Source organism: Macrotis lagotis, chromosome 4 (genome assembly GCF_037893015.1).
Source record: "Macrotis lagotis isolate mMagLag1 chromosome 4, bilby.v1.9.chrom.fasta, whole genome shotgun sequence".
In the NCBI taxonomy this organism is placed as follows: domain Eukaryota; kingdom Metazoa; phylum Chordata; class Mammalia; order Peramelemorphia; family Peramelidae; genus Macrotis; species Macrotis lagotis.
Window position 1 is genome coordinate 258,273,197 of NC_133661.1, and position 288,358 is coordinate 258,561,554.

Genomic DNA, 288,358 nt, shown 5'->3' on the forward strand with positions numbered 1-288,358 from the left:
AACTCAGGAAGATGTGTCTTTCTGGTTTCAAGTCCAGTGCTCTCTCTATCCACTGTATTATCTTGCTGCCCAACTTATATAGTGATTTGAGGTTTGCAAAGAGCTTTACAAATATTATGTCATTTGATCATCATAATAACCCTGGGAAATAGGTTATTTTTAATTTCATTTTGTGGTTGAGGAAACTGAAATAACTAAAGGTTAAGTGACTTGCCTAGGATCACACAGTTAACAAACTTTAGAAGAAGGATTTGAACTCAGGTTTTTTTAAGACTCCAAGTTCAGCACTCTATCCATTGAGTCGGCTAGGTTTGTTTAACTGCTTTTTTTTTTATTTTTCCTTATCATCTTTGTTTGAACCACATAGTTTCAGGATATCTGGGTTTGAATTCTATCTAAGATTTAGCTTCAGCTTTCCAACCTATAGTAGGCATCTTGTGACCTATAGTGCCCCATATTAGGTATCTATAATAGAATGATGTGAGATCATGCATGTGAAGTGCTTTACAAATGTTATACTTCTATAAAAGCTTATTATATAAACTCATTCTTATATAATTATCATTTATTAAACTCTTAATAAAGTACTTTTTAGGAAAGGCAGTTTAATGTACTAACCTGAGCCCTAGACTAAATTTTAGTTGTCAGTTTGCTACTAATTAATAATATAAGATTGGAAAAGTCACTTTATCTATTGGAACCTCAGTTTATTCACCTGTAAAAAAAGACCTCAGACAAGGTGATCAAATATCATTGTTACAAGCAAGTAGAGACTTCAGACCAAGATGGCGGAGAGAAGACAGGCACTGTTCTAAGTGCTCCTGGTTCCCTTTCAAAAGAGAAAGAGAAGCTAGGAGAAGAACAGTTACCAACAAGGTCTGTCTCAGGGGACCATGGGTGAACTGGGAGTGGAGAACAGAGGGCCAGAGCAGGGACAGCAGGGGGTGAGGGGAAAGACAGAGGACCAGCTTTAGCTTCAGAGACTTTGGTGAGTGGCAGGTCCAAGGATCAACTTTAGCCCCAGAATCTTTGGCTGGGGGAAGAAGAGCTCTGGCAAGCTCCAGTCAATGGAAGAGTGAGTTCCAACACAGACAGTTGCAGAGCAAGCTTGGAAAATGACCCACTGGACTAGGGACCTGAGCTGCATACTTTTTGAGGGACACTCCTCCCAGAATGAAGGGTAACACACCCTACCCCCCACCCCCTCAGGCTCAGGTATGGGCAACAGAGTTCACTCAGCTGAAAGGGAGATTAACTCCCTCCCCCAAGGCCCAGCCCATTTGTCGAGGTCAACTCAGACCCTGCTGCTGAGGGCCTCAAACACTCCAGAGAAAGAAATCAACACCCCCTACTAGCCATCCCTTGGCTTTACTAAGCCAAGTGAACAAAGACTCTAGGGCTTTCAAAAGAAAACCTCTGAGAGTCAACCCTATCCCCCAACAAAAGATCCTAGGAAGATGAAGAAAGACCAGTGAAAAGGGGGCCACATGGAGAAATAGTTAGAAGAAATAGATTCTAACCCAGAGAGATCTAGCACTTCTGAGGAGAATATGAATTGGTCTCCAGCCCAGAAAGACTTCCTTGAAGAAATCAGGAAGGAGATAAAAATAAATTGGAAAAACTGGAAAAAGAAAGTCAAGAGAAAATTAACATGTTGCAATAAAAAATTAACATCTCACAACAAGAAAACACATCCCTGGAAAATACAATTAGACAATTACAAAATGAGAATAATTCTCTCAGATACTTAATTGGACAAATGTAAAATGAAATAATTCTCTCAAAACTACACTTGGGAAGCGGCTAGGTGACATAGTGGATAAAGCACCAGCCTTGGAGTCAGGAGTACCGGGGTTCAAATCCAGTCTCAGACACTTAATAATTACCTAGCTGTGTGGCCTTGGGCAAGCCACTTAACCCCATTTGCCTTGCAAAAACCTAAAAAAACCCTTGGGAAATGGAAAACTCCTTCAAAAATAGAATTGACCAATTGGAAAAGGAGTTCCAAAGGTAAATGAAGAAAATTCTCCTTAAAAAAAAAGAATGGAATCTGTGAAAACTAATGGCTTCATGAGACAGCAGGATTCTGTTAAACAAAAACCAGAAGATAAAAAAAATGCAAGAAAATGTAAAATTCCTCATCAGCAAAACTACTGACCTCAAGAATAGATCAAGAAGGGACAACCTGAGAATTATAAGTCTTCCTGAAAATACTGAAGAGGAAAAAATTCTGGACTTAATATTACAGGATTTAGTGATGGAAAACTGACCTGATATCAGGGAACCAGATGGCAAAACAGTTATTGAAAGAATACATCAATTCCCTCCCGAAAGAGATCCTAAAATGAAAACATCAAGGAAGGTTGTGGCCAAATTCAAGAACTACCAGATAAAAGAGAAAATCCTGCAAGCAGCCAGAAAGAAACAATTGAAATACCAAGGAGCCACAGTAAGAATTATGCAGGACCTGGTTGCATCAACATTAAGGGATCGAAAGGCCTAAAATGAGATATTCCAAAGAGCAAGGGAGCGTAGAATGTAGCCAAGAATCCACCATCCAGCAAAGCTGAGCTTCCAGGGGAAAAGATGGAATTTAACAAAATGAGAAACTTTTAACATTTCCTGATGAAAAAAATCAGAGCTAAATAGAAAATTTGGATATCTAATAGGAGACTCAAGAGACACATGAAAAGGTAACAAAAAAGGGTAAAGAAAAAACTGCTATTCAATAAAATGAAACTGGCTGTATCCCTATCTAGGAAAAAAAGATTCTCATAACTCTTGAGAATTTTAATTCAATTAGAGAGAATATACTTAGCCAGAAGTGATTGCCACTCATGATTTATCCATGAGACTGTTATCCAATAAGATGAAACTGGCTATATCCCTACCTGGGAAAAAGATTCTAATCTCTCTCAAGAATTTCAACTCCAATAGAGAGAATATACTTAGCCAGAAGTGATGGACACTCATGACTTTTCTGTGACTCAGATAGAATTATTTTAAAACAATACCTCCTTAAAAAGGGGGACAGTAAGGAGACAGGAGGATAGAGGAGATTGAATGGGGTAAATCTCTTTACATTAAGAGGTACAAAAAAACCTAATGTAATAGAGGGGAAGAAGGGAGGAGGTGACAACCACTTGAATCTTCATCTCATCAGACTTGGCTTAAAGTTAACTTACACACACTCAGTTAAGTTAAGAAATTTATCTTACCTTTCAAGTATTAAAAGGGGAAAGGGGGAGGGTGGACATGGGGAAGACAAAAGGGGGACTAACAGAAGGAAAGGAAGGAAGATGGGGAGAAAGAGAAAGGGGAAAGAAAGGGGAGAGGATTGATACAGGAGGTTGTGGTATTCAGAAACAAAATACTGGGGAATAAGGATAAAGTGAAAAAGGGGGGAATACAAACAGAGGGAAGATAGAATGAAAGGCAATAAAGAGTTAGTAATTATAACTTTGAATGTGAATGGGATGAACTCTCCCTTAAAATGTAAGCAAATAGCAGAGTGGATTAAAAACCAGAAACCTACAATATGCTGCTTACAAGAAACTCATTTGAAGCAGAGAGATATATATAGAATAAAAGTAAATGGTTTGGGCAAATTTTATTTTCCTTCAGCTGAAGTGAAAAAAGCAGGGGTAGCAATCATTATCTCAGACAAAGCAGCTGCAAAAATAGTGTTAAAAGAGATAAGGAAAGAAACTATATCCTCCCAAAAGGTACCATAGACATAGTACCATAGTAATTTCAATACTTAATATTTATGTACCCAAACATATAGCTTCCAGATTCTTAGAGGAGAAGTTGAAAGAGCTACAGGAAGATGTAGACAGCAAAACTCTACTAGTGGGAGACCTCAAACTCCCACTCTCAGATTTAGATAAATCTAATCATAAAATAAACAAGAAGGAAGTTAAGGAGGTAAATAGATTGTTAGAAAACCTAGATATGATAGATTTATGGAGGAAATTGAATGGGGATAGAAAGGAATATATATATATATATATATGTATGTATATATATATATATATATATATATATATATATATATATATATATATTGTTCTGCAGTACATGGCACTTACACAAAAATTGACCATGTATTAGGGCATAAAAAAACCTAATGATCAATTGCAGAAAGGCAGCAATAGTGAATACATCTTTGTCAGATCATAATGCAATAAAAATCATATGCAATAATGGGCCAGGAAGATATAGACCCAGAACTAATTGGAAACTAAATAACCTCATTTTAAAGAATGAGTGGATCAAGCAACAAATTAAGGAAAGAATTAATTATTTCATCCTAGATAATGACAATAATTAAACAATATATCAAACCTATGGCATACATTCAAGGTGATTGTCAGGGGATATATTAAAACTTTAAAGGCTTACATGAATAAATTAGAGAAAGAGGAAATCAATGAATCAAATATGCAACTAAAAAAATTAGAGAAAGAACTAATTAAAGACCCCCAATTAAATACCAAATTAGAAATTCTAAAAATTAAAGGAGAAATAAATAAAATCAAAACCAAGAAAACTATTGAAATAATAAATAAAAACAAGAGTTGGTTTTATGAAAAAACAATAAAATTGATAAACATCTGGTAAATTTGATTAAAAAAAGGAAGAAAACCAAATTGCTAGTATCACAAATGAAAAAGGTAAACTCACCACCAGTGAGGAGAAAATTAAAGTAATAATTCAGAATTATCTTGCCCAACTCTATCCCAATAAATTTAACAATCTTAGTGAAATGGATGAATATTTACAAAAATATAAGTTGCCCAGTTTAAATGAATAGGAAATTAAAAACCTAAATAACCCTATCTCAGAAAAGGAAATTCAAGAAACCATTATTGAACTCCCTAAGAAAAAATCACCAGGGCCAGATGGATTCACAAGTGAATTCCACCAAACATTTAAGGAACAATTGGTTCCAATTTTATATGAACTCTTTGGAAAAATAGGTGAAGATAGAACTCTGCCTAAGTCTTCCTATGACACCAATATGGTGCTGATACCTAAACCAGGAAGAGTTAAAACAGAGAAAGAAAATTATAGACTTATCTCCCTGATGAATATATATATATATATATATATATGTAAAAATATTCAATAAAATCTTAGCAAAACAACTACAACAAGTTGTCACTAGGATAAAACATTATGATCATGTAGGATTTATCCCAGGAATTCAGGGTTGGTTCAATATTAGGAAAACTGTTAATATAATTAATTATATCAATAACAAACCGATCAGAAATCATATGATTATATCAATAGATACTGAAAAAGCTTTTGACAAAATACAGCACCTATTCCTACTAAAAACACTAGAGTGTAGGAATAAATGGATTGTTCCTTAGAATAACAAGCAATATCTATCTGAAACCATCAACAAGCATTATATGCAACAAGGATACACTAGAGACATTCCAGATAAGATCAGGGGTGAAACAAGGATGCCCATTATCACCACTACTATTCAATATTGTATTAGAAATGTCAGCTTCAGCAATAAGAGAAGAAACAAAGAAATTGAAGGAATTAGAATTGGGAAGGAAGAGACCAAGTTCTCACTCTTTGCAGATAACATGAGAATCCCCAAAAAATCATCTTAAAAAACTACTAGAAATAATTAGCAACTTTAGTAAAGTCACAGGATATAAAATAAACCCTCATAAATCCTCAACATTTCTATATATGTCTAGCAAGATACAGCAGAAAGAGTTAGAAAGAGAAATCCAATTCAAAGTAACCTCACACAGTATAAAATACTTGGGAGTCTACCTGCCAAGACAAACTCAAAAACTTTTTGAAAACAATTATAAAACACTTCTCACACAAATAAAATCAGATTTAAATAGTTGGACAAGCATCAACTGCTCATGGATAGGTCAAGCTAATATAATAAAAATGACAATTCTACCCAAACTAACCTACTTGTTTAGTGCCCTACCAATCAAAATTCCAAAAACTTACTTTGGGTTAGAAAAAAATTGTAAGCAAATTCATATGGAGAAATAAAAAGTCAAGAATTTCCAGAGATTCAATGAAAAAAAGTGCAAAAGAAGGTTGCTTGGCTTTACCAGATCTAAAATTATATTATAAAATGTCAGTCATCAAAACTGTCTGGTATTGGTTAAGAAATAGAGTGGTGGAATAGTTGAACAGATTAGGTGCAATAGCAGGAAGTGATTATAGTAATCTGCTGTTTGATAAACCCAAAGAGTCCAGCTGTTGGGATTAAAACTTTCTCTTCAATTAGAAACTGTGGGGAAAATTGGAAGTTAGTATGGGAGAAACTTGGATTAGACCAACACCTCACACCCTTTACCAAAATAAAATCCAAATGGATACAGGACTTAGACATAAAAAAGATATTATAAACAAACTAGACAACCAAGGAGTAGTTTACCTGTCAGATCTATGGAAAGGGAAGCAGTTTATGACCAAGGAAGATATGGAAAACATGATTAAAAACAAACTAGATAATTTTGATTACATTAAATTAAAAAAACTTTTGCACAGAAGAAATGTAGTAAAATTGGAAACTATTTTTACAACTAATATTTCTGACAAATGACTCATTACTAAAATATACAGAGAACTGAGTCAAATTTTCAAAAAAAACAAGCCATTCCCCAATTGACAAATGGTCAAAGGATGTGCAAAGGCAATTTACAGATGAGGAAATCAAAGCAATGCATAGTAATATGAAAAATTGCTCTAAATCGCTACTTATTAGAGAAATGCAAATTAAAGCATCTCTGAGGTACCACCTCACACCTCTCAGACTGGCCAATATGACCAGAAAGGACAATGATCAATTTGGGAGCTCTGGGACACCTATACATTGTTGGTGGAGCTGTGAACTCATCCAACCTTTCTGGAGAGCAATTTAGAATTACGTTCAAAGGCCGACTAAAATGTGCATACCCTTTGATCCAGGTTCTATACCCTGAAGACATTATGAAAAAGGGGCAAAAAACATCACTTGTACAAAAATATTCATAGCAGGCCTGTTTGTGGTGGCAAAGAATAAGAAATTGAGTGAATGTCCTTCAGTTGGGGAATGGCTTAACAAACTGTGGTATATGTATGACATGGAACAATATTGTTGTATTAGACACCAGGAGAGATGGGGATTCAGGGAAGCCTGGAAGGATTTGCATGAACTGATGCTGAATGAGATAAGCAGAACCTGAAGAACATTGTATACCGTAAGAACAACATGGACCAATCTTAATGGACTTGCTCATTCCATCAATGCAACAATCAAGGACAATTTTGGGCTATCTGCAATGGAAAATACCATCTGTATCCAGAGAAAGAATTGTGAAATTTAGGGGAAGCTAGGTGGTGCAGTGAATAGAGCACCGGCTCTGGAGTCAGGAGTACCTGAGTTCAAATGCAGCCTCAGACACTTAATAATTACCTAGCTGTGTGGCCTTGGGCAAGCCACCTAACCCCATTTGCCTTGCAAAAACCTAAAAAAAAAGAATTGTAGTTTCAACAAAGACCAAAGACTATTACCTTCAATTTAGGGGGGGAAACTTCATCATCTTATTATGTAATTTTGCTATCTCTTATACTTTATTTTTCTTCCTTAAGGATATGAGTTCTCTCTCATCACATTCAACTTAGATCATGGAAACAATGTAAAAAGACTAACAGACTGCCTTCTGTGGGGGGTGGGGGGTGGGGGGGTGGGGGGAGGGGGAGGGAAGCAAAAATCGGGGAAAAAATTGTAAAACTCAAAATAAATAAAATCTTTCTTTTAAAAAAATCAAATAGAATCAATTATTATACTTCCCCTATGGCTCTGCTTCTAGCCTGTTTCCTGTAACCATTATCAAGTGGAGAAATTCTTGTGGAGAATGGACCTGACATTCTGATCAGCCCCATCCCTCCTCCAGCCAATGACCATCTGTCATTGATGGATAATTAAATGCAAGTGCACAAGTAATAGCAATGCTTTCATACCTTACCCCATAACTGGTCCTGCTTCCAGCTCTCTTTCTCCACCCCACTATACAGGGGATCAGTCTTTGTGGAGCTATCATGTGGTAACTGCTTCTGTAGAAGCTGCATCCTTTGCTGCCTTCTCAGCCATAGATATTGATGATCCTCAAAAGTCATTGTACTGGCAAATTGTTCTACATGAGTAAGAGATGTTTTCCACTGTTTTATCAATGAAAATAATACTGTATTTTGTATAGGCATAATTTAATTTCTTTTTTGTCAGAAGACAAAAACATTTGTTTGCCTCAGTTTCCTCATCTACAAAATGTGGGAAACAATAGCACCTATCTCCAAGGTTTATTGTTAGAACGAAATGAGTTAATACCTTTGAAAGACTTAGTATAAGACCTAGTGTATAGTAGGTACTTATTAAATAATAATAATAATAATAATAATAGTATTGGTCTTATTGTTATTGCTATTTTGCCTTGTGCATAGGTTTTTCAAATGTTGGCTTATTTTTCAAGGAACTGAGGTAAAGGAATCATGTGTAATGTCTTTACCACTTCTCTGTGGTAAACTCTGTGGGAGTTACTGACAGAACTGAAAAGAAGGTAAAATTTGCACTTTAAGGCTCTGGATTTGCAATGCCAGTTCTGACTTTGGCTATCACAGAATGTTACATGTAAATCTGAGAGATTTTCTCTTTCAGTCACCTTTCATCTATTTCTTCTCTATGCCTCTTAGGAACTTAAATATTTACATTAATTAGGGTATTTAGGAGTAATGTATTCCTTAAAAAGGCCATGATTTGTATTAAAATCAGGAGGTTCACATTGCCGCTATATTTATCTGTATCACCACTAGAGGGCAATAAATCACCTAAGTAAAGGGAGAAAATCATCCTCTTATACAACCAACCTAGTACATACAAATGAAATTTTAAGTATTAATCTAACAGTTAAAGATTTGGGGTGGGGGGAGGGGGGACTGTATAAAATCTAAACTTGTAAAGTAGCCAGCTTGTCAACATGAATATATTTGCAGTAGAAGTACCTGATTAAATATTAAATTGTTCTAACTTTTTTCTAAATAGTGAAAAATTATAATAAGACTTTCTGTCTCTGGAGACAGAATAGTAATTCAGTCAAAATCTAATTTGAAAAGAGTATGAAAGCACTGACCCTAATGGAATTAGAATTAGTTCCAAATCAAGAAAAAGTCAACAATTTCATATCTTATTCTCTTGCATAAGACAGGAAAAATAATGTTGCCTTAATTTTTTTTATTGTGACTTTTGAAACTTAGGTCCTTCAGCTTTAATAAATGATATCTCAAGTTGATTTCTCATTTCAATCTAGATTTTGACTTTGACATTGGAAAGTTAATGATCTGTGTAGAAGAATATAATGTGAAAAATCAAGTTCTTAAGGGCTTCCAAAGATAGGGCTTCCATTGCCTTGTGGCTAGAATAGTTACTGGTGATGAGAACAATAGTTTTCTTGACAAACATAAGGGTTTGTTTGCTCAATGTCACTTGCTTACCTGCCTAGAGGACATTTAGAGACACAACCTAGCCAATGAATAGAGTACTAGACTTGGAGTGAGAAAACCCTATGTTTTTAATTCTATCTCTGTGGGAATATAGGACAAATCATTTAAATTTCTGATCCTGCTTCTTCATCTTGTAAAATGGTGCTTAATACTTGTAGTATCTATCTCCCCATTTTGCTATGAAACTCAAAAGAGATAATAATATATGTATTTTGTAAATTTAAAAACCTTCATGATTTTCAGTCATTATAACATAGTGACAGTATATTCAAGCAAAGGTATTTAAACACTTTAAAATAATATTTTATTGTGAATTTTTGATTGATGATTAATGATAATGGCAGAAGAATAAAGAGTATATTAGGAAGTTAGGAAGAAGTGGATTCAAGTACTACTTATGATATGCTGTGGTTAATAACATAGTTAACATTTAATTGCTCTAGAAACTTTCTAAGACTATAAACTGCAAAATATGTGCTCATCTTTATTGGTAGAGGGAGTTTCCTCACTGGAACCTTCCTACATCAATGAAACCAAAGATCTAGATGATCCTGCCCACAAATTAAGTAATAAGGGAGGGTTTTTATGTTGATGTCACTTAACTTGCTGTTCTTGACTGGTCATTTGTCATTGTTTAATATTTAGTCATTTTAGTCTTACTTGTCATGATTCCATTTGTGTTTTCTTGGCAAAGACACTAGAGGAGTTTGCCATTTCCTTCTTCAGCTCATTTCACACATGAGGAAAATGAGTCAAAAAATTATTTATCCAGAGTCACATAGCTAAGAAGTATCTGAGGCTGGATTTGAACTCAAGAAGACAAATCTTCCTGGATCTAGACCTGGTGTTCTATCCGCTGTTCCACCGAATTGCTCTGGTTTACACTTTAGACAGTGTCATTTTGTGGCACTGTCAACATATTAATGCCCTATGACAAGAGATGTCCAAAGATGTCTTTGTCCATTGAAAGAACATGAAGAATTTGGGCTCATTTAATAAAAACTTGACTCAATTTGTTTCTGGCATTACCTGCTTTAATGTTACAGTCGATTTCTTTATTTGTGTCCACTGACTGTGGGGAGTCTAAGTCTGGGCCTTATAGGGTGCTCAAAATCATGGTAACAGGCAAGTAGAAATCAAATCTACTTTTTGTTAAGGAATAAAATCCCTGGTTCTGAGGAGAACTTATATGGGATAATTGTGTTTCAGTGGGACTTCCAGGACCAATTCTGTTCTCCCCCCCCCCCCCCCAGATTCATTTAAGTAGCACTGTATAAAAGTACATGCCAGGTTGTCATATCTATTACTACCTTTTGGCAACTACAGTGAAAAGATGCTAGGAGAAGTGAGTTGCTATGAGAAGAAGCCTCATCTTTGTTTAGTCTCACAACCTTAATTGAGTCTGTTCTTAAGTCATGGTTTGCAAAGAAAAGCCCCCAAATGAGTTACCAAAAAAAGTAACCACTCCATTAAGACACAGAGGTAGTAAGATGGATTAATTACCTTAGCTTAGCTGGATACCCATCACAGACATGGTGACATTATGGAAATAGCACTAACTTGGACTCAAGAAGACCCAAGCTGAAATTTCAACTCAGATTTTTACTAAAGTTTTATGATGCTGAACAAGAAATATACTCTCTCATGGTTTGATCCTCCTTACCTGTAAAATGGGGATAACAATAATACATAATGTACAAGGCTGTTATGCAGATAAAATGAAATATGAAAAGTTCTTTGTAAATCTTAAAGCACCAAATCAGTGCTGCTTATTATTATTATATTATTTATTAGTTTATATTACATAGTTTATACCATAATAATTAATATTACTTATTATAAATTTATTGTATATATTAAGGTTGTTATAATGTATTATTATTATTACTTAAAAACATTTTGTTGCTTTTGCTCTCAAAAAAAGTCTTCTGTCAAAGGGAAAGTTAGGACCTAATCCAAGGTACTTTCCAATATCTGATCATTTTATCAAACACAGAAGTGGCTGTGTTTTCACATATTGTTTTTTGTTCTTCTTTTAGACATTTCATTTTGAAAATTATTCAAAATCAGTTTTGCAGTTTATAGAGGGAATAAGAATTCCTCTGAAAATATCAATTCACTCTTTTTCAGTGAATGTTTCTTGAAGGCATTCACTGAGCATCATGTGCCCCATGAGGATATCAAGATGAATATAACATGATCCCTTCCTTCAAGCAGAGGACACCAAAATATGTACAAATGTCTGTAGAATTCACTAGAATAGGAAAAGTGCCTTAAAGTTATAAGGAAAATCATGGGACTTTTTCTTCCCAGAGAAAGAGCGAGAAGAGAGACTCCTTTATGATTAGTGGAGATCAAGGAAGACTTGATACAGGAAGTAGCATTTAAACTGAATCTTGTAGGATATCAGAGATCTTGACAAGTTAGGATATTGTGGGATGCCATTCCAGTGAGGGGAGTTGCTCAAAGAATATGAATGATCTAGTTTGACTTCTGTGTACAGTGTACTTAAGGAAATAGTGGATAGTATATTAATATTTCAAATAACTCCTCATTTCATCAATTTAGGTATACTTTGCAATGGTATAGATTTAAAATTTATCTAAACTGTATGATTCTGGTTCACATTCTTCCCAAAATCCTTCATAGAGAATCTACCAGTATATTGGAGACTTTTTAAAATTTTTAAGAATTTTAACAGTGCAGCACTGGGTAAATGTCAGATAAAGTTTTAAGAAATAAGATAAGGTTAGATTATGAACATTAGTCCCCTGGCCAGCATTAAGCAAGGTGGTAACAAATAAAGAGATGTCTGGAAAGATTAATCCAGCAGACATCTGTAAGTATAGATTGAGGAAAAATTAAATCTAGGGTCAAAGAGACCACAGTCTGTTGAGGTCAAGACAAGAATGTCTGAACTAGAATGGTAGCAGTGAGAATGATAAAGATTGCTTCCAGTTAGGTTGTAAAAGGAGACAAAGACAGTGGCTAATAAGATGTAATGGGAGAGAAGAAAGAATTAAAAATGACTTCCAATTTCAAGCCTAGGTAACTGGGAGAGTGATGGTACGATGTAATAAAAAGAAAAGAAAAATAGATTTGGGGCAGGAAGATAAATAAAATGAATCTGGTTTTTGTGGTATGTGAGGGATATACTTTTAGACATAACCAATACAAAGGAATGGAAATGTGAATCTCACAAGTTCCTTTATTGGAATACTTAAGAGGTTCCCCTAAGGTATGGAATGGCTTCCTTGCTGGACCCTTTTTAGAGCCTTGTATCCTTGTCTAGATTATCCTTGTCTCTTCATGTAGACACTGGAAAGACTTATCATAGGACTCTGATAGGAAAATGTCCAAAATCCTCTAGATAGTTCAAAATGTGAAGTCCAAAATCCTCCAGACTTTTTGGTCTTAGAACCCCTTTACATTCTTCAAAATTATTTAGCCCCTCCAAGAATTTTTGTTTATATGTGTCATAGAGATCAATATTTATTATATTAGAAATTCGTTTATCTTAGTATTGTTGTGAAGAAAATTTTGACTACATGGAGTCCATGAAAGGATCTTGGAGACTTCCAGGGATCATACTTTAAAAATTACTGCTATAGACCACCCCTGAAAACTCACAAGACCCATTTCAACCAGGAACAGGTAAAGGAGAACAAGATCAATGTTCAGATTAGGCTCTCTACTTCCTCTGCCCCTAATTGATTCCTTTTCTTTTTTTTTTTTTTAAGGTTTGTGCAAGACAATGGGGTTAAGTGGCTTGCCCAAGGCCATACAGCTAGGTAATTATTAAGTGTCTGAGGTCCGATTTGAACTCAGGTCCTCCTGACTCCAGGGCCGGTGCTCTATCCACTGCACTACCTAGCCACTCCAATTGATTCCTTTTTAGAGGTTCAACTGAAACTTTCCCCTCATCTGTCAGGTTCTTGAAATTTTTCAGGCACAAAATGACTTTGAATTTTACAGATAACCCAAGAAGCATGACTAAATTTCCTTAGCAAATTCATATACATGTCTTGAATAGTTGAATAGTTGATTCAGTTGATCACAAACTTTAGAGACTCTTAAAACAAAAAATGATTGATTATTCAATAGAGTGTCCTTACCTGATAAATATGTAAGATTAGCATTTGATTACTTATATTAAATGAGGTGGGATTATTTGATTGATTTATTCAATTATGATTGATTTGTGATAACAATTATGATTATTCAATTATGATTGACTGATTTAATTGACTCTACCCCTACAACAATACAGAAAGTGGTATGGCCAGGGAGGAATTGTTTCAAATGATATTCATGGATCTGAAAATGGCAAAAAGGCTCAAGTTTTGTGGACACATTGTGTCTTGTCTGATAGGATTGACTTAATAAAAACTTTTATCTTCAAAATAATTTTTCCTATTGAAATCTTAATACCCATCAAAAAATTTTATGGGAGGAAATGTCATAACTGATACTTATTTTTGCTTATTTCTTCAATTTTCTAATATCTTTCTAAGTTTCTTCATTCCACATTCTATCTCTAACTTATTTCACCAGTTAGAATCCCTCCAAATTACCTATGTAATTATCTTCCAACCTGGCTCAAGTCCTCCTCTTTTCTTCAATCTCTTCTTTTAGTTCTCTCCTTCAGAAGTCAAAAGTAGATCTTCAATTTTCATATGCCATAAACTCTGATCCCTTTATCTTTCTGGTTGTCCCAATCTTCATGTTTTACAACATATTAACATGCTAAAGCAAACAAACAAAAGCAAAAACCTAAAACAAAACAACAACAAAAATCATATGATAAAAATTCAGTTCAGTCATGTCTCAGTTATGTCTGACTCTTCATAATGCCATTTGAAGTTTTCTTGGCAAAGATACTAGAATGATTCACTATTTTCTTTTCCTGCTCATTTTCCAGATGAGGAAACTGAGGGAAACAGAGTTAAAAGTCCAGAGTCACACAGGAAGTATCTGAGACCAGATTTAAACTCAGGAAGATGTCTTCCCGAATCAAGGTCTGGCACTCTACCCACTGAGCCACCTAGTTGCCCCAATACAATATAAAGTATCTATCAAAATCCAAGCACTAGCATTCTTTGTCACGTAGAAACATTGGAAGCTTTTTCTGCTGCATCAGTCATTCCCCAAAAGATCTCAGTCTCTCCACTGTTATCTGACATAATTTTAGAAATACCAGATATAGCAATTAAAAAAAGAAATTTAAAAATAAACATAGGAAAAAAGGAGATGAAAATATTTTTGACATTATGACTTTTTCTAGGAAACTCTAGAAATAAAAAAAAAAATTAATGGGGAAAATAGAATCAATAAAGGAGCATGCTCCAAAATCCCTTTTAAAAAGACCAATATTTTTCTGTTAATCAACAAAATCCAGAAGGAGACAGGATAAAAAAAAATCTATTTTAAAATACTATTCTTTCTCCCTCATTCCTCCAAAGCATTAAACATTAAGGTATACTAAGGACTCAAAAAGAAATTACAAAATATTTTTAATGAATTAATGAAGAGTTACATAATTGGAAAGATATTCGATGTTTATGGCTTGGCATTGCCATCATAGTAAAAATGATGACACATAGATTCTTCTACATTAAGTTCTACAAAAGGGATACTTTATGTAATTAGGCAAAAATAATAACAAAAATCACTTGAAGGAATAAAAGATTTTAAAAGATCAGGAATGTAATCTCTATTGTTTTTGCAAGGCAGTAGGATTAAGTGACTTGCCCAAGGTCATTCAAATAGGTAATCATTAAGTGTCTCAGTTCACATTAGAATTCAAGTCCTCCAGACTTCAGGGCCAGTGCTGTATCAGTTGCGCCACCTAGTGGCCCAAGAATGTAATCTTTAAAAGAATGAAGATTTAAATCTATAAAAATTAGCAAATTCATATTGCAAAACATTAATTATTAAAACTTTTTGGGACTAGATAAAAAATAAAAGTGAAACTATAGAATAGATTTGATAAACAAGAAGCAAATATATATATACATATATATACATATATATATATAAAATAGTATACTGTACAGTAATAACAGGAATACAAGCTACTAGCAAAGGGACTCTATTTTACAAGAACTTCTCCAGGAAAATTGAAAAGGAACTTAATGAAAAATAAATTTAGACCAGTATCTTATACAGCATATTCCAGTATATTCTACATGGATATGTGATCATGTTACCTAAAAATTTTTTAAAAATCACAATACTGAAAAAAGTAAAGAATATAAAGTGTTATCTCATGGAAATGAAAAGGAAAATAATTTTTAATCAAATACACAAATGAAAGATATATTCTAAAATTGGCAGTTAAAAGGTACATAAAATTAAAAAGAATTGCATTAATGAAATTAATCCAACTATTATCAGAAGAAAAGGTATGTACTGTATAAAATATCTTATTTTAATTCTCTTTTTTAAAAGAGAAGTCTGACATCTAAAGATCTTTAAACTCACAGTATAATAGATTTCGATATGAAAGAGACCTCAGCGTTTTGAGAGAAAGAATAGTATTTCTGTACACAAGTAGGAAGCTTGGGGTTCAAATTCTGTCTGAGATGTTTACTAGCTGTGTGACCCTGAGCAAGAGAAACTCAGCCACCTTTCCCTCAGTTTTTGCAATTGTAAAATGAGGATAATAATAGCATCTACCTTAGAAGACTGTTGTTATCAAATGAGATAACAGAATTCTTGTCTTTCACTTGTTTTTCTCTACAATGCTGTTATTTTATAAAGCGTTCTCCTGTTTCTACTCACTCTTTTATACATAAAGAACTTCTCAGATTTATCTGAAATCATTCCTTTTATAATTCATATAGTATACCATTATATTAATATACTTCAATTCATGTTTATATCCAATTATCAATGGTATCTCATTGTATTCATATACCATAATTTGTTCAGCCCAACTCCATTTGATGGTTCCCTTTCAGTTTCCAGTTCTTTGCCATCAAAAAAAAAGTCTACACACACACCCACACATATAGACAAATATACATATATATACAGGTATACAGACACATAGACTCTCTTCCTCTTTTTGAAAAACTCTTTTGAGGAATCAAAACTAATAGAGGTTTCTCTAGGTCAAGGGATATTCAAAGTTTAGTAATTTTAGTAATAGTTCCAAATTGCTTTCCAAAATGGTTTCACTGATTAGCAATTTCACTATCAATGCATCAACAATACTGTTTTTCTGCAGACTCTACTTACTAGTTTCCCTTTATGTCAGTTTTGATAATCTGATAGACATCAGGTGAAACTCAAATTGTTTAAATTTTCTGATTATTTTTCCTAATTATTAGTCAGTTAGAACAGTTTAAAACATAGTAATTGAAAGCTTGGATTTGTTCCTTTGAAAATTATTTGGATTTCTTTGGCCACTAATCAATTGAATAACAGCTCTTTATCCTTAGAAATTAAAATAAAAATGATCTGTCTAGAAAAGGAAATCTTTATCAGAAAATCACTCTCCAAAGGTAAATTATGCAATATTAAGTTTGAAGGGTCTTCAGCAGTCACCTTGTCCAATCCATAGCTGAAAAAGATTTCCCATTCCAACTCATTCAATAAGTAGTTAAACCAGCCTTTGAAGATGTCCAAATGAGAAGAAACCCACCACCTTCTGAGGAAACGCACTCCACTTCTGTATATCTTAAATTGCTGGAAAGTTTTTCCTGACATCAGAAATCAGGATGACATTGGGTCCTTGAAAATATCACCCATTGTTCCAGATTCAGTTCTTCTTGAACCAAACTGAAGTCAAAGTAATCTCTCTTTCACATGATGACCTTTGAAGTTCCTGGAGTAGTTTAAGTACTTGGAGCTATCATGAAAGCCAACTCAATCTTCTCTCCCTCAAGCAAAAAAATCCTCAGTTACCTTAATCCTGTGGCATAGATTTGAGGTCCTTCACCTGTCAGGATGATTGTCTGTTTACAGAACCTAGCTTTTCAAAAATGTGGTGCCCAGAAATGAATACAATACTCCAGATGTGTTTTCGTCAGGATAAAATATAGTAAGAGTAGCATCTCCTTATTCCTGGAAGGGATGCATAATAAATAGCACAAGATCACACTGAGCTATTTTGTTTGTCATATTAAATTGTTAATTCATGAAAATTCACTCATTAAAAGAGAAATACTGAGAGTCCAGAGTATTGCTTCTCATTCATCAAATTAGTAATAATGTTCATAGAAGATAAAGTTCATTATTGTGGTGAATGTTGGTGTTTGTTCAATTATTCCCAAAAATAATTATGGAAAAACATTACAGGAATTGAAGACATGATTGGGGTTGGAAGAAAGAGAGAATACCTTTGTATCCCATAAGTCTCTGCCACATCCTCTACCTTTCACACTCAACAACTTCTTAATGTGGAATGATAGTAGGGTGGAAAGGAGAGGAAGAGAAAGTAGTAACACAACTACAGTGGACAACTATAGCTGAGGGATTCAGAATCATCCAGAGTCCATGAAGAACACTCGCAGCTGTCCTAGGCTGCTGAGAACTCCAGTGAGGAAACTTACCATTCTAACTCCTATATTGGTATCTCACAGACCCATTATAACCTATCCTGCATTTCTCTTAGGTCTGTTCACTTTCAGTACTTTATTGCCACATGTTTTCAAAAGGAACTGAATTATCCAAGAATTATCTTTTCATTTGATGTGGGTACTCTTGGTTCCTTAGGGAAAAAATAAAAATCTAAATCAGAAGCAATTATCAGAAACAAAGAGGGAGTTCTCATACTTTTTTGCTGGGGTACCAGCTTTGGACGTGGCCAAATCAGAGATTTTATTGAAAGCATATTATTAAATTCCCCAAAAGCAAAGATCAAAGATGAATCCTGTTCATTCATCCTGAGCACAAATGAGTTAAACAGTGGTGTTAGGGGAAAGACTTTTGGTTAGTGAAGAGCAGGATTTATTTCCTTCAGAGGTAGTCAAATCCCTTTGTTCACTGAGTGCAGAGAAAAAGTCAAATTTGTAGGGAGGTTAGGGAACCAAGTGTCATTACCCAATCCAAGGGGAAGGAGATAGTTTTCTTGTTAAGACAGACTGTCTCCAACTCCCAGTAACTGCTTTAGCAGCACTGGTGACAAAGTTGATAACAAAACCCCCAACCACCCCAAAAGTTGGCAGCAAAGTATGTGCCTCCAAATTAGTGAAATTCTGTACAAATTGTGAAATATAAATATATTTAGGTACACTAAGAATGACAGATATAGGGGCAGCTAGGTGGAACAGTGGATAAAGCACCAACCCTGGAGTCAGGAGGACCTGAGTTCAAATCTGGTCTCAGACACTTAATAATAACTTAGCTGTGTGACCTTGGGCATGTCACTTAACCCCATTGCCTTGCCAAAAAAAAGGTATAAAAAAGAATGACAGCTATGAAATATTAAGAGAAAGGTGGAAGAATGAAAAAACAATGAAAAGTAAAGGGAATAGAAATAAAACATAACATACAATGACTACAACATGGAAATAAGACAAATCAAGAAAATTTAAGTCAATGCAATCAATCAATCAATCAATCAATCAATAAGCATTTCTGAAGACCCCATTATGTTACAGGAACTAAGCTAAGCCCAGGTTATAATGAAGGAAAAAGTGAAAGGTTTTGTCCTCAAAATATTAAGATTGTAATAGGAGATACAGTATGTAAATGTAGGGTTGTAGTCTTACCCATGTAGTTATTTTTGTGTTCCCATAGGTTTGCCCAAATACATCTCATAGAGAAATATGAATGAATTTCTTTAGAGTGTTTCTACCAATTCTTCTTCCTTGCCAGACAGATAGCAGGAGAATAGAGCCACAAGATTACTGGGGACATCTATGAGAAAGGACTTACTTGTTCTGTTTTCTATTAATTTCTATAAAATACTGTGGCTTTAATTTATATCTTTAAGATAAGAAATTACAGATAATATGTTGAAATTATACTCATCAGTTCATCTTTCACTGAGAATGAATGAAAAACAGATTGTGCATTGACCTCAGTAACATTATTCACCAGTGTCAAGTTGCAAGTTTATTAGTGATACTTCTTATGATGCATATTGATATATATTAAACATTTATTGGATAACCAAAGTCATATGGCAGTATAACTGATATAAATAGATATGGTGTCTTTTTTATATAAAGTTGATTATGATCTCATGAAAATGTTTAATAATTGGAGCTGTTTCCCCATGACAGAATGGAATCTATAGACTATTGTATGTGCAATTAAAATACCCATTTTATATATGGCAATGTCAACATTTTGAAATTAAGTATTTTACATTAAAATATTTACATTTCATTACATCACATAAAATAGTTTGCATTAAAATATTTACATTTCATCACCTTGCATGAAATAAATAGCAACATCTGCGACCAGAAGTTAAAGCATACATCCTTCCTTTCCATTAACTGTTGTTGTTGTTGCTGTTGTTGTCAGCTAGGTGGTGCAGGGATGGGGGGCAACATGGGGAAGGCTGGGGCAGCTAGGTAGTGCAGTGGATAGAGCTCGGCCCTGAAGTCAGGAGGACCTGAGTTCAAATGCGACCTCAGACACTTAATAATTATGGAGCTGTGTGACCTTCGGTAAGTCACTTAACCCCATTGCCTTACCAAAAAAAAGAAAAGAAAAGAAAAGAAAAGAAAAGAAAAGAAAAGAAAAGAAAAGAAAAGAAAAGAAAAGAAAAGAAAAAAAACGGGGAAGGCTAAGTGCACCAGGCTTAGACTCAAACTTGGTCTCAGACACTTCCTAATTATGTGATCCTTAACCCTGTTAGCCTCAGTTTTCTCATCTATAAAATGAGTTGAAGAAAAAAATGGCAAACAACTCTCTTATGTCAAGAACTTAACTATTTAGAGAGGGCAGGGAATCTCTATAGAAGATACTTACTTGGAAGTTTGTTTGGAAGTATCTGTTGTATCTTAACAAAATATACCAATAAAAAATAATTGAGTTTTGCTTTTTAAAAAACATATCTAGTCTTTAGTGCTAGAAAGAAACCTAGAGATTGTCTAGTCCATGTTCACCATTTCACAGATGAGAAAAATTGAGTCCAGAGGCTTTATTATCTAAACTAAGATATTAAGACAAAAGTAGAAAAGTAGAGACTGGAATCCAAATTTTATGGATCTTCCAGTGTTGTTCCAGTTGCAGTAGGAACAATATTCTAATCACTGCCCTCAGACAAGTTAGGCTAGTTTTTTCCTTAAAAAGTTTTGAAACCACACTTGCTACTTGATTGACTGAGAAGGGTAAGACTTAGGTTAGGCTATTGATAACATTTTCCAGTTACTTTAGCATAAAACTGAGGCTCTCTCTGATGTTTGACTGGTGGACCATGATGGGCAACCCAGAGATAAAGGAGATTGTTCTCAATTGAATCATTTCGTTGTATAGTTAGTACATATTCTGCTATTATTAAGTAAATCGTTTTTATAATTTGTCAAATGAGTATTTATTCCATTATAATATTGATCATAAGCTACTAGGAACCTGACCCTACCCAGAATATCAATACACTAAACTAATTAGAATTGATTTCTGTTTAGGGTAATTATTTCTATAACCAATGTCTGGGTTTGTTTGGTTTTTTTTCATTTCCTTTTTCTAAGATCTTGTGCTTTCAGAATGTATTTATATTAAGAAAGGAAGCCAGAAGTAGTACAATCACAGATGGGTTCTAGTCAGAACCTCCATTGGATAGCAAAAGTTTTCATCTTTTCCTTATTGTTTTGCCATTTTCTTGTAATTGTAAATTAATTCTTGACTTTGTTTTGATATTGAATGGGGCTGATAACAAGAATCAATGACATCTGGTGCCCTGTGGGTAAATGAAATACATTGTATCTTTTCCTAATTACTGCTTTTCCCTCCTTTTTGTTTACCGTTTTTTTTTGCTTTCATGGAATAAAATGTCTCTTCCCTGCATCAATTTGATAATATCTGAATCCAATTCATAATCACTTGTCTTGGAAGGATAAATGATTAGGAAATAGTCCTTGCAAGTTTGATACAGACCAACCCTGAGGAAAACATAGGCGATGGGGACAAAGCAGTCTACAAATGAAAGAATGTCTGTGCTTAGGGAAAAAAAAAGAGGATTGGAAGTCCTTCCTCTTATCAGGCTTAAGTCAAAAGCAGAACACTGTAGTTTAAGGCAGAGAGGATAAAATCCAACTGAAACTTGAAATAATTTATACTGGAGCCACAGCCAAAGCTGGGGTGACCTTGACTTTTAAATGAATGGAGCACATTCACTTGTAGAATACCATCAGTCTCCTTCCCTGTTCCCAAAGAATAATTCATCTAGTACTAAAATTCAATACTTTACAAAAATAAGCCAAAAGCTGATTAACTATGCTTGATATGTTTGTGTGTGTGTGTGTTTTTTTTTATTGCAAAAGGACCATTTGTTGGTTCAAAATAAAAGGTAGTCTGAGTACTGTAGATGATGATTATTCCTGAAATTCTCAAACCAATGAGGCAGAAAACTCCTGTAGGCTAGTTTCAAATCAGCATGAACACTGTGTAATCTAACCAACAGGATTGATCCAGGTCAGGTATTAAAGGCTAAAATGGATTAAACAAAAGACATTCCCCTTGTAACAAGAAGGAAAAACTTCAAAGGTGGGATTTGTTCTTGTTATGACAAAGGAAATGGATTTACAAACAGCCTTGAGGCACACCCCTCTGTGACTTTCAATTTGCTTGCCTCTAGAGACAGGACAAATTTCCCCCTCCTCCTCCCAATACACGGACCCTTCCCCCCAGGGTAAAAACTTTAAGTTAAAAAGATCCTAATGGGGACTGATTTTCTTTTTTGTTGCTGTTGTTTGTTTGTTTTTTTAAAGATGCACTAGGCTTTCCCCCCATCAAATACCAGAGGCATCTCTGCACCTCTTTGTCTTTCATCACTCATTTGCCTACTAGTGGCAACAAAGCAATGAAATAAGAAAAGTGTTTATAGAGCTAATCAGGTCAAGGCATCTGGACTTGACTTTTTGATTTACAAGATGATATTTGGAATGAAAATTCCTAAGATAGAAATGCAATTAACAAAGCAATGCTTGAAGTTAGGACTGGTTCTGATTTTTAAGTTAGCTAGGCTAATAGACCAAAATCTAATGCCATTGTAAGAATGATAATTTTATTATAAATAAGTCTATTTGGCATTTAAAGACCTTACAATCTCCCGGACTCATTTCATATTATTTCTTCTCTGAACTCCATGGTCAGAAAAACTGGCTTACTTATATGGCTCATATAAACTATTCCATTTTCATCTCCCAGGTCTTTGCATAAATTAGCTCCCATGCCTGAAATACACTTCATCATTACCACCATCTTTTAGAATCCCTTTCGTCAAATCTGAGTCCAAGCCCAACTCTGACATGAAGTTTCTTCCCTGATTCCCGTGCCCTCCAACTCCCTACTTAGTTCCATATCTCACACATAACATATTGTCTTGTGTTTATTTACTGTGTGTACGTACTTATCCAAGGGAAGTGCCTTGGGAGACTGTGGAGAATGCAGACATTTTTATTGGCTTTGGTTGGTTATCCATGTAGTAAAGGGAAAGCTCTTTGGTTGATTTAGATACATTCCAAAAGACCTCCTCTTTGCCTCATTCTTTTGTTTGGCTCCATTCCGACACACCATGATTCATAGCATCTAGTGAAAGACCACTCTGTAAGGAAAGAAGTCTTAGGGCCTCTGGGCCATTAGACTCAAGAAACAGGCCTCAGTACTTGCAATCTGTTTGTTTGTTTTTCTCTTCTAGGTGAAGAGTGTCCTCTCCAACCTTGGTAGGTTTAATGGTTAGGAGAAGTAGTCACAGGATTCTGGGAATTGGAAGGCAAGCCAGATTTTGCAGCTAGGGTAGCATTGATAATCTGAGAAGAAAGACATTCTTTGGGAGTGATTTTTTGGGACTTCAGCCCAGCAGTGATTGAGAGGGGATTCATTCAATTGCAATATAATTTTTGGATGTGAATTTAGTAAAATTGATGTGATGTTAGAACTGAGTTAAGTTTCCAACCTACTCCTCCAGAGACTGAAGAGATGGAAGGTAGATAGAGAATGCCCCCTTGAGTGGTTTGTAAGAAAATGTTTATATATATTTTCATGCTATAAAGAAGGGTTTTTTTTTTAAATTTAAACAAAAAACTATTCTAAGCCAGGCAGGGTGGTACATATTCCTGGGGAGTCTGAGACTGGTGGTTCACTTGAGTTCAGGAGTTCTGAGTTATATCAGGACTAAAGCCAATTGAATGTTTGCACTAAGTCTGACACCAATTGATGAGTCCCTAGGAAAGGAAAACATTTGGTTACCTAAAGAAAGTTAACAGCCCAGGTTGCAAATGGAGCAGGTCAAAGTTTCTTTGCCAATCAGTACTGGAATTGGGTCCATGGGTGGGTACCACTTTTCCAATCTAGGCAAGATAGGGAAATCTGGTCCCCAAAATACCTCAAAACCTATTCTATTTAAGTAGTTAAATGGACCTGGAGGATTACTCACTTGCTCCTAGCATTGAGCATAGCTAGTGGAAGTTTGAGCCAGTGATTGTAGAGTTACTAGTTTGTGACTTCTTGAAATTAATATGCACATTAGTGCTGTCTCTATGATCAAAGAAAAAAAGTAAAAAAGAATAAGACTTAATATGTGTCTTTCACTGTGTGATTCAATTCAATAAACACCCATTAAATATTTAGAGTACCGGGAATTAGAAGATAAAATCCTTGCTTTCCTGGAGCTTTCTTTCAGTGTCTTAGGTGAATAAAATGAAATGAAATTCTAAAAGAAGTGTTTGGCATTATTGGAGACACAGAAATATAAGGCATAATTCCTTCCTCCATAAACTTATTGTCACGAAACATTAGCGATTTCTAATAAGCATTGGAGGAAAGTGTACATTGTTAGCTATTATCAATACCCTTCAGTGCTGTTGGCCAGAAAGTGGGGTTACCCTATCATTGATATTTTAGTGGAATAAGTCTTGCAAATTTCCCCCTAATGTCATTGACTTAGGCCCTGCCTGGCCTCCCCTCCAATTTCTCTAGTTTCTCTCCTAGCCCAATTCCAGTTCCTATATACTTCCCTAGATTGTCTCTAATTCTCTCACATACTGCTCATGACCTGCTATTATTACTTTGTCCTGGCTTTATTTTTATTTTATAATAGGTAAAAGAGCATTTTATTACTGTTCATAATAATAAAAAATTAAGATTTTTAATAATGGGTCACAATTAGAAAAGAAATGACTCCAATTTTAGCCAGTAGATTGTATCGTTCTTCTAAAATAAGGGTTTCTCAATTATTATTCAACATTTTAAATTACCAATTGTGAATAACTATGTTGGGTTCTACATGGAACAATCCCATTTGTACTGGAAACTACACCAAACTTCTGAGAGAAAGGGAGACTGAGGAGATGGTAAGTAAGGCATGATCTTGATGGAAAAGGAGAAGAGGAGGTAAGAGATGAAAAGAGGGGGAAGGTAAACAAATTGTTCTAAGTGTTTATTTCTAAGGGTTAGACATTGTACTAAGGGTTTTTAAATTATTTCATCTGATGCTCATAACAATACTGGGAGGTAGATGCTATGGATTTTACAGTTGAGGAAACTAAGTGACTTTTCTATGTTCATTTAACTATTAAGTTTCTGAGAATGAATTTTAATCCAGGTTTTCCTGATTCTGTGCCCAGTGATCTATCCAAGGATAAGAGATAGATATGGAAGTTTGGGGAATGACAAAAGGGGTTAATTGAGAAATTAGAAGGGATTAACCCCGTGGCTGGACTCAAAGGTAGGTGAAAGCACAAGGGGTACAAAAAACAAGAAACTGACCACCCTATACAATTAATAGACATTTGTTTGAATGACAAGCTCAAATTTGATTCTGTTATCCACTGAATTTTCTGTATGACAAGTCTTATAAATTACTTAAACTCTAGCTTATCTAAAAATGACAGGCTTATCAGGAATCTCAGCATCTTTTGAGAATATCATAATTATTCATTAGATCTAAGATAGAAAGTTGCAAATTCCTTGAGAAAAGGTATTAAATAAATTTAGATTACTTTAAGTGTTAGATGTTTTTGGTGTTTAGATGATTTAAATATTTTCCAATTAATAAATATTTAGGAATTATTATGTGCAAAATATACTATGGTGGTGGGTACTGCTGTTGTTGTCCAGTCATTTCAGTGGTGGCCCTTCATGAATCTATTTGGGATTTTCTGGGTGACAATATTAAAGTGTTTTGCCATTTTCTTTTCCAGTGGATCCATGCTGTCAGGCAATCAGAGATTAAATGACTTGCCCAGGGTCACCCAGTTAGGAAGTATCTGAGCCTGGATTACAGGCTCACTGCTCTATCCACTGGCTTCTTTTAGGTGAGTACTATAGTGTATAGAATATACTATGGGTATAGAAAAACATTAGATGAGATTAATTTTACAGAGTTCATGATCTAGTTGGCACATGAAACTTGTCATGAGATAAGGCACATGAAAAGTTAAATATGTAAAAGAATTCTGAGTTTTAGGAAGTTTATGATTTATTTAGATTTTCTTTGTCAATTGAGCTTGCTTTGAAACACACATACAAGTTTTAAAAGCAGGTTAAAAATTATTTCTAAAAACTTATACCAAATGCTAATTTGAAACCTTTTTAGCTCTTAGAATCAGGTACCTTCTTCTTATGAAAAATATAATAGAATGTTAAGTCATTTCTGAAATTTGTAAACTTAGACTGCATTAGTTAAAGTTTTGTGTCAAAAATCAGTGAGGTTTTTAGATCATAGCAATTACCATTGGAAGGATCGAAATTATTTTTCCTCCATTAGTGTTGCTGTTATTCAGTTATGTCTGATCCTTTGCGATCTTTTTGGGATTTTTCTTGGCAAAGATATGGAGTGGTTTGCCATTTCCTTCTCCAGTTCATTTTAAAGATGAGGAAATTGAGGCAAACAGGGAGAAGTGACTTGCCCAGGGTCACAAAGCTAGTTAGTGCCTCTGTGCAGATTAGTACTTAAGTTTTCTTGACTCCAGGCCCTAGTTGTGTAGTTGCTTTTACAAATGAGGAAACTGAGAGAGAGGAAAGTACTTCCATAAGTCAGTAAACAGCAGAGTGAAGATTTGAACCCCCATCTTCTGATTCCTTATGTACTGTAATCTGCCCTGGTGAAACTCCATTGTATTAAATTTTGAATAGGCTCCTGGGTTTTTAGGAAGGAACTAAAGATATTGCTCTTCAAATTCTCTATGGAAAATTCCTCCTCAAAGAGTTATAATCAGAGTCACTTTGTACATGGGAAAGAGCAAGTAGTATGATTGAGAGAGCTTCTTGGTTTGTATATATCTGTCTGCCAATTCAGAGTGGTAAAGTGGATTGTAATACTGGGCCTGGAGTCAGGAAAACTCATTTTGTGAATTCAATCAGGGCTTGGATACTTGCTAGCCCGGTGTAAAACATGTAAAATGAACCGGAGAAGAAAATGGCAAACTACTCCAGTGTCTTTACCAAGGAAATCCCTATTTGGGATCTCCAAGAGCCAGACACAATTTAAAGAATGACTTAACAACAATGTGTTAATTTATTGACAATAGGATTGAATTACTGGTAAGGAAAAGATCCATGTTAACATCCTGCAGTTGGGGGAAGGCAGTAGACCATCATCATCATATGATCTTCGACTGGAGGCTAATGATACATTTTATAGGAGTTGGTTGAATGAGTCACATTAAGGATTTCTTACATCTCCACAATGCTCTGTCATCTGGTCCTAGAGGACTAGAGAGGACCAAAGTTGGGAGAAAGGGACCTATCCTCTTCCTTATGGAGATAAGAAAGGCTAGGGGAAGCTTTGTCTTTCTAATTTCTAAGATTCAGATTACAGAACAGAATAAGAAAGAAGCCCCTTGAATCCTTTTTCACCTAAGCCTTTTCTTTGAGGAAAGGTCCCTGAGGATTTAATATAGTGTCACTAAGTAATTAGATCCTCATTTCTTTGCAAAAATCCTACTCCAAAGGCAGGGTAATTCTATTAGGAAATGAAGTCACAATATTATACAATTCTGAGGCTACTAAATGTGTATTTAATTATCCAGGTAATGTAATTAGGCAATCAATTCTAATCTGATATCAAGAGGAAAGGTTCTCACTTTTTTTGCATAGCAAAAGGGCCATGCAATTAATATGACACACTTAATTACAGATATATGAAAGCATCTTTGGAAAAATATATCCCCAATGAAGAATGTACTATATTTTCACAGCACAGATCTTTGCCATAACTAATTTATTTGTGGGCTTCTTATCTTATAATGACCCATGATAATAATTAGCCCCATTAGCCATTATAGCACATAGCCCTTAGTGGTATACTGTAAAGCTTTATACAACACATTACTTGCTTATTACAGGGGGAAAAAAAGATTAAGTTCAAAAAAGAACTTAGATTTCATTTAGTAGTCATAAAAAAAAACCCATAGTGGTCACAGATCTTAAAATCACATAGAGCTTAGAATCATATAAGGATCTTAGAGATCCTTTAGTCCAACATGGTTATTTTTATTGTTGTTCAGCTTTTTTTTTTTTTTAGTCATGCCTGATTCTTGCTGACCCGATTTGGAATTTTTTTTTTAAGGTTTTTGCAAGGCAAATGGGATTAAGTGGCTTGCCCAAGGCCACACAACTTGGTAATTATTAAGAGTCTGAGGCCGGATTTGAACTCAGGTACTCCTAACTCCAGGGCTGGTGCTCTATCCACTGCACCACCTAGCCACCCTAGGGGTTTCTTTCAAGAAGATACTGAAATGATTCGCCATTTCTTTTTTTAGCTCATTTTACAGATGAGCAAACTGAGGCAAGCAAGGAAAGTGACTTGCCCAGGGTCACACAGCTATGAATGTCTGAGGTCAGATTGCAATTAAGGAAAATGAGTCTTCCTGACTTCAGGCCCAGCACTCTATCCACTGTACCACTCAACTGCCCATGTTTATTTTACAGATGAGGAAACTGAAGTTTAGAGAGGTGACATGACTTGCCTAAAGTCACATAGTGACAGAACTGAAATCAAAACTCAGCTCTTCTGACTCCAAACCCTGTACAATTTTCCACTATATTGTTTTGCCTTCAGGGAGGTAGTATGATATAGTAGATAGAACTATAATCTTGGAGTCAAGGAGTAGTTAGATGGCTGTGGATAGTGTGCCCCAGGTCTGGACACAGGAAGCCTTTCTCAGACACTTACTAGCTGTGTGACCCTGGGCAAGTCATTTTTGTCTCAGTTTCCATATCTGTAAAATAAACTGGAGAAGGAAATTACAGACCACTTCAATATCTTTGCCAAGAAAACCCCACATGGGATCACAAAGTGTCAGACAAAATTAAAATGATTAAAAAGCAACTTGGAGATATCAATTTGAATACCAAATCCTGTATCTTTTTTCAGCTTCAGTTTCTTCACATTTTCTTTTTCTTTAATTTATTTAAGGCAATGAGGTTAAGTGACTTGCCCAAGGTCACCCAGCTAGGCAATTATTAAGTGTCTGAGGTCAGATTTGAACTCAGGACCTCCTGACTCCAGCATTCATGCTCTTTCCACTTCACCACCTAGTCACCCCAGTTTCCTCATGTTAAAGGACAATAATAATATCTATCTTAAAAGGTTGTTTTAAAAATAAAATGAGACAATCTAATTCTAAAGGGTTGTTCAGGTCTTTTAAATAATAGGCAGATTAGATATGATAATTACTCTTATCATCATCAAATCAGCTATGAAAGAGAATGAGCCCAGGAACTTGAGTTGGGGAGCTTGGTCCAAGCTTTAGCATGGACCAGCTCTGTGAGCAGCAACAAATCTCCAAGCCCCAGTTCCCCCTCATGTGAAATGGAAATCCAAGGAGCCTAGAATGCTAGACTTAAAGGAGGAAGGAATCTAAGAAGTCTCACCCCCTCATTTTGCAGATGAGGAAATTGAGACCCAACAAGATGAGGTAATTTCCCTGGTATTACATATGCGTAAATCAAAGTTAGAATTCAAACCCAAGGCCTCTGAACCCCCAAAAATGTTTTTGTGATGATTATTGTTATTGTATGTTTACATCATGGAGTATTGTCTTGAGAGTGAATATGGACATGAGACCAAATCGCACAGTTATTATCCTCGATTTCTCTTCTAGAGTCATTGAAGTCCAGTGGCAAGACAAGTTGAGATGACTAGTGATGGCCAGTGCTGCACTGACATCTTGAGTCTGATCAGGTTCCAAGCACCCACAGAGCCTGCTTCAGTCACCTTCATGACCGTTAGAACAAATTGTTCTCACCCACCCATGTCATCAGAGGAAGTCTTCATACGCTTGAATATGTTGGAGACTAGTTGGTTGTCCTCAATCCAGTTTAGCTCTTCTCCTAAGACAGTTTTATCAGGGTGTGTATACTGTGCATGCTACAGCTTCTTTGGAGAAACAGGTGAGATCTGGTTGTTAGCAAAGGTGGATGAGCAGCCCTAAAGGGCTTGAGGCTCATCCTTCCTTAACAGCCCATACACACACTTATATTGCTTACCTCACAACAATATGGTTGAAAAGGAAAGGATTTTGTAAAAATTAAAGGACTATAAGAATGTAAGTACTTATAAAAATCATATAAAAGCATGCCCTACTATAAGAAACCCTGGTAAAAAGTAGAAGCAATAGAACAAGAAATTGGATAATTAAATGCTGTAGGCTTCCCTTAAGAAGTAAATTCCTTCAGAGGTTCTAGATGTTTTTGGTGTCATGGAACCCTTTAGACTATCTACCATCAACAATCTTCTCCATACACTTTCTGTGGTACCTAATATTCTGCCATTAGAGAATCATTTCTTTAAGCTTTTCTAAAACTCTTCTATAAAAATACAAATGTTCTGAGAAACTTATATTATGCTTCTTGAAGGTCTAGACTGGTCACCATATACTTTATAATTCACTTTGTCTTACATGGCCCATGGTATACTCATTAACCACTGTTGATTTGTTTCATTATGTTTAATATCATAATGAGTTTTTGTTTATTGCTTTCCTACTAATTTCAAGGAATTGGGCCACCAACCAGCAAGTCTGATTATTTCAGGTATGTCTAAAAGCTAGATGTAACTTAGATGCAGGAGAAGATGATCGTTTCAGCATTAAGCAGTTTACAGAAGCTGATTGACAGATCAGGGAACCATCAGCTTATTTGTCACTTGGTTCTACTCAATTCAACAGAGGAAGAAATGGGAGATATGCATGGTCAGTAAAAAGTCTCAAAACAATCACTGCTCTGAAGGGCAGAAGTGAGGAATACATAGCTTATATATCTTATATCATATCTTATATACATCTTATATCAAATATATATATATATATATATATATACATATATTTACTTTATATCTTAACCTCTGTTTCCTCCTCTCTGCCAACCCCCATATCAGATTCTCAACATAGCCCAGATCCCACCCTTGGGTCTACTATTTGTCCCATCCCATTGTTTGAAACTAGTCAATAAATAGTAGTTGTTTCTGTTCTGGCCAGGAACTGAGGCTCTTTTCTCTCAGCAAACTAGACCATCCTTTGCCTCAATTCTTACTTAGCCTTTCATTACTGAACGGGCATTTCCTCAGACAAACTGAGACGTGGGAAAGACTTAAAAAGATTGAGATCTTCCACGGAAACTGGGCTATCACCAGTCATTGTGACCCACATCTTGCCACTGGAATCCAAGGACTCTGGAGGAGAAAGTGAGACCGGTGAGTTTGCATAGCTCTGCCTCACTTAAATCTAATTCACTAGCAAGTCATCACCCCTCTGATGTCGTTAGTCCTCAAGAGAACAAGGATGAATAACAACAATAATAACCTGGTCCAACAGCAGTTGTTTATTTCCATCTGGATCCAAGATAGATTAGTAGGGATCATTGCTAAGGATTAGTTAGAGGAGAGCAGAGGTAGTAACAGGGCTGCTACTGGAATCCTTTAACCAACTTGACCCCCTTCTACAAGTCTATCTTGCTTGGCTATTCTTCATCCTGAAAAAATGAACCATGATATCCCACCTTTATATCCCACTTATCAAATCTGGTACTAGCTGTTCCTTGTTCAAGCTCTCCTTGTGCTGAAAGCTATACCTAGAGAAACAACTCACCCACTGTTCCATTTGGTCCTTCAAATCCTTCCTCTCTCTTACCATGAAGTGTTTTGATTGGGGGATGGCAAAGAGTGCAAGGAAAAGTTGAGTCCATGATGAGTATTCTAAGGAGGGCAAATTTGTCCTAGGTGTTTTGCTGGACAATCATTGCAAGGGAAAGAAACCAATAAGGGAAGATGCTATACAATTCATAGTTTTGCCCAGGTAAACCTTGGATCTCCTAGCAAGTCAAAATCAGAACTGCTTCCTTAAACGAGGATCCCTTTTCAGTCTAGGCCACAGTCAAACTGGGACTTCAGTATACAGGGGCCTAGTGTTGCCTCATCTGAGAATGTCTTAGTGCCCTACAAAAAAAAAAAAAGATTCAGCCAACTTATTTCACACCCATTCTTTCTCCAGTCTGCTGATCTTCAGGCTGCTGTCTGGGGGTGTTCCTCTGGTGTGGGATCAGGTAGGAAGGAGGAAAAGAATATTCTTCACCATCAACCAATGTTCCTATATAATTTCCTGAAATGTCTATAAGCATCAGACCAGATGACCAGAATGACAAAGTATTAAAATGATCACTTATTAGCCTAATACTGCTTTATGACTAAGTCAATTAGTGATGGAAGAATAGAAAGAGTAGGTTTCATATCTTTATTTGTTCCCTAACTTTTTCTGGTGTCCCAGTAATACAAATCCCTGCTTCCCCTATAGGATAGCATGAATGAGATTTAAGGAAAAGTTGTGATCCTGGTGTCCAAAGGCATTGGTTCACATTTAGATTACCAAACATCCTAATACATGACCTTGTTCAGTGGATCTAACCTCTTTGACCTTCACCTTCCTCATCCATAAAGTGGGGATAATGCCTACACATTATCTTGCTGTAATTACAATTATCTTGTTGTAATAAGAGGTTTGTTCATGTTAAAATTATGTGTGTATATATGTATATATATATAATTCACAATAGGCAAAACAATAGCAAATAGAGGATGAAATAGTCAATGCACACTGGGAAGAGAAGGGGAGATGAGAATATTTATATATTTACTATATATATATATATTTATAGTGTCTATCTTTTGCTAAGGACTTTTTACAAATATTTCTTTTCTTTTTTGCAAGGCAAATGGGGTTAAGTGGCTTGCCCAAGGCCACACAGCTAGGTAATTATTGAGTGTCTGAGACTGGATTTGAACCAAGTACTCCTGACTCCAGGGCCAGTGCTTTATCCACTGCGCCACCTAGCTGCCCCAACTTTTTACAAATATTAACTCTTTTTTTTCTGATTTTGTCACATGGGTGCTTCTGTGCTTTCATCCATGTTTTCATCAGTTTTTAGAAATGATGGCAGGTGGATACCTCCTCCAAGAAGGTAGATTAAAATCCATTTGCACCTTCTCATGTGAACAGATTCTTCCTTAGATTCTCCCATAAATCCTCAAAGATATATTCCTCACTCTTGAAGTCTTCTTCTAGTTATTTTAATATTTCACTGTTAATGGTGCATCCCTTGACCTTTCCTTTATCCCATTATTTCTAATCTATCTTTTTTCTTGTCATTTAATATTTTTAATATTTTCTTTTTTCTTGAACAAGATGTGGGGTTTTATCAGCCTAGGAGCTCTTGAGCAAGAAATTAATATAGCTGATCATTCTACCCATGCAGCTCAGCACCTCCCTCTGATGTTATCTTAGTTTTCTGGGGGCACTGAGAGGTTAAATGAATTGGCCAGGTCCTAGATCTAATGTCAGAGATAAGACTTACATCCAAGTCTTCCTGAATCTGAGACCCCTCTCTCTATCTAACAGGCCATGCTGTTATAATCTATCATCTTGCTGTTGTTCAGTCATTTCAGTCACATTTGACTCAACATGACCCCATTTGGGATTTTTTTGGGAAAAGATACAGAGTGGTTTGCCATTTCCTGCTCCAACTCATTTAACAGATAAGGAAACTGAGGCAAACCAGGATAAGTGACTTACCATGGATCACACATTCCTGATTTTTAGACTAGGCATATTTTGGCACCTAGTTACTACAAGTCTATAAATATTCTGTGTAATTTTAACATGTGTTTTCATTACCCTTTGGCTCATCTGTAATTTTAATTCTTCAGAGGTCATAACTCTCCATCATTCATAACAAGGTAATATCACCAGGAGAATGCTAGTGTTTGAATCACCTTTTCAATAAGCAGCTCATACTTATCCTTTGAAAATTATACACAATTTCTCAAATGCTGTCTGGAGCAGTATTTTCCTATTAAACCCTGGACCCCACTATTGTCCACATGAGATGCCTGTCCAAAATACTTGTATTGATGAACTACTGAGAAGTGGTATGGAACAATGATAGAGAACAGACCTTAGGTCAGAAAAAAAATTTGGTTTGGTACTTGGCTCTAACACATATAAGCTATGTGACCTTTGGCGTGACATAACATTATTAAACCTTAGTTTACTCATCTATGAAATGATGACAAAAATGATTTAAAAGCTATTATGATAATGTATTCATATACATAAGTGGCTTTGAAAAATTTAAAATATTTATGTGTTATTTTTAATTGACTTGTGATCTGATTGAATGTTATCATCCAGGAATATGATTTCATCAATTATTTTTTAACTTACTAGGCTATTCTCTTTTGAGATTTATTTCATTGGAACATGGTGTGTGAAAACAGAAGCACTATAGTGTAAGGGAATACTGACACAATATTTTTAAAGTGAAATTTATATTCGATGTTTCTGATGGTCCCTTTCTTTGCCTCCTACTTCTCACCTCCCTTTCAGAATTCTAGTGTCCTTCCTCCTATCAAACCTTGCCCTCTGAAAAAGATATGATATTAGCCAATTACTTTGAGTGAATTGCCTGATGCATCTTGCCTACAGGAGATAACCTCTTAAGGTATTGTAGGTTTTAACACTAATTTGATTAATAATGCTAGTGTTTTATTTATTTTTATAATTAATTTATTTATTCTTATTTTGTACAAATTATGTTTTTATACATTAATAAAATATTCTTGTTTAAGAGTAAACATAATACCCCTCCCCCCAAAAAATATAGACCCACATGAGCCATAAAGTAAAGGGGAGAGAAAAAAATTAAAATTAAAAAAATAGTAATAATTGTAGGTATGGCCAGGTGGTGCAGTGGATGGAGCACCGGCCCTGGAGCCAGGGGCACCTGAGCCCAAATCCAGCCCCATACACCCAACAATCACCTAGCTGTGTGACCCCACACAAGCCACCCCAAACCCATTGCCCTGCAAAAACTAAAAAAAAAAGACCCAAAATAAAATAAAATAGTAATAATAATAATAGTAGGGGTGTCTGGGTGGTGGACAGAGCACTGGCCTTTGAGCCAGGAGCACCTGGGTCCAAATCCAGCCTCAGACACCCAACAATCACCCAGCTATGTGGCCCCAGGCAGGCCACCCAGTCCCATTTGCCCTGCAACCCCCCCCAAAATAATAATAATAACAAATGTGCTTCAGTCTGTGTTCCAACGCCACCAGCTCTGTCACACGTGGATCACATTCTTCATGATAAGTCCATTACAAAAGTTACTTCCATATTTTTCCACTATTGCCATTGCTGATCACAACTTCCTCCATTCATACTTCTCCACTACCATGTACTATATTTTCTCTCTCCTTTCACTCTGTCTCTGCTGTAGGGTAGCTGAGTGGCGCAGCAGACAGATCCCCAGCCCTAGGGCCAAGAGGCACCGAGCCCACATACCACCCCTTAGGCCCAGCATCCACCCCGCCCTATGGTCCCAGACAGGCCATCCAATCCCAGTCCCTTTCAAGAAGTAAAAAAGAAAATGTGTTATATCTGACCACTCTCCCCCCCGTGGTCCATCCTCTCCTCCATCACTCACACCTTCCCCTTCCCCCTGTCCCCCTTCTCTCCTCCTTACTTTAGATGTCTATACCCCATTGAGTATATATGCTGTTTCCTCTCCTAGCCACCTCTGATGAGAGTGAAGATTCCCTCATTCTCCCTTGCCTTCCCCCTTCCATATCATTGCAATAGTGCATTGTAATAAAGAAAAATCTTATTATATGAAATATCTTAGCCTATTCCTCCTCTCCTTTTCCTTTCTCCCATTATATTTCCCTTTTATCTATTGACTCCATTTTTACACCATACTTTATCTTCAAATTCAGCTTTCTCCTGTGCTTCATCCATAAAAGCTCCTTCTACCTGCTCTATTAAATGAGAAGGTTCATATGAGTATTATCAGTATCATTTTTCTATACAGAAACACATGTAGTTCATCATCATTAAGTCTCTCACATTTTCCCCTTCTCCTCCATTCTCTATGCTTTACCTGAGTCCTGTATCTGAAGATCAAACCTTCTGTTCATCTCTGGTCATTTCAACAGGAACATTTGAAATTCCCCTGGTTCATTTGAAAGTCCATCTTTTTCCCTGGAAAAGGACATTCAGTTTTGCTGGGTAGTTGATTCTCGGTTGCATTCTAAGCTCTTTTGCCTTCTGGAATATTATATTCCAAACCCTAGGAGCTTCCAATGTAGTTGCTGCTAAGTCCTGTGTGATCCTAACTGCAGCTCCATGATATCTGAATTGTGTCCTTCTGGCTGCTTCTAATATTTTCTCTTTGACTTGGGAGTTTTGGAACTTGGCTATAACATTCCTGGGGGTTGTTTTTTTGGATCTCTTTCTCGGGGGCATTGGTGCATTCTCTCCATTTCTATTTTGCCCTCTACTTCTAGGATATCAAGGCAATTTTCCTGTAGTAATTCTTTGAAAATGATGTCAAGGCTCTTTTCCTGATCATGACTTTCAGGTATTCCAATAATTTTAAAATTATCTTTCCTAAATCTGTTTTCCGTATCAGTTGTTTTTCTCAATTAGATGTTTCACATTTTCTTCTAATTTTTCATTTTTGATTTTGAAGTATTGTGTCCTGATTTCTTGTAAAATCAGCAACCTCCCTCAGTTCCATTCTTTGTCTGAAGGATTTTTTTTTCCTCAGAGAGCTTTCTTATCATATTTCCAATCTGGTCAATTCTGCTTTTTAAAGTATTCTTCTCCTCCATAACTTTTTGAACTGTTTTATCCATTTGACCTATGCTGGTTTTTAACATGCTATTTTCTTCAGAATTTTTTTGGATCTCCTTGACCAAGCTGCTGACATCTTTTTCATGTTTTTCCTACATCTCTCTCATTTCTTTTCCCAATTTTTCTTCTATCTCCCTCATTTGATTTTCAAAGTCTTTTTTTGAGCTCTGTCATAGCCTGAGCCCAATTTCTGTTTTTCTTGGAGTCTTTAGATGCAGGAACTTGTGCTTCCTCATCTTCAGATTGAGTGTTTTGATCCTTCTTGGGATCACAGGCAAAGTATTTCTCAATGGTGTTCCTCTTTTTTTTTCTCTGCTTACTTATTTCTCCATCCTGAGCCTGGTTTTGGGGTGCTTCCTGAGCTTTGAGCATTAGTGGGACAACCCCACAAGGATCTCAGTGTGTGAGGCTCTGTCTTCCCTCCTGGTCTGTGAATGACCACAAGTGCACCCCTCCGCCATGGGGCTGAGGTGGGGGGGGCCCTGCTGTTCTATGGGGGGACTAGACTGTGATCAGGATCTGAATATAGTCAGAACCCCAGAGTCCTGTTACAGGGACAGAGGACAGAGCTCGGCAGTCTGTCTTCACTCCCCTCCCTAGGCTCAGCACTCATGCCCTGGGGACTCCTGCTTACTCCCTCTGCCTGCTTCTGATTCCTGGATCTGGGCTTCCATGGCCAGGCTGCTCCTTGTGTGCTGGGCTTCATGGTGCTCAGTCTGGCAGAGGTCCCCTTGCTGATCATCCAAGTTGTGCCAGGTGCTACCCAGGGTGTAGGTCAGGTAACTCCCCCACTGCTGTGAGTTCGCTCTGGTGGGCCACTCATCTGGTGGGCCACCCCTCTGACCCAGTGGAGTGGAGCCTTTCTGCTCTTTTCCAGGTTACCTTGAGTAAAAGAACTGACTCACTGGGTCCCTCTGTCTGTTCTGTCTCTTGAAAATTTAGTTAGAGTCCTTAGTTTATAAATTTTAAGGGAGAGCACCTAAGAAAGGATCCTCTCTTGTCACCATCTTGGCTCCACCCCTGTTAGTGTTTTATTAATAAAAGATATCAGTGGTATTCTTTTTTTTTACCTTTGCTAGGCAATGTGGTTAAGTGACTTGCCCAAGGTCACACAGCTAGGAGATTATTAAGTGTCTTAGGTCAAATTTGAACTCAGGTCCTACCGAATCCAGGGCTAGTGCTCTATGCACTGTGCCACCTATATGCTCCACAAAACAGTGGTACTCTTGAATACCAAAGACTGGCATGGTGGCAAGCTCATCATGGCTTATATTGACTTTGGAAAAGTTGGCATTGCAGATGGAGGCAATCAACACTAATTGGTTAACAATTAATGAGAATGGGGACGGCTAGGTGGCGCAGTGGATAAAGCACTGGCCCTGGAGTCAGGAGTACCTGGGTTCAAATCTGGTCTCAGACACTTAATAATTACCTAGCTGTTTGGCCTTGGGCAAGCCACTTAACCCCATTTGCCTTGCAAAAAACCCTAAAAAAAAAATGAGAAGTGGATTATCTCCAGTGAAGACTGGAAGAGTAATATCATGTCAGTCTTAGAAAAGAGACTATCTCTATATCCAGTCTAGCCCCAATCTTGGGCAATCTAGACAAAGGTTCTACCTCCACTCAGACTAGAGTAGGACACAATGGACTTCCCCACTTTAGATTAAATTCTTTGTAAGGTTGAATGGGGTCTGACCAAGATGACTAAAATCAAGGAGAGTTAATATAATCTTCTCATTGCAATGTCCTTCAAGAGAATGAACTTTGAAATGAAATCTTTAGAAAAAGGGAGAACTCTGGATATCTCCAAATCATTGGTTATTAATAATAATTTTTCTCACAGGATTAAGTAAGCTTAATTGCCTTCATTGCTATAATAAAAGTTTCTAAAGAAAAATTAAAGTTAGCAAAACTGAGGACAATAACTTGAGAGAGATTTTCTGTTTAAGCAATGATGAGAAAGTTGCAGGTCTCATCCAATGCTCATAGGCAAATCTTGTAAGGTCTCCAGGAATACTCTAATTTATGTAATTTGCTCCTAAAATATTAAGTATGAATGGTGTACAGTGTCAAATAATGTTCCTCTCTGTGGCATTGCCTAAATCTTGTTTTGAATTACCCTTTAAACTCAGAAATTCAATGATATGTCTAGGTAGCTTTCGTGGTAAACCCCAAACCAGTTATACTTGAAATTAATAAGCCTCTGTACCTCTAAATAGCATGCCTTTATTTTCTCTAAAGCAATATTCTGACATTCCTGCCAGCAATATCCAATAGGAGATGATTGAAAATATTGTCTTTGCATGCATTAAAAGGGATAAATGGTTAAATGACTGAGGGAATCTTTGTCATTTGACTAAGAAAATTTTCATCTTTAATAAGTCTTCTCATCATATATATCAATTTGATTCATTTCCTCTTGAATTTCCTGAATTATTTGTCAAACTCTGAACACTTAAAAATTAATTTTCTAGAAAAGAAAATTTGTTTGTTAGGATTTTTTAAAAAAAATCTTGTTGGAATAGAAAATACAACTATCATGAGGACTACTGAGTAATATTTTCTGTGATGACATCTTTCTGATGATCTTTTAGAGTATGAAAGTCCCAAGAAGAGTGACAAAAGGGCATTAACTCCTCCTATTACTCCCCTTATTTTTTTTTACATCTGTGGCTCCAATAATCAAATCCTGGATTCATAGTTTTTTTTTAAAAGGACAATACCCTTTGTTAGTCAATACATTCTACAAGTAGATTCATTGGCTTAGCCAAGGTCAGTCAGAATGGATATATCAATATCTCTGGTACCCTTCATGTTCACTTTGTTTTCTTTCAAGAAAGGTGAAATGTTTGCCCCCAGGGCAACAAAAATGTGCATACCCTTTGATTCAGCAATACCACTACTGAGTCTGTACCCTGAAGAGATCATGAAAAAGGGTAAAAACATCACTAGTACAAAAATATTCATAGCAGCCTTGTTTGTTGTGGTAAAGAATTGGAAACTGAGTGAATTTCCATCAGCTGGGGAATGGCTTAACAAACTGTGGTATATGTATGTGATGAAACACTATTGTTCTATTAGAAACCAGGAGAGATGGGAATTCAGAGAAGTGTGGAAAGACTTGCATGAACTTATGCTGAGCGAGATGAGTAGACCAGAAGAACACTGTACACCCTAACAGCAACATAGGAATGATGATCAACCTTAATGGACTAGCTCATTTCATCAGTGCAACAGCCAGGGGAAATTTTAGGGTATTTGTGAAGGAGAATACCATCTGTATCCAAAGAAAGAATTGTGGAGTTTAAACAAAGACCAAAAACTATTACCTTTAATTTTTAAAAAATTATGTAATTTTGCTATCTCTTTTATTTTATTTATCTCTTATATTTTGCAATCTCATATTTTAAAATTTATGTAATTTTGCTATCTATTTTATTTTTTCCTTAAAGATATGATGTCTCTCTCAACACATTCAATTTTGATCAATCTATAGCACGGAAACAATGTAAAGACTAACAGACTACCTTCTGTGGGGGGTGGGTGGAGGGAAGCGAGATTGGAGGGAAAAATTGTAAAATTCAAAAGACAATAAGAAAAAAAGGTGAAATTTGTCTACAAGTTATTTCTATGGTTGTCTCCAAGGTAAAAATAAAGAAAAATATTCAATTAAGAACCTTATACTAAGGATTATACTAGGGTCAGAAGCCTTTAAGTTCTAGATTTCCTTATGCCATAGTAAATACTTTTATTTCATTTCAATTCAAACCAATGAGCTTCTATGCTTCTCTTCCAAGAAGGCTTCTCAAAAATTATCTCTATGGCAATGAGAAGATGTTCTAGGTGTGTTGACTGAGTATGTCTCATAAGGCAGGAAATAGCCATGGTGGCTGGAAAATACCTTTGGAGGAATTTCATTTAGGACTTTTTTTTTTAAAGATTTCTTTTAGAATTGGGGGAGGTATGTGAGTGTGTAAAGAAATCAAGGTAGATTCACTTACCAGAAAGTAATTTCAATATTACCGGTCACATCACATTGTAGTTGTTTGGAAATAATTATATCCGTATCACAGACAGTAAATAATAGATGTGCTTTCGCTGACATTTTATTCATGTTTTGTTTTAATATGGCAAACTTAGAAGTAATTTAATCTCCCAGTAAATTGAACTAGTAGGGGGTTCTTCACACAGAAGACTGCAAGTTATTAATTCTGGGCAGTCTTCATCTTGTACAATTAGTCACTGTTTGCAGCTGGAAATGTTTTATTAATTTTCCAGAGCAGTTGATTTTCCACAGTTTTCTCAGTTTAAATTAAGCAGTAAGAGCTGCTGTTTCTTCTTAAATAAATTTCCTTTCCACAAAAATACATGCCTCTGGCCATGTCAATTTTCCCATTTGATTAAAGTACCAGCAGGCAATTAATAATTTAATGCATTTTAAAGTACTTTTGGAAAAGTAATTTGAATAGCCAAACTTGTGTATTTGAATTGATTGTTGCATAAGATTTAATAGGCATTTGAAAACCATAGAGCCTTGGGAAGGACAAATGAGGCGCAGCAATTCTCTGCTGGATTGTGGGATATTCTTCTTAAACGAGTCCAAACTAACACTAGCTTGTAAAAAGAAGACACAACTTCCAAGGAAGTGGAAGAAAGAAATGGTACTTCCAAAAAACTTCTTAATTCTCAAAGGTGCATCAGGAATTTGGACTAAGATACATCTGTATAGTGAGAGCACAGAAAAGTGGATTTGTGAAATTCATTGGTTAGAACAAAGAGACCATTCATAACAAACTTTTTACCCAAAAGGGAAAAAGTTCAATAAAAGGACTATTGTGCTTATCTGCCTTCCTTCAGATATTTGAAAATGGAATTAAAAAAGGCCTAACTTTCAAGACAGTTAACACCATATTTTGTATTGGTCCCCAACTGTTAAAAATCACACGTTTTAATGAATAAAGTATTTTCTGATCTTGTTGTTTGCTCAACTTTTGTTTTCCTTTTAGTGGGAGAATTCTACAATCCACATGGAAGCTTTTGTTCCAACACCTGAGACTACTCAAGAGAAGGAGATTTTCTCCTCTCTTCTGATGGAGTGACTGGGGTGGGGTGGGGGGCTCAGATCCTTCTGATTGCACCCAAGAGTCTATACAGGAAAACAATGTCCTATTTAGAAATGACAACACTGATGATTGTGTTAAATTTCTAGGACTCTGACAAGCCTATTCTTAGGGATCAGCCAATATATTACTTCTATTATACACTGGTTTGCAGGAAGTGTAAATGTCTATATATTTTTAGAAAGCATCACATCTTCTGTCTGTGAGATGGTGTTGGATTATTTTCCTGACACTGAGCTGATAGGCTCCTGACAGCTCTAATGTAGATACTGAATCGAGTGCATGGTCTCAGGAGGAAAAGGAGTAGTGATTTATGTTGTGGATATCAGTGTTTCACACATCTAAAAGTGTGATATACACCAGCTGAGAGCTTCAATTCACTTAGTGTACGATAAAATGGCAGCTGTGCTGCCTTGATAAAAAAAAATCATGAAATAATAGGATTAATGCCAAACCATTGCTGGGGACCAGAAGGTCATTTTGATGGATGCCATTTTTTATTATTAAGCATCAAAAAATCAGAATGTTTTCCTCTTCTGGAGTCCTGCTGAGGGGATAAGGAAGAATTCAGAATAGTCAAATGGTTTACCACTTCAGAAAATTGATTTTATCTTATGCCTTATTTGTGCTGTCATCAAGTTTGCAACTAAGTGGTGCAACTAAGTGGTAATTGATATACCTTAGTGACCTGTAAGAGTATTCAAATTACACTGACAGTTTATTACAGGCCTATGGAAGAATTTGGCCTCTCCCCAATAAAAAAATGTTCAAAAAAGGTTTAGATAAATACATAGATGATAGATCAATGAGAACAATACTATTCTAAGTTTTTATTGCCACAATCCTAGAAGTTTCTCAATAAAGCTATCAAAAGTTTAATCCAAACTCACTGAAGGCAGGAATAAGGTTTTATTATTTTTTCTATTCTCGAGTTGCTTAGCATAGTGATTTTCACACACTTATACACATACACACTTATATTCTATATGTATACATGAAAACATATACATATGAGTGTGTGTGTGTGTATGTAATCTTGAAATGAGATTTCATTGGTATAAGGAACTCATTCAACAATATAGCGAGGTAGATGATACTTAATATATGCCTGGTTACCTGGTCAGGATTATATACCTATCAGAGATTGGTCTTGAAATTAAATTTTGCTGACTCCAAGTCAAGCCTTCTATTTACTACTAACCAATATCTCTTATAAGTACAATATTCTAGGCCAACATTTTTAACATTTTTCAGAGAGAAACAATCGTTAAAGAATTCATCATCAAAAGTCATGTAAATATCAGAGCTTCTATAATTTTAGTAAATAGATAAAGTCAAGTAACTTAACTAAATGAAAATAGCCAATTAAATTAAGTCATAACAGTTACTTAATAAATATTTACTGGATGGAATTAGATACATACAAGAATGGATAGGCCACCAATTAGAAATAATGTGGCATTTTATCTTTCTAAGATTGAGCTTTCTTAGATTTCTTAGTAAGAGAAACACTATGCTCATTCTCCTTTTATCACATGTAACTTTTCTGTGTAAAAGAACTAAATTCAATAAACTTTGGAAAATCCTATCTGTATGGAACCTCTGGCTTGGCTTCTAGACTGATAAGAGTACTGGGTTCAGTCCTATGGAAGCCTGGATTCTCAAGAAAAGGGTCAAGTTTGTTTGCCTTTTAATTTTTCTTTCTCTTTGGCTCTTTATACTTCTACCTCCAGATCCCCAAAGAAATTAATGTAAAGCTTATGCTTGGCTTATGTTAAGGGTCTTCCCAAAAAATGGACCAAGAGGGTCTCTTTGAAAAAAGCATGGAAGGATGAGGAAGACACCTTTTTATTCCTCAGTACTTGACACAAAAGACTCAAAAACAATTATTGACAAAGATTTAAAACATGATACAATTAGCTGTATATTTTTAGAAGAGTCACCATAAGGTTATATTTAAAACATGTGAAATAGATAGCCATTGCAGTTTCACTCTGGTCCTATCTTCTGACAAGTCATGAAATGACTTGGACTTATTTTCCTGGTGGTAGACATCTTCTCTGAGAAGGATTCTGTGAAAGAAAATTCTTCCTGCTGATAGGGACTTCTGATCTCATATGATAGCTACTCCCCAAAAGTTAATTTTTCATGATCACTGTTCAGTCACTTATGTTCAAGGAAAGAAAGATAAAGCAGGAGAGGCAAGTTAAACGTTTGAGTTCCTATCTCACTTTTGTCTAGATCAGCATATGTCTTCTTAACTGCAAAGTGTCAAGAGTCACTATAGATACTTGAGAAAAGAGGGGAATCTTGTGCTTACTCCAGGAAAAGTTTAAAAGACAGAGTAGAAGAGACTCTACTTTCCTTATCAGATGAAAAGTACAAGAAGTACAAGAAGGTAGAATTATTCTTTTTAAGATGAATAAATGTGAATAGTTTTTATTGATTCAGTGATTAATCCTTTGATAAGACCTTGCTGATCTTCCTTGCTACTGTCACAGGGACCAAGAGCTTAATAAAGACTTTGTGAGACAAATGATTATTAATAACCAATGACTTGGGGAGATCCAGAATTCCTCCCTTTTTTTAAAGTCCTCATTTGAAATGTTCAGTCCTTGAAGGATATTACTGATCATGAGATTAGATTAACTTTATTAACTATCTTGCTCAGATCCCACCCAGTTGGGGAAGCATTGTGCTCTATTCAGGCTTGGGTAAGGATAAATTCTTTGGATAGATTGCCTAAGACAGGGGAAACTTAGAAGACCCTCATTGTCATATTCATTCTCTCATTAATTGTTAACCAAGGCATATAAGCAGGGAGCCTGCCACCATTTTTGGTTTTGGCATTTGAAAGTGCTTGCTACTGAACTCTTCTAATTAAAATTCTGAAATTATTAATAAAATGACATTGCTCAGAAATTTTCTTTCTCAAACTTTTTAAATGCCACAATTGCTTCATTATCTCAAAGTCTAAGTCCATCAGCACCGAACCCATGCATATACTTCATGGAGTATGTATCAGTGCAATCCCCATGAAAACAAGATGTTCCAGGTATATAGAGATCAGGTTCTTCTACCACAAAGAGCTGCTCAGACTGCTTTATTTTTCCTCTCTAGAAGTCATTATTATTTAGTGGGAAAACCAGCCATTGCAAAGACTTCTGAATTTATTCATGGAATAAATTTGTGAGTGTCATTGTTATTGAAATTGAAGAGTTTTGTTTTTGTTTTATATTTTTGTGGATGTGAGTATGGGAGAGCTTTTCTTTGAATGACAATAAAATATCTTCATCATAGTTACCTAGTGAACATTTTCCTAAACTTATCATGGTTACCAATGTCAGGGCATTGTCCTCCTGATGATACATGAACAAAGCTGTTAGATGGAAGAATACATCAACTTAATACTGCATCTACCTGATACAGGCCATGATGAGAGGTATTTTAGATTCTTTATGTACTTGGACTCCCCAAATAAAGCTACTTAGAGTAATTCTTCTTCTTCTTCTTCTTCTTCTTCTTCTTCTTCTTCTTCTTCTTCTTCTTCTTCTTCCAGCTCCTGGAGTCTTTCCTGCTAGTTGGTCACTTTACCAGGTCCCTTGGTGTTCCCTTGTTAAAAATTTTTGCATAATTAATGAATATCTTGATAGTGATTTACTTAGCTGCCTGTGAATGCAAGGTTTATTATAACTTTTATAAAGAGTTAAAATGGAAAGAAAGATAGCAGTTCTTCAAATGTGTTGCTAGTCATTTCAATTATATATGACTTTTCATAACCCCTTTTGAGGTTTTCTTGTCAAAAAAACTATGCAGTTCTTTGCAGGACTAAGTGACTTGCCCAGAGTCATAGCTAGCAAGTATCCAATATTTTAACTTCCTGGCTTCAGGCCCAACACTCTTTTCACTATGCTACCAAGCTGCTTTTTAGATATAAAAGGAAAAAAAACATAGTTGAGGAAAGGAACTTTCTTAAAAGTTACTTTGTTCCTCATTTGTGTTTGGGAAAGAAGAGAAATTATTTCAAAATTGATCTTTTATTATTTCCTTAGAGTGATAAAAGATACAATAAATTCTAAACTTGGTAAGAATACTGATCAATGACCACTGAAGATAATTTAAACTTAAATAAAACTAAGGAATTAAAAAAAATAACCAAAAAAAACTCTTCCGGTGTTCTATGACCAAATTTTTCCCCTCAGATAATAACATATGGGAGGCATACTGCTAGCTATTTCCCATTGAAGATGTAAGTAACAGTTTAGGTTCCCCAAATCTTAGCAAACTTATTAAATTAGTTTAGACTTCTTGGCTCTATGGTTCAAAAGGTATTAAATTCCTGAAGGTGAAAATGAGACACTGTGGTAAATGTGTTGGCAAATAGGATTAAGTAATTTGCAGTGATGCAAAAATTTAATGAAATGAAACCAGTGAATATTATAGTCAATAATGCCAGCCTTCTCTTCCACATATAACACCATAAAACTCACTTTCTACTATTTACTATGCCCCAATACTTGCACTACCATAACATAATGCAAATGCTCCTTGGTTTTTATTACATATATATGAACTTGGTGATATTTTTATGTTATATGTTAAATGTTATATACATATGTTATGTCATATAGTTTATTATTGTAAGACTTATCACTCTGAAATTAAGAAATTAATTTACAAATGTATTTGATGTGCACAGTGCCCCTATTAATTTCCATGCTCTCCCGTCTTGGTATGTTCTGTTACATCCCCCCTAACAGGACAGCTGATGTTGAAGTGGTTAGAGTGTTGGGCCCAAAGGCAAGAAGATTTATCTGAGTTCAAATATAGCCTGACATTAACTGTCACTTAACCTTGTTAGCCTCACTTTCTCAATTGTAAAATGAATTGAAGAAACCATCCCAGTATGGAATGAAATGGACTCATGAAGAGTAGGATACACTGAAATGATTGAATAACAACAAAACCTCCTTCCAATTCCAAATCTATGAGTACATGGAGAATTCTGTTCTTTTTGAACTCTTTGAAGCCAGTACCTTTGTTGAATATATCTCACTTGATTTGGGTCTGGATTAAGAACAATCAAGGAGCCTTATATGAACTTAGCATACTAACAGGGAACACTTTATTTGAGAAGATTTAAGGTAGTATCTTATTCTATTGAATAAAATTTTGGGGAGTTAGTCAATAAAGAGTAAGTATAGAGCAATCTTGTATTTCCCACATCTTTCAGGTCATTATGTAACTGGTAAGGATGTGACCTGTTGTATATTATTTACAAAAGCTCACCTGTTTTTTTATATTTTCATCAGAAATATCCTCAACATGAAAATAAATCATTCTTAGAAATATTGTGTAGAGATGAGAAATTAGGTATATAAATCAGTAGTTAATATACTCCTTCTTCATCACTTTTTAAAATCATAATACTATTCATGAGTAGATTACTGAATATTACTAACAAAGAACTGTGTGAGATAAGAACATCAGTGGAGAGGTGAATGACCAGAAACTGAAGTTGGCTAAGGCAAGACAAGGGATGACCAATGGACAACCCTATGCTCCATTGGTTATTCATGTAATATCAAGACACCTGGAAGGTAGCCTTCAACAAACTTGAGTGGATTCCTATAGGAGATATGGATATCTCACTGTATGAGGCATGGATGTGTTTTCATGAAAGAGGAAGCCTCTTCAATAGAAATCACAAGTCCAGCTTCAGCAATGAAGAGTTATTCCTTCCCCTCCCCACTCTATTCATTCCCTTAGAAGTTTAATGGTGTGAATTTTAAATTGGTTTGTGGAGATAAGATGAATGGGGCATGTATCTTGAACCTTAGATCATTTAAAATTTAGGTTTTTTTTCTGTAATTCCTTGTGTCTTTTGCTATTTTATTATGGGGGGTATGCAAATTCTACCTATTAAGCTACTTCCCTTTAAATGTTTTCAAAAATAATTACTCAGTTCTCCCAATCACAAATGTGTTTCCATGTAAAGTTACTAACCCAAGGTAATGAATGATCTATGGCAACTTTTATGTCAAAAATTTCCTTCTGGAATTTAAAATACATTCATCTATTTTTTGGTTGAGAAAGTAGTTAATGGTTCTTATTATGGGTTTCCCCAGTTGAAGTAGAGAACTAAAATATTTGCAGACAGAGAATTCCCTCCTACTGTTTGTAGATCAAACACAAACACAAACAGTGGGTAAGTGGGGAGAGGAAGGGGGGGAGTTCATCTCTTACAGAGAGAATCAATATCAGTGAAACAGACAAAATCCCCAAATCTCAAAATAATGAAAACTAAAATATCCAAGTAATAAAATCTCTTAGAATCACAAATACAACATAACTCAGGTCTCAGCTGGCTCAAAGAAAGTGTCCATTAACAAGGGATTAACACAAGGGAAGTACACAACCATCCAATAAGAAAAAAACATTTCACACAATCAAGTCCTATCAGCCCACCATAGGTTATGTATAAAGAATATGTTGAAATGGTTAGGTGATTATAAAAAGAGAAACTCCAGAATCCAACAACAAAATAGTAACTTGAGAAAGCTTACCAAATTTGGGAAGAGACAAACACATACAAGACCAATCAAAGCATAAATTAGCTATTTGAACATATTTTCTATGTTTCTAATGTTTATTAAATTCATAGAAATAAAAAGGTTTTTGATAAGGATTGCATTTCCATTTCTTATTGATTTAAAAAATAGTATATTGTTGTAAAAAGGCTATGTATGCACTTTGGCATCAAGAAACCTAAGTTAGAATCAAGTCTCTGTCACAGACTAATTGTGTGACCTTGAGAAAAATCACCTCAGCAATCTGGGGCAAAATTGCCTTGTATATGAAGCTAAATCTTTAAGAACCCCTTCCTACTCTTAAAATCAATGGTTTTAGATTTAACTATCTGTAATAGTTACTTGTTGGGGGCTACTATTTCTCAGGCTATAGCTGTTTATTTTCATTTTATAGTAGAAAATACAAGGAAATGCATTTTCCATGTTAAATCCAAAAACAGTAAGGCATTTTACAATTAAAGATATTACATGCTGGAATAGGTCAAAAGTAAATAGGAAAAATAATCATGTTTGTCCAGTGGAAATATAATTTATTACAATAACAATTTGCTTTCCCAAATTCAAGGTGGCTGAAGTATTTTTCTTTCTATTATGGCTAGTTCATTGGACTGATTCAGGTGATTGCTTAACTCAGTTTGAAACAGTTTTGTTTATCCAATGCTTATTTATGTGACAAGAATAAAATTTAATTGAAAGCATTAACCAGTTGAGCATTCTAAAAATGCATTCTATATCTTATTTTATTTTCCTTTAGAGGTGTCGAAAGTAGCTTGGTACAGTGCCTATGATTCTACATTAGAATTAGGAATAGAATAGACTTCTAGATTCCAGATTAGAATTGGGAAGACCAAGGCTTACATTCTGTTTCTCATGTGTGCTAGTTGCGTGAATCTGGTCAAATTATTTGATTCTCTAGTGTTTTGAGACAGTTCCCCTGGATTTACTTACAAAGGGATAATAAATTTATCTCTTAGAATAAGTAAACTTTATTTATCCATTAGTTTATTTCATTTATTTTTTTATTTATTTATTTACTATTCCCATGCTGCGCCCCAAATGAATATTCTCTCCTTACTATCATCATATAAATCTGTTTTTGTTCATTGTCAGATGGTTTACTCATTTCACTTTAGTCTTGAACCTGAACCTCCATTTAACCTGATTTATCTTGAAATGCATTTGGATTCAATGGCAATATTAGATTGGAGTGTGAGGCAAGGAAAATAGGTGAACTGAGATTCTAATTTATATGCCCTTAAACATGTGACTTCTGTAGTTCCAGTTATGCTTCTGCTGGCCCTTTTTGGTTTTTGCTTTGTTTTTTGTTTTTTGTTTTGTTTTTTTCAAGGCAATGGGGTATTTGGTCAAGGCTGTACAGCTACCTAATTATTAAGTGTCTGAATCCAAATTTGAACTCAGATTCTCCTAATTCCAGGGCTCGTGCTTTCTCCTCTGTGCCACCTAGCTGCTCCCTAGCTGGTGCTTTTGATGGCCACAGACTGTGAGGTAATTCTTCTTCTCTCCCCCCGCCCCCATCCCATTTCCCTTTAAGGGGAAGCATTAGAAAGTAAACTCTCTGTGGGAATTCAACTACTTATGACAGATGTGAATGTGCTCTATGTTCTAAGTCTCAAAAGACCATAACCTAAGAATGCTAAATATTATAAATTGTCATTTGTTGGATTTGCATAACTTTTGTATTTGGGGGTGATAGTGATCTCCAGTTCTCTTGACTATACGACACTCTAGTCCTTACTAAAGATTAGAATTTAGAGATGGTTTAAAAGCTATCTCTGAATGGACTGTTTCAAATCACTTATTCCTCAGTGCAAGGCTCTGGAAGATTCACTTGAAAAGACAGAGCTTATATCTCCAGAGAACTTTCCAGAATTGGAGATGTGGGCAAACATGCTAAATGAGGTTCAGTTGTCTTGGTTACCCTTCCCACCCTGGCAGAGTTGGTAGTCCCTTGCACCTGGCAGCTAGAGCAAATGCACTGGCCTAGAGAAATCCCTGGCCATCTCTTCTGCTTTGGTCTTTTTCTTTGAGCCCAGGTAAATGAATAGTAATCCTGAGATGAACATTCCAGAGGTGAATCTTGTCATAATAGGGTATCCCTAGGTCCAATCAGAAGGTTGGCAGTAATCAGCCCCCAATAATGATTATCCAGCACACTGGCTCTGGCAGGAATGGGAAACAGTGGGCTCTAGCAGCAGTGGACGCTGCTCAGTGACGCTGAGCAGCATTTTAGACCCCATCAGGAGGAGAGAAGACAGCGGCATAGGGTTCCAGGGGCACTGGAATGGACAGCATGATAGGTCCCAGGAGTAGCAGAGTGGGCAGAGAAGGCAGCCCAGTAGAGTAGTCACTGACTTGGGTTGGTCTCTCACATTCCTTTGTTTACTCAGCTCTAGAACTATGAAGGCCTCTCAACCATGTTGTTAGTGGAAGATCTTGTAGACCACAGATGATTCCTTCCCATGGAGGAGGGAGACCAAAGAGTTAAAACTGTTGGAAGGTGGCTTACTTTCTAAGATGAAAGGAAGTGAAACTACCCAGAGTCCATGAAAGATGGGGCAATTTCTCATTAGAAGCTTCTAAAGGATCCAAGATTTGGTATTTCCTTCTCCCATTCTCTTTCCAGGGAGAAGAAATGTAAGCTATGGTCTATTATTCTATCTTCAAAAATACATTCATTTACCTAGTAACATCCAGATGGCAAATACTTAAATGGAATCAGAAAGACCTGAATTCAATTCCAGTCTCAGACACTTATCTGGGCAAATCACTTAATCTGTCTCAGTTTCCTCATCTGTAAAATCAACTAGAGAAGGAAATAGCAAATCATTCCAGTATTTTTTTTGCCAAGAAAACACTAAATGAGATCAGGAAAAGTCTGATATGACCGAACAATAACTAAAACTGCATGTAAGAGGGTAAGGGCCATATAAGAGATGAGTCTAACCTATCATGAAAACTGCTGACTGGAACAGAAGTGTCATTATCCACTCTGTGGCCCCAGTGCTCCTGGTGTCACTCTTTGCTCACAGTTTTAAGTGTGGACCTTTAGGACCTTCCTACTAAGAGATTAGATATACTGGGTCATTCTCCAAGGTAGCCTACACAGCTTATAGGAGTCTCTCCTATAATCATAGATGTTAGTTACCAGTGCATTTTTAAATATTCCTTCCAGCTCATAATATAATTAATTCCCTAATGAGATGCCCAGAATGTAATAGACACATTCTAACTCTGTTAGGTTTAAGTTCTGCATTTGACAGATGGACTGAGAAGAACCAAATAGGAATAAAGCCGCAAACACACACAAACACATACAAACAGCTTGTTCTATCCAAAACATTCAGTTCATTATGAGCTTTATTAAGAATAATTTATGAAAATACAAAAATAATTGCCTGAAATTTTTGAAGTAAGGGAGATAGGAGGATGGAAAAATGTCAACAGGTTTTACAAGTAATTATAGAGAGGAATTTTAACTTATGGACTAATATTTTTCCTTCAAAAATACCTTTCATTTACAGAGTAACATCCAGGTGGAACAATATCTGAAGTCAGGAGGACCTGAGCTCCAGTTCAGGTTAATGCACTCACTATCTGTGTGACACTGGGCAGTTAACCTCTGACTTCTTCAGTTTTCTCAATTTTTAAGATGATAATAATAGTGCCTAAATCAGAGATGTGTAAATATCAAATGAGCTAATATTTATAAAATATATGACACAGAATAGACATCTAAAGCATGAAAACATTTACCTCCTTCTAATAACCTGATTTCCAACTTCATGCTATATGTGTGTGTGTGTGTAAAATACATAAATTTTTTTCCTGTGAATGATTTAATTCCCTTTACAAAGTCAAGTTTTTGAAGGACTAAGTGAGACCATAAAGTCACTGAGCACTTGAGAAAGGAGAGGGTAGAGGATATTAGAAGGGAAAAAAAAGGATCAGTGGTGAGGGAATCATAGGCAAACCTTCTACCTCACAATTTTGTTCAAGCTGGCCCTATGAAAATGAATGTGTTAATGTAACCAGAAACTATAACCTCTGAGAAGATAGCTTTGTGATGAGTATGAACAAGAAAGGAAACTTAAAAAAAAGAAAACTAGGGGGTGGCTAGGTGGCTTGGTGGATAGAGCACCAGCCCCAGAGTCAGGAGGACATGAGTTCAAATCCAACTTCTGACACTTAATAATTACCTAGCTCTGTGACCTTGGGCAAGTCACTTAACCCCATTGCCTTGCAAAAACCAAAAACCAAAAAAAAGGTATAAATCATAATCCATATATATATATTAAATATACAATATATAGTAAATATATAATATATATGTAGCATTTTTCATATCTTTCTTCAGTTATCATTTGTTCAGTCTTTTGTAGTCATGTTGAATTCTTGTTGATCTCATTTCTTGGCAAAGATACAAGAGTAGTTTATCATTTCTTTCTCTTCCTCATTATATATTAGGAAACTGAGGCAAACAGGGTTAAGTGACTACACAGGATCACATAGCTAGTAAATGTCTGAGGCTGAATTTGAACTCAAGTCTTCCTGACTCTATGTCCTGTGCTCTATCCAATGCATCACCTACTTGTCCCTTAATCTACTGGTAGAAAAAAAATTCTTTCAACTTGTTTTCCCCCAGCCCCCCTTTCTCCAGCATAAAATTATTTATTTATGGAAGCTCTCATTAATTCCTTGAGTGGGGAACAGTGAACTGGAATAAAGTAGCCAGTGCATATTTATATACGAGGGAGAAACACTGAAATAGAGGACTGGTTTTGGAGTAAAAAGTCCTAAGGTTCAATTCTCAACTCTTCTCAAGTTCTGTTATTTATTATCTCTGGGACCTAGATTAAGGAAAAAAAAAATCTGCTGAGTCTTTTTTTTAGGTTAAATAGGGGAGGGGTCAAAAAAGCTAGATGATCTCTAAGGTAAATTCTATGAATCTCCATATGGCCATAGGCAAGTCACTTAACAGTATTCATTACTATAATAATTCATCCATATCAATGTTTCAAGGCCATATGTAGCTGCATATGTCACTTCTGTTTTGAATGTCTATTTTATGTAGGCTATATAGATTATTAAAATCTCTCTAAGAGTATAGTTGCAAATGAGATGTTGAGAAAAGCAGTTTGTGTTGGCAGTTTTTGAAATCTTCTTTGAATTTAGACATGTTAAAATTAATTATCTGAAATAAAAAGGAAATCGAGGACAAAGTTACTGAGCTGTCTATGATTTAATTTGCAAAGTAGCATTCACAAACCAAATCAGGTCACTTAACTCTTCTGCAGAGACAGGAGTGATTTATAGAACTGAGTTTTTGTAACAGAAAAGAATTTTTAAAATGACAGAAGCTTATTTTGAACATAAGTCAATTGGACAAAGCTAGTTATCTGATTCGTTAACTTCTCTCCAGCTTTCTTAATTCTTTCCAGAAGTTCTTTCTTTGTAGATGGTACCTTTTGTAAACCAGAATAAAATACTGGGAAGGAGGAACTTGTCAGTCACCCTCTCTCCTACTCCTTCCTTGGAAGATTCAGTTATTCAAATAACTCTAGTTCAAGATAAAAAGGGGAACTTATATACCAAGACTGAAAAGAGTAATTTAAACTCTGGTTAAACTTTCTCCAGCTACCAGAAAAGGAACTTAGTCTTTGGTCAACCCTTTCTGCTAGAAAGGAAATCCCAGCTTTTTAAAAAATCCTTATAATCTTATGATAACTTTATTGTGTCTTATTTTAAATTACTGCTACTAAAAATAAAGTTTTTTCAATCTATTCACTAAGTCTATAGATAATTTAGACTTAAGAGATTCTCTATGTTAGTCTGGCTTAGTTCAGTTAAGGGCTAGCTTTTCCTAAAGAAAGGAATTTAATCCTACAAACTAAAAATAAAAGCAATCATATTAATAGATTTACTTTTCACAAATTAAAACAATTCTAAGGTGCTATCTTGTACTGAAAAGGGAAATGATAAATACTGGAAGAGGTGTGGGAAAACTGGGACAATAATTCATTGTTGGTAGAGTTGTGAACTGATCCAACTATTCTGAAGAGCAATTTGGAACTATGCCCCAAAGGGTTATCAAACTGTGCACATACCCTTTGACACAGCAATATCATCACTAGGTCTGTATCCTAAAGAAAGTTTTTTTTAAAAGGAAAATACATATAAGTACAAAAAATATTTATAGTAGCTCTTTTTTGTAGTTTTCTAATTCTAATTAAGAATTAGAAAATGAGGGGGGCGGCTAGGTTGCACAGTGGATAGAACACCAGCCCTGGAATCGGGAGGACCTGAGTTCAAATCCAGCCTCAGACACTTAATAATTACCTAGCTGTGTGGCCTTGGGCAAGCCACTTAACCCCATTGCCTTGCAAAAACCTTAAAAAAAAGAATTAGAAAATGAGAAAATGGAGAATGGTTGAAGAGTGGTGGATATTAATGGAATATTATTTATGCTATAAAAAATGACAAGCAGGATGGTTTCAGAAAAATCTGGAAGAAGACAGTAAAGACTGTCTTCTTTTAGTGAAGACAGTAAAATCAAGAAAACATTGTACACAGTATAATAATATATAATGATGATGCTTGTCCTTCATTCTCAAAGAAGATCATGACAGTAAGAAAGGTGACATCATGACAAGCACATGAACTGGATTTGAGTGAGGCATCACTGTGCTTAGTCACCAACCTTACTTTCTCCTGCAGAATCATCTGGGTCCAGTGGCCAGAGATGAATCAGGATGATTGGAGATGGCCCTGGATGAGAGGCATTCAAGGTTAAGTGACTTGCCCAAGATTACACAGTTCATAAATGTCAAGTATCTGAGGCCAGATTCGAACTTCTGTCCTCCTGATGCCAAGACCAGTGCTCAATCTGCTGCATCACCTAGCTGCCCAGTATTATTATATATTATATTTTGTTATATATGTATATATTACCTAATGATCAATTATGAATGACTTTGAATTTCTATTCTCAGTAATACAGTGATTTAAGATAATTGCAAAAGACTTATAATAAAATATTTTATCCATCTCGGAGAAAGAACTGAAGGAGTCTGAATTCAAATCAAAGCATATTTTTTTAACTTTATTTTTTGTTTTTTGGGTTGTGTTTCCTTTTATAGCATGACTAATATGAAAATATATCTTGTATGACTGAACATGTATCACTACCAAATTCTTACCTTTTCAATAAAGGGAGAGGAAAGGGAAGGAGAAAGAGAATTTGAAGTTCAAAATTCTTTAATGAATGTTCAAAATTATTTTTCCATGTTTTTAAAATATTTAAGATAAAAATTAAAATACAAAAAAATGAAGTCTCCAATGGGAGGTATTACCTGTTATGAAGTGTTTTTCACTGTAGAGTCAGAAAAAAGGTATATTTTACATGTGATCTATGAAGAACTATTAAAAATCTGCAGAAAAGAAAGAGATGATATGCAATTCCTTCCTTATCAAAACTGTAAGTTGTAAGTTTCATACAAATTATTCCATGAAAAGTATGTACTGACCATTTCCAGGTGATTGCTGAGAAAATGACATAAGTTAAAATATTTCTCTCTGAGCATGTGGGAAAACTGAGAAATTAATTCACTGCTGGTGAAGTTGTCAACTGATTCAACTGTTATGGAGAATAATTTGGAACTATGCCCAAAGGGCTATAAAATTGTGCATAACTTTTGACACAATATCTGTATCCTAAAGAAATCACAAAAAAGTTAAGAAAAATTATTTATAGTAGCTCTTTTTGTGGTGGCAAAGAATTGGAAGGTAAGAGGATACTCATCAATTGGGGAATGGCTGAACAAGTTGTGGTATATAAATGCAATGGAATATTACTGTTCTATAAGAAATCTTGAGCAGGAAGATTTCAGAAAAACTGGGAAAAATTTATGTGAACTGATACTGAGTAAAGTGAGAAGAACCAGGAGAACATTGTACACAATAATAACAACACTGTGTGATGATCACTTGTGATATAGACTTAGCTCTTCTCAGCAATAGAGTGACCAAAAGACTTGTAAGGGAAAATGTCATCCACATCCAGAGAACTCTGGAGTCTGAATGCCTACTATTTTTGCTTTACAATTTGTTTTTTCTTTCTCTTTTTTTATGATTCTTCTTTTACAATATGATTAATATGGAAATATGTTTAACATGATTGTACATGTATAGCCTTTTTCAGAAACATAATTGGAAAAAATAAAATACAAGTAAAAAAATGAAATATTCCTCCCTTTGGAATCAGGGAGAAGATCTTTGTAATTTATCTGAGAGCCATGAAGATCTATGAAGAATATGTGGAGAAGACAGAAAGAAGCTCAAGAAAAATTTCTTTCTTTTTGTAACAATTTTAATTGTGTGTTAGAAAAAACTTTATAAAGGCAGTTTTATGATGAATCTATGAATAACTGCCAAATCCTGGGACAAGTTAATGAAATGTTTCCAGTGATTATTGAAAAGAAGACTAATTTTGAAGAGAAATAGCCAAAAGATTTTTAAAAGATTTAATCACAATCTTGAACTACTGTTTTATTAAGAATTTGAGGCTACTTGAGTTGCATTCTCATTTGCCAAATAAATGTATTAGTTAATTTCATTATTTATTTAAAGATCAATAAATACTATTGGGGAAAAGAGGTTATATAATTCAAATAAAATAATTAATACTTATTTTCTAGGGTAGGGAACTCTAATTAATTAAAGAGAAAGTGATAACAAGTTTATTAATGAGAAACAAATTTTTATAAGATATACCTAGATCCATATAGAACTTGTTATTTAAAATTATACACACACACACACACATTAAATAAAATGACAGCCTAGGATTGAGGAATAGCATGAAAGTGATGTTAGTCACCCTTTATTACTATGTTATTGTGGTTATTCAGTCATTTCAGTTGTGTTCAACTTTTCATGACCCTATTTGGGTCTTTGACAAACAGGGTGGGGGTTTGCCAATTCATTCTCTAGTGGATTAAGACACAAAGGTTAAATGATTTGCCTAGGGTCACATAGCTAGGAAAATGACTCCAGACTCCAGGTCTGGCACTATACACTATACCATCTAGTTGTTCCATTGCTAATGGGTTGGCTGCACTCCTTCATAAACCTGATATACAATTAAAAGACTTCCTTGTCCCCAATATATTTAGAAGAGGGAAAAGCATGTTTGCTTCAGCAACTAGTGAGTCTCCATGGTGGCCAGACTGTGAGGTCAATCACCACAGATAACATAGAGGAGGGGAGGATAAAGGTTCCTTCCTCAAGCTCAGTAATACTTGGGAGCTAGTCCTATTTCTGTAACTGTTTCTTTATAATGTAGTCTTCAACCTTCTAATGAATACAGTTCTAAATATTAGGGTTATGTGAAATACAAAATCTGGATTCTGCCTTGATTGTTTGCTATTATTTATCATCCACTCATAAAAAGTCTCAGCTCCCTAAGCATGTTAGAACATTTCTGAAAATGGTTTTCAACTTATGTAGGAAGTTATCTAATTTTTATGCTAAATTCTATAAGAATTTTGGCCTTTTAGACTGTGTTTTTGGGGGAAGGGATTTAGGGAACAAAATCTTGGATATTTGTTTCTTAGTTACAAGTACCTATAGCTATATAATTTGTCTTCCCTTGATGCTTGTGGAGAATTTGGGTCAACATTAAGATGAGATCTGTGTATAGTGAAAGGGAGAGCATTTAAAACCTTACTGGCATTCTAGTCCAGATTATATCATGTTTAATGTTGAACAATTCTTAACCTGAAGTGCTTAACAATGACTGGATTTAATTTCTGTAGTTGGAAATAAAATGTCAGATGTAGTGACAATCTTCTTGTGCATCTACTTTAGAACATCATGCCTGCTGATTTTCATTAAATGCAGTTTAGAGAAATAATAGCATGACTGTGTTAGTGCTGTTATTAAAAAATAAACCATTGGTTCAGTTGATAAAATAGAACACTAACAGTTTGTGAAGGAAAGCAATTATTTCCTTAAAGACATTCTATGTTGCTTGAAGGAGAAAAGGTGCTGAATAGAATTCCACTTGTAATTTACTATATTCTGTAAACTCGGCTGGTGGCGCTACGTAGTTGTTCCTTTCAGAGACATCAGTCATAGATTATGACTACAAGGGGTGCCAATATTTAATCTCATTTTTGGAGGAAGTAATATTATTAGTTTTTATGAATTTATGGTATTAGATTTGAGAGGTTAATATTAAGGGAGACAGTATCATGCAGTGGAAAGAACACTGAAATTGGAGTCACAGAACCTGAGTTTGAATCTCAACTCTGCTACTGACCTCTAGTCTATTCTTAAGCAAGACATTTAGCCTCTGGTTCTCAATTTCCTCATTTGAAAATTGAAGAGGTTGAACTAATTGACCTCTAAAAATAAAATACCTTCCAGGCATACAGTCAATAAGTATTTAACATTTTTTTTAATGTCAGATACTGGGTTAAACAATGGGACCACAAAGAAACATAAAGGATATTCCTTGCTCTAGAGAGCTCACAATCTAATGGGTGAGACAATATACAAACAACTATGTGTAAACAAGATATACAGGATAAATACAAGACAATTGATAAAGGAAAGTACTAGAATTAAGACAGAAAGGTTTGTAGAAAGTGGAATTTTTACCCGGTATCTGAAGGAAGACAAGGAAGCCAGGAGGCAGAGATGAGGAAGGAGAATATTCCAGGTATGAGGGACAGCCAGTGAAAATTCCCAGAGTTGGAATATAGAGTGTCTTAGGACAAGAACAGGACTCCAGTGTAACTAGATCAGAATACATGGGGATGGGAAATGCGATGTAAGGTATAAGAAGATTGGAAGGTGGGGGGGCAAGTTATAAAGAATGTTGAATATTAATGGATTTTATATTTGATCTTGGAGGTGTTAGGGAGCCAGTGGATTTTGTTTAAACTTTCACTTTTATATATATATATATATATATATATATATATGTGTGTGTATATATATATATGTATATATATACATATATATATATATGATTCTATGAAGTATTATGGCCATAAATATAAATTCTTAACTCTTTTGAAAGAGTATTTATTAAATCATTTCAATGGTTTCCTTTCCACTCACTAGTTTCCTGAATATCTTTTTGAGGAACTTGAAAAAAAGGAGAAATCTTTACAGTTACATGTTTTCTAACAGAGAGAAAACTATTAAAATCCAGGGCTTAGAAGAGACGTAAAGTTAGACCTCCTCCAGGCATGATACAGATGGAAATATGAGCATATGATGTTCCTCCAAAAGGTGCTCTCAACTTCCCTGCAAGCCTTCAGGCTGCCAAGTCAAAGAAAATAGAAGTTTATTTAATGCAACTTAAAAGATATAGAAAAGACTCTTATCTAGATCTAAAGATGGGCTAGAAAAAATGTACACCTTTTTAATGAATCACGCCTTCTTATAGAGATGCAGTTTCATGCTATTGATTTTCAACCCTATGTGGAATCTGCCATATTCTATAAAGGTGAATAAATTTAGAGTTGCTAGAGTCAAGCAACTCCCTCCTCTGTTGGGTTTTGTGTGATATAGGGACTTATATATTTCTTCCAACTTATGGTACTATCTAGGGAAAACTCCAATATGGGGAAATACTTGACATTTGCACCAATCCTCTAGACAGGATCTAGGTTTGATCTTCCATTTCTGGGTATGGAATCTTGTTTCCTTGGTTTTTGATTTTTTGGCTCCTTCCAGGCCTGAGGATCATGGAATCATAGATTTAGAATTGGAAGGAACTATGGAAATCAAATGGTCCCCCCTTCCCCCTCTACCTTTTTTTCCTATTATCTTTTCCTTTCTTTTTTGTTTTTGTGAGTTTAAAAAATACCATGAATATTTCCTTATATGTAGTGGAACAGGATTAATATACATGAATCTACAAATCTTTATTGTAGATTTGCTTTTCTTTTTTTAAATTCAGCTTCCAAATGAAACTTCCAAAGTTGTCCTGCTTATCAATGATTTCTTCTAGCCTTCATTCTATTCTATTTTCATTTTGGGGGAGAGAGAAGGACCTGACTCTTCTCCTCACTCTTCTCAATTTTGAAAAAAGAAAGTAATACCTTTGTAATAATTTTGTATTTTGAAGACAATTGAATAGCCACATTGACCATATCCAAATTACAAAAATATATGTCACATTCTACATCTTGAGTTTATCACCTCTGACAGGAAGTAAAAGATTAAAATTCAGTTTTCTGGAATTCTGACCATTTGTCTCTCTCTAGGGCCATTTAAGAATTTTTAATTTAAAAATGTACACAGATATGACTAGAAGGAAGGCCAAAAAGTCAAGTAAAACAGATTTGAAAATTACATGTTGAATTTATTATTTACGTATTATATTCTAAAAGAAAAGCCTGCAAGATGAGTAGCTTCTTGTATACCTTTTTTCTATTCTACTATGAATCTAGAATTGCCTACTTTATTTGGTTTTTAACAGAATTTTAAAATTTCAAAAGTAAGCCTGCAAGATGAGTAGTTCCTTGTACACCTCTTTTTCTTTTCTACTATGAATCTAGAATTGCCTACTTTATTTGGTTTTTAACAGAATTAAAAAAAAATTCAAAAATAAATTTCTAACTGTTTATAGGATGTCTCCAATTTCGTATCTAATTGATATATAATTAGGACATTAACTTTTCTGTTTCTTTTGCTGGTATGACCAATCTTCTAGTCACTTAGTTTTAAAATCTCTGTTATCTTTAATCTTTCCCTTTATCAACATCAAATAACCAAGTACTAGCCAACAATTCTATCTTCACAGAATTCTGTCACATTGTATTCATGTCTCTGCTCACAAGGGCCACCATTTTTGTTCAGGCCTTTATCACCCTGCTCCTAGATTGTTATTGCAGTCTCCTAACTATTCTCACTGCTGTCTCTTCTCTCCTTAATCCCACTTTTATTGTTGTGAGGTATAACCTGGCTATTTAGTAGCTTCTTATAAACACCACAATTTACATAAAGCAATGAAGACCTGTCCTTTGATCATTTTTTTTCCATTTTAAAATATCTTGGTAGTGTTATTGGAATCCTCTCCATTTCTTGTACCTGTGTATTTATATTCCATTCCCTCCACTGCTACATAGGTTGTAATTCTTTCTTCTATAATTAGCCCTAACCAATACTTAAGTATTTATGTTTTTAATTTCTGTTTGTTTTGACCACACACTAAATCATAGTTGTGGTGTAACAATGACTACTCTGATAATTTCAATTACTAAGACACCTACCAGCTTTTGGGTTCCTTATTTAGAAAAACAGTAAAAATGTGGTGATTGATTGTATTATTATTGTTGTTATCTTGGATATATCCTATGATTTCCAGCACCACCCTCCTACACAAAACACACACACACACACACACACACACACACACACACACACACACTCACACACACTCACACACACATATACACATTCTGTCCTACTATACATATATTTAGGAATAATTGAACTTGTATGTACAAAATTGCCTTGAGCTATTCTTTAAGTTAATTATCACTTCTTTTGGTACTGTGAATGACTGTTCAATGACACTGTCAGCAAGTGGAATGAACCAAATTACTTTAATTATGGAGTAATTGCACAGAGTGATGGTAATTAAATCTTGATCAGTTTAAGTGACTGAATTAATTGCTCTAACTTGGAATGCACACCACAGCAAAAGGAGTTGTTTTGTAGTTTAATTAACACTATCCACTAAATTCTTATCATATCTAAAATGCAGACAATTAATGAGTTTGATTCTCTTCTCACCTTAGCAGGAACTAGGACAGAATGCATGCTGAGAAAGGTAACATAGCTGGGACTATGAGAGAAAACTTAATATTCTTGTCAGTTATGTAGATATATTGGTTGAAATCTCTACTTTGTCTTCCAGTGAAATGTGCAAATAGAAATATTTCCATATAATTAGCTTCTGGCCTCATTTCCTTTCAATATTCACTGATCTGCAAAATAGTACTCTTTTCCAAATTGGTTATTATTTTAAACTTTTGTGGTCAAACCTCCCTCATTAGTACCCCCCTCTTAACCATCTTTCCTTTTCTAACCAGTAACGGAAGTTTCAGACTTTCATTAGTTGGGGGTATGTTTGAATTCTTCATGTGATTTCAATATTTAATCATGTATTATCTACATTAAATATATTTTTATTTGAAGCCTCATGTTCCTTTTGTTATATGTCATAATAATGATCATTCGAAACTTGGAATTTTTTCCTCCTCTTCTCCCTGATCTCCTAGAACTTCTCACCTATATAATATCCCTCTTATCTTTAGAGGAAAATAGTATTATCATCAATTTACAGATGGTGTCATGGTGACTCAGGGAGATTGTGTGGGGAATTAAGATTGGTACCCTTCTCCTTCTCATTCAACTATTCTACCTCCCTCTTTTATAAGTAATTCTTCCCAATTTCTCTGGTGTAGGTCAAGGTTATACTATATTAAATAAACAAGAAAAGTGAAGTATAGAAAATTAAACTGATTTATGCAGTGATCTCATAAAAAAATCACATTAAAGCCCCAAATTAGGGGGTAGAGAATCATCTGGACCATGGGTACAAAACTGGTTATTATTGACTTGGATAATGAAATAGTCATCACATTCAAAGATAATAAATGGCATTAGATAACAAAAAGAATGCTAAAAGGTAAGTGGAATTTGCCTCCCTAGATATATGAGACTGTTATTTCCTACCCAAGTCTGTCTAATGCTACAGTTTTGAAGGAACTGAAGTTCCTGGGAATTTAGAAGATATCTGGATCATTCTCAATATCCCCTTTTTTGCTAATGGTTTAGATCAGGTTTCAGACTACACTGTATTTCTAGGACTGAATTCTTAGGACCTTTCAATGCCAGTTCAGTATGGCTATGGTTACTGGTACTAGTTTTGATTGAATACTATTCCAGACTCTCCTCCTTTCTATTCCCAAGACCTTGTTCATTAGTATTGTTCTACATCAGTATGAACCTACAAACCAAACATTTTCAACCAATTTCAGGTGTGTAGAACAATTTACTCAATTCTAGTATTTATGTCAATGGTAATATTGTGAAGAATTAAGGATAGGATTCATACTTACCTTGAAAAAAAGACCAAAGTAGACACTTTGTAGAAGTGTAGAAAGTAGAAAAGTAGAAACATAAAAATAACAATTAATAAGGATAAACATATACTTTTGAAGGGAAACTAGATAAATATAGGATGGGAAATTATAGGCGTTTTGAATGTTAACTTCCCTTTCCATCATTCATCATTAGGATTTCAGATTTATACTTTCATCTTAAAATTACCATTTCCACATATATCTCAAGGAATTCTATGAAAGCTGTGAACCAGAGCTCTTTTAAGGTTTCTAGATTAACAGTGGCAATTTTTACGCTGTCCTGTGACTTGGGATAGTAGAGAAGTTTTCTAGTATAGAGATTTAAAACGTAGATCTTCCAAACATCCTCTCTCCAAAAAGAATTTGAAGAACGTTTAGCCAGTTGAGATCCAATGAAGGAAAATAAATGGAGAGTTAAGTAACACTAAATGAGTATACATTAACAGGCTTACCTTGCAAAAAATGTTTGAAGTGTCATAGAATTTAAGGCTTAGGATATTATCTTTATGACTCACACTCTGACTCTTGGGAGAAGGATCGGAGAAATCCACTTGTGCATTCCATAATTGAGATGGAGGAGGTATAGCTCAATACAAGTTTAATGCAAGATTTTTGTTTTTCAAATTGTTTTGCCCTGTATAGAATTCTGGAGTTTGTTTCAGCAGCCTTTGGGAAGGAAAGTTTTGATCATTACAAATGTTTAAATTTGTGTCTGTTCCGCTATCCTTGAGTTCCTCTGCAACATCATGCCAGGTGTTACAGTTTCAGGGTATCAAAAGAACAGGTGATTTATTATTCAAAATAATACAACAAATATTTATGATATGATACACTGTGTCAGGCAAAGGGAGAGATACAAACTTTAGATTAAAACATGAATATTGGGAACAGAAGCCAATGCATACCTATTATAAGATAAGTGCATTAGAGAGTAACAAAAGAGAATTCTGTATGAAGTGTGTGTATGTGTGTGTGTGTGTGTGTGTGTGTGTGTGTGTGTGTGTAGGGTCATTATCAGGAGAAATGGGGTGATAGAAGAAGTATATTTGAAGTTGGGTTTTAATGGATTGAGTAAAGGGAATGCATTCCAAGCACAGAGAATAGCCAGAAAAGAGCACAGAAACATGATCTTTTTAGGAAGGGGGGGCGGGGCAAACAGAGGGATGCAGAGAATAGACTAGAGTAAGGAATACTATGAAATAAAGTTGGAAAGGTAACACAGCCCAGGATTGCAATATGTTGAAAGGTAGGAAAAATAACCAGAATTTTACTTGGTAGGTAACTGGAAACAAGCAAAGATTTTTTGAGTAGAGTGACATGATCAGAGGATCATTAGAAAGATGATTCTATTATCAGGATGAAGAATATATTGGAAGGGAGGAGAGAGTAGAGCAAGATATCTTAGAAGACAATTGCAATAGTCCCAGTAGATGGCGATGAGGTTCTACACTATGATAGTGTCACTAACTGTCCCAAAAAGGGATTATGCAAGAGACTTTAGAGGTAGAAATGACAGAATTTAATAACTGACATCTTATGAGAGGTGAGGGAGATGTTTCAACATCTTTCCTGCTAATTTCCACCCTAAGTAAGTAGAGTCTTTTAATGTGACTGACTCCTAGATTCATTATTTCTACATTGGTTTTACCTCCACACCAATAATTTCTCATTTTAAAAGAAAAGGGTAAGGCTTATGTTCACTCTAATAATGGGTCTGTTCAAATAAACAGACAACTGGCTGTTGCACATCCTTGGGAGAATGACCGCATCATCACCTCCATAACAAGCTTAGTTTTCTTGGTCCAAGGCCTCAAATTTCAAAACAATTTCCAGATCAGACGTCTCAGTTAGTAACTTTAGAAATTGAAAGTGGATCATGTCAGCTAACTCTGGCCTGGATCTTTCAGAAACCCTGTCACTTTATTCCAAGGAAGAGGATGAGTAAGCTGTTTTTGGTGTAACTGAGGCAAACCCCTGGCAATTAGGAAGGGAAGAAGCAGGTGTGGGAAAGCCTTTTAAGCAGTCAGGTACCAGTTTGGCAGTTGATGAATGCGAGAGAGAGGTGACCAGCTTACTTTTTAGGACTACCATGCCAATTATATTGTCCCATTGCATCTTCTGCCAAGCAATCCATATAATTAGCATTTATTGAGACAGAAACAGATGCACAATGAAAGCCCGAGAGAGGGAGAGAGAGAGAGAGAGAGAGAGAGAGAGAGAGAGAGAGAGAGAGAGAGAGAGAGAGAGAAAGACAGAGAGATAGAGAGATTAGTGTATATGGAAAATTATTAAAAATCATTTATTTGCAAATAAACAAAAATATTTCTCTTTTTTTTTTATCATTTTACCCCTCTCTGGGGAGATTTGGGTAGCCCATCTTATTTTAGTTTTTTACACAAAATGTGCATAATGCTGCTTTTAGCAGAATTCTTCTTACCATTTGCACCTACTCTTTTTAATATGAATGTTTTAAGGGACTCAGATTTTAAAAATACAATAGTTCATAAAATCACATTTCCTTCTTGTTTACTCAGCAGGGCTACCATAAAGCAGTTCATTCAATAGTAGAGCTTATACTACACTATTTAAGCAAACAAACAACACATTGAACCATCAGAAAGTATATTTGAGACCTTATGTTTTAGGAAAAACTGGCTTTACTGTCCATAAAACATTTTAATACACAGAGAGAAATACTTTTATCCCTCTATTTATACAAGGTCCAATCAATTGACAGGATTAAACCCTAAATAATCTGACATTAGTATTAAAACAAATATTTAAAGCATGAGTATCCATTATCCATGCCTAGTGGTACAATATGGATGGAGCTTTCTTCTTGGTGTTAAAACATATGCTGGGCAAAAAAAATGCATTAGTACAAGCCACATAGATCTGTAGAGTGAGATTGTTGGGGAGGACAGATTATAGCTTACAACACTTTTTCAGTGAGTAGCAAAAGAAAGACTGGATGGTCATTTTTAAACTGATTACAGAGGCAGAGGATTAAATAGACTAACTTGTGACATAGAGTTTATAATATTGTCTTTGCCTTTGATCGTTTGAGAACTGAAAGACATCTGTTAATGATGGTTGGAACTGTATACTCTTCCAAGGTTCAGCTCCTAAGAAATACTGTGACTGGCATTGGATAAGTCAAGGGAAATTCTCTCTTCTGCTCCCCATGAAGACCATGAATTAGACAGTGCAGTTACCAAGTAAAATTCAATTAACCTTTAATATCACCCCAGCTTCAATGTGGGGTTACTATATTCAAATTAATTTTTCTTTAAAAAAAGTTGCACTTAGAGAAAAATATTGCCTTTTCTAGTCAAGTCTAAAAGTGTTTTACATAGAACTACTTAAATCTTCCCAGTATCTGAGATATCATTTTGGCATTTATTCATATTTACACACAAAATAATTATTGTAAAAATTAGATAATGCAGACCATAGAACACACATGGTTCTTGCTCTAAAGAAGTTTATATTCTATCTGGAGAAAATGCACATATATATATATATATATATACACACACATATAAACATACATGTATATATACAATTGTGTAATTTATGAAGTATATATATATCTATAAATACACAAAATCAATAAATATACATTTATTAAGGACCAATCATTATCGTGTTTGGAATTATGCTAAGCATTATGGATACAAAAAAGAAGCAAAAGATAGTCCCTGCTTTCAAGGACCTTATACTCTAATGAGGGAGACAATATGAAAATAAATATATACAAAATATACACAATAAATGTTATTCATACAGTGATTCAGATGTGATTGTGGCAGTCCCCTAATCAAAAATCTACAGTAGCTACATGTTTTCTTGTAAGAAGGATTTGTTTTTTGGTCCAAACCTACAATTTCATCCATGGAGATTTAACTCTGGTTTTCTAGGCTCCTACTTAGAGAGTATTGTTATAATGAAATCAAAACTCCAGAAATTGAGAATAGACTCAGCTGAAGAGTTAGCTGGCTTGGTGATGTCTTTTGGAACTTGGCTTTAAAGGCTTCTGGGGAAAAGGAGCTGATAATATTCCATCTGGCAAGAAAGAATGTGAGTCTGGGTCAATCTCTGGATCCATTCTGGAAGTCTGCTGCTTCTCTGTCCTCTTCCTCTTAGATTTTTGGCACTACTGATGCATGACAGAGTGTCCACAATTGTGGACCAAGAGCTAAGAGTGTCAACTGGCAAGACAGTACCTAATTCACTGAGGCAGGACACTTTTATCCATCTCTGTTCAGATAAGGGAGCACCCCCCCCCCCCATCAATTCATCTCAGTTCTATGAGGCAACTAGTGGTACAGTAGATATGCTGAATTGGAAATCAGGAAAAACTGAATTCAAATATGACCTCAAACATTTAATAGTTGTGTGACCTTGGGTAACTTACTTAAAATTATGCTTGCCTCTGTTTCCTCAATTGTCAAATGAGAATAATAATAGCATTTACCTCAAAGATTGTTGTAAGGATCAAATAGGATATTTGTAAAAAAAAATAGTGCCTGGCATACAGTAGGTATTTAATAAATGTTTATTCTTTTACCTTTCCTGCTGCCTTTTCTGTTCCTCTTTAACTCCCCAATACCCACCCCAACAAGAGGGAGGAGAGATGATATCATGCACTTAAGCAAACATGATTTTCCAATAAATAGGAGAACCTATAAGAAGAGAGTCATACTCTATCTCTAGATCTCAGATGAGCTCATGAAATACTTGAACTGAGGCTGCTCAGGACCAGCTTCCTATGGGATTTTTGTACTCTAATAACCAATAATTCTAGTACTACATCTATCTGCCTGCTGGACCTGCCCTCCACCCACACATTATCTTCTCCCAGTGACATCATCCATTAGAAGTTGAGCTCTACCCCATCTCTTATGAAGGGCACACCTTCTTTATGGGCAGCTAGGTGGCACAATAGATAGAGCACTGGCCTTGAGTCTGGAGGATGGGAGTTTGAATCCAGCCTGAGACACTTGACACTTACTAGTTGTATGACCTTGGGCAAGTCTTTTAACCCTATTTGTTTAGCATTCAGGGCCACCTCCAGTCTTCATTTATATCTGACCACTGGAGTCAGATGGCTCTGGAGGAGAAAGTCCAAATCATGTGCTTGTCATGACATCACCTCTATAATGTCATAGTCTTTTTTTTTAGATTTTTGTAAGGCAAACAGGGTTAAGTGGCTTGCCCAAGGCCACGCAGCTAGGTAATTATTAAGTGTCTGAGACTGGATTTGAACCCAGGTACTCCTGACTCCAGAGCCAGTGCTTTATCCACTACGCCACCTAGCTGCCCCTGATGTCATAGTCTTCTTCAAGAACAAAAGACAAACAAAGGGAATACCCTGAAAACTCCCAGCTACTCATAATTTGAAGAGGTTTCTGAGGGTAACTCCTCCATAATTTATGGTATCATAGTATTGCCATAAAGATTGGAGATGTCAAGTGAGTAGTCCATAATCACTGGGATAATATGTATCAGAGCAAGACTTAGATCCAGGTCTTCTTGACTCCAAGGCCAGCCTTCTAACCTCCATGCCACAGTGCCTTTCTGAAATACAAAATCCCTAACCTGATATTTAGAGCCCTACATAATATGACTCCAGTCTAATTTTTATATTACTACCTTTTACACATTCTCCATCTCAGTCAATTAAATTTATTTGTTGTTCCCTCCATAAAATATTTGGTTTCGGGGCAGCTAGGTGGATAGAGCACTGGCCCTGGAGTCAGAGGCGCCTGAGCTCAAACCTGGCCTCAGACACTTAATAATTGCCTAGCTGTGTGAACTTAGGCAAGTCACTTAACCCCACTGCCTCAAATAAAAATTTAAATAAATATTTGGTTTCATCTCCAAGTTTTTACACAGATTGGTTACCATGTTTGAAATGGACTCTTTTATTATCTCTGACACTAAGAATCCATATCTTTGGTCAAAAGCAGCAGTTTTTGGTTGCCATCTCCTGATTCTCCCTATTTTGTATTCCTTTAACTTTCATTTATATATCTGAATATTATATACATATACACATAAAATACATATATGTCCATATACACACACACATTTAAAATCCTTCCTCCCCACAGTAGAATGTTTAGTTCCCTGAAAGTAGAAATTAAATTTTTTTTGTCTTTGTATATGCAGCCCTTGGCGTGGTACCTTTTATATAACAAGAACTTAATAAATGCTCATTGAATTGGAAAAAAGCAAGTCAATGATATAACAAATACCCCAAAATAATATATAATTGAGTACTAAATGAGTGCTATACAAACAAAAACTATTAATTTATAGAAGAAAGTCACTGTGAGTCAGTGTTCAGGAAAGACTTCACAAAGCAAGTAGGAAATGAACTGGCTTTGAAGGATGAAAAAGAGTTAGATGGAAAAAAATTCAAAAAAATAGTTAGATGGGCAGAAGGATAAATCAGATCAGCAAGTGTTTTGTTTGAAGTGGAAAGAAAAATAAAAAAGATAGTTTATCCCTAGGAACAATCCTATCATGCAAGTACTAAAGAAATCAAAGGATTGTTCGACCTCATTAAAAAATAGGATGACTTTCTGACTCTTCTAATTTACCCTTCTTACAAATTTAGGTATTGCCCAAATTGTAAAGAAACTACCATTTAGCTAAATTAATTCTTTCAAGTGGCAGAGGACCTAATTCTACGCTTTTATTCCTATTTGATAAAGTGGTACAGTAGATTCAGCATTGGACTTGGAGCCAGGGAGACCTGAGTTTGAATTCTGCCTCAGAAACTTATTAGGTGTGACCCTGAGCAAGTCTTTCTCAGCCCCATTTCCTCCTTGATAAAATAATAATTAATAAATAAATAATATTAGCACTTATTTCAAAAGGTTGTTGTGAGGATCAAATGAGATGAATGAGATATGTATGAGATAAATGAGATATGCATAGTGTTTTGCAAACCTGAAAATGCTAGATAAACATTGGCTATTGATATCAACTTGTCAACAATACCTTGATTTGTTTTCTGTTAATGGAGATAGAATTAAAATTATCTTTTTATAATCTTTTTTTCCACAGTCCCCCTTCTGAAGAAAATATAATAGTACATGTATTAAGATATATGCACATATACTAAGAACAAAGAATAACAGATGGACAGCTTGAATTTTGCACAAGAATCAACTAAATATAAAGAAAACTGAGGCAAGTTTCTCTGATAAAGGTTTCATTTCTCAACTATATAAAGAACTGAGTCAAATTTATAAGAACATAAGTCATTCTCCAATTGACAAATGTTTAAAGGATATGAATATTTTTGAAATATTTGAAAAATTTGATCATTTGCAAAGTGCCAATTTATATCCTTTTTTATCTGTAGTCACATGAAAAAATGCTCTAAATCATTTCTAATTAGAGAAATGCAAATTAAGACTACCCTGAAGTATCACCTCACATATAACTGATTGGCTAATATGACAGAAAAGGAAAATGACACATGTTGGAGTGGATGTAGGAAAATTGGGATAATAATGCATTGTTGATGAAGTTGTGAACTGATCAACAATTCTATAATTTGCAACTATGCTCAAAAGTCTATCAAACTGTGAATCCCCTTTGACCCAGCAGTAGCACAACTAGGTATATATCTCAAAGAGATCAAAAAAGGTAAAGGATATAGATATATACGTACAAAAATATTTATAGTAATTTTTTTATGGTGGCAAAGAATTAGAAATGGAGGGATGCCCAATAATTGGGAAATGGCTGAATAAGTTGAGGTTTAGGATTGTGATGGAATACTGTATTGCTTTAAGAAATAAAGAGCAGAGTGATTTTAGAAAAATCTGGGAAGACATGAATTAATGCAAAGTGTAGGGAGCAGACCAAGAAGATTGTAAACAGTGTCAGCAGTATTGTATTATGATCAGCTATTAATGACTTATATAATGATATAATGATTCAAGACAATTCTGAAGGTCTTATGGTGAAAAATGTTGTCCATCCTCAGAGAAAGAATTGAAAGAGTCTGAAAGCTGATTAAAGAATACATTTTCACCTTATTTTTCTTGCTTATTTTGCAACATGGTTAATATGGGATTATGCTTTGCATGATTTCACCTGTATAATCATATTTCTTGCCCTCACAATAGTTAGGAGAAAGAGAATTCAAAATTCAAAAAAAATGTTGACTGTCAAAAAATAAATAGAAACTTTTAAAAAGAGAAAAATGTAGAACCCAAAGAAAGAACTTCAAAACACAGGGTCACCTTCTTTGGAGGATTTAAGGAAAAACATGAAGAACTGTATAAGATTAGAAGGTATGAATAAGGTCACAATCTGTACTGCTGGGAAAGTATCCACATAGAAGAGATTAGAGCACCATGGATCACATGTTTCTAGATTTAAAGCTAGAAGGAATCTTAGAGGTCATATGCTCATTGAATTAATAATTATTATATACATGCATATATATATATATATACATACTTATGTATGATACCTTCTTCAGTTTGCTCATTTAACAATGTGAAGTACAGATATCTATATATACCTCCTTACTATGTATGTGATCTTAGACAATTCACTTAACTTCTCTAAAACTCAGTTTTCTTATCTCCAAAATGGAGGAATAAAATGGAATTGATTTCTAATCAATTGATAATCCTTAGCAGTCATTCTGTTATGTGCTGGGGGGATTCAAAGGCAAGAATGTAGCAGTATTTGTAATCAAGATGCTTATAAGAAGTTTCTCTAAGAGTAGAAAACACATATACATATCTATTTACATCTATGTAGATTCAGTATGTGAAGAGAGAGAAGAGAGGGGGCAGGGAGGGAAAGAATTTACAAAATGGATAGAAGATAAAATTGTGAGGTACGTACTAGTCACAGTGAAATCAGGGAATCTTTAAGTAGAAAATGAGGTTGGAATGGTGATTTAAAGGAAACCAAGAATATCTAAATTTTCTTCAGTCTCTTGTGATTATATGATCACTTTGGATTAGAACTAAAAATACTTACAAAACACATTTATTATATGATTTGTTCTCTTGATTAGGCAGCTAGTTTGTTAGATAGACTAAGTAGATAGAAAAAGTAGATAGATTCTTATTTCTTTCCTTCTTGACTGGTTCAAGTGAGGAGGGCATATTCTCTGTGGAAAGATTAAAGGACTTCCCATTTGTGAATGCAGGTCCTATCTTTTGCCTCTTTACATTTGTTATTTTCTAGTCTTAACTGAAGGGAATATATAATGAGGATACAACCTGGTGAGCTTCCACAGGTTGGGAGAGGAAACCTCTAAATTCTGGTTCTTGAGTTGTTTTTGGAGCTAGAATCCATGACTCACCAACTGAGCCTGGTAAGGAGAAACCTGCTTGATTTGTCTGAACAGTAGAAAGGAAGCAAGGATAAGAGTGTGCCTTCGGGTGCCTGACTTGGAATAAATACTTAATAGTTAGCTTATTGACTGACAGATCACCTTATTCCTTCCTTTTAATTGGATAAAATAACTTTTCCCATTTAATTATCTGTAACACAACTAGGGATTGTATAATTTTTTCAGGTCACACCTCTTGTCCTCTTTATAGATGGAATTGCAGAGATTTTTAGAAATCTAGCCATTATTCAGAAGGCAGGAGGAGGCATATTTGGGAAAAGAGTCTAGAAGTCTTCTGTTATGACAAATAGCCTTCCTGATTCTGCTAAGTTGTGGTTGAAATCCCCCAACAATTTAGTAAAACTTGGGGATTTTATATTTTCAAAACTTCATTATTCTCCCCAAGTTTGATAATTATTCTAATGGATAAGGAGAGAGAGAGAGAGAGAGAGAGAGAGAGAGAGAGAGAGAGAGAGAGAGAGTAGCACATTATGAGCAGACATGGATGGATTATACTTCTTTTTTAATCTCACATTTTGACATGCACATTTATTAGGTTCATTTCCAGAAACACAGTTCAAAAAGATTCAGGTTTCCAAAGATGCCTAGTGTACCCTGACATGGACAAAAAAACCTTAATATTTTGAAATTTTTAATGGAATGCTTGATATATTATACTCTTTACATTTTCTTTACCTCAAAATTACCCTTCTTCTGAACTTTCCTATTACTGTTAAAGATATCACACCTTTAGCCTCCCAAGGCATCAGATACAAAATCTTGAAATCATACTCCTCTTCATTTTTGTTCACCTAAAATATTCAATCAGTTGTCAAATCAAGGTCATTTCTATCTCCACAATGGCTCTCACATCTGTTTCCTTCTTTCCATTTATACAGCCTCAACTCTAGTTCAGGCTCTCATCATGGCTTACCTGGATTGTTTATTGTAACAGCTTTCTACTTGGTCTTCCTGCTTTAAGCCTCTCCTACTCTAATCCATCCTGTACACAACTACCAAAGTGATTTTCCTAAAGCATAGGTCTGACCATATCAACCTCTTTTCAATAAATTCTAGTGACTCCTTATTGACTCTAGATCACATACTATTTCATTTTTATCTATTCTTTGAAAAATTCCTATTACTGTATCAGTTTTATAATTACAGTGCTAATTACAGTAGCACATGTATCTAGTTTATACATAAAGAAATACACATATACTGATGGTTTGTGCTCAAAAGTAGCTTTGTTTTCTTTTTTTACTGATTAGGCATACAATTGAAAGTTGGAGAACAGTGGGTTAGTGCATGATGCTAATGAGGTCAGTGTTGTAAGTCCAGGTGCCACAGTGGCAATTTAGCTTCACACAGGACAAAAATGACACAGGACAGACTGAAGTTCTTATCAAGACAGTCAGCATTTGGGAAATGTATGCCACAATTCCATTCCAGTTCATCCTACATGAGGCAGTCAGATTAATATTTCTAAAACAGTTTTGGACCTTTCATTTACTTCCTCAGAAATCTTTATTTGTTTCTCATTGGCTAAAAATACAAAGTTCTAATAGTCTATCATTTTTTTTAGGTTTTTGCAAGGCAAATGGGGTTAAGTGGCTTGCCCAAGGCTACACAGCTACGTAATTATTAAGTGTCTGAGACCAGATTTGAACCCAGGTACTCCTGACTCCAAGGCCGGTGCTTTATCCACTATGCCACCTAGCCGCCCCCTAATAGTCTATCATTAAAATAACTTTTGCCATAATCTGTGTTCAAATATACTATTTATATATATTCTATATATGTATATATCTATATATATTTATCATTAAATATTTAGTAAGCACTGACTATTCCAAATCCTATGCTGAATGTTGGGAATACAAAGACAAATATCAAACTACTCTGAGAATTCTTACAATAGAACCAGTTTCGCTTCTGGGGTTCTTGCCAATTTATTTTTTTTACTGCAATGTCCTCTCCTTGGTCCTTTTACACCATAATATTTATTCATTGGAGAAGCTAGGTGTCATTGTGGATAGAGCATTCACCTTGAAGTCAGGAGCAGGGGAGTTCAAATTCAGCTTCAGAAACTTGCCACTTACTAGCTATGTGACCTTGGGCAAGTCACTTAACCCTGGTTGCCTCACATCTAGGACCATCTCTAGTTGTCCTGATTCATATCTGACCACTGGACCCAGATAGTTCCGGAGGAGCATCCTCTCACTCAAATCCTGTTCACGGCTTGTTATGGTGTCACCTCCCTGATGTCATAGTTTTCTTTGAGACTGAAGTCTTGTATCAAAATATTCATAACAGCAGTCTTTATGGTATCAGAAGCAGAAAGTATCTAAGGTATGGCTAAAAAGAATTATGTGATGAGAATATAAGAAATATATTTATGCTTTAAGCCTTAAATGAGGAATTCAGAGAAACATAGACTTACATGAACTGATATGGAATGAAATAAAGCAAGAACAAGAGAACAACACATACAATTGCTACAATAATATAAATAAAATCATCACTAAAATGCAGCTGAACCTGGATAAATTTTAACAACCAACCTCAGTCCCAGAGGAAAGAGAATGAAACACACTTTTGTGCTCTATGTAAAAAGGTGGAGTATTATGAAGTAGAAGATTGTAGATGAGTCAGAGTTGTTACAGTGGTTTTTTTACTTGTTTTGACTTACAAGGTGAGGTTTAATATATATGGGGCATGAAGAGTAAAATGTGTCAAGAATTGATGAGTAAACACAAAAATCACTAATAAATTTCTAAAGTTTAAAATCTTGTCAAGAAAATCAAGTGGAAAACATGTGAAATTACTTTGGACAGTAATGGAGATTAAAAAACAGTGGGATTGATTATTTAATATTAACATTTACATTACATATAAAAATGACTCTTTTAGCATTTTAAAAAATTAAATGCCACATTTTCTCACTCCCTCCTTCTCTTCTTCCCCAAGCAATTTAAAAAACCCAAGAAAAAATAAAGTTAAAAAAGTTTCAATTGTATTTAGTTCTTTTTTTCTTGGAGGTGGATACCATTTTTCATCATAAAATTTTCAGAATTGTCTTGGATCATTGTATCGCTGAGACCAGCTAAGTCATTTACAGCTGATCATCATACAATTACACTGTTATTGAATATAATGTTCTCCTGATTTTGCTCACTTCACTTTGAATTAGTTCATATAAATCTTTCCAAGTTTTTCTGAAAGTATTCTGCTTGCTACTTTTAATAGAATAATAGTATTCCATCACAACCATATATCCCATATTCCACAACATTTTTAGCCATTCATCAATTGATGTATTTCTCCTTGATTTCCAATTCTTTGTCAACACAAAAGAGCTGCTACAAATATATATATATATGTATATATATATGTATATATATATGTATATATATATATATATATTAACACAAAGATCTTTTTTCTTTCTTTTTTAAAATCTCTGGTATACAGACCTAGTGGTGTGCTACATCAAAGGAGATGTGCTGTTTGATAGTTCACCATACATTGTAGTTGCAATTTTTTCACATGCCCTCCAGCATTTGCTCTTCTATAATGGTAGCCAATTTGATAGGTGTGATGTGATATCTGAATTGTTTTAACTTGTACTTCTCTAATAAAAATTTATTTAGAGTATTTTTCATATGATTATGGCTTTAATGTGTTCATACAAAAATTCCTTGTTTACATTTTTTGTTCGATTATCAATTCAGTTCTTTATATATTTGAAAAATGGGATGTTTATCAGAGAAAGTTGTGGTAAAATTTTTTTTCAGTTTGTTTACTGTGTATTCCCCACCATCATATTCCCCTCTTTTATATCCTTCTTTCTCTTTCTTTTCATCCTCTCCCTCTTCAAAGGTGTTTTGCTTTTGACCACTGGCTCCCTAATCTGCCCTTTTTTCTATAAGCATCTCTCCCCTTACCCTTCTCCCCAATCCCACCACTCTTTCTCTTCCTTTCCTAATTCCCTGAAAGGAAAGGTAAGATATAGTTCTATATCCAACTAAGTATGTGTGTTATTCTCTCTGTCTGGCTATTCATAGACTCTGCTGAGAGTAATGGGTAAGCGTTGTCTGTCACTCCCTCCCCCAATATTCCCTTCCACTGTAAAAGCTCTTCTGCTCCTCTTATATGAGAGAAAATTTACCCCACAGATATGATCGTATCATTGTCAGCTCATCCCCACACCCTTTCTCTATGTAAAACTGTTCTAATAAAATTAAAGTTCTTAGGAGTTTCAAGTATTTTCCCATCGAATGCTCTTGTTTTTTTCCTTCATGTTTACCTTTTCATTCTTCTCTTGTCTTATATTTAAAAGTCAAAATTTTTTGAACTTGTGTCTTCTAATTCAAAATCCAAAACTATTTCCATAAGACTATGTAGGAATCATCCATAAATAAATGACAATAATGCCAAAGACAAGATATCTTATTCATTAAAGCACTACAAAATCTGGTTCCTTTCCTTTACTATTTTTGGTAAACATCATGGAGAAGGCAGAGTAGAAAAGGAAATATGTCAATGGTTAGTGTCAAGGAAAGCAGAATCTCTATTGGGTATCTTCATTTTCTTCCTCCTGTCTTATTTTGTTTGTGAATTTGTTTTTAGAATACATTTTAGAATGCAAATCAGAGATCCACTGTTTACCATGTCACTTGTGTCCCAGCAACTCCAATTTCTGAATGGGTTAAATAAGATATTGTTCCAGGAAGAAGAATGTCATTCTTGAATTTGTTCACTGCTTTTTGAAGATTATTGAACAATTCAGTTATCCTGTGGGGGGGGAAAGGAGTTTATTCACCACATTCTTGAAAAAGTAGCCATTGAGGTCAGACTGAAAGAAACTGACAATGTGGGCCTTCTCTGGTTCCCCGGAACAAGTTCATAAAAGCAACCACAGGGATGATTAAACCATCTCACATAACCTGACTATGGAGGACAAGGTGGTTAGTCCACAAAGGTAGCATTAGAATCTATAGGCTTATATTCACATTTCTTGACTAGTATTAGATCTATGAAATCTCTAGGAGAAATAAGTTTCATGACAGTTGATGGTGAGAAATAAGTTTCATGACAGTTCTGGTTACAAAGAGATTGTCTTTGATCACTTCAAAAACTTGGAATTCTTTCACATTATTGTCCCATTTTGTCCATAGTCCATTATTTGCTGGTGCTAAGAATTTCCACATTCAATATTATTCCTTTTCCTTTGTTTAGGTTCTCAGAAAATTCTGTAGAAGACCTTCAAGAAAATGTAACTATTTTGCTGTTCTGACACTTTCTCCATTCATTCTCATCCATCCAGTAGAGAAGCATTTTCTCTGACATGAAACCAGACACCTTTGCTGCCTGAGCTGGGTCCATAGCAAGAAAGGAAATGAACTTGGCAGTACCTGAAAGTAAAATTTTCTATTCAGTTCTGGCCTCTTCATTAAATATTCATTTCTCTCCTGAAGGATTATACTCAGTTTTGCTGAGATGGTGATTCTTGCTTGCAATTCTAGCTTTTTTTTTTGCTCTCCAGAATATCATATTCCACACCCTCTTATCCTTTTATGTAGAAGCTACTAAATCTTATGTTATTCTGACTCCAACTCTGTAATGTTTGAATTTATTCTTTCTTGCAATATTCTCCCCTTGATCTGGGAGCTTTGAAATTTGACTATACTATTCCTGGAAGTTTTTCTTTTTGGAATCTTTTCTAGGAATGATTAGTGGATTCTTTCAATTTCACTTTTATTCTCTGGTTCTAGAATATCAGGGTAATTTTCTTTGATAATTTCTTGAAATATGGTATCTAGGCTCTTTCTTTGATCATGGTTTTCAGATAGTCTAGTACTCTGTAACTGATCTGTCCTCAATTCCAGTTAAATTATTTTTCCAATGTTTTACATTTTGTTTGATATTTTTCATTCTTTTTTGTTGATCATTTCTTGATGTCTTATGGAAACATTAACTTTTTCCTTGCCCAATATAATTTTTAAGCAAACATTTTTTTTGATGAGCTTTTGCACTTCTTTTTCCATTTGGTCAGTTGTACTTTTTAAGGAGTTCTCTTCAGTGAATTTTTTATACATACCTTTCCATTTGACCAATTCTGCTTTGTAAGGAGTTTTTCTCCTCAGTGAATTTTTTTAGTCACTTTTACCAGTTGGTCTTTTTTTAAGGGATTATTTTCTTCAGTATTTTTGGTGCCTACTTTAATCAAGATGTTGACTTTTTTAAATGATTTTTTGGTATCATTCTAATTTCTTTCCCCTATTTTCCTCTACCTGTCTTACTTGATTTTTTAAAAATCCTTTTGAACTTTTTTTAGAAAATCTTTTTGGGCCTGAGACCAATTCATATTTTTGAGGTTGTATATGCATCAGTTTTGACTTTGTTGTATTCTTTTGAATTTATGTTTCATGTCACTAATTTTTTAAAAATGTTATTTTATTTTTTCAATTACTTGTAAAGAGTTTTCAACATTCATCTTTTTGTAAGTTTTTGAGTTCCACATTTTTCTACAGTCTTCCCTTCCTTCCCCCTTCCATGACAGTGAATAAATTGATAAAAGTTATACATCTATAATCATTTTAACATATTTCCATATTAATCATATTGTGAAAGAAGAATCAAAACTAAAATGAAAAAGCATCCACCCATAAAATAAGTTTAAAAAAGTGAAAATAGGATACTTTAGTCTGCATTCAAACTCCTTAGTTTTTTCCCTGAAGATAGATGGCATTTTCCATCACAAGTCTTTTAGAATTACCCTTTCACCAACTTTCTCTGGTTAAGATCTTATTTTGTAGTTTGCTTATTTCTCCAATCTATTTCTTGACTTTTAACTTTATGTTAAAGTTGGTCTCTATTCCCAGGGTGAAAGGGTAATTATTCTAAATTTCAGGGGGTTTTGGTAGCTGTTTTTGGAGCTAGTTCTGGGAATCTGTAAGTTTTTAAGTTCTGCCCTGTGCTCTAGTCTCTGAATAACAAGCACTCTTTTTTGATCGTAATTATGACCCCCATGGCTGAATATTTTAATGTTCCTCCTCACTCTGGGACTATGGTGCAGGAAATGCAACAGAATCTTGTACCCAGAGATAGCAAAAGGTTGCTTGTAAAATTTAGGGGATGTCAATCAATTGGGGAATGACTGAATAAGTTATGGTATATGAAAATTATGGAGTGCTATTGCTCTGTAAGAAATCATGAATGGGTGAACTTCAGAAAATCCTGGAAAGACTTGCAACATTGTGAGATAATCAACTATGATGGACACAGTTCTTCTCAGCAGTTCAGTGATCAAGGTCAATCCTGAGAGACCTATTATGGAAAATGTTATCCACATTTAGTGAAAAATTATTCAGTCTGAATGTAAACCAAAAGCATACTATATTCATTTTTTGAATTTTCTTTTATGTTTTTTCTTTCTCATAGTTTTTCCCCTTGGCTCTAATTCCTCTTTCATGACATGATCAATATGGAAATATATTAATCTTGATTATAAATGTACAACCTATATCAGTTGCTTGTTGCCATGGGTAAGGGGAAGGGAAGGGAGGATGGTAGAAAAATGAGGAACCCAAAAGCTTGCAAAAGGATAAATATTGAAATCTATCTTTGCATGTAATTGGGAAAAATAAAATAAAGTGAATTTTTAAAAATGGACCAAAAAAAGATTCATTGAAATCTCCTTCAGAGCAGTTGTCTAATTCCCTTACCCTCTATGAGCTGAGAGCTCTGGAAGTCATCTCCAAGGACTGTTGCTGGCTTGTCAATGCAGCCTGCCCTCCACACTTATCCCAGTGAGACAGACCTTTCTTGCCCACCTTCTATGTTGTCTTGAGCTGGAAAATTACTCCTTCCTATCCTTTTGTTGGTTCTGCTACTCCAGAATTAGTTTTGAGGTGTTATTTTAAAGTTGTTTGAAGGGAAATTTTGGAGAGCTCAGGTGAGTCCCTGACTTTACCCTACCATCTTGGGGAGTTATTATTTTAGAAGAGTGAAAATTTGTTCGTTTAGTTTCCTGTTAACCTATTCTCTCTCTTAGAATGTTTTATTTTTAATTGAAGAAACTTGGAATTCTTCTTGCATTTACTAAAATACACACACACACACACACACACACACACACACACAACCAAGATTTGTAGAAAAAGGCAACTTTTCACAAGATTTAGTTGTAAGATTTCCTTTCATCGCCCTAGGTACCATAGGACAGCTGCTGATATTTAGCTATGTTTTGCACCAGCAGTTTTAGCATTTGGGAAGTTAAATTCATTTTTCCCCATAGCATATAAAGGACCTGAGGGTAAAGCCAGTGAAGAAAACAGGTGTTAGAAGACTATGTATTGGAAGTAGTTACTCAACTAGAATAGGCACTTAAAGAATATGAAAGGTTCACATTAACAAGGAAATTATATGGACCTCAAATAAGAATATGATTTTTAGTTACTCAAATAATATATTATAATGAATTTTTGGATTTCATATTTCCATTTTATCTAATTTTACTCCCTTTTAACAAAAGAAAAATGATTTCTATTATTTCAATGCTTAAATGATTTCAGACAATGTAAACACATTAAAGTAGAAGAACAAATTTACATTTTTTGAAATGTTCTGAAGTTAAGGACATAGAGACTTAGAAGCAAGCTAATTTATAAAAGTTCCACAATTATTTTATATAATATTTGCATCTGTGGTAAATCAATTATAGTCCAAAATTTTGAGTTAGGAATATAATTAAACTGATTAGTGTCATAGGATAGAAATAAAAAGCAAAGTTTGTGACAATTGCCCTTGACTAACCCAGAAAGGCACATTTAAAACATAATGCCTTTGTTCGGTCAATCTGCTGCTTTCAGGTCAGGTGCAACCTGTGGTGTGGCTGAAATATTTCAAACAGTCAATCACAAATGTGTCATTTGACCTGCTGTTCTTCCAAAGAGGTATGGAAAATGTGTTTCTTGCTGAGATAACCTGAAATCAAATAAACATAATCTCTTTAATTCATTCTAAATAGTTCCATATTTTAAGCCTAAATACAATAGAACACAAAGCTTCTAGATTTAAAAAAGAAAGTTTTTGTGTGTGTTGTTGTTTGTTTCTACTTTGTGTTATTTTAAGACTATAATTCACTGTTAAAACTAAGTGGGCCACTTTCATTCTTTGTAGACTCAGAAGTGATCATATTCCTCAAATGGATTATTTATAAATAAGTGTAGCTAATATGTATGTGCATGTGTATAAAAATATGTCTATATTCATAAACACACAAACATATCTGTATATATGTATGTTTATATGCATACATAAATGCAAATATACATACAACTCGAGTAAGTACAGGTATATGTTATGTATAATAAATATTCTCTTTCACATTTTCTTTGACAATAAATGTGTATATATAAATATATAATATTTATGTATTTATGTATATATGTGTATACATGATAGGCAAAGAGAAGGCTTTAAGTAAGGATTACAGTCTGTTGAAAAGTATTTTCTCATGCAAAACTGGTTCTGATCCTTCATTTTTATTTATTTGTAATAATGGTGTTCGTTCAAGTTTGTAATAACACCGACACGAGTGAACAAAATTTACTTTAAGTATTACACATATATTACTCCCTTCTCTCTATAATCTTTAAATAGATTATCTCTGAAGGGGAAATCTAAACACTTTTTTGATTTGGGAAAAAGGAAAAAAACCCAAAAGACTTGGCTAAACCACAGCTGGGTCAGGGGTTCATGATGTTCTAAGATAATGATTCTTGTTTGTTTGTTCTTGGCATGGAACACTACCTTGGATAATGGAAGAAGAAAGTAGAGTGTGATTTCTCTTAAGAGGAGAACTGTAAGATTTGGAATGATCATGCAATGTTCTATTAAGGTCCTATGCCCTTAGGAGGAAAGAATAACCGTTTGCCCAAACAAGGAATCTATTTTGTTATAAATTTTGCTATAGCAAATCCAGTGAACTCAAATACTTTACTGTGCTTGATGGCCACTAGAGTATGCTCTAGTGCCACAGGTCCCAGATTAAAAAAAAGAAAGAAGGAAAAAAATGGAAAGATTTTTGAATCATAGCACAAATAGACCTAAAAGGAATTTTTAGGATTAGGTTGTTGCAACCTACAGGATAAAGAAGAGACAAAGGCAGTCTCATTCATAATATGGTAATAATATATCAGGTGAACAGTCAAGTGATTTTGCCTGAATTTACCTATTCAACTAGTGACATTGAATAGTGACTTTGAACAGTGAGAAATATTTGACCCTGGACAGCAATTGTAGAAAGGAGATCCTTTCATTTCATCAATGATATGGGTGAACATATCCAGCACTCAAACATGCTGGGCAGGATTTGTTCTTATTACCAAGTGAAAGTTGAGGCCAATGGCAAAAATCAACTTTTTTAGTTTCACTATAATTTTTTCTGTCTTTTGTTGTTTCTGCAGGTTACCAATGTGATGAATTGATTTTCAGCAGTAAAGACTCTTCATAAAGATTTACAGAGTATTATGTAAAAATACTGTATGTTTTGAAGCTTCAAAAACCTTCAAAAGCAATCTATGAAAATTTTGGGGGAGATTAGCAAGACCTGTGAGTAGAGAGCATATTGTACATGTCCCAAACAGAGCTCATCATCTTCTCCCCAAAACTGTCCTTTCTTAAACTTCCCCATTGGGGCAGTTAGGTGACATAGTAGATAGAATACTGACCCTGGAGTCTGGAGGACCTGAGTTCAAATCCAGCCTCAGATGTTTAATAATTACCTAGCTGTGTGACCTTGGGTAAATCACTTAACCCTATTGCCTTTCAAAAATACAAATAAATAAATTTCCCCATTACTATAAAAGGGAACCACCATCTTCCCATTCACTCAGGCTTATGACTCAAGTGTCAATCTTATCTCCTCACTCTCATTCACCAGACAAATCTAATTTGCTCCCAGAACTTGTTTCTGACTTCACTGTATACTTCATGTATGTGCCTTTCTTAGCCATGTACATCAGGACTATATCACCTCTTGCCAGACTATTTCAATAACTGATCTTTCTGCCTCAATTTTTCCCCTGCTCTCTAAAATTGCCAATATGAATTCTGAAAAATAAAATGTATATCTGACCATAACACTTCTTTACTCAATGAGCTTCAGTGGTCTTCTATTATCCCCAGGATTAAAAATAAAAGTCCTCCATTGAGAATTTTATGGTTACATGTGCTCTTTTCTACTTATCCAGGTTATTTATGCTTTTTATCTGCAGACACTCTATGAATCAATCATATTAGTTTACTTGCAGTTCCTTACATTTAACATTCCTCTTGTCTCCATATCTTTGTACTGGTTATTTCTAATGCTTGTCCCCTTATCTCTGACCCTTGGTTTCTCTGGTTTATTTCAAACTTCAGCCTAAAATCCTCTATTATGCAGGGCAATTTTTCTAGTGCTCCCTCTCCTATATACCTGAGCAACTAATTTCTTTCCCTATTAGATTACATTCTATATACTGAATATATATATAAGTTTTATGCCAAGTTTTTTACATGTCATCTTCCCTGTTGGAATATATGTTTCTTGAGGGGAGATACTTATGTTTTTCTTTATGTATGTCTTTAGCATAATGCAAAACACACAGTAAGTTGTAGTAGTCATACAACGGGTATTTATGGAGCTTAATTGAATTGTTTCTGTGAGCCCTTATTGGTCCTAGAACCTTCAAAGGTTACTAAAGAGGTTCCAAACTCAAAGCCATCAACAAGAAAGTTTCAACAAAAAATAATCAAATTAGTGATGAAATTGCAAAAAAAAAAAACCCTAAATTTACAATCAGACAAGTTTGGGGTTTAAGACTTGCTTCTGCCAATGACTACCTCTATAAACTTAGACAAATCACATGACCTCTCTGGGCCTAATTTCCTTATCTGTATCATGAAGTAGGATTAAATTACTTCTAAGGGCTCTGTTAGGACTAAATCTATGATAAAATGATCCTAGATATTGGACTGAATAAAGTGAACCTTTTGATTTTGGATGGATTTATTATTTTGTACATTTTGACATGCCAAGAGAATTCTTCTTTTTTTGATTAATAAGCACTGCTCATGTGCATAATACCATATTTATATTTTCTGTTTTTAATTTTAACATGATATGTCAGTTTTAAAGAGAAAAATCAATTCTTAACATCATATAGAATTAATAGATTATTAAAAACATTTATTTAGCATTTACTTTGGGCAAGGTCCTGTGCTAAGCATTAGGGGTACAAAAACATGGAAGTGAGATACCCCTTTTAAAGGGGAAAACTATAGATGATAGGGAAGTTCTGGTCAGAGAAGTCACAGGCAGTCCTAGGGCAATTGAGGGCAGCTACGTGGCACAGTTTATAGAGCACCTGGCCTAGAGACAGGAATATTCTGAGTTCAAATCTGGTCTCAAGTATTTACTAAATGGATGACCCTGAGCAAGTCACTCAACTTTGCCTAAGTTTTCTCATCTGTCAAATGGGCTGTAGAAGAAAATGGCAAACCTTTATCTTTAACAAGAAAACCCCAAATGGGTCATGAAGAGTCAGATACGACTGAAACAACAGAACAACAAAGGGAATTGATGTGTCATTACCATGAATGATAGTGTTAATTGGATAACTGTTCTCAGAACTTAACCTAGAAAAGGGGGAAGAGACAGTTGTGTATAGCAGCACTGGAAAGAGATGTCTGGTGAATGGCATGGTAAGCCTGTGGTCAGGAAGACAAGATGGCAGTTCACTAGTCAGAGCTCAAGAGCCACAATAGTGAGTTCTTCAGGTCCATACAAAGAGAAACTGGAAATCAGGTGGCATGACATGAAGAGGGCTAGGAAGTGGTGTTCATCTTACTTGCAAACTACCCTAATAAAGCCTAATAAAAGCTATTCTGTGTATTATTGTTCTAACTAACGGACAACTCCCATTCATGCAAAGTTACTAAATCCCACCATAACCTTGTTAATTCTACTGAGACACAAATAGGAAATTTGTGTCCCAATGTGGTGACTCCTTTGAGCAATGACTTTTGGAGGTACTAATGAGTGGTGAAATAACTTGGATATCTAAGAAGAAAAGGAACTGCAGTATACTTCAGTTCAGAATGTTTGATTTTGCATCAAAGGGCCTGGGTTTGCATTTCAGTTCTGCCAAGTGTATGTCAGCTTAGGCAAGTTGCTTCAAATCTCTAGGTATCAAGTTTTTTCATTTGTAAAATGAGGGAATTTAATTTAATTCAACTCAATGAGCACTTATTAACCCCCTAGTTTGTGCCAGCCATTGTGGTAGGTATTAGGGAAATAAGGATGAAAGCAAAATTGTTCCTAAATTCAAGGAGTTTAATATATACACAGATAAATCAATACAAAGTAATGTGGCAGGTTGGGGCAAAGGGAAGGAGAGAAGCAATAGTTGCTTAGAAGATATCCGAAAAAAGATTTTGTGAAGGAGATAGCATTTGACTTGAGTTATGAAATGAATTAGGGAATCTAAGATGGAGAAGGAAGCAGAGAGAACATTAGAGCTTATGTGAGGCACAAAGAAGGAAGACAGAATCTTGTAAAGGACAGCAAGAGGGTAGTTTGGTTAGGATAAAAGTATGTGAGGTGAATAGAAGGAAATAAATCTTGAAAAGAAAGGCTAGCAAAAGATTTTTTTTAGGTTTTTGCAAGGCAAACGGGGTTAAGTGGCTTGCCCAAGGCCACACAGCTAGAGTGTCTGAGACCAGATTTGAACCCAGGTACTCCTGACTCCAGGGCTGGTGCTTTATCCACACCACCTAGCTGCCCCTCAAAAGATTTTTAGTAGCTTCAAAAGCCAAGGAAAGGGGTTTGAATATGATACTAGAGGCAAGTCACTGAACATTTTTATGTGAAGGTATCACATGGTCAGGTTTGTGCTTTAGGAATATCAATTTGGCAGTTGTGTGGAAAATGGTTATATGAGTGGAGGGTAGTTTAGAGGAAGGAAAGAATGGTACTGGAAATGAATTTGTAAGATATTGCAATTGCCCAGATAAGGATGATGAAGGTCTCAACTAGGCCATTTGAGGGGAAAGGAAGATAGTTGTGAGAAATGTTGTGAAGGCAAATTGAAAATAACTGTAAAGTATATTAAACTCTGGAGTGAAAGAAAATGAGAAGAAAGAGTTAAGGGCAACTGCAAGGTTGCAAATATGAGTTCAGAAAGGATGATGGTGCCTTCAATAGAAATAGGGAAGTTAGAAGGAAGGTGAGTTTTGAGGGAAAAAAAATACAACTTGTATGTTTCATCACCCTTAGTAAACTGTGAGTTCCCTATGGACAGTAACTTTTTCATTATATCTTTGAAAACCTCTGTACCTATCTATCAACAGTGTCCTGCAAATGTGAGTTTAATAAGTTGCATTGATCTGTATTAGAAACTGTCAGATGATCTAACTAGGTTGAGCTTTAATACTCTTTCTTTGCCTCTGCCCAGTGTACTGTGGTCTCTCACATCATTCCAACAAGAAGTGCTTTTCCTGCCTTTTTGTCTCAAGTATAAAAAGTCATAGTTATGATTCTGGTATTAAGACACATAGTGAAATAAGAGAACTGATTTAGGAAATAGTGGATGTATGGAACTAGGGAATAGGAATCAAAAATGGGAGTCAGGATACAAATGTGTCTCATGGTAGGAACATGAATAAAGATCTGAAGTCTGAAAAAGATACAACTTTAAGATTAAATATGTGTATGGGAAATTTTATTTTATAACCCTGGCAGCAAGACAGCTATTTATGTATAAGGGGAGATGGAAGCCAGATTGCAATGAGCTGAGAAGAAAGTGAGAGGTAATGAATTAGGGGCTGTAAGTGTAGACTACTCATTGAAGAATTTTGAAAGTAAAAGTCAAAGAGACAGGAAAATACCCCATAAGAGACAATAAGAAGACAGCAGAGTTGTGCAACAATGTTTACTACTTCTGATCCTAAATTAAAGGGTTTAGGTTTGGTCTTTTTATAAAAAAAAGTTTTTTAAATTCTTAAAAATCTAACATATTGTACATGTAATGAATGTATAATGTAAAAAAAAGAAATTTTATTCTGAAAATGTATTCTATTAGATGATACATCAATTTTTCATTCTGCTCATTACTTTACTTCAATTAATTTCCTTTCCAACATTATTTGATCAAATTTCAAATATCTTACAGTGCTTCTCTGTCTTTAAGTATACTTTCTTGAAAATATGCATCAATATTTGTTACATTGTTTTTTTATTAGTGTGTGTGTGTGTGTGTGTGTGTGTGTGTGTGTGTGTTGTACATTGTATAATGCATGCAAAGATACTACCTGCCTGCTTCCTATTGCCAAAAGGAGTTTTAGAGCAGGCTTCTGGTCATACTATGATTCAAAAGACTCAAAAGTTTGAGTTCCTCTAATTGGCTGCTCTGATACAAGCAGCCTTTCCACTTTCCTGTCCAGCTTTTAATAATGCAGACTATTTGTGAGCCTCATTCCAAATTTCCAATGGGAGAGGGATTGGCTGACCATACTCCCACCTTGATCTCCATAAGACTATGAGTACATTATGGAGAGCACATGTTCTGTGGGTTAGGGATCCCTCCTTTTCTGAGTGGGTAATCGAACAGTAACCTCAGGATGGACATTGTCTAGTGATCTTATGAGTTCAAAAGATTAGGAAGTCTGTGAGTTCTGCCACTGTTATCCTTGGAGGATGGCAGAGGAAGTCAATACATCAAAGAAAATGGCCATAAACAAGAGGTCAATCAATCAGCAGATAAATAATGGAAGTGTTTGGATAATGTGATACCCAGGTGAAATGTAAAATACCTAATTACTTATCTTGGAAAAACTGCATTCTATCCTTAATGAGATTTAAATATTAGCCTTCCACTATATTGTGATGGTAGTTTTAAGTTTATTTAATCCTGTTAATGTCAACTATCCTTGTTATTTCACATTTCTTTTGTATGTGCAGGAATAAACTACCTCATATCCAATTCATTTTGTGCCTTCAGTACCTTTTATCCTGTTTTTAGAGAAGTCCTGGACTTTTGAGTTACCTTTTAGTTTACAATAATTAAAATTGTCCCTGGGGTAACTGGGGTGAGGGACTTAATGAGTCAATGTGTGAAAGAAAAGGGAAGCTCTTTCACCAGAGTATAGCCTTTCTAGGAATAAAACTGGTCCAAACTCCAAGTCTTGGTAGAGAATAGAAAATGGACAAGTGCTTCAGCCCCTCTGGTTAGATAGATTTGTATGTATGTATGTATGTATGTATGTATGTATGTATATATACATATATATATTATATATGTATTTTTTGATCAAGAAATGTGATTGCATTAGTATGGAGAACTCATGTGGTAACTGCTTCTATCCTTCCCCTACAGATAAGCAACTCATCTATAACTCATAGTCATATGTACATGTAAAGATTTGCACACATACCTATAGATGTGTGCTATATAAGCATTTATACATAAATACACATATATTTTGTGTGCATAATGAATTTTAGAATTTAAAACTGGTAAGCTCATCTAGTCCAGTTCTCTAATTTTACTGATGAGAAAGAAAACTAAGATTCAAAAGTTATCATTTAGTCTTTTTATTATATTCCTGAAGTTTTGCAGTTCTTTTTATCTCTTTTCTTGTTTTTTTTTTCTCAAGGCAATGGGGTTAAGTGATTTGCCCAAGTTCATACAGCTAGGTAATTATTAATTATGGCTGAGGCCGAACTTGAACTCAGGTCGTCCTGACTCCAAGGCCAGTGCTCTATCCACTGTGCCACCTAGCTGTCCTGGGGCACTTTTTAAAAACAAATCTTTATCAATAAGACAAAATCTTTCTTTTTTTTTTTTTTTTTGCAAGGCAAATGGGGTTAAGCAGCTTGCCCAAGGCCACGCTGTTGGCAATTATTAAGTGTCTGAGGTCGGATTTGAACTCAGGTACTCCTGACTCCAGGGTCGGTGCTCTATCCACTGTGCCACCTAGCCGCCCCAAAAATCTTTTTCTATGATGTTCCTTGATGGATGGTCTAGATCTTATCTTGCCTGGAAGCAATAGAATGCAAAAACGATTTCTTTAGGACCTTTCAATCTTATCAATTTATAGCATCATAATTTCCTATTTCCTAATCAATCTGATAGGAATTATTTCTAATATCACTCTGATCTCCTTTACCTTAATGAATATTAATTACTTCATTTTGCTACAGTCCTTGAGATTAGAATGCAAAATGTTATTGACAGGTAGATGATTAGAAGTATAAAAATTTTCTATTAACTAGGTCAATTTTCCAGGTAAAAATTTTATTTATGTTTAAATCTTTAGCATTTTATTTTCTCCAGTTACTTTAAAAACAATTTTTAATTTTTTTTTAAAACTTTGAGTTCAAAATTCTTTTCCCCCCTTCCCTATTTCTTCTCATTAAGAAGGCAAGCAATTTGATATAGATAAGTGTATAGTCATGTGAAAAATTTCCACGTTTGTCATGTTGTTGAAAAAACAAACCAAAAAAACCTCACCCCAAATCTCAAGAAAAATATATTATAAAATAGTATGCTTTAATCTGTATTCAATCAACATCAGTTCCTTCTCTAGGGATAGTTAGAATTTTTGTTGACTTATCAAGCTTTTAAAAATTCCTCCCATCTCTAAAATACACACACACACACACACACACACACACACACACACACACACACACACACACACACACACACACAAACACACACACAGACACACATACACACAAATTTGATTCTTTCTAGGTTAGGTACCAAGGTCTTACTTGTATAATAGAAGGTATTTGGTAGGATCAACGTCTTATATGCTTTTACAAATATTTATAAAATATTGTTCTTTGAATGTTTGATAGAATTCACATGAATCCTTTTGATCCTGAAATTTTTTTTAGTTCATTTACTGCTTAATAAAATTCTTTTTCTGTGATTGGGGTTTTAAATTCTCAATCTTATTATTTCCTGGTTTTATAAATATTTATACATTTCACTTATGTTGCCAGTTATAGTTGACCAAAAGCTTCTAATAAGTATCCTTTATTTTTTCATTTGCTATGAATTCTTTTTGTTTTTTTAGTTTTTTGCAAGGCAAATGGGGTTAAGTGGCTTGCCCAAGGACGCACGACTAGGTAATTATTAAGTGTCTGAGACCGGATTTGAACCCAGGCACTCCTGACTCCAGGGCTGGTGCTTTATCTACTATACCACCTAGCCGCCCCTGCTATGAATTTTTTTTCCATTTTTGACTGGTAATTTTGTTTTCCTCTCTTTTAATCAAATTTTCATTGTTGTTTTAGCCAGCCATGTATGACTCTTTGTGAGGTTTCTTGGCAAATATAGTAGAATGATTTGCCATTTCCTTCTTAAGCACATTTCACGGGTGAAAAAATTAAGGTAAACAGGATAAAATGAATGGCCCAGGGTCACATGGCTACTATTGTCTTGAAGCAGGGAATGGAGACAATGCTATAACCTTTGAAGATTTTTCTGTTTTGTGAAGGGTGCTCTCCATTCTCTACCACATTGAACTCAAAAGTCATGCCCTTTGGAGCAGAAAAGGTTTAGCACTTAGGGTGTAGTATGTAGAGCACCACCCATGCACAGAAAGTACTGTCTTAGTCACTCCTTGCAGACTGCCCTTGTGACACAGGCATTGGAGAAAACCTAGAACCAGTTGCTAAACCACTCCTTAAGTACCACCCTTGGCCCACCCACTGGAAAGGAGCAACTAAAGCAGTGAATTTCTCCTTCCTTTTTTTGCTTTTGCTTTTCTCCCTGCAGTCTCCATCTGTCTCTCTCCTCTCCTCCTCCTCCTCTTGGGTGCCCTGGCCTTTCCTTCTTCCTTTTATCCTCTAAGTCTCTTCCTCTTTTTTCCTTTTTAACTTATTTTTTCCCCAGCTGGTTCTCCTTGCTATTCTCCCATTCAAGTTCTCTCTGTTTCTTCTCTTTAACAATATAGACCAATTCCATGTGGCTATATCTGTGTTGACTTAGGCTTCTCTTTTTATTCTCTCCTCAGCTTTTCTCCTCTTTTCCCCTTTAGCTTGACCATTTCTTTCCCTGGCTTGTAACTATCAATAATGCCTAGTTCTAATCCACAGGGTCTAATGTGGCTGTTTCATTTCCTTTCCTCTTTCCTTTAAAAACTTTAGCCTCAACTCTTCTTATCCACCCGCCCTTTAATTAGTTCAACCTCCTGTTGCTCTCCAAAGAGTTTAATTTGTGACCTATTTGTGGCTACCTATGAACTTTATGTAATAACTTATGTAATATGATGTTTCTGTCACGTGTGAACTTTGCAATAAACCTTGAATTAAAATTTAGCTTTTCTTAACTCCAGGGTCAAGTGGTCTATCTGTGAGTTTTTCACTTAGAACAAGTTCTCTTTCTCTGAAGTCATCCCATTTTCTTGTCATCAGTCTGAGGCTGAATTTGAACTCAGATCATCTTTTTGACCGAAGGTCTAATGCTCTATCCACTGTACTACCTAACTGCCTAAAATGGTTTATCCATTCTAGTTTTTTTTAATAGCACTATTTTTTTGTTAATTCAATGATATATAAATTTTCCTTTTGCTTTTTTTCTTCAGAATTTTGATGTTGGTGATTTTGGGGGGGTTATTATTGTATCTATTTCATTGATGTCTTTTCTCTGTTATTGATGAAAGTGTTTAAAAATGTAAGTCTTGCAAATTTTCCCCCAATACTGCTTTAGTTGCTTCAAAAAATTTTGGTATGTTACCTGAAAATGCTAAATTTTGCCCTTTAGAATATATGTATCAGGGTGGCTAGGTGGCGCATTGGACAGAGCGCTGGCCCTGGAGTCAGGAGTACTTGAGTTCAAATCTGACCTCAGACACTTAATAATTACCTAGCTGTGTGGCCTTGGGCAAGCCACTTAACCCTTAAAAAAAAGAATAGAATATATGTATCTATGTATTTATGAATCTGTTAGCATGCATATATATCTATATATGTATATATCTCCTCTTAATTAGAACACATTAATAATCATAAAAGGTGAACTTTGTCTTTAAAGATACAAATTTGAATGTAACTTAAACATCTTTGCCTACTTTTCTTATAAGATAGCAGTTAGGCTTGGAAGGGAGAGAATTCTCATGCTTTGAAGGTCATTAGCATAACTGATGAGGCATTCCTTTTAATGGGATGTCTGTCCAGGTCCTCTGCCCCATCTTGAGCCTCATCCTATATTGGGGTTGCTCCCTTTGGACAAGTCCGAGGTGGCTTTTCTGATCCTGCCTTCTGATAGTCAAAACATATAAAAGTCTCATGAGTCCTGGAGCCTAGGACTCTATTTTGGTAGGGTGTTGCTTCTCTAACCAGGTCTCCTCCACATGCCTGCATAATCTGCAAGCTTAGAGAAATGTCAGTATAGGTATAGATAACCTACTTTTCCTTTCCCTATTTCTTAAGTCCAAACTCTGGAGTTTAATGTTTGCTCCTCATGAGGACGAACTCTAAAGATTAACACATTTAATCTAATTAAAAGCCCAAACTCATGGAGGACCCTTTTTTTGATGATGGAAAAATGTTGAATGGTCTAGTCTAGGGTTTGAAGATGTGAATGAATTCACTTAAAAGACTGATTCTTGACCCATTAGTATTTAGGGACAGAAAGTTTTATTCTGTTAAAGTAACAAAGTAAAGGGATTAAAAAGCAATGGTAATTTAACAAAATAAATTAGGAAAGTAAGGACAGTTACAAGTATTGCAGCTGGGCTGACCAGCAGTGGTCAGCAGGAGTAAGCAGCATAGAAAGCAGCATAAAGAAAATTAAGGACAGTTAGGTCTTGTAATTGTTAGATTTCTAAGGGAAACTGCTGGAGTTCCTCAAGAAAGTAGCATTTTGTTAAGGTAACAAAGTAAGGGTATCAAACAGTAATGGAAATTTAGCAAAGTTAAAGGTGAAATTAGGGGTAGTTGCAATAATATTGTAATGGAACTTCTAACGGCAGGGGGATAAGGCCAGAATCTAAATAGGATATGTACTGGGAAAGTGGTAATGGAGGAGTCAAGGACAGTGCTAGGGAGGGAGTAAAGAGTAATTCATAGCCTGTACATATCATGAAGGGTGAATTTAGTGTCTTCAAATAGCTTGTGTGGTAGACAATAGGATATGAGTCTGGGCAGATTTCAAATGGTTTTCATAGCCCTGAAAAATGAAATGGGAATAGGTTCAGTAGTTCAAAGACTTTTTTAATTCTTTCTGGCTATAGCAGGGAGTTTTGTTGATAGGGGCTTGTCTTATGCCTGGGGACAGAGTCCTTGTGCCTAGTCCTTGACAGTGGGTAAGGCACTTTACTGAGGTTCAGTCACCTTATCATTTCAAGTCTCATTATTGCCATTATTTTAATGGTATTTTTCTATCATTTTCATTATTTGCGTTCTTCAACCCACCAGTTCTTTAGGTGATTTATTTTTCAGTTGACTTGTAATCCTTTTTTATTGAATAGAATTTTTATTTCATTGTAATCAGTAAGGGATGTATTTAATACTAGTTTGCTACATTTGCTTATGAGGCTTTTATGCCTTCATTTTTAAAGGTGTAATGTATAACTTAGAAATATGAAAGCTCTTTTCAATTCTCATGGAATAATCAGTAGAAGTTTAAAATCCTTCTAAAATTCTATTCAGGTTCTTGACTTTTTTATTGTTTGGTTAATTTGTCTCATTTTGAAAGGCATTTAAGATCCCCCACAATTATAGTTTGCTATTTTCCCCAATAATTCATTTAGTTTTTTCCTTTAAAGTTTTTAGACGTTATATTGATTGGTACCTTTAGGTAAAGAACTGAAACTACTTGGTTCTTTTCAGTAAAATGAAGTTTCACTATTTCTTTTAAATTTTTGCAGGTGTCTTGTCTGAAATCATTATTTCTACCCTTGCTTTTTTTAAAAGAAGATTTTTGTTATTGTTTTTCAGTCATATCCATCTCTGTAAACTCCATTTGGGTTTTTTTTTTGACAAAGATACTGGAAGGGTTTGCCATTTTTTTCATCAATTCTTTTTACAGATGAAAAACTGAAGCAAACAGGGTTAAATGACTTGTCCAGGGTCACACAGGTAGAGTCTGAGGTCAGATCTAACCTCAGAAAGTCTTCCTGACTCCAGATCTAGCTTTCTATTCACTGTACCACCTACCTGTTCTTTGTGAAGTTAGTTGAGGCTTAAAGGATTTTGCTCATCATTGTGACTATTTTTTGCCAAGTTTCTTGTAAAAACATAAAATTGGATTCTATTTTCTAGTGTTTTCTTTCATTTTATAGTTGAGTTAATCCTGTTCATGTTCAGTTATGATCATTTATTATATACTTCACTTCCTTCTATTATCTTATAGTTTTTTCTTTGTTCTCTACCCTGTTTTTAATCAGTTTGTGGTTTCTTCCTTCAAATTTTTCTCCTTGATTGCTTTCAACATTTTTTTCTTTGATCCAGAAACTGATTTTGGCAATATCATTTCTGAGTTTTAAATTTGGAATTTCTTGTCTTTGATCAGTAAGTTTTTTATTTTCATTTTGCCCTTTTGTTCTAATATATCTGTATAATTTTTCTGATTTCTTAAAATATCTTTTCAGAGATTAAGCATCTTTTCTCCTTTTAATATTTCATTATTCACTGAAAATAAATATTGTACTCAGTCTGCTTATTAGTTCATCAATGGTAAGTCATGAGATGGGCAGTACTCTTCATCAGTTCTTTGGAATTATTTCCTAAAATAATGCAATCTATACTTTTGAGGGAGGGGTTGGGGGGGGAGGTTTCATAAATTTTGAGCAATTCAATGCCTCTTAAATTATTTTTGTTGTTTTTCTAATAAGTTATTTTGTGTGTATTTTTCTCTCTCTCCCTCCATCCCCCCATTTCTTCAATCGTTTTACTTTGTTTTAAAATTTATTATCTCATAGGATCATTAACTTCTGTTTGGTTTCTTTTGATTTTCAAAGAATTGTGCTACTTGGGTCAGATTTTATATCTCTTGAACTATGTATTCTTTTTCTACTGCTATAGAAAATGTAATTCAAGAACTAAAGCTTTAACAAGAGCAGTGATTCTCAATTTCTAGCTAGCTAATTCCCTAGCTAATTCTTCATACACCTATTTCAGAATGTCATTACTTTTTCTATTTTCAGTGGGTTTTCTCTCATTTTCCTTTGTCAAAAGGGATGGTTCACTATGTGGAGAGAATTTGTCTCAGAAATTTACTGATACAGACAAAAATGCATCAATAAATTAATATCTAGCATAATTCTCTTTTATTAACAGAATCTACATTTTTCCTGGTTAGACTTTTTTTTCCTGTAGACTTAAGTGCAGTACATCACAATTATTATCTTTCTGAGGTTCTTTCTAGCTGCCTAATTCTCTGTGACAGTACAGTCATTAACTATTGCAAACACTATGCTATCAACTCTTCCCTGAATATAATTCTCTTTTCTCTCCTTTTTTTAGTGGGGGGATAAGGGAAAATATGTTTGTTGAAAGATGACCATCATTTTAGTTTCTTTAAGGATTGTGTATTTCCATGGCATTTAATAGTGATGACAGAAAATTCATGAATGAAAAAAGCATGACTGATGAAATTATTGTGAAGTTTCTATTGCAAAATACAAGGCCTTTGCTGTGAAATCATAAATGTTTTTAGAATAATTTGGTGAAGCTATATACATAGCTAACCAAAAAGTATTTTTTTCTGGTTGAACAGCCATAAACCAAAAGGCATATGCCTGGAAGTGAAGAGTATGTATACTTATTTACCTACCTGGCAAATGTGGGATTCTAGTAAGCAAAGTAACTTCCTGCTGAGGTATATGCACTGGCACTCTAGGATGAGGAAGCATATTACACCAATCAGAAGTTCAGAATCTCATGAAGTTGCTGGGAAAATGAAGATCCAAAGTGAATGTGGAGTTTCTCTTCCCATTCCCAAACAATTGTCTACCTCCCAGGAGAGCATAATAGGTGATATGTTGTTTCAGTGCAAAGCACTTTTTAATGTACACTCATGAATTATTTTTTAAAGCATTCATTGTGAGAGAAAATAATCTAAATAAAATTTAGATTGAAATAAAATATAGATTAAGTAAATAGATAGTATGTGATATCTATTTTCTACATTGAGAATCTTTTCTAAAAAAGTGATCCTGTTTAAAAGGAAACACTGAGACCTAAAAAATTGAGACCTAGAAAAGTGTGCTTGCCCGCTTTGGAGTCACACCCTCAATAGACCTAAACCTAGACCATAAGTCACCAAATCCCTTTTTGCCTCAGTTGGGGACACGTTGAAGAAGAAGACTGCAAGCCACCCTAGTAGCTTTGCCAAGAAAACCCCAAATGAGATCACAAAGAACAAGATACAACTGAACTAATAACAACCCCCTCCCAAAAAATTTTCCTTTATCTTAGATCATTTGAAACATTTTTTTTTTTGGATAGGGGGACTATCTTCATCTCCTTCAGGTATATCCTGAAGCAGAAACAGTGGGTCCAATGTTATGCATTGTTCAGTGACCTATCTTTAATAATTCCAAATTGTTTTCTGAATGAATGATACAAATAACAGTTTCACCAACAACTGCTAACTTCTCATGGTCAGTTAATTATTAATTATTTATCTTTCTCAATTTGGTGGTTACAAAGAAAAATATCAAAATTTTTTAAATTTCCATTTCTTATATTAGTAATTTGAAATAAATTCACACAATGAATGCTCAATTTTTTAAATTTTAGAGATGAACAGTATAACTATTCCCAACTTATAGATGAAGAAACTGAATCCTGGAGAAGTTCAGGGATTCACCCAAGGTACCATAGCTTGATCACAGAAAAAAGCAAAAATCAGAGCTTAGGGCTCCAGACTTTAAGTGCATAACTTTTTTTTTTTAATTAGGTTTTTACAAGGCAAATGGGGTTAAGTGGCTTGCCCAAGGCCACACAGCTAGGTAATTATTAAGTGTCTGAGACTGGATTTGAACCCAGGTACTCCTGACTCCAGGGCTGGTGCTTTATCCACTGCGCCACCTAGCCGTCAACCACAGCTTTTTTAAGGAAAGTTTCCCCCCCCCTCTAAATTATGAATTGTATCCAATAAATATGAACTTTTAAATAAAGGGAAAAATTATTGCATATAAATTGATAACTTCTACTAGATACATATAAGTGAGGGAGGAATATGCACCTCCTCACTTCTCCAGGCCCTAGCTCAGCTGAAATAGTCATCATGCCTATTGAGGTTTTAATGTGTTAACAAGATGTAACACTCTGTGCTCCCTTTCTGAGAAGCAAACAATTCTCTTTTGAGTCATGAAGTGAACAATAAGATTTACCGAACAAATTAGCCTTGCTAAAATGGTTAAGCCTTGGGCAAATTTCAGTTATGTAGTTTTGAAGGGGAACTAATCGACTATTTTAGGAGAAACTATATCCAGCAAGGAGTAGAAACACAAATACAGAGACAGTCACTTATAAAGAAGTAGCATCAAGGAGTATGACCCCTAGAAGCAGAAAAGATGCTCTATGGAGAGTATTAGTTTTTATGAATTCAGCTCAACAATTCACCCTGCAGAAATACTAAACCTTTGAGATACTTCATTAGGATTCTACAGAGAGAAAATATTTCAAGGAATTTTAATATCAAGATTTGTGAGTTGCCTTTTCTATACACATATCTCCTAGGTCCACTCTTCTCATGGATGCTCTGTGTATTAATGGGAGACTTCAGGTTCATTGACAGAATAGTTTTTATGAATTGTTCTTGCTATGTCATCTGAGAAAATACCTTTGCTAAGAGATAATTGAATCTATGGGTTTATTATTAATGGAACTACACTAGTGGGGGCTCCTAAGTTTTCATTTTCATTAGCATCTATCCACAGGGTACTTTAGAATCTTGAGGTAGTAGCCACATCTCTGGCAACCCAGCCTTTGGAATTTGAGTGAAAGGTGGAGTATAATCCAAAGAGTGATAAATTTAAAACAATAGAAACAATGGCCTCCTGAATTTTGGCTGCTCTCATCTGTGAAATTTTTCAGTGTTTCACTGATGCCCTTTTTATCTTTTGTTACCACTCCATTACTACTCACTAACCCATACCCCATATAGAAACCTTCCCCCTTAACCAATAAGAGTCAAGCAGAATAAATCAATATATTGGCTATGACTGTAAATGGATTCTGCATATTTAGTTCATTGCCTTTCTGCCATGAGGAAGGAATCATATTTTATTATCAGTTTTTGACTCCATCATAGTCATTATTTATTATGGTAAAATAACATTCCATTACTTTCCTATAATTTGTTCAATCATTCCCCAATTTACACTTCGTGCCATTTATACTTCAGCTTTATCTGTTCTAAAGTGAAATTTTGGGCTGTTTTAATTTGCATTTCTCTTATTAGAGATGTGGAATATTTTTTCATCTAGTGTTGAAAACTGGTATCTTTTTTTTTTTAGAAAAAAGAGCTTATTGACATCCTCTTATTTACATATTAGGAAATGGCTCTTTTTTTAATGTTGGGACCAATTGCGTATTTTGGACATTAGACCTTTGTATAAGAAATATTCACTATAAATTTTTTTCCTTGTGAATTTTTCTTCTACCTGAATTATGCATATAGAAGTTCTTTGATTTTTATTTTTATTAAAATTATTCATTTTGCCTTTTATTAATGTTTCTTCCTTAAGAATTTTCCTTCATCATAGTTATAAAGACATTACCACCTTTTCTTCTGTTTTTAATAAATTTAATATTGAAAACATTATTTACCTGTCATTTATTATAGTACATGGTGTGAAGATTTGATCTAAACCCAATTTCTGCCATATTACTTAAGTTTTCTTAGTAAATTTGTCAGAGTCAAATATTGGGATATATCTGAATGATTGGTATTATTGAGTTTTTACACATTATTCTACTATTCTGGATTTTTCTGCATTGTTTATTTTAAAATATTTCACTATTCAACTTTTCTATTTTTAACCAGTATGAAATAGCTTTGACAATTACTGCAAAATTTGAATCTGATAGTGTCAATGTAGCATTACTTTCACAATACTTTTTTTTTTGCACCTCTTCTTTAAATTTCTCCTGTTCCTTATTAGTTGTCCCTGGTAATTTGACTGACAGCAAGAAGTCTCAGGATCTTTATTCCTGAAAACATTTCAACTGTTTTAATTACTATGACCATGCCCCTAAATTGTATATGCAAAACTCTATTCATATAACTGCCAATTTTCTAGGTGTAGTTCAAGGTCCCTGTGGTTCTACTGGAACTACTCATTACTTTATAGATTTGGAATGCAATTCAAATTCACAATCCAAAAATTCTCACTCAAAATTTAACACTTATTAGTAAGAAATATTCCAGACATATAAATCGAATAAAATAATTACTCAAAACATGAAGCAAAGTAAATAACAAAGGAAGTTAATTAGATTGACTAGGGTGTTTGGTCACCCTTATTTAGGGATCTGTCACCTCTCCAAAACCTTCCTAAACTGTGATCTAGTGATCAAAGTTTATGCGATCAATCCCTAGGTGTACCATTCCCTCAAGAGGAAGACTCAGTAAATTTAAACTTTTGACTTGAATACTAGAAAGTAATACCCACAAAATTTTTGCTGTTATATCTTTTTCTGTCTTAGAGCATTGAGCAAGCACAATCAGGAGGACCCAGATATTAGGTCTCTTGCCATCTAGTCTTATAACTCAACCTAGGATCACAAAAACAAAACAAACAACAAAACATTAAGGGTATAAGGGAGGCAAAGTTTTGTCCCAGATCCTATTTAAAGGACACTGACATCTGTACTCCTTCAGTATATAGTATCTAGAAAATAAATAGTTAAAATAAGGAACAATCTGAACTAAAATAAGAAGTAACACTTCCTCTCCCAGGCAGCAGAACCCCATGTGAAATCTTTTCTAGATAGCCTCACCTTGCTTCTCTTCCCCTGGGAGTAGCTTTATCAGCAATGTTCTAGGGTTTTTTCTTCTGGTTAGGTGGTTCAATGGTCAAGATTACTGGATTTGGGAGTCAGAAAGACCTGAGTTCAAATCCTGTCTTATAAAATGGGACTAATAATAGCCCCTATCTTCCAGGGTTGTGAAGATCAAATGAAATATGTGTACAGTGCTTTGCAAATCAATCTTTATTAAGCACCTAATATGTACCAGACATGTGCCAAGTACAGGGAATATAAACTGCTCTCAAGCAGTTTACAATCTATACATAACAAATTATATAATATCTAGGAAATAAGAGGGAAGGAACTAAAATTACGATGGGGAGGGAAAATCTTCCAGTAAAAGATCTGATTTTAAGTGGGTCTTAAAGTCAGGGAAGTCTGCAGTCAGAGGAAGAGTATTCTAGGCATGGGGGACAGTCAAGAGAAAATACCTGGAGCTGAGAGGAGTTTTGTATTCTTGGAATAGTCAAAAGACCAGTGTCACTGTATCAAACAGTAAGAGGGAGTACATTTTGGGTAGTAAGGTGTAAGAAATCTGTAAAGGTAGAAGGGGCCAGGTTGTAAAGCTACTAAATACCTTATGGAGCATTTTGTATGTGATCCTGGAGTCTCATTTAGCACTAGGATGATGGTGGTGGTACTAGTGGGGTCAGTGATCAGACATAATAGAACCAATGCTGAAAGGAGGATGCAATAGAGGCAGACAGACTCACCATTTAGTTGTTGAAAATAACCAAATTTTTTTTATTGCTGGGGCTGCATTTATTTATTTTTTTAATTAAAAATTTTATTTGAGTTTTACAATTTTTCCCCAATCTTACTTCCTTCCCCCCACAGAAGCAATTTGTCAGTCTTTACATTATTTCCATGTTGTACACTGATCCAAATTGAGTGTGATGAGAGAGAAATCATATCCTTAAAGAAGAAACAAAGTATAAGAGATAACAACAATAAGATAGCAGTTTTTTTTCCCCTAAATTAAAAGGAATAGTCCTTGAACTTTGTTCAAACTCAACAGTTCTTTATCTGGATACAGATGGTATTCTCCATTGCAGAGAGCCCCAAATTGTCCCTGATTGTTGCACTGATGGAATGAGCAAGTTCATCAAAGTTGATCATTGCCCCCATGTTGCTGTTAGGATGTACAGTGTTTTTCTGGTTCTGCTCATCTTACTCGGCATCAGTTCATGCAAATCCCTCCAGGCTTCCCTGAATTCCTATTCCTCCTGGTTTCTAATAAAACAATTGTGTTCCATGACATATATATATATATATATATATATATATATATATATATATATATACACACCACAAACAGGGTTGCTAGGAATATTTTTGTACAAGTGATGTTTTTACCCTTTTTCATCATCTCTTCAGGGTATAGACCCAGTAGTGGTATTGCTAGATCAAAGGGTATGCACAGAAAATAGCCAAATCTTAATGGGCTTTAAATGCAAGTGATTATTATAGGACCTTGTGTCTTAAGGTCCAAGGTCTCTTCCAGCATTCGCATTCCCTTGTCACTTGAGAATTGCCCAGGTACATTTTATTGCTAATTATAGCTAAGAACCTCACCTAGTTAGGAGGGAAAATCAAATCAGCTTGTAGTTGAGAGCTTGGTAAGAACTTAGTATTTTTTGAGAAATACTCTTATGTTAAGGCCTTCTCTCTTTTCAAGATAAAACTCTAATGCAATTTCCTACAAGAAACTTTCCCCATGTGAAAGCTATCTCCCCTGTCAAGGATTTCTTTTAGCCCTTGTGTATTTACCCTTCTTCCCAAACAATCACCATCCTCACTTCCATCAATGTCCTATTAGATTGTAAGCTCCTTAGGAGCAGGAACTATCACTTCTATTTTCAAGCACAGTACCTGGATTTGCTGAATAGGAGAGTGCTACAAATAGTTCCGCACATCAGGATCTTGCAAATACTAAGTGTCCAATATTAAATAAAAGCATAATCAGTCAATATATGATGTTACAATTCTACCACATATTTGAACAGAGGGGACATTCATTAACTATTTTTATTATGCTAATATGCCTTTTAAAATTAAATTGCATTTCATCTAAATAAGATGATTAGCATTTATAGCATTAAGCATTTTAACTTAATATTTAAATTATATAAATTAATAAATAATAACCTACTACCTTACTCAAGTTTTGCTTCAATTAATCTTTAGTTGAACCTTTAGAAATGTCTAAGTAAACTAAGTAAAAGAATTCATCATCAAACTTTCTTTTTCTGATTATTTCCCTAATTTTTCTTACATTAATGCTTATAGTTAGCATTTTTGGAGTAATATCAAATAATAGTGATAATGTTATGCTTTACCTCTCCTTTATTGGAAAGACTGCTTAACTTTTTTTATATGATAGCTCTTAGACTATGACAAATAATATTTACTCTGTTAAGGACTATCTCATTTAGTCCTTTGATTTTCAGTTTTTTTAAAAAAAGAAATAGGTGCTATATTTTATTTTTAAAAGAAAGCCTTTTCTGCAACAATTAATGATGTGGTTTTAAAAATAATTTTTATTATTAAGTTCTATTGTATTTATTTTTCTTAATATTGAACCAATCTGGTCATAGTATATAATCCTCTTAGGTACAAAATACTTTTGCTAATATTTTATTCAATAATTTGCACTGGTATTAGAGTTTTCTTTGGCTGCTTTTGCTCTTTGGTTTAGGTATCAGAATCATTATTTGTCTCCTAGGAATTTAATACTTTCCCTTTTCTTATTTTAGCATACGGTATAAACTAGGAATTAACTCTAATATGAATATATAAATCAATGTGCTATTGAGGATTCTCCCTGCCTTCTCCTCTTACCTTAGGAGCTCCTTTATGACCTGTTCACTTTATTGTTCTAAGAGTGAGTTATCACATTTCCCCATGTATAAGAGGCACCTTAATTTTGGAGCCTGAAATTTGAAAAAAAATGTATTACATAAAGTTAATGAACTCAAGTTTATTCATCATAAAATTCAAGCCTTCAGGCATCTTTTGGGCAAGTCTAGTGTGTGGACACATGCTTAGACCATTCCAATTCATGAACCTGAAGCATTCACTTGTGTCCTCCTTTGAAATCAGTCACTTCCTGTTCATCATTAGTTCTGGCTTCCTGAACAGTCTTTGTGAACAAAGGAATTGCACTGGCCCTTTGCTCTTCAATACACTCATTTCCCTCTCTAAATCAGGCCATTTGACTGCCTTGTCTCTCATAGCCTTCTTCTGCCTGGGCATTTTCAGTCAGGTTTCTTGTTCTCGTAGCATCTTGGGTTGTTTTCTCAGCTGGAGGAGGGCCAAACTGACCTTCAGCAAAACGATTTCCATTCACTTTTGCAAACTGAATCACTTTCAGCAATATATGAAAATCTTCTTCTGAGCCATATCTGGGCAGAATGTGGCAAAACATAAACTAATATACCAGTAACAAATACAAAACAATGAGTAAAAAACTACAACCATTGTATAAGACACTCCCAGTTTTTAAACTGCAAATCTTTTGGAAAAGGGTGCATCTTATACATAGGGAAATACAGTATTAAATGTCTGAGGCCACATTTGAACTCAGGTTCTTTGACTCCAGGGTCAGTGCTCTATCCACTGTGCCATCTAACTCCCCAGCAGACTAGTTTTCAAAAAGGCAAAGGAACCTGAGACCAAATTGCTAATATTTGTTCGATTATGGAGAAAGCAAGGGAGTTCAGAAAAACAAACAAAACTCAAACTATTTCTGCTTCATTAGCTTCACTAAAGTTGACTGACTCAGTAGACCAAAATAAAATCTGACAAGTCCTCAAAGAGTTGGGAATAACAGATCATCTTTTCTTATGAGGAACCCAGTATGAAGGCTAAGAAGCAATAGTTAGAACTGAATAAGTTACAACTGATTTGTTTAAGATTGGAAAAGGGAAGGGGCAGCTAGGTGGCACAGTGGATAAAGCACCGGCCCTGGAGTCAAAAGTACCTGGGTTCAAATCCGGTCTCAGACACTTAATAATTACCTAGCTGTGTGGCCTTGGGCAAGCCACTTAACCCCATTTGCCTTGTAAAAACCTAAAAAAAAAAAGATTGGAAAAGGAATATGACAAAATTGTATACTGTCACCTTATTTATTTAACTTATTCAGAGTACATCATATAAAATACCAGGCTGGATGAATCGAAAGCTGAAATTAGGGTTACTGGGAAAAATACCAACAATTTCAGATATGCAGTTGATACCACTCTGATGGCAGAAAATTAAGGGGAATTAAGAAGTCTCTCAATAAGGGTAATTTAAATATTTTGTTTCTCCCACAACATACAACTATAGTTTTCACCAATCATGTTTTTGCAAGGTTTTGAGGTTAACATTTTTCTCCCTCCCTTTCCTCCTGACAGAAAACAATCTAATATAGCCTCTGTATATGTCACCATGCTAAACTCATTAAGGATAAAAAAGGAGAGTATAAAAGTTGGTTTGAAGCTTATCAATAATGTCAATATCTCCCCCCCCCCAAAAAAAAAACCCAAAAGAACAAACTAAGATCTTGGCAACTGGTCCTGTCATTTCTGGGCAAATGGAGAAAAAAAATGGAAGTAGTGAGATATTTTATTTTGGGGTTCAAAAATCACTGCCATGAAATTAAAAGATTCTTGTTACTTGGAAGGAAAGCTAAGGGAATCTGGACATTAAGATATTAAGAAACAAAGACATCACCTCACCAACAAAGGTCGATATATTCAAAGCTATGGTTTTTCAAGAAGCAATATATAGCTGTGAGCATTGAACTATATTGAAAGCTGAGCAGCATAAAATCAACATTTTTGAATTGTAGTGCTGGAGAACATTTCTGATAGGTTAGCATTCCTTTTCTAGTTGGTCATTTTTACTTTTTAAAGGAGTTTTCCTTTTCTATTTGGCCAATTTTACTTTCAAAGGAGTTGATTTCTTCAGTCAATTTTTCATAATTCTCCTACATGACTCTCATTTTCTTTCTCCATTTTTCCTTCTTCCTCTCTTCTTTGATTTTTAAAATCCTTATTGAGCTCTTCCCAGAAACCTTTTGGATTTGAGACCAATTCATGTAGACGTTTTGTCATAGTTTTTTCCTTCTGAAATGTCAGTTTTATTGTCCTTATTAGAATAGCAGCTATCTATGGTGAATTTTGTTTTTGCTCATAATGATAATTTAGCTGTTCCTGGAGCAAATAAGGGTGGTACAATCCCAAGGTTTTTGTGCTGGGGTTGGGATCTGGTTCCTGGCTTACCATTTGCCTATGCAGTCCTTTGTTCCCTCCTTTAGAGTAGCTTTAACTTTCTGCTTACCTATGGCATTGACTATGACTGGGCTCAAGCTTTGCTTTCTAAGCAAAGCACTGCTGGTCTCTTGCTAGCTTTTCAGCTCTCTAACCTGGACTATATTGCCCTTTTATCCAGGTGAGTTCCTTCCATGACATCTTGAGTTGAAAACGTTTCATTTTTTTGTGGGATTTATAGCTATAGCTATGTAGAGGCTTCATTTAAAGTTACTTTGAGAAGAGTTCTGGGAGTTTCCTAGCTTTGAGTTGCCATTTTGGATCCACCCTGTAAGTCTCTGCTAGAGAACACTTTTAAGAGTTGGACAGCAGGGAGCTAGTTGGCACAGTGGATAGAGCACTGGACCTGGAGTCAAGTGGAGCTAAATTCAAATCTGGTCTCATACACTTAATAATTGCTTAGCTGTGTGATCTTAGGCAAGGTAATAACCCCACTGCCTTGCAAAAGCCCCCCCCCCCCCAAAAAAAGAGTTGGATAGCAAGGAAATCAAATCAGTCAATACTTGAATTAATTCAGGCTATTCATTGGAAGGTCAAATACTGAAGCTGAAGGAAGCTTAAATACTTTGGGTATAAAATGATTAGATTATGCTCATTGGAAAAGACCTGGATGTTGCGAAAAGGCAAAAGGAAAAGGGGATGGCAGAGTATGGATATATGAAACTTGAACAGACTTTGAGAGTGGAGGATAGAAGGGTCCAATGTACTACAGACCATGGGAGTCATGAAGAGTTATTCATGACTAAACATTGGTAGTCTGAGAAGTATTTGATTCAGGGATCTTCTTTTAGATCCTCAGGGTTGGTGTGCAATAGGCTTTCTTTGGAGATATGTCCCTGGCACCGTTCTCTGTTCCTTTTCTTAAACCACTCATATCTGATTTTTCCAGTGAGCTTAGTCTTATTATGTGGCCCAAATATTTGAGCTACAAACAGAGAAGTTGAAAATATGGACAGACAACAATTTTCTGATTTATATCTTGGCAGGTGGCAAGTCAAATGCTGTTTGCCAGGGATAGGTAGCAGCATAAGCCAACTATGAACTCAGTATACACATTCTGACCAAAAAAGGCTATTAAATGCCCTGTCTACCAGGCTATGTGACACCGAAACTATGATACATAAGAAGTGAATGCTGTAGGCAATATCTATGGAGTTGAAACTCAAGCAAATGAAGAACAACTGAAACTCTGGGTCTTCCACTAGAGAGCATGCCAGCAGCATATGTGACTTCACTTGTTTGGCCCAACTTTCTTTGCCTCAGTTGTCTGTATATGACTGGGGGCAAGAGCAGATGGCTGATGAGGGGCTGCAAGAAATGATACAAGCCAAGAAGTAAAGCAGTGATGCCAGAGAACTCAAGTTCAGTCCTTCAAAGGGACTTTATTGTTGAAAAAAATGGCAGAAGTTGGCACTTAACAGAGGACTGTATTGGACTGTAACAGTTCCACCATGTTACCTAGGAAACAGTGGGTACCATCCACCACATATTGCTCTATGATAGCCAAACCTTACATAATATCTTTGGACATATGGATCAAAAGAGGTCTTTGAGCTATAAAGAAATAGATTTTACTGGTCCAAGATGGTCACAAGTGACACTAAGAAGTGTGATTTTTCAGTGTGCAAAGTACTATCAACTTGTACAACATATTTGGAGACTACAAGCAGCATAAAGATCATAGATTCTAAGCTGAAAGAGATGTTAGAAGCTATTTAGTTCTATACATTTGGAAGATGAGGAACCTGAGGTCCAGAGAGGAGAAATGACTTATCTAAGGTCACATGAGTCAAAAAGGGCAGAGCTAGGATTTAAAATCCAGGTCTTCCAATTACAAGTCCAGGACTCATCACCATGCCACAATGTCTCCACAATGTTTGAATTGGGGATTTTTGTCTCTGAAAGGAGACAGTACGGACATAAAATCATATTTTGGTGACTGATCATTTTATTTAGAAGCATGCTCTTTTACTATATGCACTTCCTATTAGGAACTATGGGGACCAAGGGAAATATTTTGAAAGCATACTATTCCAGGAAGTTTTAGTTTTGCTTAGGGAAAAAAAAAATATTAGAATTATAACCTACCACTACAAATGGACCCACACTGTATTTCTCATAACTCAGTGTAATTACCATGTAGCATTCCTAGCATACATTGATGACTCCTCTGGGAACGAAGCTACAGGATTTATATCCTCCCTACTGAGGTTTAGGCAAGAACCACATCTAGCTTTGACTTGTGCTGTGGCGTCCTTGAAGCCTGCGAGATTGCAATCATAACCAGTCTATCTCCCTACAGAGAAGAAAGTTAGAAGTTCATCATCTAGCCAACTTTAGCCTAGAAGACAAGTATAACATAATGTTCAAGTCTGTTGTTGAGATTTTCAACGAAGATAGTTTTCCTAAGAAATTAAATGTGTCACAGGACATACAAATTAACAGAATAAAAAAAAAACCCTAATTTGTCATGGTTCGAGTTAAAACAAGTACCTGGGAGCAGGATTTCTAGAAATTTGTACTTGGGAAACTGACCCAATCATGAGTTTTGTTGTTATGTGACATAGCAAGTAAGGAAGCAAAGCAAGCACATAACCACTACAGTAACATAAACAGAGATTTCTTCCCTCATGTGAGAAAATCCCTGAGAGTGAGGGAAATGTGTTATGTTAGCAAGGGAACATGTATAAAGTTGTGGTTCAGGCAGCAAGATTATATACTCTAAAACAGGCCTGCTTGAAGACAGGAAATTGGGATCCTATGTAGGAGAAGACATTTCTCATCAGACCCAGACTACTGTCACAACAGTTTTTATAGAGTCCCTTATCAGTACCAGGCTACAGTGAAGTCAGGATGGAAGAGTTTTGTTACCGGACAGCAAACTGGTAGGAGAATCTAATCTTAATTATCTAAGGCAACAGAAAAAATGACTGAAGGTCCCTGATCAAAGGTTGTAAGCTTTATTCCAATGACACAGAGAAGAAGAAAAGTCCAAATAGTCTTCTTTGCCTATATCTAACTATAGGCATTATGACCACTCAGCCTAAGTGACTACATATTAGAATTCTAGCATTAGAAGTAAAATATCAAACTAATATAAAATTTATAATCATACTATTCATTAAGTTATAGCAGAGCTAAAAAACTTGTGAAAGGATCTGTAAAAACAATTCAATACAATCACTTAATGCTTCTATAGGTCTGTTACTTACTCTGATAGATGTTATTTAGCAGCCTCTTAGAAAGCTACATTTATTTACAATTTCTATTTTTATTTTTTCATTAATTTACACATTACTAAAATATTCTTGTTTAAGAGTAAACATAATACTCCCTCCCCTACAAAAATATAAAAACTCATGAGAAATAAAGTAAAAGAAAGAAAAAAATGTGTTTCAGTCTGTGTTCTGATGCCATCAGCTCTGTCTCAGGTGGCTCACTTTCTTTATCATAAGTCCATCATAAAAATTACTTCCATATTTTTCCATAGTTGCTGTTGCTGATAATAATCCCCTCCATCTATTCCTCCCCACTACCATCTTATTTTTTCTCTCCTTTCATTCTGTCCCTGTTCAAAAATGTGCTGTGGGGTAGCTGAGTGGTGCAGCAGACAGAACACTGGCCCTGGGGCCAAGAGGTCCTAAGCCCACATCGCACCCCAGAGACCCAGCAACCACCAGGTCTCATGGTCCCAGGCAGACACCCAATCCCAGCACCTTACAAAAAGTAAAAAAGAAAGTGTTATATCTGACTGTCCTCTCCTATCATCTACCCTCTCTTATATCACCCACATCCCCCTTCCCCTCCCCCATCCTCCTTCTCTCCCTTTTCTTCTAGACATCTGTACCCTATTGAGTGTGTATGCTGCTTCCTCTCTGAGACTTTTCCAATGAGGATGTAGGCTCCCTCATTCCCCCTCGCCATCCCCCCTTCCATACCATTGCAAAAGCTACATGAAATATCCTTTTCATGAAATATCTTAGTGTATTCTACTTCTTTGTCTTACTCCCAAGCACATTTCCCTTTCACCCACTGACTCCCATTTTTACAGTATATGATATCTTCAAATTCAGCTCTCTTCTGTGCCTCATTTATAAAAGCTCCTTCCACCAGCTCTATTAAATGAGAAGATTCATATGAGTATCATCAGTATTACCTTTCCATGCAGGAATACATGCAGTTCATCATCATTAAGTCCCTTAGAATTTACCCTTCTTGTCCATTCTCTATGCTTCACCTGAATCCTGTACTTGAAGGTCAAACTTTCTGTTTAGCTCTGGCCATTTCAACAGAACATTTGAAATGCCCTGCTTCATTCAACGTCCATCTTTTCCCTTGGAAGAGGATGTTCAGTTTTGCTGGGTAGTTGATTCTCAGTTGCATTCCAAGTTATTTTGCTTTCTGGAATATTATATTCCAAGCCCCATGAGCCCTTAATATAGTTCTTGCTAAGTCTTGTGTGATCTTGACTGCAGCTCCATGATATTTGAATTGTGTCCTTCTGGCTACTTGTAATATTTTCTCTTTGACTTGGAAGTTCTGGAACTTGGCTATAATATTCATGGGGATTGTTTTTTTTTCTGGATCTCTTTCCAGGGGAGAGCAGTGGATTCTCTCAATTTCTATTTTGCCCTCTGCTTAGGATATCAGGGCCATTTTCCTGTAGGAATTCTTTAAAAATGAGGTCAAGGCTCTTTTCCTGATCATGATTTTCAGGTATCCCAATAATTTTTAAATTATCTTTCCTGGATCTGTTTTCCAGATCAGTTATTCTTTCAATGAAATATTTCACATTTTCTTCTAATTTTTCATTCTTTTGGTGTTGAACTATTGTGTCTTGAGTTCTCAGAAAGTCATCAGCTTCCTTTAGCTTCATTCTACATCTGAAGGATTTGTTTTCCTCAGAGAGCTCTCTTATCTCCTTTTCCATCTGGATAATTCTGCTTTTTAAAGAATTCTCCTCAATAACGTTTTGAACTGTTCTGTCCATTTGACATAAGTTGGCTTTTAACATGTTATTTTCTTCAGCATGTTTTTGGATCTCCTTGACTAAGCTGCTGACTTTGTTTTCATGTTTTTCCTGCATCTCTCTCATTTCTTTTCCCAATTTTTCTTCTATCTCCTTTATTGATTTTCAAAATCTTTTGAGTTCTATCACAGCCTGAGCCCAACTTCTATATTTCTTGGGAGTCTTTAGATGCAGAAGCTTGGACTTTCTCCTCTTCTGATTGTGTGGTTTGGTTTTCCATGGGACCAAAGTAATTGTCTATGATCAGGTTCCTTTTTACTCATTTCCCCAGCCTGTGCCTAGTTTTGGGGTGCTTCTTGAGTTTTTGAGTATTATTGGGACACTCCCCCACAAAGACCTCAGTGTGTGAGACTCTGACTGCTCTCTTGGTCTATGAATGACCGCAAGCTCACCCCTCTGCCCTAGAGGCTACTCTATGGGGGCCCTAGACTGCAATCAGGGTCTGAATGTGTTCAAAGCCCCAGAGTCCTATTCCAAGGATAGAAGACAGACCTTGGCAGTCTCCTTCCACTCCCTTACCTTCTGTAGGCTGAGCACTTAGGGCGTAGCAGCCTGGAAGCTCCTGCTAGGTGGCTCCATGGGATTGCTTCAATTTCCTGGGATTGTGCTGAGTTCCTGAGCTGCGCTGAGACCTGGGCTTCATGCTCACTCTGGTGGGTCTCCCTGCTGATCTTCCAAGCTGTGTTTGGTGCTCCCTGGGGTGCAGCTGAGGAAACTGCTTTTGCTGCCTGGAGTCAGTACTTCCAGACACCCTGGGAGGGCGAACTTCCTTCACTCTGGCTTAGTGCCACCCCTCGAACCCTGTAAAACAGTCTTTTCACTAATTTCCTTGGGCTGGAAAATTACCTCACTGGATCTTTCTGTGGGTTCTGTCTCTTGATAATGTAGTTTGAGTCATCATTTTAAGGTTTCTGAAAAATTTTGGAGAGAGCACCTAAGAGAGGCTCTTCTCCTGCCACCATCTTGGCTCCACCATTTATTTACTATTTCATCTCAGAAAACTGACAGAAACCAACAATGATATAATGCATGAGTTCTTTTCTGACACTTGTAATAAGAAAAGAGTTATAATGATAAATCTTGGTGTTCATAAGAGGCAAAGTAATGAGACATGGATGGGTGGGATTGTTGCTGGGCACCTGGACTGATGGATACTTACCTTAGTGCAGCTCCAAGCAAAGAAGACTGGCTGACAGTTGTGCAAAGACTGAGTGAACTAGACAATGGCTAAGAAGCATTTCAACTAGGGTAGCTAGGTGGCACAGTACCAGATAGATAGAGTACCAGTCCTGGAGTCAGGAGGATCTGAGTTCAAATCTGATCTCAGACACTTAATAATTACCTAGTTGTGTGACCTTGGTCAAGTCACTTAACCCCATAACTCTGCAAAAGGCAAAAAAAAAAGCTTTTCAACTGAAGGCTTGGTAAACTATAATCCTAAAACTAGTTCAAATGAATACGGAAGCTGCACTTTTCCATCCTGAAACTTCAGTCTGCCTAGCAAACCATTCCATCATTTTCTCCTTTGATGGAGCTTCATCCATATCATACCTGCCAAAGGTGGTGTACTCCAGGGTTCTGTACCGAGCCATCCTCTCTTCTTCTAATACCATCCTAACCCCACCCTAACCTCTCTCCAAATCGCTTGACTTGTATCTTCAACTGTTTATTAGACATGTCAAACTGGATGTCCTGTAACTCAACATGTTCAAAACAGAATTCATTATCTATCCCTCCAAATTTTTTCCCTTTCTAAATTTTCATGCTATTAAAGAGGGCACCATCATCTTCCCAGTCATCCAGGCCCACAATATAGGTATCAAGTTTGACTCATCTCTCTCATCTTCCATATCCAATCTGTTACCAAGGTCTGTCAATTTTGCCTTCATAACATTTCTCATATAGGCCCTTATCTCATGCCTGGATTATTCCAATAGCCTCCTAGTTGACCTTCCTGTCTCTTTTCCCAGTCCATCTTCTACTCAGCTGTCTAATTAATTTTCCTATGGCACAGATATGACTATAACACCTTTCCACTCCCTATTCAATAAACTCTATTGGCTCTTTGTCACCTCTAGAATCAAACATAAAACCCTGTTTGGCATTCAAAGACCTTCAAAACCTGCCCCCCTCCTACCTTTCCAGTCTTCTTATATTTTTCATTCTCCCAAAACTCTGTGATCCAGGGACCCTGACCACTTTGCTGTTCCTCTCACAAGACATTCCTTCTGACTCCAGTCATTTCCTATACCTTCCTTCCCATCTGTCTCTCTCAAGTCCCAGCTAAAATCTCATTGAGTTTTTCCTTATTCCCCTTTATGCTAGTGTCTGCCTCCTACTGATCATCTCCAATTGATCCTGTACAAATCTTGTCTGTACACTGTTGTTTTCATGTTGTCTCCTCCACTAGAATGTAACCTTAACAGCAGGTTTTTTTTTCTTGCTCTTCTTCATTCTCTAACACTTAGCAGAGAACAAGGCTTAATGAGCTACAAAAGGGTCCAGCCAGATTTCAAGTTCAGATTTGTAAATTCAAGACTACAATTATGATAATAACTATTATTAGAGATATGTAAGTACAGGGGTAAAAAGTCAGTAAGTCAGAGGATGACTAGGTTTATCTGACTAGTGTTAAGACAAACTTATGTTATAAATGAAGCTGGAAAAATAGATATACATGCAGTCAGAAGATAATGCTAATATTATCTGCTCTTCCAGGTACTTTCATATGTTCATTGTTTTATGTATTAATTATTCCATGTTTTCAGTACTCTTGTTATTTGATTCATATTTATTTGTTTCTGATAGTAGTATCTATTTAAGTATTAGTTATGCAATGCCTTGGTATTTGAATCTTACTCTTTTTGCATATATTGCTGTTTTTGTAGGTTATAGAGTAGGTTTGTTTTGCTATTATGATTATGTGCTTCTATTCTATGGATACATATTACTATTGTGACAGAAATGCTTTTCTATGTCTAGTGCATGTTAATGGTTGATGTATACTTGCTGTGAATAGTACTGTGAGATGATAAACTGGGATGCATACTAACAACTCTTGGGTTCTTAAATGCTGAACCTAAGGGAAAAATGTAGCAGTCCAGTGGAGACCAATGACAATTTATCTACCAAGCTCCAAAAGGAGTTTGCCTATTCTCAAGAGGGTAAAGAGGAAGATAATTTTTGTGGGAAGTGATGGAAAGTATGATGAGAGGATGACTCTGTTGTTTCTGCACCTGACTCTATGACCTTAAGTACAGAAGGGGAGAATGAAATTTTAAGATAAAGACTATATTCAAGTTACAAAAAAGTCAAGTGGAACTGATGCTGAATAGCCGTTTCCACCCCTGTTGCAGAGGGCAAAAAGAAATGACATAGAGCTTTTCTGTCTCTTGCAATTCATCTGTTTCCCTTAAGTTTGTTTTCTATTTTATCATCTCTTTCAAAGAAACTTGTTTGTTTTTTTTTTAATGGATTTGCTTAATGCATTACTGGTTTGTATGTCTCCTTGGAAGTAAATGCTGCTTAATAGTGAGGTATTCAAAGGGAGAGACAGACAAAACTGAAAAATATCCTGGTAAAATATAGAGCTAAACCAAAGGGTAATTTATTAACATTTTATAGCTTCTTAAAGAAAAACTAATCGAATCAAAAGTAACCTTTGCAGGAATGAGTCTGAATCTAAACAAGCCATGTAGGGAAGGTTAAAATACTTTTCCACACCATTTTAGATTATAGTCTCTCTTGAGTGACTAAATTTCTTATTTCCCTCAGCCCTCTAGCATCTAATAGGAGCTATTAATGTAATTGTTTTTGTTTGATTTTTAACTAGACCTAAGATTTTCCAAGTGTGGGGAGGATCTGGGTTAAAACTCTCTCTTTCTTTTGCAAATTGGCAGCTGCTTACAATATATATTCTTTTTGTTTTAGTTTTTTTTTTTTTTAGTTTTGCAAGGTAGTGGGGTTAAATGGCTTGCCCAAGGCCACACAGCTAGGTAATTATTAAGTGTCTGAGACTGAATTTGAACTCAGGTCCTCCTGACTCCAGGGCTGGTGCTCTATCCACTGCGCCACCTAGCTGCCCCTACAATTTATATTCTTAAGAGATAAACATGGGGTACTAAGAGATTAAGTGATAGCAACTCAAACCAGATCAGCATGACTAAGACCAATTCTACCCACAATACCCCATTTTAATGTTTAATGAATGAGAATTCCTATAAAATGCAAATTTTTAAATTATCTTAAAATAAAAATTTTTAATAAAGTTCTCATTCATTATGATGATGGTTTTAAAACTCTTTAACATTGTAGTTTATCAAGTGGGTTCTATTTTTTTGTTACTCTTATACTTCACCTTGGGAGTCAAACCAAAATTCCTAATCATTGAGAAATTTCTAGCACAGTTCTATTTGCAAAATTATCAGCACTCATTTCCTTTATTAATTTTTCAAGGTGCCCAAATATATTCAAATCTAACAGATAGTTTTTTTCCTTATATCTACTTCGAAATCTGACACAGAAATTATTTTACACCCTGAGTCTTCCAGGGGAAAGAAAATAAAGGAAACTCAGGAATTTGCTCTTAGGCGGATAATGGCAAGTGGGGGGCAGTCAGGAATAACTTTATTCAAATTGTGTTACTAGTCGGATGACCTGTGCCTGCCTCAGTTTCCTCGTCTGTAAAATGGGGATAATCACGGCACCTACCTCCGGGGTTATAATGTGAAGATCCAATGCGATAATAATACTTCAGGCTCAGCCTGGTAGGGAGTAAGGGCTACAGACACATTAGTGATTTGTAGGTTTCCGCCGGGTCACTGCCGTCATCACTGCGCCGGCTGTAAGCTGCTTGAGGGCGCACTGGTTTGGGTTGGGTGCCCCGGGGACGCGCGCTGCCCCCCCCCCCCCGCGGGAGGCGCGCGCCCGGGCCGGAGCCTCGGCTCCTCCCTCCCTTCTGGAGCGCGGACTCGGGGGGATGGGCGGGGGGGGGGGGGGTGTCTCCGGGTGCAATACCACCCCGCGCCGCCGGGGGCGATGCGACTCTCCGCCCGGCTCCGGCTCGGCGGCGCCTCTTCCCCTCAACAACTTACCAAATAGGGGCCGCGCGTGGGGCAGCTGCAGCGACGCGGCCTGCGCCCTCCCGGAGCCGGCGGGGGCGCCCCGCCCGTGGAGAGGAGCCCCGCGCGGGGAGGCAGCCGCCCCGGGCGGGCCGGGCGCCCCGCGCTCTGCCTCGCCGGGCCAGCCCATGGGTCTCCATGGCGACGGCGGGCGGGGCGCCGCCGCCCTCGTGTTCGCGGCCGTGGCCGTGGTGTTCGTCCTCACGCTGCCTCCCTCCTTGCCGGGAGGAGACTCGGGTAAAGTAAAGCGGCCCACAGCCGGCGCGTCCTCCTCCCCTCCCCCTCCCCGGCGGGCCCGCGGCCGCGCCCTCGGGGCCAGCCCCTTCCGGCGGCGCACGTGGAGCCGCGCTCCCCTCCCCCTCCCTCCCCCCCGGGGCAGAGCGGACGCAGCCCCGCCACGTGGCTCGGGGCCCCGCCCTGCTGGCCGCGCCTCCACCCGGAGGGCAGATGGACGCGACCCCTGAGGCCCGGAGCCCGGCCGCGCCGGACGCTCGTTGCGCGCTCTTGACTGACAGCCCGGCCGGCCCGCCCCGGGCCCCGCCCCGCCCCGGGCCCCGCCCGCCGACACGCCCCTTCTCCAAAGCTTCTCTTTTTCAGGTTTCCATTCCCAGAAGCAAGCGCGCTTAACCAACTGCAATTAAAAAGGACTTGAGGTTCCTTAGAAACACACATTTCTTCCTCTTTGCTGCAAAACATTTGCTTCTTTGGAATCTCAATAAATCATCGGTCTTATTGATCATCTAGATTGATTGCCCTATTCTATAAATGAGGAAACTGAAAGACCCCCAAGAGATGAAAGTGACCTGCCTAAAGTCATCATGTTAAATAAATCGTGCAGTCAGGTTCGCAGACTTAGAGATTTAGCAGGACAGGACCTCCTCGGCCATCGGGCCCATCCTGAGGAAATGGAAGCCTTGGGGGTTACAAAAATCGCAAGCATTTCAAGCAGAACTGGAAATGAGGCCCTCGGACTCCAGCTATTTCTGCTAATAGCTAGTATTTTCTTTCTATCTACAAATTATAGTACACTATTTAAAAAACCTGAGTGGAACTTTAAATCTTTTTTAACAGAAACAAGGCACAGTCCTTCTGCAGTCATGTTAAGGGAAGATATGATGATTAGGTGTAAAAGCTCTAAAAAAGTTTTTAATGGGACAGTTCACAACACAAATATGTACCTAACCAGTCAACAGGCTTATGCTTGGGTGCTGCTGCCAGCTTGGGCGAGTTGAATCAACTGTGCTACTAGCATTGTTTGATTCTAAAACACTTTATTATTTGTCTGTGAGTTTACTTCAAGACATTTTACATGAACAGCTAGAATAATGTAAGGGAAGGATAAATAGAATTGCAAAAGATAATTAATCTTATTTAGAAATGAATTTTCTTGGCCTACTTTGTGTTCTCACAGCCCTTTCAAAAAAAAACCCTAGTTTTCTTACCTGACATCCCTTTCTACTGACTCCCTTTCCCCTACCCCCCCCCCCTCCCAGGTTCAGGGAAGTATCTCTTTTAGGGGAGGGAAGGATAAACAGCATTAAGTATTTAGAAGATCTTAGAAGTATTTCATTCCTGTCATTCTATAATTTAAAGTCTCTGCCATGGGGTGGCTAGGTGGCACAGTAGATAAAGCACAGGCCCTGGATTCAGGAGTACCTGGGTTCAAATCCAGTCTCAGACACTTAATAATTACCTAGCTGTGTGTCCTTGGGCAAGCCACTTAACCCCATTTACCTTGCAAAAACCAAAAAAAAAAAAAGTCACTGCCATCTCACTGATCATATTGTACATAGATCTTGCCAATAGTTTCAAGATAAATATCTTGCCCATGTAAAAACTTTGTCCTTCGGTTGAGTGTCACTTTAAAACTTTTCTCATTTGAAGTTAAGTTTTTACTTTGATTTTTTTTGATAATGATTTTTTAAAAAAATATTATTTCTATTATATGTCAACATAGTCTTTTATTTGATTATTTCATTTGACTTTTGCTTGTGTAGAATGGAATATTGTACTTTTTTTTAGCAGAATGTTTGTATTTATCTCCAAGGGAATGTTCTTTCAAGTAAAGTTCATATCATAAAACCAATATAAAATACCAATTTTCCACCTTGGTGTGTCCTACAGATTGTCTTTTGTCTGCTAATGAGAGACATCACATTATCATGTTTCTCATCCTCCAGTTTTTATACAGAACTGACTTTTAGAAAGTTTCAGGACTGGAATGGCACAAGTATTTAAAGTTCTCCAACCACTGTTGGGCTGGGGAACAGGCACTTCACTATAGTCTCATATTTGGGACTAATGAATTTTTATGACTTCATTAATTGAGGGCAAATGAATCCTCCAATATTTTGCATTAAAAGAATATGCAGAGATTTACTCCAACTTCCTATTTGGGCCTGACACCATAGGTTGCGTGACAGAAATTCTTTCAACAAGAGCACTTTATGCTGCTTTAATTACTATTTTCTTTCCTTTAGATCCAACACTGAAGAATCTATATTTAGCTTCTTGTCTAATGTATATTTTTATGCTTTCTATCTGAAACAATTTTTTTCTTTTTTCTCCACCCTAAGTTTTGGTTTAAGGATTCTTAGTAGTTGGCATTGGAAATTTCATACATCCTAGATATCTTGCTAATTTGAAGCACTTATGTGAAGCAAAAGACAATGTTAACCTTTTGGTAGAGGAAATAAATTTAAAAATTTAAATCCCTTATGAGCTACTATGCAGTCTGATACATTCACTTTTAAGTATTGACTTTAATAGTATTTATGAGATGTATGGTAATTTTAAAGTACTGATATATATGATCCCTTCCCCTATAATCCTGGGGATTTAGGTGAATATTTTGTCTATTATGTCCTGTAGAATTACCCAATTTCAGCAATTATAGAAATAAACAGAAGATTAACACTGTCATTTAAAAAAAATCACTACCTCCAGGCATGGCACCTTGAAACATAAGATATTCTTTCTTAATATTGAATCAAATGGTAATAATGCATTAAATAATCTTGATCTCACCATGAAATGTAGCATTTATAATTGTGCTAATTGCCTAATATTCCACTTTACTTTGAATTGTGTCAACCTAGTCCATTAAAAAATTTTTTAGATTTCATTGTCTTTTTCCTTAAAGATGCTGTTAACGCTAAGAATGTATTTGTTGGGGGCAGCAACATGGCACAGTGAATAGAGCACCAGCCCTGGAGTCAGGAGGACCTGAGTTCAAATCCAGCCTAGCTGTGTGATGTTGGGCAAGTCACTTAACCCCACTGCCTAGAAAAATAAATAAATAAATAAAGAGTGTATATGTGACATACAAATAGTATCTGATGCTTTTTCCTTTTTTTTATAAGTTTCTTTTAAGCATCTTGATGAGAAAAATTAAAAGATAAACAACTGACTCATGTAGACCAAATTTGTCTTAAGCTGCAGAATTGCCTCAGAGATTATGAATATTAAATAATTACTAATTGATTTTTGGATTTTGGATTGAGTATGTGATATCACTGGCATAGAAAACTTCTAGTAAATAATATCTCCCTTCCAATGTGGATCAATGTCTGCTCTTCAAATTATTGTCTTAAAGAGTTGACTGGGTCCAGAGTCATTCAAGCCAATATGTGTTAGTGACAAGACCCGAACCCAGATTTTCCCAACTGCAGGGCAGGCTTTCAACTATACCACCATACTGCCTCAGAATTAGTAGCTTATTATAGTCAAAAATCCAACTTCATTTTCTAGCTGTTACTTAGCAGCAAAAATGACAACTTTACATTCTTTTTCTCAAAATAACTAAATGTGATAAGCATCCTTAGTCCTTTTAAAGCACAGAATATTGACAGTGATGTAAATTTCCCAGTGTTTCTATTTTAAAAGAAATGATCAGAAATGCTATTTAAAATAGATCCTTGGGGCGGCTAGGTGGCACAGTGGATAGAGCAACCGGCTCTGGAGTCAGTAGGACCTGAGTTCAAATGTGGCCTCAGATATTTAATAATTACCTAGCTGTGTGGCCTTGGGCAAGTCACTTAACCCCATTTGCCTTGCAAAAAAAACACACAAAAAATAGATTCTTAGATTGCCCTAGTTTTTAAGAAATAGTTACATATTTAAAAAATAAATCATCTCCTATAAGAAAGCCTTATTCCTTTATCTCATAGCATGAAGATGACTGAATTCTTGATAGTGTCTGGCATGGACCAACCTAAGATCAGAAAGGTTCATCACCAAGGTGGCTTTAAGGTGATAAACTTTTTTGCCCACAGTTACTTTGAAAGATCAGCTCTTATAGAGGGTTTGTGATCTTTGATGAAGGAAACATTTACAATATATTTAAAAAACACAGATTCTTAAAATGTCAAAGTAGTCTAAAAATCAAAAGTTATCTAATCCCCAAATATCTGAATTACTTAATTGCCTGATATTCCATGTGACCTTACATTGCATTAACTTTTATTGATGAAGAGAAAATAGACAAATATCAAAACTGCTGCTTATAGCAAGCATCTAATATGTTTTTACAAATAATAAAATTATTTAAGTCACATCATATATATGGTTAAGAATATAATGGCAGGCATATTTTAATTGGTATAGTCATGTACATTTAAAGAACCAATATAGGCAATCTGTACTAAATTCTTGAAGACTAGTATGTAGTATTTAATAACAGTTTTGATACGTTACAGTATTTTCTTAGATCAAAGCATTTGTATGTTTTCAGATTTTAAAAAATAACAAAATGCAAATAACTTAAGCATATTTAATAAAATTCACCTGTACTTTCACTGACCAATTAAAAAGTACCAAAGATATTTTGTGCAACAAGATCAGAGGGAGAAAATATTCTTAGAAAATTTCATGCCGTTAAATCTCTACAGATTTACAGTTTTATCCAGTCAAATTAATGCAAAACCCCAATGCAAGCATTTGGATTTTGAAAACTTTGGAGGAGTGTCATTTTCTAATAGTAATTATTGGTTTTACATTATTTTTTCACAGGGGAGCTGATCACAGCCGCATATGAGCTTGGAGTAAGTATTAGTTTTATTGTTTAATCAATGCTCTCATTAACAGTTTTAGGAATTAAGAAAGTTTAATTAAGCATGGAGCAAAGTAGATTAATTTATTTTCAAACCACATTTTTTACTAACTTATAAGTACAGTATGTGACAATTTACTTTAAATTTGCAATCCAATTATACTAAATTATAAAGCAAAGGCTTTAGTGTATATATAGTAGCTGCCTTATTATCAACCCAAATTTTGTATAAGCTGTGGAGAATAAAATAAATCGGGTTAACAGTTTTAATAAGTTTTATTATTTAATAAACTTTATTATGGTGCATGATCCCTTTAGGCAAGACCTCAGGACTGTCAGCATGGTGGTAATCCAATATGAGTGTGGTCTTTAAACTTTCTAAGCAATAAAATATTTGGAAATCTCCTTTTTTTTAAAATAGCCTTTTGAATGATCTTATTTTACTATTAACCTAATAAACAAGCCATTTAAGGATTGACATACCACTTTTAAGTAATATATTGTGATCTACACTCTGCCTAAACAATTAAAGAAAATATTTGTTCATATTGGAATGAGAAAAATGTTACAGGGAAACTATTCAAAAACATGCTTGTGGGATTCTAGTCTTGATAATTTAGTTGAGAAAGGAATCTTTTTTTTTAATTTAATGTCAGTGTAAGTGGTTTCGACTCAATGAATACTTTGTGACTATTGCTATTTTGTCCATAGGTTGCTCATCCTCCTGGCTACCCTTTGTTCACTCTGTTGGCCAAACTGGCAATTGGTCTATTCCCTTTTGGTTCCATTGCCTACCGAGTAAATCTTCTCTGTGGCTTATTTGGAGCAGCTGCAGCTTCATTACTTTTTTTCACAGTTTTCAGGTAAAGTAAATGTTAATGTCAAAAGAATGGATTTTGAATAACTGGAAACTTTTTTTTTTCATGAAATCTGAGTTATATAAGCTCAAAATATTTTTCTCAAGTGGTTTTTCTAAAAAAAAATTTCACTTTAATAATTTCATCTTAGTGTCAGATAACTTCCTTTCAAACAGCTGCCCATTTGAGTTTGTTGCCCTCAAAGAAGTGATAGTGTTATTCTGTCTCATTATCACATATCACTTTTTAGGCAGAACTAATGATGTTTGTCATTTCTGAAAATGCAGATGGTCCTGTTGACAATATGAATTTTACCTTCTGATAAATGGTAAACATAATTTCATTATTTACATTGTTGCTGGTAGGCAGCTGCTTTTCTGTTGCCAGAAATGATTTCCACTTTAGCTATATTTAGATATTGCAATGTCCCATTTATTTCTTTCAAAGAATAGAAAAAAATATGTGTGTTTCAGGCATTTTTATTGTTTCAGAGTAAATTAAAGCTTTATTGATTGTGTCCTCATCTAGTTTTTTTTAAATGAAACAGTTGATAATTGTTTTATTGTTGTTGTTGTTATTTTTCCTTCAATTATTTTTCATATTGATATATTCCATACTGATAATCTTACTGTGATCTGAATCCAGAGGAGTAAAGAGAAAAATACAAATTTTAAATTCTTCCTGAAAAAAGAACAAAATAGTTTCTTTTTCCTAAAAACACTGGTGTATTTCAGATTAAATTATTATTTTAAATGGTATTTTTTTGCTTCAGAATAGAGAAGCATTCCCAAATTATAAAATGTATACCTACTTGAAACTGATTTTTTTTTTAACATTTTTGCTAAAAACCCTAATTTAGTTCTGTGGTAAAGTTTTTCACAAGATTTTGTTGTCTCCTTATTTTTTAAAAGAATAGTCCAGCTAACTCTAATATCAGAAGTTAGATGACCACTTGTCAGGAATATGATTATAGAAATTCCTTTCATATATGACTTGGAGTCAAAGACTGCAGAGATTCCTGAAAACTTCAAAATTCTTTGATTCTATGAATTTGTATCTTTTATTTTACTTTTTATATTATACCTTTGTATTCATATTTTTGTCCTCTATCATATAGTCAATTATTATCTTTGTTTTCTATAATAATCTTACTTTTATCCTTATGTATATTATAAGTTATTTCTAAATCTTAAAGGTTATATTAAAAAATAATTCTTTTTGGATTGATTAGTGTCAAGAAAGAATCCTTTTCCACTATTTTCTAAGTTGTTTCAGAATAATCTTTATTATAGCTGTTCTACTGGGATTTCTATAATTAAGAATCTGTCAGTCTTTTCATTGAGAGGGAAGCTAAGTGTTTAGGATTTTTAAAAACCTTAAATAATCTCTCCTAGGTTAAAATTTGGAATAGCATATTTTATATGAATATATTTTAAAATCACTTTTATGAAGAAAAATATGTTTAAAATTTGTTTCTTTTGACAGTTAATCGATGTCTTAGAAAGCAACACAAATATTGATATAAATATTGTTCATGTCAACATTGCATATTATCTATTAACATATGAATTACTAATGCCCTTCAATATGAGATCCATGACAATAGAACATCTTATATAAAAGGCAGCATTTTTAAATGTCCATGTTAGACTTGAATATAGTTTTCTTTTGAAACAACATATTTTTTAAGAGAGTGTTCTATATTATTATACTTAACAATAAAGGTCTTTACATATTATGGTATATTATCCATGATGTATTTTTTAAAGATCATAATCTTTAATTTGACAATACTATTTACAGAGCTATACTTGTTATAGGCTTTTATTTTAAATCAAAACTGTTTTGAAGAGCTTTATCAGTACACTTCAACATTCTTTTAAAACACTTATACTATAGTTCTACGTATTTTTATATAAAAATGTTTCATTATTTTGAATACAAATAATTGACAAAGTACACATCCTTTGGGAACAACACAGTTCAGTTGACAAATCTGTTTTGTCAAACAATAGACACCCTTCAGAAGGGAGCAAGCCATCTCTATGGTAATGGGACTAACAGTACCCTATTGATTGAGTGGAAGAAGACATTATACAATGTCAGTTGGGTTGTTACAATTTCATTTGTCGTGTGACCTGAACTTAACCTTTAAAACCTTTCTTCTGTGAACATAAACCCAACAGCAGGGCATAATTTTTGTACCACCATTACAGTAAAGGCTTTTTCCCAACCTGAATATATAGTAAATGCATTCCTTTAACAGATAGCATTTGTTTGAGATACATTTCAGTACTTTATTCATTTGCATGTCAAATCATTACATTTTGATGTCAAATTCACTTTTGTATCCCTTAATTAAAAAAAAATATTTATGAGAACATTACTGTACACGTAGGATTAGTGCTAACTGGTGTGCAGCAGATTAATTCTTTAACAGGTTTATGTTTTTCCCAGGTAATTGTTCACATGTCGTTCACTATATTTAACTCTTAGGGTTGATATAAAGACCTTTAGTTCCTTTTTAAACCAAGATTGTATTTTAAAAGCAAATTTCTACTCAAGTGTATTGATACAAAGAGCTCCAATTTTCAGTAAACAAGACTCTAAAAGAACAATGTATTCTTTGATTACTATGTAATTTTTTGCTTTTCTGCATCTCTTTAAAAACTCATGCAATGTCATTTACAATGTATTTTAGTCAATACTTAGAAATGTTTGGCAATAACAACTTAATGTTAGCTGTGTTCTTATGTTGCATTGCATAGGGAAAATAGCATCAAATTTTACTGTTTTAGAAAATATTCTCAACAACATTGCAATGCTTAATTATGTACATTTCTTATAATTGCCAACGTGTTACTCATATAGGAATACATTTGAGAATATTATGGGTATTCATAAGATAAGAGTTAGAAAGGATCTCAGAAGTTGTCTAGTTCAGTACTCTCATTTTCAAAAAAAAGGAAATCGAGGCCCAGTAAGGTTTGGTTATTTGCTCAAGGTCACACAGGTAATAAGTCTCAGAAACAGGATAATAGATGTCATCAGTATGGAATCACATACTCATTCAAGGTAATGACTTTTAATATAGAACTATGTAACATGGTAATATCTAGTGAAATCTTTATGATTTTATTGTAACTTCAGGGTTAAAGTAGTCATTGTATTCAGTGACTGAAATTTGGTAGAATGATTCTTGAAGTGTATATGCCTTGAAATTCAAAAACCAACTAATTTTTAAAAAGTTCTTATAATAATGCAAGCTAGTAATGTCTATTTGAGGAAAAACTATTTTTGGTTATTTGAATTTTTAAATTATTTTCCAAGATGTTGTAAATTAAAGAAATTAAAAGAAAAGTTTGGGTAACCATGAATGATGAAAAGATTTATGAGTATATGTCTACAACAATGATTACCTTTCTTTTTGGTATACTTTTTAACCCTTCTACTTTTTACTTTAGTACACGTAGAATCACTTTCAGTTAATCCTCCATGTATCATTGTTTCATATGCATTACTACAGTCCTCTAGTAGTAAGAGTGAGGCATGTGATCATCAATGTGTATAATTTTTTTAAAAATCGTATTTTATAGTCTTGTCAGATTTTTGTTAGGATTTTTTTGCCTGTTTTTATGTATTTTTAGTGAATACCAAGATAGAGGAATAAGAAATGCTTTGCACTAGACTTCAGGATGGATAGAGACATCATCTCTTTTGAAAAAAATTAAAGCTAAGTTTAATTATTTAAAATAAGTTATATTAAAGGGGATTCATTCAACACATTTAATGAGTACCTACTATAAAATTGAAAATGTGATTCACTTTTTAATAGAAAAATCTTTACTAATTTTAAAGACCATTATCATTACTAACTTGTAGGTTAGCCATTACATTATTAAGATATAGGTGTGATCACAAGACATTATATGAGAGCAAATGGCTTAAAATGGTGTAATAGAAAAGATAATAAATAGTAAATGGTATGTACTTGCTGCATTCTAATTAGAACAAATGTATGAGCATTAAGCTTAGTACAAGGTATACTATAATTGTACTGGAATTAATAATATACTCACTTAAGTTGTTCTATGCCAGTGTTATTATTTATGGAAATTGAAAAACTATTTTAAAACATTTTAAATACTTCATTGCTGTTAAAGGATAATTTGATGAAACTTTTGCAAATTAATACGAACTATTATTCAGCTTTGACCATGATTCCATTCAATAATGAATAGAAATTGTAAATTCCATACCTTAAAGAACATAGAATCTCCTGATGAAGGAATATTAGAATTTTCTGTTTCAAATGTTATTTTGGATTATTGCCATAGAGAATAAAGTAGAGGTTTTTCCTTATTTCAAAAGAACCTATGCATAAGTAACAAATAGTTACCAAGTTTTAGTAGTTCAAGAATGGAAACTACTGAAGCATTAATTTCCTTTTAGAAGTATATCTGCTGTGATCCCTAGCTAATTGATCATATATTTTTCTCATACTTGTAATAACATTGCATTGAATCAAACTGTTTAAGTATGTTAAAGCTTGGTTCATTTGCATTTTTTTATAAAGCAGACATATTAGGCTCAAGTAGCAGTGCTTCATTGTTGAAGGAAAAAAGCAGGGCAAAAACTCTTTTTTTTTTTTAAGACTGTGGAGTCTATTCTGACAGCTAGTCAGAGTTAGAATTAGTTCAAGGAAATGTTAATAATGCACTGCCTGGCCTAATCCCTTTGATATCACCAGGTATCCTCCTGTTCATGGGTTAATTGCTTTAAAAGCGAAGGCAGTATTCTGAGCGGTGGGCCGCTTCACCTTTTCACAGCTGTTACCATTGAGTGACAACTAAATCCCATGTGTAAGATGAGGAAGAGCTCAATCTCCAATTGGGAGAAAATTTATGTAAACCGCAATCCCTTCAGAATGTTCGGAAGTCATAGACTTTCTTGATTTACTCTGCTTTTCCCAGAAAGCTCTATTGTTCACTTTCCTAAGTCCCATCAACCCTTTGTAGCAGAATATCACAGCAGCAGCAGATAGCTTGAAATATATAAATGCTATCATAGCTCTGATTAATAGCAGTGCTTATGAGTCAAGTCTGATAACAGTGCAGCTCTCCACTCAATTTCAGATACTGCTAATGGAATCTGTCTTCTTCAATTGTAATATGAGAAGGCCTAATTTGCTATGGAGCTTGGAGCTGTCACCAGTAGGGGATTGTGGGGTCAGATGGGAGCTGCCAGGTTTTTGCCCTGCAGCTTGTATCTCTCACTTTGAATAGAGCAGCCCCCTGCCTGCCAGTTAGCTGATAGGCCGCTATGGGGTTTATGCCACTATATACAATAGGAAAGGACTACATAGGCTGACTTTATAATTGTGAAGTGAGCTCATATTTCCACAGCTACTGTGCTGCATAATTTCTAATAAGTGGTTTTTAACAAATGTCAGATTATGAAAAGTTTCCTCAATTACAAAAACTTATAAAACACTTAAATTGCTAAATCTGTTTCCTGCCGAGATTTTGCTACTGGAGCTAGTCATCACTTATTACGGTTGTAATATTAAATGCACATATTTCCTTAAAATTATAAGTAGAAGAGTAAGTTGGAATTAATATAACTTTTCTGCCCCTTAATGACAGAGTGAAACCATTTTAATGAATTAAAATAAATATGCTTTTTATAGCTTGACTGATAGAAGTATTGACATTAAAATATATGTAATTTAAAGTCCATATTAGTCCAAATGAAGTTGCTTAATATTGTTAATGAAAAACATATCTCATCTTTCATTATTTTTATTTTATCATTTTAATTTTTGTTGAAATTACCATAGTGTGTTAATTTTTTTATAATGCAATTTGAAATTTTGGAACATATACTTGAATTTTAGCTTGCAAGTTACAAGGCTTTAACTGTGATTATATGCTATGCCTCTGGGAATTATATGTTGGTGTATACTTTTATCCAATTTTAGTGTTGTTGAATGCAAAATACACTCTAGACTGAAATACACTCTAGACTAAAAAATGTGAAGCCTTTGGAATATATACGTATGTGTATTTACACACATACACACACACACACACACACACACACACGTTTCTAAAATATGGGCTAAGTTGTATTGAGAAGTATCAGAAAATCATGGGTAATATGGGGAATTGTTTTAGATTAGACTTCCATGACTGCTTTTGGATTTTGGTCATTTTTCCTTTTATGCATGATGATTGATACAAAATAAGTGAATTGCAAAATTAAAATTTTTCCCCTAAATGACATCATGCAGGAGGATTATAATAGGAGAAAACAATAGTTTTGAGTTTTTGTTAAACTTGAATACAATTCTATTTCCACAATAGCTCTGGCATCTATCCCTGGAGTGATAAAAAAAAAGAGATTCATTTTTTAAAATATTTATTAACTGAAAAAAATGCTTTAATATCTTTAAAATGACCAGTTATATCTTTGGCTTTCCCCACGCTCCCATGAGGCTGTAGAATGGGGAAGGCCCCAGGCCAACTGAACCAAGAGCCCCCTTGCTCATGGCCCCTGAGAATGAAAATGGGGGTCGTGTGTGTGTGTGTGTGTGTGTGTGTTGGGTCCACCTTGGGTTCCCTAACTTTCTAATTAGTTTCCCTACCTTAAGTTTCTCAAATTTCCAATCTATGCTCTCTTACACAATCATCAAACTAATATTCCTAAAGTGTCAATCTGCTTGGGTCACTCAAACTCCAGTGGCTCCCTGTTTTTGTTGTTGTGTAGTCATTTTTCAATCCAATTTTACTATTTATGACCTCTTTTGGGGCTTTTCTGCAAAAATACTAGAATGGTTTTGCCATTTTCTTCTACAGTTCATTTTATAGATGAAGAAACTAAAGCAAACCGGGTGAAGTGACTTGCTCAGGGTCACCCAGCTAGTGAGTCTAAGGCTAGATCTGAATGCACAAGTCTTCCTTATTCAAGCTCAGGACTCTATCCACCCACCACCTAGTGGCCCAGTTCCCTATTAGTTCCCTTTAGAATAATAGATAAACTCCTTAATTTGACATTGAAAAACCTTTGCCAACTAGTTCCAACCTATTTTTCCAGACTAATTAAATCTTGCTTCCCTTGACAAATGGTATATAGCCCAGACAAATTGATATTTTTAATGACCTTCGAGCAGCTTCATCTCCTATCTCCTGCTATAACTACAATGCATTTCCTCAGCATCTTAGAATCTTCTTTCCAGCAAAGTTCAAATCAGTTGCCATCTCAACTAAATTGCTTACTTCCAACATGAGGCCTCATCTGATCACCTCACTTCTAATACACTCTCTTCATTGACTGAAATTACATTGTATTTATTTTATATATACTTATTTGTTAACATGTCTGTATAATAGATTGTAAATTCTTTGAGGGCAAGAACTTTTATTTTTGTCTTGAAATTTTCAGTACATATCTTAGACACTGGCACATAGGTTCTTTAAAAGAGCTTGTAGCTTTCTGTTCATATGTAACCTAGAGTTATAGTAGACAATGTGTGATTAAATAATATGCTTATATAAGTTCTCATTGGTTACATTTTTCTGATTTTTTTTATTTTAACTTATCTGATAATTAAAATCAAAATAATAACTTGTTTTTCTTTCAGTACTGATAGTTAATAGATAACTAGAGAGTTTGGAGTCTTTTTTTTGGGGGGGGGGCTCTCTTTTGTTTAACCCTAGAGTTCCAAGCTATTGACCAAAGTTTCTTTGGCAAGTAGATAAAACTGTGATAGGATCTGATTTCAAGAGATAGTAGGGAGTCATTAGATACTTGTTGAATGAATGAATCAACCTTTGTTGTAATCAGAAACCATTTAGTTTAGAGTTTCAGCAGTCCTCTTATAGACCTCAGATTTAGCTTTTAGACTTCACATTTATCTGTCTACCTACCTATCTATCTATTTCAAAACTTTGAGAAACTATATATATATATATATATATATATATATATTGACAAATGGTATATAGCCCAGACAAATTGATATTTTTAATGACCTTCGAGCAGCTATATATATACATATATACATATACATAGTTTTTATCTAATTGACTTGCAATATTTTAGGGACAGCAAGCTTTAAGACAGCTAGAAGTAGAATTAATTTTTGCTTTATCTCATAAAAGGCACAGTGAGATCTATGAACCAAGTATGAAATGATAAAAAAGAAAAGATATTTTTGATGCAAGATGATAAATGACTCCCAAAATTGAATGAAAAATATTGCTTTCATATTTCAGTTATTAAGGAAATAATTTGAAATTAGGTAGGAATTATGTGTATAAGTTGAAAGGATCCTAAATAATATTGTTTTGTGAACAAGACTCAGAAATATAAGATGCATGATGGGATTACCAGTTATTGCCTAGTTTTGGCCATGATTGAGAAAGTTTCCTTCACTGCTTGTTTATGGTACCAATACCAGTTTATTCTAGAGTTCTCTCCTTTCCCTTCCTTATCTCATAGCTCTTGGACATCACTCTTGCTTTCTCTATACTTGTCTGACCAATTGTAGATCCCATTCCCTTACTCCATGAGAAAGCCCACCTCTACCAATATCCATCACCTATCATTTCTTCTCCCCTCATCTCCTTTCTCTGTCTTTCACCACCCTGCCTTCCCCCCATCCAAGGCCTTTAATGTCTTCTCATCTACTGATTCCTTTCCTGCTACCTATAAACTTGTCTAAATCTTCTCCATTTTCTATACCCACTAGCTATTGTCTCTTTTTTTTACTTTCTTGGCTAAATTTGAATAAGCCATTTATAATTAATATCTCCATATCCTCTCCTCTTTTCTAAACCTTCTGCAATTTAGTGCCTTCATTATTATCAAACTGATGTCTCCAAAGTTATTACTTCTCTTAATTGCCAGATTTAATGACTTTTTTTTTCAATCTTCTTCCTTCTTGAAGTCTTTGCTACATTTGGCTCTATTGAACATGCCCTCCTGATCCATAATTTCCTCTCTCTGGGATTTCATGAAAGTTCTCTTTTGATTCTGTTCCTACTTGTTGGACTACTCCTCAGTCTCTTTTGCTGAATTTTCATGTCCTAGTGGATGTTCTCCAGGGTTCTGTCCCATGTTCTTTTCATTTTCCTCTATAGTCTTATTGTGTGATTTCATCAACTTTACTGGGATTCATTGATCATATCAAAACATGATTCCCAAGTCAATTTATTTAGTTCTAATCTCTCCTGAGATCCAATCCAATATCAACAATTGTCTATTGAACATTTCCAACTGATGACTTTTAGGCATCTCAAACTCAAAATGTTCAAAATATAATTCATTATTTCCTGCCTCCCCTCCCCCCAACCCACTTAACTTCCCTGTTACTTTTAGGGGCACCACTATCCTTCCAGTTTTAGGTTTGCAACATTAATATCATCCTTGAATCCTTATTCTCACATTACCCCACCAGTTCAATCAGTAGCCTTTGAATAAATGTAAATTCCTCTGACATTTAAAGCTTTTCAAGTTGGCCCTTGTCTTTCTAGTCTTTTAACATATTACTTCCCTCTATACTTTCAATGACCCCAAAATCCCATCTCCATACCTTTGTGCTTGTTGTCCTCCTACACCTGGAATGAATTTCTTATCAGTTCAAGCACTACTTCTTCCTGGAAACCTTTGCAGATGAAGGCTATAAGGACCTTCCTCTCTTAGGCTCCCTTTGTTTTACATTATATTTATCTTGTGTATACTGACTTACCTATATTTTCTCCCCCATTTGAATTTAAGTTCTCAGAGAACAGGGGCTATATTTGGTTTTTTTCTTTGTATCCCTAGCACTTAGTGCAATGTCTGGCATATTTGTTCTTCCAACTCTTCAGGTCTTCCACATGGAGTTTTCTTGACAAACCATGGTTTGCCATTTCTTTCTGCAGTAGATTAGTCAGAGGTTAAGTGAAGTGCCCAAGGGTCACATAGTTAGTCTGAGGCTGGTCTTCTTGACTCCAGATTCCATTCATATTAGATAGTTCTGTTTGGAGGGGAGTCACATCTTTTCTATTCCCTGGCACAACAAATAATAGAAATACTTTAATGAATATTTTGGGGATTGTCAAATATGTATTTAGAAAGACCTATCATATTTCTATGTTTTGCCTTCTATTGCCAATGTAACATTACTATAAATGAAAATACCTTGTTGCAGAAAGAAGTGATATTATCAATAAGAAACCTTTATTACCGGCATAAATCATAATGCACTGATTTGCCTAGTATCAATACATGAATATTATTTATTACTTTAAAAAAGCAACTATTGTTATAATCAGTATCATTTTTAGAAATTTCATTCAAGGTCCCAAGGATTAAAGAATTAGTCTCTTGAAAAACTTAATACCAACAAGTTTTTCTTATCAAAGCAAGGATTTTCTGTTTTGTGAATAATCTTGGGAGATTTTTAATATTACAAGACTAGCTTCATAATATTTAGCATATAACTGAACAATCTCCTTCACTGGCAATCATTGAATATTTAAGAATTATAAATTTCTACAATTTTATGTTAAGTCAAGTAAATCATAATTATAAGGAAAACAACTTAGAAATAACCAATATAATGAATTTTAAAGTCTCCTTTCCTCCATTAATGTGAAATATGAATGATTGATTGATTATACTGCACTGTTACCAGATACTTTTCAATATGTTGCTTTTGTTTCTGCAGTTGATATTTCAATATCTTTAATTAATGTAATACTACCATTATTTAAAATAGAGGGGTGGCTAGGTGGCACAGTGGATAGAGCACCGGCCCTGGAGTCAGGAGTACCTGAGTTCAAATTCGGCTTCAGACACTTAATAATTGCCTAGCTGTGTGGCCTTGGGCAAGCCACTTAACCCCATTTGCCTTGCAAAAAAACTAAAAAAAAAATCAGTAATAATTAGAAAAATGACTACAAATGTCTTTAATTCTACTAAAAATATGAGATTCAGATAAAAATATTTTGATCCTGTCACATCAACAGATAATTAGATTAAAATAGAAATCCACATGTTGCTATAATATATCCAACTCTTGAATTGTTACATGTTGAATTTGTTTTTTAAGTATATCAGTTTCATATTGCCAAAAGCCAAAAATATTTCTCATGAAAATAAAGCTTTTTTTAAACAGATGATGACATCTTAGGTACTGTGATAATTTTAGAATTATTGTTTGGTATTGACCTGCTTGAATTTATTGTTTTGGCAAGACAATGGGATTAAGTGACTTGCCCAAGGCCACACAGCTAGGCAATTATTAAGTGTCTGAGGTCGAATTTGAACTCAGGTACTCCTGACTCCAGGGCCGGTGCTCTATCCACTGTGCTACCTAGCTGCTCCTGCTTGAAACTTTAAAAAAAATATTTATTTAATGTTTAGATCTTTAATTTTAAATAGTCACCTTAGTGTAGTATATAGCTAAAGGAAATAACCTTTAAATTACTTATTCTTTAAAAATAATTGATAAATGATTGATAATAAGGAGGAAATAATATGATAATTTTAAGTAGAGTAGTTTGATTACGGAATGGAAAAATACATAAATTTTGATACTGTTTTGTTAATTATTCAATTTTTATTTGGAAAAAAACTTGATTTTTTTTCCTAGAAAATGCTGATGAGTTTCTACTTTTGGTTTCTTTTTTAGGCTTTTTAAATTAATAAAACAGATTAAATTCATCTGCACGGTAGGCTTTTATTTATTCAAAATAATTCTGATCCAAACAAGGCAATTTTATTTAAAATTCTTGCTTAGATAATGATACTAGATACATTTCTTTCTATAGAAAGATTATTTATGGAAAATAGAATAAAACCAAGAACATAATTCATTGAACAAAATTGAACGTACTAAGATTCATGAGTATTGTTTCATTGTTATAATTTTATTGTTTTATATTTCTATTTTTATCTGTAGTCAGCTTTTTCTGATGAATTGTTTGTTTTTTAATATACAACAATAAAGTAATTTATCTTCAAACTTTTGAAACAAATATCTTTCAAGGTGAATTTATGTTTCATTTGAGAACTATTCTCAAGAGACCTGTTTGCTCCTGGTTGTAAGTAAGCCTATATAAAATGGGGATCTTGATTGGCCTGGTCTACAGAAGACCAGAATCTCTTCTAATTTGGAAGGAAGAAAATAAGTAAATATTTGTTTAAGTGTTTACTATGTGCTAGGCACTATGCAAAGTACTAGGGATAAAAAAAATGAAGAAAATGTTTGTCCTTTGTTCTCATAGAAGACCATGCTAATCAGGGAGATGATGCCATGAAGTGTATTTGTGTAAGGGGGACTGTGACAAGTCACCAGCTTCACTGTCTCCTCGAGTCACCCAGGTCTAGTGGCCAGATATGAATCAAGACTACTGAAGATGGCCCTGGATGTGGAGCAGTCAAGGTTAAGTGACTTGCCCAGGTTGGTGCAGTAAATAGAGCTCTAGCCCTGAAGTCAGGAGGACCCAAGTTCAAATGTAGCCTCAGACACTTACTAGCTGCCTAACCTTGAACAAGTCACTTAACCCTGATTGCTTCCTCCAGGGTCATCTCCAGTTGTTCTGATACATATCTAGACACTGGACCCAGATGACTCTGGAGAACAAAATAAAGCTGGTGGCAGAACAACCCCTTTTTAAAATCCCAATTTTAAAAAAAAAATATGAAAAGGAAGACTTTCTTTCCCTCAGGGATCTTACATTCATATAAGGGAATCCACACAAAATGAAATGGTGGGGGGCAGTGACAGTGGTGCATTGTGATGATATCTTGCAGGAGGCCATAATTTTAAAGTCCAGAAGAGCAGGAACGGGGCCAGGAAAGAATTAACAGACTGGCCTGGGTGCCTTCACAACACCCCTTTATGGGCGGAAGAGTGTGTTCCATGGTGAGCAGATGGCAGCTGTGGTGGTGGAGTAGTCCAGGAGTAGATTGCTGTGAGGCCGATTTGGAAGTCCAGAGAAAGTGAGGAACTCGGCCAGGGAAGGTTGGAGGAAGATTCCTAAACATATTGGCTATTCTGTGGAGTTAAAAGGAAACAATCTACCCTTTAAATAAAACACTTCTCAACAACTTTGCTCCTTTTATTACGACCCTTCTTTTACTCTGTAATTCAGTCAAACTGACATTCTGGTTTCTCTTCACCCAATATACTTCATCTTCTTTCTCTGTGCCTTGGCAGTGACTGTCCTTCATATGTAAAGTGCACTTTTCCCTTGGAGTTTTTGTATCTTTTTAATGTACATATAGATATGTCCACATTGTCTTCTCTGTTAGAATGTATGTCTTTGCTTCCTATGTTTCTCACTGTGCCTGAAATAGTGTTGGCACATAATAAGTATTATGCCTTCTTTTCTGTCCTTTCTACTCATATTTAATTTCTTTTCACCTTCATGAGCTCTACATTATAGCCAGACTGGACTGCTTTTAATTAGATCCCTCACTTTGTCGCTTCTCTCTGTACACTTGAGGATGATGTCCCTTATACCTGGAATGTTCTCCTTCCTCATCTCTGCCACTCAGAATTCTGTTGTCACTTCTTTTGTGAAACATTCCCTTCTCCACTCCATTTGTTGATGTTCTCTCCTTATTTAGACTTTTAAAAAAATATAATATCTTTATTTATGTATTCTTCATTCCCCAGAAAATGTAACACCCTAGAGAGCAAGGTTGTTTTCTTTTTTGATTTTGTGTTTCTAACTTAGCACAATGCCTTTCACACATGGAAGATATGGAAGGTGCTGAATAAATATTTGTTGAATAGAAAATAGAGTTCCCATTAAAAAGATGCTTGTTTTCTTTTTTAGAGAAACATACCCATGATTTGGGTCTTTGGTAAAGAGGTGTGTATGAGTCTGTGTGTGTCTGTGTATTTAATACCAGTTAGGTATTTTAGAAAAAACATACTTTAACTTTTTTCATGTTTATGAGTGCTTTTTAAAATAAAAACTTCTTTATTTTTCATTTTGACATTATTATAGGTAGTTTTTCTGCTAAGATAGCATTTTAATAAATATTAGTCTAATTTAAAGTTCTCATCTAGCTATTTGGAAAAGGACATGTTATCTGTTACTTCCCCACCTTTGTTAGTGCTTCCAAACTTCAAACCATGTTATAAAGTAATCAGAAAAACTTGGTACTGTTTAAAAAATAGAAAACTAGGTTAGAAAAAATTAGATAAACAAGATTCAGAATTAGCTTAACTCAATAACCCAGTGTTGGTTAAATTCAAGGACATAAACTATTTGGAAAAGAACTCCTTATTTACAAGAACTTTTGGGAAAACTGAAAAGCAAGTTGACCAAAAAAAAAAAAGTTTTGACTATTTTATGCCATATGCCACAGAAATTGAAAGTGTATATTCAAAAATGAAAAGTCAAATATATTTTTAAAATTGGGAGGAAAACAAATGGTTGCATCTCCTACTCTACTATGACTAGACAAGGAATTCTTAACTAAATAAGGGGTAAATGAGAACACAAATGATAAAACAGACAATTTCATTGATTTAAAACTGGAAGAAAAAAAATTTTTGCATGAATAAAATCAGTGCAGCTAGAATAAGAAGGTATTTTTGCAACAAATATCCCAGATTGGATTTTGATATCCAAGATAAGTGGGGAATTAGGGGTAGCTAGGTGGCACAGTGGATAGAGCACTGGCCCTGGAGTCAGGAGTACTTGAGTTCAAATCTGGCCTCAGACACATAATAATTACCTAGCTGGGCAAGCCACTTAGCCCCATTGCCTTGCAAAAACTTTAAAAAAAAAAGATAAGTGGGGAATTAACAGATATATTAGGTGAGAAAACTCAGGCACAGGTATGTTAAATGACTTGCTTATGCTCATACAGTTGATAGGTTTTTGAGTTAAATTTTGAACTGATATCTTCCTGCTTTCTATAACCATTGCTCTCTCTACCTGTGGCAATAAGAACTTTTAGTTAAGGGTTGGTTAAGGGTCATGTAACAGTTTTCAAAAAAATTATAAAATATTAACCATATGAAAGATTCTTACAAATCACTAATAATGGCAGTGCAAATTAAAACATTCAGCAAGTAGAAGCTCTTGTTCAAAGAGTTCAGATGTTTAATAATTTTATTTGCCTGATTCCAAATTACTTTCCTTTTCATAAAACAATAGGCATATATTTCCACAAATCCTTTAACAATAACTTTTACCTCAGTCTGGTTTTGATTTACATTTTTTTATTAATAATAATTTATAACATTTTATGTGATTGTGAATACTTTTCAATTCTTTTTTTTTTTTGCAAGGCAAACAGGGTTAAGTGGCTTGCTCAAGGCCACACAGCTAGGTAATTATTAAGTGTCTGAGACCGGATTTGAACCCAGGTACTCCTGACTCCAGGGCCAGTGCTTTATCCACTACACCACCTAGCAGCCCTAAATAGTTTTCAATTCTTTTGAGAACTATTCATAGCCTTTATTTATTTATTTGGGAATGGCTATTAGTCATGTGCATATATATATATATATATATGTGTGTGTGTGTGTGTATATATATATATATATATATATATATATATATATATATTAAATACCAAACCTGTATCAGAGAACTTTGATCCAAATATTTTTCCCTATTTGACTTCTTCTCATCTTAGATTTATTAATGTTGTCTTGGCAGAAATTTTTCAGTTTCAGTTTCACTCTTCTTTTGTAAACAGTATTATTCTCCTTCAGTTTAAAAAAGTTCCTATTGACTCTCTTCCCTTTGCCCCTGATCCCCATCTTCTCAACTGACACCCCTTCTTGTCCACTCCTTCAGCTAATCCTGTTCCTTAGTTTCAAATTTTTATTTTTATTTTCCATAAAGGATTTCTCTCCCTCTCTTTATTATCCATCTTTTCTTTCTGTTTACTCTAGACTCTCCTATTCTGACATATGACTCTTATAATTATCTGGTCTTTCTCTTTTCCCTATATTCTTCATGTAATCTAAGTTTCCACTATATATTTTAGGCTCTCCTCTCTAGGCAATTTTTGCTGCTGCCCCATGGATTTTGCCTTTTCATTGTATTTCACTTCTAGAATAATGCCAATTATTGCAGGTGTCAGAGAGGACATTGCTCCATGGTAGGGTACCTCACTCCTACCATATCTTTGATTACAAAGCCCACCACTGATCTATACCTTCTTTTGTTGACTTTTTCCTACATTTTTCTGGAAATCTCCCTGTATATATGTTCTCCTACTCCTCCAGTTTCCTATAGAGATTATAAGTCACCCTCCTCCAAGGACAAGTAGACTTTTCAAACACCAAATATGCCAGACCTCATCCAGTTTAAGGTCTTCAACTCCTTTCTCTGACCATCAGTCTTCACCCACAGGAACTTTCATCAATGAAACCCTCTTCCACTTCCAGAGAAAGATCTCCTTCATTTCCTGGACCTCAATCTCTCTCATGTATTACTGTGAAAGTTTTTGTTTTTCTGAAACCACAGAACTCACCTAACCCTTGATTTGTCCTCAGTGCATCATTCATTCCTCTCTGTCTTTCTGTCTTGCATCCCCATTATGTACCCTTCTGTTTTGTAATGTGGTCCCACAAAAAACAAACAAACAAACAAACATTAATTCACCTGTTGGCAGGCTGTTACCAGGTTCTGACTGTAAAAGTTTTACCCTCTGCCAGATTCCCTCTTTACCCTTGTTTTCTTATGGACATTTAGAAATAGTTTCTGTTCTTTGGGGTGTTAAGAGTCAAATAATATCTTCATTTCCAATTTTCTTTTTAAAATTTCAAATTCTTCTTAACTCGTTTCTTAACTAACTTCTCTTGCTCTGGCACCAGCATTCAGAGACCATTTCCCTTGCAATAGGTAGTTCAGGGCTTTGTAGCACTGGTAGTGCTACAATTCTAGAACTAGAGTGTCTATGGCACTGGAAAGGGAGAAGGGACAGGAGTGGATTTTTTTTTAGGTTTTTGCAAGGTAAATGGGGTTAAGTGGCTTGCCCAAGGCCACACAGCTAGGTAATTATTAAGTGTCTGAGACTGGATTTGAACCCAGGTACTCCTGATTCCAGGGCTGGTGCTTTATCCACTGCACCACCTAGGTGCTCCAGGAGTGGATTTTGATACAAATCTATGTCTTGTCCTTGGATCTTCCAATAATAACTTGTTTTGGTATAATGTCAATTGGGAGAGGGGCACTCCTCCCCCAGGTTTTTTGTTGATTCTTTATTTTTTATGGACCTTAAGGGTTGGATAGGCTTACTGTTTCCTCTTAGAGAATGAGGGGCCAGGAAGGATGTTGCTACAGTGAGATTCCTACATTAGATAATCTCATTTTTTTTTTTTACTTTTGAATCTTTCACTGAAGAATGGAGATACGAATGTATAATATTTCACAAAATGTCAGATGAAGTTAATGTATCAGTTTTACTGTACTACTTTTTGTTCATCTGTGTCACAGGAGAAGGCTCACTGAATAATGGGAGTATACATTTGAAAATGAACATGATGTAAAACTAAAAGAATCATCAAGCTATAAAATAAGTAGACCTCAATGGATCATATTGATTGCATTAAAGTGGTTTTTCTATCATGAATAATTCACGTATGTCCTCTTTGTTTTAAAGCGGATTCCCTCATAAAGGAACAGCAAACAGGTCTACATTATAGAACTTGTAATGTAGAAGTTATGGTCTTGGTAGGTAATCTCAGGATAGGGTTTTCCAGTCCTAAATCCTAGCAAGTAGGAATTTGCTTAAGAATCAAATGAGAACAGAAGTAGTATGTGTGGTCTTTTCTTTTGAGTGAGAAAAGTAAGTTTCAGTATTCACTCAGAGTTTGTCAGTTCTCTCTTTGGAGGTGTGAACTGTATAATTCTTTTTCTTGTAATAAAAAATTCTTTATTTTTAATATTCTTTTTAAAAGATCATGAATTATGACTTCTCTCCTGCCCCTGACTCACACACTGAGAAGGTAAAAAATGTAATATCAATTAAACATGTGAATTCATGCAAAACATATTTCTATACTGACCATGTTGTAAAAAAAATAGAAAAAAGTGAAAAATTATGATTTAGTCTGCACTCAGAATCTTAGTTCTCTCTAGAGATGAATAATATTTTCATCATAAGTGCTTTGAAAGGAGTTGTCTTGTATCATTGCATTGTTCAGAAAAGTCAAGTCATTCATAGTTGATCATTGTACAAAATGTAGCTGTTACTGTGTACAATGTTCTCTTGGTTCTGCTCATTTCACTTTGCATTAAGTCTTTGTAGTTGGTTTTTTCTGAAAGCCTCCTATTGTTCATCTCTTATAGCACAATAGCATTGCATCCCAACATAACTCAACTTGTTCATACATTTCTCAATTGATAGGCATCCCCTCAATTTTCAATTCTTTTCCACCACAAAAAGAGTTGTTATAAATAATTTGCATATTTACATACTTTTCCTTTTTCTTTGATCTCTGGGATACAGTCCTAGTGATATTGCTGGATTAGAGATAGCCTTTTGGTCATAGTTCTAAATTATTCTCCAGAATAGTTGTAATAGTTTGCAACTCTACTGGCAGGTCATTAGTGTCCCAATTTTTTTGCATCCCCTCTTGTGCCAAGTGAAAGTTGAAATGACTCAGGTAACAACAGTTTGAACTTCCAAGTATTTTTGATTTATTAATTAGTACTTGCCAATTGTATAACAAATCAGGACCATTTGCCTTCCTCAGCTCTGGTACTAGACCCCCGAATATAGGGGAGACATTTAATGTATAATGATTTTATACATTAAAAACAATCAAATGAGACCAGTTAATTAAAAGAAAATAATTAACCAGGTTAAAAAATTAGAAAATTGAATTCGAACTGGAGAAAAGGTTAGGGAATTTCCAAGTTGGGGCGGGGGGAAGAGTATTCAGGTGCAATTCCCTGAAATCAGAAAAAGGGTATCTGACTACCCAGAGTATCTATATTCAATCAAAGGAACATGAAAACAATAACTGAGTCTTCAATATAGGACCAGTTTTCAGATAAATCATATTGGTTGCTTAAGATGTATAATTGTCAGAAAAGTCCTTGCATCAATCTTCAGATCTGACTGGGTTTCTGGTCAGTATAACCTAGGTTCTTAATTAAGGATCTCTAAGCAGCAGGTAGAGTTGACCAGACATGCAAGGCTAGGTTCAAACAAGTTTTCTCCCAATTCTCACAATTGAATAAAGTTTTTTCACAGGACAGCTAACTCCAGAATTGAGTCATAAGGTAGTGGTTCACTCAATTCCCACAATTAACAGTTAGCTTTCCTAATCCCTTCAGTTCCCTCACTCCAACATTTGTTATTTTCCTTTTCTATTATGTAAGCTAATCTGATAGGTATGAGGTGATAGCTCAGAATTGTTTTAATTTTGCTTTCTCTAATATGTAGGGATTTAGAGAATTTTTTCACGAGTATAGATAGCTTTGATATTTTTCTTTTGAAAACTGCCTGTTCATATCCTTTGACCATTTATCAATTGGGTTTTGGCTCTTTTTTTGTATAAATTTGACTTAGTCACTGATGTATTTGAGAAATGAGACTTTTATCAGAGAAACTTGTTGCAAAATTTTTTCCTCCAGTTTCCTGTTGGCCTTCTAATTTTGCATGTATTGGTTTTTATTTGTACAAAATTTTGATTTCATATAATCAAAATTATCTATTTTTTACTTTCTATGATCTCTCTTTTATTTGGTCATAAAGTCTTCCTGTGTCTAGAAATCTGACAAGTACATTTTGTAATGTTCATATTTATGAATTTATTAAATATCTACATATTGACATTGGTTCAATATATTCCAATGCCATATGCCAAAACAAATTTATACAATATAAAAAATCATTTTTTGCATTTCAAAGTTATTTACCTTCAAATAGTACCTTTGAAAAAGCCTGGGAACCAGCAAAAGTAAAGTATTAGTACCCACTATTATTTCCAGAATTGGTCAAAATTAAAATGAAAGCAGCTGTGAAATTTAAATATACATCAATTGGAAAATAAATTTGTCTTAATAAAAGCAAAAAGAATAGTTTCTGAACAGATTTTTAGGCTCTTGGCAAAAGAGGCAAAGCATGCATGTATGTGTTTGTGTGTGTGTGTGTGTGTGTGTGTGTCTGTGTGTGTGTGTGTGTGTGTGTGTGTGTGTGTGTGCAAAACACTGCTAAATGCTAAAGATGCAAATAAAAACAAGATAATTCCTGCTCTCCAAGCTCTCATTCTAGTAGGGGGAGACAACACATAGAGTAAGTTTCATTTGTAAGATTCAGATGTAAGTCATTGGTCCTTAGAGAACAAATGCAAAGCAGAGGATAATGCATCTTCTATTTCTAAGATTGAACCATTTGACATACCAAGAACTTGCACCTCCACCAGCTTTGAGTGCTTGAATGGTAGTGTAGGAAACATGGATAAAGAAAGGGGAGGAAGGACTGATGAAGTTCAGGGAGTGGCAACCATTTGGAATAATGTCTCTAAATTTTAAATGTACATGGTTTTGAAAATAAAATTGTTCTGAAGAATTTTAAGCAAACGTCAAATTTCCAAGTAAATTTTCAGGTATTGATTCAAATGACATTCAACAAGTATTTATTATTTAAGGAAAAGGACGGTTGGGGGCAGGGTGAGTCTATAAAAAGCAACTGGACCTGTGATTTTATTGATAACTGGTATCAAAAACCCTGCTGAAGAAACTCCTACCTCTGCAAGATATCATTTTATCTGTAACTTTATTGTAGTTGCCTACAGCAATTTTAAAAGTTAAGTAACTTTCGCAGAGCCATTATGTGTCAGAGGTAGGATCTGAATCCAAGTTTTCCTTAGAAAGTCATCCCTCTGCATATAAGTAAAAGGTTGGAACAAAATATATTTTGCTTCAGCTGAAGGGAAAGAAGCAGGGGTAGCAATCCTTATCTCAGACAAAGAGCTGCAAAAATAGATCTTATTAAAAGAGATAAGGAAGGAAACTATATTCTCTTAAAAGGTACCATAGACAATGAAGCAATTTCAATACTAAATATGTAAGCGCCAAGTGGTATATCATCCAAATTCTTTCTTTTTTTTTTACATTTACTTTTTAAAAAATTTTTAAAACAAAATTTTTTTTAGGTTTTTGCAAGGCAAATGGGGTTAAGTGGCTTGCCCAAGGCTACACAGCTAGGTGATTTTTAAGTGTCTGAGACTGGATTTGAATGCAGATACTCCTGACTCTAAGGCCGGTGCTTTATCCACTATGCCACCTAGCCTCCCCATTACGCACCTACCCCCCCCATCCAAATTCTTAGAGGAGAAGTTGAATGAGTTACAGGAAGACATCAACAGCAAAACTCTACTGGTGGGACACCTCAACCTCCTGCTTTCAGATTTAGATAAATCTAACCATAAAAATAAACAAGAAGGAAGTTAAGGAGGTAAATAGATTGTTAGAAAACCTAGACATGATAGACCTGTAGAGAAAATTGAATGGGGATAGAAAGGAATATACTTTTTTCCTGCAGTATGTGGCACTTACACAAAAATTGATCATGTACTAGGGCATAATAACCTAATAATCAAATACAGAAAGTCAGAAATAGTAAATATATCCTTCTCAGATCATAATGCAATAAAAATCACATTCAATAATGGCCAGGGAGAGATAGACCTAAAACTAATTGGAGACTAAATAATCTGATTTTAAAGAATGAGTGAATCAAAATAACAAATTATAGAAATAATTAATAATTTCATCCTAGATAATGATAATAATGAGACAACATACCAAAACTTATGGGATACAGCTAAGGCAGTTGTCAGGGGATATATTATACCTTTAAATGCCTACATGAATAAATTAGAAAAAGAAGAAATCACTGAACTAAATGTGCAACTAAAAAAATTAGAGAAAGAACAAATTAAACCCCCAATTAAATATCAAATTAGAAATTCTAAAAATTAAAGGAGAAATTAATAAAATCAAAAGCAAGACAACTATTGAACTGATAAATGAAACCAAGTGTTGGTTTTATGAAAAACCTAATAAAATTGATAAACCTCTGGTTAATTTGATTTTAAAAAAGAAGAAAACAAAATTGCTTCATAAATGAAGAGGTGAACTCACCACCAATGAGGAGGAAATTCAAGTAATAATTTGGAATTATTTTGCCCAACTCTATGCCAATAAATTTGATGAAATGGATGAATATTTATAAAAATATAAGTTTCCCAGGTCAAATGAAGAGGAAATTAAATACCTAAATAACCCTATCTCAGAAAAAGCAATTCAGCAAACCATTATTGAACTCCCTAAGAAAAAATCTCAAGGACCAGATGGATTCACAAGTGAATTCTATCAAACATTTAAGGAACAATTGGTTCCAATTCTATATAAACTCTTTGGAAAAAATAGGTGAAGACAGAACTCTGCCTAACTCTTACTATGACACCAATATGATGCTGATACCTAAACCAGGAAGAGTCAAAACAGAGAAAGAAACAGACGTATCTCCCTAATGAATTTAGATGCAAAAATCTTAAATAAATTCTAGCAAAATGATTACAACAAGTTATCACTAGGATAATACACTACGACTAAGCAGGATTTATCCCAGCAATGCAGGGTTGGTTCAATATTAGGAAAACTGTTAGTATGCTCAATTATATCAACAACAAACCTATCAGAAATCATATTAATAGATGCTGAAAAAGCCGTTAACAAAATACAGCATCCATTTCTACCAAAAACACTATAGAGTGTGTAGGAATAAATAGAATAATAAGCAGTATCTATCTGAAACCATGAATAAACATTATATGCAACAGGGATAAGCTAGAGGTATTCCCAATAAGATCAGGGGTGAAACAAGGATGCCTGTTATCATCATTACTATTCAATATTGTGTTAGAAATGTTGCTTCAGCAATAAGAAAAAAAGAAATTGAAGGAATTAGAATTGGGAAGGAAGAGACAAAATTCACTCTTTGCAGATGACATGATGGTATACTTAAAGAATCCTAAAAAATCATCTAAAAACTACTAGAAACAATTAGCAACTTTAGCAAAGTCGCAGGATATAAAATCCTCAACATTTCTATATATGACTAGCAAGATACAGCAGAAAAAGCTAGAAAGAGAAATCCCATTCAAAGTAACTTCAGACAATATAAGATATTTGGGACTCCCAAGGCAGACTTAGAAACTTTATGAAAACAACTACAAAACACTTCTCACACAAATAAAATCAAATTCAAATAATGGGGCAAATATCAATTGCTCATGGATAAACTGAGCTAATATAATAAAAATGACAATTCTACCTAAATTAAACTATTTAGTGCCTACCAAACAAAATTCCAAAAGATTAATGAGTTAGAAAAAGTTGTAATCAAATTCATATGAGAAATAAAAAGTCAAGAATTTCCAGGGATTTAATGAGGAAAAGTGCAAAACAAGGTGGCTTAGTCCTACCAGATGTAAAATTTTATTATAAACCATCAGTCAACAAAACTGTCTGGTATTGGCTAAAAATAGAGTGTTGGATCAGTGGAAAAGACTAGGTGCAAAAGAGAGCAGGAAATGATTATAGTAATATGCTGTTTGATAAGCCCAATGAGTTCAGCTTTTGGGATGAAAACTCTCTCTTTGACAAAAAGCATTGGGAAAATTGGAAGTTAGTATGGCAGACACTTGGATTAGACCAACACCTCACACCCTATACCAAGATAAGATTAAAATGGGTACAAGATTTAGACATAAAAGACAATATTATAATCAAATTAGAAGATCAAGGAATAGTTTAACCTCTCAGATCTATGGGAAGGGAAGCAGTTTAAGACCAAGGAAGAGATGGAGAACATCATTAAAAACAAACTAGATAATTTTGATTACATTAAATTAAAAGGCTTTTACACAAACAAAACCACTGTAACCAAGATCAAAAGAAATGTAGTAAATTGGGAAACAATTTTTGCAACTAGTATTTCTGACAAAGGACTCATTTCTAAAATATTTAGAGAACTGAGTCAAATTTATAAAAAAAAACATTTCCCAATTGAGAAATGGTCAAAGGATATGCAGAGGCAATTTACAGATGAGGAAACCAAAGTAATCCATAGTCCTATGAAATATTGCTCTAAATCTTTACTGACTAGAGAAATGCAAATTAAAGCATCTCTGAGATACTACCTCACACCTCTCAGACTGACTAATATGACCAGAAAGGATAATGATCAATGTTGGAAGGGATGTGGGTAATCTGGGACACCTATACATTATTGGTGGAGTTGTGAACTCATCCATCTTTTCTGGAGAGCAATTTGGAATTATGCCCAAAGGGCAATAAAAATGTGCATACCCTTTGATCTAGCAATACCTCTACTGAGTCTGTTCCCTGAACAGATCATGAAAAAGGGTAAAAACATTACTTATACAAAAATATATATAGCAGCCCTTTTTGTAGAGGCAAAGAATTGGAAATTGAGTGAATATCCATCAATTGGGGAATTGTTTTATATATATATATATATATATATATATATATATATATATATATATATATATAGAGAGAGAGAGAGAGAGAGAGAGAGAGAGAGAGAGAGAGAGAGATGTTGTGGAACACTATTCTATCAGAAACCAGGAGAAATGGGATGTCAGAATGTCAGAGAAGCCTGGAAGGATTTACATGAACTGATGCTGAGTGAGATGAACAGAGCCAGAAGAATATTGTATACCATAGCAGCAACATGGAGGTGATGATCAATTTTAATGAACCTGCTCATTTGTCCAGTGCAACAATCAGGGACAATTTTGGGGTATCTGTGATGGTGAATACCATCTGTATCCAGAGAAAGAATTGTGGAGTTTGAACAAAGACCAAAGACTATTACCTTTAATTTTTTTTAAAAAAGCACATTTATCTTATTATGTAATTTTGCTATCTCTTATACTTTATTTTTTCCTTAAGGATATGATTTCTCTCAACACATTCAATTTGGATCAATATATATAGCATGGAAACAATGTAAAGACTATCAGACTGCCTTCAGTGAGTGATGGGGGGAGGGAAGTGAGATTGGGGGAAAATTTTACAATTCAAAAATAAATAAATTAAAAAAACCAAAAAAAATAAAGATCTCTCTATGCCATACTACTTCTCATATGTAAAATAGTCATTTCTATAGTATTTATAGGCCATATCTATGTAATGTTTTGTAGTTTGCAAATCCCTTTACATACATTCTGTCATCCCATTACAGTTCTCTCAACTAATTGATAATAGTATTATTTTCTCCATTTTCTAGTTAAGGAAATTGGTTCAATGCATTAAGTTAAGTAGCCCTGAGGTCACATTGTTTTTAAATAGCAAAGAGACTCTCAGTTTTAAACCTAATTTGACTACAAACTGTATGCTCTCCCCACTGTGCCACAGCAACTTCTCTGATCTTGTGGTTCTGATAGAGGCACTAACAAGATATGTATATAAATAACTCCATTAAACGAACATTTTAATGTTTTCAGAAGATTTTCCTCACAATAACTTGTGAAGTAGGTATTGCAAGGGATAATGGATTGTATGACTGAACAGGTTCAAACTCAACAGTGTCTCTGGAACTTGCTATCATAAGGAAGTTGCCAATGTTAGTTTACTTTTTAGTTATTATTTGTCTCTTTCTCATAAAGTTGCATACTTACCCCCCTTATGCAGTATAAATGACTAAAAATTAATCTACTAATCAAAGGTTCAAGCAAACTTTCTCAAGTTTTTTCTCCTTCCAGAAAAATCATCTTATTCTTCACTGTTGATATCAATGTCTTTTGACATATTACCACCACTGACTATATAAACTTTAATTTCTATTTCAGTATCATCTGTACCATGTTTTCTCAGCATGTTGAACCCACTCTTCTGTCACTCTTGTACTGGGTTAGTTCATAGTATGTGAAGAAGAAATATCCCTAACCACATCAAAAATCTGTGCTAGGGTATTTGGGGGGAAACTTATTCCAGAGCCTACAAATTTATCATCACTAGAAGAAGACATTTCTGCTGACATGAAACCAGTCTGCAATTTTCTCCAAGCTTTCCTTAATATTTGACTTTGAACAAAATTCCAGGCACAAGCAACATTTAAAATTGTATCTTTAATGTTACAAGATTGAAAGTCTTGCATAGTATCTGCCTGATGGAGCAACTTTTTTCATGAAATTCACTCTTTTAATAACATTCCATATATTGAATGACATTGGTTGAATCAGGTACTATTGGGGGGGACAGGAAGATGATAAAAAAATTCTCAAACTAATCCTACCTCCTCAGAATTTGCTCCGCAGTTGTTTAGGCGTATATTAACTTCACCATCCTCCAGTAACCCTATGGTTCTCAAATGATCTTTTGCTAAAAGTTTGAAGTAGTCACACAAAGCAAAGTAGATTTCCTATTGGATCCTGATGAGGTCTTTAGAATGATGAAATGTCCCAAATAGCAAAAGTTTGATTTTATGTGCTCTCTAATATTAGTATATAGAGAGTTGATCAACCCATTCTTATTTGATTGACAAGCACTAGCATAGTAGCTTGCTTTCATTTATATGGTAAAAAGGAAGTCGATAATGAACAGAAATGAATTTCCTGAAAAGAACAGATTTTCCTTTAATATTTTATCTGCTTTGTTCATTTTTCCATCAAGAACATGTAATAGTACTGCTAATCATATGAAAGACATGACATAATGAATGGAGAGCCATTTTCAGAACCAGGAAGGTCAGAATTCAAGTACTAGCTCTGACATATATTGGCTGTGGGTCCCTGAGAAATTCACTTAATCCCTCACTGTAGAAAAGATGTTGACCACCCCAATGGGATGAGTTTCTGTACCTGAAGTCTAGTCTCAGTACTTATTGAATATTTTGTATAATTTGAATTAACTAAGCTACTTTTCTCAAACTTTATACAACTCAGGTGATAATTATTTGTAAAAATATACTTATTTGTAAAATGCTATAGTTATTTTTAAAATATTTTATTCATTTTTAGTAAACATTTGGCAACAGATGAACTTTTTTGTAATCTTTCAGTTATGGAACTACCCAAAAAACGTGATTGGATACATTGTATGTTATTATAACTTTAGATTTTTCAGAATTTGCAAAAAATATTGATAGCTACCAGACTGGCAGGACTGTAGATATCATCTAGTATACCCCTCTCATTTTGCCAGTGAGGAAACGGAGACCTAGGGAAGTCAGCTGACTTGTCCATAGTCACCTTAATATTAAGTAGTAGAGTTGGTTTTTAAACATAGATCCTCTGCATTATTTTTATTCTAAAAGCCTAGTAAAATTTTCCTTTGCTTGACTTGTTCAATTGTATGAAAGTTTCCATTTTTCTCACTTAAGGTTGAAAATGTCTTCTTATACTTCTACTCTTTGCTCTTCACTGGAAGATTGGAATCTATATTATAGGATGGATTCGTCAGTATACACTTTGTTCTGTTGTACTCCATCAGTATGTGTTGCTGTATTAGGTATTATACTGTTTTACTTTGTACTTTATTAGAAAACTGTGTGCTCAATACCACCCTAATTGCTGAATTTTATTGTCTATAGTTTCAGTAAATATACAAATGCCTTTTAGATATTGTATAGTGTTTGAATTTCCCATTACTACTTTTTGTACCACTTATTATACCACTTACAATTCTTGTGTCCCTTCTTCCTTGGCTTTCTACTTTTCCACTGACATTCTTCTGGTTTCTGTCACCTATTATTATCTTTAATTCCTATTGATTGCTGCTACCATCATGATCAATTCTAGTCACAACTAAGTGTTTTAAGATATAACTTTTACTTATTTAGTTATTTGTTAGAATCAGTAATTTTATGAGTGTGCAACTCTACTGATATAGATTGTCAGCACATCTGTAACATATATAGTCATAAGAAGTTGCCAGGGAGTATGAATGAGTTAAATGATTTACTCAGTCCAGAGAAAGGACCTGAACCCAGTACCCTCATAATTTTTCATAGCTATATTAATTTTGAAAAAATTATCCTAGTTATTTGGAATTTAAAAAACATTTTCCTCTCAACAATCCTTTCAAGAGGATAGTATATTATTCCTTTTTTACAAATAAGAAAAATGAAGATTCTGAGAATCTGTGACTTTCCATATCACCGTGATATATAAATATATGTGTGTGTGTGTGTGTGTGTATACCCTGTTCTGTTTCTTATTTCTTGTTTTACTCCATATTTAAAGTCTTTTTGTACCCTTAGTGGTAGTGTAATATCTTTCTTAATACAGTATTTTAAGGTAGAAATGTCTAAAATTTAGCCTCTGAGACATTCATATCAGATTAAAAATAATTAGGAAATATTAACAAAATAAATTTTAAAATATTAGAAAATTGATAACATTAATATATGGTTTTCTAAGTCAATATATGGCCCACAGGGATCCTTATGTATGGTTTACCGACTTAAATAACTTAAATAAGTTTGATATCACTGCTTTAATGTATCTGATCATATTGATGTGGGCATTTTCTCTATTGGCATAGGTCACAAGTCTTCCATATTTTTTTGTCCTGTATGAGTTTATTTATGCTTTTTCAAAAAAGCCTTCATAAATATCCTTCCTGTTGTACTGGATATCTTTTTTTAGGAGTTTTAACATTTAGTGTGGACCATTAAAGCACCTGTTTGTCTTTCTGTTACCCTTTTCTCTCACTGTCTAAATGGCCCATCTTTATTTTTCTTCCGAATCATACATTTCCTAAATTATATTCCAAACATCAGTTATATGCATAGCATCACTGAATATACATTGTAGCCTACTTGTTCATCCTATGCTTCTCTCTACTGCCCCTTTGATTCAGTCTATTCTTTGGGATTTTTTTTTTTTCAGGATGGGTTTTTTGGGGGAGGGAATTGCTTGAAAACTTTATAATAACAATAGAATTTTAAAAAAAACCCAATCAATCCTCTTCTTATTCAATTTTGTGACTAATTCATTGCCCATTTGCAAAGCTTTTCCCAGATATTGTTTTAGTGTACTAATTGATTAGTTTTCTACCTATATCTCGTAGTCTGAGCAATAGGTAGTTTTCATTCATTTAGTTTTTCCTGTATTGTTTATTAAGTTTATTCCCTGTAGGGTAATCATGTATCTCATTGAAGAGGCTCTGTAATGTTCTAGATCTCAATGCAATTCTGAAGACATCGTTACCAAACAGGATTATTTAGGAAAAGTACCTTACAATCTATAATCAATTACTTTTCTATCTTGTGTCTGCCATAGAAGTCCTCCATGACAGTACTCAGCACCTTTGACAAGCGTACATCTTCTTTTAGATTATGTTTGTCATTAATAATGAAAGTCATTAAACAGTGTTTATGGTTTGCTACTGAACAAAGGTGGAGAAAATTGCATGACCTCATTGCTACTAGGCAACCCTAGTATACCTCCCTAATCAATTATCCCATTCTCTTCCAAACCTTTTCATCTCTTTCAAACCTTTTCATCCCTTCTCAGGGCAGTTGAGAACCATATGAAATCATATATTTTATTGAAAAAATAGAGATTATTCATCATGAACTCTTTCTTTTCCCCTCTTCCTCAACTCTTAACATTCAGATGTCTTACATTTATAATCTCCTTCACTCCTTAGCAAGACCAACACTCTCCTTGTTCTAATGATTTCATTACATCCTATCTCTTCAGCAGACTGCTTGCTCTGTCATTTCTATTACTGTTTTCAATCTCTCCCTCTCTACTGGATTACTCCCTTATTTCTACAAATATGCCTATATCTACCCCCCCATCCCTGAAAAAACCTTCACTTAATCCTTCTATCCTTGACCTATATTTCTTCTGCCCTTTGTGGGATCCTTTTCCAGATCATATCATAGGTGCCTCTCAGGGATCAGTGCTGGGCCTTCTCTTTTCCCTCTATATGTACTTTTATACACTTGATTCTCATCAGCTTCCATGGGATTTAATTACCACCTCTATGCTGATGATTCTTTTTTTTAAACTTAATTTTTTTTGGTTACATTTTAAATTCTGTCTCCTTCCCTCTCCATCCCACATTAGAAAATGTCACCATGTGGCAGCATTTATAGTATGCTGATGATTCTTAAATCTACTTTTCCTACCCCAGTATCTCTGCAAGCCTCCAATCTCATATCTCCAACTGTCTTTCAGGCATCCTGAACTGGATGTTTTTATCTTTACCCTTAACCTCTTCCCCTTTCCTGCCTTCCCTATTATTGTAGAGAGCAGCACTATCCTTCCAGAGCCTCTGGCTTGCAACCTAGAAGTAATCCTGGATTCTTCACTCTTTCTTTTACGTCTTATATACTAGCTGTTGCCAAGGCCTGCTGATTTCACCTTTGCTACATCTCTTGAATAAGCCCCTTTTTGTCCTTTGACCTTGCCACTACTAATTGCAAGCCCTCTTTACCTCCTTCCTTGCTTACCGCAGTAGCCTACAAGTGGGCTTGCCTGCCTCAAATCTCTTCACTTCAATCCATCCTCCATTTGGCCACTAAAGTGCTTTTCCTAAAGTACAATTCCAGTCATATCACTGTTATAAATAAATTCCATTAGCCTCCTATTGCTTCTAGAAGCAAATACAAAATGTTTTGTTGGGTGTTCAGTGTCTTTTTATAACCCAGCCTTCTCCTACCTTTCCAATCTTCTTGCATCTTACTCCCTGACCAGTACTCTAGTCCAATGACAAGGGTCTACTGCTCTTGCACAAACTGGACAGTATCTTTTGGCTCCAGGCATTTTCTCTCATTCTCTCCTCTACCTGTAATATTCCTCCTCTGCTCTGACTTCTGACTTCCATGGCATCCTTTAAGACCCAACTAAAATTCCACCTTCTGCAGGAAGTCTTTCCCATTCCCTCTTAATTCCAGTACCTTTCCTCTGTTCTGTTAATCATTTCCTATTTATTCTGAATATAGCTTGTTTATATATATAATTTGTTTGCATGTTGATTCCCTTATTAGATTTTGAGCTCCTTGTGAACAGGGACTGTTTTTAGCCATCTTTTATATCCCCAACATATAGCACATGACTGGCATATGGTAGACACTTAACAAATGTTTATTGAATGAACATTATATATATATATATTTTCTCATTTTCTTCTCACAACAACCCTGGGAGGAGATGTTTTTATCCCCATTTTACACATGAAAAAACTGAGGCCAATGATTAAATAACTTGACCAGAATTACATAGCTAAAGTCTCTGAGGTGAACTTGGAACTCAACTGTACCACCAAGCTGCTCAAATTACCAAGTTACCTCAGTGTGTGCATTTAACAAAGAATCTTGTCTAATCTTGCCAATAATGTGTGTGAGCCTGCTTGTTGAAAAAGAGCCATAAGCTTGCCTTTTTTTTCAACTGAGCCAAATTCTCATTAGTAAGCAACAAACCATACTGTGGAATCTTGTATTTGTATTCTTCAATCAGTTGTGTGACTGTAAAGATGTTTGCTGCAAAGATTCATTTGCAAAAGTTTTTCTATTCCTTTCTCATATTCTAAGTGATAATACTTTAGATAATTTTATAAAGATGAGAAAATGTCCATAAGGGTTGATAGTTATAGATGTCTTCTCAGTTACCTTTTTAGATACCAACTTTATATTCTGATGCTTCATTATGTTAGGGAGGTTCCCTGAGTTTTCAAAGTCTATGCCAATAGAACACCAGTCATAAAAGCTTTAATCCCACCAACAGATTGTTTCTGCTATCCAAGGTAGCTTATCCACTATCAGACTGACCACTAGATAATGAAACTTTTTAATTGTGGCAATCTATGAAACAAAAGTATGAAATGGTTATAAATCATGTGATCATGGCCTACTTTTGATTCAAGTGGCAGTGGCAGAAAATGAATCAATGTGAGGGATCATATAATTTCTAGACAGTCTATAAGTATTAATATTACATGTTGTTACTATAAAGGTAATGTAATATCATTGTCCAGTGAACAGAAAGTAGTCATACTTCAGGAAGAACTTAATCATAATGATTTTGACATTCTTGCTATAAATAAAACCGAAAGACAAAGAAAGTTGCAGGGGTGACTGGGTGGCACAGTGGATAGAGCACCAGCCCTGGAGTCAGGAGAACCTGAGTTTAAATCCAGGCTCAGACACTTAAAACTTACTTAGCTGTGTGACTTTGGGCAAGTCACTTAACCCCACTGCCTTGCAAACCCCGCCCCCCCCAAAAAAAGAAAAAAAAAAGAAAGTTACAACTGAGTGGGAAGATGACTCACAGATGTTCCTGAGGGAGGCAAATAAAGGAATCAGCAGAGATGGTTTTTGTGTGAACAAAGTCACAAGGGAACAATTTCCATAATTCATGCTCATCCAGCCATTTTGTATTCATATAAGTATTTGTAAAAACAATTCTGGCTTGTGCTTCCAAAATCTGTTGCAGAGGATGAGATAGGAGAAAAATTCTACAAAGAACTCACTAGGATCCTCTAAATTAAATAAACAGCTACTTTAATATGGAAGGCAGCATAATATGAATATTTGGATTGGAGTAAAGAAGACCTCAGTTCAAATATTGCTTCTTAGTATAATCATAAACAAAATATTTAACCTCACTGATTATGTTTTCTTATTTATAAAATAGAGATATTAATTCCTATAACACTGGTCTCATAGGGATCATCATGGACTTTAAATGAATTTTTCTATAATAGTATATCAGTTTCAAAGAATTATCTAATTAATAAGTATTATTATTGTAATATTCATATTAATATTGCATAATTATATGTTATTGTATAATAATTAATTATTGATACTTTTATTTAAGTGAAAAAGTTTATGTAGATCAGTGGTTTTAAACTTAAATAGAAATAAGGGCCATTAATCTGAATCTTTGTGCTGCACATTGAATTAGTTTAAAAATGTAATGTTATCTTTGTTTCTTGCATTTTTATTTATTTAATAAATGTTTCTCAATTACATTTTAATCTGTTCTACTCAGGAGCACTGTGTCTTAGGCTACATGTTTGACATCTCTAGCCTAAAGGAAAATAGCCAAAGGGGGAAAATATGGTAGAAAATATGGCTTAGGAATGATAAAATGCTTTCAATTCACATAGAAGCTTCACTCTTATAGTGCCTGAATAAGTATCAGGAATTGCTAGACATGGTGAGTTCCAAATGACACCATAAAAATGAAATTGATTTTATCTTAATATATAAAAAATCATTGACTTCACAAATGTGGGAATCTTTTTCAAATCAGCCCTCAGTATAATCAGTATATCAGTATATCAACTTGTTAGAGTAAAACCCAACATGGCTGCCAAATTAAGAGAAAATATAAAGATTATGTGATATGCAACTAAAAGAACCATTGGTTGACTTGTTTTAGTAAGCTGTTAATGAGAATTAGGGGAAATGATTTTTTAAAAAAGCATTAACACATGCTGCCACCATTTTCTAAGGAAATTTAATTAATGTAAATTAGTCTTTATAATCAGGAAATGAAAAGAGCCTGAACTGATAAACATGTCATTATTTTGCCAAGAAATGAGATATAACAAAATTATATTTACAATATAATTTTTTTGTAAAATGGTACTTATGGAAAAATTGAGTAGTATTGCTACATAAAACAACATGAAACTATGGTGGGGAAAACAGGTTTGCTAAAAGCTTGATGAGATACCAAGCCAGAATATCCAAAAAGCATTTAAAGGTTGGGGACAAGAAGTAGATGAAAATAGAAAAGATATGTCAGAATTGTTATAATGAACAACTTTGTCCATTGACAGTGGAGCCACCACATTTGAACTCTTAAATCACAGTCTTTCATGTGCCTTTGCAACTGAAATTATACCAAAAATAAAAATAAAAAATAAAGGGAAGAGGAATAGGGAAGATCAAGGCTAAGGGTGACATGTGATTGAGGGGATGCAGTTTTGAAGTAATAAAAGATTAAATCTTCAAATATCTAAAAGGGGAATACCAAGTGATGATAGGAAATTGTAAAAATCTTACCTCTGAAAAAGACCATTCTAAAAAATCAATTATTATCATTTCATATTCCTTTTTATTTTCCCATCTCTATAAAACTTACATTTTTAAAAATATTTAACATTTTTTTTGTTTTGAGTTCCAAATTCTATCCATCCCTCCCCCCCACCTAAGAAAGTAATGATTTAGACATAAACACATATGCAATCATGTAAAATATTTCTATATTTTCATTGTGGACAAGAAGACTCAAACAAAAGGAAGAAAAGAAAGAAAGGAAGGAAGGGAGGAAGGAAGGAAGGAAGGAAGGAAGGAAGGAAGGAAGGAAGGAAGGAAGGAAGGAAGGAAGGAAGGAAGGAAGAGAAAAATATCATGCTTCAGTCTGAATATCATTTCTTTCTCCAGAGATGAATAGTATTCTTTATCATTAGCCTTTTGGGATTGTCTTGGAACTTAGTATTTTTGAGAATAGCTATTCTCAGTTATCCCCAGTTCTTCATTGAACAATATTGCTGTTGTGTACAATGTTCTCCTGGTTCTGCTCACTTCACATCAGTTCATGTAAGTCTTTCCAGGTTTTTATGAAATCATCCTGCTTGTCATTTCTTAGAGCACAGTAGAATTCCATCACAATCATATACCACAACTTGTTTAGCCATTTCCCAATTGATAGACATTCCCTCTATTTCCAATTTTTTTGACACTGCAAAAAGAGCAGCTAAAAATATTTTTGTACAGTTAGGTCTCTCTCCACCCCCCCAAACTCTAGAGAATCATGGGAACTGATGCTGAGTGAAGGGAGCAGAACTGAAAACATTGTATACATTAGCAACAACACTGTGATTCAATCCAACTTAATAGATACAGCTCCTCTAAGAAGTTCAGAGAACTAGGAGATCACTATGGACAATGCTATCCACATCCAGAGGAAAACAAAACAAAAGCTACAGAATCTGAATGAACACTGCATTCACTTTTTTAAAAAAAATTTCTCTTATGTTTTTCTTTCTTTTCCCTTAATTCTAATTCCTCATAGGGGAAATGATTAATCATTAAGCATGTTAACCACATATGTGTATGTACGATATTCACCAGACTGTTTGCCGCTAAGGGGAGGGACTGGTAAGGAAGGGTGGAAAGAAATTTTGTAACTTAAAAATATACATATGCACGTGGATGAATGTTGAAAAACTCTCATAGCATGTGTTGCAAAAATACAAAAAACTGAAAAATAAAAAAAATAAGTTTTTCCCTACCCTACCTTTTTTATATCTTTGGGATATATACGAACAGTGGTAGTGCTGAAACAAAGGGTTTGCACAGTTTTATAGCCCTTTGGGCAAAGTTCCACATTGCTTTCCAGAATGGTTGGGTCAGTTCATGACAAAGAGATCGTTTTTATGTGAAAGAGACAGGTAAGCTTTAACCAATAATACTTGACAGCACTCTTCTTCTTTACAATTCTATACTTAACTAAAATGTTTTTTAAAATATAGCACATTCTTTTTATTGATATTTGTTGATTACTCAAAAGTTCCCAGGAGAGTTAAAAATATCCAACAATGTATTTTCATTGTATATTTTTTTAAATCATACAAGATTCCTTGAAAAATTACAATAGAAATTACCTTGTTGAATAACCACATAATTAAGTTCATCAAAGTTAGCTTCTTTCATAAAGAATATCCAAATGTAGGGGGGGAAGCTACAGTGAATAGAGCACCAGCCCTAGAGTCAGGAGGACCTGAGTTCAAATTTGGTCTCAGACTCTTAATACTTACTTAACTGTGTGACTTTGGGCAAGTCACTTATCCCCATTGCCCTGCAAAAAGTAAAAATAAAAAAGAATATTCCAATACAAATGGAAGAGGAGAGGTCCTGGTACTTCTCTTTGTGAATGATATAATGTTGGTTGCATTAAGCCTTAAAATCTTTCAAAGCTTCCTAAACAAGAATAATAAATTCTAAATTGTTGGTTTTCACTATCTGCATAGATAAGTACCTGAAGAATATGTATTGTCTCTACCAGAATATGCAGTGAGGTGGGCAACCCATAGCAATTTTCGTCATATGAAGAAAGTTGGAGGTATTGCAATTAGGAAATTGAACAAAGCTTTTAAGAGCACCTGGTGGTGCAGTAGATTGAGTGCCCAGCATAAAATCAGAGTCTCATTTTCCTTAGTTCAAATCCAACCTCAGACACTTACTAGCTCTGTGACCCTAGGTAAGTCACTTAACCCTGTTTATATCTATAAAATGAACTGGAGAGAGAACTGACAAAGCACTCTAGTTTCTTTTATGAGAAAATCCCATAAGGGATCACAAAGAGTCAAACATGACTGAAATGACTGAAAAACAATAAATAATGCTTTTAATACCCTTGCTCAAAAATCTCAATAGCTTTTTATTTGCCTTCTGAATAAAATCCAAAATCCTTAGTCTGACTTAGAAGACTTTTTCATTGTCTCACTGTAGCCAATTATATTCACTTTTCATGTTAAAACATTTGGCAGTTCAATTTGATGGGAAGAACTTTTTTTTTGTCTGCTGAGGAGGCAGGGATTCCAGCATTGCAAAAACAGACTTCAGAAGCTAGACTGTGCTCACGACCCTACTTTCTCCAAAGCTCCAAAGCTTCCCAGGGTTTGCCTGGCACATTTTTCATATAGTCTCTGCCTTATTGGTTTATCTAAATTTCCCCTGTAAGTGCAGTTAGTTAGCAGTTGGGGTGGGGTCTGTTCTTTTCTCTAAAGGAGTTGATTACCAGGAGAGTGACTGTAGGACCTGAACTGAAAACAAAATAAGATTGGAAAGGGGAGGGTAATGTGATTCCAAATTTATCAGTTTCCTTTTTGCATTTGGTAGTCTGTCCAAACTGTTCTGCTTGTTCTTCCTCATCTATACAAAAGTACAACTTAAATATTGAGATATGAATAAGAAGTTTAGGCATGATACTATCCATTAAGCAGGATCAAATAAAGAAAGAGGAATGGATTTAAATCGAAAACTTAACGAGTTGAAATCAGACAATAAAAAATATCTTTAAAACAGAAATTTACACGTTTTCACTAGCTACATTGATCAAATTACCTGGATAATTACCAGCAAATAATTATTATTTATATGTCTATTTTATCCCCCAGGTTATAAAATGAAAATTTTCCAAAGTAATGAAATATTTTATGACTTTGCTTTCAAGAGCAAAAATGTTTTTGTAATGTAGGTAATAAAATAAAAAATATTTTTAAACATTTTTTTATTTCATCTTCATCTAATCCTTTAATGTCTGTTTTGCAAAGCTTATAAATGTACATGAAATAATAATAGTGCATAATATACTTTAATAATAAATATATATCTGTTGAGTGTGCTAAGACTTTTTATTGATAAGGGTGTTGATCAAATAAATTTGGAGACCATTGAATTATGCTTTTTGTTAAGCCAAGAATTTAATAACTCAAATATAAGCTAGAATAGGTCTTATGTGAGTGAAGAAAAGGAGAGATGTAAAGAATTACGCTACATATATAAGGATATTGAGGGTAAAGGAGAGGACAAAGAATCAGGGAAGATTTCAAGGAGTAAAACCTTTATAATTGGAAAGATCTTGGTATCCTCATTAGAAATAGAGATTTTTGGAGGTGATAAAGGTTTTTGGGAAAATATAATGGATTCCATTATGCTGAGATTGAGGTGACCACTCAATATTGAAGGATTTAATAATAATTATTTGCATATTTTTGAGGACAGAAGTCATATCACTTTTCATTTGTGTCCTTGACATAGGCCTCCATGTAATAAATATTATTTATTTATTTATGATTGATTGATGATTGGAAGTATGAATACCTTTCTCAGAATTAGGGTCACTCTCCTGAGTAATTCTTAAAAGTTAATTCTACCTCTTCCTACTTGACTCCCAACTAGGCTGCTTCAATTTTTACTCTTCTTTCTTTCAAATTGGATCCATGTGCTCCAGCTCCATTCTTCTGGAGTGATGTTGATCTAAGTTTCCTTTGCTTACCTTTTTCCTTTTTAACTTGACTATACCTTTTGCTATTCTCTCTCGACCATTTCTTTTTTATCTTTATTTTTTATTTTATTTTATTTAAAAAATTCCCCCTGTCCAGCTACATGCAAAAACAAGTTTCAACATTTACTTCCAAAGTCTTGAGTTCTATCTCTCTCCCTTCCTCCCACCCCATTTCCATTCATTGAGAAAGCAAGTTACTTGGTGTAGGCTAAAAATATGTAGCCATGAAAAATATTACTATAATAGTCATGAAAAGTAAATATAACCCCCCCAAACACACACAAAAAAGAGAAACCTCAAGAAAAATAAAGTTAAAAAAGGCACGTTCAATCTATATTTACACACCATCAGTTCTGAGTTTGGGATAGATAGCATTCTTTATCATAAATCCTTCAGAGTTCCCTTGGATCACAGCATTGCTTAGAAAAGGTAGGGCAATCACGGCTATTCATCCTGCAATATTGCTTATTTTGTATAAGATACATTTCCCATTGCTTCTGCTTGTGTAAATTTTTTATTGCGATCATCCTATTCATCCTTTCCCATAACAGAACAGCATTTCATCTCAATCACATATCACAATTTGTCCAACCTCAGCATTCCCTCATTCTCCAGCTCCTCACCACCAGAAGAGAGCCACTATAAATATCCCTAATCAACCATCTCTTTTTGCTTAACTTTATTACCTAGTCTCTCCTTAGTAACTGCTACCTTCTTAGTAATGACTATCTCCTTTAAGAAACCCAATAGCTAGCAACTTCTCCAAAATACTTAATTTGTGAACTTTCTGTAGTAGTTTATGGACTTTTATGATAACTTGTAAACCATTTGTGCAACCTGGTGAATTAAAGTCTAAGCCTTTCTTACCTCCCTGAGTCAGAGATTGGTGAGTTCTTCACTGGCTCTTTCCAGCATCATTCCTACTCTTTTTTTTAAAGAAAATGTTTTTAGACTTATGATGCAAAATGCCATCCACATGTATTTTTTTTGTGAATTTTCCCCATTATTCTGTTTCTTATTTTACAATAAAAGTAATTTGGAATATGTTTCCACATGTATAACATATAACAGATTTTTTGCTGTCTTGGGAGGGCGGGGTGAGAGATAGGAAGAAGGAAGAAATATTTGGAACTAAAAAATCTTATAAAAATGAATTTCAAAAATTATCTTTACATATAATTGGAAAAAAATGTTATTTACAAAAAGTAAGTATAGAAAAAGAAAATGCTTTTAAAAGAAACAAAAAAGTTAGTTCTAGGATCATGTCCCAGCCTGGAGCCTACAAGGGAGGAAGAACATGGTTCCTGAAAGAGAATAGCTTTTGGTGAAGAAAGAAAGAATTTCTTTTGTCTTTTTTCCTCACTGCCTCCAGCGATTATATCAACTAGGCCCAGAGCTACTTAGGCAGAAGGAGACACCCCAAGTAGTAGTTGGATTGTCAGTTCTAGAAAAAATGAAGACACATTCGAAGGTTCAGAAATACATGTTTTACACTTAATCCCATTGCCTTGCAAAAACCTTAAAAAAAAAAAAAGAAATGCATGTTTTAGGTGCTCATATAAGAAAATGCTAAGATATAGAGATGCCGTCATTTAAGACTTCAAGAATTTATGATCTCTGGCAGCAGAGAAGAGATCTGGCTATGAACTTTCAAGAGAAACTGTATCTTGTTAGGAAGACTCCAGGTTCCTAATCAACAATCCACCCAGCAGGGATGCTGTACTTAGAGAGAACTCTTTGAGGATTCTATGGGAAAGAAAGGCCTTGTCAATAGCAGAGTTATGAGTTGCCATGGCCGTGTTCCCTACATATATGCTTCATTACATCACATTCAAGTTTGTTTCCACTCTTCTTAAGGATACTGTGTATATTTGTGGAAGTCTGTGATCCAGTTTTATGGGAAAAGGTACTACTGTGCCATTTTTGGAGATGCCTTTCTATGAGATGATGTGACTACTGAATGATTATTAATAGGAAGCATATTAATGGGTGCTTGGAACTATAGTTTTATAATTAACTAATCAAAGGGTATCCTGAAACCTGGGAGTAACAGCTACCTCCAAATCCAACCCAAGTGTGGGTGCAAGTTAGGGGAGGATCCCAGAAGAAGTATTACATTAGTATTTGAAAGGACTCATTTGCCATTTAGACCTACACAAACATGAAAAATAATCCGCTTTATAACATATCCAAAAAGTGATTACCCAGCCATTACTTGACAACCTCCAATGAAGTCCCAAGGCAGCCCATTTAATTTTCAGATAGCTCTGTTAGAAAGTTTTTCTTCCATCAAACCTAAATTTGTCTCTTGGCAGCTTATACCCTTAACTCCTAGTTCTGCCCTCTGGGGCTAAATAGAGCAAGTCTAATCCCTCTTCCACATGACAACCTTTCAAATGCTTGAAGACAGCTATCATGTCCCCCTGGAGTCTTTTCCAGGCTAAATATCCATATTTCCTTGAACCAGTCTTCACATAGTGGGCCATTTCATATCAGAAATCAAAATAATGATCTCATTTCATATAGGTCTGTTAGTATTCCCCAAATTATTCACTACCCTCCAAATTTATCTTTGGATAAACATATAGATCCTCTATAACTCTCTGGATTCTTTTTTGTGCCCAAGAGCAAAATTTGATTCTTTTGTTTTTCAAAATTCAGTCCTTTTCTTATCATTGTGGTTTACTTTCAAGTAGACAGGTCCTATTTTGGGAAGAAATTAATGGATTAAAATCTTGTCCCCAAGTTTTCTTTCTCTGAATGGTATTAACCTTATTTCCATTCCCATCTGGGTTCAAATATTCATCTAGAAACTAGACTAAATGTTCATAAGTTTGTTTTGCCATTTCATCAAATTTTCCTTTTAACGCATTCATTTCACTTTAGGTTCATTTAGCCTTTATTCCTCAGTTTAAAATTAAAGCAAGAAAGATGATAGTTTTGTTTCATTTCTCTAGTCATTATCTAATCAAATTAAAATGACTCAAGCACCAGAGGTTTTTTTTGATGAATAAAGTCCATTCTCTTCATCATATATTGAGCCATGAGTCTTCCCTTTGCTACACAGCAGACTAATATATGACTGTTCTAATTAAAATCTGGTAGACGAAAAATGATTACAAGAAGTAATGTATTAACCATATAATGTTTTGGAATGGTAGTGGGTGGCTGTCATAATTTCTGCTTCTACAGTATATGAAAATGGAAAATAAAGTAGGTTTTTTTTTGTTGGGAAAGAAGATTTCATGTTATCTGTGTTTGCAGGCTTTCTGGCTCATATGCTGGAGGAATCCTTGCTGCGGGGGTGTTTTCATTTTCTCGCCTAACATGGCAGTGGTCCATTGCAGCAGAGGTTTTTAGCCTAAACAATTTGTTTGTGGGGCTGCTTATGGCTCTTGCTGCACATTTTGAGAAGGCAACAACTGCAGAAGACAGATCAAAGGTAACCTATTTTGATCAAAGTAAAATTCTTTTTGTTTCAATTTTTTAATAAATGCTGTCTTTTTAAAAAAGGACTTCAGTTTAAATACTAAACTTCAATGTTCCAATTACTGTTATATCAATCTAGATAATATTGGTTTAAAAATATATTGAGTTATTTTATTGCATACTACTACTCTACCTTTCATAAACCCTACTCAAAATAAAATGTCAGTTTCCTATGTAGTGAACTCTTTCTTTCATGCAGGTAGTAGAAAAAAGTTTTGCTTTGATTAAATTTCTAATAGCTTTAGGCTAATTTTAGATGCCACTATAATAGCCCACACTCTACTTACACTGTCCTATATTACAAAATAGTGGTTCTTAAAGTGTATGCCACAAATCTTGGTTAGTGTATCCTGAATGAGGTAATTTTATTCATTCATTCACTCATTCATTCATTCAGTGGGGCCTTTTGAGTTCATCGATGTATAAGCTCATCATCACTCTTGAGGAACTTCCTCTATCAACACAGATTAAAGCTTTTCTGACACTTATAGTGTTGAAAGACATACCTGGAGAACTTGATAGTAATAATAATAATAATAATAAGTGTAACTTATTATATATATGACCTTAATGTATCTGGGCCTCAAGCAAGAGGGTTAGATTAAATCATATCTAAAATCCCATCTAACTTCAAATTTTATATCAATATGAGGTATTAATTGTATTAATTCACATGTTCAACATACTTCTAATTTTCTTCACAATAGCCTGAATATAAGTATAACCCCCCATTTTACAGAAGAAACTGCATTTCAGAGCTGATAAGTGACTTGGTCACAGATACAAAGTATCAGAGTTTGCTTCCAGAAGTACATTTTTTGGGGGACAGGTTATCTCTCCAGCATACAGCTACCTATGACCCACTTACCTAAAGAGAAACAAAAACTTCAGTCAGATCACAAACTACAACTAAAATATGAAGAACTACCATTACTAAAGTTTTGAATAATGGTGAAGGTTTAGCCATAAATACTCTCTTCTCCAATTCAACTTACCCTACCTAGGCAAACTGGGGCTTGGTACACTAAATGGGACACTTTTTTCCTCTGTTGGTTGAATAAGAAATATGAGTGCATTCGTTATTTATTCCTTCATGATTAGGACTTTTGTATAATACATAACAAGATAGAGTTTTTCTTTAATTACTCAGCTGTGCTTTTAAGCCATTTCGTTTAAACCAACAAAAATAAACCCATTTTCTTTTTTTCTCTTCTAATTGGTTGGTGCCACCTGGATGTTTGCCTAGTAGTGAAACATAATTATTCTAAACCTACCTGAGTAATGGAAGACAGTATAGCATGGTGGGTGGAGAGCCATACATTAATTGTATGACCCCAAGCAAGTCACTTAACCTTAGTGCCTCTAGCAGCTATTTAAGACTTGAAGCTGCAGAGAATATGATTACCTTGTAGGGAAAGAGAGTGTCCTTATCTTAGAATTCCCTGTACCAGTGAAATCACAGTTCTTCTCTGTTTAAATAGTCATCCCTGCAGTATTGTTAAAAATACGTTCTTCAAACTTCCAGGTTCCTAAACCATTGAGAACCTTTAGAAATGACCTGTGATATGATTATATGCAATATACCCTTAATTGAAGCAAATGTATGCAAAATACTTTCTGTTTAATTCAGTAAAGTAGGGAGTAAGATTATATTTTTCTTATTATTCAATGAGTTTAGAGAGGTGAAGTGCCCTAACTAGTAAACTGAAATCTATATACCTATCATCTCTTCCTACCTCTCAAGTAGTATGACTTGATGGGCACAGAACTGGCCTGCAGACTCAAGAGACATACATATAAATCCCACCTCTGACATAGTTTGACTGTACAAATAAAGAAATTGTTAGACTCCAAGTTTGAGAGAAACTGAAAGATCTGCATCATTAGAGGAAATGCCTTATCATGAGACCCTTAGAGTAAAGAACTCACAAGCTGTATCAACAGACAATAGAATGTGTTGCAGTTCCTTCTAGCAAAGAATATTTTTCTATGACTGAAAAACAAGTTTGAGAATTAAATTTGTAAACTATTATGATCTTGGTATTCAAACTGACTTTTAACAGATTGCAAAAATTATTGTTTATCTTACAAAACAAAAACAAATGAAATAGTACAATAGTTTTCAAATGTAAGATCCTAGAGATAAGAAGAGTAAATTTTAGTGAAGCTGTTAATATCAAATAAAACCATTTATTGAGCATCTTTAGCAAACAGAGATGTTTCTGTTATCTACAACCTCAAAAGGAAAACAACACAAGTGTGAGTTTGATAGGTTTCCTGGAAATGGAACTAAACAATATAAATGTACATAAATTTAGTGTCACTGAAGTTCCTTTATGTTACATTTGAATAAATGATTCAGTTAAAATGGGGATTACAATTCAGAATTACTGTTGGTAAATTTATTTCTGAAACTTTTCTTTCCTTTCACAAATTCATTCATATTGAACCTGTTCTCCAACTTTATTACTCCTGGTTCCTCTATTATTCCATTTTCCCAACTAGTTTCCTCTTCAACATCCCATTCTGACTTCATTTGCCTATTATAGATCCTTTGAGCAGTCATTTCATTCTACACTGCTCACAGCCTTGTGAATTCTTTGCTCACTTGACCTTGTGCTTTGTTTTTTGTTTTGCAATTTTGCAAATTCCCACCCTGGGTAATCCTCGTTATCCAATCTTTTTTTTTTTTTTTTGACTTATACTTCAGAGTTGGCAAGCATGACTGGTAAAAGTCACAAAACCATGTTTTGGAGTCCACCAAAAATCACTTTATATGAACTCAGCAGGATATACCTTCTTTATACTAATTGGAATAGCTTATTATTGAATTCTAGCATATTCTATTCTTTAGAGTTGTTGTTCCAAGCATTTTTCTCAAATTTCCAAAACCACAACTGCCTAGTCAATCTCAGTAGATAATTTCTCTTATCTGCAATGTGGGCTCAAGATCTCTCTTAATTTTTTTTCCCTTCTCACTAAAAGTATTTTTGTATTTGCTTATTTTCCTTTAGTTCTATCTCTGAAGAATCCATTTTTCTTGCCAAGACTAACCTTGTTCTCCTTTTTAAAAAAAAATTAAGTTTTTTTTGTTATCCCTAAGTTGGGAACTGTCTCCCTACCTCCCCAACCCACACTAGAGAATGCCTTTATTTGACATAGATAAATATATAGATAGATAGATAAATAGATAGATAGATAGAAAACTATAAATATATCTACATATATATATATATATGTATATTTCTATTTATCAGTTCTTTACCTGGAGGTGGGTAGCAAGTTCATTTTTAATTATATATTTTATTTGTTTTCCAATTATGCACAATAGAACATTTTTTGTAAGGTTTTGAATTTTACAGTTTTTCCCCCATCCTCCCTTCCCTCCCCTCTCCCCAACAGAAGGCAGTCTGATAATTGTTACATTGATATTAAAGATAGCAAAATTATATAGTACATAAGAAAACTTTTTAAAAATTGAAATAAATAATCTTTGGTCTTTGTTTAAAGTTCATAGTTCTTTCTCTAGATACAGATGATATTCTCCATCAGAGATCCCCTAATATTGTCCCTGATTATTGCACTAGTGGTTGATCATCACCCCCATCTTACTCTTAGGGTGTACAATGTTCTTTTGGTTCTGCTCATCCCACTCAGCATCAATTCATGCAAGTCTTTCCAAGCTTCTCTGAAATCCCATCCCTCATGATTTCTAATAGAACAATAGTGTTCTGTAACATACCTATACCACAATTTGTTCAACCCTTCACCAACTGATGGACATCCCCTCAATTTCCAATTCTTTATCACACAAACAGAGCTTCTATTTTTTTTAATTTTTTACTAGTGATGTTTTTACCTTTTCCCCGTGATCTCTTCAGAGTATAGACTCAGTAGCAGTATTGCTGGATTAAAGGGGAATGCACATTTTTATTTATTTTATTATTTATTATTTATTTTCTTATGCACTTATTTCTACACTCTCTAATGTTTTTAGTAGGAATACGTGCTGTATAACATTTCTAATACAATATTGAATAGCAGTGGTGATAATGGGCAGCCTTATTTCACCTCTGATCTTACTGGGAATGCTTATAGCTTATCCTCATTGCATATAATGCTTGTTGATGGTTTCAGAGAGATAGATTCTAAGGAATAATCCATTTATTTCTACACTCTCTAATGTTTTTAGTAGGAATAGGTGCTGTATCTTGTGAAAGGCTTTTTCAGCATCTATTGAGATAATCATATGATTTCCGATAGGTAGTTATTGATATAGTCAATCATATTGACAGTTTTCCTAATATTGAACCAACCCTGCATTCCTGGAATCTATCCTGCTTGATCATGATCATAGAGTATTATCCTAGTGATAACTTACTGTAATCGCTTTGCCAAGATTTTGTTTAAGATTTTTGTATCCATATTCATTAGGGAAATTGATCTATAATTTTCTTTCTATGTTTTGACTCTTCTGACTTTAAATATGAGCACCATATTGATGTCATAGTAGAAATTAGGCAGAGTTCCATTTTCATCTATTTTTCCAAATAGTTTATGTAGAATTGGAACCAGTTGTTCCTTAAATATATAATAGAATTCACTTGTGAATCCATCTGGCCCTGGAGATTTTTTTCTTAGGGACTTGATAGCTTGTTGAATTTCTTTTTCTGAGAAGGTTTATATAGGTATTTAATTTCCTCTTCATTTAACCTGGGAAACATATTTTTGTAAATATTCATCCATTTCACTTGGATTATCAATTTTGTTGGCACACAGTTGGGCAAAATAGTTCTGAATTATTGTATTTCCTCCTCATTGGTGGTGAGTCCACCTTTTTCATTTTTGATAATAGTAATTTGGTTTTCTTTTTTTAATTGAATTGACCAAAGATTTATCTATTTTATTGTTTTTTTCATAAAATAAACTCTTGGTTTTATTTATTAATTCAATAGTTTTCTTGCCTTCAATTTTATTAATTTTTCCTTTAATTTTTAGAATTTCTAATTTGGTGTTTAATTGGGGGGATTTTTTAATTTGTTCTTTTTATAATTTTTTAGTTGAATGCTTAGTTCATTGATTTCCTATTTCTCTTATCATGTAAGAATTTAGAAATATAATATATCTTCTAAAAACTGCTTTAACTGTATACTGTAAGTTTTGATATGTTGTCTTATTATTGTCATTATCAAGGATGAAATCATCAATTCTATCTATGATTTGTTGTTTGATCCACTCTTTCCTTAAAATGAGATTAATTAGTTTCCAATTAGTTTTAGGTCTATCTCTCCATGGCCCATTATTGAAAGTTATTTTGATTGCTTTATTGTCGAAAAAGAAGTATTCACTATTTTTGCTTTTCTGCATTTGATTATAAGGTTTTTATGCCCTAGTACATGGTCTGTTTTTGTATAGGTACCATGTACTGCAGAAAAGGGGCATATTCCTTTCTAACCCATTAAATTTTTTCTGAAAGTCTATCATGTCTAGGTTTTATAAAATTCTATTTACTTTCTTAACTTCTTTGTTGTTTATTTTATGATTAGATTTATCTAATTCTGAGAGAGGGAGGCTGAGGTCTCTTCACCAGTAGTTTTCTGTCTGTTTTTCTGTAACTCTTTCAGCTTCTCTTCTAAGAATTTGGATGCTATACCACGTGGTGCAGACATATTTAGTATTGAACTTGCTTCATTGTCTATGGAACCTTTTAGGAGTATATGATTTCCTTATCTCTTTTAATTAGATCTATTTTTTTGCAGCTGCTTTGTCCAAGATAAGGATTGCTGGCCCTGCCTTTTCACTTCAGCTGAAGCATAATATTCTGCTCCAACCTTTTACCTTTGCTCTGTATGTATGTATCTCCCTGTTTGAAATGAATTTCTTATAAGCAGCATATTGTAGAATTCTGGTTTTTAATCCACTCTACTATCTGCTTATGTTTTATGGGGGAAGTTCATCCCATTCACATTCAAATTTATAATTACTAACTCTTTATTGCCCTCCATGCTAACTTCCCTCTGTTTGTATTTTTCCCCTTTTTTCACCTTATTCCTATTTCCGAGTATTTTGCTTTTGAATACCACTTCCTTCAGTGTGTTGGCCCCCTTATATCCAACCCCCTCCCATTTCTTTCCCCTTTCCCTTTGCACCTTCTTCCTTTCCTTCCTTCTGTCAGTTCCTCTTTTCCTCTCCCCTCTCCCTTTCCCGTCTTAATATGTGAAAAGTAAGATAAGTTTCTAAACTCAACTGAGTGTGTATATGTTAATCCTTGTTTGAGCCAAATCTGATGAGAGTAAGATTCAGGCAGTTTCCCCCTCCTCCCTTCTTCCCCTCCATTACAATAGGTTCTTTGTACCCTTTCATGTGATGTAATTTACCTTATTCAATCTCCTCCAACCTCTCTTTACTGCCCCCCCCCTTTTAAGTAGATATTATTTTTAAATCATTCTATCAGAGTCACGGACAAGTCATGAGTATACATTACTTCTGGCTAAGTATAGTCTCTCTAATAGAGTTACAGTTCTCAAGAGTTATGAGAATCTTTTCTCCCAGGTAGGGATATAGCCAGTTTCATCTTATTGGAAAACAGTTTTTTTCTTTCCCCCTTTTTACCTTTTCATGCATCTCTTGAGTCTCCTGTTTGAAGTCCAGATTTTCTATTCAGCTCTGGTTTTATCATCAGGAAAAGTTGAAAGTCTCCTATTTTGTTAAATGTCCATCTTTTCCCCTGGAAGAGAAGGCTCAATTTTGCTGGATAGTGAATTCTTGGCTGCATTCCAAGCTCCCTTGCTCTTTGGAATATCATATTCCAGGCCTTTTGAGCTCTTAATGTTGCTGCAGCCAGGTCCTATGTAATCCTTACTGTGGCTCCTTGGTATTTAAATTATTTCTTTCTGGCTGCTTGCAAGATTTTCTCCTTTTATCTAATAGTTCTGAAGTTTGGCCACAATATTCCTTGGTGTTTTCATTTTTATATCCCTTTTAGGAGGGGATTGATGTATTCTTTCAAAAACTATTTTGCTGGGGCGGCTAGGTGGCACAGTGGATAGAACACTGGCCCTGGAGTCAGGAGTATCCAGCTTCAGACACTAAAGAATTACCTAGCTGTGTGGCCTTGGGCAAACTACTTAACCCCATTTGTCTTGCAAAAACCTCTGATTCCATGATATCAGAGCAAATCTCCTTCACTATATCCTGAAATATAGAGTCCAGGCTTTTTCTCTCCTCAATGTTTTAAGGAAGCCAGATGATTCTTTTTTTTTTTTTAATAAAACAAAAATTTATTAAAACAGGTCACAAGACTTAGGAAGAACTAGGGGGGAGGGAGGGAGGGAGGGGGAGAGAGAGAGAGAGAGAGAAGAACAGTCAAGCAGCATTGGCTCGGCCATGGTCAGAGAAGACTGTGGCCCTGAGTCAGGGTCCAACCCAGGTTTTTATGTCTTGCCTCTCATCCAGAGGGCAAAAGATGAACTCCCTTTCCCTATTCTGGACTTAGAATTAGGTAGAGGGTAAAGCCTGAAGAGATCAGGATGCAAATTTTACATTAAACAATGAATCAATGGTATAGCAAGAAGGGGAGGGGGGATCTCCACCCAAGCAGCTTTTAAGATTACAGTTGCTTCTGTTACAATCATAATTCTTTACTTCTAGTCAATTTACATCTCAAGAGTAAGGTCTTAGTCAATTTACATCTCCACTCACTTTTCTTTCATTCTCAATTGTCTTCATCTTTCCCCTGCATCATCCCCCCCCCCCCCCCCCCCCCCGCCAAATTATTCAGGACCAGATTCTTCTGGGCCTTTCAGAGTCCAATTGGCAATGAATGCATTACCGCAAGGGCTTCATTGAGGCAGGGTCCAGGGAATGATTGGATGGCACAGCTGGTTGGCATCCTGCAGAGACTCGTCTTGGAGCTATACAGCTAAGAGAAACAAAACTCAAGGGAAAAAAAATTAAGCAAGAAAAAACTTGGAGGTTTATAAGGGACAAGAATTATACTTTATGATCTTAAGCCAGTATCAAAATACCTTTTATAAGAACATGGGTTCCAATATAACATAGATTTGTTGATGGATAACACATAAGTTGCAAACAAAAGCTCAAAAATAGTATAAACAGATATACTGAAAAGGCATTTTAAAAACTGCACATATCCAAAAAATAATTTGCAACAAAATTTTCTATTTTAACTTTGGTCATTGTTATCATGAACAAAAATTCCCGTTGAAGATTGGATCTCTTTAAAGAAGTTAAAAGGTATTCCAATAGGCATGGTTCACTCTCATACTTAATTATGATGCACCTGGAACAATCATGGCAATTTGCTGTTACGGAGCAGAGAGGGACATGAGGACATGTTCCCTTATGATGACAATTTTCAATGGGTCAGGTGAAAGAACTTTTAAAAGAATCCTATCCCAGTTGAGGCTTGGGCCATTCTTTCAAAGGTCACTTCATTTGACATCAAAACCCCATAGGGCTAAATGGCTTCATTGGCATATTGTCTTTCTATTTTTATCATACCTGATTTCAGGCAGATCAATATGTTGTAATATAGCAATTACCTATAACCAGACCTTCAGGTGGCTTGAGCACTATGGAGAATCAAGAGTGTGCCAAGCTGTAATTTTATATAAGAGATCCAGGGGGGAAAATCATAATTCATTTGTTGCTTATGTACCTAAGGACAGTGCTGTAAATGAAATGCAACAAACAGGTTTTGAAATGTAAAAACAATAATCCTAATTTATATATAATATATATTTTAAATAAAATCAACTTTTTTGCAATGAACCCATTTAGTTATTAACTGTTTAAAATAACTAAATATCTCCTTCTGGCTAGGAGGTTGCCCATCATCTCCATACTTCTCACATAGCAATTGACTAGAAATTGCCACAGAAAAATCTCAAATCATCATCATTATTTTATCTTCCTCAAGTTACATAGGTACTTTTCCCTCAAAGCAAATAACCAGTTTGATCCCAGTTTACATACATAGCTAGAAATATCTATATATAAACTTTTAACTACTAGCCATCTTCAGAATACAAATTATTACTTTTAGAATTCTTTTTTTAAAAAAGCATTAGAACATTTTAATTTTCTAACATGTGTTATTGATTCCAATGCAATAAAACAATAGTAAAGCTAGGCATTCAAGTCAATTAGTAACATGAGTTATTAAATTTTACAAAATAATCTTTCCATTATATTATGCACGAATCCACAGATGTATCCCAGGAGGGGGCCATGATTTGTGATGTTTCCTTTACCATCCCTTCAAGACAATCACAAGTTAATTCCAGGCTTTAAGATTACAGTATTCAAATAGTTTACATATTCACAAGAGAACCAAACATTATTAGTATAATTTCAAGTTACAAAAGAATATCAGATAACAGATAAATACTTATACATATATATTCCCTTCCATAAACGTGATGATAGATGATGAGACAAAGATTACACTTTCTTCCTTCACCAACAAAAGATCTTGTGAAATTGTTGATAATATATATATATCAATTTTTAAAAGATTTTATTTAGAGTTTCACAATTTTTCCCCCATCTTACTTCCCTCCCCCCCCAACCTCACAGAAGGCAATTTTCTAGTCTTTACATTGTTTTCATGGTATACATTGATCCAAATTGAATGTGATAAGAGAGAAATCATATCTTTAAGGAAGAAACATAAAGTAAAAGAGATAGCAAGATCAGACAATAAGATATCAGTTTATTTTCTGTAAATTAAAGGGAATAGTCCTTGGTCTTTGTTCAAATTCCACAGTTCTTTCTCTGGATACAGATGGTATTCTCCATTACAGACAGCCCCAAATTGTCTGTGGTTGTTGCACTAATGGAATGAGCAAGTCCATCAAGGTTAATCATCACCCCCATGTTTCTGTTAAGGTGTACAATGTTTTTCTGGTTCTGCTCATCGTACTCAGCATCAGTTCATGCAAATCCATCCAGGCTTCCCTGAATTCCTATCCATCCTGGTTTCTAATAGAACAATAGTGTTCCATGACATATATATACCACAGTTTGCTAAGCCATTCCCCAATTGAAAGACATTAACTTGATTTCCAATTCTTTGCCACCACAAACAGGGCTGCTATGAATATTTTTGTACAAGTGATGTTTTTATACCTTTTTCATCATCTTTTCAGGGTGTAGACCCATTAGTGGTATTGCTGGGTCAAAGGGTATGCACATTTTTGTTGCCCTTTGGGTTTAGTTCCAAATTTCTCTCCAGAAAAGTTGGATGAGTTCACAGCTCCACCAACAATGTAATAGTGTCCCAAATTTCCCACAACCCTTCCAACAATGATCATTGTCCTTTCTGGTCATATTGACCAGTCTGAGAGGTGTGAGGCAGTACCTTAGAGATGCTTTAATTTGCATTTCTCTAATAAGTAATGATTTAGAACAATTTTTCATATAACTATGGATTGCTTTGATCTCCTCCTCTGTAAATTGCCTTTGCATATCCTTTGACCATTTGTCAATTGGGAAATGGCTTTTTAAAAAAAATTTGACTCAGTTCTCTGTATATTTTAGAAATGAGTCCTTTGTCAGAAACATTAGTCATAAAAATTGTTTCCCAATTTACTACGTTTCTTTTGATCTTGGTTACAGTGTTTTTTCTGTGCAAAAGCTTTTTAATTTGATGTAATCAAAATCATCTAGTTTGTTTTTAAATGATGTACTCCATCTCTTCCTTAGTCATAAACTGCTTCTCTTTCCATAGATCTGACAAGTAAACTACTCCTTGATCTTCTAGTTTGCTTATAATATTTTGTTTTGCCTAAATCCAGTATCCATTTGGATCTTATCTTGGTATAGAGTGTGAGGTGTTGGTCTAATCTAAGTATCTTCCATAGTGACTTCTAATTTTCCCAACAGTTTTTATCTAAGAGAGAGCTTTTATCCCAATAGTTGAACTCTTTGGGTATATCAAACAGCAGATTACTATAATTGTTTCCTGCTATTGCACCTAGTCTATTCCACTGGTCCACCACTCTCTTTATTAGTCAGTACCAGACAGTTTTGATGACTGATGCTTTATAATATAATTTTAGATCAGGTAGGGCTAAGCCACCTTCTTTTGCACTTTTTTTCATTGAATCCTTGGAAATTCTTTACTTTTTGTTTCTCCATATGAATTTGCAAGTTTTTCTAATTCATGAAAGTAATTTTTTTGGAATTTTGATTGGTAGGGCACTAAACAGATAGTTTAGTTTTGGTAGAATTGTCATTTTTATTATATTACCTCGACCTATCCATGAGCAGTTAATATTTGCCCAGTTATTTAAATCTGATTTAATTTCTGTGAGAAGTGTTTTGGAATTGGAATTGGGATTGTTTCTCAGTCTGCCTTGGCAAATAAACTCCCAGGTATTTTATTTTGTCTGAGGTTACTTTGAATGGGATTTCTCTTTCTAGCTCTTCCTGCTCTATCTTGCTAGTCATATATAGAAAAGTTGAGGAATTATGAGGGTTTAGTTTATATCCTACAACTTAGCTAAAATTGCTAATTGTTTTCAGTAGTTTTGGGGATGATTTCTTTGACTTCTCTAGGTAGACCACCATGTCATCTGCAAAGAGTGAGAGTTTTGTCTCTTCCTTCCCAATTCTAATTCCTTCAATTTCGTTTTCTTCTCTGATTGCTGAAGCTAACATTTCTAATATGATATTGAATAGTAGTGGTAATAATGGGCATCTTTGTTTCACCCCTGATCTTATTGGGAATGCCTCTAGCCTTTCCCCATTGAATATAATGCTTGTTGATGGTTTCAGATAGATACTGCTTATTATTGAAAGGAAAAGGCCATTCATTCCTGCACTCTCTACTGTTTTTAGTAGGAATGGGTGCTGTATTTTTGTCAAAAGCTTCTTCAGCATCTATTGATAATGATCGTATAATTTCTGTTAGGTTGTTGTTGATATCATTGATTATACTAACAGTTTTACTAATATTGAACCAACCCAGCATTCCTTGGATGAATCCTACTTGGTCAAAATGTATTATCCTAGTGATAACTTTTTGTAATCATTTTTGCTAAGATTTTATTTAAGATTTTTGCATCTATATTCATCAGGGAGATAGGTCTATAATTTTCTTTCTCTGTTTTGACTCTTCCTAGTTTAGGTAACATCACCATATTGGTTTCATAGAAAGAGTTAGGCAGAGTTCCATCTTTCCCTATTTTTCCAAAGAGTTTATATAGAATTGGAACCAATTATTCCTTAATTATTTGGTAGAATTCACCTTTGAATCTGTCAGACCCTGGAGATTTTTTCTTGGGGAGTTCAATGATGACTTGTTGAATTTCTTTTTCTGAGATAAGGCTGTTTAGGTATTTAATTTCCTCTTCATTTAACCTGGGCAACTTATATTTTTGTAAATATTCATCCATTTCACTTAGATTGTCAAATTTATTGGCATAGATTTCAGCAAAATAATTAAAAATTATTACTTTAATTTCCTCCTCATTGGTGTAAGTTCTCCTTTTTCATTTATGATATTAACAATTCAGTTATCAAATTGACTAAAGGTTTATCAAGTTAATTGCTTTGTTCATAAAACCAACTCTTGGTTTTATTTAATTAATTCAATTTTTTTTGCTTTTGATTTTATTAATTTCTAATTTGGTATTTAATTGGGAGTTTTTAATTTGTTCTTTCTCTAATTTTTTTTAGTTGCATATTTAGTTCATTGATTTCCTCTTTCTCTAATTTATTCATGTAAGCATTTAAAGATATAATATATCCCCTGACAGCAGCTTTGAATGAATCCCATAAGTTTTGGTATGTTGTTTCATTATTGTCATTATCTAGGATAAAACACTTAATTCTTTCTATAATTTGTTGTTTGATCTACTCATTCTTTAAAATGAGGTTATTCAATTTCCAATTAGTTCTAGATCTATATCTTCCTGACCCAATATTGCATATAATTTTTATTGCATTATGATCTGAGAAAGATGTATTCACTATTTCTGCCTTTCTGCAATTGATTATTAGGTTTTTATGCCCTAGTACATAGTTAATTTTTGTGGAAGTGCCATGTACTGCAGATAAAAAGGTATATACCTTTCTATCTCCATTCAATTTCCCCCATAGGTCTATCATATCTTTTTCTAACAATCCATTTACCTTCTTAATTTCTTTCTTGTTTATTTTATGATTTGAATTATCTAAATCTGAAAGTGGGAGGTCAAGGTCTCCCACTAGTAGAGTTTTGCTGTCTATGGCTTCCTGTAGTTCTTTCAACTTCTCCTCTAAGAATTTGGATGCTATCTCATTGGGTGCATGCATATTCAGTATTGAAATTACTTTGCTGTCTATGGTATCTTTTAAGAGGATATAGTTTCCTTCCTTATCTCTTTTAACACTATCTATTTTTGCATCTGCTTTGTCTGAGTTAAGGATTGCTACCCCTCCTTTTTCATTTCATCAAAATATATTTTGCTCCAACCTTTTACCTTTAATGTAGCTCTCTGCTTCAAATGAGTTTCTCGTAAGCAGCATATTGTAGGATTCTGGTTTTTAATCCAGTCTGCTATTTGTTCATCCCATTCACATTCAGAGTTAAAATTTCTAACTCTTTATTGCCCTCCATGCTATCTTACCTCTGTTTGTATTTTCCCTTTCTTTCCCCTTTATCCATATTCCTCAGTCACCACCTTCAGTGTATTTGCCCTCCTATATCCACCCTCCCCTTTCTTTCCCCTTTCCAGTTTTTCCCTTTTCCCTTCCCTTCCTTCTGTTAGTTCCCTTTTTCCTCCTCTTCCCTGTCTCCATCCCCCTCCTCCTCCCCTTTCCCCTTTTAATACTGGAAAGGTATGTTTTTTTTAAGTTAACTGAGAGTGTGTGTAAGTTAACTTTAAGCGAATGGAGAGGAAGATTCAGGTGTTTCCCATCTCCTCCCTTCTTCCCTTCTGTTACAATAGGTCTTTTCTATCTCTTAATATAATGAAATTTACACCATTCAGTCCCCTGCCTCCTCCCATCACCTTCCTGTTGCCCTGTTTAAGGAAAAAGTGTTTTTAAATCATTCTATCTAAGTCATAGAAAATCCTAAGTATCCCAAAGTTCTGGCTAAATATATTCTCTCTAATAGAGTCACAGTTCTCAAGAGTCATTAGAGTGTTTCTCCCAAGTAGGGATATAGCCAGTTTCATCTTATTGGATAGCGGGTTTTTTTTCTTTACCATCTTTTTTTTAACCTTTTTATATGTCTCTTGAACCTCCTGTTTGATATCCAAATTTTCTATTTAGCTCTGGTTTTTTTCATCAGAAATTGTTGGAAGCCTTCCATTTTGTTGAATGTCCATCTTTTCCCCTGAAAGAGAAGACTCAGCTTTGCCAGATAGTAGATTCTTGGTTGCATTCCAAGCTCTCTTGCTCTTCGGAATATCTCATTCCAGACACTTTGATCCCTTAATGTTGATGCAGTCAGGTCCTGTGTAATCCTTACTCTGGATCCTTGGTATTTAAATTATTTATTCCTGGCTGCTTGCAAGATTTTCTCTTTTATCTGATAGTTCTAGAATTTGGCCACAACATTCCTTGGTGTTTTCATTTTAGGAACTCTTTCTGGAGGGGATCGATGTATTCTTTCAGTAACTATTTTGCCCTCTGGTTCCATGGTATCAGATCAGTTTTCCATCACTAAATCTTGTAATATTTAGTCTACACTTTTTTTATTCAATGTTTTCAGGAAAATCTATAATTTTCAGGTTGTCCCTTCTCGATCTGTTCTCGAGATCAGTGGTTTTACTGATGAGGAATTTTACATTTTCTTCTATTTTTTCCATTTTTTGGTTTTGTTTAACAGACTCTTGCTGTCTCATGAAGTCATTAGTTTCCACAGATTCCATTCTTTTTTTCAGAGAAGAATTTTCTTTATTTACCTTTTGCAACTCCTTTTCCATTTGGTCAATTCTGTTTTTGAAAGAGTTTTCCACAATTGAGGTTTTGAGAGAATTATTTTCTTTTTTTATTTGCCCAATTGAGGATCTGAGAGAATTATTCTCATTTTGTATTTGTCTAATTGTATTTTTCATTGATTTCTTTTCTTGTTGCAAAGTGTTAATTTTCTCTCCCAAATTTTCCAATTTATTTTTAAACTCCATCCTTATTTCTTCAAGGAAGTCTTTCTGTACTGAAGACCAAATTGTATTCTCCTCAGAGATTCTAGGTCTCTCTGAGTTAGTGTCTTTTCCTTCCAAGAATTTTTCTATGGACCCTCCTTTGGGCTGGCCTTTCTTCATTATCCTAAAACCTTGTGTTGGGTAGGGGCTGGTTCACATGAGTTTGGTGTCAGGATCCCTGGAGGCTTTACTCACTGAGTGAAATATCTCCATCTGGCCAGTAGAGGGTGCTAGAGATTTTGCTCACTAAGTATAATATCTCTAGCTGGCCATTAGGGGGTGCCAGTTGCTTTCGCTTGAGTGTCTGTGACCTTGATTAAGGTCCTATCTCTTGGGCTAGAGGGAGAGGTTTGAAGCTGTTAAATACTTTTGCCTTAGATCAATTGTAGGCTATACCCTGGAGTGAGGTGATCACTCTCCCTATTGTCAGCTGAGGTGTTTTCTGCTGCTCAGGCTTAGTCTGGGGCAGAGGTAATCTGTAATTGTGTTTGTTCTTGGAAGATGCTTTAGCTGAAATGGAGGTATGGACTCTGAGTTCCTCCTGACCAGAGGGGCTCAGGAATTGTCTCTGCAACTGTCCTCCCTCCAGCAATCTCCAGAAGTTCAGCCCTACCACCAACTCTGCTCCCTAGTTGACCCAAGCCCCCATAGTTGATCAGGCTCTAGCCCCACCAATGATATGAAAACGTCCCATTAATGTTTGAAAACACATGTACAAGGGGCAGCTAGGTGGCGCAGTGGATAGAGCACTGGCCCTGGAGTCAGGAGTACCTGAGTTCAAATCCGGCCTCAAACACTTAATTACCTAGCTGTGTGGCCTTGGGCAAGCCACTTAACCTCATTTGCCTTGCAAAAACATAAAAAACCCCCACATGTACACACATATACACACACATATTTTTATACTGTATATTTTTGAATGTACCAATTAAGACTAGTCAAAAAATAAATTTTAGAATCTATCAGAATTGCTTGAGAAACTATATATATATATATATATATATATATATATACATACATATATACATTAAGATCTTGAAATAGCCAATCAATAGTTAAAATTGAATGCATTCTTAAGTAATTTTATAAAGTTCAAACACAGTTACTCTATTACAGAAATATTAGTTATTAGCAGAGGCTTAATTAAAAGATGAAATCTGGGGGCAGCTAAATGGCATAGTGGATGGAGCACCAGCCCGGAGTCAGGAGGACCTGAGTTCAAATTCAACCTCGGACACTTAATAATTGCCTAACTGTGTAACCTTGAGAAAATCACTTAACCCCATTGCCTTAAAAAAAAAAAGATGAAATCTGAATTTCCTAATGCCAGAAAAGATCTTCCCCCTTTTTTTCCTTAACTGACTATGAGGCTTCCCAATCAATCTGCCCATTTCCCCTTCTCCCTCCTAAGGTGAGGCTTTCCTCAGCCAAGCTAATGTCTTTAGGGAATGGGCCTTGGAATTGAAAACATGGTCTTTGCCCAACTCCCCCTCCTCCCCAAACTAGGAAGAAGGCATGGGGTCGCCTGTTTTCTAAAACAAGTTTTGGGGTTTTACTCTACCTGCAGAGAAGCATGAATTCCATCTGTGACACAGGTTTGAGTTTCAAAGTTCTAAAAAGGAAGATTTCCCTTCTCCCTCCCTCCTTCCCCTGCAGCGGGTGGGGGTGGCAGAGAATGAAAGAGAGAATTTCAAAGAGAAAGAGAGAAAAAGAGTTCCAACCAAAGACAATTTCCAGGAGCTCAGGTGTTTTGTTTTTGTCAAATCTAAGTCCTTCCTAGGGGCAATCACACAGCTAGGGGGACTTTTTTTGGTACCAAGTTTTCCCCCATATTTTAATTCTTTGTCAATTTATAGGTAGGCATACATGTCAATTGAACATATGCCAAATGTCCTTCCTTTAAGAACCCTCACTCCAAAGTGGGGTAAAAACCTAACACCCCTCAGAACTGACTTTCCTCCAGTCAGTCTGAAAACAGGGCAGGCCCATATCAGGGCTACTTTGAAACACCACATGGGATCAGTTTAACTGACTCCCCACAAAACTCAACCTTTTTCCCTTTTCCAGAAAAAGGGTAACACAGAAGGAGGGCTAGAGGTCCAATAATTTTCCTACTTTTCTAAAAATCTATGACCTAAAAAAAAAAGGGATGTACTTTTCACCTCGATCCAATTTCCCAGTCTGGGTAGAGTCTCCTATCTGGCTCGCCATTTATGTAGCTGCTGGCTACTTGAGTTCAGTTCTTCCTATAAGGAAACATTATTCAGACTTGGGAAAGCAGGGGTGGAAATAAGACAAAAATTTATTTAAAAGGTTACAAGATGTAGGAAGGGCTAGGGAGAGAGAGAGAGTGTGTGTGTGTGTTAAAAGAATAGCCAAGCAGTGTTAGCTGGGCCATGGTCAGAGAAGACTGTGGAAGCCCAGTGATTCTTAAATTGTCTTTCTTGAATCTGTTCTGCAGTTCAGTTGTTGTGCCAATGAGGTATTTTACATTTTCTTCTATTTTTTTCATGTTTTTTTGGTTGTGTTTAATAAATTCTAGTTGTCTTGTGAAGTCATTAGTTTCCACAAATTCCAATCTCTTTTTTTAAAGAAGAATTTGCATCATTTACTTCTTGCAACTCCTTTTCCAATAGGGCATCCATTTTTGAAGAAGTTTTCCATTTGCCCAGTTGTGGTTTTGAGAGAATTATTTATTTTTTTCACTTGTCCAATTGTATTTTTGAAGGATTTGTTTTCTTGTTGCAAGATGTTAATTTTTTTCTTGCAAAGTGTTAATTTTCACTTGCATTTCTTTTCCCAGTTTTTCCATTTGATTTTTAAATTCCTTCCTGATCTCTTCTAAGAAGTCTTTCTGGATTGGAGACTAATTCATATTCTCCCCTGAAGCTCTAGTCCTCTCTGAGTTAGGATCTTTTTCTTTGAGGTAACATTCAATGGACCCCACTTTCCACTGACCTTTCTTCATTTTCCTAGGATCTTGTGTTAGGGGAGGAGCTGGTTCACAGACCTTCGGTGTTGAGTTCCCTAGAGGCTTTGCTCATTGGGCTTAGTAACTTCAAGTGGGCTGGCCAGTATGGGATGCCAGACACTTTCTCCCTAGGCCTGGGGGTGGGAGGGCAGCAGAATCTGGGTTATCCTCAAAGTGAGCTGGACCCTTGGGCTTAATCTTTTTAATAGGAATGAGCTTTTGTCAAAAGCCTTTTCTGCCTCTGCTGATATATTCAATTATGTTAATAGTTTTCCTTAAGTTAAATCCTCTCTGCATTTCTGGTATAAATCTTACTTGGTCACAATGTATAACCTTTGTGATCTATTGATATAGTCACCCAGTTAGTGTTTTATTTAGGATTTTTGCATCCATATTTATTAGTGACCTTATATTCTAAATAAAAGCTCTCTGTCTAACCTACTCATGTCTCTATATTTTTATCTTTTTTATTTTATTTTTCTCTTTATTTTTAATCTTTTCTTTATTTTACAAAAAATTTTTAAAGTCATGTGCACAGTAAAACATAATATAAAACAATAAATTAAATTTTGATTTCAAGAAAGCCTTTATAATAAATATTAAATATTGGGTGCAAAATTGTCCATCTTTTCTTTGCTTCCTTTTATAAGTTTTCTTCTGTTCTTTGCTGTGTACTTGTTTTTTTTTTAAATTCCCCCCCTTCATTGTCCCCCCAGGGCAGCTATAATTAAGACATATGTGTATTGTTCCCCTCTTTAACCTATTCCCTAACTTTAACATATTCCACAGCTACTAGCTCTCCTTCTCCATCTAATTTCATTGTATCAGTTCTTCTTCTTATACTTCATTTGCATAAAATGCATCTTGGCAAGTGAGACCCCCAGGTATTTTATGTTGTCTATAGTAACTTTAAATGGAATTTCTCTTTCTCTTGCTGCTTGACTTTGTTGTTAATATAAAGAAATGCTGGTGATTTGTGTAACTTTTTTGAAGCTTCTAATTGTTCCAAGTAATTAATTAGTTGATTTTCTAGTATTCTTTTAAGCATAACATCATATCATCTGCAAAGAGTGAGTGTTTTGTTGACTCATTGCCTATTCTAATTCCTTCAATTTTTTTCTTCTCTTATTGCTAAACTTAACATAATAGTGGTGATAATGGCCATCCTTGTTGTACCCTTGATTTTATTGCATATACTTCTAGTTTGTCTCAATTACATATAATGTTTGCTAATAGTTTTAGATAGATATTGCTTGATCAGGGAGGTGATACCATGACACACATGAATTGGATTTGAGCAAGAGGGTGCTTTGCTAAGTCACCAGCCTCACTTTCTCTTCCAGAGCCTTCTGGGTCCAGTGACCAGATAGGAATCAGGATGACTAGAGATGGCCATAGATGTAAGGCAGTCAGAGTTAAGTGACTTGCACAAGTTCACACAGCTAGTTAGTGTCAAGTGTCTGAGGCTGGATCTAATCTCCTGTCTTCCTGACTCCAAGGCCAGTGTTCCATCCACTGCACCATCCTTATTATTTAAAGGAAAAGTCCATTTCTTCCTATGCTCCCTAATAGGAATGGGTGTGGTATTTTGTCAAAAGCTTTTTCAGTATCAAGATAATCATTTGATTTGTGTCATTTCTGTCACTGATATGGTCAATTGTACTGATAGTTTTTCTAATATTGAACCAACCCTGCAGTCCTGGTATATATCCTAACTGATCATAGTGTTTTGTCCTAGTGATAGCATACTGTAATCTCTTTGCTAATATTTTATTTAAAGTTTTTGAACTTTAATTTTCTTTAACTGTTTTGACTCTTCCTGGTTTAAGATTCGGCACCATATTCATGTTAAAAGGAATTTGGTAGACCCCTATTTTTTCAAATGGTTTAAATAGAATCAGAATTAATTATTCTTTGAATATTTGGTAGAATTCACTTGTTTATCCATTTGCCTTTGGAGACTTTTTCTTAGGGAGTTAATTGATCTCTTGTTCAATTTCTTTTCTAAGATGAGGTTATTTTAAGTATTTGATTTCCTCTTCTGTTAATCTGGACAGTTTTTATTTTTATAAATATTCATTCATTTCACTTAGATTGTCAAATTTATTGACATACAGTTGGACAAAATAGCTCTGAATTATTATTTTAATTTTCTCCTCATTAGTGGTGACTCTCACCCTTTTCAATTTTGGTATTATAATTTGATTTTCTTCCTCTTTTAAATCAGATTAACCAAAGGTTTATCTCTTTTATTTTTTTTATAAAAACAACTCTTAGTTTTATTTATTGGTTCAATAGAATTTTTTACTTTTAATTTTATTAGTTGCTACTTTGATTTTCAGAATTTTTAATTTGATATTTAGTTGGGGATTCTTAATTTGTTCTTTTGTAGCTTTTTAGTTGTATGCCCAATTCATTAATCTCCTTTTTCTCTATTTTATTCATTTAAGCATTTAGAGAAATAAAATTTTCCTTGCTCACTGCTTTGGTTGTAACCCACAAGTTTTCATATGTTGTCTCATTTTTGTTCTTACCTTGGATGAAATTAATTTTTTCTATGATTTGTTGCTTAATCCAGTCTTTTGTTGAAATTAGGTTATTTAGTTTCCAATTAATTTTTAGTCTGTCTTTCCATGGCTTTTTACTACATGCAATTTTTATTGTTTCATGATCTGAGAAGGATGCATTTACTATTTTTGCCTTTATGCATTTGATTGTGAGGTTTTGTGTCCTAATATATGGTCAATTTTTGTGTAGGTGCCATGTACCAAAGACAAGAAGGTATATTCCTTTCTATTCCCATTCAGTTTTTTCCAGGGGTCTATCATATCTTAACTTTTATAAAATTCTATTTAGCTCCTTAACTTTCTTCTTGTTTCTTTTGTGGTTAGAGTTATCTAATTCTGAGAGAGGAAAGTTGAGGTCTTCCTATAGTAGATTTTTGCTGTCTATATCTTCCTGTAACTCATTTAGCTTCTCCTCCAAGAATTAAGATGCTATATCACTTGGTGTATATATGTTTAGTATCGATATTACTTCATTGTCTATGGTCCCTATGGGGGTTTCCTTTCTTATCCCTTTTAATAAGATCTACTTTTGCTTTTGCTTTCTCTGAGATAAGGATTTCTACACCTACTTTTTTCACTTCAGCTGAATGATAATATATTCTGCTCCAGCCTCTTTCCTTTACACTGTATCTCTCTGCTTAAAATGTGTTTCTTGTAAACTGTGTATTAGAGGATTCTGGTTTTTAATTCTGCTATAGCAGACTTTAGGAATTCTGCTATCCTATTCTGTTTTATGGGAGAGTTCATCCCATTCACATTCACAGGTATGGTTACTAACTCTGTATTACCCTCCATCTTATCTTTCCTCTGTACTTTCTCTCTCCACCCTATCTGTCCTCATCAGTATTTTGCTTCTGGCTTCTGACTGTCACTTCCCTCAATCTGCCCTCCCTTCTACCAGTCCCTCCTTCCCTTTTCTTTCCCATTTGCCCTTGTACTTTTCCCTTTTATTCTTCCCTCCCTTTTATCAATCCCTCTTTCCCTTCCCATCCCTCCTTTCTCTTCTAATACCCTCTAGGATAAGAGAAGTTTCTAAATCCAACTGAATATATATATGTTATTCCCTCTTTGAGCCAAATCCACTTAAAGTAAGATTCAAAGAATTCTCACCCCATTCCTTCTTTCCCTCTACTAGGTCCTTTGCACCTCTTCACCTCTTAATTTACTCCATTCTATCTCCACCTTCCTCCCTTTCTTTTTGTGGGTTCTGTCACTCCAAAATCGATTTAAAGGCTTGATTAAGGTTGTTTCTAAAGGGAAGTCCAGGAGAACTTAAGGAATTCTGGCTTCTCCCTGTCATTTTACCTCTGGACTTGACTTCTTAAAGAAGCAGTATATACTGGTACTGCTTCTCTAAATTCTCCTCTATAGCTTAGCTAAAATTATTTTCCCAAAGTGCACTATTGACTTCATTGTTAACTCCAACCTTTTCCCTTCTTATTTTTTTTCAGCTTTTCTGTATATTGACACTATTGATTACTGTGCTCCTTGGTACAATACTGTTCTGTTTTTTTCTGACCACTCATTCTTTTTTCTAACTCTACCTTTTCTCTTTTTCACCAGCCCTATAAATATAAGCATCCTTCAAAATTCTAGATTTGTACCTCTTTTTTTTTCTTTCTATACTTTTATTCTTTGATCAAATGAGACAATTTTTTTGACAATTTTTAATTTGCTTTGTAAATCTTGGATATTACTAAAATGTCTGCTACTTCCAGATTTTTTTTGTAATAGTAAAGAACTAGGAGCAAAAAAAGATACTATAGCAAAGAACTAGAATAAAATTAGATTCCTGTGGACCGAAGAATGATATATGAATGTAATGAAATGTTCTAGTGTTGTAAAAAAAGAATAAAATAACTACATAGAAAAACATAGGAAGACTTTAATGAAGCAAAGTAAAATAAGTGGAAAACTATAAAGTAATATATATATATATATATATAATGGCTATTATAATTTAAATGGGAAAAATAAAAACAACATAACAATCGAAACTAAATACCATAAAATTATAATATCCAAGATTAGCATCCAAAAAGAGATGACAATGTACCCACCTTCTTCCCTTCTTTGAAGGGATGAGTTAATTGAATATGGAATTCTGCGTATAATGCATTATTTGTTTAATGCATTGGTTATTTTTATTGAACTGTTCCTTTTTACTTTTTTATGTAGAGTAGGAGAAAAGCTCAGAATATATGAGCAAAAAATTAAGTGCTATATAAACAAAAGATATAAATAAAGTTTAAAAAGATACCCCAAAAGTCCATTTTTCAAGCTGTAACCATTACCAGATTACAGATCATACATGAATCTAGATATTTCTAGCATAGTCTTTTTTCAAACTTCCAGGTATGCATTGTCAGTTAAATGTTAGGCATCTTTACCTGTATATGTATATTCAAAACTGAATTCTTCATCATTTCTCTAAAATCTATTCTTCCTTCTTCCTTCCATATTTATATTAAAACCACTACCATTCTTGCCATCATACAAAACCTTGGTGTCATTTTAAACTTTTCCCTCTCTCTCTATTCCTACATTCATCCAACTCCTCAGTCTGGCAGTCTAAAGTCTTTGACAATATGACTCATATTTTTACAATATATGACCCATTCATTACTCCCCTATACTTTGTACATTATACACATATTCTGCATTTCAGTCAAACTCTACTACTCAATATTCTTTTTCAAACTTTTTCTGCTTACCTGCCTTTTGATTAGGTCCTCTGTCTAAAATGTCTTGTTTGTACCATATATAATCTTCCTTTTGAAATCTTACTCTTCTTTTATGATCCAGCTCAAAATCCCTTCTTCTGGAATCCTTTGTTGGATTTCTTACAAACACTTGTAACATACACACACACACACACACACACACACACACACACACACCCTTAATTTTGTATTTCTTATATTTCATAACATAGTAGCTGAAACAGAGTACATACCACTATCCTTTGTTAAATTATTGAATTACATGCTACTCTGTTTAATAAAAATAAATATTTGATGATAGATATGGTGATGGCTATCATCAGTCAACCAAAATAAAGCATTCACAGAAGAGAAAAGTAGACTAAATAGTTTTAACTGTACATCATTTTTAAAATTTGCATGCTAGGTAGAAATGCTATTCGTGCTTGTCCTTTTATTTAGTGTTGCTTCTGTTTCACTGTAGATGAATTCTTAGCTTTGATTTGTTGATTGTATCAGTATTATTTTAAATTTTTTTTCAGATATCCAAGATTGGCGCATTCTGCTGTGGCCTTAGCTTATGCAATCAGCATACAATAATACTTTATGTTTTATGCATTGCATTGTGGGTTCTTTTCCGATTTCTTAAAGTAAAGGTAAGTGTCTAAACCTTGTAAGATGGTGCAAATGAAAAACTTTTTGATGATCTTATTTGGGCTTAATATGATTATAGATAATGTAGTGGATAGAGTGTTGTCCCTGTAATCAAGAAGCTCATATTTCTGAGTTAAAAATCTAGCCTCAGACACTTACTAGCTGGATGAGCCTGAATAAATCACAATTCTATTTGCCTCAGTTTCCTCTTCTATAAAAATGAGCTGGAGAAGGAAATGGCAAATCCCTGCAGTATCTTTGCCAAGAAAACCCCAAATGAGGTTAAAGAGAGTCCTATAAGACTGAAAATGATTGAAAAACAATAAAAACATAATTATTCTTAAGAAATCATTGAATCTGAACCCATAACCTTTCCATGTCCTGATCATTTGTGCAAGATATAGCACATAAATAGCCATAAAAAGGATTTATAAAAATTATGCAACATTATACAAATCCTCTAAGAGGTCAAAGACAGGAAAAGAGGATCTGTTGATTGTACATAAATGTTTATAATAGCAGTCTTTTTGGTACCAAAGAACTGAAAACAAAGTAGTGTTCATCAGTTGGGAATCAACTAAAATAATTTATTATTTATGAATGTAACTGAATATTATTGTGCCATAAAAGATGATGAAAATGATGGCTTATGATAAACCTAGGAAAAATTATATAAACTAATTGCACAGTGAAGTGGGTAAAACCAAGATTACAGTTTATAGAGCAATTAACATAAAGGAAGTAACATAAAGGAAAATGACTTTAAAAAATTTCGGGGGCGGCTAGGTGGCACAGTGGATAGAGCAGCAGCCCTGGAGTCAGGAGTACCTGAGTTCAAATCCAGCCTCAGACACTTAATTATTACCTAGCTGTGTGGCCTTGGGCAAGCCACTTAACCCCATTGCCTTGCAAAAACTAAAAAAAAAAAAAGGGAATGCTGATTATTGCACTAACCAGTCATGACTTCCAAAGACTAATGATAAGTCATGCTTCTCCCTACTTTGTAGTGGGGCAATGGAATAGAGATGCATAATGCAACGTACATTTTCAGACACAGCTAATTTCGGTGGGTTTTTTTTTTTTTGCTTGGCTCTACTTATTTGTTACAAAGGAGGGCTAAGGGGCAGAGTAGGAAAAGGGAAGGGAGGGAAAGCAGAGTTATTAGTGAGTAGTGATTATTGTTAATCCATTAAACATTTACTATTTTCCATCCTCTGTGCTGGGCTGAGGAGATACAAAAACAAAGACTGAAACTTTCTCTACTCTCAGTGAGCTCACATTTTAAAGGGGGAGAAAACCAAAGTATCAGTTCTCTTAAATATATAGAGAATAGATATAAGTATAATGATATATAAATGCAAAATGTTTTGGGAAAGAACGCCCTTACTGGGAGGCTAGTGGCACCAGAACTATATCTTGAAAGAGAGGAATGTAAGGAGGATGTGCATTTCAAGCATGAGAGATGGCCAATGCAGAGGAATAATGGAGGGTCATTTTAGGCAGAGAGATTACTTTGACTGGACCTTTGGAGTGCTGAAGAGGGAGTAATATACTAGAAGGCTAGAAAGAATCAATGATTTTTCTAATTTTTAATCATCCCCCCAATTCCTGTTACAAATCCTTTTTTCAAAGTGTAAGTTTTGGGGTGGGGCATATAGTGCTTTTTTTCCTTGCTTTAATTTGGAAGATGTTATGATCTTAGAGGTGTGTTTACTACTGTCTTGGTCTGTGCTCTGGTCTGTGAGAGACCACATGCAGTTTTCTTCACCCTTGTGACTGTAGGCTCTGGTGCTAGAACCCCTCGTTACCCAAAGTCCTGGAACTGCAATGCAGGACTGTGACACAAAGCTGAGTATGGACAATGCAGCAGAGTCCTGCACCCAGTGCCAGCAAAGGAACCCTGTGGTTCCTTGCTCTCTGTGGACTGAGAGCCCAGTAGTTGCTGCCCATTGATGATTCATTTACCCCCCCCCCCCGACCATTGCTAGTTTCTATGGTGTAGCTTGTGCTGGCCCAGCCTGCTCTGCTCTGCATTCCAGTCTCACCCCCTGTAGAGTCTAGAAAATTGTTTCACCCCATCCATTGTGAGTTCTTTTATCCCCAAATTTGTTTTGAGGTATTATTTAAAGTTGTTTGAAGGGAATTTAGGAGAGTTCAGGTGAGTCCCTGCCTTTTCCCTGCCATCTTTGCCAACACCTTCCTTCTCTCTTAAGTAATGATTGCTGAATCCACCAGCAGGGTTATTTGAGACTTTGTTTGAAGATCTATAGTTTTCTAAATTATTGCCCAAATTATTTGTTTCCTTATTCATTGCATTCTCTAGAGAGAAGTCATATATTCTGATTGATAAGTAACTATTTTTGAAAAAAAAACTGGCAGACATTTTGATAAAGTTGTCCTTATACTCCTCTTTTAACATTTTATGTGTTTCGTTGTTGCTACACTAAATACTTTATTTTCTACTATATAATATTAATTTGATACTTCTAATGCAGTTGTAGTTACCTATTCTTCTCAGATAAAATTTGATTGTGAGCTCCTTCATAGTAAGGATTTTTTTATATCTCCAGCAGTATTTAGGTGGTGGCATAGTGGTTAAAGGACTGGGTTTGGGGTCAGGAACAAATTTCACCTCATTCACTGTGTGGACCCTAACCCTGTTTGCCTAAATTACCTCATCTGTAAAATGAGCTGGAGAAAGAAATGACAAACCACCCTAGTAGCTTTACCAAGAAAATACCCAAAATAGGGGTCATAAAGAGTTGCATATGACTAAAATTAGTGAACAACAATATCAACCAAATGTTATCAAAATATTTGACAACATTAGGTGTTTAATAAATGCTTATTGGTTGAATTTGAACTTGATTGTGTTCTTAAATTTTTTTCTTAAACTAAAACATAACATCTTTCAAAAGAGTCATTATAATTTTTAAAAACATCTAACATTTGAACTTTTAAAATTCATCAGGGGATTTAACCCTAAGGTCTTCTTTGCAAAATATTATGAATTTTTCCTTTTATTTTGGAATATAGTTTGATGAGAAAAAAATATTCTCTAAATTAAATACAGAAGGTCTTCCATATCAGAAGGGATAAATAACTATCACCAGAAAAAGACCAATTAAAGTAAATCTATTTAAAACTTAATGATTATTTTATAGAAAGTAGTTTTAAAAAGATTTGTTTGGGGCATTATTTTGAAAGATGAAAATTAATTATTGAAAGAGCTCACTTTAGTAATTTTGTATTTTAGAAAAATCAAGGCTACAATCACAGTTATGCCCTAAGTCTTATAGTAAACAATTATTGTGGTGATGGTGTTGTTGTTTGGTGTGATTTTTGTACAAAGTTGCATCATATGACATTCTTCAAGTCTTATTTGACTTTTTCAGTAAGAACATATGGTCATGATTGAAAGATATTTCAGGACTTCAGTTTTCCCATTGGATCCTTTTAATACTTTGTTATTCAAGTCTTTTTTTCTTCTTTTTTTGCCTAAAGCTGACCAAAACAGTTGATGAGATGGGTTAGGTTAGGTACTAATATTAAGCAGGAATAGGTGCCCCTGAAACTTCATCTTTTCTCCTTTTCCATACCTCACCATTGTTTAATATTTTACTCACATCTTTCTTTATTCCATTCTCTGATGAATAGATAGATAAATGTCTCTGCTTCTCACCAAGATCAAGTTATATATAAATTGATCTTATCTCTTCCCAATCATTATTCTAAAAAATCATCACATTACATTTCTCTAAAGCTCTTCTTATTGTATAGGTTCTTTTCTGGTGCTTACAAAAAAGCCCAGATTTTCCCATTAAAAAAAAAAATCTAAATTCTATCATTGCCCCCTGCAATTCATCTTTTATGTCTTCCCTGTTTCATTCAAACCTTTTGAAAAGTGTGTCTTCCAAGTCCTTTGTAATTTGTATTCTGACCTTATTACTATGCAGAAACCACTTTCTTCATAATTATTAATAATCTCTGACTTGCCAAATCCAAAGACCTTTTCATTTCTTTTCCTTCTCCTTCAACTCAGAATTCACTGTCTTTTCTCAAACCCACCTGTTTAACATCCTTCCTCTTTTAGAGTACTATCATTCTCTTCCTGTCATTCAGGTTCACAACTTCTGTGTTATCAACATATCATCTTCACTCACTTTTCATATCCAGTAAATTTTAAAAACCTTTTTTCTCTATCCATATTATCTCATATCCATAAACCATCACCCTTCTTAAGGTCCTCATCACCTCTTGCATTTTTAATAACCTACACAATTACCTAAGGTTATTTGCTTCACTCAAATTTCATCCAGTTTTGTACAAAGAGCAGACCAATAAAATTTTCTTAGTAATATATAATAATTGGAAGGTTGAACAAATTATTTTTGGATACTTATTATAAATTGAGAAATCTATAAATATATTTCATGTTTTACTTGGTGTGTTCTTAAAGTTTGAAATAATTAAGTTGCCTTCTTACATGGTCTCTCTCTTCTTTCCAATCCATTCTCCATATAACTTCCAGAATGATTTTTCTTAAAACATTCTTGACTACATCACACACATTTAAGAAACTCTGGTGGTTCCCTGTAACCTTTCGGATCAAGTATAAATTCATTGGCATTTAAGGCTCTTCATTACTTTCCCTCTTATTTGTTATTCCCTCTTTGTTCTCTGTAGTTCAGAATTTCATAGTATTCCCCACACAATGACATTCCATCTTTTTTCTCCATGTCTTTCCATTAGTCATTTCCCATGCTACCTCCCTCCTCACCTCTGCTCCTTGGACTCTCTCTGGTATTCCTCAAGATTCAACTGAAATGCCATTTCTACAAGAGGCCTTTCTTTTCTCCTTTTACTACTAGTGTCTTCTCCACCAAGTCACTTTATATCTGTTTTATATGTGTTTAATAATACTAGGTATGTTTGTGTTACCTCATTCTTTAGGATTTAAGTTCCTTGAGGACAGAGACTGTTTTGCTTTTGTCTTCATAAATGTGACTGGTATGTCATAAGCTCTTAATGGATCTATGAATGCTCATTATTGATGAATTTTATAAATGGTTCATTGGTATGACTTCACTGGTATGATTTCAGAAGGAGGCATTGTGGTACAAGTAAGATAGTCAGCCAGACTCAGAATCAGGAAGACTCTTGACTCCAGTCTTGCCACTGATGCATACTGTCTGAGTAACTGAGCAAATCACTTTGCTTCTCAGAGCTCCAGGCAACTCTTTTAGACTTTAAGTTATAGAATAGTTACTGATCTCCATTGTTAAAAGAATTTTTCCCACTATGTAGTACCCACTCTACAAATGTCACTGCAATCACAGACTTAAACAAAAAGATTGTCTTGAGCTTCAGATAATGAATAGTGGGTTAATGAAAACCCCCTATAAATCAAGAAAATGCTTTAAAATGTACTTTTAATACCTTATATAATACCATATTACATATTATGGTGAAGAAAAGTTATTTTTAAGTATTAATGACTATTTCAAAACAATAGTATAATGTAAAAAAAAAACCTATTTCCTATTGTCATTTTAATGAATCATTTAATACATCTACCCAAGAAATACTTGTGTGGTGGTATTATATAAATTGTATATGTTATATTATCATGATAGAGAAAATGGACCATCTCTGCTACTGCTGAAGACAGGGAAGTATACCAACTTTGGAAGGACATTTTCTGATATATGCAATACAAGCCAACAACACTTAATCACTTCAAAGTGAGTTATCTCAGATTTGCAGGGCTTCAGCCATATATATGTATGTATGTATATATACATACATACATATATGTGTGTCATGACATGATTTAAATGCAATGAATTTGATACTCATGAGTCTTTCCTAATGTCATTTGCTTCACTCAAATTTCACCCAGACATGCAAAGAAGATCAAGCTGATGAAATTTTCTTAGTAATCCCTAGTAATCAGAAGGTTTAACAAAGTATTTTGTAGTGACATACTATGAATTGAGAGATCCCTCTGTAAATATGCTTCATGTTTTTTCTTGGTGTGTTCTTAAAGTTCCAAATAATTAAACTAAAGTAAACATTGTGATACAATCTTTTGTTTCGACACAGGAGCTCTCCCTAGGCCATTTGCTAAAACTGAGCCTGCTCTTCTCTGTTGGTTTTCTGCCTTATCTCTATCTGCCCATCTCTTCCTACCTCAATCAAGCTCGTTGGACTTGGGGAGACCAGACAACATTTTCAGGATTTCTGACTCATTTTCTTAGAGAAGAGTATGGAACATTCAACCTGGTAACGTTTCTTTTTTAAGTTTTTTTTAAAATGAAATTTTAAGAAAACTTCCTTCAGTTTTCTCCCTGGGCAGTGACTGAAAAAATTACATTAGCTAGACTTTTCATTTTTAGTTATTTATAGGGTAGACTTTTCCTTGGGATGTGCCTTTGAGGAGGTTGCCTTAGAAAGTGCTGGAATTATTTTAATCCACCTTCTTTTTTTGCTATTGAGGTAGAATAATAATCTCGTCAGGATAACAAACATTAAAAAGACTTTACTGCCTACAGTGGAAACAACATTTCATTAATTTTAGCAGTAGGTGTCACTGTGAGCATTGAGTTTATGAATAAAACTAATAGAGAAAGTTGAAAAATAAATACAATATTTTGGTTGCCTTGGTTGAATTGTGATCATTGAAAAATTTATTGTTCTAATCTAAGATTAGATAAGTTTTTTGGAAAAAAGTTAAGTATTTGTGTGTGTGTGTGTGTGTGTGTGTGTGTGTTTGTATAAAGTGTCATTATTTGGAGAAAATGTGCTTCTAAATGAGTTTAAAGGGCTTTGTTTCACCCAGATAACTATTAACATGCATTACAGAGAAAGGAAAAACCTAATCTAAAGTGAGATTGTAGTATGTTTAGTATATGAAAAGTGGAAGAATAATCAGTAGTCTCAATGAAAGACTACTTGGAGTAGGATGAATAGGATAATCATTGATTAATTCCTTATGCTGTGGTCAATATATGGAAATACCATTATATGAAATAATGTTCATTATGTGAAAATTGTTAATTGTAATTCAAGAGGAACTTGGAAATAGAGAATGGAATTCACTTATCACTTAGTAATTAGTAACCATACAAAAATAGTCATAGTGGAACCAAAGATGATTGGAATTGTCAATAAAACTATAGATAGTCAAACAGTGAAATTGTCCCTTAATTCTTCCTACTGAAAACATTATTTCAGTTGGTAGTTGGTGTTTAACTTATCTCAATCACAGAAACATAGATTTACAACTGAAAGGCCCTTTAAAGGTCATTTAGTGCAACCTCTCAATTTAAAGATGTGACATGCCAAAGAACACACAAATAATAATAATAATTCCAGCATGCTTTTCAAAGCCAAGTTCTTTGACCATTATTTTCCAGAGTTCTTTTTAAAACCTTAAAGCAGCTTATACTATCATGATTATTCTTTTAAAAAATACTTCCTTGGGGCAGCTAGGTGGCACAGTGGATAAAGCACCAGCCCTGGAGTCAGGAGTACCTGGGTTCAAATCTGGTCTCAGACACTCAATAATTACCTAGCCGTGTGGCCTTGGGCAAGCCACTTAACCCCATTTGCCTTGCAAAAAAAAAAAGCAAAAAAATACTCCCTTAAGATTCTGAAATAATGATTTAGAAAGATTAAACTGTATTATATATTCTAAATATACTTTTCTTAAATTTTAAAAAATCCCTAAAATATACTATGAGTAATTCTTGTATGCATCGTTAATGTAACTATTTCTCTTTTATGCCCAGGCCAAATCTGAGATAGGATCCAGTATGTCTGAAATATTGCTGTAAGTAAAAAAAAAATGCCTGGAACACCTTTTAAATGCATTTTCTGTTACTAATATTTATTTTTCGGAACTTGTCAGGAAAGTAGCATCCAAATCTAAAATATATTTCTACTTTTGCTTGTTTCTTTGTATACTGCATATTCTTGAATAGAAAACAAAACATAGAAGTCAAGCAAATACTCTTGAGAGTTGTAAACTAAATTCATCAATTGAGGAATGGCTGAACATGGTATATGACTATGATACAATGATATAGTGCTATTAGAAATGACAAGCTGGATAGTTATTGGAAAACCTGGATTTATGTGAACTGATGCAAAGTAGAGTGAGCAGAATCAGGGGAATATTATACTCAATAATAGAAATATTGTATGATGATCAACTGTGAATGACTTAAATATTTTCAATTATGCAGTGATCTAAGACTGTTTCGAAAGACTTATTGATGTACAATGCTATCCTTCCTTAGAGAACAAATTGATGGAGCCTAAATGTAGATCAAAGCATATTTTTTCAAACTTTATTTTTCCTTTTTTTTTTTTGGTTTGTGTTTTCTTTAACAACATAATATGGAAATACATTTTCCATTACTGAACATGTAAGAGCTATATCAAATTGCTTGCCTTCTTAATGTGGAAGCGGAAGGGAGAAAAGGAGAGAAGTTAGAACTCAAAATTTTTTTAAATGAATTTTATGATTTTTCACATGTAATTGGAAAAATATTTAAAATTAGAATGATTAATCATATAAAAAAGAAAAATATCCCTATCTACTTTTATTACTTTAATTGAACTTTGAATCTCCTAATAGTATCATTAAATAAAAATATAGAGAAATTTGTCTTTAATGAAAGAGAAGAGAAAAAATAGTTCATCATTATTAGTACTCATTTCTGTATATTGTTTATTTAGAGGCAAAGAACTTTAGAGATGGAAGGGTCCTTAGATATTTTTATACTCCCTTCATTCCCCTGATAAGGAAACCCTATAACTTAGAGGGATCAAATGACTTACCCAGTTGGGCTCTGTTAAGGAAATAAATATTCAGACCATCTATTTGCTTTTGACCCATTATTTGTTCATTCTTCTTATGGTCAAGAAATATTTACTAGTATCTACTGTACATAAAGCACTATGCTTGGTGTGAAGGTTGATGCAAAGATACATCTTGTGAAATCCCTGGACTGAAGGAGGTTACAATCTTGTAGACTACTCTACCTTTGTTCCCAGTTTTTTCTAAATATTTCCCTTAGTATGTGAATAAGTTTTGAAAACTCCTTTTTCTCTTGTTTTTTCTCTTTTCTCTTTCATTATATTATAAATAATATTATATCTCTATTTTTTAATATTTACTTATTTTTATTTTTTGTACAAATGATGTTTTTTATACATTACTAAAATATTACCCCCTCCCCCAAAAAATATAGACCCTCATGAGCAATAAAGGAAAGGAAAAAATTTAAATTTTAATAATAATAATAATAATAATGATAATAATAATAATAGAGACAGCCAGGTGGTGCACTGGAAGGACCACCAACCCTGGAGCTAGGAGCTCTCGAGCCCAAATCCAGTCTCAGACACCCAACAATCACCCAGCTGTGAGGCCCCAGGCAAGCTACCCAACCCCATTTGCCCTGCAACGCCCCCAAAACAACAACAACAATAATAATAATAATAATATCAGTCTGTGTTCCAACACCTCCAGCTCTGTCACGAGTGGATCACATTCTTTATGATAAGTCCATCATAAAAGCTACTTCCGTATTTTTCCACTGTTGCCATTGCTGATCACAACTCCCTCCATTCGTACTTCCACACTACCATGTACTATATTTTCTCTCTCCTTTCACTCTGTCCCTCTTCTTAAATGTTCTGTAGGGTAGCTGAGTGGCGTAGCAGATAGATCTTTGGCTCTGGGGCCAAGAGGTCCTGAGCCCAAATACCACCCCTAAGGCCCAGCAACCACTCAGTCCTGTGGTCTTGGACAGGCCATCCAATCCCAGCCCCTTGCAAGAAGTAAAAAAGAAAATGTATTATATCTGACCACTCCTCCTATGGTCCACCCTCTCCTCCATCACTCACACTACCCCCTTCTCCCGTCCCCCTTCTCTCCTTCTTACTCTAGATGTCTATACCCCATTGAGTATATATATATACATATATAAAAAATATGTGTGTGTATGTGCTCTTTTCTCTCCTAGTCACTTCTGATGAGAGCGAAAGTTCCCTCATTCCCCCTCACCTTCCCCCTTCCATATCATTGCAATACCTCATTGTAATTTTAAAAAATCTTATTATATGAAATATCTTAGCATATTCTACCTCTCCTTTCTCTTACTCCCATTACACATCCCTTTTAGCCATTGCCTCCATTTTTACAATATATTATATCTTCAAATTCAGCTCTCTCCTGTGCTTCATCTATAAAAGCTCCTTCTACCTGCTGTATTAAATGAGAAGTTTCTCATGAGTATTATCAGTATCATTTTCAATGCAGGAATACATGCAGTTCATCATCATTCATTAAGTCCCTCATATTTTCCCCTTCTCCTCCACTCTCTATGCTTCACCTGAGTTCTGTATTTGAAGATCATACTTTCTGTTCAGCTCTGGCTATTTCAACAAGAACATTTGAAATTCCCCTGGTTCATTGTAAGTCCATCTTTTTCCCTGAAAGAGGATGTTCACTTTTGCTGGGTAGTTGATTCTTGGTTGCATTCCAAGCTCTTTTGCCTTCCAGAATATTATATTCCAAACCCTACAAGCCTTTAATGTAGTTGCTGCTAAGTCCTGTGTGATCCTGACTGCAGCTCCACGATATTTGAATTGTGTCCTTCAGGCTGCTTTTAATATTTTCTCTTTGACTTGGGAGTTCTGGAACTTGGCTATAATATTCCTAGGGGTTGGTTTTTTGGGATCTCTTTCTCTGGGGGATAGGTGGATTCTCTCCATTTCTATTTTGCCCTCTGCTTCTAGGATATCTGGGCAATTTTCCTGTAGGAGTTCTTTAAAAATGATTTCAAGGCTCTTTTCCTGATCATGACTTTCAGGTATCCCAATATAATTTTTAAATTATCTTTCCTGAATCTGTTTTCCAGATCAGGTGTTTTTTTCAATGAGATGTTTCACATTTTCTTTTAATTTTTCATTCTTTTGGTTTTGAATTATTGTGTCTTGATTTCTCGTAAAGTCAGCAGTTTCCCTCAGTTCCATTCTACATCTGAAGGATTTATTTTCCTCAGAAAGCTTTCTTATTTCTTTTTCCATCTGACCAATTCTGCTTTTTAAAGCATTCTTCTTAATAACTTTTTTGAACTGTTTTATTCATTTGAGCTATGCTGGTTTTTAACATGTTATTTTCTTCAGCATTTTTTTGGATCTCCTTGACTAAGTTGCTGACTTCTTTTTTATATTTTTCCTGCATTTCTCTCATTTCTTTTCCCAATTTTTCTTCTATCTCTATCACTTTATTTGCAAAATCATTTTGGAGCTCTGTCATAGCCTGAACCCAATTTCCATTTTCTTGGAGTCTCTAGATGCAGGAGCTTGTACTTCCTCATCTTCAGATTAAGTATTTTGATCCTTCTTGGAATCATAGACAATGTATTTCTCAATGGTGTTCCTCTTTTTTTTCCTGTTTACTCATTTCCCCAGCCTATGCCTGGTTTTGGGGTGCTTCCTGAGCTTTTGAATTTTATTGGGACACCCCCCCTACAAGGATCTCTGTGTGTGAGGCTCTGCCTTCCCTCCTGGTCTGTGAATAACCATAAGCACACCCCTCTGCCATGGGGCTGAGGTGGGGGGGGCTGCTGTTCTATGGGGGGCCTAGACTGTGATCAGGATTTGAATGTTGTCAGAGCCCCAGAGTCCTATTCCAGAGACAGAGGATAGACCTTCGGAAGTGTCTCTCCACTCCCCCCCCCCACCTAGGCTGAGTACTCAAGGCTGAGTTGCCTGGGAGCTCCTGCTTACCAGCTCCACTTCTGGTTTCTGGATCTGGGCTGCTGCGGCCATGCTGCTCGTTGAGTGCCCTGAGGACTGGCTTCATGTGCTCACTCTGGCACAGGTCCCCCTTCTGATCTTCCAAGTTGTGCCTGGTGCTCTCTGGGGTGTAGTTCAGGAAACTGCTCTCACTGCTGGGAGCCCTGGCTCCCAGGCATCCTGGGGCTGCCTCCAGAAGGCTGAAGTTCCTTCACTCTGGTGGCCACCCTTGTAAACCTGTGGAGCAGAGCCTTTCTGCTATTTTCCAGGTTACCTTGGGCTGGAGGACTGCCTCACTGGATCCCTCTGTGGGTTCTGTCTCTCAAAAATTTAGTTAGAGTCCTTAGTTTATAAGTTTTGAGCAAGAGCACCTAAGAGAAGTTCTTCTCCTGTCACCATCTTGACTCCACGCCTATCTTTATTCTTCTAATGGCTCTATTACTTTACTTTTCTTTCTTTGTTAGTCTGTCTCCAAAAAAAAAAGATGGCAGTCTCTGTCCTCTTCCATTTTTTCCCCTTCATCTTTGTTATATAATATTTGGAAATAAAAGCATATTGACTTGGAAGATCATTATATGAATTACAGAAAACTAAAGCATAACATTGGTAGTTCAATTAACTCTTAGATGTACAGTATGATAATATATTAGGCATGTGAGTACTTAAAGCCTTCTTAGTAGAAAGAAAAAAATAAATTTTATTTCTAGAAAGGTGATCACTTGTATTGAAGTAGTTACCTGAAATAAAAGAAAGATAAAAGATAATGAAGGTGTGGTGCATTCATTGATTGAGTTTCAAAAAAGAATTCTGGTAGAAAATGTTTCATAGGAATAGGAGTAGTGATGGGTAGCCTTCTGATAAGATAAGCAAAGAATCTTTTGTATGATGGAATTTAATTATACATCCTCTTCTAGTCAAGCAAGTTATATTCCTTCCCAATTTATATCCCAATTGCAATCCTTGACAAGGAAATTACTGAACCTAACCATAGGAAATAATAATCTTTCAAAATTTACATTTAAGTTATAGTACTTCAGGAATTTATTTTGAAAACTTGACCCAATTCTTTTTGAAGAATAGTTTGAAATGAACCTCCTGATAGAGTCAAACTAATCATAACTTCTCACACAATGGTTCATACCAGTTCGACCAAACTCATTTGGCGGAACTAATACCTAATTTTATGTTTAGTTCAACACCAGTTGTTAAAATGGCATTTGTAATCTGGGTTCTTTCTAAGGTGGGTAGTGACCTAATGTGGAAATCACAAATTTACATTCCTTACTCATTTTTAATGTTCATCTGCTCAACAGTGTTTTTTAAGCACCCATAGTGATGTTCATTCTGTCCATAGATGAAAAAAAATTGACAGAACTATGCTTGTGTTTTTTATTAATCTCTTAACTCATTATACCTTTGATGAAATACATTTTAATTACCTCATTTTTGTTACTTCAGCAAACAAAATTATAATGTAAAGAGAAAAGGTGTCAACAACTGGGGCATAACAAGCTATCATTTGTTTCTGCTTTGTGTTACACTCAAAATTCCCCCAAGATATGAATACACTGGTGTTCCCTGAATGATGGAAACGGTAGGAAGTTGGAACATAATGAACCAATAGAAATATAGATTCCAAGGGTTATCTTGGTGCTTATTTTGGAAGCCATGGAAGTAAAAGAAAAAAATTAGAACAGGTAGAATGAATTTTGGTTCTACATATGTTCCAACACTGGCTGCTATGATCATGTGGCTGATTTTGCTCCATAAGCTTACTCTTTGTTTATTGTGGGTAATATAACATATTCTAGTTTTGTGTATCTCTTTTACTGTTCTTATTTGAGTATTAAATGCATGAAATATTAAACTCCCTTTTGGTATATCTTTTATATACTTAAAATGGTCAAAGAGAACTTGTTATTAATTTATTTGACTCTCACCACTGTTCTTATGGTAGATGAGTGTCCTTTAGAAAAGCACATAGTTTGTAGATGCCATAATTATTTCATGCTTTTTTTTGCCCTTGTGATTGGTGCCAAAGAGAGATTATTTTGAGTTGAAGAATATTATCTACTCTTTTAAGTATAAAAAGTTCTTAGAATAAATAGCTTTAGATATCACCTGAAATGGAATGCAGTTTTTAATAGATAAAATAATTCAGACCTAAAAGAATAATCCATTTTTAATCTAAAATTGATTAAATAATATGTGCACAAGAAGTTGACACAAAAGAAAGTATCTTTTGAGAGAATGATTGGGGAATGAGTGAAGAACAAGGTAAATGAATTTCTCTATTTTTGCTATATTTCTATTGTCTGGGAAGTAGAAGGATCTCCAGAAACTATTATTGTTTTCAATATTTTAATTCATTAAGGCACTGTCTGCATCTGTGTCAACATGAAGTTCCAAGACCTACTCAATCCATAACTTTTGGTCAAACCAGTTAGTTAGCATGATCTGACTGAACTACAAAGGAATAGTCAGCAGATTTTTACTAACAATAGACTGTTACAAACCTTTGGTATGATTTCACTCTTTGATTGACAAACTATGATAATTGATCAATTGTCAATTTTTAGAACTCTTGAAAAATAGAGAGAGAGTGTGCGTGTGTATAACCTGAATTTAACTTTATGTCATGTTCTTATATGTGATCATTTTTCTCCTAAATCCAATCTTTGAAAATTTTAAAAATAATATGTTCTAGTATAATGAATGTAGTATATATGTTCTGGATTTCATCACAGATATTTATGAAAAAATTCTTGATTTAGAACTTTAAATCATTTAAAATTTAAAATTGTTTGCTTTCTAACCAACGAAAATGATGTTTACTTTATAGTTTTCAGATGGAAAATATGAAGGTTGAATTATCACTTAATATTCAAGTCCTTGCAGTTGTAGCTTGTTTATGTGTAGCAAGACAGTAAGTAATATTTCTACTTTTGTTGCTTTTTTTATAAAGTCAATGAATTTCCATTGTGTTCATATATAAATACATTCTGAAAAACCTAATGTCACTATTTCTGCTTGTCAGATTTGCATGCTTTGTGAATACCATATGATTTCCAGAATACAAAAGAATATTAAAAAATTGAATTGACTAATGTTACATTTTTCAGGATTACCTGAGCAGTACTCATAATATAAAATAACTTATTTAGACTCCAGCTGAAGTTGCATACTGTCAGTCCACAAATCACCTGGTTTATTATGTGTATATCTCTTACATATGACTAGCGAATAGCTGAAGGATTTCCCTTAGCTTTTTAATATTACTTGAGATTTTGTTTCTTTTCTTGTATACATTGTTTCCCCCTTCCCCATAAGCCATTTGCTTCCTGGGAGTGCCTCCCAAATCCGAACTAATGGTAGTAAGTGAGGGAGAGTAAAGCCCAGATAATAAACTTTCTTTGGTAGGTCCACTCTGTAGCTAACACTGCCTCTATTTCATCTAGTTATTCTTTTAAGAACTCTACCCCAGTGCCAAATTAGGAAATATTTATTACTTTCTTCTGAAATGTAGACAAATTTTTATCAGAAAGCATCTATTGGCATTAAAAGTTTCCTTAAATTTTTGTGATGTTTATCTTTTATTTTAAATCCATAGTAAGAAAAAATTGTATTATGTCTTGCAGGGACAAACAAAACCCACCATTGGTGTGGCTTTTTGTTGGAATGCTTTTTGTTTATTCATTGTTCTTTGCTTGGAGAGCAAATTTAGATATTTCAAAACCTCTTTTCATGGGTGTGGTAAGTTTCATATTGTTATTTCCCTTCATTTATATTTTTGTAAGATTTCATCAGCTTATTTTTTATGAGCATTTTATAAGTAAAAACAATTGTGAGAATGCAAAATTAGAATTAGGACCTTTAAAAATCCATCAGTTAAAAAATAAATAAATTCAAAGTGGTTTCATTTAGTCAACTACTACTATCCTTCCTGCTTTTTTCCTGTTTTAAAATATAATTATTTCCAGGATATGAAATTTATCTTTGTCAGGCTGCCCCTCCTGAATGTATTGTTCAACTTACTCCAATCAGCAGACTGGAATTGTTGTATATAATACTCATTTCATTTCTCTTACATCTGCATGAACAGAAAATTTCAAGCTTCTCTTTATCCTTTGTTTTGTTCCTCTTTCTTCTACTACAATCACTTGGTAACTTTATCAACTCCTGTGGGTTTAATTATCATCTCAATACAGAAAACTACAGATCTACACTTCCAATCCTGAGCTCCACTTCTACACCGCCAACTGAGTGTTGGATTATTGAACTGGATTCCCATACCTAGATATTTTGAACTCAGTGGGCCCAAAGCTTTATTACCCTTTATTATCTCATTATCCTTTCCTCCCAAAACCATCTCTCTCTTGAACTTACCTGTTCTGTCAAGGGTGCCACCATCCTTAGAGTCACCCTGGTTTGCAACCTTGATGATATCTTTGACTCCCTACTTTCCCTTCCTCCATGGGTCTCTTGATTTCCAAATCTTCTCATTTCTACCCTACCTCCTGTCTCACATCTGACCCCTTCTCACTAACATGGCCACATCCTGATTTCAGTCAATTAATCATTAAAGTTAATGCCTGCTATGTGCCAGACCCTCTGCAAATGTTTTTTGGGGTTTTTTTTTTGTATTTGGATAGGAAAGTTAGGGTTAGTGAGATATAGGTCAGAGTAATTACTTTAAAAGACTTGTGTGCCAGCAAACTAATTGTGGCAATTCTCCTGAGAAAGCATTTAAAGCTATTTTTGCATGTAGGAGACAAGTGCATGTACTAGCCTGTTCAACATATCTTGTTGATTTAATGCATCACAGGTGGAACGCTTCTGGATGCAGAGCAATGCGGTGGTAGCTGTTCTGGCCGGACTCGGCCTGGCCTCATTTTCTTCTCTGAGTAGGAGGATGTTGAGCAGTGGCTCCATATTTCAGTTTCTGGAATGGCTTTCAGCAGCCATCTTTGTACTCTATCAAATTTATTGTAACTACAGGTAATAAATTAAGAGGCATTTTTGGAAAATGTTTAATTCTTTATTTGCATGGATTTATGAAGAACCCAAGTGACATAGTGTGATCTAATGTATTTCAGACTTCTGAGATTATCTAATCCCTCTGCACTGTTTGTCATCCTTCAGAATTCCCATTTCTCATTCTTATGACTTAGAGATGTACACTGTTTATTATTGGCACCATTTCTTTCAAAGAATCTCCAAAGGAATACTGGTGGTGTTAGGAGAAAGTGTCAAAAACATGGGTCAGGCATGGGAAGATTTTTAATTTTTTGAGTTCTGTTCTTCATTTATCTATGTCAAAATACCATGTGCTTCAAAGTGCTCATCTTCTCTATCTGTACAATGGTGCTTTTCCCCTCTTTTACTCTAGGGTGGTAGGCTACCTATTTAATCAATAGCATTTCTACACTGTAGCTTTATAGGCTTATGGGATCATAAATTTAGAACTAGGACTCTAAAAGGTCATCAGGTCCAACCCTTTTCCATTGGACAATAAACTAAACTCCATTGAGTTCAAAAGTGACCCCAAAGGCTGTTCTTTGGAGAGCCAGGGACCTCCCCCCCCCCCACTGAACCATGTTCCCTAGTGCTTAGCACAGTGCCAGCCATAGAGTTGGGTCTTACTTGATTGATTATGTAACCCCTGGCAGAGATGATATAGAGTAATCAGGAACAGATGGGACACATCCAATGTGGCATAAAGGTAAGCTGAAAGAGAAGGACCTTATTAGCCACTTGGAGGAAGGAAGAAAATGGGAAAACTTCCTGCAGAAGTTAGAACCTGAACTGAATCTTGAAGGAAGTCAAGGAAACCAGAAGCAGAGGTGAGGAAGATCATCCCAGTTAGCCAGATACAAATGTGAAGGTGGGAGAGGAGCATTCCCTTTGAGGAACTGTAAGTAAGCCAGTGAATCATAGAATCAATAGAATCATCAAGCACTTGGAAAGGAACAAAATGGAAAACTGAAAGATAGGAAAGGACCAGGATGTTTAGACAGGCAGGAACCAAGACAACAGGGGCATTCATTTATAGATCTTGAAATTGGCTTTGAGGTGAGGGATAGCTCAGTCTTTGCATAAAGTGTCAAAAACATGTGGAGATTTAAAATGGTAACTATAGATGCTTTATCAAAATAGCAATTAACTAGAAATATGGGTTTGTTGATTATACTGATTATTTCTTAGTTATTTTAGAAGATAAAAATTAAATGCTATATGTCTTATTATTAAGTGTAACGAAACTAATATTAATTGCAAGCAATATTTGCTTCATTTTTGGCTTCAACTCATCTTTTTTTTTGTTTTCATGAAAATCTTTCAAAATTCATGCCAGTTTTTCAAGTTCTAAAAGAAGTCAATTTCATGATTAAAGAGTCATACTACTATTATGTATAACTAAAAATGTTCACTATATTAATAAAGGCAAAATAAAATCTATGTTCATTACTTCTTATCTTTCTCCTTATTAGACTCTGTTCCCTCTTGTCTCTTCCCAAATAGTTGAGGGAGAGAAATTAAGGAAGCTTGTGGTTCAAGGAATGACTTGTCATTTGGGGGGGAAGTTCAAAGGGATAATCAATTTTTATTTTTACAAAAAATAAAAAAGTTCATTTTACAATTTGGACATTCCCTGTGAAATAAATGGGAATTATGTAGAACTATCCAAAATTCCAAGGGAAATTAGAAGCTTTATTATAGTTAATATTACCATCCCTTTGGAATTAATCTGTTCTTTTGCTTTTTAAGAGTTACCATACCAGGGCAGCTTGGTGGCGCAGTGAATAGAGCACCAGCCTTGGAGTCAGGAGTACCTGGGTTCAAATCCGACCTCAGACACTTGATAATTACCTAGCCATGTGGCCTTGGGCAAGCCACTTAACCCCATTGCCTTGAAAAATCTAAAAAAAAAAAAAGAGTTACCATACCTTCAAAGATGAGACAGTTGACTCTTTTCAATCTCAGAACTTGGGCCCTTCCTCTTCATCTTTTCAAGTGTTACTATTCTCAATTTGGATATCATCTCCACCTTGGAGGTTTAATGTTAGAGTATTTTATATGGGCTATATAAAGGGGAAGGGGAGTGTCATGTAATAACTATGTAAAAATATTTTTAAAATATAATTTTATCCTTTTTTTTTTTTAGCATTTGTGACCAAAGCACTAACCATGTCATTGATAAATTTGCAAAGAACCTTCTGTTCTCTATGCCTCATGATGCAATCATCTTACTTAGAGGAGATTTGCCAGGGAATTCTCTTCGTTATTTGCATTATTGTGAGGGTCTGAGACCTGATGTTTCATTGGTGGATCAGGAAGTAAGTATACAAAAAAAGTAAATAAATTATAATTTTAATATTTTAAAAAATTCATGCAGGTTTTATTTTTGTGAAATAGATTTTATTTTTGTGAAAATAGAGTTTTCCTGAGCAATGTAATAATCAGAATGTTACTTCGTATTCCTCTACCTCTTTTGACCATTCAAACAGGTTAATAAGACTTCCTTCCTACCTATCCTGAAGGTATTAAGAGTCGATGAGCTTAATTTTTGATTTATAATAAAATCCTAGGTTGAGATAGTATAAACCATGAAAAATTTTCCATGTATGGCAAATTTCTTTTTTTAAAACATTTATTGTAAGTAATAATATCTGAGCTATCAAGCAAACAGTGCTCACAGTCTTAGGGATTAAAAGAAATTATGATGATGCTAAAAGAAATACTTTTTTGAGCAAATAAAAAATTTTATTAAAAACTAAAATTATGTTACCACACAATTTCTTTATGAGCTTGTCACTCCTTTATTTTAGGAAAGACTAGTTAAAATTTCTTATTTCATTAAAGTAATTTTATGAACCTGAAAATTTTTTTTACTAGTAGGTACAATGATAAGAAGGATTAACTCTTCTATCAATTCATCAACAAGCATTTATTAAGCCCCTACAAGTGGAGATACAAAGACAAGTGAAATTGCACATGCCCTAGAGGAACTTTTTTGAAAGAGACCACATGCACATTAATAAGTAGATTGTGGTGTCTTGAGAAGCCTTAGAATTGGACATAAAGGAATTGTTCTTATCTTTAAGATATCTTGTTAAGAGTTGAACACATTTTGTCTGTATCCTGAAGAGATAATGAAAAGGAGTAAAAATTTCACATGTACAAGTATATTCATAGCAGCTCTTTTTGTGGTGGCAAAAAATTGAAAATCGAGGTGATGTTCATCAATTGGGGAATACTGACAAATTTTGCTATATGTATGTGATGGTACACTATTGTTTTATAAGAAATCATGAGGGATGGGATTTAAGACAACCTGGAAAGATTTGCATGAATTGATGCAGAGTGAGATGAGCAGAACCAGAGGAACCTTATATACACTAACAACAGTATGAAATCATGATCAACCATGATGGACTTGTTCATTTTGGCAGTAAAAAGACAATTTTAAGACTTGTGGGACAGTTAGGTGGTGCAGTGGATAGAGCACTAGCCCTGGAGTCAGGGGACCTGAGTTCAAATTCTGACTCAGGCACTTTGTAATTACCTAGCTGTGTGACCTTAGACAAGTCACTTAACCCCATTTCCTTGCCCCCCCCAAAAGACTTGTGATAGAAAAATACTATCCATATCCAGAGAAGGAACTGTGGAGTTCAAATGAAAAGCTTATTATCTTCAAGTTTTAGAAGTTGTCCTATGTATTATGTATTATGTCATTTTATTATCTCTAATGTTTTCTTTCTTCTGTTTGGATCTACTTCTCTCACACACTCAATTTCAATCTATGTCTAGCATAACTACAAATGTAAAGCCAATATCAGATTGCTTTCTGTCAGGGGCAAGGGGGAGGGAAGGGAGGGAGAAAAATTTGTAAAATTCAGAACCTTGCAAAAAAAACATTGATTAAAAATTACTGTTGTATGTCTTTGGAAATATAAATAAAATGTTTATTAAAAAAAAGTTCAACCCATTTTAGAGGAAGGACAAGAATTTGGTTAATGAATAAAGATTCATGACCATTTTTAGATGATACTATGCTTTCATCTGATTTTGCATAAATACATACATTTAAAAATTTTTTCCACCTCTCTTGTTTAGATTCAGATATCCTGAATTCCATTCTGTGGTTTTATCCTGGAAATATGAACCTCCCAGATTATTCTTTAGGAATTTACTTAAAAATATGCTTGATAATATGATCATCATCAGTATTAGTGAAAATATAAAACTCAAGACGTAGACTAGTAGAAAAATGAAAACTATTATATAATTACTTGTAACCTTTCAGGGTCTAATAAATTAATTTATGTAGTTTAATTTTCATAGTCTATTAATTGTATTTGTTCATTTGATTTCTTTTTAGAAATCTGAAATTAAATATGAAGTTATTTGTGATTTTTCTGGCAGATGTTGACTTATGAGTGGTATTTACCTAAGATGGCTAAGCATTTACCAGGTATCTACTTTCCTGGGAACCGGTGGAATCCTGTGGAAGGAATATTACCTAGTGGAATGGTCTTGTTTAATCTTTATCATTTCCTCAAAGTAAATAAACAGTAAGCATTCCTTTTATGTAATAGCTTTTCTAAAATCTTTAAGCTTTTCAAAAATTGTTTATGTAGCAGCTGTGCTTCATCCAAAAGAACAATTTTCTACACCGATTTCCCTGTCACTGGTGAGATTATCTTTGTAATTAAATTGAATATCTATGCAGAAATAAGTCTAGGCAGAAATAAATGTTATTTTTCTGAGTGAAGTAAAAATAAAGACAGATTAGCAAGAATGGCATATGAGATCTTAGCACAATTCAGGAAAATTAGAGATGTGCCTGCCTACTTGAAATCTTTGCGGGTGTATAGCAAACAATTAGTTTCCCATTGATGAACACCATGGCCACCTTTTTAATGTAAAGAAAATGTTTTCCAGGAGTAATCACTGCACAAAAATAGCCTAAGATTTTTAAAAATACAATGAAGTCTTTTTATGACTTTTGCAGTTGTACTAGCTGAGAAAAGTTATGAGAGTTATTAATCCTCCTTCTTTTGGGCATATAGTTTTTGCTAACTAAGGTCAATGGTATATTTGTCTTTTTTTTTTTTTTGAAAGACTGAATTTTGGCTGGACCTGGAGGTTGAAACTTGAGTGGACTATTAATTTCTTTAAAACAAGATTCTCTGTAAAGGAATCCTGAGGAATTCCTTGTGGTTTTCAGAGTAAAGTAGATGAAAGCAAAATGATGCAGTGTTTTGGATATTCAAAACCTTAATAAACTTTTTAGTTATTATCATTGATAATACCTAACAAGTAATATTGATGAGAACAAAAGGTATGAAATAAATATCTACTAGTAATAAATGTTCTGTTAGCTCAGTTTTATAGATTGGGAAGCATGACAGTAACAGATTTAGGCAGTGGTTGCTGTCTTTTGTTCTTAGATTACTAGGAACTAAAAGGAACTACAAAAAATATACTGCTATTATATCTGTGAATGATTTTACATCAAAAGTCTCAATATTAAATCATGATCCAATAAATATTGGATTAAACTGACATTTAAAAAAGTTTATTCCTGTAGAATCTAGCTTAAAAAGAGCTATAATCAACCTCTAAAACTTGGGACAAAAAAAACCAGTCAGTCAAATGAAGCAATAGAGTACTAGTCCTGGAGTCAGGAAGACCTGAGTTCAAATCCAACCTCAGATATTTAATACTTAGCTGTGTGATCTTGGGTAAGTCACTTAACCCCATTGCCTTACAAAAATTTTTTAAAAAATTTTAAAGATAGATGTGAAGGAATATGTACCATAAAGATTTTTCTCTTAAGATTCTTTGTTTCCTTCGTGATTATTATAACACTGGCAGACAAATGTCCTTTTTTTTACACTCAGCTAAGATTTTTTTTAAAGAAAATCTAAACTGAATTTTTTACAAGTGTTATGAATACCAGTGCATTATAAATGTAGTATAAATTTGACCTTTAGATCATAGATCTGAAATTTAAAAATAAATCCCATTTGTTTTGTTTTCATTAGCAAAGAAACATTTGTTTGCATAGGACTTCATGAAGGTGACCCAACATGGAAAAAAAGCTATTCACTTTGGCCGTGGGGTTCTTGTGACAAATTGGTTTCTTCAGAGATTGTATTCAACCCTGAGGAATGGATTAAACTCACTAGAAATATATATAATTGGACTGAAGAATATGGAAGGTATGAACCATTTACATTTTGTTTGGATGGTTGTTTTTTGTGCCTGAAATAGTCTTAAGTCTTGGCATATCTTGTATTTTTCATTGAACCAACATAAAACTTGGGTCTGTCTTTTAGGGACAAAAAAGATCCATTCAATCAATCTTTACTTTCAGACTTCTGCATTACCAGTTAAGTCTGAAGTTAAATATCCAGATTAGCTTCTATTAGTTAAAAAAATGCAACTGAAAATCTTTTACTTGGAGACCTAAAAACTCCATTTTTACTATTAGCCTTTGTATGATAGCTACTTTGATTTCAAAAGCTCAGAAACTGATATGTCTAGTTGCATCAATAAGAATTATATGGGGGGGGGTGAGGCTAGGTGGCGTAGTGGATAAAGCACTGGCCCTGGAGTCAGGAGTAACTGGGTTCAAATCCAGTCTCAGACACTTAATAATTACCTAGCTGTGTGGTCTTGGGCAAGCCACTTAACCCCGTTTGCCTTGCAAAAACCTAAAAAAAAAATTATATGGGAAGCAGGATAAAGATAACAGGTGTTCGTCCTAGAGAGTACATGTTTAAGGGCTACTCCTAGGCACAGTCTCTAACTTTTTACTTTGGAGGACAGAGCAACAGAGGTGTAGTAAGAATAAGAAGACAAAAAAGTAATTGGGTTGAAAATGAGGTTACATCATCCCAAAAAGGGCAGAGCCAAGTGACTTGGCTCCTCTGTCCAGTCGCTAATGATCTAGTTTAAAGGATGGAGCAATAGCAACAGCAGAAACATATATTTATGTATGGGACCTTGAAAGTTATATTCCCAACATGAGAATTATGGATCAAAGAACACAAACATTTTAGTCAGTTTATTAATGTAATTCTGAAATTCTGAGTTGTTTTTTCAAAATGGTTGGACCAATTTACAAGTTCTCTTTTCTCAAAACCCCTCCAGAATTGACTATTTCCATCTTTTTTGTCACCTTAGTCAAGTTTCTTGGTAAGATGTGATATCTCATAATTGTTTTGCATTTCTTATTAGTGATTGGGGCAGTCTTTCAGGTGGTTGTTAATATTTTGCCTTTTTTTTGAAAGCTATTTGTTCCTATCGTTTGGGAAAAGGCTTCTGGTTTTATATTTCTTTGTTAATTCTCTCTTTATTTTCAATATCAGACCTTTATCAGAGGTATTTGATACATAGATTACTTGCCAATAAATAGTTTCTAGCATCTTTGCTTCATTGATTTTTGTTCCTGAAAAAGTTTTTAATTTCATACAATCAAAATTATTTATTTTATCTTCTAGGATTGTTCTGTTCTTTTAATAGTTAAAGACTTCCTTCTAGCCATAGGTGTGAAAAAGATCTCCTACATTTACATTTTAATATATAGTCTGTTTTGTTGAATTGGGGCACTATGTCATTAGAGACAATATAACATTAACTTTTTATATAACTACCAAAAACAAATTGTTTTATTTTAATTATAGATTTGACTCATCTTCTTGGGAAGCTGTAGCTAATGAAGAGATGTGGCAAGCAAGGTGATTTTACATTTATACATACTAAATGATTTTAGTGTGTTTTGAATAATATAGAGAAGTAACATGGTACAATTCATCCTGATTGGAAATTAGATGGTGAAACTTTATTTTTAATAGAGCATATAAGGCAGAATTTTAATCTGTTTACTCTCTCTGTATATTTCAATTTTCCCTGCCTGTCAGTGGGAAGTTTTATATTGTTCAATACTCTATGGCAACTGAAAATAGTGGTATTGATGCTTATTTTTAAAAACTGAATTCATGTTATTTTAACTTCCTCCCATACTGGAATAGTGATGCCCATCTTGATGTCATCACTATCCTCCCAGTCTTTTGTACTTGAGTCTTTTTTTTAATTTATTTATTCACCCAAGGTCACACAGCTAGGCAATTATTAAGTGTCTGAGATAGGATTTGAACTCAGATCCTCCTGACTCCAGGGCTGGTGCTCTATCCACTGCACCACCTAACTGCCTCCTCTCTACTTGAATCTTGAGAATTATTTTTGACTCAGCTCTCTTCCCTTATCCCTTGCTTCCAGTCATTTGCCAAGTCCTAATAATTGCACCTTTTCTCCCATTTTCCTTTGTTTTTATTCACTTAATAAGTTTTTTCTGAATCAAATATCTTTACAAGTTTTCAATCTAATAGTAGAAGCAAAAAGGGACAAAAATGTATCCTGTTTACTTATTTAGTTCTACTTTGTAACTTAATGCATTAAACTTCAGGGAGAGTTAAATAAAATCGGTAGCAGATCATTATTTGTATTGATTTGTGTGCTTTATGTATTTTGAAAGATTTTATGTAGAAAAAGTGTCTGCCCATCCATGGAGAATTAAGTTTCATATTTGAAGAAGTAGGTAACCATTATGATGAAAGCTTCTGAGACATGTTGATTAACTGACAGGTATTCACTTTCATACATCCTCTTGTATGGAATACAGTTTATCTGGAGGAGGAAATTGTTTCTAATAAGCCAATTTGATTTTCTTAGCTGGCATTTCAGCTCTAACTTCCATAATGATGAAAGCATTAATAATAGTACACAGAAAGCATGATTTATATATTCATTGCCTGTGAGAAAATTTTCAGATTTATCTTTGAATGTGAAGTGGACTATATTTAGTTAAATAATTAATATCATTTTTTTTCCCTAGGATGAAAACAGCATTCTTTATCTTTAACCTTGCAGAAACTGCTAATGTACCTACAAATATGAAAGCACAACTTTATGCTCTTGCATATAATGTATGTTATTTTATAAAAAATATTTTTTGTTTGGAAATGATATTATGGGGGGCTTATAAAAAGTTATTTATTGTTTTCATCTCCTCTGGTTTTTGTAGAGTGGTAAGTTTTTTATATATATATATTATATATAATATATATATAAAACATATATGGACAAATATTCAGATGTTTATCTTGTTTTATATACTATTGATTGTGAATATAAAATTAATGGGTATTTTTAAGATGCATAATACTGATAATGGCTTTATTTCTACCTGCACTCCTGGGGATGTGCTCACATGATGTCCCAGGAGTCATGGCCATAATAACACTAGGCCAAGTTCTTTGTGACTGGAGTAGGGAGGACAGAGGAAAAACTTCTTGCAGCTTCAATATTAAAGTCTTGTCTGTGGAACCATAGAAATCTGGATCTAGACTTTACTAACTTAACTATCTAGAGACCTGCTCTATAGGAAAAGAAGATATCTTGATAATAGGAATTACCAGAGTTAGATTTGTAGGAGGTATTCCCTATTTCCTTACAAGAGCAACTGTGAATCTACTCAGCTAGGATAAATGTTCAAGAAGTATTCAAATCAAGAAAATAATTTAGTTTTTGAACTTCTTACCACCAGTTAAAGGATTACACTATACCATTTCAAGTAGTGATTCATTGTCAAACTCATATCCAATTATATAAAATATAATATGAAGCAGTGAAAAGTATAGCTCCTGCAAGTCAGTGGGCCTCCTGAAATTGTTGGGTTTCTTTATTTTTCTAGGAGATAAATTCAAAGGTCATCAGTCTTTTAATTTTAGGTCCTTTTTTCCTGAGAAAAAAACACACTGTGTTGTAGTTTCATCTTTGGCAGACTATAAGCTACTTGAGGATAGGGATTATTTTAATCTTTGTCTTTGTATCCCCAAGACAACCAGCCTTCTACTTGGTATGTAGAAGATAGTCACTTAATAAATTCTTGTTGAGTGAATGTGTCAGATAATCCACTTAATCCCTCAGAACTTCCATATATAAAAAGACTAGAGAGTTTATTTCAAATTTTAAATTTCTACTAAAAACAAGTGGCAGGACTGTCTTAGGCCTAGTGCTATTTATCATGACAGTAATATGACCCCTAACTTACTTGATTAGAATATTATTGAAATTCTCTTTAGATCAGATTTGCTCTGTTTTATGGCTATAAATCCAGTCTGTCTGTTCAATCATATATGGTTGTAATAGGACAAAATAATGTGAATGTTTTAATACACATCACACATCACTGCTATTAGGAAGATTATTCAGAACAAATATCTTATTGATGATGGATTGTAGCAGCAACATTATATATAAAGGACAGACAATTATTTATAATGATCCAGATGGAAAAATGATAAGATATTAAAATTCACAGGCTATGAAAAACTGTGGTAGGGAATAGAAATGACCCACACCTCAGAAACTCGGATTCAAATTCAGAGTACTTTGCTATTTAAACATGTCAAAAATTACAGAATATATAATAACAGATTTAAGAAAACACCAAGGGGGCAGCTAGGTGGCACAGTGAATAGAGTAATGGCCCTGGAGTCAGGATGATCTGAGTTCAAATGTGACCTCTGACACTTAATAATTAACTAAGTGTGTGACCTTGGGCAAGTAACTTAATCCCATTGCCTTGCAAAAGCAAAAAACAAATTTACAAACAATAACAACCCCCCCCCAATTCTCCAGTTTCAAAATGAGAAATCACTGGGATATGGAAGATAAATGTCATGGGATATGGAAGATAAATGTCATATGATGGTGCAGTATGGTATAATGATACAACAGAGATCATGGCTTGTAGAACTTGAGTCCTTAATTCTCTTAAGTAGTTGGTCAATTTTTTTTAACTTGGAGAAAGCTCATAGAGGAGGAGCAAAGATAACCAAATTTTAGAGGAAAAAAAGACCTATAAAAAATATAGAGAAGCTTTGATTATTTTACCTAGAAAAGCTAAAAGTTTACAAAATAATGAATGGTTTTCACATACAGGAATATATAGAGTGATCATTCTCTTTTCCACTGCCTGAAAACTAGAAGAAATGGGCTTAAACTGCAAAACTAAGCATTTAAGTTAGTTTTGAGAAACAACCTTCTATCTACTTTCATTTCTAATGTTAAACATTAGAATAATTTATCAAATGTGAATTATTAAAATCCTTTTTTCTGGAAGGCCCTAGTTGATCTGGTATGGCTTAGGAAGAGTGAATGTGATAATCTGTTAGGTCCTTTCCATCCCACTAATTTTGTAAATATTGCACTTTGCAAAAATAACACCTTTCTTCTGGCTAAATTTTTTTGCTCTATATTTATAGCCAGCCTAATAATAAGTTCAGACTCTTAGTAGATGTAAATATTAATATGAAGGCTGTTTTAAGGCTATGAAATCACTAGGCAGCCAAGCATTTGGTTTTTGCGGATTTCTATCTTGACATTTATTTATTTGTTAGATTTTGGTTATGCCTTTCTTCAGTTTCCTCTAGAAAACCCAATTATCTGTTGTGCCTTCCAATGGACTCTGGTGCTTGAAATCTGAATGCCTAAAGGGAAAATAACTCACTTAGAGCTAGAAGATAGTCTCAGTCTGAAGTTTTATTTAAAAAAAAAGTGAACTTATTTCTTTTAGAAGACACAAATTTGAATATTGTACCTAATGACAATATTAAAATTGTAAGTTTGTTGAAAGTTAATATAGGAATGTTTTTTTTAAAAAATAAACCAACTGTAAAGGATATTTTTTCCTCTAACAGCTAAATTTAGAGTTTCCAACCTTTCTGCCTGTTGAGTAAATAGCTTTCCATGAATTACAGCTAAATCCCTTTCCCTGAACATCTTTCTGGAGGAAGAGCATTCTGTTCTAACACAGTATGCCTTAGATTTCCCCCAGCAGTATCCTAAAAAGCCCAGAAGCAGTTTTATATGAAACATATTTGCCACCTGTTAACTGTGACAATTACAGTAACATTTTCACATTTTCTGCATCATGCAGCAAATATTAGATTTTATTGGTTTCTTGATTTTGTTGATATGTGCTATCTCTGCTTTCTGTGCTTTTTAAGTATAGTAATTGTTTCTCATACCATGAAATATTAAATTTACACTTTTTTTCAGCTATATAAGGAAATTGTATATCTACAAAAGAAACATCCAGCAAATTGGCACAAGAACTATGCCATTGCATGTGAAAGAATGCTTCGTTTTCATGACATCGATGTGAATCCTGAAGTCCTGCTCTCTGAGACTATCAAACATTTCCATCTCTATGTGGAGAAAGTACCAGATGATCCACAGCGGACTGACATTTTAGAGGCTCTTAAACACCTCAGAAGGGAACTACAGACACTAAGAAAGACAAAAAGAGTCTGAGGCAGCAACATTTGGAAGAACAGGCCTGTCATCTTGCTTCATGTTCCTAAGACCTGAGAATTGTCCAGCTTTTTTTCCCTTTTTAAAAAGAAATGTTTTAGGAAGCAAAAATGCCAACAATAGCATCTAGAAATAATGAAAGTAGTAATGTGGTAACCCACCTTCAAATACAGAAATGTTCCCTGTGTCATTTAGTGAGGAGAGTGGAACCACAAGGAAAATTGTTCTGCATTATCAAACGTCAAGATTTCAGAGAAAATTGCTGGAAAATCATGTTAAGATAATCATGCAGAAAATTATTCTGTATTTTATAGGAATTTGAAATAGAACTAATAATCTCCCTATTTTCATGTCCTTAAACTTTACTAATTTAGAACTTGAGAACTTTGTTTCCTATAGCGATCTTGACAAGTTACATATTTAAAAAGAAACCCTAAGACTTTTATGTTTCTTGCCAGAGAATTTTGAACAGAAATAAGAGTCAGCATGCCATATTTTTTCCTTGCTTTTTTCTCTCAAATAACCTGGTTGTTTTGTTTGCACAGAACTTCTGCAGTTCTGCTCTAAATCCCAGTCTGATGATATGATGATAAAAGACAGTTGATATTGTCTCATCTTAGGTGGTACTTTCAGATTATCAAACAAGTAAAAGCTGATTTGTTCACTTGTCTCAGTTGCATGAATTGCTTGGCAAGTAAACACTTTCCTTTTTTTTCCTAATTATTTTAATATTTGTGTTTTATCTCTATTTAAACTTTCAGACATACCAGAACTAATAATTAGTAGACTCATACTGCCAAAAATGAAAAAAAATAAAAGATTATATAAATTCTGTTACAAGGTTCTTCTATAAGTATTACTAAAGAGAACATACTAAGAAATGCAAATAATGGTTCTTTATTTTATTATGACATTTAATTAATAGCAACCTGTTTTAATGAATAAAGTCACTTAGAGTCCTTCAGCACTTCCTAAGTAGAGGCCAAAATCGGTAGGGATTCTTTCCCCCCCAATTGTATAGCTCTTAGACTCCAAGCACTATATAGGCCCCTGTATAGAAATGCTCACTAATGAAGAGGGAGGGCTAGAAGCTTGTCTGCATTCAAAGATCACTGGTGAGTCATTCAGCAAGAAAAGGCCCCTTACTAGGAATAGTCACAGTTCCGTGGCATTGTACTAGCAAAAGGGTCTGATCAAAGGTCTCCTGTGGAGCTTGCATGGTTCCCTTTCATACTACGACCATAATTAAAACCACTAATTCTCTTTTAAAATGCTGCAGGATGCCATGTAGGCATCTGTCTGGAGTGTCCTTTGTGATGTCATAAGCTGTTAAGGACCAGTGCCGAGGGCTTTTGAGTGAAATGCCAGTCATGAAGGTGCTTCAAGACAAGGGTGCCTCTAAAGGCTTGACAGGGCCTTGACTGCACAATTCGAGCTGAATTTGCCCCCTTGTCAGCTGCCAGTAAATAAATCTCAAAGGGGGAAAAGCTGAAGTTTCATTACCTGATCCATGGGGCTTTGTTGGTTTTGGCATCACACAGGGGAAGCTCTTGCCCCTCCATTCTGTGGATTTGAAGATGTCCATTGGAGCCTGCAGAGCCTGGATAGGGTTCAGAGCAGAACCTTTTGAAGAGTGTCAATAGTTGTAACAGTTCAGCTGTTAGGAAGACAAATAAATGGAGGAGCTCATTAATCCGCTTTTGGCTCTCAGTGCCTTTTGCCCTTTTATCACAGCCCTATTAGGCTCCTACTCATCTTGAACCAGAAAAAAATGAATTGAAGTTGTTGAGTACTAATTGGCAAAGACTTTTAATCATGGGCCAAGAACTTTCACTGACTTGAAAGTAACTTCTCCACAGGGAGGAACCCAAAATCTGGTTTCCCCTAAAACAAAAACCAGTTGGAGTTCAGTGTAATATAAAAATTTAAGGAAGCATTGATAAATTGTCTAAGTTTATCCACTTGAAAGAAATTATGTATATGATCATAATTTATACTGTTTTAAAGTACAAATAAATACAACTTCAAAACTTATTTTCCAGAAACTCATTGTCATTATTGACTTGAATATGAAGATGATGGATATATTTGATATATGCATATCAAGGAATGTTTCCTTTTCACATTGTAAGGAATGGTAACAAAGGCTATATTTTATAGACGTCCTCCTATTTGAGCGAGGGGAATATTTCCATATTCCTTTGATTTTTATAATTGTAGTTATATCTAGCTACATCATCTGATGAATAAATAGGTAGCAAATGATTTAACATCATTAGCATATAAAATAAAAGGTGACTGAGTAGATGGGTATGAGATTTAGGAATGCTAGACTTTGTAAAGTTGCACAAATTGCTTTTGTTTTCTCTGATTTTACTTTCCACTGTATCTTTAACACTATGAACTCTGACAAAGAAGACTTCCCAATAGTGTACTACCCATATATTGCAGGAAAGTGAGGTAAGGTGACTTCCTCTTCTGAGATTTTGGCCAGCATTTTCTGAGCAACATCCTGGGAGCAGAATGGATTGGCAAGCCTATAGAAACCCCACAATGCCAACTTCTGCCTGCACTCTGGTCTTAGGAGCAAGGGAAAGCCAGACATACTGTCAGTGTGCTCCACTGTCCTGCTGCCCCCTCAAGAGTGAGGCTGTCATGATAAGACTCTGTAGCAGACAGAAGAGGGGGCCACAGCTTCCCATATTTCTCCCAAATCACTAGGGCAACAGTCCAACCTGCCCTCCACTACTGCTCTGCTGTTTTGAAACTCTTAGTGCCAAATATCAGCTGCCATTAGGTCTTTGTAGTTGTTGACAGTGCCTTTCAATATTGCCTCCTTTACCTTCCTTTTTTTTTGGATCCTTTTAATCCAGGAAGCCCTTGTTCCCTTTTAGACAAAACATTACATTATCATTGATATTTTTTATTAAAAAATAGAAAATGTTGATGCACATATTCAGTTATCTCTGATAATGTAATAGTTAATAGTTAATCAACCATGTGAATCTCTTTTTTGTGTTAGTTTTTTAAAATAATAAAAAAGGCAAGAAAAAATGAAGCTTTAAACAGCATGCTACTAAGACCCATGAAGAATGGGGGATTTGTATTAAAATATATGATATAAGGATCTGGTGAAATCATATCCACTTAGTGTATTTCGTTATTATTTTATCATTCCATATGTATGAAAATATATATCACTTTTGTTTGGATCACCTATACTGATTTTTCAGACTGATTCCAAGGCATTTGGGTTTTTTTTAAATAGAAGACACTTAAATTTCATATAACAGATAAGTTTGCATTGATCATCTTCATCCTTATTATAGAGTCAAAAAGATGTTAACATTTCCAGGAAATACTGGGAACATTTATTTAAAAAGACAAGATTTTGGCATAGCATCACAGAGTTAACTTGAAACTAAGGCTTCTGCCATGATTCTTATATTAAATGAAGATATCATTGTTAGGGTTAGTTTGAATATGGATCAGCATGGAAAGTCTAAATCAAGCACCCAAGACAGCAGTTTTATTTCCTAAATATAACAGCAAACCCTGGAGGAAAATAACTTGAGACCTGCTTTGCAACAGTATCCTTCAGACTGCTTTTCAGTTTATCAGCCTATATTTAGATAATTTTTAAAGTGTAATTTGGTATGATTAAAAACATCAATTTAACCTCAATAATTCAATTCAATAATTCAATTCAACAATTTAATTGCTAATTCAAGCAATGTTATAGATTTGCAAGGTGGAGAGAGGATTCTAGGTAACCCACAAATAATTAATTGCTTGCTTAGAACTCCTTGTAAATGGAAGTTCCCTGAGTCTTTTCTACATGATTTACTAAGATTTATTTTCACTAACATGATATTTTTCAAAGTTGAAGTAAGGAGGTTGAAGAAAGTTCGGATAACATATAGGCCTCAGCTGGACCTCATTCCTGTCCCATCCATCATTATAAAACACATAAATATCCCTTAACTAACTTTGTTAGCGTGGAGAATTCTCTAAATACATTGTTTTTAGAACAGCTCTGTTTTGTTTGATGGTGTTTTTCAAGTAGGAAAAAACTCAGAATATTCAACAACTAGTAACAATTTGGATTTTGATATTAATAAAAATTTGAGATAGATATTATGAAAAGTCCATTTTATCAAATCTTAATCTTTAGTGTAAAAAAATCTTCAAAATTTAATAAAACTTTAATAGTGTTATACTTTGGTGCTTAATTGGTTTTATGATTTTATTAATGTAGGGCTCACTAGAAAAAGACAGATCATAATTCAGTCATGTTTTCTTATTCTGTATGACTCTTGTCCACATCATTACATAAATTCTTCACAAAGTCTCAATCTACCCAACATGCTGGGGGGGGGGGCCTCCAGATGGGTTTCACAATTATGAGGGCACCAATTCACCAGTTTTATTTCTTGCTCCAGTTATATACCCTCCTTTTCTAGTCATCCTTCTCTTTAATGTTAATCTTCTATTATTCTAAATGGAATCACAGAGTTAGAGCTGAAAGAGACCCTCTAATCCATTAAACTTAACCTTGGCCTTTAAATCTAACCTTTCATTTTATAAATATGGAAACTGAGGCCCAGAATTTAATGATTGGTTCAGGATCACGTGGTCAATGCTTGAGACTCACTTCAAACCCAGGTCTGGCTAACAGGTCTTAGATTCTAACCATTACACCCCACTGTATATAAATGCTAGATGATCTTAAGTTTGCAATTTCCCACTGCCCTTTGAAAAACCTGCAGTTTTGATTCTCTGGAGATGATATTCTGTGATTTATAGTCATAGAACACCTTGAGAAGAATATTAACATTTTAAAGCTAGGATTTTGTTTTAGAAAGAAGATATAGATAGATATAGATTATAAATATAGATAGATATACAGATAAAAATTTACGTATATGTAATAGAAAATATTGCATCATTTCTCAAGTCTCATCTAATGTAATCTTTTTTCTTTACCTTTCAGTCAATATGTTACAGAAAAAAATATGGGCAACCTTAAATTATAATTTGGCAAAGTCTACCTATTTTCTCATCTTTCCAACAAGGATATCCCTTTATACATGTAGATCATTCTCTTAAAGATGTTGTTGATATGATAGAATAGACATCAATGAATCAAGCATTTAATACATACCTAGAATATTAGGTACTGGTAACCTAGTATATTTAGGAATACAGATAGAAAAATCAAGCAATCTTTATTCTGTACATACTTATAATTTAAGGCAGACTATATTTTTTATGTAACATTCACTGAAAGATACAGAAAACAAATAAACATATAATTATGTATAGAATAAATATAGAAAGATTGGAGTACTTAAATATAGGTCATTTGGGAGGGAAGGAACTAGCAGTTGAAGGAATCAAGAAATGCTTCATTTTGAAGATGGTGTTTGAGAAGGATCTGGAATGAAGAGGGGAGAAAAAGAAATTTGCAGAAAATGAGTTGGGAGAACCATTTATGGGGAGCAGCAGTTGAGATAAGGGTAGGAATGGGGGACAGTCACTGCAAAAGTATATAAATAAATAGTTATTCATATCTCTTAGTATACCTATTAAGGTCCATTCATATACTAAACCTCCCCCTTTTTTTTAGGTTTTTGCAAGGCAAAGGGGTTAAGTGGCTTGCCCAAGGCCACACAGCTAGGTAATTATTAAGTATCTGAGGTCAAATTTGAACTCAGGTACTCCTGACTCCAGGGCTGGTGCTGTATCCACTGTGCAACCTAGCCACCCCCCTAAACCTTCCCCTTTTTAATGATTTCAGAATCACCTAGCAACCCCTTCCCCCCAAAATTGTCACCTCCAACATGGCCTTCTGCTGTATATATTTGGTCTAATTTGCTTGCTTTTCCCTCTTTTTTTTTCTATTTGTACTGCTTTAATCCCTCATGTGATATATCAGGGACTGTGATGTTAAAGTCCAGATGTGATGTCTCCACTGTCATTGATGCAGAAAATAGTTTCTTATAGAAATAGAAATGGATTTTCCATTAAAATATTTGTTCTCCATTTTTTCCCTTACATGTTCTTGGAATGGTTTTACTTCATTGGGAATGTTAGTTTAAGGAATAAACTAGTCAGCACTTGAATTCAAATATTTCAGTATAGAAAATGACTGCTGAAGAGAGACTGTCAGAAATTCAATTAAGTTTTATTACTGGAATAAATAGGAATCAGTGCCAACCAGCAGCCCCATCAACTCTGAGGGCTATTCAGTGTAGACCCTAGAACAAGAATATTAGATGGCAGTCAAGTCCACCACTCAAGTGCTAATGACTCAAAATCTTTTGAGACAGAGGCCATTTTCTAGTCATCTAGAACTACATGGGAAAGTATTTTGCAGCTACTTTCCACGGAGCTATCACATTTTAGACTTCTGTAGTATTTAAAGAATGAAGGTGACCAGTGGCCCTAAACAGGAAATTTGTCACTATTTCAAAATGAAATCATTTCTAGCTTGGCCTTCTGTAAGTAAAGCATCTAACAAAGAGGGAAGTGGTAGCTACTTCCTGACAAACAGAGACATAAAAAAAGCAGTTTGGAGCAATGAGGAGAGGAAACCAGGAGCATAAGCATCCATGGCTACCTCTGAGATTGTGAAGATAGGTTTATTAAAATTATTTAAGAGCAAGTAATCAACAAAAGTCCTTCACACCTGGGTCATTTATACACCTTCTAGAAATTCCCCTTTTCCTTGACTAATTCTTAATATTTTACAGAATAAAAACTTTTAAATTTTTCTATTATTCTCCCATACCCCCATAATATTTTGCAAATGAGTTTATCAGTAAGTGAACTAATCTTTATTGAATATTTGTTATATACCAAGCTTTAAGCTTAAACAGTAGGAATATAGAGGCAGAAACAGAATACTTCCCTTGAAAGAGCTACAATCTAATGGTGGAGACAGAATACCAAAAACTATTTATAGACAAGATAAATGCAATGTAAATGGAAGGTAATTTCAGTGGGATGACCTAGTAGCTGGGGAACTTGACCAAGCCTCCTGAAAAAGTTAAGATAACGTTCTATTCCATTGTTGCTTTTGAATGCCATGATTTTTCCCTTGACCAGAAGATCAAATATGAGATAACTGATTACTTGGCCTCCTTGTAGCATTTATTTTATATTGGTTAAGCTTTCATAGGAAATAGTGATGGTCCATATAAAAATGTATTCTATTATTTCCTCCCCCAATCTTTGTTTTGTTTTGTTTAAAAAAAAAAACAGATGGGTTGGAGGTATTTTAATTGTATGCCATATCCTTTATTTTAATTTTTCTCATTTGGTATTGTTCTTGATCTCTTAAGTCATTTGTCTTACTATTTAGTTAATTGATACAAAAATTGACTGACATATTGGTAACCTGCATTTCCTGTCAAGGTCATTTTTGATTTTTTTTTGTGCCTGTGATATTCATTTACTGCTCACCATGGCCAATGTCTTTTCAATTCTCTTTTAGAATAAAAAAAATAGAAAATATATATGTAATATTATATATTATATAAAATAGATATTTTGTTATATTTTACTTCTAAAAGCCTTTGGCCTTACATATTTATTCCTGGACCATATTTTCCAATATCTTTATGCCCATTTTTTCTTTGAAACCACCAAATTTTAAAGTACATGGTGATTTAATTTGAAGGGGGTTATCTCAAGTCCTTTCAAGTGAGATAGACTTAGAGATTTTGTTCTATTTGTTTTAATGTTAATACAATCTTATTTTATCCAGATTTCTTACCTGTGGAAAAAGTACTCTTGTAATGCTAATCTATTTTAAATATTATCTGAACAAGAATTTCAGTTATTTAAGATATATTCATTGAATTGCTACATTAATGGAAATTCATAGGGTAAGCATTGCCTTGCTTATGTGGAAACAACTGTGTGCTTGCACTTTCCTGGAAAAAGTCCTGTATTCAGAGTAAAGCTAAAATAACACTAATGAAAGATTCAAGCTCACTTCTAAGTTGTAAGAGTGATGACTAAGGTGATGGACTCCTGAACCCACTGCCAAACAAAGGGATTTGGGAGAATTCCAAGTTGCAATGAACCCAGAAACCTTCCTGACCTGACTTTCACATTGCTGTAACAGAATCAATAATCTTCTCTTTCATTGCAGTACAACCTACATCATATTGAAGGGCATCAAGAGCTATTAGAGCATCTCCAAAATGGGAAGAATTCTAATAATTTTGAAAAGTCTGATAGACTGAAACCAGGGAAACTCAGGACTGGCCGGGGTGGAAGGAAACCTGCAGTTCCTTGTGGGAAGGAGTAGAAAAGTGGTGCTAAGACTACAATCTTCCCACAGTTTACTTCTTAGAAGTGAGTTTGGGGAGTATAAAAAAAAAACCCTCTGCAAAACAATGTTTTAAAATTACCTTGTCTCTGTTGAAAAACTGTAGACTTAAAAGGAACTAAGTTATAAAAAGCCAATAAATCTTTTATCAGGAAAATGATATAGGAGATGAGAAATTTTAAAAGTATTCCTTAAAGGAGGAAGGAAAGTCAAGTTTCAAGTGGGATATTTAATAGTAATTAGATTTAATGATAACGATACTTTAAATGAACTAAAATGTTTGAGTTTAAATCTTGCTCTAACTGATCAATTATGGGCAGGCATTAATGTTGCCTAGTTTGGGCTATTACCTAGTTTTAGCTATTACTATATTTTTTCTAAGTGAAAAACACTGATTAATTTTTCCCTCAACAAAAAGTAACTGCCTATTAACCCTACAAGAGAAGTTAATCAAAGTTCAAAGTGACTCATATTAGTGACTAACAGAAATTGCCAACCATTTTAAGACATTTTCCAAACCCAAGGGACATTTTCAAACCCAATTGAACATTATAGAGAAAATTTGGCTGAAATTTTCAAGGGCACTTAAGTTATGTGTTAATGAACTTTTGAATGAGGCCACAACCAATCATGTGTGTATGTCAGGCTATGTGCAAGATGTTGAGGAATACAAAAACAAAAGTGAAACATTGTCTCTGAAAAGCTTATGTTCCATATGTGGATGCAACTTATATACAAAATAGATTTAAAAATAAAAACCGAATAGAAAGTGGAAGAGACATTAGCAGTTGTTGAAAGAGGAACTGAGATCAGGGAAGGCCTCATTTTGAAGGAATTCTTTAAGTTTTGAAGAAAATTAGGGATTCTAAGATTGGAGGTGATGAGAGATAACATGGGGAAAAGAAGAGGGTGTCAGTCAGGCAACCTATGCTAAAGCACAGAACAGGAGTCAAAAAACTATGTATGAGGGATGCCAAATGGGCCAATTTTCCTAGACAGTACGTGAACAAAGGAAAGGAATATATATGTATATGTCATAAGCCAAGAAAACTAGGTTGTGAAAAACTTAATACAAGGCTGAAATTTTTACTTAATCCTTGGAGATCATAGGGAGACACAAGAATCTCTTGAGTATGGGAATAATATATACTTTAGGAATATTGTTTTGACAGCTATATGGAGGAAATATTGGAGAGAAGATAGACTTGAGGCAGGAACACTAAATAGACTATTGTAGTGGTCTGGTTGAAAGATAATGAAGACCTGAATAAGAAATGTCTTAAAGGCAGAAGCAGCAATGTTTGGCAATTAATTGATAGATATGTGTGGGAAAATAGAGTTGAAAATGACTGCAATTACAGCTAATGGCAGCTGGTGGCCCCCTGAATAGAGAGCTGGACCTGTAGTCAGAAAGATATGAGTTTGAATCTAACCTCAGACACTTAAATAACTGTGTTACCCTGTCAAGTCACTTAACTTCTGTTTGCCTCAGTTTCCTCAACTGTAAAATAGGGATAATAATTCAGGGCTGTTAGAGAATCAAATGAGAGAATATTTGTAAAAAATAAAAGTGCTTAGCATAGTGCCTGGAAAATAGTAGGTGTTTAATATGTTTAATTTATAATAATATGTTTATTTCCTTCACCTCCCTCAAGATTATGAACCAAAGTAACAGAAAGAACAGTGGTATCTTTGACAAAAATAAAGAAGCTTGGATGAGATGTGAGCTTGGGGAAAGGGAAAGGAGAATATAATGGCAAGTTCAATTTGGCATACTTAAAAGTTGTTTACCTGGAAATATCCAATAAACATTTGTTGATGAAACTTAAAAATAATACGGCTATATAGAGAAAGATCTAGGAGTCATCTGCACAGACTGATAATTGAACCCATGAGAGTTGATTGAGTCATGAAAAGAATATAGTGGGATAAGACCCAGGACATATCTTGGAAGTATACCCATATTGGAGGGAGACAGGATATGGATCATGATCCAGCAAAGGAGATTAAGGATGAGTACTTAGATAGAAGTAGAATCAAGAAAGGAGTTACAGGGGTGGCTAGGTGGTACAGTGGATAGAGCACTGGCCCTGGAGTCAGGAGTACTTGAGTTCAAATCCAACCTCAGACATTTAATAATCCTAGCTGTGTGGCCTTGGGCAAGCCACTTAACACCATTGCCTTGCAAAAAAAAATTTTAAAAAAGGAGAGAAAGGGAAATGGAAGCAATGAGGGTAGATAACTTTTTCTACAAGTTTGGTTTTAAAGTAGAAGAGCCACATAATAGTTTGGGGATTATAAACTCTAGTGAGGACTTTTTAAGGAGAGACCTGGGCATATTTTTAGGCAACAGGAAAAGAATCAGCAGTTAGGGGAAAGACTGAAGAAAGATCAGAGTTGATGGGATGGGAGGGAATGATTGTTATCACCAGTCCACTGGATAGGACAGTTTCCAGAGTACACATAGAGGGACCTAGACAAAGGAGAAAGACCATCTCTTTTTCAGAATCTGGACAAAAGGAAAGCAAATAAGGATGGTGGTTGATGACTTCTATTTTCTCATTTCTACTGAAAGAGTTGGGTAGGTGTGGTGTAGGAGACTTGAGGAGAGAAGGGTTTCCAACAGTTGCTGTAGGGAGTGAAATTTTTTTTGTAAACTTGGTCTGATTTCAGGCCAATCTGATGATTCACATCTGGATTGGAGAGAATTGAGATATTTTGTTCACTATCTGACATTTAATCAAAGAAGAATGAGGAAGAAGAAGAGGAAAAAGGAGGAGGAGGATGTTGTTGTTGTTGTTGTTAGTAATAGAAGTTTATTTAGTAGTAGACTAGAAAGTGTGTCCATAAAAGATACAACCTTGGATGCCACTTTACCCCTTATCATGTCTCCATACAGAAATTTCTCTGATCATAACATTCTGTTGACACTTGAGGCAAGAATACATCGATAATGTTGTATCTTAAGAATCCTGATAGAAGTCATACAAGAAAAGATAACAGCCTATATTGGAGATGCCATGTCTGTGATGAGGGGGTGGGGGTGGGAGGGAGTCAAGTTTACTTGAGTACCAGAACAAGAGCTTCAGGGGAAGAAGTCTGAGGTGAAAGGATGGAAATTACAGAGGGCACAACAGAAGGAACCTGTAAAACTGAACTGGGACATGGAAGGGGGCAGGGATAAAGGAGAGGAGATAAGAAAACTGGAAGTGGTGGAAGAAGGAGCATGGTTTTTGTTTAAGCAGCCTGGCTCAGAACCTCTTTTACTGGAATTAGGAGAGTAAAAGGTGGAACTTTTGTTTGAGGCATCACAACATTACCACATCACCACATTAGGCAACTGTTAAGATGGCAGAATAATAAGATGCAAAAGATGTCAATTCTGCCCCATTCCCCTCAGTGATGTAATTATTGCTCAGCTTATTACCCATACCATTCTATTTGCTCCTAAAAGAGGAGAGGGCAATTAAAAATTAGCTATAAGGTTATAAACATTTATATAGTTCCTGCTAGATGGCAGGCACAGGTACTTTTTTACAATTATTACATCATTTGATCCTCATCCTGGAAGTTAAGTGTTATATCCATTTTACAGTTGGAGAAACTAAGGGATACAACTAGATCCCTAGGAATCCCCAGCTCTACTCTCACTACTGAACCTTATCAAAATCTCCCACTTCATACACTACCCTTCAGCAGAGCTCCAGTGTATTCAGTCTTGCTTCATCTATCCCCTCTAACACTCCCATCCTGAATGAGAAAATGATTAACATATTAAAAATATTATAACTCAGTTAAGAAACTGTCATTAAGAAATGCACAGTTCAGAAGAACATAATTATGTTTCTAACCTAGAACTATAACTGATAGCTGCACAAGGACCAGGAAATCCTCCCTTTCCTGATGAGAACTGATACTTGTAGTCCTGAACTGAATTCATTACTGGGGGAGGCTACCCCTTCACATACACATCTCATTAGACCCCTACTACAATGTTCTGAAATAATTTTAAATAGGGTTTTCCTCAAAAGGGGAACATAAAGAATATTAAGGTATAAGATGAATCAGGTAAAGGACAGGTCATTTACTCCTACATAGAAAGCAATCATAATAACCATTTAGAAGAATCATTTTTAGTATTATAGAATAATTAGTACAAATTTCACTACTTATAACTAGTGTTAAATTCTGCTAAGAAGCTGATTTATGTCATCATGACATAAAATAATTGCATACTTCTGCTATTTATCAGCTTTTGCTTCTCTCCAAAGTTATAAATGATCTCTTAATTGCCAAATCTAATGAACTTCCATCAGACCTCATCCTCTTTCTCTCAGCCTTTGACATTGTCATCATTCTCTAGATATTTTCTCACTAGGATTTCATGATACTGCTCTATCATATTCTTCTACCTACCATACCATTCTTTATCTTCTTTGGTGGATCTTTATTAAGATCAAGCATATTAATTGTGAGCATCCCTTTAAGGCTCTACCCTAGGCCCCTCTTTTATTTGGTCCATACACTAACTTGGTGATTTCATCAGCTTCCATATATTCAACATTATCTATATGCAGATGATTTCAACATTTATTTGTTCAGCCCCAATCTCGTTTGCCCTCCAGTCCCACATCTCCACCTGTCTATTTGATATCTCAAACTGGATATTGTATAGATATCTGAAACTCAATAGATCCAAAACTGAACTCATCTTTCTTCCCAAATCCTCCTCTCTTCCTAAATTCTTTAATACTGTTGAAGGTACTAGTATCCTTCTAACTGACCATATCCTCATATCCTAACTGTTGTCAACTCCTATCTTTTCTATCATCTCAATGTCTCTTTATAGGTCCATTCCCTTCTCTGACATATCCCCGACCCAAGACCAAGCCCTCAACACTTCATATCTGGACTACTGCAGTAACCTGATGGTTGCCTTTCTTCCCTCAAGCCTCTTCCCACTTCAGTCCATCTTCCCAGTCAGCTCCAGTGGATATTCTTAAAGCACAAATATGACTATGCCCCTCTCCTATTTCAATACATATTGGCTTCTTATTGCATCTAACAACTTAAAACTTTATAAAATCCTTTGGCTTTTAAAAATCAAAGCTGAGGGGCGGCTAGGTGGCACAGTGGATAAAGCACCAGCCCTGGAGTCAGGAGTACCTGGGTTCAAATCCGGTCTCAGACACTTATTAATTATCTAGCTGTGTGGCCACTTAACCCCATTTGCCTTGCAAAGACCTAAAAAAAAAAGTCGAAGTTTTTGAGTCAAAGCTTCCTGGTGAGCATTTGTACCTTTTCTGACAGTGTTTATGAGCAGGATTGTCTAGAATGATGGAGGAAAAAAACTTTGGTGTGGTCCCAGTACCCTGGGCAGTGGTGGGTGTTGGACCAGGCAACTAGGCAGTGCTGAATCAATAGACAACTGGAGGCCCAGGAGAATGACAACTTCCAGGACGACCCCCATGTACGCAAGAGGTTGCCACAGTTCAATGATCATGCCGACACTGGAAAGAAGAAAAAGAAAACTAGAGGTGATCATTTTAAACTTTGTTTTCATAAGAACTTCCAAGCTCTTCAGGAAGAGCAGAATTTAAGTGTGACAGAAGGCCCTAACCATTTCACAGCCTGTGCAGGGCCCTCTACCAGGCCCCAGCATATATTCTGTGCAGTATGTGACTGTTCTCCTTATACTTGTGTCAGCTGTGGAGCTAGATACTGTGCTGTCAGCTGCCTTTGCACACTCCAAGAGACTCGGTATTTGAAGTGGACTGTGTAAGTCTGGAACCTTTCCCCAAGGAAAGAAAACCTTTGCCTTGCTCTCTCCCAGAAAGAAATGATGAAGCTGTTGGGACATTACAGCTTCCTAGATAGGACTGTTCCTCAATCTCTGTTTCTTTTCTTTTTTTTCTTCTTAATATTTTTAAATTTGTCAAACTGTACTCAACAGATATCATCAAAATCACCATTTCCAAATATATAGAAGTCACAAAATATGATTATACATAAAATTCTTACATACAGCTTGCATTCTTTAAAGGATACATAAAATGTAACATATTAATTTAGAGCTATCCTCTTGTCTCTCCTTCTGAACCTTTTTTGTTCTGTGCATTTAAAAAATGTTGCAGTGACCCTCTTTCTTCATTTTTGCATATCTATTATTAGTTCTCAACTCATTTCTAAAACCCTCCCATTCAAAAAAAATACCAATCTCTTGTAATAAATAAGCAATAGTCAAACAAAACACCCATACTTTTGTGGTGTCTAAAAAGATACATCTCTTAACTCTGTTTCTTTTCCAACAAGGCAAATAAGTACTGGAGAAATGAGACTCCAAATTCTACCCCCTGTGAATTTTGCCCCCAGTTTGAATGGGATTAAATCCACAGTCCAATCTATGTGTCTCTAATAAAGCTATTTAAAAAAAAAAACTAAAAAAAAACCTAAAAAAAAAAACTTCCACTATTACTTGACCCCTTCCTACTTTCCCAGTCTTCTTAAATCCCATTTCCATATATTCTGTGGTTCAGTGATACTGGCCTCCTTGGTGTTCTAACAAGACAATACACCTACTGATTCCAACTATAGTCACTGTCTGGCTGCCATACCTGGAATACTTTCTCTAATCTCACTTTTATATTGCCTTGTTTATCTTCAAATCTCAGCTAAAATTCTACCTTCTATAATAACCCTTCCCCAACCACTCTTAATGCTGCTACTTTCTATTGATTATCTCTAATTTATTTTTTATGTATATATGTATTCATACATATATATCTTTTTATATGTAATTGTTTGCACGTTGTCTCCCATATTAAACTATAAGTTCCTTGAGTGAGTATAAGTACTGTCTTTTGTCTCTCTTTGAATCTTCAGTATTTGATACATGGTAGGTACTGCATTGTCATATCCATGCATTTGTATTGACTGACCCCTCCTCTCCACATCCTAACTTCTTTGGAATTTGTCAAGTTTCTGCTCTACTTTCTTCAAGAATCTTGTCTTGTCCTCCCACCCATTTCCCCACCAGGCCTTCCTCTGTGATTCATACTGGATTTATTGGGAATGTACATTGTAATTTGCATATTGTCTCCTCTATTAGATTATGAACTCTTTGAGGGCAAAGAATATGTTTTTGCCTTTCTTTGTATCCTCAGCTTTTAGAATGCTTGGCAGGTAAATATTAAGGGCTTAGTCAATGCTGTTGACCTAAATAGGCTGGGCTTGGACATTCTGGGAGTGGAAAAACTCACTTATAAAATGAGATAGTATTTACAAAGTGCTTTGCAAACCTTAAAACACTATATGGGGGAAACTAGGTGGTCCAGTGGATAAAGCATGCACCCTTAAGTCAGCAGGACCTGAGTTCAAATGTGACCTTCGCTGTGTGACCTTGGGCAAGTCACTTAATCCCGTTGCCTTGCAAAAAACAAAAAAAGTTCATTATATAAATGCTAGCTATCAGTATCATTGTCACTATCATCATCATTATCACAATCATTTTATAGAAACTTTCTTGCCATTAACCACTTCCACTCTGATGGGGATGCCACTGTTGATGCTGTGTCCATACTAGATTGCTATCATCATTTCAAGTGATAATATCACAACATCTGGAGACTTCTGGCCTTTTCCAGATTCATAAGATCAATTAGTCACTTCTAGTTTGATTCACTTTGTCACCTAAGAGCAAGAAAAAACAACCATGGGGGTAACATGAACTCATGGTCATGTGGAGGCCATGTGGAGGAGTAGGACCAACTACCCCTTCTCAAGCTGACTCTCAAGTCACAATGAAAAGTAGGCTTCATGCTTCAAAGCTTAAAAGACAGGGTGAGTTACATCTTTTGTTTCTCCATTGAACTTTGTTTTAGAATCCAATTAGGGGATTCTTCATCATTTCCCATTGCAGATCCCTGAGGCATCAGCTCTTCTGCTTTAGGAGCTAATTAAGATAATCTTCATCATCACTTCCCTGCTAAAAGTAATCTTACCTCATGTTTCCAGCTGATCACCAGGAATGGAAGTTGAATATGTGGCAAAGTAGAGGTGGGGTAGGAGAGAAGGCATTTGTTCCATATTAAAGAAAATTAAAGTGAACTCCTTAGGTTGCAATACACACATATAAGAAAAGATGAATTGTTCACTTTGTAGTCCCATAAGCAGAAACTTTCCCCAATCCCAAATGTAAGACAATTCAAGCTGAAACCCCAAGAGAGAAAGAAGAAAACTTATAATACAAAATGTTCCCAAATTAACACTAGAGAATACTGATCTTTAAAGCACTCACTAAGCATTCCTTTCCCACTAATCTCCAGAATCCCCACAAGATTGCACAGACCCACTCATAGGCTTGTGTTAAAAACCCATATTGGGAATCCTTCCTGTAGTAGAGTCTTTGCTAGCACATCTCATCCCCACCCTGGTTTTCCTCTACTCAATAATAACTGGAATACACTAATCCTGTCAAACTAAATAAGACAGAGTTTGAGAAGCATGAATTTCTGCTTGAGGAGGACCTTCATTGGGACCTCCAAGTTATACAGATTCTGTAATGCCCTTCCCAACCTTTCTCAATGCTACAAAAAGAAGACGGTACTGTTTCAGCCCAACCAGAGAAAGGAAGAGATTTAGGACTAGATTGACAAAAATCCATCGAAGGAAAAGGTAGTGAAATCCAACCAGGTAGGCAAATTCAACTAGAATCAGTATTGCCTCCCCTGAATCTATTCATGGCAGACCTGAGAAAAGTAAATTCTACAACATAAAGTAAACTGAGATAATTTTATGATCTTGGAATTGTATTTACTAGTCTGAAATTTACCAAAGGAGGAATATAAGGGGGGAAAATTAAGGGGGGGGACTCACAAACAGAAAAATCAATCAGGAGAATCGTAAAACTCAGATGAGTATTAAACTATCAAAGTGATTGCAAGCTTTCTTAAATATTACAGGAAACTGACTGATCATAATCTTGGGAAATGTAGTCAGTCAACAAAAGCATGTTATATAAGTGCCAGGCATTTGGGACAATACAATAAATGAAACAATCCTTATTGTACAGAAGCTAACATTTTAATGAGAAAACAAGAACATGGATAAAAATATCCAAACCCCATGTGAAGAGAATAAATACAAGATAATTTGAGGAGAAGCATTCTAGCAATTGAAGGAATTAGGAAATATTTTAGGTAGAAGGTGGTATTTGACCTTCATCTTGCAGAAAGAGGGATCCTATGAAGTGAAGGTGAGAAGGGAGGCAGTCCAGACATGGAAGATAGCCACTGCAAAGCATAGTGGGGAGGGAATCTTATGTGTGAAGAGAGAGCTGACTGACTGTATCACAGAATGCAAGAGGGGAAATAATATCTAATGATCCTGGAAAGGTAGATGCTTGTCAAGGTTGTGAAGAGCTTTAGAAACTAAATAGAAGAGTTTATTTTTTATTCTTGAGACAATCAGAAGCCACTGGAGTTCACTGAATTGAAGAGTCACATAGTCTGAGCTATGGTTATGGAAAACCACTTAATAAGCATTTATCAAGCACCTACATTTTTCTGTTAGCTGATTCAAGGAACTGACACAGTCTAATGGCATCAGTCTGGGAGATAGTCTGAAGCTGGAAGATATTTGAGGGAGAGAGACCAATAAGGAAATTATTAAAATAATCTAGGTGAGAGGTGAAGTAAGTGTGAATGACAGTGTTAACTGAATGAGTAGAGAGAAGTCAGAAGAGAAAGACACCTTTGAGAGAGGCAAGATTTGTTTGGAAATGTAGGGTGAGAAAGTGTTAGGAATCAAGGATAACAGCAAATTATGAGTCTAAGAAACTGGAAGAATTGGTAGTCCTTTGTTTCATATGCAAATAATCTTTTTTCTATTTTCTTTTGTATATGGAAATGTTCATTTGGGGGGATAGGTACAGAATAAAAATAATTAAAGGCAATAAAATAGAAATTTGTTAGGAGAGGGGACACAAACCTGGTGTTTTGCAAGATTTCATTCCATGACGAATATAATGATATTAAAATAAACAACAGATGTAGGCCATGAATAAGGGAATAAAACTAAGTAGACAGAAAGAATTAAGGAAGAGGATAAAGAAATCTTTTTAACAAAGGTCCAGAAAGTTCACAAAGTAAAGAAGCTACAAAGGAGGAAAATAGTGGAAAACATTGCATTTCTATTTAACTCAGAGAGGAAAAGGGGGGAAAAAAACCAAAGTAAATGGTAGGGAAAAAAAAGCTCCATAACTTAAGTAAACCTCTAAAATTTGGGAGATATTTGATAAATGTGAGGGAATTAAGGTGAAATGAGATTTTTAAAATAGGGTCACATTAAAGTAGTTTAATTATAACTAATATTTGGGAGAAAGTTCTAATTTAAAAGATTGAGGAATTTTTAAAAAAAACCTTTTAGAAGGCAATATTAGAGAGATAAACATAAGACTGACTTTTATAATTTTAAATGTGAATGTTATAGCCTAGCTAATAAAGTGAAAGAGTGGCACAATAGCTAAGAAAACAAAACTCCACAATCTGTTGTTTATAAGAATCACAACACAAAAAACAAAGACATATCCAGAATCAAAATGAAAAGCTAGAACAAAATTTACAATATAACCAATAAATAGCAACAACAAAAAGAAGTTATAATCATGTTACCAAGAATAGCAAAAATAGAACTACACACTATCAATAGAGATAAAAAAAATGAACTTTCATTGTGCTTAAAGTAACCATAAAGAAACAATATAGGGGCCTAGGTGATGCAGTGGCTAGAGCACCGGCCCTGGAGTCAGGAGTACCTGAGTTCAAATTTGACCTCAGACACTTAATAATTACCTAGCTGTGTGGCCTTGGGCAAGCCACTTAACCCCATTGCCTTGCAAACCCCCCCCAAAAGCAATATAAATATTAAAATTCTATATTCCAAATGACATTGCATCTGAATTCATAAAGAAAAAACCCAAATTTCAAGAATCATATTAATAAAACAATAATGAGAAACTTTAATATTCCTCTCTCAGAGCTGGACAAAGAAACAAAAGGGAAAATATAAAACCAACTAAATTTTGGAAAATTTAGAAAAAAAGATTAATGGTGCTTTCTGAATGAGACCACAAAATAATATACATATTTCTCAGGATTATTACTTCTACAAAAATAGACAATAAACAGAGAAATTGCAAATAAATATAAATATCAGAAATACTAAATGTACCTTGTAGGTTATAATGCTGTAAAAAGAGCAGTAATTTCAGAGAGCTTGGACAAAAAAACAAACCCAAATGTAAGCAGTAGTAGTCAGATATGATGAATAAATAGGTCAAAGAAAAGTCAAGGAAACAATAACTGTGAAAGACAATGGTAATAAGACAACAAGCTAATACTTCTGAGATATAAATAAAATTGTCCTTAGAGGAAAAAAAATCTTTAAACACATACATTAACATGACAAAAGTAGAGAAGATTGACTATATTAAAATTAGAAAGCCAACAAATAAGTGTAAAATAAACACAAAAGATAAGATTCTGATGGAGGAGAAACAGATAAATTGGAGAGCATAAATGACTATGAATGCTTATGAAAGGAAAATTTAGTTTTATGAAAAAATTGATACATTTCTAGCCTATCTAAAAAGAAGAAGGTTAAATTGATTTTAAAAAAGAACCAACTGGACACAGTTAGGTGGCACAGTGGATAGAGCACTGGCCCTGGAGTCAGGAGTACTTGAGTTCAAATCCGACTTCAGACACTTAATAATTACCTAGCTGTGTGGCCTTGGGCAAGCCACTTAAACCCATTGCCTTGCAAAAAAAAGAAAAGAAAAGAAAAGAAAGAACCAATTGAAATTATGACAAATCCCAAAGAAATTTTAAAAATTATCAAAATCCATACATAAAAACAAAACAAGTAAACCAAAAAAAAAAACAGAATAACTTACCAAAATATGAAATGCTTAAGTCAACAGAACATTAAATAGAGACCTTCAATTATCCATTCTCATAAAAGGAAGTTGAACTAACTGCAAAGGAACCACTAAAAGAAAGCAAACTGCTCTTGCAAATGAATTTACAGGGAAATTCTATCAAATGTTTTTTAAAAAATCTATATGATATAAATTGGTCTTAATGTTTGTAAGTATAAGTAAGAATTCTTACTTGGATTTGTGGGAAAATGTTTTTGCAGCACTATCACTATTGGTGGATCTGTACATTAGCAGAATCATTTTGGGAAGTAATTTGGAGCAATGTTCAAAAATTTCTAAACTGAGTATACCATTTTCCAAGTGATATCTCTAGACTATATTCTAAAAGGATACTTTTTTAAAGAAGAAAAGCATAAATATATATATACATATATGTATATATATATATACATATACATACATAGATATGTTGTGTATATATATATATATATATATCTCCATACATCCAAACTCCTGTTATAAGACAAATATAGTACTAATTCCTAAAATAGAGAAGGATAAAGCAAAGAATGAGAAGTATAGACATATCAGTAGCAAATAAAAGTTTTAAATTTAAATAAAATTCTGTCAAAAGATTGGAGCATTTTATCAAAAATATATTCATTAAGGTCATGTTGGATTTATTGCAGGAATATAGAAACATTGAACACTAGACAAATAATGAACATAATTAAAAACAAAAACATTGCAAAACACAAGACTATATTAATAATCTAGAAAAAAGCTTTTATAATGTATAACATTCATTTATACAAAAAATTCTCCAAAGTATAGATATGTAGTATCTTTTTAATATAATATAATATAATATAAAGCAGTACCCTACCAATCAAAATTCCAAAAAATTACTTTAATGAGCTAGAAAAAAATTGGAAGTAAATTCATATGGAGAAATAAAAAGTCAAGAATTTCCAGGAATTTAATGAAAAAAGTGCAAAAGAAGGGGGCTTAGCCACACCTGATCTAAAATTATATTATAAAGCATCAGTCATCAAGAAATAGTGTGGTAGACCAGTGGAATAGACTACATGCATTAGCAGGAAATGATTATAGCAATCTGCTGTTTGATAAACCCAAAGAGTCCAGCTATTGGGATTAAAAACTCTCTCTTTGATAAAAACTGCTGGGAAAATTGGAAGTTAATATGGAAGAAACTTAGATTGGACCAACACCTAACACCCTTTACCAAGATAAGATCCAAATGGTTACAGGATTTAGATATAAAAATAATACTATAAGCAAATTAGAAGATCAAGGACTAGTTTACCTGTCAGATCTATGGGAAGGGGAGCAGTTTATGACTAAGGAAGAGATGGAGAACATCACCTAAAACAAATTAGATGATTTTGATTACATTAAATTAGAAAGGTTTTGCACAGATAAAACCACTGTAACCAAGATCAAAAGAAATGTAGTAAATTGGGAAACAATATTTACAACTAATGATTCTGACAAAGGACTCATTTCTAAAATATACAGAGAACTGAGTCATATTTTTGAAAACAAAAAGCCATTCCCCAATTGACAAATGGTCAAAGGATATGCAAAGGTAATTTACAGATGAGGAGGTCAAAGCAATCCATAGCCATATGAAAAATTGCTCTAAATCATTAATTATTAGATAAATGCAAATTAAAGCTTCACTGAGGTACCACCTCACACCTCTCAGACTGGCCAATATGACCAGAAAGGATAATGATTATTGTTGGAAGGGTTGTGGGAAATCTGGGACACTATTATACTGTTGGTGTAGCTGTGAACTCGTACAACCTTTCTGGAGAGAAATTTGGAACTACGCCTAAAGGGCAACAAAAATGAGCATACCCTTTGACCCAGCAATACCACTACTGGGTCTATACCCTGAAGAGATGATGAAAAAGGGTAAAAACATCACTTGTACAAAAATATTCATAGCAGCCCTGTTTGTGGTGGCAAAGAATTAGAAATCAAGTAAATGTCCTTCAATTGGGGAATGGCTTAGCAAACTGTGGTATATGTATGTCATGGAACACTATTGTTCTATTAGAAACCAGGAGGGATGGGAATTCAGGGAAGCCTGGAGGGATTTACATGAATTGATGCTGAGTGAGATGAGCAGAACCAGAAAAACACTGTATACCCTAACAGCAACATGGGAGTGATGTTCAACCTTGATGGACTCACTCATCCCATCAGTGTAACAATCAGGGACAACTTTGGGCTGTCTGCAATGGAGAATACCATCTGTATCCAGATAAAGAGCCATGGAGTTTGAAAAAATTTCAAGGACTATTCCCTTTAATTTAGAAAAAAAACAGATATCTTATTGTCTGATCTTATTATCTCTTATACTTTTTGTTTCTTCCTTAAGGATATGATTTTTCTCTCATCACACTCACTTTGGATCAATCTACAACATGGAAACAAAGTAAAGACTGACAGATTGCTCTCCGTGGTGGGGGGGGGAGTAAGATTGGGGGGAAAACTGTAAAACTCAAATAAAATCTTTAATAAAAAAGCCAAAAAATATAATATAAAGCAGGTATCTAAAATCAAAAGTTAGTATTCAATGAAGAGATACTAGAAGCTTTCCTCCCATAAAACAAGATTATAGCAAGGATGTTGAAAAATTGGCACACTAATACATTTGTTAATGGACTTGTTAATTTATCCAACTTTATGATAAATAATTTGGAATTATGTAAAGGAAGTCAGGCCATCCTTACTATATTTATGCAATTTTCTTCCCATTCTTTCCCATAGATACTGCATGCCTTAGTATTATAGTTTGACCTAGTTTATACATGGACAGTTATGATTATTTTTGCTTTACATCCTGTTTAGAAATTAATTCACAATAAATAGTTGATATATTAACTGAGTTATTTGAATGTGAAGCTCGTGGGTGGTGGCTCAAGAGCTATTGTTGTGAAAAGTAGATGTAATTTTTCCAATTTGGAGTTACCCTTAGAGCCATAAAAATGAGCTCCAGCTATATGACCATTTTTTTCTCTGTGAGAAAAGCCCTCAACCTGTCAATGTAAATGTAGGTTGACACCTGTCAATGTGAGTGTAGGTTGATTCGGGAAGAGCCCAGAGAGAAAAGAGTGAAAACCCCTTGAAGAAAGGGTTTCAAGGCAATATACCACTTCCATATTATATCTGGCATTAAATAAGACATGGAGGGGAAAAGACCATCCTCTCCCCCCCCAAAAAAAATCTCATTTGCTTATGTTACTAAATATAGAAACTTCCTGGATTCAGATTTCATTATGAAAGATTTTGAGTAGTACAGCTCTTGTACACTCACGCTCACAAATATCTAAATTAGTCCTCAAAAGAACAAGGATCAAGAAAATAAAAGAGAATAAATTCCTCTATTCAATCCAGAACTACAAAAGAAGATAGCCATAACACTCTGGCAGTGGTAGAGAAATAACCCTAAGGAATATGAAATCCAGTATATATATTCTTGACAAATGATCTGAAGTTTTCAATGAGCAGACTCACCAAGGGCCCTGAACCCATTCTCAAGTGAAAGGTCCTAAAATCCATGTATTCTGAGCTGGAATATATTATAGGGAATGGAAGGAAGTCAATGCAAACTATGGTAATAAAGACCTGAAACAAGTGGGATCTCAGGCCTTGCCCATCCATAAAAGGAGTAAGGAATAGAATCAGCCCCCAGAGACTTTGTACAAGGAACCAGAGTGGGGTATCATACATCCTGAAGAACTTGGAGCCACAAAGGAAACAAGGACATGTCAACAACTGGGATTATTATCCAGAAACCTTCTAGGAGGACTGGGAATATGACTGAAGTCTATTAGAGCCAAACTAAATTATGAAGCCAGTTTCCAGTTGGAGATTATACAAGCTGATAGGGCTATAGAGATGAACCAAAACCAACTCTTCACATTGAACCTCAAGAAATAAGATCCTAGATTTGGGATGACCTGAGTTCAAGTGTTCCCTTAGATGTTTATTATTTGTGTGACCTTGAGCAAGTCACTTAACTACTTTCAGATGTAGTTTATTCTATATAAATGTTAGCTATTATTATTTCCAGAGTAACAATAATAATAATAATAATAATAGCTCATAATAATATCCTAATCTTATCTCCCTCATCAAAAATGATGACTGCATTCAGCCTACACAGGGAGCAGAATCAAACTAGGCCTATTCACCTCATCAAAGAAGTATGTGGTCCTATTATGAACAGATACTGAGGTTAGAAACAGGCGAAAATAAAACACTGATCATAATCAAATACTATAAGGTTAAGAAAAGTCCAAGGCATTAACACAGAAGAATAGAGTAACTCTACAGTTACAAACAGAGACTCTGAGAAATGAATTTTGTCCTCTGAATGACTGGAAGAAATGAAGCAAAACATTTTTAATTGTTTTCAAATAGAGTTTTTAAGGTAGGAAAAAAATGAAGAAAAAATGTTAGATTAGAAAGTAGAATTTACCCAAGAAAATGACTCTTAAAAATGGAATGGATCAAATAGAACTTAATGATTCCACAAGATGAGAAAAGAAGCCTGAAAACATACAAAAACATATAAAGCAAATATTATAAAAAAATAACTGACCTGCAAAGCAAGTTAAGGAAAAATTATTTAAGAATCATTATACTCCCTAAATATTACCAAACAAATAATATAACTGCAAATTTATATGGATAATATATTTCAAAGAGTCTTAAAAGAAAATTTCCCAGATGTATTGGAATCAAAAATGAAAATAGAATTATCACTTCATGAAATGGAAACAGGAATGCAATGACCAAAATGCAAAATTTTCAAGTCAAATGAAAAATATATGAGGCTAGAAAGAATTCAGATACCAGAGAATGAAGGACACAGTCGCATAAGACTGTGATGTAACTATAATAGAGAAGAATCACAGATGGCAATTTCCCAAAAGATCAAGACTTACAACTAAGAATGTCCTGCAAAATTGAACATAAATTTACAAGAAAAAGCCCAAGATTTTTAATAGAATAGATAATTTTCAAATGTCATCATTAAAATATCAGAGCTGGGTAGAATTTTTGAAACACAAACTCCAAAGACAAGAAAGGTAAATTCTTTTGAACACTTAAAATGGGCTATGTTTAAATTCCAGTATGGAAGAGATGTGTCCCTTCCAACACATACTTCACAGTGATGCAGTAGGTGATTCAGTGGAAAGAATGCTGGCCCTGGAGACTCAACTTCTGGAGTTCAAATATGGCCTCAGATACTTAATAGTTGTATGATCCTTGGCAAGTCATTTAAACTCATTTGATTCAGTATCCTCAACTGTAAAAAGAATCGGAGAAGGAATAGCAAACTTTGCCCCCCCCCAAAAAAAATGAAAAGTCAGACATGACTAAAATGAGTGAAGAACAACAAAGGGAAATACAGACAAATACAATGTCTGGATATGGTTTTCTCTGTTGATTTTAGAAAGGGAAAGAAAAAAAGAAGGAAACAAATATACTAGGGGAAAAAATGAGAAGGAAGGAGACACTTGATTGCAGTGTGGAATAAGAAAAGACTGCAAACAAAGAGGAGGGGGTGAAGGGAATAGATGTATCCTGACCCTCTCTGTATCTGAATTGGACAAATGAGGTTTGAACACATTTGGTACATAAATATATTGAATGCAATAGGGAAAGAGTCCAGACAGAGAAAGAAATAGGGAAAGAAAGTTTTGTCAAGGGAATGGTCAAAAGCAAAACAAATTTCAAATTAGGATAGTAATAGGATAGTAGAAAATAGCTAAGTAAAATTTAATACTTTGAAAAGAACTTTACAAATATTATATCATCTTATTTTCACAATGCTCTCAGCAGATAGGTATTGTTACTACTCCCATTTTACAGATGAAGAAACTGTGACAGAGATTAAGTGACTTGTCACTTAATGACATTAGATGGGGGTCACACATCTAATAATTGTCTGAGGCAGATTTTGAACTCAGGCTTCCCAATTCCAGGCACAGCATTCAAGGGGTCTGAGATTGATAAAGAGAGCAGAAAGCCAAAGAAGTGGGAATGGAATTAATATATTTTTAATGTTGAGCACATTTCTTGTCTTTTACCAACTTCACTGTAAAAGGTAGAAAGGTGGATGTAGGGGAAAGACAAAAATATAAGAAGTAATGGAAGGCTTTTGCTTTTGGGAGTAAAAGAGTTAGAGAGTTAAGGGAGAAGAGAATGGAATTTTTAAAAGTCTCAATGAAACATTTTGATCATATTAAGAAGAGAACAGAAGAAAGTTCAAATAAAGAAAAACACAAAGAGTGGGGGGAGGGCTTTGTACATTATGACATGGTTTGGGACTGGTGACCAGAAAGTGAAGTAGAGACTTGTTTATCGGAAAGATAAGGAAAAACCTTACTGTCAAAGCCCAGGGTAGTTCCAGGAGACCTCACTAAACAGTCATTTCAAGTGTATTTAAGGACCAAAATGTAATGATAATAAAACAAAAGAAAAGTGGAAAAGAGTTGCAAAGATAAATGTAGCAAACAATTTTTACCATGAAGGACAGTAGGACCACATTGGACATTAATGTTACAGACTTGATTAAAGGGGATTATGAATGGTACTAAAGAGAAAAAATATGGGGACTGAATAAGACTATATAGAGGTGGCCCATTGTGGAGGTGACACAATCATCATAGTTTTGTAGGAGCAACATAGCCTACTGGATTATCATTTCCCTGGAATTGAATCTTATCTGATTCATGCACTTGATCTTCAAGTTGTATAAATGGTTAGAGTGGTTATGCTTGGAAATCTGGTTATTTTCTTCATTGATGAGTGCTGGTACTACCTGAGGTCTAGGTACTCCCTTGACTGACCCTACCTACCACGCTCTCCCATTCCTTGCCTCCTCATTTGTCCATATAATAATAGTGTAATAACTGCTTCTTGGCCATGCCAAGATTTCTTTACTCTTGACTCCTCTGGAGACTTTTTTCCTACCACCAGTACATACCCTCAGAGAGTGGATATGTCTACCTAGGAGAGGACTAGACTTACTCTTCCTTCCATTTTTTCCTCATTTGCCTATATGCCCTCACCACCCCCCTCTACCAAAATCTTGAATTTCTGAAGAGTATTTCAAATAGAAGTACAGAGGACTTCAAACACTGTGAAAGTCAAACCCACAAAAGGCCCCAGTAAATTCTGATGGTGAATATTTTTTTTAAAAAAGGATCAACATGAAAGGTATCTGAAAGAAAGAAAAATGAAAGACAAGGGGGAAAATCTCAGTTCTCCATATCTACCCGACCAAAAAGAAAAATCCAAGAATTAAAAAAAATCACAACCCATTTTTCTACTCCTATCTATACAAAATATATGAGTTATCAGTCAATTACAAAGCACTTATTACTATGTGCCACACACCATACTAAGAATTGAGGCTACAAAGAAAAAGCATGCTCTACAGAACACTAAGGATAGTTCATAATCACTATTAGAAGAAGTCTTATTGTTATTCTAAGAAGAAAGGATATTGTAGTAAGTTAGTAGTACCCTACTAATACTAATACTAAATGTACTGTTAATGTGATAAACTAGTTTTTCTGGAGCATATATCTGATTTGGGACAAAATACCTGTCACAAGCTCATTAATCCCATCATTTCTGCTGATTCATAAAAATAAATGGATGGAGACTTTCTGCCAAAGTGACTGAAGGCTTTGATGTTATCGACCCATTCAAAAGTAACTGTACCACATGAAGCCAATTCTCCCATTTCCACTTCATTTTTGTTCTTCATCCCTCTCTGGTGGGACAGCCTCTCATCTACTCTTGAGGGGATGAGCTCAACTCAAAATCATCCTTAAAAGGACAGTAAGAAAGTGTTTCACTTTTAAATGTCCTAGAAGTTCCCTCTAAGCAAGAGGGTTGTAAAACCAAGGAGACTCATTCTCTGGGTAATACAAACAAGTCATGCCAGGTGTTCACTCACCAGGATTCTTCAGTCCAAAAGCTTGTAACAAACTGCTTATATCAACAACTCAGAGAGACTCTCTGGCCAAGGCAGACAAACTCAGACAACTGTTCATTCTTCAAAATGCTTCATAGACCAATCTACTTACAGCAAATAGAACTTTTAGGAAAGTAGTTGTAAACCTTTACTTTCCAGCTTCAGACTCTTAATAATTATCTAGTTGGGTGATCTTGGGCAAGTCACTTAACCCCATTGCCTTGCAAAAACAAAACAAAACAAAAAACCCAAACAAAAACCCCTTTGCTTTTTCTTTTCAAACCAAAGGGGATGCAGAGAACTTCTGAGAGGCTTTGCCTTCCTCAAAATCTAGGTGATATTAAAGGGTAATAGCTGATATTCTTGTTCAATGTCTCCAGGTAATCAGAAGTAGTAGCTGAAGCCCTTAATGTCAGTTAATGACTCAAACTGTCCATCACATAGCTCTAGGATAACTGGCTTTTTTTTTTGCATGACGTACTCTGCAATTAAGTTAAATAAAAGAAGTAACAATGTACAGCCTTGTTGTACTCCTTTTTTCAATTGTATCCAGTCAGTTATTCCATGTTTGGTTCTAATTGTTGCTTTTTGGCTTTTATACAAGTTTCTCAAGAGACAAGTAAAATGATGCTTGCCTTTTATAACTTGTCAAATTTTGTGGTGATCCACAGTCAAAGGTTTTTAGCATTGTCATTGAAAGAAGTAGGTATTTTCTCTGGAAATCCCTTGCTTTCTTCATAGTCCAGTGAATGTTGGCAACTTGGTCTCCAGTTACTCTACCTCTTCAAAAACAAACCTGCTCTTCTGTTAATTCTTGGTTCACATATTGTTGGAACCTAGCTTGCAGAATCTTAAGCATAACTTTGTTGATTTGTGAAAGGAGCACAATTGTTTGATAATTTGAACATTGTTTGCCACTGGACAGGTTTGAAATAGATCTTTTCCAATCCAGCAGCCACAGTTGTGTTTTCCAGATTTGCTGGCAATATTGAGTGTATTGAAAATAAAACCAGGAAAAATAAAGTGAAAAAAAAAACCACAATTTGCACTTATTGTTCACTTCTCTGGAGTTCTCTCTCTAGAGATGAATAATACTTTTCAGCATTTTTTAGAATTTTAAATAACTCAACTATAATTCTATCACTTTCACTGCTTTTATTGTTAGCAATACTTCTTAGGGCTCACTTGCCTTCATTCTTCAGGATATCTTGTGCTGGACTAGTGACTACACCATCATGGTTATTGATGTTAAGATGTAAGTAATATAAGTAATATGATACCAATTATACATGTGAAGTCAAGCATGTAAAACATTTCATTATTAGTCATGTTGCAAAATAAAATACAATAAAATTGAGATAGTTCTTTTGTATATTCTTGTCACCTCTTTTTTTAATTTAGTTTTTTTTTTTTGCAAGGCAATGGGGTTAAGTGGCTTGCCCAAGACCACACAGCTAGGTCATTATTAAGTGTCTGAGGCCGGATTTGAACTCAGGTACTCCTGACTCCAGGGCCGGTGCTCTATCCACAGCGCCACCTAGCCACCCCCACTGTGCCACCTAGCTGCCCCACCTCTTCTTAATATCTTCAGCTCCTGTGAAATTCTTACCATTTTTATCTCTCATACTGCCCATTTCTGCATGAAACATTTCCTTATCTCTCCTTACTATTCTCTGGAATTAGGCATATCTTTCCCATTTTCCTTTTTCTAACTTTTGTTTTTCTTAGGTATTTATAAATAAAGCCTCATCAGACAACTAGTTTGCTTTCTTGTTCATCTTTTTTTTTCTGGAATGTTTTTGTTTCTGTCTCATACAATATTGTGAACCTTTGTCCATTAGATCTTCAGGCACTCTATTTATCAAATATAATCCTTTAAATCTTAGACACTTCCACTTCATATTCATAAAGGATGTTATTTAGGTCACATCTATATAGTGAGGTGGTATTTCTAATTTTATTCAATTTAAGTCTAAATTTAAACCAGAATTAAGATTGCCAGAAGAAATATCAACAATTTTAGATATGCAGATGACTCCACTCTGATGGCAAAAGCCTCTTGATGAGGGTGAAAGCTGGCTTGAAGTTTAACACTAAAAAAACCAAAAAAACAAACCAAGATTTTGGCAACTGGTAACTTAACCTGGAAAATAGGGGGAGGAAGAAATTGAATTAGTATTAGATTTTATATTCTTGGCCTTAAAGAACACCGTTAATAGCAACTGCAGTCATAAAATTAAAAGATGCTTAGGGTGTGCAATATTCTTCTTTTTTTTGAAAATTGCATTATATCCCTTTATCAAGTGGAGAATCGCTCTTATTTTTATAAATTTGGGTCAGTTTCTGATATATTTGAGAAATGAGACCCTTATCCAAGAAACTTACTATAATTTTTTTCCTGGATTTTTGCTTTCTTTCAAATTTTGATTGTATTAATTTTGTTTGTGTAGAACTTTTCTAATTTATAAAATTAAAATTTTCCATTTTGAGGCAGCTAGGTGGTGTAGTGGATAGAGCACCAGCCTTGGAGTCAGGAATACTTGGGTTCAGATCTGGTCTCAGACACTTAATAATTACCTAGCTGTGTGGCCTTGGGCAAGCCACTTAACCCCATTTGCCTTGCAAAAACCTAAAAAAAAAATTTCCATTTTTACCTCAAGTGATCCTCTTTATTTCTACTTTGGTCAAAAACTTTCATAAATTTTTCCATATTACCCTAATTTACTTCTTTTTTTTTGCAACAACAACTTGAATCTTTTGAGTTTATCAACTACTAGGTTACTATTACATTTACTATTGTCTGTTGTATACCTAATCTATTCCATTGATCCATTACTCTATTTCTTATTCAATACTAAATTGTCTTCATGATTATCACTTTGCAATTTAATTTGGAGTCTGATACTGCTAGGTCATCTGGCTTGACTTTTTTTATTTGCTGATTCCTTGATATACTTGACCTTTTGCTCTTCCAGATTAATTTCATTTCTATTTTTCTAGATGTATAAAATAATTCTTCGGTAGTTTAATTGGTATGGTACTAAATAAGAATTGTCATTTTTCTTAAATTGGTTTGGCCTACTAATGAGCAATTAATAGTTCTCCAATTGTTTAACTCTATCTTTATTTGTGTGAAAAGTATTTTGTAATTATGTTCATATAGTCCCTGGATTTATCTTGGCAAGTAGATTTCCAAATATTTTTATTATCTGCTGTTAATTTAAGTGGAATTTCTCTTTCTATCTCTTCTACTGGGCTTTGTTGCTAATATATAGAAATTTTGATGATTTGTGTGGATTTATTTTATATCCTGCAACTTTGCTGAAGTTAAGTGACTTATCTAGTTTTTAATTCATTTTCTAGGGTTCTGTAAATATACCATCAAAATATCTGCAAAAAACTTTATTTCCTTGTCGCCGATTTCTATTACTTCAATTACTTTTTCCTAGCTTATTGTTTTAACAAAGATTTGTAATACAGTTTAGAATACCAGTAGTGATAATGAACATCTTTGCTCCACCCCGGATTTACTGGGAAGGTTTCCATTTTTATCCCCGTTACAAATATTGCTTGCTTTTAGTGGTCCAAAGATACTACCAACCATTTTAAGAAAGGGTCTGTTTATTCTTATGCTTTCTAGTGTTTTCAATATTAATGGGTATCTTTTGTCAAAATATTTTTCTACATCTATTGGTAAAATAATATGATTTTTGTGGTTTGTTTTTTCAAGATTCAATTCAAATGCAACAATTTATGGGAATTTTTTTCCCCTGATCCTCCAGTTGTTATTTCCATTCCTACCCAAACTGCTTTATATTCATTCTGTATAAATTCTGCATATACTTGAGGTAGCAACAGGCCTTGAAATCAGAAAGACTTAAGTTTAAATTCTGCCTTTGGAAGAAGGAGCAGGATATTGCTAATCTGGGGATGAATTTACTTAGTTTACTAGAGAGTTGAAGCCCAGGCAACTGGTGGCTTCTTTTAATAAATTATTCTTGTTAACTATATGCTAAATTTTGTTGTTTCTATGTTGCTGGAGGTAAGCTCTGGAAGCCCCACTGTAGTTATAACTCAACTATATTGACTAAAAGAAGTTTGCTACACTTCCAGGTGGTTCCAGGAAATGTACTTTCCTCAATATTTAACAACTTGGGTCATTCACTATGAAGTGGAATTAGTGAACAAATTAATGAATAATAGCAAAACTTAATAATTACCTAACTGTCTGACCTTGGGCAAGTCACTTAACCCTATTGCTTTGCAAAAAAATAAATAAATAATAAATTTTCTTCTAAAAATTGAATAAACAACAAAATATGAGAAGACAAAAAGATCTTTTCAGAGGAATATGGGAAGACATATGAATGGATGCAAAGTAAAATGAGTAACTAGGTTAACTAAGACTAAAGTATAAGAACTAAAATAATGTAAACATCTTTGAAAGATTTATGAAATCTGATCAATTCAATGATCAATCATTAATTCAAAAGACTGATGATGAATCATGCTCTTTGTAAAAAAAAAAAAAGAAGACACAAGATGAAAAATGAATTGTTTCTTTCCAGACATACAATGAGTAGATTTAGTTTTCTTGACTAAAGACTTACAGACCTATACTTCAGTCAAGTGAAAGATGATAAATGTTTGACATTGGATGTGACTCTGAAACTTAAAGCCTCTCACAAATCTTCTTTTTCAGCCTTGTTGTAATACTACTTTCACACTACTGTCTAGCCAAATTGACTGGTCTTCTTATTGCTCTGATTATAATGAACTCCCCTTCTGTCTCCGTCTCAGAATTGGTTGGAATGACAAATATAATTTCATTAATATAGGGAACTCACTGCAATTTACAATCTTAGGAAGTTACATAGAACTCAAGGTATAGAATGCTATCTCCATCTTTGAACAAAGCCAATGCAAGAGTTTGTTTAACTTAACTATTCATATAAGGATTCCCCCTATTTGGTGGGACCAGGAAGGAATGAAAACAAATTCTGGTTAATTGAAAAAATATTTTTAAAAGTTGCCTAGAGCATTGAGAGCTTTAGTGGCAACATTTTAAGTCATATTTTTCTAGCCCTGAGGCCAGCTCCCTATTGATGCTGCTGCACTTTCTCTCAATGTTATGGATATTTTATCAAAATGGAGAGTTTTGGGGGTTCAAATTTTCCAAACATGTCAGATATTCCCATCCCTATTCTCCAACTTTTCTGGACATATGCCTTCCTTGGCTCTAATTGTTAAGATCATTTGCCTAAATTAGTTTTTTCTAGTCTCATTCACATGGGTCACTGATATTTTCCTGCCTTTGGGCAGGACTTTCTGTCCAAGATATTTGAAAGACTGGATGGTGTATTCGGAAGGGTTGTAAGGCTAGAAGTCAGGATGAAGGTCTTAGCTGCACTTCAACCACTTTACTATATGCATAAACTAAGCAAATTAAAAAAAACTTCTCTGATCCTCAGTTTTCTTTTTTGTAAAATGGGAGAATAATTCTTCTATGACCTATATTTCCCAGGCTTATTAAAATAATACTAATAAGCTATTACAGCTATCACTAATATGGAACTTTAAAAATTGCAAAGTACTTTATAATATTATCTCATTTTTTTCCCTCTCAACAATCCTTGAAAGTAGGTGCTAGTATTTACCCAATTTACAAATGAGGAAATTGGGCTTAAGTGATTTTCCCCCTAAGGTTCCACAGCTAGTAGTAGGTATCTGAGGCAGGATTTGAATTGGTCTTTCCTATCTCCAGTTCCCTCTCTCAATTCACTATTCACCTAGCTGCTAGTGGATGGATCAAATGAAATACATAATGTAAGAAACGTAGGTTATAGGTGCAAAGTCTTTACTTCATAAAATGTGAACTATGACCTTTTAATGGACTCTCAAGATCTGTATAGATAAAACACTCTTTTTTAGGGGTTTTTTTTGCAAGGTAAATGGGGTTAAGTGGCTTGTCCAAAACCACACAGCTAGGTAATTGTTAAGTGTCTGAAGTCGGATTTGAACTCAGGTACTCCTGATTTCAGGTCTGGTGCTCTATCCACTGTGCCACCTAGCTGCCCCCTAGATAAAACACTCTTTAAAGAAGTAAAGAATTATAAATAACTAGAATTATATTCGTGTTCAAGGCTTGCCCTCACCAATTTAATAAATGTGATGATACTACTTAAATTGTAAAGTATAACCACTTTTTCTCTTCTTTGAAAGGTATACACTTTTTAAACCCTGGCTTTTGTTTTTCCAAAGCTCTTTTGTGAAGTAACTTACACTACATTTACCTATTCCACAATGCCACTACTTTTGAATATTAATATTTACTAATTCTTTCAAATTGACCAAATTCTTTGATCATCTGATGCTTTAGTTCATTTTGTAATTGGTTGAATATTAACATGATGAATTAGTATCATGAATCTTTGATAATGATTATTAGAATAATCTATCACTTTGTAAATGGTAATATTCACAAGGGATTACTGATCTTGGGAGTAAATCTACAATTATAATAGTGAGGATGTAATAAATTTTGTTAAGCATAATGCCAAAGAGTTGGGAGACAGTCAAATAACCCATGGAATTCAAGCTGATCTGGATACTGGGATGTGCTTTGTGTGCTACTAGACCCAATGAAATACCCCAGCTCCCCTAACAATATACAGATAGAGGACAATACCTGGTCTTTGGTCTATGATCCCCTGTTGGGGTGGTCAATCAGCGAGTAAAATTTATTCAGTGCCTATCATGGTGCAGGTACTATGCTGAATTTTGGAAACACAAAGAAAGGCAAAAGAGTCCTTGCTCCAAAGGAGTTCACAATCTAATGGTGGTAAACAATATGCAAACAACTATTTACAGACAATCTCTCTCCAGGATAAATAGGAAATAATCCACAGAAGGAAGGCAATAGAATTAAGAAAAAATTGAAAAGGTTTCTTGTATAAGGTAGGGTTTTAACTGAGACTTAAAGGAAATCAGGGTATCCAGGTGACAAAATAATATAGCAAATTTTTGACAATAAGAAAGATGATGACATAGAATAATAGGCAGAATCCAGATTACATTACAAATTACATTTGAGTTTTTATCTATGCAGAAATTTAAGCCGAGATTTTTGCCATTAGATGGTGACTATTTATATGCAAGTGGTGCAGAATACATATCACCTTTGTCATTAATTAAAATTCTACCTATGCCCAGAAGCAAAGCAGGGACAAACTTCCCTAAGTCAAATGGCTTTGTTGTGTTAGTGGAGGCAAAAAGGAGGCCCAAGATTAGGAATTTTCAGACAATTGGCCCTGGCCTCATGACAAAGATATAATAGAGATCTGGATATGTCAATAGAACTGCTCCTAAGGTACTAAGCATCAGACTTGGACAAATCAAATTGATGGAAAATTCCAAAGGCCCTGCATCTAAAGTATAAAAACTCTGGAATTAAATCTGAAGTTTAAAAGATTTTGAAATGTTCTGTGGCTACAAAGATGGTGCTATCAGAATTTGGAAATATCAACATGCAGAAAAGAGAGTCATCATCCCAATTTGAAAGACATAGACACCCAGTGGGAACAGTGTAGAAAGGAATAATTTTTCTTAATATAGAAGATATGAACAAGCTGAGTCAAGTAGAAAAAGAAACAGCAGACCAGATTGATTGGTGTGCAGATCTTGGCAGTTCTATAAAAAGATGAGTATAATGTGTTATGCAACAAATTGAATTATGAAATGAAAGTATATGAGATAGTAAACACAAACACATCACACACACACACACACACACACACACACACACATACACACACAAGTATATGCACACACGCTCAACAAAGTCCATTCTCAAATGTGGAGTCCATTCTTGCTCACCTCAAGAATATCTGCTCACTCCTGGCCCAGGGAATCTAAGCAGTCAACTGAAAAAACTCAGAATCTGATGAGAGTTGGCCCAGGGACAATCCATCCCAAGTGGAAAGGCAAGGGAATGGAGGGGAAACCATCATCACCAAGAGAAAATCAGAAAGTTAGAACTTATGTATATTACAGCTGTGGAGAAGAATAGAAGGTAGGTTTGGTGATGCAGAAGCTGAGAGCCATAGGAACAATTTTGGGGAAAGGAAATGGAGCCAAGGAAGGAAGTCTCCATGGTCTCTGAAAGCAATGAGGACTTATCTATAATTTCTTTTTTTTTAAGATTTTATTTGAGTTTTGAGTTTTACAGTTTTTCTCTCAATCTTACTTCCCTCCCCCCCCCAGAAAGCAATATGTCAGTCTTTATTTTGTTTCCATGTTGTAAATTGATCCAAATTGAGTGTGATGAGAGAGAAATCACATCCTTAAGGAAGAAACAAAAAGTATAAGAGATCACAAGATCAGACAAAAAGATATCTGTTTTTTTTTCTAAATTAAAGGGAATAGTCCTTGAAATTTATTCAAACTCCATGGCTCTTTATCTGGATATAGATGGTATTCTCCATTGCAGACAGCCCAAAATTGTCCCTGGTTGTTGCACTGATGGAATGAGCAAGTCCATCAAGGATGAACATCACCCGCATATTGCTGTTAGGATATACAGTGTTTTTCTGGTTCTGCTCATCTCACTCAGCATCAGTTCTTGCAAATCCCTCCAGGTTTCCCTGAATTCCCATCCCTCCTTGTTTCTAATAGAACAATAGTGTTCCATGACATACATTTACCACAATTTGCTAAGCCATTCCCCAATTGAAGGACATTTACTTGATTTCCAATTCTTTGCCACCACAAACAGGGCTGCTATGAATATTTTTGTACAAGTGATGTTTATACCCTTTTTCATCATCTCTTCAGGGTATAGACCCAGTAGTGGTATTGCTGGGTCAAAGGGTATGCTCATTTTTGTTGTCCTTTGGGCATAGTTCTAAATTTCTCTCCAGAAAGCTTGGATGAGTTCACAGCTACACCAACAGTGTAATAGTGTCCCAGATTTCCCACAACCCTTCCAACAATGATCATTATCCTTTCTGGTCATATTGGCCAGTCTGAGAGGTATGAGGTGGTACCTCAGAGAAGCTTTAATTTACATTTCTCTAATAATTAATGATTTAGAGCAATTTTTCATATGGCTATGGATTGCTTTGATCTCCTCATCTGTAAATTGCCTTTGCATATCCTTTGACCATTTGTCAATTGGGGAATGACTTTTTAAAAAAAATATGACTCAGTTCTCTGTATATTTTAGAAATGAGTCCTTTGTCAGAATCATTAGTTGTAAAGATTGTTTCCCAATTTACTACATTTCTTTTGATCTCAGTTACAGTGGTTTTATCTGTGCAAAAGATTTGTAGTTTAATGTAATCGAAATCATCTAGATTGTTTTTGGTGATGTTCTCCATCACTTCCTTAGTCATAAACTGCTCCCCTTTCCATAGATCTGACAGGTAAACTAGTCCTTGATCTTCTAATTTGCTTATAGTATTTTTTTATGTCTAAATCCTGTAACCATTTGGATCTTATCTTGTTAAAGGGTGTGAGGTGTTGGTCTAATCTAAGTTTCTTTCATACTAACTTCCAATTTTCCCAGCAGTTTGTATCAAAGAGAGAGTTTTTAATCCCAATAGCTGGACTCTTTGGGTTTATCAAACAGCAGATTACTATAATTGTCTCCTCCTTATGCACCTAGTCTATTCCACTCGTCCTCCACTCTATTTCTTAGCCAATACCAAACAGTTTTGATAACTGATGCTTTATAATATAATTTTAGATCAGGTAGGGATAAGCCCCCTTCTTTTTTATCTGCAATTTCTTTTTTTTTAGGTTTTTGCAAGGCAAACAGGGTTAAGTGGCTTGCCCAAGGCCACACAGCTAGGTAATTATTAAATGTCTGAGACCGGATTTGAACCCAGGTACTCCTGACTCCAGGGCCAGTGCTTTATCCACTATGCCGCCTAGCCGCCCCATCTGCAATTTCTAATGGAGCCTTTCTACCTGATCTTAAAGGGTCTCATATAGAAATCATTTGAAAATAGAGAATATGTATTATACTAATGTCTGGAACATAGGGCACAAGAGATTGATCACTGTGTTCCAATTATTCTTAAAGAGACAATTGAAGAAAATATCTATGTAGTCTCTGGAAGATTTTGGTCTTGGAAAAATGAGTGACAAAAACTACTCCTATTTGGGATACATTGAAGTGAAGTTGAAATTTCCTAAGGATTTTATAGGTGTCAACTAGGCAATGAATTCTGGCCCTTGTTTGTCCAGACCCAATGTATATCAATGAACTATCACTCTAACTGTGACTGATTACAGTTTATTAATCATTAGTAAAGTACTGAAGATTGTATACTAGAACTCAATACCTCATTACATTTATGCAGCTTGAAGATATATGGTAGAGAGTCAGGAATACAGCATTCTCCTTAAAATCTGGTTCTGGGAGGGGCCAGACAAGTAAAGGGAGAGAATAAAGGGGTGGAGAGTATTTCCAATGTATGTGGTTCAAATGTGGAATGAGGTCTCAGGATGAAGAGGTTTTTATGACATAGTAAAGAACATCTGGAGAATTAGGAATGCAGCTTAAAAAGGAAAGAAGACAAGAGGGAATGGGCTTCCTCCTTAAAACAGGGATTATTTTTTGATCAGAACAAAATCCTCAGTGGAGGCATTGTGCAGATTTCCTTGTACTAGTGTACATTTCCACCAGAATTGAGGCAACTGCATTTACTCTCTATTTGCTGATTTGTATATGAACCACTCCTACCTATTAGTTTATGCTTTGAAATCTTAAGAATAAATACCCTTCAGATACTTACAACTAATATATCTTTCAGTTGAAAGAGAAGCAGTAAAAAGCCCATTTAGATACAATTTCAGCTCAGAAGGATGCTAAAAGAAATAAATCATAGCATGATACCTGTGTTTGTTGTTAAGATCTCCAACAAAAAATGAAGGAGTTCCCCATGGTGATCATGGAACCCAAGACAAATGGAAAGCTACTCTATATCAATCTGTGGAAAGACTAGTAACTTACTTGTTTACCAAATAGTCCCAGAAACAGAGAGGGTCCATGTAAAAACAGCTTGCTATTACTGCTTATTGACAATTGATTAGTTAGTTGGACTTCATGATGGGCATGTTGTGGCTGTTTGGACACTCGCTTCAATAGAATCCAAATGAAGGAAACAAACTTCCAGTCATTGATAAACTACCTGATCCCCTAAACAGACATTTTAAATGAAGGCTTTTTATTTTAAACCCCATAAACATATTCATATAAGAAAGTGGTCCCATCATTTCTTGGTAAACAGAGGGAGAAGAACTGTAAATAGTGTCAAATTGTATATTCTTAGACTCAAAGATCAGCACAAATGAAGACTGCAGCCATAAAATTAAAAGATGCTTGTTCCTTGGAAGAAAAGCTTTGGTAGTTCTGGACAGCATACTAAGAAACAGAGACATTACTTTGCTAATGCCATATATATAGTAAAAGCTACGATTTTTCCAGTAATATGTGACTGTGAGAATTGGACTATAAGAAATTCACGTTTTTTAATTGTGGTGCTGAAAAAAACTTTTGAGAGTCCTTTGGAGAACATGGAGATCAAATCAGTCAATACTTAAAGACATCAAATCAGACTGCTCACTGTACTGAAGTTAAAGCATAAAAATTTTGTATGCATAATCAGAAGATGGAACTCATTGGAAAAGACTCTTGGGGAAAATTTGAAGGCAAAAGAAAAGGGGACTGCAGAAGATGAAATGGATAGATAGCATGGAAACTTTGAACATGAACTTGAATAGAGCTTGAGAGATAGTGAAGAGTAGTAGGGCCTATCATACTATGGTCCATGGGAACACGAAGAGTTGGACATTATTGAATGACAGAAAAACAAATGATGAAAGAAGACTGAACATTAAAGCAGCCATACCATTTTTTAAACCAAGGACTTCAGAAGAATCTTCTGATATCTGCACATACCTCAGAGTGTAGTAACAATATTAACCAGCCTGCATCCTCTACAAATTTAGGTTCAGGGAGTCAAGATTACACTTCTGATGAGGATTATGATTGGCCCATACCATCAACTCACATGGGTAAGTATATGGATAGGGAGGTCAGCAGGTGATAGGAGAGTTAGAATTATCTAGCAAAAAGATTGACTTATGGAATCCTATGTATAATCAGGGAAACTGTTACACAAAGTATCCAGATGTTTACCCATGTAAAGTGATCTTTGCATGTAGTCACATATATACAGTAATGCATGTATTTACTATTTCAAGTTTAAGTATGCCATTTATTATCATTGTGCTCTGATCATTTGCTTAGTATTGGTATCACACTTGTACTGTAACTACATTGATCTGTTAACTACACACAGTTTTGTTGTTATGCATATCTGCTTTGCTATGTAGTTATTCATATACTGTTATAATGCTCACATATATCATATCTGGCATGTAATTTAGACCTGTGATCACTGAAGTTGCTTGATGAATGATACTTTTTTCTGTTCTATATCTGTTGCATGTATTATTACTGTTTGTTCACTATATATGACAACTTAAGATAATTATTTGGGATAATGGGGTATTATTGTTCCTTCTGGTAAATACTGATGTACAATTTGATGCTATGTTGTATAATTCAGGCATGTCAGAGCAGATTTTGCAAGGGACTACAAAATTTCACACCCAAGGGAAGAAGGTAGATTCCTATTAGTCACAAGGACTACTGGGAAGTATATTATTCCAAGCCCAAAGGAAAGACTAAAAGGCAGGAATGTTAGAGATCTGTGGAAAGGAATTTAAGGTGTGGATATATTCCAGAACTGAAAGCTGATTTTAAGTGAAGGATCCAGGATTGATTATAATCTTAAGCAACTGGAGCTTTGCCTGGCTCACTGGTCTAGTTATAGAGAGATGTGCCTGAATCAAACCTGCTGTTTGTCTGAATATGTCTGCCTATCTTGAGGTTCTATTGGGACCTGATGAATTAACAACAGATAGCATTTATACACTTTAAGGTTTGATAAGTAATTTTACAGATATTTACAGATAATTTATCCTCAAAACATCTCTGAATGTAGATGTTATAGTTGTTATTAATTATTCCCATTTAATACATGAGAAAACAGAGGCAGACAACAGTCATGTGACTTGCCCAGGGTCACACAGTTAGGGTCTGAGACATAATTTATACTTAAGTCCTTCTCCCTTCCAATCTAATGCTCTATCTACTGTGTAGAGAGCAGCTCCAATATATTGTTGACCTTCCTCTCCATTGTTGCCTGCCATCACTTACCTTCTTGGATTTTTCTGCTAGTTAAAGTCCTGTTTATTTGGTACAAATCCCACTGTATTTGTATACTGATAGAATAACCTGATTTTTATTGCATCCTGAATTGAGTTCTGAGGAAGGAATAAAAGACAAATACAGTGGCCAGCAGAGACTTTTTCCAGAATGTACTATATATATATATATATATATATATATATATATATATATATATATATATATATAACTGATGGACCAGTTTCAAGGAAAATAACGAAAATAAGTAGGAATAGAGGAAGAACTCTCAAATTTTTATAATATAAAGTGATAGGAAAAACATTTATTAATAGTTTAGAAATAGAAAAAATAATCAATGGAATAGTCTAGATAAGGAAGAATCAGAAACAATGGAATTCAACAATTAAATGTGAGAAACTCAAGAATATAAATGACATGGGTATGAACTCCTTATTTAACAAGAATTGCCAGGAAGCAATGGATAGATGACCTGAGTTTTGAAAGTCAAACTTCCCTAAAAATTAGAGAGGAGTTAACATCCATAAAGTTCTTTAGATTGGGGCAAGTATCTTACTGATATTATCTCTTGATCCTCACAACAGTCCTATAAGGTAAGTTCTATTACTATCCCCACTTTACAGATGAGGAACCTGAAATTGAGATCAGAGAAACACAGAGTAAATGCCTGCCATAGGATGGGAAGTCAGGTCTTCCCTGAATCCAAGTATAGCATTCTATCCACAATGTTATTCAACCACTTCAAAGGCATATAGAAAACAAGATCAAGTTACCTTTCATAGCTGAGACTAGAGTGAGGATTCTTTTTAAAATTTTTATTCTTTTGGTCTTATATCATCTGTATCTCTATATCTTATCTCCTTTTCTAGATGTAGAATTCTTCACAAAGCAAGGAATAGCAGAGATCATGAAATATGAGTTAATTTTCCTTATGTAAAATGAAAATCAAAACAACTAGAATAAGAAGTGGTTAATTAAGAAAAAACTTTATCAAATATTTCTGATAACAATCTGATATTAAAAATATGCAGTAAATTACAGAAATATACAAAATAAGATTCATTTCCAATGGATCAAAGGTCAAAGGATATGATAAACAAATTCTCAAAACAAGAGTTTCAAATTTTAAAATAACTATTTGAACTATTGTTTCAAATCACTAATAATAAGGGGAATGTAAATAAAAAAAACTCTTGACTTGTATCTCACAACCACCAAATTAGTAAAGATGACAAAAGTTGGGAATAGTCAATGTTGGGCAGATTATGGAATGATAGGCTTATTAAAATACTATTGGTGGAGGTATGAATTTTGAAAAGGAATTTGAAATATGCTAAGAAAGTTAATACAATGTTTTTTCCTGGGGCTCTTACCCATTTTTTTAATGTCATAGATCCTTTTGGGAGTCTAGAGAAGGCTATAGATCTCTTCTTAGAATACTGTTAAAAGGAAACCAATTATATTGATATACAATCAAATTTATTTATTTAAAAAATAAGCTCACAGAATCCTGAGGTCTTACTGTCAAACAAATATCTATTATGTGTTTACTATTTGCCAGGCATTGTGGAAACAAATATAAGCAAAAAGTCTGTTTCTTCCCTCATGGAGCTGACATAGTTATGGGAAAATCAATACATAAAAGGAAGTTGAAAAGGAGTAAGGATGGGGGCGGCTAGGTGGTGCAGTGGATAAGAGCACCGGCCTTGGAGTCAGGAGTACCTGGGTTCAAATCCGACCTCAGACACCTAGCTGTGTGGACTTGGGCAAGCCACTTAACCCCATTGTCTTGAAAAAAATCTAAAAAAAAAGAGTGAGGCTGAAGGAGGGAGGTGCTGGATCATGGTGGAGAAATTGGGGAATGAAGGATAGCCATCCTAGACTCTTTGGGCAGAGGGAAAAAGGAACTGATCATATATGCCAAGGAGGTCCAAGATAAGAAGAAAAGACTCCTATGTACCAAAGAATTTAATAGAATGAATTAGAATGTAAACTCCTTGTGAGTAGAAATTTATTTATTCTGCATTTTTGCTGCTATGGTTTTTCACTTATTTCAGTTATATTCAATTTTTTTCTAACATCATTTGGGGTTTTCTTGGAAAGATACTGTAACAGTTTGCCATTTCCTTTTCCATTTCTTTTTTTTTACAGATGAGGAAACTGAAGCAAGTGGCTTGCTTATGGTCATACAACTAGTAAGTGTCCAAGGCTGAATTTGAGTCTTCTTGACTCCAGGTCTAGAACTCCATCTAATGTACCATCTAGTTGTCCATTTAGTCTATCTATTAAATACCTAATGAATAATTAATAGATATTTGATAAATTGGCTGATTGATAGCAGCACTTTTTTTGTTGGCTAAAAGACTAAACAAATTGTGATACATAAATGTAACAGCAGATTGCTTTACTATAAGACATAACAGATAAAAGGGATACAGAAGGGGCAGCTAAGTGGTGTAGTGGATAGAGTACCAGCTCTGAAATCAGGAGGATCTGAGTTCAAATCCAGCCTCAGACAATTCATATTTTTTGTGTGACCTTGGGCAAATCACTTAACCCCATTGCCTTGCATAAAAAGTTTTAAAAAACAACCAAAAAGTGTATACAGAGATATAAAGAAAAGTATATAAATTAATGCAAATGGAAGTAAGCAGAACCACTAAAACTCCGTACACAATAATTGCAACAATTTAAATGGAAAACAGCACAATTTAAACTGAATACTATGCAGTTTTAACTACTGCATGTCTTTAAAGGGCAGCTAGGTGGTACAATGGATAGAGCCCTGACCTTGGATTCGGGAGGATGGGAGTTCAATTCCAACTCAGACACTTGACTCTTACAAGCTGTGTGACTTTGGGCAAGTCACAACCCTGATTGCCTCACATCCAGGTCCATCTCTAGTCATCCTGATTCATATCTGGCCACTGGACCCAGATGGCTCTGAAGGATGTCATGGCATCACCTCTCTGATGTCATAGTCTTCTTTGAAAATGAAGGCCAAAAATATTATTATTATCATTAATTATCATTACTTGACTTTAAAGAAAAGATTGAGAATTCATTTTCCTCCTATCTTTGCAGAGGTTGAGGAGTTTGTGTGTGAAGCATGGCCTGAAATATCAGACATAGTTGATGATGTGTTGATTAGTTTTGGCAATTTTTTTCCTCTTAAAAAGTTATTATAGGGTGGCTATGTGACACAGTGGATAGAGCACTGGCCCTGGAGTCAGGAGTACTTGAGTACAAATCCAGCCTCAGACACTTAATAATTACCTGGCTGCATGGCCTTGGGCAAGCCACTTAACCCCATTGCTTTGTAAAAACTAAAAAAAGAAGTTATTATAAGTTATGGTTCTTAAGCAAGAAATGTACTGGAAAATGAAGGTTATCTATAAATAAAAATAGTTATATATTATTAAGAAATGAACTCTGTGAGTTACTTAATGGAGTATGTATAAAGGGTGAATGACTGTAATGAAGAAATATTGATCTCAGTTTCCTAGCAGTGCATACTAGTCAAGCATCTTTGAATGAGGATAGAATATTTTACAGCTCTAGGTTTCAGTTCTAGGCAGTCACTGAAAAGGAAGAGGGAGCTGAGGTAAGACTGGTCATACAGCTTAGTCTTTCAAAAGGTTTTTACAGCTTCATTAGCATTTGCAGATAGAAATACATTTTCAGTGGCATTATGCTAAGTAATTATTCTTACAGGATGTGAGATTAAACACATTTTTCTCAGCATGAAATTCTTCTTGCCACATACTGAGCTTGATGACAGCTTTTTAGTTCAGATAGGACAATGCATACCCACATATATACATGTATATGTAATATACAGACATACCTATTGATAACATACATTCATATAAAGATTTGTATATACAAAATATAATTTAAAAAATAAAAGCTAGCTGAAATACCCTCCCCAAAGGTAGTCCTCACAGCAAAATATTTTTTGGCTAGTTTAAATATTAAACCTGTTACTCCAAATTTCACGCTTTGAATTCCTAAAGCAGATGCAGGCTAGTGATGCCAAAAAATTAAATGGAAATAATGTGACTTGTCATGTGTATTCTGTCCAGTAGAGGGTGCGCTGGATAAATGCTGAGTGTGTGTTTGTGACTTTGCCGCTGATGAGGTTCGTTTGTAATTACTTCTGTAAAAATATGTAGCCGCATGCTTGGCCGCCTTATTTACATTTTGGAATGTGGTTCAGAATAGGGGGTATAGATTTAGAACTTCGTTTTTGTTCCATTAATACATGGGAGACTTTGGGCTGTGGCAAGCATTCTGGTACCAATGTGCTCTGTTAAATTTGCAGGATTTAATTGTTCCAGTACAGTGAATTATTGTATGATTTCTGACTCTTCTTTGCCCCAAAGGAATATTCAAACTTTATAGGCCTCAGGGTAGAATAAAGACACTTTAAGCAAATCAACCTCTCAAGAGAGCATTATTTTTCTTATTGGATTGTATTCACCTTATTGATGAAAATTTGAAAAATTGGCTTAAGGATGAGAAACCCTGGGAAAGAAAAGATGTTTTTTTCTTTTCCAGATTATTGAAGTGAAAAAGGGAAATCTTGCGTAGGAAATCCTATATTTTCAAAGGTTATGGCAGGTCTCATCAAGTCCAGAAACACCCTAATATTCAAACTGGGAGTCTGCTCATCATCAAGATAACTTTTTTTTTGTTTATTATGGGCTCCTTTGGCAGATTGGTGAAATATTTGGACTCCTCCCCTGAATATTTTTGAATGTATAAAATAAAATACATAATAATGGGTGTCATATTTCTTGACTTTTCATTGGGTTGGGGAGGATAGGGGAGGGGAGAATTGGAAAACAATTTAAAAAATTTAAATGAAAATAGACATAGGATTTTAAAGAGAACCAATTATGTTGAAATACAATTATCTATGTATAGATATACATATGTATATAAATAAAACCAAGTTTGCAGAGTCCACATTAAGAATTCTCCTTTATAATGTTGGGTATTTCTGCCATAACAACTCTTACAAGGTCTGCCTTGATGAAAGAAGAAACAATGGTGATGAAATCATACATCTTTGAAATACTGAAGTAAACTGGTATGTAATTCTGGAAACTACTATTGCTGATTCCCATATCAAATGATATAGGAAACACCAGAGTGTAAAGGAAAAAAGGCTTTTCTTCAGGCCAACAGAAATTCTTATGTCACATTGAGGATTGTAAAAGGGTTGCATAGCTTTGTTTTCTACTTGTCACTGTTGGCTCAGTTTTCCCAGTGTAAATTCTTAATGGAACAACTTTCCCCAGCTTGTGCAGAACAGGTTGGCTGTTCTGCTTAGCTGATTACAGCAAACAAACACAAAGCGATTTCTGCTCCAGAAAAAGATTGCTTGGAGCCCCAGGATAGCAATACAACCCCTATAAACAAACACATACAAAAATACACTCTCATTTTGCAAACAAAGGGACAAGAAAGGTGAAAAATAAAGTCAATAATTGAAAAGACAAGTAATTTGGCATAGAAGACATAGGGAGGGGGGGTGGTATTAGAATCAGGAAGATCTGGGTTCAAGCTCTGCTTCTTACATATGTCAGCGATGTGACAAGAGGCAAGTGACTTAACCTCTCAGAGCTCCACTTCAGTGATTTCCCCCTCACTCTGTGTTTTATTTTGCAACCTTCTTATACACTTAACTTATAATAGTATCTATTATAGTTATCAGTGTTTGCGTCTTATCTCCCTAAGCCTGTCTCATTTAAATTCTGTACCATGGCTAACACTTCAAACAATATTCTGCCCACAATATTTAATAAATGTTTGTTGAATTGTTGAATTGAATACAAGCTTTCAATCTCTTCCAAGTCAAATACATCCTGCATATCTCCAGAAGTTTAATCTTCCAATATTACCATTACTACTATTGCTACTACTACTGATGATGTTGATGAGGATGATAGATAGCATTTGTATAGTGCCTTGAGGTTTGGAAAGCACTTTATAAATATCACCTCATTTGATCCCTACAAAAACCCTTAGAGGAAGCTATTATTAACCCCATTTTATAGATGAAAAAGCTGACATTTAAATAGCACTTTGAATATATCAGTTTATTGAAACCTCACAATGATCTTATGAGGGAAATATTATGGACATTATCTTTCTCATTTTACAGATGAGGAAACTGAATTTCAGTCAGGTTAAGTGACTTGTCCATGATCACATAGCTGGTAAGAATGAGAAGAAAGAAAGATTTCAATCCACATATTCCTGACTCCAAGTCCAGTATTTCTAACCTAATCAAAATTGAATTTAACCTAATCTACTACATTTTACTTGCTTTCTCAGTGATTTCCCATAATGTAGCCTCAACTGGCCTTTCTATCCTTTTCTTTTGATGTTCTCTGACACCAAATATCTTATATAGTGGTGCTGATCAACTCTCTGTCCCCTGATTATATCTTGTACATTCCTACCCCTGATCCATATAGAATGTCTCCATGCTGGGGAGATGTATTCAGGCAGAACTCATGATAACTCCCTCCAGTTTTCTTCCATCATTCAAATCTGGGACCATGTTTGGTACTTTAACCCAATTTGAGACTGTTTGGAGGGCTGATTATATCAAGGCAGGGAAAAGGGAGGCTAACTACTTCCTCTTTGATGGCCTCTACTTTTGGAATACAATAGTTCTGGACTTTTCCAGTTGCTCCTTTTTATCTCTCAATAGACAGGGCTTATTTTGTAAGTCTTTGCCCTTAGCTTCATTCTCACAGAGAAATTTCTCTAAGCATGTTTGAGTGGGTAAACAATAGATAAAGGACATATGACTAAAGTGGCTCAGCCCTGCTTTCATTTAGCAATGATATCAGCTCACTTTTCACCCTAGGAGAGGAAATAAGCCCCCCAGGATGCAATTATTATTTTGCTTTAGGTAAATCAATAAAATATAATAATCTCTAAAATTCTTTATCGTTTATATCAGAACTTGAGCTAAGTAAGACACAGTTCTGGAGATCTTGTCAGAAATGTTTAGTCCTCTATCTCTCTCTGTATGTAACAAACAGCTACTCTATATTCTTATTTTTCAATTCACAAGGTGTTTGAGAAGTCAAGAATAACAAGAATAACCTAAGGGACTGGGATGGTGGTGTTGTGCTTTATAGAAATTTGGAAGTTAGGAGGTAGGGAGGTTTTAGAGGGAAATATAATGAATTCAGTCTTGGAGATGTTGGGTTTAAGATGTCCATTGGAATCCAAGTTGTTTGAAAGTAATTGGATAGGGGCAGCTAGGTGGTGCAGTGGATAGAGCACCGGCCCTGGAGTCAGGAGTACCTGAGTTCAAATCCAGCCTCAGACACTTAATTACCTAGCTATGTGGCCTTGGGCAAGCCACTTAACCCCATTTGCTTTGCAAACCCCCCCCAAAAAAGTAATTGGAGATGTGAGACTGAAGATTGCAGAAAGGTTGGGAAAAATCGTGTTCTTTTGGAGAATCATCATTCTAGAGATGATAATTAAATCATTGGGAGTTGATGAGATCACTAAGTGAAATAATATAGAAGGAGAAGAAAAGAGGGCCCAGGACAGAAACTTGGAGGGGACTATGATTATTGGGTGTGATCTGGCTGATGATCCAGCAAAGAAATGCTCAAATGACTAAGAGTATCATAAAAGAGTAGTTTTCTGAAATCCTAGAAAAGATGGTATCAAGAAGGCTGAAGAGAAGTAGATGAGAATGATGATGGAGAAAAGGTCATAGATTTGACCATTAAGAGATCATTATTAGCTTTGGAAAGAGCAGTTTTGGTGAAATGATGGACATAAAGTGATCGGCATTGTGAATAGAGAGGGGGGCACATATAAAAAGTGTCATGAAGATAAAAATGACAAGACTTGGCAACAGATGGGAGGTGAGTTATAAATATGAATGAAGTCATTGATGACACTAAGGTTGTGAACTTCAATGATTAGGAGGTTTATCAAAACCCTCAACAGAAATAGAAAAGTTGAGAAGGGAAGGTTTGAGGGGGAAAGATAATGAGTTTTGTATTAGATATGTTGAGTTTGAGATGGCTAACTTGTCTTTATTTTTATGTATCTTGTGCAAACAAACCAATCTTAAATTTGTACGATTTATCAAATTATAGAATGTGTACAGCTAGTATGTCAGATCCAAAAACACACATAACACACAAAGACACACACATTTTGCTTATCTAAATTCTGCTCATTCCTTAAGGTTCATCTTCTCCATGAAGCCTCCTTGTAAATAATACTCAAACCCATAATGATCTCTTCTCTTAACTTATAGAATATTTTTATCTGTACCACTGAGTAGTTATTGACTCATGTTGCCTTATATAGATATTTAGCATTTCATATTGCCTTCATTTATTCAGGCAAGAATTTATCAAGTATCTCTGGTATAAGGCATTATGTTACATGCTAGATTTATGAAAAGTAAACTCAGAAAGGATATTATCAGATAATAATAATAGTAGCTTGTACTTTAATAATAGCTAAGCATTTTGTAACTATCTCACTCATCTCCACAAAAATTCTGTGAGGTAGATGCTATTGTTATCTCCATTTTACAGATGAGGAAACCAAGATTAAGAATATTACTTAGGGTCACACAGTAAATATCTGAGGCAGAATTTGAATTCATGTTTTATTCATTATTCCAAATATAGTACTCAATCCATATGATTCTATGTATAGATGTATTATGTTTACATGTGCATATATATATATATATTTATATACTATGGAAGTATGAATTAAGTATATATGAGCAAAGAAGCAAGTGAGAAAGGAGTCAAATCTTGGATATAGAGCTTAGGGGGTCCCTTCCCCACAATAATGAGGAACAGTGATCAGAATTTAGATTGGACTTGATTATATCCTCTAAACTAATAATATTTAAGGGAGCAAATGAATAAAATTCTAACCAGGTATCTCCTCTCTCTGAGAAGAGCAGATTAAGGACCTTTGGCCTCAACTTCCTGCTCCTTCTCTTGGCACCAATTAAAGTCTTCTTTGGAGAAGTGAGGAGAAGGAGGGGTAAAGGGGGTTTGGGGGGAGGAAGGGAGAAGAGAGAAATTAGAGATGTCTATTTTGTCTCCCTTCAAGACAATGACATTCCCATAAAGATGGGGGACAGCCCTTGCCACACATAGGGTCTCACCACATGTGGCCTCACCTTTGCACATAAAACTAATTAATTAAGTAGATCACAAATAATGAGTTTAAAAGTTACCAAATTCTGTGACTCACAACAAAGACAAGGAGAGATAGAGTAGAGGCAAGATATCTGTGACATTTGTGTGTAGTCACCTAACTAGGTCATAAATTCCATGGGAACAAGAACTTTATCTTACTCTTCTTTTTCCCTTTAAGGTAAAGTAAATTCAGTTGAAGGAATGTCAATTGAATTGAAGGAATCCCAGAGGGGTTAGTTCCTAGAACCACAAAATTGTACATAGTAGAAATCCATTGTATTCTATTTGAGGTTAGAATTTTATATATATATATATATATATATATATATATATACATACATATATATATATCTGCTCCCTTAAATATTATTGATTTAAAGGATATAATCAATAATTTGAATCTAAATTCTTATCACTGTTATTCACTCTATAGAGCCAGCCCTCACCAGCACTCCCCCCATTTTTCTCCCCTCCCCACCACCCTACCCCCATGGAAAAAGTAAATATCAGTAATGCTATAAGGTAGCAGTTTACCATAGTAGGTGGGTATTGATAGGTACATACAATTGTTACAGGAATTCTCATATTGTATAAGATCTGATTCATCCACTTCAGTGGTTCTCTCGCTGAACCACGGGTGATCTACTGGATTTGGAGTAAGAAGATCTGGAATAAAATCTTATAAGAAATCTTTTGACCCTTGGTTCCTTAGATTTAAAATGAGTACATGGCCTCTAAAGTTCCTTTCAACTCTGAATCTACTCTTTTATGATTTTTCTGTGGCTATGGGCATTCAACCCAGTAAATGCCTGAGTCCCCCCCCCCCCCCTTCTCCCTTATGAAGGCCAGGTCAGGGAGCCAGCATGGAATCAATAACAAAAGGTTCCATTTTCCAGAATGCTATGGGCAGAAGATATATTCTTTTAAAAGACCAATCAAGAGATGCAACAGCTGGAAGATGGACAGATGCAGACAGTAGCTATGTCTTAGCTCATTTCAATCATGTTTGACTCTTCATGACCCTATTGGGGGTTTTCTTGGCAAAGATACTGAAGTGACTTGTAATTCCCTTCTCCAGCTCATTTTACAGGTGAGGAAACTGAAGCAAACAGGGTTAAGGGATTTGCCCAGGGTTACAGTACCACTTAGGTCTTCATGACTCCAAGCTTGGCTCTCTGTTCTCTGAGCCACTTAACCGACTCCAGAAAGTTTAATTAGCTCAGCTGGGTATGTCATTCCCCAAAAGTTTCTGGAGAGTGGAGTCACCAGAAAGGAGGAAAGAGGAAATGAGCTGTCAAAGTAACTTATACCTCAAAGCTTATGTGTGTAAAAATCTCCTTTTTAGTGGAGGTTGAACTTGTATCTTCTCTCAAAAACTGAAGCCAAAAGTCCCAGATCTTTCTTTCCCTCAAAAATCATCAATTTTACCTATCACTAAGTAATCAGTCTCCACCAATGAGGAGAGTCTTAGGCAAATCAACTTTGAGTCATTTGATTAAGAAAATTAAAGTCATTTTAAAAGGACATTTAAATAATTATTAGAGAAATGCAAATTAAAGCTTCTCTGAGATACCACCTCACACCTCTCAGATTGGCCAATATGACCAGAAAGGATAATGATCATTGTTGGAAGGGTTGTGGGAAATCTGGGACACTATTACACTGTTGGTGGAGCTGTGAACTCATCCAACCTTTCTAGAGAGAAATTTGGAACTATGCCCAAAGGGCAACAAAAATGTGCATACAATACCACCTACTGGTCTATACCCTGAAGAGATGATGAAAAAGGGTAAAAACATCACTTGTACAAAAATATTCATAGCAGTCCTGTTTGTGGTGGCAAAGAATTAGAAATCAAGTAAATGTCCTTCAATTGGGGAATGGTTTAGCAAACTGTGGTATATGTATGAAACACTATTGTTCTATTAGAAACCAGGAGGGATGGGATTTCAGGGAAGCCTGGAGGGATTTACATGAATTGATGCTGAGTGAGATGAGCAGAACCAGAAAAATACTGTACACCCTAACAGCAACATGGGAGCGATGATCAACCTTGAAGGACTCGCTCATTCCATCAGTGCAACAATCGGGAGCAATTTTGGGCTGTCTGCAAAGGATAGTGCCATCTCTATCCAGATAAAGAGCCGTGGAGTTTGAACAAAGTTCAAGGACTATTCCCTTTAATTTAGAAAAAAACCAGATATCTTATTGTCTGATCTTGTTACCTCTTAGACTTCTTGTCTCTTCCTTAAGGATATGATTTCTCTCTCAACACACTCAGTTTGGATCAATGTACAACATAGAAACAAAGTAGACTGACAGATTGCTTTCCATTGGGGGGGGGGGAGTAAGATGGGGGGGGAAACTGTAAAACTCAAATAATGTCTTTAATTAAAAAAATTATAAAAAGGGGCATTTAAAGTCATCTTAACAAGACACTTAAAAAGGGTCCCTTTTTCCTTTCTTCACATGACTTCCACAATATCCTGTAGCCCCATAGAATGACTACTCATGAGAATATGAACAAATCCTACTTCTGTGAGCCAGTCAAAAGAGTGGTGGAAGTGAATTTAAATCCTAGCCCTAAATTTTACTAAAAGTTGTGTGATCATTTCATCTCTCCAGGACATGTTTATCTCTCCAGGACATGTTTTATTTTTTTATAGCAGAATACCATAAAGTGTTACAGAGGTGTGAGTCACTCTTCTCAACAAAACCCAAAGTAGGGAGCATGGAGTAAGATGGATCTTTTTTTTTCTTTTTCAGGATTAGCAAGATAGGCTAGGCTCTTGATATTCCAATAGATTGAACACTCCTTAACTGCAATGTCTGCAATTGTGTCCCTGGGATATAATTCAGTTTTTGGCACATAGTAAATGCTTACTAATACTTTTAAGTTAAGTTGAGGACAAAAAATATAGACTTATTCATTCAGAGTTTAGGTTATTAGGTAATAGTCATTATGTATTACTAATAGAAATCATGTAATTAGATCAAAATGTCAGCTAATTTTAAATCTCCTCCCTTCAATCTCATTTTAAGGAGAACTCTTTTCAAATTACATATTTGCCTTCTTTTCATCTTGATTTTAGTTATTTTAAATTCGCACACTAGAGCTATAAAGAATTCTAGACAGAGGAGACAGAAACTCAGAGGGTAAATGATTTGCCCAAGATGATACAGCTAATTAAATAGAATTCATATCACACTAAACTTTTAGGCCAGTATTTGGTTTCTTTCAACTGCTGGTCAAATGGTGGGGATGGAACAGTGCCACTTCTAGATACAAAGTGATAAAAGAACTAAACACAGCACATAGAATTAAAGGTAAAGAAACACCATATGCTGAACTCTAGCCATGAGGCCGCCATTTTTCTACTTTAGGGTGTGCTATTGAATTGAACCCAGTAGGCCACAGAGGTACTGGTCAGAAGAACAGAGATTTGCTGGAGGAGGGGAGGCGGTGTGAGGGGCTAGCCTTATGGATTTTGAATGTGGCTCAAGCAGTTTTAGAAAGGAAAGAGGTTCATTAAAGAGTTACTGATCAGATAAACTCAAGAGCTATGGCCAAAAGAGAGGGCAAATTATAGAATGGAAGACATAAGGTGCAAAATATATTTTGCTACCTAGTTGCAGGAAAGAGATAAACACATAGCTTCATCTACCTCCATGCAGTTCTTTCCTTCCCTAATTTCTATTGCTGTTGTTCGTCCTTCCTTCTCAAAGAATACCATGTTATCAGGAATGTAATGCCATGACATGCAAGTGAGTTGGATTTGAGTGAAGGGCCAGCCTCACTTTCTCCTCCTGAGTCATCTGGGTCCAGTGACCAGATATAGATCAGGATAACTGGAAATGTGAGGCATTCAGGGTTGACTTGCCCAAAGTCATATAGCTAGTAAGTGCCAAGTGTCTGAGATCAGATTTGAACTCAGGTCCTCCTGATTGGGCCAACTAGTTGGCACAGTGGATAAGTGCCCTGACAAAGGACAAATATAATTATAGGAGGCATATCTCCCATTTTCCATGATGCCTAAACATGGGTCAGAGAATTATTAGCACATAAATTCTGACTCCCCCTATTGTCATCCAACCCATTACAAATAAGGCTTGTGACACCTTAAAAGAGATCAGTCTCCAAACCAGAATCTTCTATATTTTATTTCCTCAAATACATATATCCTTGTGTGGGTTGGGAAAGGAGCAAAGAGGAGATTTTATATTTTCAGAAATGATACACAATATTCCAGAGCATTCTTCTATCAATCCTGGGTATGCCTCTGAGGAGATAGCTAGTAGTCAATCTCATCCAACAACCCAGTCTTGGGGATCCATTAAGAGACTGACATGGACCTGGGTTCAAATCTGGTCTCAGACACTTAATAATTACATAGCTGTGTGGCCTTGGGCAAGCCATTTAACCCCATTTGCCTTGCAAAAACCTTAAAAAAAAGAGAGAGACTGACATGGCACCACCTGTTGCTGACCCTCATTGTTAGAGGGAGTTAGCTTTGCCAAAGAAGCCACAAGTCTAGTCCCAACCCACCTTCCACCCTTCTGTATACATATATATACACATATACACATACATATAGGCACACATCAAAAAGAGCAATAGTACTCCTTAGATAACTCTAAGAGACATGATCCATCAATCATTCTTCAATTCAGATATGAATTAAGTACCTGGGGTACCATATAGGAGTTCTTTATAGTTATTTCATGGAGAGAACTAAAGTAGTCAGGACTATGGAAACAAAGGTAATGTGGCCATAGTTAGCTATTGTTTCATATATACATATATATATATATATATGTATGTATCTGAAGGATTGTGGTATATAAAATATATGTGTATTATATGTCTTTATATATATGTATACATATAAGTGTGTTTGTTATTGTTCAGAATTTTAGTTGTGTAATCCCATTTTGGGGTTTTCTCAGCAAAGGTAGTGGAGTGGTTAACCATTTCCATATCCAGCTCATTTTACAGATTAAGAAACTGAGACAAATAAGGTTAAGTGACTTGCCTAGGGTCACACATTTGGAGTGACATATATAATACAATCGTTTTACCCCAAAGCAAAAAATATAACTATAACTTTGCTCCCGATACAGCTCTCATCTCATCTGTCTTTTGTTAAGCAGCTTCCCTAACCTTTACTGATGGGGGTGCCGGCATGTCTTTACCAGCCCTTCTTGCCAACTGGCAGAGGGTGCTCTTGCATAGCATATCTGCCTCCCTCCCCACAAGCAGTGTGGTGGAGCTTCAGCTTCAGTCACCCCGGCCTCCACCTGCTTGGGGCTCTTGGAATCAGGAAGGATCAGGAAATACTGCAGCCTTTTCAAAGGCTTGGCCCAGGCCCTGAACGGTGACCACAATAAGACCCTCTTCATTCATGGTAGGATTTGAGGGCTAACCTGCTCTCCTTACCTTTTCCTAAAGGCCCACCCCACTTAGATTGCTTGTAGGCCCCAGGGACTTAGTCTGTGCCTACATAGAGCAGGCTCTGTTTATGTTGCATTCGGTATATGGATGGGGGGGGGCGGAGGAAAGGGCACTGAAAAGGGGGGGGGGGGGGCACAGACCAAGGAGGTGAGCCCATTTAGCGCTCAGCAATAATAGATTCCCAGGTTTAATTGGAAATTCAGTAAATCTGCTAAAACATTTAGTGGTTTAAATTTTTCCTTTTCTGTAAGAAACAAAGGGTTCTGGTTTATCATGTGTCTTTCAACAACTTTAATTTCATTTGCAGATTACGGATGGAAGTAGCATTTCCACTCGATTGCATCCCGGCCCTTAAGAAGACAAAAAGCCTCATTGTTTGCCGCACTCAGAATGGTTTTTTTCCTTCTCCAGACATTAAGCTGTAGGTGGCATTCTTTATACCTGACTTCAGAGCGGTTCTGTCGGGAGTTTAGTTGACAGGACTGATTCCGGGCAAAGCCATCTTAGGTGTGCGCAGCTCGGCAAACAGTAAGATGTTTCGTGGTCGGCCGGGCCGAGCGGGGACCGGCCAGGCGAGCGGGGGCCGGCTGGCTGAGCTGCTCCCGATCGGGGACCACTGCTTTTCAAACTGAGTAATTAAAGATCTTTAGAGGGCTTCGAAGGGAATTAATTAGAGGCGAAAGGCTGTTTTGTTTACAGTCTTTATCATCAACATAATCAAAAGCTGGCCTTGATATTGGTAGCAAATTGGACTGAATTTTCCCAAAGCCAAGAATGCTTCGTGCAGAGCTTTTCTTGTTCTCTTGATGATTTCTGGGGGCAGGATGGGGGGTAGGGAAGGGTGGGGATCGGGAATAATTAACCCTGTCCTAAGGGCATTGTCAGCATCAAACACTCACCAAGCACCCACTTGTGCCCCATCCAGTCTGTGCTCCGGAAAAGCCATGGTTTACTTATTTTTATTTTTTACCCTTTTGGTATGATTGTTTCTGTCCATGAATATGTGGATCTGTCTGCATTCCTATATAAAGGCCTAGAATTTAAAAAAAAATGCTAGGACTAGAGCAGGATTTCTTAACCTGGGCCATGGACAGATTTCACATGAACTTTAATGGAAGAGAATATCTAGCTTTATTTTCTCTAGTCTATTATTGCAATTTAACATTTCCTTTGATTATTTATATATATATATATATATGTTTGTATATACATTATTTACATATATTATATATATATATATATATATATATGCAACAAATATTCTGAGTAGGTTAAATGCTGGTCTGCCAATGGGATTCTTGTGGTGGTGGTTTGTTCTTTGTTTTCTAAGAGGAATGACAGCACAGCATCCCACTCACTCATATCCACTTCACAAGCTTGTCATGGCATCATCTCCCTGATGTCATGGTCTTCTTGGAAAATGAAGGACAAACTTTAAGAATGATGATGTCAGGAAGGTGATGACTTGCAAGTGAATTGGATTTAAATGATCTGTGCAGTCACCAGTCTCCTTCTCTTCTGAATTATCTGAGTCCAGTGGCAAAACATAGATCAGAATAACTGGAGATGGCCCCTGATACAGTGGGAGTCCCTGGCCTTTTTAAGCTAAGGTCTTTCCCCATCTCAGTTTGTCTGAGGCAAGGCCCATTCAGTGATTAAAAATATGTATGTCACAAATGAGGTTAAGAAACCACTCTGAGCGGGGTGTGCTGGTAATTGTTTAACAAGTAGGCTTTGGGGCTGGCTGGAGAGATATATGTATAAACACTTTTATATTTAATTTTAATCTCCATTATTAACATTTTCTTAAACTAGAAGAAAACAATAAATCAAGCCTGGTTTGAAAAGAATTGGCAATTTCTGAGGCATAAATGTCCTGAGCTAGAGGGAACTTCAGGAGATCAACCAGCCTAGCTCCTTGTCCCCAAGCAGATAAAGACCAAAATATGAGTTATAAATTCTCTAGAATTGGAGGTGTTTTTATCACCCATTTTAAGTCTTGTTTTTTCTAATGGTTGAAATATTTTTTTTTGTTATGTACTACTAGAGGGAATTCAGAAATATAGAGGCTGATGGGACCAGAGCAGTTAACTAAGTGGTAGAATGAATAGAACTCTGACCTGGAGTCATAAAAATCTGGGTTCAATACAGACTCAGACACTTATGCAGTGATGCTGGGCAGGTCATGAGAATCCCAGGGTTATTGCCAGGATCAAATGAGATAATATTTGCAATATCCTTTGCAAACCTTAAAGTGCTTTTATTTGTATGTCACTAGCATTTACTAGCTATTATTATTAAACAATAAGGACACTAGTAGATAGCTCAGGGGCTAGAGTACTGGACCTGGAGTCAGGAAGACCTGAGTTAAAAATCTATTTTCAGATACTTGGTAGCTGGGAAGTCTGAGAAGCTGGGAGAAGCTGGGAAGTGACTCCAGGATGTCACTTAACCCTATTTGTCTCAGTATCCTTATTTGTAAAATAAACTGGAGAAGGAAATGGTAAACCATTCCACTATCTTTGCCAAGAAAATATAGTCCAGATGGTCATGAAGAGTCAGACATGACTGAATGACTGAACAGCAATGATAATTATTAACAACAGAGAAGGGACTTGCCCAAAGTCATAGAACTAATTAGTGGTCATTTTCTGACCATTTCCTTCAAATGACAACAGAGTTGTCACAATGCCTTATGCAAAGGATTTCATCCTCGGAAGCAGTGCAGTACAAAGGAGAGAATGCTAAAGTGGAGTCACTGAAGCTGAGTCACCCTTAGGCAAGTTGCTGAGTTTCCCTGGATCTTGGTTCTCTTGTCTGTAAAATGGTTGCTGTTGGACTCCTCATGACATCATTTGAGGTTTTCTTGGCAGAGGAGTGGTTTGCCACTTCCTTCTCCAACTCATTTTACAGATGAGGAAATAGAGCCAAAAAGAGTTTAGTTACTAGTCCAGAGTCGAAAGTATTAAGTGTCTGAGGTCAGATTTGAACTCAAGGAATAGGAGTCTTTCTGACTTCAGACCTGGTGCTCTACATTATGGCACCACTTTAGATGCCCTAAAATAAGGATGTTGGATTAAATGATCTCTAACATCCTCACAACTTCTAAATCAATGCCTAGCACGGTACCATATACAATTAGAAATTTTCAAGATTTGTTTTGATGATAATGATTAAATAAGTATGGTCCTGGTTGCTGAGCATTGTGTGTAAAATAAAAGAAAGCAAGTCTTGTAGTCAAGAAGATCTTAGTTTTTACATAATTATCTCTAGTTGAATAAGTTTCTAGAAATGCTTATGCCATGTCCTTTGTGATACATTGTCTCTTCCTGGGTTTTTGTTCCCAACATTTGTCTTTTAAAGTCTCTATCTAGTTCTAACGGAAATATCATAAAACCATCACATTTTTATGATTTTATTTTTTTGGAAAGAGAAAAGCAGTAGTATTTGATGTGTCTCTGTATATGCGTATATATGAATATACATAGTTGTGTTTATATTTTTTCAAGAAAAAGCACTAATCTTTCTTTTTTCAAGTAATATGAAGTCCATTTTGGTGGTGGTGGGGGAGTTACAAATACCCAAAAGGTGTTTGTTAAAGGAAACCGAATTTGTCACACCCTCATTTAAATGAGAGATTAAAGAAGCTTTAAAGAAGGAAAAAAAAAGACCTTGGTTTCAGGTCCCACCTCTGACATACTCTTAGACAGCTATATAAAACTGGACAAATAATTAAATGTCTCAGAACTCTACACCAGAAGTAGCAAACATGGCCAGAAATGTCCTGAATTCAGTCAGAACCAGATTAAAATGGTGACACATTTAACCAGATAAATAAATATACAATGAAACATAGATAATGTTAATATGTAGCCTTCTAAGTTAATACAAGGCCCTCAGGGAAATGCAGTTTAGTTATTCTCCCTTTCTATTTGAATTTGACACTAACACTTAACACAACTCTCTAAGATTATTACTTACATAGAATAAGAATACATTGACAGAAGGTGTTTCTTCATTCCTATACTAAGGAAATTGCAGGCCAGTGTCTATCCTTAAACCAGCACATTTAGCTGATAAGATTTCCTGGGTGGGTGGAATGAAAGCCTCCATGTCCCATAGGATCTCAAATAGAGGAATCATTTTTAAGTTCTTTTACTTGATTTCTTTTTACCCTGCTACTTTTTAATTAGTGTGCAGCCCCCTTTTAAAACAAAGCAATTCCATGCTAGAAGAACAACCAACTTAGCACATTGTTAAGAGAAGGGAGGATTACACTACTGTCTAGCACTACAAGAAAAGGAGCCATCTTGGAGAATGGTGTAATTTGAAGGGCAAGATGTGTGAACAAAGATATTCTGCATCTTAAGAGCCAGGTCTGCACAATTCATGTACCATGTATTCTTCTCCTTTATATAGTACATAAACTCCTGCACATTCAGTGCTCTTTTTTTTTTTTTGCAAGGCAATGGGGTTAAGTGGCTTGCCCAAGGCCACACAGCTAGGTAATTATTAAGTCTCTGAGACCAGATTTGAACCCAGGTACTCCTGACTCCAGGGCCGGTGCTTTATCCACTGCCACCTAGCTGCCCCACATTCAGTGCTCTTAACACCTCCACACCTTTTCAAAATATTCCTGGGAACCTGAACCAGCCAATGGCCATGGCAACTCCATGGACCATGCAGTTAAATGGAAAGGGAAGCCGAACGACCTCATGTCCATTAGTACTGGGTGAAAACAGATGACGTTTCTGATTATGGGTGGGATTAGAAAGGATGTGAAATTTCTTCCATTTATCCCCCCCCCCTCCAAATTGAGGATTTTGAATTTTAGACAAGATTTTTGTTTTGCTAAATAGAGCTCACTCAAATAGTTACAACATTCAAGTTTACAATGCAATTTCCTTTTTTCTTTTTTAGTTTTTGCAAGGCAATGGGGTTAAGTGACTTGCCCAAGGCCACACAACTAGGTAATTATTAAGTGTTAAGGCCCAATTTGCACTCAGGTACTCCTGACTCCAGGGCCAGTGCTCTATCCACTGAGCCACCTAGCCACCCCCGAAATGAAATTTTCTTTATTCTGTGTTTGATGGTCAATCAAATCATTGGACAAGAAATAGCTGGAAGCACGATTGCAAATACGGAACTAAAGCCAACTGCCTATTAACCCAATTAAGTTGCTTAAGCAAAGGTCAAATTCTAAAGTCAGAATTCCTAGATCTCCCCAAAAGCATTGCAACCTAAATTCCTAGAGAGCCTGCTTTTTATACCCTAATTGGACAGGGACATGAACTTGGCTTCATCCTCCTAACCCAAAACCTATAGTCAGAACTGACCCACCAGAGTTACCTAGAGCAAGGAGTCGGTGAGTCTGCTTGGCTGGTTTATTTATTTAATGTTTAATCCTTTCTTCTTTAGAAAAATGATCTCTACCTCTTCTGAAATCCCTTGCTATAATTCTGTTGACTGCAGTAATGTATACTTACCACAGCAACTGATAAAGAAATAAAGACTTCTGTCAGGATGAGGAATATAGGAAGGGGGGTAGGTGCTAATTGGAGGAGGAAGGGGAAAGAACATATCCTAGGGTGGGGAGGAGGTAGAGGCCATATCATCGGTTCTGAAGTAAGGTTATTTTCAAATTGTTTCCCTTATTAGAAGGTAGGAGTGGAGAGGTGCATTTCTATCAACAGCACTTTTCAAAACTTATTTTGTTGCATATACTCTTTTATTGGCTAGCCCCTGACTAGACCATCTTATAGATTGTCATTTTAATTATTTTTCTATTTGGTTAGCTTCTCCCCCTTTTCAACCCCCATCCAAGAGTGATTTAGTATCTATTAATCCCAGGTGGAAACCTTAGCAGATAAAAGTCCTATATTGTATAGATTGCTTCCAGAACAAATAAGGGACAATAGATAATTTAGTGTTAAGTTTCAAGAGAACCCAGGGTTTGGGATTTGGGGAAGGAGGGAGTCCAGTACCTTTACTTTATAAGGCATCCAGCAAATGCAAAGAGCAAAGTAATTCATGAGCTTAGGAGTGCATGTAGATCAGGTTCATTTCCAGAACTGCAAGTGCCTGCATTTAGGTGATATTAGAAGCCACCATGACAGTAAAGGCTTTCATGCATGGCAGCTTAGCTCACACTTTGAGAACTAGTTTACTGGCGCTATCAGGTTGAAAAATACCAAGTCACACGGTTTTAATGAAACTAAGTGTGGATCAGTGTATCATAAAGAGCATCCAGAACTATTTAAAAGATCCTTGAGTGGAAACTAGAATGGATCTTTAGGATTAATTCAGCAAAGCCTATCTATTTTGACCTTTTTTCAGTCTCATATTAAGGCTGCTGAAAAGTATGTTTTGTTTGGTTAATGCTGGGGGACTGCCTCAGTTCTTGGGCCTATTAAACTGAAGCTGCCACTAAAGTTTAGTATGCATTAATTGACTGATAAGGACGCCAGTGGGCATCAAATGGCAGCCAGAAGGGCCATCTTAGATGTTCTTCCTTTATTTCTCTTTCCACTTCATTTACATCTTAAGCCATTTTGGAGATCCAGATTTGAATAAAGCCACAGCTTAAGCAGTGAATAGATCTCAATAGCTTGGATTTTCAATGGAATTGCTGTATTTTTACCAGATATATTTATAAGTTGTAGTGAAAATTGACACCTTGGGTAACTTTATCATTTAAAAATAGAGTCTCAGGGGCATTTAAAAAATGCTGAAATGAGCATATTGATCTATAGGGTCTTTGACTCAGTCAGTGTCAAGGGTTAGAATCAAACAAAGGCCAAGCTCTTTGAGTCTGAGATAGGAAAGAAAGCAGATAAATCGGCCTACCACCTAGTCTCTCTCAGGTTGGTGCTTGAGAGTACATCCTCCCCCCAAAGATGTTCATCAGCACAGAGATCCCATAACTTGGAGAATGAGAAGTCAATCAAAAGAAATAGATTATTCAGGGAGAAACCTTTCTAAAAAAAATCATGAAGTAATATTTTAACTCTAAAGTTAACCTACTAATCCCTAAACTGGTTGATATGACGGTGTCAAATGTGATGGGATTTTGTGATTCTCTTTATTGTTATGTATTGTTCTTTTCCCTGGTATTACATATTAATATTTATAAATGTCCTTTTTATAGTACCAAGAGAACCAAAACCCATTATTAAGTTTTTTTTTTAATGGAAAAACCCCAGCATCCAATATAGTTGATTACAATTTAGAACAAAAAGGATTTCAGGAGTAATCCACTTGGAGCTCCTGGTTGTTGTTGATTTGAATACAAATGCTTCTGACATTGTTTTCTCTATCTGTTTGCACAAAATAACATCAAATGATAAAGAATAAGGGAATATTGATTGTAATTCCCTCCATAAGGAGGTGAAAGCCATGTATGAGATCATAAACAAAAGAAGGTATATATCTTAAATTCTGTTTAAAAGGAAAAAGCAAAATGAATGGAGCTAGAAAAAGTAAATTTATTCTATGCATCATTTTACTAGTTAAAAATTTCTGTGTTGTCTCTTTTTCAGGGCAATTTTTTTTTTGTTTTCTGAAAGAGGATTGCTGGTCATATAGGAGCCACTTGAGGATTGTTCAATGACTACTATGTCACCAAAGAGCAAATAGAGAATTTAGAGTGATCTGCTTGATCAATTTGCCATTTGATCCCATAGGTTGTAAACAAGTGCAGAGGAGAACAAATTCTCTCCCAGCTCTCTCCAACAACACAGCCATTTTCTGTGGTATCCAAGATTGATTTTTAGCACATAGAAGGCTGCTCCAGGTAGACACATGGGCAGGGAATGGAAAAAAGAGAAAGGGGAGATATGGAACAAGATGCCTTAACAGTCTATAAACTCTACCCATAACAGGCACTCAAAGTAGTCAAGTTATTGCTGGCAGTAAGAACCCCATGAGCTGAGGCAGTTAGAAGGAGAAATATACCTTCCCTCCCCTCTGTGTAAGGCACCTTCTTTATCCCCACCAGGGTAGTGTTTCAACATTCATACAACCAGTCAGTCAGTTAGTCAGTCAACAAAGACTCCCTGTCCTGTTAAGCCAACTATCAAGGTTAATTATTAAAATTACCCAAACTGGAAAAACAAAAACAAACAAACAAAAAAAGATTTTTTTCTTAAGGGTAACAGATGAAGGACGTTTCCTGTTAGCTGTGAATATAATTTTTCCCCTTTCTTATAATTTAGCACTTAGCACAGTCTTCGGAAACTTGAAAGTGAATTCTATTTCATTTGTCTTTGCTTGTTGAGTGGTGGAAGATGGTAGTGGTATGGGTTGCGGAAAGAGAAGAGTTGTTCAAGAAAGCCCTGGCTTTGCTGGACTCTGTGGAAGTCTGTTGTTGCTGCTGCTGCTGCTGCTGCTGCTGCTTTTATTAAAATATATATATACATATATATATATGTATATATATATATATATATATATATATATTACATACACAGATAAGGAAAAAAGAGTTTGGTTTGATGCCTACCAATCCTGACAGCTTCCCTATTATGATGCCTAGTTAGATGCATAGAAATGGAGTCTTGGTTACCAGCTGAAAAGTATTGTATATTCAAAGTAGCACCAGTGTAACCCAATTCCTGTGAAACTCCAGTTTGGAGAAGGATATTCATCATTACAGTACAAATCTTTTTTCGAAACTGGCCTCTGTATATGGGGAAATGTGTATTATATTTCACTTATGGGTAAAGGTCAGAGTTTGCAATTCGGCTTCAGTTCAAGAAACATTCCTAAGTATCTTTGCTTCTTTGAATCATCAGAAACTTTCCATCTTCCAACCTCACCCCAAGCCCCTCATTCTCTAACACTGTGTCCCCATGGTTCCAGTTCCTGTGAGCATCTTCAGTTAGAATAAATCTACTCTTTTATTTTGGAGGCTTCAGGAAAAGCCAAATAATTTATGAACTCTTTCCCTCGCTTTTTTTTCTTCCTGAGAGCTCTGTGAGTTCTTGGGCCCAGGGCCAGCTCTCAGCAAAAATGTGAAGTTGGCAAAGTTTGTCTTAAGCGACCTCCACCTCTTCCTCCTCTCTTTCCTTTCAATGCCTTCCCACCAACAAGGTATCCAGTGTCCTTATGTTGTCCCTTAACTACCTACCTGGGTTTATTCTCTCAGGGTACATTCCTTCCTCTAAAACTATCCTCACTCTCTCTCCTCAGAAAACTTACCTGTCCTGTCCCTCTCCCTCTGGGTCCTGTTAGGTCACTGAAGCAGATGATAATGGTTTAGTGTGTCCCTCCCTCTTTTTCTCTTTCCCAGATAACATTCATGTTTTAATAAGGCACTGACTCAGAGTAACCAGGGATGTCTTGCTAAATGTTTAAAAACAGGCTCTCTGAAAAGCATGACATACTTTTAAATTTAATCTGCATTATTAATGTTATTCTTCACTGTTTAAAAGTCTATCTCTCTGTCTCTGTCTCTCCCTCTCCCTCTCTCTCTGTGTCTGTCTTTTTGTCTCTCTCTCTGTGTCTCTCTGTCTCTGTCTCTTCAAATATATATATATATATATATATATATATATATATATATATATATATATATATATATTTGTATACACATTGGGGAGAGAGGGTACAAGTTTCCCAAAGTCACACTCAAGTAGTTCCCTGTCTTTGACAATGTAAATTCGATGATTTTCCAAAAGTAAGAACTTTTATTTTTCTCTTCTAATATTAATTTATGGAGAGCTAGGTGATACAGTACATAGAGCACCTGACATGGAATCAGGAAGATTCATCTTCCAGAGTTCAAATCTGGCCTCAAGGCACTTAAAACTGTTACCCTGGGCAAGTCACCTAACTTTGCTTCAGTTTCCTCATATATTAAATGAACTGAAGAAGGAAATGGCAAACTATAACATCTTTGCCAAGAAAATCTCATAATGGGTCACTAAGAGTCAGAAACAATTGAACAACAGCAAACATTAATTTGTGATGTCTCCAGGCTTTTAATGCAGTGATTGTAATTTATATCAACATATTGCCTGGATTACTAGCTGCTCCTTTAACTTCCATCTCCATCTCCTGCTTCTGTACATTTGCCTTGAAAATTCCTCAACTCTTGTCTTTCAGAATCCTTGTTTTCCTTCAAGGTTTAGCTTAGACACCATCTCTTGCATGAAGCCTCCTGAACTCCTCAGTTTTTAGAACTGTCTCCCTCCTTCACTTTCCTGATGTTATATTTATTTTCCCACATGTTATATCCTTCCTTTGAAAGTAAGATCTCCTTGAAACTCCTTTGATTTTGTTTGTAACCCCAACCTGTAGCAGAGAACTATCTCATACATGTTTGCAGAATTAGATATACCTTTAAGTTTTGAAAAGCAATTTAATAACTGACTTTTAACTATTAATAGCCTACACTAACACTGAGACTTTTGGGACACCTTGTATAAGAAAGTTTTGAAAAACAAATTAATAACTGATTTTTAACTATTAATAGCTTAAACCAAAACTAAGACTTTTAGGACATCTTGTATAAGACTTTAATGTTGGCAAAGTCATGCACCCACATTATTACATTTCATCCCCACAATAACTCAGTGAGATGAGAACAATCAGTATTATCACCCCATTTTTATAGATGAAGAAACTAAAGCTCAGAGGGAAACTTGCCATGGTCTTATAACTAGTAAAGTTAGGGACAAGATTTGAAACCAGTCCTTTCAGATGCCCTGCTGAATGAATGCTCTAGACACAAGACCGCAACTGTGTGATCAATTGTGTAGATGGTTAAAATATGCATTATTACATACAAAGGTCAAAGGAAGAAAAGGAAATGTGCAGAGGAGAAATGACTGTGATTATATAACATAGCTATTAAGAAATATGTGGTCAACTAGCATAGCTATTAAGTATACCATCCAGACTGGAACTCATATGTCCTCACACCAAGTCCTGTGCTCTTGCTACTCCCTAACGTTATTGTAATAATAATACTCAATGTATAATCTTTTTCTCACTACAGAGTTGTGTGGTAGATATGATGTATCTTGTTGAACCTTTTAATTTTGTAAAACTAATGTAATAAAAATGTGAATATAAGTGGTTACTACCATCATACTTTGAGAAGACTTGTCCCCAAATTGAAGGACAAAGTCAGACTGAGAGAAGACCCTAAAATGAGAGTCCCAGTAGAAGTGGGAGAGCAAATGCTTCCTCAACTTTTGCCTGACAGAAAAATAGGTCAGACTACAAAGCTCCTTTTTTGGGCAGCCTTTACGTTTTGTTATCAGAGACTGGGCCAACTGGACTGAGATACGTGCTGAGTTCTAATTCCATCAATATTATTGAATCTCTCAGCATTTCCTGGTGAGGTCTAGTGCCTCTGTCACTGTAGGATGAATCCTCTCATTGACTGAAGTGGAGTTCTTTTTAAATAGTTAATGACTGTAAAGCATTTGGAACAAATCCAAGTCCATGCATCATTTGATTTTATATTTATTTCTTGTTTAATTAAAAGGCCAATGGAACTCTTAGGAATACCTCTACTATAGGAATAATAATATCAAAGAAATGAAGGTTTGTTTTACATTACTAATAGTCATGATTCAAAAACAAATGATAAAGCACATTTTAAACTTTTAGTTCCTAGGAAATGGTCTCAAAATCCAAAGTTTCCAAATTCAAAACCATCATGAGCCTCAACTTCTTTATTTTTACATTGGGAATAATAGCATCTCCTCTACTTACCTCACTGGGCTGTGAGGTAGGCAAAGGGCAGATGTTATTCTTTATTTAGTTATAAGTATCAGAGAAGAAAATATATGTGAAATGCATTACAAAACTACAAAGGACTACATAAATCATTTATTGGGCCTAACACTTGACAAATTTGTAAATGAATGCAATTCAAGGAGATGTTAAATGGTAACTTAATTAAATTTGCTCTGTCCAAGGAGATGTGGCTGCTAAATGAATGCTAAATGAATCTGGGTGAGTAGAACTGCTCCCCTCGGAAATACTCCTATTCTTTCCCCCAGCTTCAAATCCTCTGAGAGGAGGAAGCCTTTTCTGGTGAAACCAGGAATAGCTCACAGTCAAAATCTACCCTTATAATTAAAATCACTTTTCTGATTGCAGTATTTCCAGTGGACTGAAATGATCAAAACCTCCCATTTCTTAGCCTCTTCAAGACCCTAGCTTAAAAAAAACCATTTATCCTGAGTCCTGAGTCATCTCCAGTCATCCTGATCTATATCTTGCCATTGGACTCAGTTGGCTCCTGAGGAGAAAGTGAGGCAGGTGACTTTGCACAACCCTCCCCCATTTAAATCCAATTCACTTACTAGTCATGTCATCTCCTTCCTGATGTCATGGGTCTCTTTGAGAATGAAGTGCAAACAACAACTTTCTATGTGTTCTATCTTTGATACTAGATACCCCAATAGATTAAAGAATATAACATACTATATACTATCCTATATTATTATGTGGGGATGATAGAGGATGGGATAGACTGAGTCTAGAATAAAAGTTGTAGTTTCATCCAGCCAGTACTGAACTGAAAAGTAGCTTAAAAATGATTTCTTCTCTCTGGGGAAGCTCTTTCCAGGTGGTCTTTCTTAGGGGTTTTTGGCAAGCCAAAAGTAATAAGCAAGGAGAAATAAAAGTAGAGAGATATTTTAATCTGAACTATCATTCCTCTGAATGTATATAGAAATAAATATGTGTATGTATGTATTCATATACATAGATATGTGGGTCTATGTTTTGATGAGCCCAAAAGCTAAAGAAAAAGAGGGGAATAGAGGAAAGGGGATTATGTGGTGGTCAAGTTTTCTTGGGTTGCTCTACCCCCTAGCCTTTGCTAAACATGGCACCCACAAACTGGTGATGTGTTCAGAATGAGTATCTAACAAAATAAATAATCTTAACAATTCAGGAGCTGTGTCAGGGGAAGCTTCTGATAAACCTTTTGAAGTAAAAACTAAAAATTTTATGTTGGACAGAAACAGCACTAAGAGCATGAAGTCCCCCAAACAGGATATTGACCAGATTTGGAGTATCTGAATTAAAATTAACTAAGAGTTTGTAGGTTTTTTTGTATTCCTGTCCTATAATAGGACTCATCCTGTGCTGTCATCCATTTAGTGTTCCCTGACCTGAAGACAAAAGCCTACCCTTCCCTAGGGGTCCCATCATGGGGATGATAACAAATTTTAGCCACTAATTTAGACAGGCTAAGGGCCATCTAATGAAGATTTATTCTCTTTTACATGGAGATTGGATAAAGACTGTTCACTTGACCTTCATCCAAGGTCTCAGAAAATTCTACCAAAAATGCTACCAAAAAAATTCCAAACCTACCAAAACTCTGAATCAGTTCATGTATAGTTTCTCATAATTCTCTGAAATCCCCCCAATTTTCCATCTGTCATAGCACATATGTGTTCCATTATAGTAATCCATTATTTTCATTTACCATAATTTATTTATTTATTGCTAGATCTTTCCATGGCCAAAAAGTGATTACACCTGGTTTTGTACATATTCATCCTTCTCTTTCTTTGATCTCTGGGGTTCTTTCCTTGACTGTGAAAGTATCAGCAGAGTGTTCAGTATAAACACCAGTCTCTAAATGGCTCCTTTGCTTCTTATTTAAGTAGTCTGTCCTCTTATTTAATCATACATTTTCCTAATGATAGGAAACTTATGAAATAAAAACAACTAACTATGAAATAAACCAAACCTTGGGAAGAAGAGAGAAGTACTAACATGCACTAACAATCTCATATCTTATTGACCTGTGTGTGGAAACAAGCTCCACACTAAAGTCTTATTTCATAGTTTCATCAGGGCTTTGATGAGGATCCTGTCTTCTTGAACACTCTGCTAGAAGAAGGCAGGTTTGGCAGGTTTGGGATCCTTTAGATAATTGGGGAGCAATTTTGAGACCTTGGAATCCTGCCATACCAGTGAATCACAGACCCCTCTCTATTTCACAAGTTCAGTTTTTATAGATTAGTCTTAATCTGGTAAGGCTCATTTTTAGAGACTCTTCTGTCTTTATGACTAGAAATGTTACTACTTCACTACATAAATCCAATGATTATATTAACTACCTGAGCCCAAATTTCCAAAGGATGTCAATTAATTCTTTCTCCTGAATTTCTTGAGCAAAGTTCATGCTTGTTCTTTCCCTGTTATTTGCTCACTTACTCTTGAAAATCATGTTAGAGCTGTTTGATAAACCTAAAGAGTCCATATTTTGGGATAAAAGCAGTTAGTATGGCAGAAACTTGGCTTAGACCAACACCTCACACCCTATACCATGATAAGATCAAAATGGATACAGGATTTAGGCATAAAAGACAATATTATAAACAAACTAGATCAAGGAATAGTTTACTCTGTCAGATCTAAGGAAAGGGAAACAGTTTATGACCAAGGAAGAGATGGAGAACATCATTAAAAACAAACTAGATAATTTTGATTGCATTAAATTAAAAAGCTTTTGCACAGACAAAATCACTGTAACCAAGATCAAAAGAAATGTAGTGAATTGGGAAACAATTTTTACAGCTAATATTTCTGACAAAGGATTCATTTCTGAGAACTAACAGAGAACTGAGTCAAATTTAGAAAAAGTAAGCCATTCCCCAATTGACAAATGGTCAAGGGATATGCAGAGACACTTTACAGATGAGGAAATCAAAGCCATCCATAGTCATATGAAAAATTGCTCTAAATCATTACT

General features: G+C 35.0%; 1 protein-coding gene and 2 pseudogenes across 2 annotated transcripts; 2 read left to right on the top strand and 1 right to left on the bottom strand.

Moving 5' to 3' along the window:
* Window positions 1-76,586: 76,586 nt before the first annotated feature.
* On the bottom strand, window positions 76,587-110,260 carry LOC141522430 (stAR-related lipid transfer protein 5 pseudogene; annotated as a pseudogene).
* A 6,481-nt stretch (window positions 110,261-116,741) lies between these two features.
* Window positions 116,742-219,399, top strand: TMEM260 (transmembrane protein 260). Of its 2 annotated transcripts, XM_074235888.1 has the most exons (17): window positions 116,784-116,868; window positions 119,774-119,891; window positions 121,642-121,673; window positions 122,393-122,544; window positions 163,859-164,036; window positions 188,027-188,140; window positions 194,244-194,423; window positions 195,932-195,972; window positions 202,798-202,881; window positions 203,594-203,708; window positions 204,781-204,953; window positions 207,118-207,289; window positions 209,379-209,527; window positions 211,004-211,180; window positions 212,648-212,701; window positions 213,859-213,949; window positions 217,089-219,399. In XM_074235888.1, the coding sequence occupies exons 2-17, from the start codon at window positions 119,885-119,887 to the stop codon at window positions 217,341-217,343; spliced, it is 1,974 nt and encodes a 657-aa protein (XP_074091989.1). In that variant the 5' UTR covers window positions 116,784-116,868; window positions 119,774-119,884; the 3' UTR covers window positions 217,344-219,399. The 2 variants fall into 2 exon arrangements, with proteins under 2 accessions (XP_074091988.1, XP_074091989.1); XM_074235887.1 differs by lacking the exon at window positions 119,774-119,891 and having other exon boundaries at window positions 116,742-116,868.
* A 9,449-nt stretch (window positions 219,400-228,848) lies between these two features.
* On the top strand, window positions 228,849-231,466 carry LOC141522895 (zinc finger HIT domain-containing protein 1 pseudogene; annotated as a pseudogene).
* The last annotated feature ends 56,892 nt before the right edge of the window (window positions 231,467-288,358 follow it).

Excerpts from the sequence above, each read along its gene's own strand:
- TMEM260 (XM_074235887.1), top strand. The coding sequence starts at position 116,760 with ATGGGTCTCCATGGCGACGGCGGGCGGGGCGCCGCCGCCCTCGTGTTC. Across the intron at positions 211,181-212,647 it reads TGGACTGAAGAATATGGAAG|ATTTGACTCATCTTCTTGGG; the intron begins GTATGAACCATT and ends TTTTAATTATAG. Across the intron at positions 212,702-213,858 it reads GAAGAGATGTGGCAAGCAAG|GATGAAAACAGCATTCTTTA; the intron begins GTGATTTTACAT and ends TTTTTTCCCTAG.